Source organism: Brassica napus, chromosome A5, assembly GCF_020379485.1.
Source record: "Brassica napus cultivar Da-Ae chromosome A5, Da-Ae, whole genome shotgun sequence".
In the NCBI taxonomy this organism is placed as follows: domain Eukaryota; kingdom Viridiplantae; phylum Streptophyta; class Magnoliopsida; order Brassicales; family Brassicaceae; genus Brassica; species Brassica napus.
In genome coordinates, this window is record NC_063438.1 from 5583290 (window position 1) to 5841834 (window position 258545).

Genomic DNA, 258545 nt, shown 5'->3' on the forward strand with positions numbered 1-258545 from the left:
ATGACCAGGACCAGACAGAAAAATCCCCAAACTAAACCCAGAACACTGTCAATCGTTTCCCGTTGCAGCTAAGAACCAGAGAGATGCGGAGGATCAGTTCACTGGACGGTGAATTGGACTTCTTAAGAGAGCACACGAATAAACCTTCGTAGAAATTTAATACCTTCCTGGTATCTCTCTCCTTCACTACTGACGGTGGCTATGGCGATGGCAGTGAGTTTCAGCAGAATAGCTCCAGTCAAGATATCTGATCGCAGATTTTGACAAACAAAATCTGATCTATTATGATTTTTGTCTTAGATTTGAATCCGGATTGAAGCGTGACCGAGCAGCGTGGCTGTCTCACCAAGACTCCTTTGTTGACGCCGTTGCAGACCGCGTATAGGTACACTCATTGCTTTGATATATGATCGCATTAAGACAAATAGATATATATTTGCAAAAAGGCATAGGTGTAAAGTCATGTTTCTCGTCTCTAATGACCATTGGCAGTGTATATAACCAAGTTTTAATGAATTTAGATTAGCATGTTGGCTCGACAGTGACCAAAATTTGGCTCGATAGTGAAACATAGATGTAATATATATTCACAGGCTTATGCTCCATGTACAGGATTCTAGAAATCATCTATACCCACGCCTTTTGGATGCGTCTGAAACACATGCTTTGTTGGGGTATATAACTTGATTATGGCTCTTTTTTATTATGTTTGCTTCACATTTGATGAGAAAAAAATAGAAACCTTGAGTATAACCTTCACAGGGGAGTCACTAACACCATATTTTTCTGGTGCTTTAGTTGTTTGTGGAGTCCATTATTGTGTGTTTAATACTTAGGTCGTGGTGAATTTTGACAGGGATACATTTTGTCTAGGGGAAATCACAACAAGGAAATGCAGAAGACTGTCTTGCAGTTTGAGAGTAAGGTTGACAAGGAGTCTACTTTTTAAAAGTTCAGTCTATGGGGGTAGTAAAGAAAGGCGTATCTACCGACATTCCGGTTTATATGTACTTTGATGCATTTTCAACTCTGTTTTACCATAAAAATGCAGATGACGAGTTATGTAGCCGCTGGGTGTGGTTATCGTTTGTTGTGTTCTTATAACCGCCGGGTGTGGTTTTTGTGTTCTTATACAATCAAGAACTTGAAAAGCTCTGTTGAATGATAACACTGCCTTGCTTTTAATCAATGTGTTTCGGGTTTTGGTTGTTTTTCCTCCAAAGAGCTAGAAATGTATTTTCAATGATTACTCCATTCTTGATCTTGATCTATTACGTCCTCACTCAAACAGACTGAAGCTTTGAACACTTCTTTGAATTAATCGTTGCTATTTTCTTGTCTACTAAGGAAGAACGGTAAGAACAACACATCACCTGCAAATTTAAATAGATACTTATTAATAACACCATAAGAACATACGCGCATCATGCTCATCCAATGACCACAAACCATTTATATTTGTGCCATGAGAGAAGAAGGAAGAAAATAAACGTCAATATGAACACAACCATTAACGTCGAATAAGGCAATCACGAGAGAGATTTGTAGATTAAGGCTTTTCTCTTTGTTTTGTTTAAATTAAGTTTGGTTTGGTTTAATTAAATAATTTTGGTTTACATGCTTTTGATTCAAATTATGGTTGGTTTGAAACATTTTGGTTTAAATCAAGTTAAATTACTGGTATATGAAATAATTTCAGAATTAAATGGTTTAATCTGGTTTGCAATAACTCGGTTAAGAATAATTAATAAAAATCTGTGGCCAAATCATAAATAAATTTGTGGTTAAAAACAAGTAAATCTGTGGTTAAAGAAAAAATAAATCTATCAAATCGAAACTAAATCTGTCAAAAACAAGTAAATCTGTGGTTAAAGAAAAAATAAATCTATCAAATCCTACTAAATATATTCAAATAAAGTAAATCTGTGGACAAATAAATTAAATTTGTCAATATTTAATAAATTTATGGCCAAACGTGACAGATTTGTTATAACAAGTCTGTAGAAATTTTATTAAGTCTATAGATTTTAAGTAAATCTGTTGCTAAAGAAGAATATATTTAAGTCTCTGGCTACATAAAACGTAGACAAAATAAATCTGTGGATGGTAAAATTGTAAATATTCCGAAAATTCAGTAATGGCATTTTTGTAATTATATTTTTTGTTAACAAAGGAAATAGGGGTAAATTGGGTATGAAAAACAAGCTAGTAATTAAAATAAAAGTAGAGTTAAACTAGTAATTAATTGATAAATAAGGGTTAAACTAGTTTTTTTCCCTATTTTCTATATAAAAACACAATTAACTATACACTTAACCATATTTCAACCAATAGAAAAATAAATTATTAGATAAAACTAATAAATTTTGCATTGAAAGGAATTAAATGCTCCAGTACTTCTCTATGGAAAAAAAAGTTCTCAGATACTCTCCATCTGAAATTCATTTTATTTTTATTTATTTTTAATTTGAAATCTGACTAAAAACCCAATATATCATTAATGAATATAGTTATTTACAGACTATGCCATTAAACCTAATTTTCTTCCTTATCTCTACAGATCTAAATCTATCTTTCATTCTTCATCTTCTTTCTTTCTCTCTTCTCTTTTTTTTCTCTCTTCTCATTCATTCTTTCATCCAAATCTCTTCTTTTTCGAATCTGTTTTTCTCTCTGTTTCTCTTGTTTTATTTTTGATTTTCATCTGTACTGATTGCTCCGTTTTTATCTTAGTTTTCTCTATTTTTTTTTGCTCTTCTTTGAATCTAGATCTATCTTTCATTCTTCATCTACTGATTTTTCCTTTGTTCTTCTTTGAATCTCAACTGTTTTTTTTATTTTCTTCTCCACATTTTCCTTCTTCTTCTCTACCTACTACTTCGCTTATTCTCCGCATCAACTTCAGTCTGATTCTTGGTATTATAGATTTTTAAGATCTAAAAACGCATATATCAAAACACGGAAGTGAAACTACAAACCCAGAAAAACAATTTTACCAGGTTATACTATTGTGTAACTTGGTAAAACTGTATAACTAGGTTATAATCTTACGAAGTTGTACTTTGACAAATGTACAACTTGGTAAAACTACAACCTAGTTATACAGTTTTACCAAATTATACTAATTTGTAACTTGGTAAAACTGTATAACTAGGTGATAGTTTACCAAGTTGTACTTTGACAAATGTACAACTTGGTAAAACTATAACCTAGTTATACCAGTCTTGAGGTATAACTTGGTGAAACTAGGACATAGGTACACCAAAAATATAATTTGACAATGATATAACTTGGTTTAACTTGGTTCAACTTTCACTAAAATTCAAAATTCAAATTTTAAATTTGATACCTAAAATTCGACAATTGTATAACTTGGTTCAACTTGGTTCGTAGTTTTATTAAAATTCAAAATTCAAATTGTAAATTTGATACCTAAAATTCAAAATTCAAATTTTCAATTGAGGAGGGAAAACGTAAGGACAAAATTGGAAATCTCTTATTTCATGAAGAGTAGAGAGTATGTCAGATTTCGTAAGAGTACCTCAGATCACTTTTTGCCTCATTAAGAGTATATGAGATTTTTACTCCATTGAAAGTTGAAAACAACAAATCTTAATATGATACGGAGGGAGTATACGTGAACACCAAACCTATATTATTAAAGACCCAAATAACCAAATATGACTTTAACATTAAAATTGATATTTTTGTGTGTCGTATAAAAAATATTAAGCCGCTGTTGTGAAAGCACCGTAGTATAAACAGGAAGGGAGGTGCAGAAGTTTTTGATTTTATTATCATTGTGGGTCCCACTGTCACTATTTACACAGTAACTTCTACTTTTTTACTTCTATATAAACGATCGATTTCGATCATTTGTAACTCGTCCCACACACTTCTCTTCTCCCTTTATAATAAACTCTCTCTATCATATATTTATTATATATCAGTGTTATCTCCTTTCTGCTGGTATACAAATTTTGCCCTTATTTAAATTTCGTGATACTATAAAATTATAAGTTATTTCATAACACGTTATCAGCACGATCACTCTGCGATTCAGTAAAATTTAAATGTATCATATCTACTCTGCTATAATGGCCGGTATACCGCCTATATTATTATTTATCATTTTATAGTGATTGTTTAAATTATTGCGGGCGGTATGTCGCCTCGTTAATAAACCTTGATTGCTAATTACACTATAATTATTGGCTTGGCTGTGCCGCCGTACAATCTATTTAATGTTATAGTTTTTCTACCACCATAATACGATTAATATCTATTTGTTCATCATATTATGGTTATTATATAAATGTTTGGTCACCTACATAAAATATTACGAAATTTACGGAATTTGGTTGACTGATTGTTACAATATTTTCAGATTAATTTTCATTCATACGATTTAATTCAAACGGTCACAAAGAAAAAAAATTCAGAATTTTTACCCTTTTTCAAACAGTTATGAACAGTATTTTCATCTATAAATATACTCATTCTTTACTCATTTACTTCATCCAAAATATTTCATCTTCTCTCAAATATTTTCAAATCGCCACATTCCGGTTTTTCATTGCAAGAAAGATGATTCGCATATTTTTGGTTTTATGTGCAATTTTAATTTTTGCTTCTATGGTCGGTCTTTTTATTGGAGAATTTGCTCCTGAAGAATTTACGCTTAATGTCGGTTATTTTTCTATGCATTGTTTCTCCTTGTAATTGCGTGTATTATTAATATAAATGGTTCGTTTTAAAATTACGAAATTCTAATAAAATATATTGTTTTGTGTTTTAGAAATACAAATGGCAAACATCGAGAAACTTCAGTTCCCGGCTCTGAAAATAACTAGCGAAAACTATGTCGGATGGGTCACAAACGTGAAACCATATCTGGTGATGAAAAAAATAACCGAAGCGATTGTAATCGGTAACAAATCACCACCCGAGCATATAGCCGAAGCGATAATCTTCCTGAAGAATCATTTAGATGAGAATCTAACGCACGACTATGCAAACGTCGAAGACACAGCTGAACTGTGGCAAGCTTTAAAAGAAAGGTTCGATAACCAGAGACAAGTCAACCTCCCTCACGCTCTCGAAGAGTGGAAAAACCTGAGGTTCCAAGATTTTCAAAAGGTTGAGGATTACAATTCCGCTGTCCTGAGGATAGTTTCACTTCTGAAATATTGTGGTAACCCTGTCTCTGAGGCAGAAATGATGAATAAAACATACAACACTTTCCACAAACAGCTTCACTTCCCGCCCGAAATTTACAGAAAATGCGGGTACACAAGATTTTCTGAATTGATGGTTGCGCTCATGTTGGCTGAAAAGAACAATGAGCTCCTGATCAAAAACCACAATTCCCGACCTACGGGAGCCAAAGCATTTCCTGAAGTGAATTCTACGGCGGTAGAAAATTCGGAAAGGAGGAACCAGACCAACCGAGGTCATGGTCGTCGTTTCAACAACAAACGTGGAAAAACTTACAATCCCAAATGGAAGGGATCTAACAAGTGGGTTAGATCCGAACAAGTTTCTAAGGGTAAAGAAACTCAGGGGATACCACCCAGAAGCGTGAGACAGTGTGTTACAGATGTGGCTGTAAAGGACATTGGTCCCGTACAAGTCGTACTCCTCCACATCTCTGTAAGTTATATCAAGAGTCCACGAAAGGCAAAGCTAAAGAAGTGAACCTCACTGAAAACTTTGAAGGGACATCGTACCTCGATGCCTCCGACTTCGCAAATGAGCTGGACTAGATTACTCCTGAAGAGAAAAGAGATGCTTATAATAAAACTATCGAATAGTTTTCACTATTGTCATGTATAATTATTACATTTCCTGTTTTAAATAAATAATGATGTTTTAACGTCACCTTAATGTAAAATTATTGTGTGTTTCCAAATATGATTATTATATGAATGAATTTTATGTTTTTCTTTTATTAATATTTATGACAATTTCAGAAATGGATTGAAATACTAATGGAACAAAATTCAAGAAACGGATTCGTGAAATATGTATACCAGATAGTGGAACAACACACACTATTCTGAGACAAAAGAGATATTTCTCTAATATAAAACCGACAAGAATTGTTGTCAATACAATATCAGGTCCTGCAGACGTGATTGAAGGAACTGGTAAAGCAAACTTTACGTTACCAAATGGAACAAAATTTTCCATAAATAATGCTCAATATTCCCCAAGTTCTAAAAGAAATTTGTTGAGTTTTAAAGACATATATCTTCACGGATATGATACTCAGTCTGCAACTGAGGATGGAAAGAAATACATGTATGTAACTTCTGAGCAATGTGGCAGAAAACACATATTGGAAAAGTTTCTAGAACTTCCTTTGGGACTACATCATACTTATATCGATGAGATCGAATCAAACCTTATAGTAAAACGGAACCCAGAAGAGTTCACATTATGGCATGATCGTCTCGGCCACCCAGGCACTACAATGATGCGTAAAATCATAGAAAGTTCGCATGGTCATTCACTGAAAATCCAGGAGATTTCTCAAGGGAATAAAGTGACATGTGTTGCATGTTCTCTAGGAAAATTGATCGTAAGGCCATCGCCAACCAAAATCGATAAAGAATCACCAAAGTTCCTTGAAAGAATTCAAGGCGATATATGTGGACCTATACACCCACCTTGTGGACCATTCCACTATTTTATGGTATTAATTGATGCATCCAGTAGATGGTCACACGTTTGTCTATTATCTTCTCGAAATGTGGCATTTGCGAGATTTCTAACTCAGATAATCAAATTGCGAGCACAGTTTCCTGATTATACTATTAAAAGAGTTAGACTAGACAACGCTGGTGAATTCACATCCCAAGCATTCAATGACTATTGTATGGTAACGGGAATTGAAGTTGAACATTCGGTTGCTCATGTTCATACGCAAAATGGTTTGGCTGAATCTTTAATTAAGCGTCTGCAATTGATTGCAAGACCATTGATCATGAGATCAAAACTTCCAACCTCTGTATGGGGACATGCTATTTTGCATGCTGAAGCACTTATTCGGATCAGACCGAGTGCATACCATAAGTATTCCCCACTACAGTTAGCGTTTGGTCGAGAACCAAACATTTCCCACTTTAGAATATTTGGTTGTGCAGTATATGTGCCTGTAGCACCACCACAACGTACAAAGATGGGACCACAAAGAAGATTGGGAATATATGTTGGTTGTGATTCCCCATTAATTATACGATATCTCGAACCACAAACTGGTGACGTCTTTACGGCACGTTTCGCCGATTGTCACTTTGATGAGAAAGTATTCCCAGTTCTAGGGGGAGAAAACAAAAATGTAGAAAATGATATCAAATGGAGTGTACCTTCGTTACTATATCTTGATCCTCCTACTAAAGAGTCTGAATTAGAAGTTCGACGAATCATGCATTTACAGAGTATAGCTAATCAGCTACCTGATGCATTTGCGGATACCAAAACGGTAACTAAATCTCATATACCAGCCGCGAATGCTCCTGCTTGTATCAAAATAACAAATGAGCAAAGAAAAGCAGACGATACACGAGAGTCTAAAACACGCTTGAAGCGTGGCAGACCTACTGGTTCTAAGAATAAAAATCCTAGAAAACAAAAGGATGTCGAAATAAATGACACACCCAAAATAGCGGAAAATATTTTGGAAGAAACAAATGATGAGAACAGTGACAATGTAGAGAATCATGAGTCAGAAAAGAACCATGAGATTTCTATCAACTACATCCATAATAAGAAGATATGGAATAGAAATGAACAGGATGATGTTGATGATGCTTTCTCATATATTGTGTCGAGTGAAATAAATGAAGAAATCGATGATCCAGAACCAAAATCTGTCTATGAATGTCAAAGGAGACATGATTGGAAACAATGGAAAGATGCAATACAAGCCGAACTTGATTCTCTTAATAGACGAGAAGTATTTGGATCTATTGTCCTCACACCTGCAGATGTGAGACCAGTCGGGTACAAATGGGTTTTCATTCGAAAGCGAAATGAGAAAAATGAGGTTACGAGATACAAAGCTCGTCTTGTGGCTCAAGGTTTTTCTCAAAGACCTGGAATCGATTATGAAGAAACATATTCTCCAGTTATGGATGCAATCACTTTTAGATTCCTAATGAGTCTAGCCGCTGATAAAAATCTAGAGATGCGTTTCATGGATGTTGTTACAGCTTATCTATATGGATCATTAGATACTGATATCTACATGAAAGTTCCTGATGGTTTTAAAATACCAGAAGCATTAAATTCCAAACCTAATAAAATTGCAAAGATCATTATATGGGCTAAAGCAATCTGGACGTATGTGGTATAATCGTCTCAGTGAGCATTTAACAAAAGAAGGATATGTGAATGATCCTATATGTCCATGTGTTTTCATCAAGAAAACAATGTCCGGATTTGTAATAATTGCGGTATATGTTGATGATCTTAACATTATCGGAACTCAGAAGGAAATACAAAAGGCATCAGACTATCTCAAAGGAGAATTTGAGATGAAAGATCTTGGACAAACACAATATTGTCTTGGCCTACAAATAGAGCATTCACAAAATGGTATATTTGTGCATCAATCCACATACACTAAAAGAGTGTTGAAACGATTTAACATGGATAAATCAACTCCTCTTAGCACCCCGATGGTCGTTAGGTCACTTAATATTGAAAGTGATCCATTTCGACCACCTGAGGAGAAAGAAGAGATACTTGGTCCGGAAGTACCATATCTAAGTGCAATTGGAGCGCTGATGTACCTTGCAAATTGTACACGGCCTGATATATCATTTGCTGTAAATCTTTTGGCAAGATTCAGCTCATCTCCAACTCGGAGACATTGGAATGGGATTAAACATGTTTTTCGTTACCTCCAAGGGACCATTGATTTGGGTTTATTTTACTCTAAAGATTCAAAAGGTCAAATGATTGGTTTTGCAGATGCAGGATATCTTTCAGATCCACACAAAGCCCGATCGCAAACGGGATATGTTTTCACGATTGGAGGCACTGCTATATCTTGGCGTTCTCAGAAACAAACGCTCGTGGCTACTTCTTTAAATCATGCTGAAATCATCGCACTCCATGAAGCAAGTAGAGAATGCGTTTGGCTAAGATCAATAAACCGACACATCTGTTCAAGCAGTGGGATTGACGGAAATACAGAGCCAACTATCCTACACGAAGATAATGCGGCATGTGTTGCTCAAACAAATGACGGATATATCAAAAGCGATAGAACGAAGCATATTCATACGAAGTTCTTCTCATACACTCAAGAGCTCGTGAAAAAGAAAGAGATTGAAGTAAGATATGTCCGATCATGCGACAATGCAGCCGACCTTTTCACAAAATCACTTCCGACTTCGCTATTCAGAAAACATGTCCATAATATTGGAATGCGTCATCAGAAGGATCTATGACTGCTCCTTCGAGGGGGAGCTTACGTAGTTGTACTCTTTTTACCTTACTATGGTTTTTTCCATTGGGTTTTCCTGGAAAGGTTTTTAACGAGGCAACCAAGACACTAAACAAGAGATAATAGCGACACCGGTCTCCAAGAGGGAGTGTTGGGAAAGCACCGTAGTATAAACAGGAAGGGAGGCGCAGAAGTTTTTGATTTTATTATCATTGTGGGTCCCACTGTCACTATTTACACAGTAACTTCTACTTTTTTACTTCTATATAAACGATCGATTTCGATCATTTGTAACTTGTCCCACACACTTCTCTTCTCCCTTTATAATAAACTCTTTCTATCATATATTTATTATATATCAGTGTTATCTCCTTTCTGCGGGTATACAAATTTTGCCCTTATTTAAATTTCGTGATACTATAAAATTATGGCTTTGAATGAGTGGCAGGAGAAACACAGGATAAATGCAGGAGAAAATCGCATGCAGATTGCTCTGCAACTGAAGCCCAATCAAAAAAAAAATTGCAGAACAAATTATAATAATAAAAAATACATACCACTGCATGCAGAAGAAGATATGTGATAAAAAGGCTGTCCTGCACAAAATAAGAAAAAGACGTTGGGGGAGTGCAGTGGGCCAATGCATGTGATTGTTACTTTCTTTTTTTATTTTTTTTATTTCCTTGTTTTGTCTATAAATTCTACAACTATCTCATTTCATTCTTTCACAAATCAAACAATCCTCTCTACAAGTAAGTTTTTTTTTTTAATTTTTCGTTTTATATGAAAATTTTTGATAAATTTTTGTATTGTGTTTAACTAGTTTTTCCTATTTTTCAGGTTGTCTCATCCATTTATATCCACTAAAACAATTAAGAAATCAAGGTATATTTTCATTTTGTTTCTTTAATGAGTTATGAAAATTTAAATTTGTTTAAAAATAAGTTAAAATTCATATTTCATATTGTCTCATACACTTATATCCATAAAAACAAGGGAAAATTACATGTTTACCACTTTCATGCTACCACTTTTCATTTTTACCATCACTAATGAGACATTTTCAAAAATACCTTCTTCATTAAGTGACAAAAGACTCTTATGTCCTTGTTATTTATATATATAATAAAATATTATTTAAATAAAAAATAAAAAATAAAAATAAAAAATAAAAAATAAAAAATAAAAAATAAAAAAATTATTTTTTTTATTTTTCGAAATATACTTTTTCAAATTCGAATTTTTTTATAAAACTTTTTTTTCAAATTTTTTTTTTCGATTTTTTTTTTAAATTTTTTTCAAATTTCTTTTTGAAAAACGAAAATTATGTTTGAAACTATTTTTTAATTTTTTTATATTTTTTAAGTATTTATATATTTATTAAAATCATAAATTTCACATTCCAAAAACCCTACCCCACCCCTCAACTCTAAACCTTAAGTCTATATTAGTTAACCCTAAGGGTATAATTGTATTTTACCCTTCATTAAAAGTGAGGATAAAAGTGGTTAGTGTAAACATGAAAAGTGGTACTATGAATGTGGTATTTGTGGCAATTTCCCTAAAAACAATCAAAAATTAAGCTACAATTTTATTTTGATAATTATAATTTGTTAAAAATAAGTCAAAATGTATACTCAATAATACTTAGAAATGAATTAACTAATTCTTTAAAAAATATATGATACAATTTGCATGCATTTTAATCATCTACTTATATTAAATATTTATTAGTTTAATGAATTTATTAATGTTATTGATATTTCATGTATTCTCGTTTAATATATTTATATATTAAAATAATTATTGATATAATTAATTAATATTTTGAAACTATGAAATAATAAATTTTTTTTTCATTTTAAATGTACTATAACACATGCATGCGTTTTAATCTTGTGTTTAATTAATTTTTTTTTCAGTAGTTAGCATGCGTTTCTTCTGCAACCACTGATTATAGTTTAAGATATTATTAATTCTGTGTAAATTCATTGTTGTAAAAGCGTATAGTAGGCGTGATTGTTTTTTAATTTATGTTACCAAATATATTTTTACGTTATTCAGTTTGTTCATTTAATACATATGTCTCTATAAAAGGAAAACACGTTGACCTTCACTACATGAAATTAGAAGAACACAAATGTAATTTTGGCAAAAAAAACAATAACTTGCTAAACTATAATTTAATTATTTGTAGTTATTGACGGACTCGATACACAGTTGATATGATTTATTTCTATATATAGTTCCATCTACTTTATGTTTAAAATTTGTTATCAGAAAATACAAGTAAACTAATTATATTACCAGTTGTTTTATTTTTTCAAGTTGTCTTCTATATCTATATTTATTATAATAATTGAAAAATTATGGTACATAATTTGTTTTCTTTAGTGAATTATAAAAACGTTAATATGTATACAAAACTTGAAATTTATGCTGGATAATATTATGTTAGACTTACTTAGTTTCTACAAATATATTATAACAGAAAAATGATTTATGTCTTGTATTTAATTCAAATGTATTTTTACTAGTTGAATATTTTTATATCTTATCTAATAGAGCTCATTAAAGTTAATTTTTTAATTATTCATATAAATAACATAACAGTTTAGAATAAAAATTTGATTATGTAAGAAAACTAATATCATTTTCAAATGTGTAGATATGGCGTCTAACCGTGGACAAAACGTGAACTCCAGTACACTTCATACGGAAACATCAACACGGGTAAAATATTTACTATTATATTTAAAATTTAAAATTAGTAGTTTTGTTAGAAATTAGTGAATAATATATTTTTATTTTTAAAAATTTTAGAGTGAAGAATATTTGAAATGGGATCATAGACGAGAACGAATATTTCTTCAGTTATACGACCAAGCACTTGCTATGAATTATTATCGTCTAAAAGACCCGTCACCACTTGGTAAAGAGTTTATAGTTGACAAGTTCAACCACGAATTTAATCTTGATATAAACTATAAGTTCTTCAGAGAAAAACTTGATCAAATGAAAAGAAAGTACAAGAAGTATACGGGGCTTATGCAAAACTCTACGGGTATCTCGGTTGATCCGGTTACGTCTGTAATTTCTGCATCTGATTCGTGGTGGAAAGATCGTGAAGTAAGGAAGAACAAGACGTGAAAGTGGTGCAACTAGAGTTGGTGGAAGTTCACGAGCCCCTGCAAGGACCAGTTCACGAGGAAGTCGGAAAAAACAATCTTTTCAGACAACTCTAACAGATACGATGGATGGTTTTAGAGAATTTCAACGCCAAAGTTTACAACAACTGCGTCCAGATTTTTTCGATCAAGATAATGACAATGAATGCGAAAGGGCTATCAAGATATTTGAATCGATGGAAGTTCCAAAGAATACTGAATTTTATTGGGCATGCATTCAAGCATTCAAAGATGACAGATTTTGGCGAAAATATTTCATTGATAGAGCTGACAACAGTAGTGAAGATAAGCTACAGTTTTTGCAAGCTCTAACTGGATATACACGAGACAGCGAGTTTGTTGGAAAGCGGTTAGCCTCGGGTCAGAATTCTGGAAACCCAAATTTAAGTGGTAGTTTTTCTGGTAGTCCATCTTCCGGTGGAAACAATTCATGGGGTCGAACTTCAGGTGGACCATTGGGCAACGTTTCTCAGCAATGGGGTACACCTCCAAATGTTCAGCAATGGGGTTCATCATCAAATGTTCCACAATGGGGTACACCTCCAAATGCTCCGCAATGGGGTTCATCATCAAATGTTCCACAATGGGGTACACCTCCAAATGCTCCGCAATGGGGTTCATCCTCAAATGGTCCACAATGGGGTTCATCATCAAATGTTCCATGGGGTACACCTCCAAATGCTCAGCAATGGGGCTCATCACCAAATGTTCCACAGTGGGGTACACCTCCAAATGCTCAGCAATGGGGTTCATCATCAAATGTTCAACAATGGGGTTCATCATCAAATATTCCACAATGGGGTACACCTCCAAATATTCAACGTGGATTTTCAGTGGGACCAGAAGCTGAAACAAATATGAATAATCAACAAAGAGATTCTCTGGAAGCAGAAGGTCGCATATCAGCTAACCTTCATATGAGAGTATCACCAGAATTCGGTTTCACAAATTATTCTTCAGAAGCGCAAATTCCAAGATCCCGCAGAAGAGGAGGATTATTCAATATCTGGGGAAAGAAACAAGGACCAAATTTAAATGAAAGTCATCAAAGTGAATCTGAAGATGAAGATTAGTTTCGTATTGTTTGCTATTAATAATTATGTTATGTTTCATTTTATGTTTTCGTCATATCTATTAAGTATTATAAAGAACTTCTCAATTTGATTTTAGTTATTTTTTGTGCTTAAAAGTTTATTTAATATTTAATGAGTTTTTAAAACTCTTATTGAAATCTTACCTCATATTTTTAAAATTGCAGGCATTTCGTATATGTCAGTTACGAGCACATGGTGTTCAAAATCTAAATTATGAAGAGCGAATTGAGTTGTGGAATTTGGAAAATGAGCAGTTTGAAGAGTTAATCATTCAACCATCATTAAGTTATTACAATCGATATTTTGAAAGAAGACCAGCTCAAACTGATGGTGGTTTGGGATGGAGAAATATTTGGGATCGATTACAAGAAGATAATGTTGCTTGTCTTCAGCTATTACGAATGTCTCTTGGCACGTTTTGCACATTGTGTGAGAAATTGCAAACGGCTTATGGCTTACAATCAACATTAAATGTAAGCATTGAAGAGAGTGTGGCCATGTTTCTAACGATATGTGGGCATAACGAAGTTCAAAGAAATGTTGGATTACGATTTGGACGAACGCAAGAGACAGTGAAGCGAAAATTTTTTGAAGTGCTTCGAGCGACTGAATTGCTTGCTTGTGACTATATCAAGACTCCAACAACACAAGAACTAAGACGGGTTCCAGAACGACTACTAATGGATGAGAGATATTGGCCTTATTTTAGTGGTTTTGTTGGAGCTATGGATGGAGTTCATGTTTGTGTTAAAGCCTGAAGTTCAAGGAATGTATTGGAATCGACACAATATTACATCGTTTAACATAATGGCGATATGTGATTTGAATATGTTATTCACATATGTTTGGAATGGAGCACCAGGTTCATGTCATGATACAGCAGTTCTCACAATGGCGCAAGACAATGATTCTAGTTTTCCTTTACCTCCAGTCGATAAGTACTATCTCGTTGACTCTGGCTATCCAAACAAACAAGGCTTTTTGGCTCCCTATAGGTCTTCACGAAATGGGGTTGTGAGGTATCATATGTCACAGTTCGAAAGTGGTCCTCCTCCGAGAAACAAACAAGAGTTATTTAATCGATATCATGCATCTTTGCGTTCTGTTATTGAGAGGACATTTGGAGTTTGGAAGAAGAAATGGAGGATTCTTTGTGAATTTCTGAGATATGATATGCATGTTCAGAAAAGAGTGGTCACAGCAACAATGGGATTACATAATTTTATTAGAATTTCAAATTTTTCTGATGAAGATTTTGCTGATACAATGAACATACAGAGATTCCGAATGCTACATCTACGGCTGAACAAAATGATATGGAAGAAGCGGAAACAGCACAAGGAAATTTCATGGCAAACGTTAGAGAAATGATTGCAAATACATTATGGGCAAATAAAAATGCTCCATGTTGATTTGTTTGTTGTAATTGTACTTTTTAATGTTTTAATTTTATTGTTATTTAATAAAAATAATAATTAGTTTTTATATAATAATTTGTAATTTTAAATATTTAATTTAATAAATTTTTTGTTTAGCATTCCGTTAAATAAGCTAATTCGATAAATTAGTTAAACGAGTTTGATCTGCATTTGATCTGCTTGATCTGCATTTGTTCTGCTTGATCTGCATTGTATATTTGATCTGCGTTTTTCTGATCTGCTTGCCATTCGTAGCCTATAAGTTATTTCATAACAGCCGCGTTCTAACGTGGATACTATAATAGTTAGCGAGATCAGCTCTAGTAGAGTTTCCGAGATGGAGTTCATGCATCAAACAATAACATTTAGAGTTTCCGTAACGTAAAAACCACCACCAACCAAAACATCATCGTACCCATCAATTTTACCCCAAATCTCACTTCTTCTTCCCTGGTGCCTCCTTTCTAGCGAAATCTGCGCACAACGAATAATTGTTCCACGATTTTTATAGAAAAACAAAACCAGTTTCCCACCGTAACTAGTCCCAGTGTGAACCCCGTATGAAAATCTCGCCTCAGCCACCAATTCTTCCAAACCATTCACCACTACCCCGTATGAAAATCTTCGCCTCTGGATATCGCTTCTGTGGAGAGAGAAGATGAGAGTGAAGAGGCAGAAGAAGAACAGGAGAACAGCGAGATTCTTCACGGTCTGTTTCGGTTTCCGACAACCCTTCAAAGTCCTTTGCGACGGCACTTTCGTCCACCACCTAGTTTCTAAAGAGATCACTCCCGCCGACACTGTTGTCTCCGAGCTCCTCGGAGGTCCAGTCAAGCTCTTCACCACCAGGTGTGTGCTTGCGGAGTTGCAGAAACTTGGTAAAGATTACTCGGAGTCTCTCGAGGCTGCGCAGATGCTTAGCACAGCAACGTAAGTTAGTTTCCCTTTTTCTCAGTGTTCTTACAGTGTTGTTTTTTTTATAGTGTCCTAAGAGAGGTCTCAAGAATGGTTATGTAATGAACTCGTTGGTCTTGTCTGAACTAATGTATAGAAAGTGAGGAACAATTTTTATTTTAGGTTCCAAGCATGGATTTTGCATAGTTTATAGGAAAATTGATTTGCTATAATTTGATGTGATGAGCTTACTAATGTAATGGGTTCTGTGAAGTTGATTTGCGTAACTGATAATGTGAGCTTTTATGTATTGAAAGTTAGTTTCTTTTTCCTTTGATGTGCTCCTGGATATTGTTTAATTGTGTATATGAAATTGATTTGCTTTAGTTTGAACTATTAGATGTGAGCACGAGGAGGCAAAACCAGCAGACGAGTGTTTGTCAGAGGTACTTGGAGTAAACTCAGGACTTCGAGTTTCGGAAAAAGCTTCAGCAGGTTCGTCTGATGAGCTGAGTCTCTTGTTTTGTTTCAGGGAGTAGATGAGGAGTTTTTTTATTAATATAATCCGTTTTTTTTGTAAATTTTCTTTCAGGTGTCTATAGTTCCACTTTTGTATGGTCTAAATAACAGTCTGCAGATCGACCAACCTTCTGATTTCCAACGAGAGACAGCCAAAGACTCTGATAGAAAGCGGTTAACTATGACTGATGCGGAGAAAAGGATATTGGAGAAACAGACTGCAAGAATCTTAGCTTCTAATAGAGGAGAAGGAACAGTTGAAGACGAACAATGGGAAACGCCTCGAGTGGTCAGTACAAGAAATGGACTCGGTGTGAAGGATAAGCCTCAATTCAAACGAAATAGAGCAAATGTAACAATTAAACACACTCACTTTAACAAATATTATTGATTAGTAAAAATTAAATGTCTTTCACTGTGTTGTGGGTTAAGTCTCTTAAGAGTGAACTCACATTGTTGTCTCGAAACTCTTCAGGGTCCAAACCCACTGTCATGCATGAAGAAAAAGAAGGCGAACGATACCAAGAGGCCTCAATCTATATCCAAAGCTGAACATAAAGCTGGTGGACAAGAGGTTAGATAATAGATTTAGCAGCTTTTACACTAAGCTGTTCCGATGGTTAATAATTCGTTTTCTTTGTAGGAAAAGAACGGTGAAAGCGGTTCAAAGAAGAGGACAAGAAAACGATCAAAGAAAGGAAAATCTGGTCAGGAGATAACCGAATGAAAACAGTTGTTTCTAGTGACATCTACCAAAACGCTCACCAAGACGTGGTGCTGTTTTTTTTGGGTACTGCACACCATAGACATTTCAATCAAGACAGACCAGCAAGAAGATCATCATTGACACAGACCAAGAAGCTGAAACATTTAAGTTTTTATTTATTAAAAATAAATTGCCACAAAAATATGGAAATAATAGGGGATTGTTCTATCCCTGAAACAGAGTACAACAAAGCAACTAGAAGTTTTTTTTATCTTCTTAAATATAATAACCAATAAAAGTCACTGAGAGAACCAAATCTTATGCTTCCATTATAAATAATGATGTTCTAGATGGCATATTATATATGTTCCATCGACTTTACTTGATGATTTGGCTACCGTAATCATCGTTGAACTTGTCATACAGATGTGCATGCAGATGAGCCGATGGTCGAGTGTTGCTCAAAGCTCGGTCAATGTCTTCTGGTAGTATAGGTCCAACTTTTGGCAACTCTGCAACACCAAAAAAACTAAAAATGTCAAATGTTTTCTTCTAAAAACTAATGCTAATGATTGATTCTTTTCACAAGAGATCTTACCGTCTTCAGGCACAATCTCTTCTGTGTCTTCCAGTGAAGCCAATGTACGTCTCAACGGTTGCATCGCAGCTTCCTTACAAAGTATCCTAATGTCTGAGCCAGAGTAACCCTCTGACTTCTCAACCAGCACATCATGAGGCAATGGCTCATCACCCGGTTGTGACGGCAAGAGCATCTCAAACATTCCTCTTCTTGCTTCTGGATCAGGTAATGGTACAAGAATCTAAAGATTTCACTAGCTTAAGGTCCAAAACAAAAGGAAGAAACATATAATGTTAACCAATTTTTCATTTAATAAGAAAAAAGGATACTCTCTTCTCTAGACGCCTGAGCATAGCTGCGTCAAGCTCCCATGGGAGGTTTGTTGCAGCTAAAACAAACACAAGCTCATTCGTTTTCTGTAACCCATCCATCTACAAGTTTTGAACACAAAACACCATCAGATCTGTTACTAATGATTTGTTATCTAGAGCAGTTTGTACCTGAATGAGAAGCTCAGTTTTGAGACGCCTACTTGCTTCATGCTCACTACGTCCTTCACCACCACGCTGACTTATAATCGCATCTATTTCATCAAGAAAAATAGTCGAAGGCGCGTGATGCCTAGCTAGATCGAACAACACTCTAATCAACTTCTCAGAGTCACCTGAAAAAATACAATCCAAAAAAAAAAGGCTTTACAAACTCAACAAAGAGGTGCAATGTTTTTTTTTAATGGTTAAGAGTAATAAATAAAGGTGTAAAGAAGAGTTCCACCTCTCCATTTGCTAACAACAGATGAAGCTGAGATGTTGAAGAACGTTGTGTTACACTCTGTAGCAACAGCCTTTGCAAGCATAGTCTGCAGAACCACAAACAAATACTTGTTACGCAAGAAATAGGGAATAACACGTTGGAGATGGAATCATTTCACACCTTTCCGGTACCAGGTGGGCCAAAGAGAAGAATCCCTTTCCATGGAGATAGTAAACCATTAAAGTACCTGCAAAAAAAAAGAATCACAAGTTGAGATCATTCAAGCACCAAACATAAACTGAAAGTTAGACAGCAAAGAAGGGACATACGAGGGGTATTTGATAGGCATGACCACAGCTTCTTTGAGCAACCTTTTAGCGTTCTCTAGACCCTTGATGCTTTCCCACTTGACATTTGGGTTCCCACGGATAATATCCCTGAAAAAACAAGGATTCAAACAAACCATGAAACACACACACACAAATTCATCACAAGACGCGAGAAGTGCACAAGATGGCTTGCCTGCTCAGACTCTCAGCGAGAGCACGAGTCTCTGCAGATTCAAAAGGTGGGAACATTGACTTTTTCCTGCAGAAAGAAACATTAAAGTGCTTATGCTAACCACATTCCTTAGATCCCAATGCCATAACTAGAAAAGCAAAACGGGAAGTAAAGATCTCTTACGGCTTCTCACGTATCCCATTGGTCAACCTAGTGTTACCCTCCTGGAAAATCATCACAAAGCCATAAACGTTTGAGTCATCTTAGGACAAAAGAACACAACAGAGAGTACTACTTCTCTAAGGTTTAAAGAAAAGGCTAAAAAAAAAGGTCACCTGAGATGGATTGGTGGCGACTTGGGAAGCATCTTCTTCCTTGTTGCTGGATGATCCATCTTCTGGCTTTGATTCTTGGGGCTCTTCAGGCAGCTTCTTCCTCCCAAACTTGGCATCATAAAACGTTTTAAACTCCTAATAAATACATACATTTTTTTGCTTGAAAAAAATCGATTAATCCTCAAAGCTCACGCCTTTGACTGTAGTAGAGAAATCGAAACGGGATCCTTGTTCACTCACTACTCCAACTAGATTTCATCTAAATTTTAAAAATTTCCTCGGTTTCTCCGGTGATTTCAAAAAAAAAAAAAACAGTTTTTGTTTAAAAGTCTAAAGCGACATTGAAGAGTTTGACTTCGATTTACTACAACTATTTAAGTCCTTGTCCTAAAAGTAAGGAATGCGAGTTAAGGTGAGAGAGAGAGAGTCGTCGGGGCTTACCAGGAAGCTCCAGCGAGTGAGAGAAGGCTCATCGGTCGCCATCGTTGATGGATCTCAAAGGCTCAGGAGGAGAAGAAGAAACTAAAAGAGAGAAGAGAAGAGAGGACAAGAAGCAAATATCTCTCTCTCTCTCTCTATGTTCTTGTCCGATCGATGTGGAGAGTTGAAGAAACCCATTACATCACCAAACAAGCAAGCACGTGATTCACAGTTGGACACTACTTAAATTATATTATATTCAACATATATAAATCTGTAATTATTATTTATGAAATAAATAAATAATTAATTTTGCCAAATTATTAGAGATTCTTTTCTTTTTTTTTCACTGTGGTTTTTTAACACCCACACAAAATATAAGTTGTCCTTTAAAAAAAATAAAACATGAATCTGACCGACGTAGGGCACACTTATTAGGACGTGCTTGGTAGTAGTAATAAAATCCAGATAATAACAACAGAAGTGTTCGGCTTCGATAATGGACTTTGTTTCAGATTTAGGATTTGAAGCCCAGATTAAATGCTTTTTGACCCGCAAAATGATGTCTACTTAGGCTTATGTTATGTAGATGGGCCTCAATAGAAGAAACAAAGAAACCCTTTAAGATAGGTTTATCCGGTAAGAAAACAGAATTTTCATGTTATATAAGAAAATAAGAAAACAATCATCACTCTTTTCAGTGAATGTTTATATGAAACTATACAAGAAAAGTTAGAGATGAACACTCACTGTTTTTTGTCCAAAAAAAAGAACACTCACTGTTTATTATCTTATAAATAAACCAAAATTAGAAAGAGATAATGACTAAATACAAAAAAAATAGAATAATCAGAAAATCTCATTTATTTTATTGTTTTGCTTCTCTTGTTTACACATATAAACTGTAAGATATTATTTAGCTATAATAAAGTAAAACTAAAATTTACACAAAAATAACTCAAACATTGGACATATAAAATGGAAGTTGTTCCTCAAAGACACCAAGCCTATAATCACCAAGCTTACTTTTGTAACAATGTGACTTGTATTGGGACCAAGTGAGCTCCTTATAAAGCCGATCCTCTTGCTTTAGGACAAGGCATGACATTGGTGCAATCTTCTCAGTTAACGGAGGACCTGCGAAGTAGATCATCGATAATCTTGATCTCTTTGTATTCGTCAGCACTCTGTGTTTTACACTCTTGAATCTTCCGTTAGTCATCACCTGCAATTGTTATTATATAACCGCCAAAAAATTGAAATTTGTGATTTCTTTCTAAAACAACAATATGTTGTTATTCAAAAGTTGAGGAAAAAACGGAACGTTAGTTTCCTTTCATGATTCGTTTCATATAATTTGTCACGTGAAGAAGGTATACATGTAGTTTTTCATACATCATATGTAAGTCTAAAGTCCAAAACATGTAGTTTACATATATATAGAATTTTTTTTATATACAAAAATTGTCAACCGAGAATCCTAAAACAGATTATCCAATCATAAATTTGCACATGATACTTTTCAATTTAAATTGGTTTTAAAAATTGTACTGTCTTCTTAACAAGATTTTGAATAGGAAATCTTAACTCTAAACCGAAAATGGTGGATTTTCTTGCTTTTTGAAATACTAGCATATATTTTAGTTTAGATATTTTCTTAGTAAAGTATCCATATTAGTTTATATGCTGAAAGATTTGTATAGACTTGGATATAAATTTCAGATTTAAAAAAAAAAACTCTCAATATGTTGAATTCTATCAGTTATAATTTGATGATAAAATAAATCAAAAGAGAATATTTAGCACTAAACAAACTAAAAATTGCAACAGAAAGAATACCTGAAGAGTATCTCCAACAATAATGAAGAAAGAGGAGTGATCAGGTGGAACAGCGACCCAACTCCCATCTTTCAAACAAATCTGTAAACCTTCAGTGTCGTTTGATCTGAGCACCGATATTAACTGTGGATCCGTGTGCTCACCGAACCCAATCTCTTCCTTGGCCGGAGTCTCTTCCTTCTCCGGGTAATGGTTCACCCTCAGACAAGAATCACTCTCTTCCACCTTCACCAGTTTGCTCAGCTTCTCCTTTGGCTCTATACTTAGCTCTTCTTCTACCATCTCCAGAACCTTGCAAGCCATTCTCTTCATCTCATCCATGTACTCCTCCACCGCCTCTCTGTTTCAACTCAGATTACATTTTAACGTTAGAAGACATTTAGAGTCAAGAAACAGGGGAGCTCTGTTTTTCCCCTGTTAAAGAACATGACAACTCGGGTTTGGTTTTACCTGAAAGTTGCATGGGTTTGCTGGAAAACGGCAGTGGTTTTGGTAGACGAGAGATGATGATTAGCATTGAGGAGAATATACTCTAACCAGCCCATGTCACCACTGGGTCCGATCCGTTTACTACCGTATCCAAACGGGTCGGGTGGACCCGCTTTTTCTTTGAGATACTGAGGCATAGCAAAGAACTTGTTGGCCTCTTCCTCCAACTGGGTTAAAAGATCGGGTCGTACTCCGTGGTTGACCACTTTGAAGAACCCCAACTCCTCGCAAGCCTTCACGATTTGGGTTTTGGCATCTGCGTCGGTTAAGTCTATAACCGGGACTGGGACCGGACTTGGTTTGCATTTTGGGTTAACATAGACGTCGCTATTAAATGTGACTGGCTGTAACAAAACTACCATGTTTTGATGTTCTTAGTATTTTTTAAGAAAACTTATCTAAAGAATAAAAGATTTTGAAGTGATGAAAAGAGAGAGAGTCCTTCCTTGGTGAAAAGGTTGTTTGCTTAGCTTTATTTATAGTTGCTTGCCATACGTAGCGCCGAGGTTTTTCTGTACTTTATTCTTAAAATGCTGGTTTTGTTTATTTAATTATTTTTCAATTTGGTTAATACAAATTTATTCCTCTTTGGTGCCGATTATATTCCAAAATGTAATCAGTACATCTTTTAAACTTCATTCAAAAAAATTTGGCCACCAGTTTCATTATTAAAAAATCAATGGTTTGTTGAAGTGAATAAATTCTGGTTAAAGTGAATGGTACCTATAAGGTGAATGTATTTTTGAGAATAAGTTAAAAATCAAAAAAATTTATGGCTATAACTGGTAAACTAATATGAACTTAATGGAATATAAATAACTACGGAGAAATCATAAATTGATGAAGAAGAAAAGCTCAAATCGTTTTTTTTTATATATTGACAAAGAAAATTAACCAGAACAAGTTTTAGGAAATTAGAATATTTTTAGAATATTTTCTTAACTGAAACTTTCTTAATTTTTGGAAAAAAAATGGTATTTTATCCGTAGAATGCACCTTCTACACTGTGTAGAACCATGCCAAAAATTCTGAATACAATTTCTACTTTTTGTAAACGTTCGTGTTAAGTTTAGATTTCGCATACCCAAAATTTTAGAATACTTCATAAAAGTAGAAACTTCATTCAAAAGAAAAGTAGTGATCTTTACAATTAGTAGAATTCGCATTCCCCATATTTAGAATTTTAATCATTTTTAGATTGTTTCTTCTAAAAAAGTAGATGAACTTGTTTATTTTGGAATTCGTTTTCTACTAACTCATTTTCCGTAGAAGACGAATTCTATTGTTAGTGGAACGTAATTTTAAAATTTTATTTATCAAGTTTTTTAACCAAAAAAATATGTTTGTGTGTATAGGTGTTTTATTATTTTTCTATATTTTTAATACTTTTTAGATTCATAAAACTATTTATTTCATTAAATTTCAGAAATGAAAAGGGTAAAAGGTAGAATAAATGGACAAATATGGTTTTATACCATAGGGACAACTATATTTCCGTTTTGGCAATTTTTTTTAAATAGAATAATAGGAATGAAATACATCAGAAATTTATTTATGAACAAATTTGTTATGAAATAGTTTTTTTTTTATTTTATCTAATTAACTTTTTGAAATTTGTAGAATGACCATTCCATTATATTCACAGTAAACAGTAAAAACATCTGTAGAATTAATGGAATTATTCCACATCATTCAATTTCAAAATATTGTAATCCAGTTACACCCTATAAATATTATTCTTATTTTAATATACATAATTGTTTCCAAAGGTCTTATATGTCTTTCATTTTTAATATGAGATTGAGGTTGGGGTTGAAGTATATGTTAAATAATATAATAATCAAATATTTTGAAAGCTATATTTTGGTTTTAGATAGACAATGAAATTTATTGAAGATAATATATATAAAATGCCAAAAGTTGTTATAACAAAAAAAAACAAATAAAGTATCCACTCCTTAGAAACATGCATTTTTAATTTGTATTCTTTTTTGTTCTTTAATTTTTGACGATGAATAGTGGTTTCTATAGTTTCTTAAAAAATAAATTTGAAAAAAGAAGACAAAATATATCCAAATTCTAAACATAAATTTCCTTAAAATACTGTAATTTTTTATTAAAAAAATTATGAAAAATCGTTATATACTTTTATGGACGTCGGCAACTAGATCCGTTAAGGATTTTGAAATATTGGCTTGTGGTCTATACTAAGAAAAAAAAGGAAGAGCCTAGTTTAAGAAACATACAATATATTATCAAGGGTATATTTATATTTTCGAGGTTTAAGAAGAAAATGAAACATTGAAACAAAATTAAGATATGATGTTTTGAAAGTTTTTGTTACTTCTAAACTTTTGTTTTTCATATAAAACTGTCTTGGGCCTCCCTTAGGCCTCCAACTGTTCAAGATATACCCTATGTTCTTAAATTATGTAAATTTATGTATTTTTACACATATTAAAAAATTTAACTAATTCTGATAATAATATATAGTTTTTGTACTTACCAATTTCTCATAATTTAAATCACCAGTATCTCAAGAACTACAATTATTTTTAAAAAAAAAATACAATGGAAATCTCTTAGAAGAATATCTAACCAAATAAAAACAATTAAAAATTTCCTCCGTTTCAAAATAAATAGATGTTTTAAAGAGATTTTAATGTTTTAAAATACATGATGTTTTGATATTTTTATGTTAATTTTAGTTTTATTGAATCATGTGACTAATTGATGTTTTATAATTTTTTTTGATTATTGGTTGAACTAAATTCAGTATATATTTTTAGTGCTATATTTTAGAAAAATACATATCTTAATTCTTGTGTTTTTAATTAAAATATAACTATTTTGAAATAGAAAGAATAAAATAGCAGGAAAGAAGGACGGCTAAAGTTCTCGAAACATAAGCTTTGAGAACCTGTTAAAAATCAAAACTCTGGTGACACATGTTTTTTCCATTGTTAAAAAATTAAGCTTTTATTGTTAAAATCGTTAAATCAGCGCTCTTTCAAAAGGTAATGCTAATTTGCTACGTGGAGGTGCTGGGCACGTCTGATACATGTAGTTCTCTTTGTTATAAAAACAACAAAACATGAGGTTCTCCAATCTCCACGCATCTCCTTTTGGGTTCTTCAATGTTTTGCCATGCGCGTGCGTGTTTACGTACTGTAAATTTCAATCTCCAGTTGCATGCTATGTCCTTTTTCGTTTAGGTCGTTTCTTTAGTTGAAGGTAAGAGTAGGGGTGGACACTTTACCCGATATCCAAAGCCGCACCCGAACCCGATCCGAAAAAACCCGAACCGAAATTCAAACCGAAGTAACAAAATATCCGAACGGGTATTAAATTAGGAGAGATTGGATATCCGAACCCGAACGGGTAATATCCGAACTCGAATGGATATCCGAAGATAACCGAACATATGTATAATTAACTTTATATTTCTAGTTTTCATCTCTCATTTTATATAAAATATTTATATTGATACTACACATACTTTAAGTTCATATGATATACATAGAATTACGAAGAAAATGATTTGCTACTCACTTAAAATGTATGTCAAACTTTTTATTTCAAAAATTAACAAAAAGTTACATCCAAATTTTAAAACAATAACCAAATTAATGTCTTTTTAGTTTCAAAATGTTATGTCCAAATCTATTAACCATTCAATCTATTAAAAAAAAAAAAAAAATTTAAGTGAAAGTTATATTTTTAAATATAAGAAATTTGAGAAATGAAAAATTTATTTTTTTTTTTCAAAATCTAAATATCCGAACCGATCCGAAATAACCAAACCCGAACAAAAAATATCCGAATCCGACCCGAAGTACAGAAATACCCGAACGGGTTCTACACCTCTATACCGAGATACTCGAAAATCCGAAATACCCGATCCAAACCTGAATGGGTACCCGAACGCTCACCCCTAGGTAAGAGTTTGTAAATATGAAAATTGCATTGTATAATTTTCAAGCAAATTATAATTTATTCTCTAATCAAATATTCTACTTCACCTATACACTGCATCTCTTTTATATAATATTATCATATTACCTTCAACAACAACCGGAAAAACCTGAAAAAAAACATTAATAATAATAATTATATCCATTACTCTCGAAAAGGTAAATCGTGGTTATTTTTTATTCACCCATTATTTTCAGAAAATTTTTAGTGGTTCATTTGAGGAAAATGATATGGTTTCTTCTTAGATCTACGCAAAAAAAAAGTGAAGAAAAAAACTTACGAGGTCTCAAACGGCAAAAAAGGAGCACAGATTCCAGGTTTGCAGAATTGAGTTTAGAGGAAAAGATGACACCGGAAAAAACGACAAGATGACGTCTCAATTTCTTATTTGATTTGAGTTTATTTAATGTCATCGATCTTGAGTTTTTACTTTGTTATTTATTTTAAATTGTTATATGGTATGCCACACTGCTATGGTATGGTGATGAATAATTATTGTTCGCCAGTGGATGCTTGTATTTCATGTCTGGAAAAGAGGAAGATGTACATAAGATGAACTCGCCGACTATACTATATGCGGTGAAAGAAAGTTATAGCTTATGTGTTCTTTAGTGCAACTATTTATGTAAAGTTACTATACTATTTCAGAAGAGAAAACTCTTGTATTTCTATACTATTTTTGTGAAAACGAACAATATGTCTTGACCTTCAATTTATACATTTCTCGTTTTCGTCGTGTTCATTAATAAATAAATAAATTCATGGTTTATTCTGTATAATGGTTGTAAATTAGTATTCTTTCATTGATCAGTGGTAGCACACATCAAATTACCAAACTAAATCTTATGGAACGGTTCTTGTATTTTATACAATTTGCAAGAAATGGAATAACACTTATATTTTTACTTTTCACTTATATTGACAACTATATATACTCTTTTTACTCCGATTCAGTCACCTACATACATACGATTGGTACTATTATCCATCGATTGTTTGGCATATTCATTCTTTATCTATTTTTACTTTACAAGTCTAAGTCTATTATATAATTCATAATTATATAGTATAGTTTAATAATACATAATATTAGGGTTTAAGTTTATATTTGGGTTTAGGGTTTAGTATTTAGAAGGAGGGATGAGGTTTATGGTTTAGTATTTTTGGGGTTGGGGTTTGAAGTAAGGTTTGGTATTTAGAAGTTGTGAGTGGATTTGGAGTTCTATACTACTTCGACGATATGATATAAAAAATTCGGATGCATATTTATGTGATAAATAAATGTATGGTGTTAATGATATTATGTGGTGTAATAATTAATAGTAGAGTTTTACAACCAACTATATCATCTATTTTTCACTTTAACCGACCACTTGCAACTGGAATGGACATAATCGGAAAAAAAAACATGTTAAATGTCAATTTATTAATTATCTCAAAATCAATGTTATCTATCTAATTTTTGTATTTTTTTTTAGCAAATTGACCTTTGTAAATATGTTTTTTTTGTCAACTTTCTTTGTAAATATCCCTTTTAATTTGGGAACAACGAGTCTCTGTAATTTTTTTATGTGTAACTTTACTAGAAGAATCAATTTGGATTTTGGCAGTGATCCATAATGACACGTGTGACAAAATGATCAGCGAAATGTATTAAACCACGATGAGTCGTCGAAAACTGAACATTGACACTTCACGTGGCTGTGATTCTGTGCAGTGTTGCACAACCTACTTCTTTGTGCCTACGTACGTATGCGTGTTTCTATTAATAGCATGCTTGTCTTTATATATGGAGACACTATATTTCTGTTCAATTCATGGGGGAAGCATAATTTATTTATTTATTTACTTATATATATATATTAGCCCACATTATTTTCGTAAAATACATATATGTTTTTACGCTAGAATTTATTTATCGGCGGCGCTGCGACACATATATCTTGGAAATGCATATTTGTTACTATGCGTACGTAGTTTGCAGAAAATAGCAATTTTCATTTTTCTTTATATACAGTGGATCTATGAACGTGATGTTGAAGACATTTTGGTATATGAAATAGATATCAGTCTACGTACATGTACTTCGTGCCACTTGTCTAGGTGGTGACTGGTGACTAAGGGCATCTTTATTGGTGGGATGAAGAGAGAGAGGGAGAGAGTCCCTTATTATGCTTTTTTTTTTTTTTTTTTTTTTTGGTCATTAGAGAGTAAGGGACAGCCCTTAATTAAGGGCTTTTCCCTTCTCTTTCTTCCTCGGTTCCCACCCCCTTCCCCTAAGGGATGCTTTAAGGGACCCCCAATACAGATGCCCTAAGTGTATTCACCGTTTTCAAGAATCGTTCACCGATTCAAGCCAAACTTTGTGACACATTTTTAGCTAGTTATAGAGTATTAACAAACTATGTTGTAAAATTTCGTTGGATAGTTTTATTTTTTTTAGATTATTAAAATATAAACATGTGTATATTAGATCGGATGTCATAAATAATATGTAAATAAAACGTAATTACAAATATATCTAATATAGTTAGCAAAATATCTATAATATACCTTTTAAAATATGTACTTATATCTTGTTTGGATAGGTATGGACATAAATTTTGATAAGCCCCTGGACTTATTTATCAAACATGGGTTTTCTTTGAAATAAGATTTTTAAAAGCAATATTAGGTTAAATGCATAAATGTTATACAACAAGAAATATATTAAATATATAAGGTAAAAACACAACTATTGAAGATACGACATTAGTTTTTTCTTGCTTTATCGGATGTCCCCAATCAAATGAAGTTTTGAAATCCACCATTAGCCGCTGGGAGATATGTTTTTTGTTTCTTAAGGACGACAATATATTTTTAACAATCGATCCAAAAGTATTAATAACAGCTTCCAATTAAAATGTTGTAATTACTCTTCGAAACTAAAAGGGTCAAATCCTTCGCCAATGGATTTTCTAAATTCTTTCCAATACTTCTTGGCTTCTGTATCTTTGTCTAGCATTGTGTATATAATTGCCTGTACATGAAACACCATTAGCTTTATAACAACTAAACACTGCGATAAAATTCGTTTAATTAATATAGTCCATAAACACATATTTATATTATGTTGATAAACCTTATAAAGAGGGATCCGAATATCAGAAATTAGGGCATTCTCATCATTTAGACAACTGTACTCAGCAGCTTCTTGATACCTCTCCTAGAATATCATCGAAATATACTAACCATTAATCACATATATACAAGAATGTTTAATACAAAGAAATTAGACTTGCATGCATATGCATATGACGAAAATAATAAAATAATCACCAGCAATATTAAAATTTCAACTAGGGCCATCTGCACGTTGAAGGCGGCCTCGGGCTCGTTTTTGTATCGCATGTTTGCGTCGCGAAGGAGCTGCACCGCCTCCTCGCATTTTCCTTCCTTCATCTTCCGCACTGCCTCCATCTATATTTCCCTCAGTTTAAAAGATTGTTAAATATTTTCTTTCATTTGCTCAAAAAAAAAATATTTTCTCTCTTTTTAAATTGGTTGATCTTGTGGCTATAAAGTTATAGGCTTGTAGCACTTGATATATGGTGTCAATTTGTAAAGAAATTATATGAATTTTTATAGGGTATCGAAAGATTCTTAATATAAAGTAAACAAATAATAGCTTTGTTTGTATTTTGCATAATGTTTATGTAAACTCGCTTTGAGAGATGTTAAAAAAATCAGAGCACGTCGTCATAGTAATATTTTTATTTACAAACTATATCCATAATTATTCTCTTCTTAGTATATAAATATTTATAATATGGAAATAGAGGTACCAAACTAAAATAGCGAAAAAGATCACATTGAAGTTTTTTTTTTTGCAGAAAACCCTATTTTTATTTTTGTTTGTTAGATTTCATTACACCTTTTTGGGTAATAAGTAAAACAGAACCGAGCAATCCTTTTGAATTTATAAGTTTGCAAAGTATACCTTGATGGAATCAGTATCTTCCTTTGAGGGCAATGAAGGGAGTTTATGAAGATTGAATGGTCTTTGAGAAGGAATGGGTTTAGCCGAAGCAAGCATTGAGCTCACTTCAAAGAGAGACTGCAATGCGTACTTTGCCGGCAAAGGATACATCCCTGAAGATTCTGATACAGCTGCGGTTGGCTTCCCGGTTATGATCATGTCGGCGGCGCTTGGACGCCCAGCTGCGGCGGCAGAATAGCTCATATTCTTTATCTTAAAGCCGAAAATACCTAAGGCACAAGCAAGTGCAAGGGATGCTCCCGCCGCCATTTTAACGGCTTTAAGAGTTTTTTATCATCTTGATAATCACTTTTGCTATTTGATTTGGCCATCGTGATTGGAGATCTGATGAACAAACGACCGCTTGGACTGCCATTGGAGGGAGAAACAAGAAAAGGTTTTTGAGATCCAAGAGTTGGTTTATGTGAGGAGGTAAAATTAGAGAAAGGAAGTGTTAGTTTCTGCGTATGGCCTAGAAGAAATGTAGAAGCCATTTTTCTTCTTATGAGTTGAAAAAAAAAATATAATGGATTTTTATTGCATTTGGTTGATCTTATGTTAGAGATTGGTTCTTAAATTTTTGTTCCTGTTAATTTCCCCACGTGCATAGAAGATGTGACAGTTTCAGGGTTTGTGAAGTAAAGCATCAATTTGTTACTTCAGACGGAAGTAACCAGTTTGGCAGAAAGGCATCAAAGAATGTTGCTTAAACAAGCAAGTACGTATATACTAATATAAGCATATTTTTTCTAATTTACTGTTTTGTATTGTTTCTTTTCTGAAAATGTTGTTCTGATATTCTCTTTTGAATTAACAAACTTCAAAGACTAGTGTATTTCTATTTGATTAGGAATTATGTAAAAAAAATTATTATTCTTTCCAAAGTGTCGGAAACTTATATATACCGGTGGCGCCATATTCTTTGTTCGTATGCCTTCTAAGTATATTAACTTCTTTACTTGCGATGCAAGACTATAACATTAGAATAACTTGAATGTGCGCTTTCGTCTTCCTTTTGCAAACCAATTTTCTTTGTATATAAAAGAATCTTTCAAGAAGGAAAAAAATATAAATATATTGACATTCATAACAAAAGAATCAGACAAAACAAATAATTTAGGTAAGTATATGGTGAATCGGTCCAAGAACAGGTTCACCATGAAAACAAAGTATGGAGCAGCAGTTGCACCCGTCTTCTTCCTTGCTGGTGCATATGTCGCTTGGAATTACATAAATCATCGGTTATGGAGAAAGAAGGACGACAACAATGGTCGAGATATCAGAAAAGGCATCCATAACAGCATTAGTAAGGAGACTTCTTTAGCAAGACGTCGAAAGGATCAGAAAAACCTCTCTAGATCTGTTTCAATGGGGGCTATTCGAGGAGGAAAAGTGGCATTGCAGAGATTGCTTGACTTGCACTCATATCATCTTGATACTTCTTCCCTTGTAAATGCTGAGATTGAATTTGAATCTTTGCTTTCCAGGGAAAGGCCGGATTTCGGGTTGCTTCAGGTTGTTTCATATACAAAATCTTTTTACCCTTTAGGATTAAATTTGAAGTCGTTAGAACCCTATTTTCTTCTTCCTCTTGTAGAGAGACATTGTGAAGATGGAAATGAGTGGAAAAGAAGCAAAAGGAGTTGAGATATTGAAGAAAGCACTGGACAAAGCAAAAGCAGAAGGAAAAGGTCATGAGGCTTATGAGATTGAGATGTTGCTTGTGGAGATGTTGATCTACATGGTTTGCTCTTTACATTCATTTATCATAAGTATGATTATTTTCAGCATATCTTTATAAAAAGTTAAAACAATATATATATAATAGGGAAACATTGAAGAGGCTTCAAATGTAAGTGCTTAGAGGATGATTTCATAACAGATGCAAGGCGTCCTCTCTACCAGGCAAGTAACTGTAGTCCTTTGTTGTTACTTTAAAATCCTATCTATCATTTTATTTTCGCTTAGTGTCAAATGATTTTTTTTATATCTCAGACTATAATATATTACTTTCGTGGAGATCCTTGGAAGCAAGTCGAGGAGGCATTCAACAGGTTCAGGGAGATTCAGATGGGTCTACAATGGCCTGGAAACTCAGAGGAAAGTGAGAGTCACGAAATCACATTAGATGAGTTCAAGAAAGTAATGGAATCTCTCAAGCACGAAATTGAAGACAGCAAGAAAAGACAAACGGTTAACTCAACTCCACGTGAGGCTAAATAAAAGTGACATGGATGATATGTTCAATAACTTCAAGAAATGGTGTTGTTTCCACGAATTGATAAAAACATATGGTACACTACTCTTGAAAAATACATCAACTTATAACAAATAGAACAATCTAAATATGTCATTATAATATACCATTTCTTCAGTATCAAATATTGTCAAAAAAAACATTTATCCGTATGCAGAGGAAGACACAAATGGACATCATTTAGTAACATGGACATCATAATTTTAATAATAACTAATATTTTTTGACATGATCCTGAAGACTAAGCACACAGTCGTTCATCAGAACAAGGAGATATTTATTTATTTATTTTGGTCCACTATTTTAATTAATAGTTCACTAATTTTTTTACACTATAAGGTTTAAGGCTCGACTCCAAAATACATTGTATCAAATATGTAAACTAATGAAAAAAAAAAACTTACAATAAAGCTTTGACAAAGTTTAAATAAAACCGTTATACGTTAATTTTTATAAAACAGTTCAATATAAAAAAAAGTTGAACTGTGAATTTTAGTTAGAACTAGAACGCAACTCAATGTCATGTAAATACAATTCAGTCGTGAATTTTTCTTACAAAACTAAAAAATTATCGGTTACAAATTCGTAAATTTAATAATTTTCATAACTCGAAATAGAATTATCAAATCAGTCTTTAAAAAAAAAAGAACACCGAGGGAAAGAAAGTTGCTACTTGTGGATTTTGAATTAACATTATTTTTCTTCAAACCAAAAAGAAAGGCTTATATAATTCATAATAACAGGCCCAACCGAGCCCAAATTAAACAGGCCCAGAACCATTTTCACCAGTCGCAAGCAGAAGAAGAAGCAGCTTCGAATCGATCCGAGGAGTGAGCTAAGCTAAAACAGAGAGAAACTCAAAACCCTAATCCAATCCCGCCAATGGCCAATCTCCGAGGAGTCCTAACCAACGTCTCTTCCTACTGTCAACGCTCCTTCTCTCAACCAGCTCTGCTATGGCGATCCGCGGTCAAACCTCCGATCCAATCCAGACACATCTCCACAACTCTCGCGAAACAGGCGTCGAAACACAGCGGAACGGAGCAAGGCGTGAAGCGAAACAGCGCAGATCACAGACGTAGACTGCTCGCGGCGAGATTCGAGCTGAGAAGGAAGCTCTACAAAGCGTTTTGCAAGGATCCGGAGCTTCCCAGCGAAATGAGAGAGAAGAATCGTTACAAGCTGTCGAAGCTGCCGAGGAACAGTGCGTTTACGAGGATAAGGAACAGGTGCGTGTTCACTGGTCGGTCTAGGTCCGTGACGGAGCTGTTTCGGATGTCGAGAATCTGTTTCCGTGGGTTGGCGAATAAAGGGGAGTTGATGGGTATAAAGAAGTCGTCTTGGTAAGGGGCTTTGCAAGGAAAGTGACCGAACCATAAAGTAAGTGTAGCTTTGAGTTTATATTTATTGTTCTGTGTATTTGTGTAATGTCTGATGGATGAATCTTTTTTTTTTCTAGGAATCAAACAACTTTTGGCGGCTGCTAGATTTTGAGTAGCTGTTGGTGTAATGATTCATTACAAAACTTAGTTTTGCTTATAACACAAGTGCTGCTCCTTTTTTATTTTATGATCCCGTTCAAGATTGTGGAAGTTATTCTAGCGATTCTCGTTGAATAAGATTAACACTTGTCAAGATGTTATTTTGTTGTAATTTTTGATGAATTGACTAGTAGTTTTTTTAAAAGGCATAATGTCGAATGCATTGTCTAAGTAAGTAAAAGGTTATTAAGTAGTAGTGTAAAAAAAAGGGTCCAAGGAACAAATTATATTGGAATTTAAAGTTCAAGTGTTAGGTTGTATGTTTTGTTTAGTCAAAAAATTACCGAGGAGAAGAGTATAATGACTAACCCAAACAAATTTAAAGAATAGATTCATTCCTCATGTTGTATGCTTTATGTGCGTGGCTATAAGTAAACGCTTTAGGCTGTTCTATAGTAAGGTGAGAGCGTACAGCATCTTAGCTGCCCAAGCTTCTTAGTTTTTTTTTTATGAATAAAACATAAGACCATCCGTGAGTTACCCCATCTTCCAAAATTACACAATCTCTTTAAAAGCACTTGACTCAGCATTTCAAATGTGGTCCGAGTCTAAAAAAGAGCAGCAGAAGAGTTGTGATGACTAACCAACAGTATCATCGACAATCAACCATCTGGAGTAAGGTTTCTGAGAGAATCCTCGACTTTGCTATATACTTACAGGGTTCACGGTTTTGCCTGAGCAGTGAGAGCACATTTCTACTAATGTGTTCTAGTGATAATGTTTCTGAGTCTATTCATCAGTGTCTAAAATATGTGCTAACAATGACTCCCCACTTGTTATTTTTTTGTCTACACAGTTTTCATCGAAGTTTACAAAAAGGGAAATGTTGCTACTGGTCCATATTTAATAAATGAGACTATATGAGAGAAGCTAAGTAAGAAGCCACTATCATGTAGCACCAATGACTACGACCACCACGCGGTTTGTGGTCAAGAGGGTCCACAAATGCCAAAATGGCTACCTTTCTCAATCTAATTTTTTTTTTTTGACATATCCCTCAATACCTCATTGGTTATTTTTTTTCCAAAACTTTAGCTATTAAAATAATTAAAGAATAGAACAAAAAGAACAGCTGGGAGGATTTAGGATAAAAAGGACACTACACTTCCCTGCTTTTGCTCACACTGCCCCAAAAGAACTCACAGTAACACTTTGACTGTTCAGAAAGAAAGAGAGAGGTAGAGATGGTGCTTTACAACAATGATAGTTGCAAATTGGTTTCCACTCTAATGCTTCTGGTTGGTCTCTGCGTCTTCGCTGCAGCCTCCGACGGCAAAACTTCGCCGGTCGAAGACGGTACGCTGTTCTTCACTCACATAATCTCATCAGTTTTCTTGGTTTGGTTTAGACTGCTTGTTGGTTTTGGGGGTTTCTAATGATGTAAACAGCATATGATTGTTTGTTCTCTCTGTTCCAAGAACAAAACATGGATGCACCGTGGCCTCTATTGCCTGTTTCTTCTCTCTAAAATGGGTTACTTACAGATCTGGCTAAGGAGCTTAAAGTTATATAATCTTCACTTTGTTTCTAGAGTCCCAGTTTCAGGGTTTTACCCCAATCTCACATCTTAAGTCCCCTGTTGCTTAGTATTAAGATTTTCTTTCCCCTTTGTGTGTTTGTTTGACTGCTGGTTAGCTGAGCAATGAATCAAGTTAGGATCATTTATCTTGGAATAAAAATCTCTTATTAATTTTCAAATTAAACCATCACAATAGTAAAAGAAGATAAAAGCTTTATGGGTCAGTTCAGGTAAAAGAATAGAAAATCCCTCCTCAGCTCCTTAACTGTCAAAACTATTTTTATCAGTCTTCACTCTTTAGAAAACTACTATTAATTGGATCCTTAAATTCGACTAGTCATTTCCCTGCCCTAAGGAAAAGGGCACTCGTAAATGTAGACACACGACCCACATATTCATAACTCATACCAATGTGTGTGATTCCCACCAAAGTTAATGCGTGGACGGTGATGAAACGGTTCAATTCTCGTGTCTTCTCTTTACTCGTGTTTCTCTGTTCATTTTTTTTAATAATAATAGACTCGACAAACCGCTGGTAAGTGTGACCTCACGAGAAATGCGAGAGAGAGAATCTATTACGGAGGATATAATTTGTCTAGATTGCAAATTGTTGAGAGAATGTAAGGCCCAAAAGTGGACATTGAAGATGAAACATATCATTGTTGTGTAGGGGACCAACTGATTGTTGTTATCCATCTCCATCCCATATAGGAGTAATATTTTCTGACACCATATTTAAATACCGTACTTATCCCTTTTTCCCTTCATAAATTATTACAAGTACAGTTGTAAGATTTTTTTTTTTTTTAATGATAGTTTTGAAACATAAAAACATTGTTTGTTGTAATAAAACGACTAGTGAAACGGACTTAGTAATTAATTTCCTATTTTGTCTTTTTACAGGCTTGGTGGTTAACGGCGACTTCGAGACTCCACCATCAAACGGCTTCCCTGATGACGCCATGGTCCAAGACTCCACCGAGATCCCTAGCTGGCGATCTGACGGCACCGTGGAGCTAATAAAGTCCGGTCAAAAACAAGGAGGGATGATCTTGATCGTTCCCGAGGGACGCCACGCCGTGAGGTTAGGAAACGATGCAGAGATCAGCCAAGAACTCGCGGTGGAGAAAGGTTTTATCTACTCCGTCACGTTCAGCGCCGCACGCACGTGTGCGCAGCTCGAGTCGCTGAACGTGTCGGTGGCTTCAGATGAGCCCATCGCGTCGCAGACCATTGACCTGCAAACGCTTTACAGCGTTCAAGGGTGGGACCCTTATGCTTGGGCGTTTGAAGCGGTTGAGGATCGTGTCCGGTTGGTGTTTAGGAATCCTGGTATGGAGGATGATCCTACTTGTGGCCCAATCATCGATGACATCGCCCTCAAGAAACTCTTCACTCCTGATAAACCCAAAGGTGAGGTTTTCGTTTTTGCTAAAATAACCCCTCAAGTTTTCCTAATTGGTTTAGGCTGCCCATATTTCTTAAATCGTTTAATTATATACCAATTGGGGACATTTAAAGTACAATTAGCACATACGCACTTGCCTTCTTTAAGAATGTACGATGTTGTGTACTAAATCACACAAATCAAAAATCTACTTTTTTTCTAGAAAATATCATTGGAAATATAAATTGAAATTAGTTTAATTAATCATAAATAAAAATGAGTAGGACATAATTGATTACGTATTTTTGATGAAATTAAATTTTATTTTGATTTATGAAAATATATTATATTGCGAAAAAAAGAGAAAAGAATAAAAACATTTTACATATTAAAGAATAAAGAGTGATGATTGTTTTGCCAACATAACCCAATCATTTTCCTTAATTTATGTTTTTGAACATCCAAACTTTATATAACTTCAAATATACCCCTAAATTTAGCATGTATTCAAAACTAGCCCCTGAATTTCCCTTATTTTCTGTTATTGATACCAAATGTTATGACTTCTGCTAAATTTTACCCCAACAGAACCAAACTTCCCGCCATTAAAAATAACGAACTGTTAAATTTTAACAGGCAATGCTGTAGTTAACGGAGATTTCGAAGAAGGTCCATGGATGTTCAGAAACACGACCCTAGGTGTTCTCCTTCCGACAAACCTCGACGAAGAAACCTCCTCTCTTCCCGGCTGGACCGTCGAATCAAACCGTGCAGTCCGGTTCATCGACTCAGACCACTTCTCGGTCCCTGAGGGAAAGCGAGCGGTGGAGCTTCTATCGGGCAAAGAAGGCATAATCTCTCAAATGGTTGAGACAAAGGCCAACGTACCGTACAAGATGTCTTTCTCCTTAGGTCACGCAGGCGACAAGTGCAAGGAGCCTCTGGCCGTAATGGCGTTTGCTGGCGATCAAGCGCAGAACTTTCACTACATGGCGCAAGCGAACTCTAGTTTCGAAGTCTCCGAGTTGAATTTCACGGCGAAGGCGGACCGTACGAGGATTGCTTTCTACAGCGTTTATTACAATACTAGGATGGACGATATGAGCTCCTTGTGTGGGCCTGTGATTGATGACGTCAGGGTTTGGTTCTCCGGGTCTAGTAGAATTGGTTTTGGGCTTCCGGTTTTGGTTCTGGTTCTCGCATTGGTTTTTATCTAGATTATTCCGGTTTAGATGTCCCTGGATCAGAATATATGTATTGGGCAGACCGGGAATTTATAGGTTTGTTCCAATGTTGTATGGTTAAGTATCGGTTCAAGGTAACTATGAATGAGAAAGTCTTTTATGTTTTAATGATTTATTGTAATTCATGGTCCAATGTAAGACGTTTTGATAAACAAGACTTGATCAAGGTTCAGGGTCTTACGGTTTAGATTAGGGCTGTTCAATATGGTAAAACCGAACCGTACCGAACCGAACCGAACCGAAATAGACAATATGGTTTGGTTTTGGTATATACCATATAAACCGAATGCATATAATTTTATAAAAACCGTAGGATTTGGATATTGTTTGGTATATAACCGATTAAACCGAATAAACCGAACAAAACCGATTAAAAGTAGAAACATGTAAATATGTATCTATTTTATAACAATACATGAAAATATATTTGTTACATAAGTTAAATTTATGTTAATAACTATTACCATAATTTTATAGTAATAAAAAACCTTAATTTGTAAAACATTTGAACTATAACTAAATAACAATACATCGCAATTCAAACATCTTATTTTCTAAGTCTTTTTTTGATCTTTTTGCTTTTTTTAGTCTTCACTAAATTAATATGAAGATTATAAATTTGATGGACAATAATTAATGGAAAACTTTCAATTGAAAAAGCATGACTTTAATGAACATTAAATATGAAAGAGTGGAAAAACTTTTTTTTCATGTTTTTGTTTTGTTTCATATTTTTATTTTCAAAATTTCAAGCTTTGATTTTAGTTATAGATTTGATTATTTTATTTGATGGTAGAAGCATTTTTAATTTTTGTTCATTTATTTGAACATGTAATATATTTTTAATAAATAACGGTGTTGACAATATGACTCTAAAATTCATATAATATGATCTCAAACAAAATAATTATGTTTTTTGGTATAAAACCGAATAAACCGAAAACCGACGGTATATAAACCGAACCGAACCGAAGTAAATATAGATTTAGAATGATAGTTATATTTTACTAACCGAAATACCGAAAACCGAAAAAAAACCGAACCGAAACCGAACCGATATCCGGATTGAACACCCCTAGTTTAGATGAAGGTATGTTCTTGGGACAGAGATGGTGTAATTGACTCTAACTTAATCGAGAGAGTATCATACAATATTATAGTACTACTAGGGTCGGCCCGCCCTACGGGCGGGAAGAATACTAACAAATAATTTAAATAGTTAGAATTAATATTTAATATAAATTGTTATTATTTTAAATATATATTAGTTAATTTTGTACATATTATTGTATTTGAAAACTAAATAAACCATGTTATCTGAAAATTAGTTATGATTTTTTAAAATAAATATTACTTGTTATTTTTTAAATATGATTTTTTTTCTGTTAAAATGTTTAAGATGATTTTATTTTGTTAATTAATCTATGTTTTAATTATATGTTAAAAATTGTATGTGGCATTACATCATTCCTTATGATTTTTTAGAGTTGGATGACCAAAAAAAATCGTGGGATTCTTTTTTCTTTCATTTTTTGTTAGTAGAAAAGTAACAAACTTGTAAATAAAAGGAAAATTCACATATTTTTGTTTAATTTTATATACTCTAGTGGATTATCTTATGTTTTTACTAAATTTATTTTTTACAGTAAGTTATTGTTAAAAAATTTCTATTTTAATTTTGACTATGTAGAGTTGATGATCTATTTGTTTTGGTTTATGTTATCTAGTATTTTTTTCTTTTGTGTTTTGCGTTAAGTTATATTATAATGTGTCTCTTACTCAGACTGTTGTGTAAACTCTTATTCTCATATCTGTTGTGTATTTATGTTCAAAGATTTGTTTTTTTTTTGAAATTCATGATGCAACCTTTTAAAATAGTATCTGTTTACTTAGATATATAGAATAACCTAGGATATTTAATATATATCATATAAACAAACTTATTCATTTTTTCTTATATTTCTTGTTTTCATTATGTATTGGTTTATTTTGTTTCTCTAAAATAAAAACAAACTTATACATTTTTCATATATAGATTGTTTTATTTATTGATTTGTTTATTTTGTTTCACAATTGCATATAATCGTTTCGTTTATACTTTTAAAATTTGTCAAATGACATTAAAGTCTATTATTATAGTTCCATGAAAAAATGCCTAGATGTGATTCTATCAACTGCTAACGCTTGTTGTGTTTTGTTTCTTTATATGTTTATCCAACATTAGTTGACTGACTTGGACTCTCTTCTACATATTAATCAGATGACCATAGGAATGGTTAAGGATGCATTAAAGGGAAGAAAAATTACACACCAGTGATGATACTTCTCGGCTTAAGCTCTAGAATTGAATCTTGCAGTATTGACAGGCCATCTGCAGGTGTATTAGCATAAATGACTAAAACCAAAAAGAAGACATAAAGATATCTTATTTTTTGAACTGACATAAAGATATCTTAATACATACTTTATGTGAAAGTGTTTACCTTGCTGTTTCCATTCGCATTTTAAATTGTAGTTATTCGTTCATAAAGGTGAAGAATTTCTTGCTGCCTGTTTCAAATTCAAGCGTAAGAGTGACAGTGGTGAATGGCTTGGCCAGTTCAAAGTGAGCAAGATCTTGGTCTGATAAAATTATATAACAGCTAACTAAAAAGTTACGAAACAACCCATCGATGCATAGAATTACAAAACTAATTGAAAATTTTAGTTATCACATAGAAAATAGGCGTATGTCACTCTTTATTTTTTGTAAGATTCCGGTTTTTTTTTATCGTCGTCCAAACTTGTTAACTATGTCTTTTCTTTTGTCAACCTGGTGCTGGTAATTGTTAAAGGAGTTGAGATAATTTTGTATTAGTTATGATTTTTAAAATAATACTCCAAGACAATTAATTAGCTAACATATTTTGCTTAGTTATGAAAACAAAATTTATTACTTTCTTGTAGCAGAAGGAAGTAACACTCGTTTTCCCAAGTCATAGTGGTTACATTTGATTGTTTCTCTTATACTCTTAGCTCACAACAAAGCAAGGACATACTTATTTGTTTGGGAGTTAAGTAATAATAAAATCCAATCTAATTTATAGGCCCAACAGCAAAATACTGAAGCAGAGAATATAGTTTTCTTGCAAGAGTCTGAATGATTGTTTTAAAAGTTTAAAACTAAATGATTAAAAACACATAAACAAAGAGTTGTTGGAAAACTTATTAATTTGAGAATTGAAATAGAAGAGCCTGCAGGGTAGTTGACACCACAGGTTAGCATTATGAGCTCCAAGAGTTGAGATATCATTGCATGCGTTGTCATGACCTTTCTGTAAAGGCGACAGTGTTAAGATCACACTGCTATGTATTGAATATGTAAATGATAAAGCCAAGATAGTAAACTGACCTAAATACCAAAATTAGGATGTGGTGGGTGCTGGTTGCGATAAAAAATTGCGTGCAATGGTAAATAACTGATGCTTAGATGAAAAATTGAACTGAGAATTCTTGAGGTCTAATGTGAAGTTCCTCCCCCTTAATATTCCTTAGGCATTGTGGAATGGCCATGTTCTGCGGGTATTCTTGTTCATCGCCATGTGCAAATTAAATATTGTGAGTATACGGAGCCAAGAGTTTAATGAAGCACCAAAAAATAAAACAGGGGTGCTTAGAACTTTTACCTTCACATTTTGTGACACTGAGCAGGAATATTTCTCCATTGCATCGCAAAACCTACAAACACAGCAGAGTCATCCGAGACAGTCATCTCAACACAGAACCTTGATAAGAATCCTTGACATTGTTTGAGCAGGACTGTTTCTTGTGCAGTGATATTCATCATTCCGCCACAACTGAATTCATTTCAGTACATACCAGCAAACAATAAGAAGAAAATTGCATTTAGATAAGGTCCACAAAACAATTAGCAGTTTGTAAGATTAAACCACTCAAGATAAGTAATATGAAAATTTTCTGACAGAGCTGAAAGAAATTGCCTTCAAACCAGTAACTAATACTCAAAACAATTCAGCCTTATGGACATATGCATATAAGAAGGAACCACTTCTATGCAATACATGCACATGGAGAGTACGGCGCATCTAGAGTTTGCATTCTAAAAATTTATATTCTTCCAGCAGAAGAGACATTGCAAAGAAAAGAAATCAAGGGGAATATAGAAGACGCCATACCATGCACGAATCAATCGCTGAACTAACAGTATGCCTGAGATCTAAAATATCAACCTAACAACAAAAACAAAACAAAAAAAAAATCAAGAAACGGACTCTAATGATACAAAGTAAGCCAAAACAAACACTCACCACAGCTATTCCAGTAATTGGAAGACGAAGCTTGCTTGGCTTACTCTTCAGAAGAATTATCTCCTGGCAAAGAATCTCTCCAGAAGAGACCATTCTTCTAGAGAACCCATCTACAAATCCAAATACAATGATTTCGTTAGTATAAACATAACAATTACGAAAAAATTATATGCAATTACAGGATAATGAAATCGCAGTTCAGAGATTGATATTCATCCATTCCACAGGTAGGTACTTATATAGCCTGTTTAGGTTGAGAAGAGAGGAATATGCATTGAATGATTAAACGTAGTTGTAATGGGTCGAAGGATTAAAGAAAGTCGTTAATGGCTTGAATCAATGCATCCCATAACGGTCCAGAGGAGAAGAATCTCAAACGAAACGACACGAACAAAGCTCGATCCAGAGATTCATTACCAAGATTCTTCTCAAATACACCTCCAGAAATCCATAGTCGGTTGACCTAATTACAGCAAGAAGAAGATGATGAGATTCATCTTTGCCGCCGAAGTCAAAATCAGATGAACAAAGGAGACGATTAGATTTAGCGGGGTAGCGCCTTCAGGTATAATTCGCAGGGCCATGAAGAACGGACTGAAGTCCATCCAAAAGAAAAAAAGGCCCGTACGGAATCGCAATGCAGCACAGCGTTTCATTAAAGCGGACAGGTGTCGTGTTCCCCTTGAACTAATTAATGACGTGGCATCTGAGCTGGACACCTTGGGAGAGAAACAAAGCCTCTTTTATATATAAAGATTGGAGATAAGCATCAATGAGCTGTTGAGTTTATTTTCGCTGATCTGACATGAATTGTTTCCACTAGGCTTGGTCATTGGTCTGATTGAGCTAATGAGAATACTTATCGGGTACGTCTTTATATCCTCTCTAATAATTACTAACAGGAAGTTCACTGCCTCTGTTTATATAATCAACAGCTGCTGAAATTCCATCACCATCATATCAATATAAAGCGCCTTTTTTTATTTGTGTGATGAAATTGTTGAGAACTTTATTGACCCTGCTCATGTAGATTTGATCAGCTTGCAGACTTTTTTTACTAAAACTTTTAGACAAATATAAACGTTTCAAATATGCATGTTATATTTGGATTCTTACTGTATTGTTTGGTATATGTTTGAACTTTTGTCACTCAAAGCTTCACTGTATTCTGTATATGATGAGTCATGACTCGTGAGTGGAAGAGCTTTGTCAGTCGTCAATGATCTCAACCATGAGAAAAGGCAGTGGTGAAGACTCGTTTTGATGACATCAATGGATTTATCGTAATCTTGCCATATCTGCTGAAGTTTCTTGTACTGGCCAACACATGTTGTGAATGTGTTTGGACGTACTGTTGTATCGTATTTTGGGCTTTAGTTGGATTTGTAATTTGTTTCTTTATACCATGTAATGTCCAATGCGTTTTTAGTGAAACATTGGACGACAGAGAAAAATGGACTGTGTCCGTTGTCTGTTGTCTGACCAACCTTATCTAAAAGATTAATGAGAAAAGTGGTCTGGAAACTTCGAAAGTCGTTGAATCTGAAAAATATAAAGTTCTTTTCAAACCGGAAACCTTAACTGAGCTAATAACGTTCATTGACTGCTACATCTACATATATTATTATTTTTTTTTTTGAGCAACCTACATATATTATAATACCAAAGAATTAGGTGAATAAGTTAGTAAGTTACCCCAGTATTTCGTATTTCGCAGAATTTTGGTCACATTCCAAGTGATCTTTCAAAGCTAAAAGGCAATTATGTATTCTAAAGAAGATGAAATTAGAAAAGTCAATATGCCAAAATGTTTTAATTAAAAGAAACCATGTAACGTGATTCTTTATTGACAAAGTTGTAATGTATTTCTAGATACTAATTCAACCCCTGAGCCAACTAGTCAAAAGAATAATTGAACGTTTTGCAATTATTTTAACAAAAGGATATGATTTTGTAATAGAAGCGTTATCTAAAACTATTAGATGACACACGTAATTACGTCTACACAATGAAAATGACTTAAATAAAAGGTCAACGACGTTGATTCTTAAGAGTAGATCAAGAAAAGGAATCTTCATAAACCCAAAAATAAAAAAAGATTCGTCAAATATGTTTGCTCCGAAAACATTTTTGTTTTTGACGTCGTATATGCATGTATTATGTATATAAAAAAATGTATTATGTATTTCAAGAAAGTTTGTTATGATTGGATAAAGAGGTCTTAAAAAGCTGGTCCTCAAACACATGATATATATCGTATAGCGATAAGAACTTGAACAGTTAATAATGACGATAAAAGTGTTAGGTTAGCAGTTAGCAGTAATTTTACATGATTAATTATGTGTTGATATGTTATCATGGATCTCGTTGCATTGCAGACTAAATAATCTGTAAATAACGAATTCAATTAAAAGTTGATATAAGAGATCTGACACACCATAAGAGTAAGACCACTGGAGCACTGGAAATTCAGTGGTGCACCACACTCTTAAATTTGGCTACTAACTTTCCTGTTATAAATAATTGAAAAAGGAAAGCTGTTTCATGAGTTAGGTTATAAGAAGGCAATAAATAAAGAAGGAGACAAACTTGGCGAAATACAAAGGTGAAGGTAACTTCTTTTCATTCAATTCATCATCTACATTTCCGTCTATTTAAATAAAAGTTTCAACCTGCTTGAAAGCATTTTGGCCTAATAATTAAAGTTTAAAAGTTTTTACATCAAATATAGGATTTAACGTTATATTTTTTTTCGTAAATTAAGAAATGCAAAGTTTGAAAGTTTTAGAGTGGTACAAGCAGAACTGTTGGTTATGTACTTATGTTCCGTGAAAAGTGTATATTTATCGAAAATGTCATACATGTGGAACCTTCTATTAATTCAGATATTATTGAGAGAGTTTCGTTATGAAATTATTGGTCGTGTATGTTGCAAATAACTAATCATCATAGGCAATGTAAAATAAAATTTAAAATAATGTAAATGACAATTTGATCAGTGTTTAAATAAAAAATTCAATTTCACGGAGACTACCATAACCTTGCGATATATAAAATTTTGAATTTTTGGATGGTATTGCTCACATGGTTGTTGGTTGTAGGTGTTATCACTTACCAGTTAGTACAAAACTAGAAACAAAACATGTTTAAAATTCTTTTATTAATTATAATTTTTGTTATTTTGAAACCATACGTATTGTATAGAGCTTTTTTTTTTTGGTAAAATTCGTATTGTATAGAGCTCTGCAAAACTTTTATGTATATTGTCGATTGAAAATTCTACGCAACTATCTTTTTATGAGTACATAACTAAATTTAATAATTTATTATGGAGTAACATATTAAGATAGCAAAAGCGGTTGCCCAATTAGTTGTGCTTATATTTTTTCATTCTTTTTCTTTTGGGACATTATTCACGTTTATCTCTGTTTTTTTAACGCTGATTTATTATGTCATTACGTTTATGAGAAAAATTACATAGACAAATCGACAACCGACAATACTACCTGCCTTATGAAAGCTTCTTTTTAAATCATTTTTTTTGTAGTCCGCATTAATGAATCGCTATTTTCCAGGATTTGAAACCTGAATTTTTTGTAATCTGCAAGAAATTGCATAGTCTGGGGTTCGAACCCCAAATATGTGTGTAAAAGCCTTTAAACCTTAACCAATAGGTTACGGTGCTTCCACAATATTGATATACTAAATTATAGTTATATAGTTTAATGGTGTAATAATTATAGTTGTCAATATTCAAAATATTACAGGTTTATAATTCAGTGATTTTAATGATGTAACTAGATCTTTCGTCCGCGCATGCGGGCATAAACATTTTATAATTACTTACCATTACATGCATTATTAGTTAAATACTATAATGATAAATGGTTTCATTTAGAATTTCTTACTTTTATAAATATTTTAAAATTTTCTTTGTACAATATATTCATTATTTGATTAATATTTAGTTATGTGTTTTCTGTTATTTACCTTTTTATTGAAAATATTTTCCTCCGATAACAACACAATATATATAGGAATTATCTTTTTTATTTTGAAATATTTTTTTTATTTTGGATAATTTTTATTGTTATTAATTTTAATAACTTATCTAATCAAATAAATTTCAAAATCTTTTTTATATATATTTTTGGCTAATTTATATATTTTATTCATTAAAGGTATAAACGATATTAGATATTCTAGCTTTTAATGTGATAGGTCAGATGCGAAAAATCACTTCAAAAATAATAGTAGAATATATATATATATATATATATATATATATATATATTCAATATTCAAAATATCATATTGGTCAATTCAATATTGTTGATTTAAGTATCATTTAAGAAATTAAGTATTATTTTAAAGTTTGAACGAATAATTAATTAAATGTATTAGTAGGATATATAAAATTAGAGATGTATTATAGAGAGATAATAAAATAATATGTTTATTAATATTTGTAAAAATTCTTGAACTACATATGAAATACAATGGAGAGAGGTGTTAAAAATTAGACATAAAGTTAAAAATTAGATCATTGCAGTAAAATCTTCAAAGTTTATATAGTTTTACTAGGGTCGGCCCGCCCTACGGGCGGAAATTTATAATAAAAATTATTTTATTATGCCGAACAGTGTTTATATAACTGAACTTCAAAACAACAAACCGATTATTTGTGCCTAAACAATCATACATTCTATAGTATTGCATATAGTTTCGAGCAGAACTATCATTTGTCCACACTATACGTATTCATACACAATTTAAATATTTGATGATTAGTTTAAATTGATTATTAGTTTATCACACCCAATGCATAAGGCATAAGGCATATTAATACTACTCATTTGAAAGCCAGAAAAAATATTTCATTAAAAACAATTAACATCCCAAAACGACATTATAAGAATTGATTTGAATGATTTAACAATCAAAATTTTTAGGAACCCAAATCCTCACCCACTCACCATTCACCAAAAGAAAACTATTAAAACTTTATATGAAAAAGGTGACTTGGCCCGCCCTCTAGTTGCTTTCCTTTTTTTATTAATCATACGCTAATACATAATTAGATGATTAATTACCTAAACTTTCCTTTTTAGAGCTAATTACTCATAACTACCTGAAACCAAAACCGGTTCATTCAAGCTATATTTTTTGGTTTAGTCAAAACGTAGTAGTATTTTTCCTAGGTTTGCATCGGTTTCAGCTTCTTCGATTTACTTAATTATTAAAATTAAATTGAAAAGGAAATTACTTAACAATAAAAAAGGAACGTTTTGACAGATTTGGTTCGCAAGTAATGGAAGGTGTAGCAAAACAACATCAAGTCATCATGACTATCATAAACGCTGGCTTTGACCTATGCTCTCAAGGAGTTCTTCATCACCACCGTGAACACCAACTTTCTGGTGAAATCAACTTGTCTCTCCGTTGGGTCTGTGCTCCACTCAAACTCTTGAACCATCCTCGCCATCATTAGCTCCACGTGTATTATCGCCATCCTAAGCCTCGGGCAGATCCGACGGTAGATTCGAACGGCATCATCTTCACTCTTGCTACGGCGGTTAAATCTGCCTCTTCTTCACCTATTATAAACTGGTCCGCGTTGAATTTATCCGGATTGGACCAGATATTCGGGTCTTCACTCATACTGGGAAGATATAACTCCACGTTGGCTCCAATTCCCGGGAATGTCGTAGCCGGAAAGAGTCGTCGGCTCTGTAACGCCGTGAGTTAACGTGAAGTACGTCGGTGGATCTCTACGGGCCACGTTCCTTGGAAAAATGTAAAAGCCCACACAAAACAAAAGTCGAAGCCCTTACCCCTTTTAATGAAACACAGAGTTTCGCAATAGAGTGGACAGGTGTCGCGCTCTGGTGAGATGACTTTCTGATCTGGATCCTAGGTGGCAGCACAGGAGGGAGGCAAACATTTTTATATATATATAGATATAGAAAAAATGTTTTGCCTGAAATAATAGTAGAAACAGATATATACTTTTAAACATCTGTATAATATTGTTTACTAGATATTATACCATTCAAACCACTAGTTTTGGCCATGCATGTGGTTTATTCAAAATATGAATAAAATTGGAAATTATGTGAGAAAATAAGATTTTTGGATGTATTTTGTTGTTTGTTTGGGGGAATTTTTTTATGGAAAGAATTGCAAAACTGTAACTATTCAAAATGGAAACGACGAAGTGTGCGTATCTTACTTGGAAAAGATCGGATCTTCATCAAGTTACAAATTATATAGAGAATTAATACATTGCTTAAGTCGGGTGCTAAGTGTGTGATCGGGATTTGAGAGCCCAAACGTAGCTGACTAGTTGGTGCTTTGCCGTGCTAGATTAATGTACTCAACCATATAGATAAGTTAATTTCAAATTTACTTCCATATAATTTATGTGTACCAGTTTTCAAGTATATGTAATGGTTTTTTGGATTTTTCTAATACTGCGTAAACCAACAACCTCTATTAAGTCTTATCTTTATTGATTAGGTATACAAAGATCTATATAATTAATTAGTTTGTAAATAACAAATATTAGTGAACCATTTAAAATGCTGACTGAATAACACCAAATTTTTTTTTTTGAATTATACAGAGATATCCTAACTTCACAGAAGTGATCCAGACTAGTCACGTGTTACCACGTGTCGGTCCTATGTCCCTGGCGATGCCTAAATATTAATTTTCCAGTGGCTGGGATTCGAACCCAAGTGGCGGTACGCTGTAAACCCTTTACCACTAGAGCTAAAAGCCCCTGTTACAAAATTTTAAATTCATAAACATGATTTACAAAATCTGTGTCCGCTGTCACTAAAATATACTAGTGCATAACATAAACCATAGATTGAACAACAATATACTACAATTGTTCATTGATTACCATCACTTAAGTTATAAGTATTGATTGAACAACAATATAATACACTAAGAAACATTGATTGCATGGTTGATGTGTTTCTTTAACCATTGTTTTCATTCATTTCGTAACTGTTACTTACCAGCAGCATTTGTGAAGTTTTAATTGTTTTAGATCAGTGGTAGATTCTGAGAACATAGCAATGGGGATAAATCTATTAAATCTCTCAAAAATGAAAAAAATCATATACCAATTACATGATTTAAAAAACAAATAGACAACTAATTGGCAGTTATAAAATGGATCTCTCACAACATAGTGATAAATTTTCATATGAGAAATCTCCTTCATTCTCTTTTCTTTTCTTAATTATTTTATTTAATTTTATTAATGAGAATTTTTTTAAGAGTTTTTCTTTGATGATGCTCTCGTTTTGATGTTTAAAAAAGAACATCAATAGATCACCGGTCACATATAAGATACCTATTATGTTAGTTTACAAAAAAAATATAATATACTTATTATGTTTCTAACCAACTTCAAAATATTGCAATTCATTTTCAATTCTGAGAAAATTGTGAGAAATCTCTCAAAAATTGATACTCTAGGCGCCAAACAATGTCTTTTGAGAGGTCAAACAGCTTTTGAATTAAGCATTTCGTTTGGTATCTAAGAGCAAAACATCAATAAATATTAAAATTTTAAAACCAAGAAATTTCTTAAAGTTATTTTCTCGACTGCGATATATCTATATTATTAAATACTCCATAATCACGTGAAAATCAAGCAACGGTGAACAGACAATTCAAAATGTTTCAGCTCCTTGTGAGTCTCCTTAAGAACACAAAAAAAAACAGCGCTGAGAAGACATTCTGAATTCTTCTTGTCCCAAACACTATTGCACGCAGCTTGAATCATATTTCCCCAAAACCTCTTAGAAAATTCTGCATAACCCAGCAGACAAAAGAAAGAACACCAAGAAAGACAAAAAAGTCAGACAAGACAAAGCAAAACCCTCTTTGTCCAAACGAACCAACCCTTTCCATATATACACAAGCCCCAACACACATACCACAACCCATCCAAGAGAAGAAGCTTAAAGAAACAATGATTTTCTCTGCTTCCATGTTTGCTTCTCTCGCACCATATATAGCTTCCGCATTACTTCTCTTCCTCCTCCTCGAGCAACTCTCTTACCTCATCAAGAAACGTAACCTCCCTGGCCCTCTCTTCGTCCCTCCGCTCATCGGCAACGCCGTTGCTCTCGTCCGTGACCCCACTTCCTTCTGGTACAAGCAATCTAAAACCGCGGGAAACTCTCCTGGCCTGTCCGCCAACTACCTCGTCGGGAGATTTATCCTCTACATCAGAGACACAGAGCTCTCCCACCAAGTCTTCTCCAACGTACGTCCCGATGCCTTCCACCTCGTCGGACATCCCTTCGGTAAGAAGCTCTTCGGTGATCACAACCTCATCTACATGTTCGGAGAAGATCATAAGTCCGTCCGCCGTCAGCTTGCTCCGAACTTCACACCTAAAGCACTCTCAACCTACACTTCCTTACAGCAACTAGTTATCCTCCGTCATCTACGCCGGTGGGAAGAAACCTTCTCCGGCGGAACTCGTCCCGTGGTTCTACGAAACCTCGTCCGTGAACTCAACCTAGAAACTTCTCAGACAGTTTTTGTCGGACCGTACCTTGACAAAGAAGCAAGAGACAGGTTCCGTAAAGATTACAACCTCTTCAACCTCGGATCCATGGCTCTTCCGGTAGACCTCCCGGGGTTCGCGTTCGGCGAAGCTCGCCGGGCCGTGGCGAGGCTAGCGGAGACGCTCGCCGTCTGCGCGGGAAAGTCAAAAGCGAGGATGGCGGCAGGGGAGGAGCCGACGTGTCTGATAGACTTCTGGATGCAAGCGTTCGTCGCGGAGGTAAACTCCGGTAACCCTCCGCCGCCGCACTCCGGCGACGAGGAGATCGGCGGTTTCCTCTTCGACTTTCTCTTCGCGGCCCAGGACGCGTCCACGTCATCGCTTCTCTGGGCGGTGGCTCTGCTAGACTCGGAGCCGGAGGTGCTGAGGAGAGTGAGGGAGGAAGTCGTGAGGATATGGCCGCACGAGTCCGACGCGTTGATAACCGTCGAACAGCTCGCGGAGATGAAGTACACGCGCTCCGTCGCGCGTGAGGTCGTTAGGTTCCGTCCCCCGGCTACGATGGTCCCACACGTCGCTGCTGAAGACTTCCCTCTCACGGAATCGTACACTGTCCCGAGAGGCACCATCGTGTTTCCCTCGGTTTACGACTCCTCGTTCCAAGGGTTTACTGAACCGGACCGGTTCGATCCAGATCGGTTTAGCGAGATTAGGAGAGAGGATCAGGTGTTTAAACGAAACTTCTTGGCGTTTGGGTGGGGCCCGCACCAGTGCGTGGGGCAGCGTTATGCGTTGAACCACCTTGTGCTATTTATCGCGATGTTCTCGTCGCTGTTGGATTTCGAGAGGGTTAGATCGGACGGGTGTGATGAGATTGTGTATTGCCCTACGATTTCGCCTAAGGATGGGTGCACGGTGTTCTTGTCTCGCCGCGTCGCAGCGTATCCCGACCTTTCATTGAATTGATTTTGAATATTCTTTTTTTTTTTGTGTGGTCAAAGTCAAGAGTGTGATTTTATCATTGTTTCGTTTGCGATGGGTCTCTCGAAGTGAGAGGGCTTCAAGTGTTTATTGAATTTCACAGGAGGTGTCATTGTTTGTCATATCTTCAGGATTAATTTAATCTGTTTTATCATGTTGAATTTTTTAACGTGTTTCATTTGTTTTGGTATAACTTCCAAAGTTCATTTTTGTGTCAACTTCATCGGATGCTCTCGAATGGATTATAACTTCCATAGTTCACATTTTGCATTTTTATATTGAAAAAACACAAGGCCCGTCACTTAGGTGCAATATCCAGTTTTGATTCAGAGGATTAAGCAAACAACATCCAGTCTTGGGATACATCCAGGCATGTAGTTTTTGAACGTTTTTTTTTTTTTTTTGAATTGAATATTAAATTGAATTCAAAAGAAAAAGACCTTTTTACATCATGTGTCCTTTCTTAAACCTTTGTGTTAACTTCTATCCCTTTCCTATATCAACTTCACAGATTTTCTCAAAAATTAGAAAACTTCTATCTTGTAGCAAACCAATACTGCATCCCTTCTCCCAGCTTGATATCTCCTCTTCTTTGTATAATGGCAAACTTGTTCCTCATGTTTTTATCAAGCAACTTTGCTAAGAGTATCGATGGAGTTGCAGCCTCTCCATGACGTCTCCTATTCCTCTCTCTCCATATCATATACACTGCTGCTTGAAACATATATTTTAGAAGGAACAACTGCATCTCCTATGTTTTTGAACGTTTTACTTCATACAACAAGAATCATGTGAATTATTTGAACATAAGTAAACATCTTAAAAAAATTTGATTTGACCTTTTCTGAATACAAATAAGAGGGAAAAAGAGTATACATAATTACATTGAAAAAGTGAAAAAAAAAACGCAAATAGAGATTCACATTTGATATGATATGCTAAACTTTTAACCTGGTCTTCTACCAACAAACAAAGTCTACACCAATGAATTGTTTTACCAGTATGGCTGACTATGATCAATTGGTAGGCGAGACCTCAAAAAGTGTTAAGAACATTTTTCGAGGGGTTAACAAGCTCCTTAAGATGAAGGATGTGGTTATCCTCTGATCAAACTCAGGCTAGAGAATTGGACCCCATTTGGTAGTCTCGCAACTTTCCTACACAACTCCTCTTCAAGGTTAGGCATTCCAATGAAAGCTACTGTTGCCTCTCTACGAAGGAATGGAGCTTGGCAACTCCCACCTGCAAGAACTTCAGCTCCTGACATATCTCACTACAGTCGATCTATCCTCTCATGATGATTACTATGAGTGGGAACAAGGGGGGAAGATTACCTTGAAGTATAGCACTGGTGATGTCTACTCATATCTCAGAGGTGAGATACCTATGGGATCCCGCGGCACTCTTTCTTTGCTTGGCTAGTAATACAGAACCGTTGCCCCACAAAGGACCAGACTTATCAGCTGGGGCCTTCAAGTACAGCCTTTATGACCAGACTTAACCGCGTGACCACCTCTTCCATGAGTGCTCCTATACAGCGGCTTTACGGGTTCCTATTGTTTCAAAGCTCGGATTGACCGTGCCTGCGGATTGGAATGGATTGGTATCTCAGATGATTGCTCTTCCTTTGAATAAAACTAGTAAGGCAAAAACACTACTCACTTGGCTTGCCTGGAAAGCGACCCTCTACTGGCTGTGGAATGAAAGGAACTCTCGCCTCCACAACAACACATTCCGATCGGTTGACTCTCTCTCTGGTGTTTGATGGATCAACAAATTAGAAACAAAACACAGAGCTTTCGCCAAACGAATCCTCGACTGGCTTCTGCGATGTTGCAACAGTGGCTGTGATCAACTGCTTCGGCGTTACCCCTTCGTCTCTACTCGTTGATCCGTTCTCTAGAATGTATCGATATTCTTGATGTTTACTGGGCTCAATCACTACCTTCTCATTTGTTTGGGTTTTAAGGTTCTTTAAGTATGAGTTTCATACACTATAGGCTTGGCCTGGTAACTAAAAGCCTATGGCTTGTAATGTTTTTTCTTTTTTTGGTTCATTAATGAAAGCCTAAGTTACAAAAAAAAAAAAAAAAAACACTTTTCGAGGGGTTGAAACAAAAATCACAGGCTCACAGCTTATATGGGAAGTTTGAGTTTGGACTTTATCAAGTAGTTGGGTAATACGTGATTTGGTTACCACCTGACATTAGTCTGGAAAATGTAACACTAAATATGTTCAAACTAAGATTGACCGGATTCATCAATAGCCTATATAAAAAAATGAATGAATTGTGTGTTTTAGTTGATATATAAATCACAAAAACAAGCCATGAATTGTTAAAAAATAATAAAAATAACCGAACTCTGGATGGGTTTGAAACAACTTATTTTTAGCGGCCCATTGGGCTTTATGATTAAATTTATCCATTAGGGTTTCTGCACACGCTCATTTATAAACAAACAAGAACCCTAAACTCCTTCCTTGTTATCCAACCGCACTGCCTCCCTCGAGACGAAAATGGGTGCCTTCAGGGTAAGCTCTCTCTTTGATTCCTTCCCTATCTCATCAAGTTTTTGCGTCACTCAAATCTGATCTCAGCTTTTGTCTTTCCTTGGCAGTTTCACCAGTACCAGGTTGTCGGAAGAGCTCTCCCGACAGACAAGGATGTCCAACCCAAGATTTACCGGATGAAGCTCTGGGCCACGAACGAGGTTCGTGCCAAGTCCAAGTTCTGGTTAGTAAAATGACTCAATCTCTCTTTCTTGATTCTTAAAGTATCCTCTTCTAGTCTCTTAACTAATAAAGTTGAAATCTTGATTAGGTATTTCTTGAGGAAACTCAAGAAGGTCAAGAAGAGTAACGGTCAGATGCTCGCCATCAACGAGGTACCTACTTTGCTGGACGATCTTAGTTATGTTAGGTTATGTTTTGTTGCTAAGTTAGATGAGTTGGGTTTGGTTTGTAGATCTTTGAGAAGAACCCGACAACGATCAAGAACTTTGGAATCTGGTTGAGGTACCAGAGCAGGACTGGGTACCACAACATGTACAAGGAGTACCGCGACACTACCTTGAACGGTGCCGTTGAGCAGATGTACACCGAGATGGCGTCCCGACACCGTGTGAGGTTCCCTTGCATCCAGATCATTAAGACAGCGACTGTCCCGGCAAAGCTTTGCAAGAGGGAGAGCACCAAACAGTTTCACAATAGTAAGATCAAGTTCCCCTTGGTGTTCCGTAAGGTGAGACCACCAACCAGGAAGCTCAAGACCACCTACAAGGCCTCTAAGCCCAACTTGTTCATGTAATAGGGTCTCTCTGATCGTGATGAATGAAGTTGTACTATCTGCTGCTTTTGCGTTTTTTTTGTCGGATATTTTTGTTTATTTTGGCGAATCAATGGAACTAAACTCGACTTTCTTTGGATTTTGGTGTTTTTGTTACTTTATGCTTATGAAAAATTTTTTTGTTTCTTTATTTAAATGTTTATCTTTTATGATTACTTTAAGCTCAATTGCAACTTCTGCTACCTAACTCTCGATATGCTCCCTCCGGACAGAGTTTTTCTTACAAAGATCAGTTCCAGCAAATGTGGTTTTACCTCGAGCTCCACCATGATTACATTTCCTGATGGAGGATTGTTTTTAAGACCACCAGGCCTTGGAATAAAAGTATAGTTGTTGCCAGATCTTGTTATATACTTCTCCCCTTGAAGCTTTGCCACCAGAGTTAATCCGAAGACATTAATAGAACCGCTCCATCAAGATTCGGTTTCCCGTAGGAGAATGGCTTGCCTCCCGGTGAAAAGACAACAATGCCTAACTCGGGGTTGCAGAGGGTGGCACTCGCTAGCCTTCTTGAACAAACCATCCTACGTTTTGGAAAGGTGACTTGTCTTGTGTTCATGTCCTGAACCTTCTCCATCTTGATCTTTCTCTGACCCATTTGTTTGGTAAACGGTAACAAGAAAAATAGTCTCTTCACTTTGTGTTCAAAAAGTAAAAATAAAAGTCTCCACAAAAAGGGAAAAAAAGTCTCCTCCCTATTATTATTGATTTTTTTTAACCGTAAAAGTGAATTCTATTATCCACACTTTTTTTTTGTTGACGTTCTATTAACCACACAAGCGTGGTCGAATGGTATGGCGAATTTGGAAAAGTGATAAACACTTCAAATTCGAAATCTACCAAACTCAGATTCACCCGCTTGTGTAGCCATTCAACCAATAGCTAAAACAGTTAGAAACTATTCAATCATAGAATGAAAATATTTTATTAACCGACTAAAAATCTGAGAGAAGACATCAATCAAGTTTGAGAGACTTAGAAAGAAGAATAAAGTAAAAAATAATTAAAAAATACATGTAAAGCTTAGTTTAGAGCCTATCAATCTCATCATCACCAAACTCAAAATAGTCCTGACCACAAACAACGTCATCCTCCACATCAAACACATCAGCAACCCCTTCGTTAAGACGAAGGTCACGAGGAAGCTCATCACAACTCTTGAGAAAACGAGCTTCGTCAGGAGTATACTTATGGATGATGTCAGCTTTGGTGTCGTTGTCCATATCCATCCTTAGTCCGACAAGAATAACGTCACCAGCGCTAATCCAAACCTTCTTGTGCATCTTACCTCTGATGTGACACATCCTTGTGATTCCATCTATGCACTTGGCTTCGCACCGTCCGTTGCCACACATGCGGAGAACTATAGCGTATTCTTGGCCGTCTTCTTTGAAGATGATCTCTCGTTTATCGTCGTCTGCTTCTTTTTTACCTCTCTTAATGTTCTTTCCTCCTTTTCCTTTGTTCTTCGGCATGATTTAAAAACCTAAAGTGTAAAGAGCTGACTGCTGAGCTTAGATATGAACTTGCTGTGCTCTCTTCTCTCTTTCTGTCTTTATTGCTCTTTGATTGTGTTGGGGGACGTCTTCCTTTTATAGCCAAACACATGCGTCATAGTTTCCTTTTCACAATTGAAATCAACTTTTCCATTTTTCTTGTCTTTGCCAATTCTTATTTCTCAGTTTCCTTTTTGCCGTCTTATAGAAAACAGGAAACCAGAGAATTATCTGAAACGATTATCTATAGATTGATGTGGTTTTCTTGACCTAAAAAGTAAAAAATAAGAAGAGAAGATTAATTGACTTGATATCCTCTTTCTAGTGAATTTTAGATTCTCCGTCTAGCGTAAAGCTTGCAAAGCAAGCAATATCAAAGCTTTGTCGAAATCAAGTTGGTTTACATAGGCCTAATGCCGACTCAATTATAATTAAACTGGTTTGGTCGTCTACGTATAACCGGTTTGTGCCCATCAAATTACACAAAAATCATCTTCTAAAAAAAAATTCACATAGCTAAAAGCCCAGTTTTGAGTGGGGCCTTCAACTAACATGGACCGGCGCTGGTTATGAGTATAGTCAGTCACCTTGAAACTACTATACATGTCCTTTAGGGATATAAAACTAGAACTTCAAACATTCACATCACCATAAGTCCTAAAATGCTTTCAAGACTCAAAACCACATTACCAAATAAAGTTGACCCGCCGGGAAGTTTGTTGATCGTTCCGTTTAGATCTACTTCCTTGTCGCCAAATACGAAATCATCCCCTCTATGTAGATGTTCTCCTTAAAATTAATCGTTTGGAGTTGCGTTAAAGTCGTTGGACTCTAATGTGACACAATCATCAGATTATTTGACGACATCGCTCAGCGTTTTCACTTATCAACCATGGCGGACACAACATTGTTTCATCAACTTATTTTTCAATCGCGCGGCAAGCAGCAAAGAGTGAAATGGATCCTGGAAATTTTAGCGGTAGCTACATAGTTTTTGTATCTCAGAAATTTCAGTAGCAGCTACTTTAATCTTCGGTTCCCTCAAATTTGGCTCCGTCGTAGTGTGTTTTTTCTGACGCTGGCTCTGATCGCAACATTCATGAAAAGAACAGACCTATTTTGTGTGACCCTTAAATTAGGTGTAAGTAATATAAATCTTGCAAACTGATTGATCCATCATTCATATCAAGTTTAATATATAATTCATAACATTTGAAAATTTTACATCACATTTCTAAGATTCAACAAACGGAATACATACAACACGATCACAAATTAAACTCATTTTCTAGGGACGAAGTTGGTGGCTAAGGCCCATGCATGGTTGTTGACTGGATCAGCCGAATGGTCAGCGAGATTCTCCAAAGGTCCCTTTCCAGTGACAATGGCCTGTACAAAGAATCCAAACATAGAGAACATAGCCAATCTTCCGTTCTTGATCTCCTTCACCTTTAACTCTGCGAAGGCCTCTGGGTCAGCAGCGAGGCCCAATGGGTCGAAGCTACCACCTGGGTATAACAAGTCCTCTCCTTCTCCCAGTGGTCCGTCTCCAGCGATTCTGTAACCTTCAACAGCCCCCATGAGAATCACCTGAGTAGCCAAATGGCTAAGATGCTTTGAGCGTGGACCAAGCTCGGGTTGCCCAAGTAGTCGAGCCCTCCTTCGCTGAAGATCTTTGAACCAATCCGCTTCTCCGAACTTCACTCCGTTACGAGCCAAGAGTTTAGGGAAAACACAGCCTAGGGCTCCAAGCATGGCCCATCTGCAGTGGATAACTTCTAGCTCACGGTTCCTGGCGAATGTCTCGGGGTCAGCGGATAGACCAGCGGTGTCCCATCCGTAGTCACCGGGGAACTCTCCGGTGAGGTAGCTCGGGGGCTCTCCGGAGAATGGACCCAAGTACTTGACCCTGTCGGATCCGTACCATGGGCTGCCGGATAGGCCGGCTGGTTTGGTGGTTTTGCGCATGGTGAATAGGTACTTCTTGAAGAAGCTCAAGAAGGTCAAGAAGAGTAACGGTCAGATGCTCGCCATTAACGAGGTACTTACTCATGGAATGATAATCCTATGGAACGAACTGTAGTTATGCTAGGAAACGTTGTGGTTCGGTTATGTATTTTCTGGTTAGACGATGTTGGTTTGTTTGTAGATCTTTGAAAAGAACCCGACAACGATCAAGAACTTTGGAATCTGGTTGAGGTACCAGAGCAGAACTGGATACCACAACATGTACAAGGAGTACCGTGACACTACCTTAAACGGTGCCGTTGAGCAGATGTACACCGAGATGGCGTCCCGACACCGTGTCAGGTTCCCTTGCATCCAGATCATTAAGACAGCGACTGTTCCGGCCAAGCTTTGCAAGAGGGAGAGCACCAAACAGTTTCACAATAGTAAGATCAAGTTCCCGTTGGTGTTCCGTAAGGTGAGACCACCAACCAGGAAGCTCAAGACCACCTACAAGGCCTCTAAGCCCAACTTGTTTATGTAATGAAGTTGTCCGATCTGCTGCTTTTGCCTCTTTCTCGGATATTTTTTGTTTACTTTAGGCCTATCAATGGAACTAAACTCGACTTTCTTTGGATTTTGTGGTTTTTGTTACTTTCATGCTTATGAAAAACACCTTTTGTTTCTTATTTTATATGTTCTCCTTTATGATTACTAACCTCAGTATTGGATCACAATTATTTAAGAATAGATACTCTGTAAAACATATAAGACACATTACATAGCGATTGGTTTATATTCTAGGAACGTTTTGGAGTATAGGCAGAAAAAACTATCTTCTCAACAATGAAAGATCATGATTCTTCTTTGACTGTATTTAATTGAAAATCTTGAATTGCCTTATTTCTAGTTGTGTATTCAAACATTCAACCAATATAGCTAACACAATTAGAAACTATTCAAATAAAGAATGAGAATATTTTATAAACTGACAAAAATCTGAGACAAGACATCAATCTAGTTCTGAGAGACTAGAAAGAAGAACAAAGTAAATAGTAATAGTAAAATAGATTCAGAGCTTAGTTTAGAGCCTATCAATCTCATCATCACCAAACTCAAAATAGTCCTGACCACATTCAACGTCATCCTCCACATCAAACACATCAGCAACCCCTTCGTTAAGACGAAGGTCACGAGGAAGCTCATCACAACTCTTGAGAAAACGAGCTTCGTCAGGAGTATACTTATGGATGATGTCAGCTTTGGTGTCGTTGTCCATATCCATCCTTAGTCCCACAAGAATAACGTCACCAGCGCTAATCCAAACCTTCTTGTGCATCTTACCTCTGATGTGACACATCCTTGTGATTCCATCTATGCACTTGGCTTCGCACCGTCCGTTGCCACACATGCGGAGAACTATAGCGTATTCTTGGCCGTCTTCTTTGAATATGATCTCTCGTTTATCGTCGTCTGCTTCTTTTTTTCCTCTCTTAATGTTCTTTCCTCCTTTTCCTTTGTTCTTCGGCATGATTTAAAAACCTAAAGTGTAAAGAGCTGAGCTTAGATATGAACTTGCTGTGCTCTCTTCTCTCTTTCTGTCTTTATTGCTCGTTGATTATTTAGGGGACGTCTTCTTTTATACCCAAAGACGTGCTTCATAATTTCCTTTTCACAATTGAAATCAACTTTTCCATTTTTTTTGTCTTTGCCAATTCTTATTGCTCAGTTTCCTTTTATCTTCTTATAGAAAATAAGAAACTAGGTCAGAGAGAGACTTTAAAGCCCATCTTGTTTCGCTAGAGAGTTATGTGGAACTATTATCTATAGATTGATTTGCTTTTCTTGACCTAAAAAAAGGGTAAAAAGATATTAATTGGCTTGATCCTTTTTCTAGTGAATTTTAGATTCTCCGTGTAGCTATAAAGCTTGCGGAGCAAGCAATATCAAATCTTTGTCGAAATCAAGTTGGTTTACATAGTTATAATGCCGACTCGATTATCGTAGTTAAACGGGTTTGGTCGTCTACGCATAACCGGTTTATGCCCATCAAATCACGCAAAACCATCTTTTCAATTATTTATTAGAAAAATAATTCTCAGTTCTTGTTTTCTCCCGTAACACACCACATACAAAATACTTACGACTTATTTTAACATAGTCGGACGTTTCGTGTGGTCTTCAAGCCATCCAAAATCTTGGAATGGACATGAAAAATGAGACTAGCTATGGGAATGTAAAAACAAAAAACTAATCAGAAAGTAACCTTAATAAACTAGATCCAAGAACTCAAAAAAGTTTGATAGATTCCGCTATCATAATTATATATATTGTACACTAACACTTGGTACTTCTCTAATCTAGCGGAACGTGCTAGGGTGATAGGTTGTATGAAGCTAGATAGGATTTTTTAGAAAAGGGTTATTTTGTTCGTTGCTTAAAATCAAAATCGTATTCCCATTTCCGAGCTGAATTTATAAAAATTTATTTAAAAAAGCACTCAAGTTTTGCGAATCTCTCAAGTTATAAGTACAGTATAGTCCTTGAACCTATACATGTCCTTTAGGAATGTGCAACAAAAACTCTAAACATTCACAACACCATAAGTACTAAAATGCTTTCAAGACTCAAAAACCACATTACCAAAGCTAACTAAGTCTTTTGATATTTCAAAGATAATACACCCAAATAAAGTTGACCCCCCCGGGAAGTCTGTTGATTGTTCCGTTTAAATTTACTTCCTTGTCTGAAAGACGAAATATATCATATGTATGTAGATGTTCTGCTTAAAATTAACTGTTTAGAGAAAAGTTGAGTAAAATTTGTTAAACTGTAATGTGATATAGTCATCATATTATTTGAAGACATCTCTTTCCGTAGAACCGAACTATTTTGTGTGAACCCCTAATTTGATGTAAGCAATATTAATCTTGCACACTGGTTGTTGATCCATCAATATCATCAAATTTATAATAAACATTTTAAGCTTTTACATCACATTCAAGATTTAACAAACCGGATACACACAACACGATCACCAATTAAAATCACTTTCCAGGGACGAAGTTGGTAGCAAAGGCCCATGCGTTGTTGTTGACTGGATCAGCCAAATGGTCAGCAAGATTCTCCAAAGGTCCCTTTCCAGTGACGATGGCCTGTACAAAGAATCCAAACATGGAGAACATAGCCAACCTTCCGTTCTTGATCTCCTTCACCTTCAACTCTGCGAAAGCCTCTGGGTCAGCAGCAAGGCCCAACGGGTCGAAGCTACCTCCTGGGTAAAGCAAGTCCTCTGCTTTTCCCAATGGTCCGTCTCCAGCGACTCTGTAACCCTCAACAGCTCCCATGAGAATCACCTGCGTTGCCCAAATGGCTAAGATGCTCTGAGCGTGGACCAAGCTCGGGTTGCCCAAGTAGTCGAGCCCTCCTTCGCTGAAGATCTGCGAACCGGCCTTGAACCAAACCGCTTCTCCGAACTTCACTCCATTGCGAGCCAAGAGCTCAGGGAAAACACAGCCTAGGGCTCCAAGCATGGCCCATCTGCAGTGGATAACTTCTAGCTCACGGTTCCTGGCGAAGGTCTCGGGGTCAGCGGATAGACCAGCGGTGTCCCATCCATAGTCGCCAGGGAACTCTCCGGTGAGGTAGCTCGGGGGCTCTCCGGAGAATGGACCCAAATACTTGACCCTGTCGGATCCGTACCATGGGCTGCCTGATGGACCAGTGGGTTTGACGGTTTTACGCATGGTGACACGGCCGGTTCCAAAGACTTCAGACACAGCCGGAGCAAGCTTCACGGCCTTCCCGGCCAAAGCGGGAGAGGAGAGAGCCATTGTAGAGGCGGCCATTGCTGTTAGAGTGTGGTGCAAGTAAAAGGTTTTTAGATAACTTGATGAATTGGATGCTTTGGTTACGGTGAGGTTGCCATGTATTTATAATCTGAATGGCTAAAGGTTAACCTTCAAGATTCATTTTGCTTATCTCTTGATATCAGTATCTTGATTTCTATTGGTTGAAGTTTAGATTTTTCTTGTCTTGCTGAGCTAGCATTGGCTGGTCCCATTAGATATCTCGTAGAGTCTGAGCAATATTAGAGTAACCATTGATAATCTGCCACGTGTAAATCTGACGTAATTCTATCCGTTTGAAACGTATCAGCATCAAAAGGTGATTCACACAAAATATCATTATGTGTGGCTATAAACTCAAAGCTGCCATTGTACAGATCACAAGTGTCATTCATTGCAACTAAAGAATCTAGCAAAAGCTGGTGGCGACACATAGGACAACTAATAGACCAATCCAAAATCTCATAGGCCAATAAGAAAAGAGATACGGATACTTCACAGATAACAAACCTTACTCGTAACACACCTATAAAACAGATCTATATCCCGACCATTCTCAATCACTCTCACCGGTCACAAAAAAAAACATAAAAACAAAAAAACAAGAAAAGTTCTAATGGCTGCTTCAACCATGGCTCTGTCCTCCCCTGCCTTAGCCGGAAAGGCCGTGAAGCTCTCACCAGGAGCCTCAGAAGTCTTTGGAACCGGCCGTGTCACCATGCGTAAAACCGTCAAACCCACCGGTCCATCAGGCAGCCCATGGTATGGATCCGACAGGGTCAAGTACTTGGGTCCATTCTCCGGCGAGCCCCCAAGCTACCTTACCGGAGAGTTCCCCGGTGACTACGGATGGGACACCGCTGGTCTATCCGCTGACCCCGAGACCTTTGCAAGAAACCGTGAGCTAGAAGTTATCCACTGCAGATGGGCCATGCTTGGAGCCCTAGGCTGTGTTTTCCCTGAGCTCTTGGCTCGTAATGGAGTGAAGTTCGGAGAAGCGGTTTGGTTCAAAGCCGGTTCACAGATCTTCAGCGAAGGAGGGCTCGACTACTTGGGCAACCCGAGCTTGGTCCACGCTCAGAGCATCTTAGCCATTTGGGCTACTCAGGTGATCCTCATGGGGGCTGTTGAGGGTTACAGAGTCGCTGGAGACGGACCACTGGGAGAAGCCGAGGACTTGCTATACCCAGGAGGCAGCTTCGACCCGTTGGGCCTCGCTGCTGACCCGGAAGCTTTCGCCGAGTTGAAGGTGAAGGAGATCAAAAACGGAAGGTTGGCTATGTTCTCCATGTTTGGATTCTTTGTACAGGCCATCGTCACTGGAAAGGGACCTTTGGAGAATCTTGCTGACCATTTGGCTGATCCAGTTAACAACAACGCATGGGCATTTGCCACCAACTTCGTCCCCGGAAAGTGAGCGAGTAAAAAGCTTAGCAAGAGAAAGATAGTTCGTTTGTGATGTTTCTTTTAAGTAAATTTGTGAAATTTCCATTGTCGTACCATTGTATTATTTATACATTGAACCTCGTTTTCTCAATTCTGTTGGCGTTTTAACAAAAGACTCTTAATGAATGATCTGTTCTTGTACAAAACTTCACGCAATTGCAGATGATGTATGTATGTTCTGTATTTTGTGACAATATGTAGCAATACAGCCGAACAAAAAGGCAAATGAAACTATATAATAAACAAAACTCATGGCAAAATTACAACAGAAAAGAAAGAAAAGGTGTGTCCTATGATACTTCACTTTCACCATTTCTGAAACTTCTCTGGTTCTAATTTGCCCAAAGGTGCTTCAGTTGGCAAGCTTCAGAAATAACTGATTCTTGAAAACAAATCTTATTGTCGATGTGAGACGTGTGTTGTAATTATTTAGCAAGTTTGACATAGAAGATTCATGTTTTCCACATGTTTATAGTCCCTCCTGTAAATGTTATGTTCGTTCTAGTGTGTCAAGCGCGCATTCTAATATCAACAATGGCTGCAATGGAGAAGGAGTAAGTACATGGTTAGTGTGGGATCTGGAGAAGAATGAGAGCGGTAAGATATAAACAGAATGAAAAGGCAGCTCCGGCGAGGACATTGTGGAGCAGTCTGTTGTCATCTTTTGTGGATATGAAAACAGATTTTAACGTATTGGTTAGCTCGAAAAGCAGGTGAGACACCTGAAGAAAAAATAAATCAAGAGTACAAATTATATAATGTAGAGTTGACAAGGGCATAGATTCTACTTTTGCTTTACCAAGACATAGATGGCCGTGGTGAGCATGAAGTTGAGCATTGGGTAGTCTGGAATGATGGATAATAGCCACTTAGGCACATTCGATCTGCAGCACATACAATTTTTGATTAATTTTCATTCGTAAATCAATGAAACAAATGGTTTCTTGCCTACTTTTCGGGAGAAAGTAAACAGTTACTTTCTGACCTTAACCAGATGTAAAACTGAGATATATAGGTCTCTAGTGTAATCTTTCCGAGCCACGTAGGAAGATCATGACAGTTGTGTCTTATCAGAGATATGTACATAGTAACACCAAGCTTAATTGAAATGGAGTAAGAATGAGAAACATACGCAAATAGTGTAAGGGAGAAATTTCGCAGCTGTTGTGTGGAGTTTCGCAGACAGATGTACACACTGGAACAACAGAATCAGAGCTTAAGTCAGAATCCAGAAAGGAAGACTGCCTCAAGATTTGACGTTTTGAGTGACAGAAGGGTTTTTATACTAACGTTATTGGAATCCACGATGTGTAGGGGTGATATTTGTTGTATGTAACCTTCTCAAGCCTGTAGATGTATTCGTACCACAGGTAACCAAACCTGAAAAATAATAAGGAAACAACTTAGCCATCAAAACATTATCAAATACATAAGATCAAGAAACCAAACTCACGAATGAGGAAATTGCAGTTATGCTCGTCTTGATCCAGATCCAGAAATTGCAACTTAGCTATTGGATATACTTGACTTATACGATAACCTCAAATCTAGGAATATCTCTTTTGTATATATCCTTAGTATATGCTAAGTATATTCCTCTGTCATGTACCTATATATATTGTACGTTGATCATTCAATAAATTCTCTCTCAAATCCTATATGGTATCAGAGCTTAGATCTCTCTTTTCTTTTTGAGTTTTTCTTTCGACTCTCTCTAACACAAACATGTCGAGTGAATCTTCACACAACTCAGGCGCCGCCACTGCTGAACGCACCGCGGTCTACAACTCAAGTGACCCTCAAAACTCACTTCTCTCGGTGAATATGGGCAACATCACCAAACTCACCAATACCAACTATCTCATGTGGAGCAAGCAGATTCATGCCTTACTCGAAGGTCATGAGCTTCACGGTTTCCTTGTTGCACACGATGACATCCCAACGGCAACTATTGAAACAAATGGCGTTGCAGAGCCTAATCCAGCCTTTGTCTCGTGGAGAAGACAAGATCGTCTACTCTACAGTGCGGTTCTAGGTGCGCTCTCTCTTCCTGTGCAACTTCTTGTTGCCAGTGCTACTACAACCCATGAAGTGTGGACCATGCTAGCTGGCGCGTTTGGCACTCCAACCAGGGGACACATACGTCAGCTCAAATTTCAGATCAAAAGCTGCACCAAGGGTTCTAATACCATCAGTGAGTACCTACGTACTATGAAGACAAAAGCTGATGAGCTAGCACTACTAGGCAAACCGATGGATTCTGAAGATCTCATTGAACAAGTTCTTGCTGGACTTCCGGAAGAGTACAAACCGGAAATAGATGCTACTAATGGTCGTGACAATCTCATCTCGTCCACAGAGCTTCATGAGAAACTAGTGAACCGTGAGGCTATGATCTTATGTGCTCAGCCGTCTTCCCCAGCCTTCCCGATCACGGCTAATCAGGCATCTTGCTCCAACAACAACAAAGGCAACAACAACAACAACTGGCGCAATCAAACCCCTCAGCAACATCAGCAGCAACAACCTGTGCAAGGTCAACAGCAACAAAACCGCAACTATACCCGTCAGTCTCGTCCCTATCTTGGAAAGTGTCAAGCATGTGGTGTTCAGGGCCACAGTGCTCAGCGCTGCTCCATGTTTCGTATTGTGCCAACTCAAAACCCAACAACTTCGGAACAACAGTGGCGTCCCAGTGCCAATCAAATGGCTCTCAACACAACAAACACTGAAGGATGGCTCATGGATAGTGGTGCAACGAATCATGTGACATCGGACTTTCACAACCTCTCGCTTCACAATCCCTACACGGGAAATGATTCCATTGTCGTTGGAAATGGTGCTGCTCTTCCAATAACACATACTGGTTCTTTTCACTCTCACACTTCTAATCGCAATTATACATTCAACAATGTCTTATGTGTACCGTCAATGCACAAGAACCTGATCTCAGTGTATCAATTCTGCAATGATAATCAAACTTCTGTGGAATTTTTCCCCTCTATGTTTCAGGTGAAGGACCTGGACACGGGAGCACCTCTGCTGAAAGGACCGGTTAAGAATGGCAGCTATGAGTGGCCTTATTCATCATCTCTAGGAGCTTTCTCTGTTTCAAAATCTTCTCTGTCTCATTGGCATCATCGCCTTGGACACCCGGCTTTTCCAATTCTTAAAACAATAACTTCTTCGTTTTTATCTTCTTCTTTATGTAATGCATTGGAGTCTACTCCTTGCAATTCTTGTTTACTGAATAAGAGTCACAAACTTCCATTTTCTACAACAACAATCTCTTCATCTCATCCTTTACAAGTTTTATTCTCTGATGTTTGGATGTCACCAGTCCTAAGTGTAGATGGTTACAAGTATTATCTACTTATTGTTGATCATTTCACTCGTTACATGTGGTTTTTCCCTCTTAAACTGAAGTCACAGGTAGCAGCAACCTTCACTCGGTTTAAGTCTCTCGTGGAAAATCAATTCAACCAACGCATCCGCACACTCTATACTGACAACGGTGGAGAATACATTGCTCTAGCCTCATTCCTTGCTACACACGGCATCTCACATCTTACAACTCCACCACATACACCAGAACACAACGGTGTGTCTGAGAGACGTCACCGTCACATAGTAGAGACTGGGCTTGCCCTTCTTACACACGCCTCAATGCCTCCAAGCTACTGGACGTATGCATTTGCCACAGCAACATATCTTATCAATCGCATGCCAACTAAAACACTCTCCATGGCGTCACCATACTCACAACTATTCAAAATGGAACCGCACTACTCCAAACTCCGAGTGTTTGGTTGCTTATGCTACCCGTGGCTTCGTCCTTACACCTCTCATAAACTCGACCCGCGCTCGCTCCCTTGTATCTTTCTCGGGTATTCTCTAACTCAGTCTGCTTATCTATGTCTTCATTTACCAACATCTCGTCTCTACATCTCACGACATGTTGAATTTTGTGAAAATAATTTCCCTTTTCCGCTGTCATCATCTCCCTTTGCTCACCAGGACGAGTCTGAACCCTCTTGGGTTCCGACAGTGACTCCACTAGATACTGATTGCAGGTCACTCACAGCTCCTCCTACAACAGCTCCTACAGCGGTTGTGCTCCCGTGCTCGGACCCTTTGCCAACGAACACAACATCAGCCACAATGGACCAGTCTGGAGTACCTTCAACAACAATCACTCCTACAACAACAACGGCTCAAAATGCATCATCATCAACAACATTGGCCTCCTCTGAGCCTCCTATGTCACCACAAAATCGTGAACCAGTCAATAACCATCAAATGGTTACTCGGGGGGGGGGGGGGAAGAATCAAATCGTCAAAACGAATCCAAAGTACTCGTACTCAGCTCATCTGGTGCTTGCGAGTCTGGATCCTCACACAATCTCTCAGGCGCTCTCTGACCCACTATGGCGTGACTCAGTCAGTGCGGAGTTTAACAACTTCATACGCACTGATACATTTGATCTAGTCCCACCTTTGACTGAACAAAACGTTGTCGGCTGCAAATGGCTCTTCCGCACCAAGTTCTTACCAGATGGAACTGTTGACAAACGCAAGTCTCGCTTGGTTGCTAAAGGTTACACTCAAAGACCCGACATTGACTTCCATGAAACGTTCAGCCCTGTTGTGAAAGCTCCAACGATTCGTCTCATTATTAGTGTTGCCACTACTTGGGATTGGCCACTTCGCCAACTTGACATCAACAATGCCTTTCTTCAAGGAACTCTTGATGAGGATGTCTATATGCAGCAGCCTCCAGGTTTCATCGACAAAGATCGTCCCAACTTTGTCTGTAAGCTCAAGAAACCAATCTATGGCCTCAAGCAAGCTCCACGTTCTTGGTACAATGAGCTCAAACGGTTCCTCTTACAATCTGGATTCCGCAACTCTCTTGCTGATGCCTCTCTCTTTTTCTTCAAAGATAAGACGGTCATCATGTACTTGCTTGTGTATGTCGATGACATAATCATCACGGGGAGCTCAACAACTGCAGTCAAGTCGTTCATTGATCTTCTTGCAAAACGTTTTGCACTCAAAGACCTTGGCGACCTTGCTTACTTTCTTGGCATCGAAGTCATGCGCTCCACTGCTGGTGTTGTTCTTTCACAAAGGAAGTACATCTCTGACCTTCTTCATCGCACTCGCATGACTGCAGCAAAGCCTACTGCAACACCTATGTGCTCTACGTCGTCTCTGACTCTCAATGATGGAACGCTACTACCGGATGGAAATGAGTATCGAACAGTGATTGGCGGCCTTCAGTATCTCTCTCTCACTAGACCAGATATATCGTTTGCGGTCAGCAAGCTCTCCCAGTTCATGCATAAACCCACAACAACACATTGGGAAGCAGCAAAACGAGTTCTTCGGTATCTTGCTGGCACCATCACTACTGGTCTCTTTTTCAAACGCCCCAACTCACTGTCTCTCCATGCGTTTTCTGATGCTGATTGGGCTCGGAACCGTGATGACTACACCTCTACCGGAGCGTATGTTGTTTTTCTTGGACAGCATCCCATTTCCTGGTCCGCTAAGAAGCAAACGAGTGTCTCCAGATCGTCCACTGAGGCCGAGTATCGGTCTGTTGCAAACACTGCTGCGGAAGTTAGTTGGGTCTCCTCACTCCTTCTTGAGATTGGTGTACCCATTCCTGCCACTCCAACGGTCTTTTGCGATAATATTGGTGCCACATATCTTGCCGCAAATCCTGTATTTCACACTCGCATGAAGCACTTGGCTCTTGACTATCATTTTGTTCGCAATCAAGTTCAGGCCAAGAACCTACGAGTTACACATGTCTGCTCTGCTGATCAGTTGGCAGATGCTCTGACCAAACCACTACCTCGTCGTCGGTTTGAGTCTCTGTTTATCAAGATCGGACTTGTAAATCGCCGTCCGTCTTGAGGGAGCGTATTGGATATACTTGACTTATACGATAACCTCAAATCTAGGATTATCTCTTTTGTATATATCCTTAGTATATGCTAAGTATATTCCTCTGTCATGTACCTATATATATTGTACGTTGATCATTCAATAAAGTATTCTGTTCTCTCTCAAATCCTATATTAGCCATCAAAACATTATCTTTCTTTTGGCATCACATTCCTCCAATTTCTCCATCCATCTCTCTACCTGAGATCAACATGTCGAAAGAGATTTTAATCGTGAGTGTCATGAGAAGATATTGAGAAAATGTGAGCACCATAGGTTCAGGACTCAGGAGTTACAGTGGGATGGAAATAGGCATATATCATTCCAATGATCATATGTAGCGGTCAAGTCCGGATCTGAAGTGCCATTCATGTAGCAGTGGTAGGTCTGGTTTAGCTGGATCAGTGTATCCTGCAGTTCTTTAAGGATAGAAACCAAATGTTAGTCAACATACATAAACACAGATCTCATGACCAAGAGGCATCCAAACATTGCCGTGAAATATAAAGGGAAAAAAAAAGATATGAAAGAAGTCCGAGCTGACCAAGTAAGAATGTTAGAGGACTCTAGAAAATCTCAAAAACTCCAGGAATCTCCCACATGAGGATGACCACAAGAAAGCATGAAGCAATTTTCACAGCCATTACTGATGGAATTTCGTTATACCGACTGAAGATACCAAGGGCTCCATACACCATTAGAGTAAGCAGAGTGTGCATCGGACAGATGTAGTATATCATATAATCGTTATTGAAAATGATGCAGCTAAATGCCACAAATAAGTTAAGACGCCACATCATCTGGAAGAAGTAAAATATTTCATGAGCATCGTGAGTTTTTGAAAGAAACATATGCTTTACAGAAGCATATATTATGGTAAACTGATTTTTTTTTTTGTAACACTAAACTTGCATTAATTCGACAGAGTTTAGGCCCTGTAGGGGGCTGGTACAACAGACGCATTTAACAAGGCTTGCTTTGCCATAGCATCAGCTTCCTTGTTATTTGTACGTCGAATCCAAGAGATAGAAAAATGTTCAAAAGCCGAAGACAAGCTAATGATATCAGCTAAGATACCATACAGTTCTGCAATCGGAGTCCCTGATTTCAGAGCGTTGAAGAGGATTAGAGAATCTGTGTTGCAGTGTAGCCGTCTAGTGTCCCTGGCGACACAGTCCGTCATTGCCTCTCTCAGTGCTAGTCCTTCCGCTACGAGTGGGGAAGCAACGAAGTAACAATGTGACATTCTTTGTGTAGTGGAGTTGTCCTCTCTGATGGTCCATCCTAATCCCGCTGTTCTCCGGTCTGCTTGCCACGCTGCGTCTGAATATACCACAGTTGTGTGCGGTGGTCTTGTCTCTCTAGGTAGAGGGGTCGGTGTAGGAGTTGGAGTCTTGACCTGTTCAGAGAGCCATTCCCTTGCTGCGTTTATGGCCGATGAGATGACTTCCTCGGGTGATGACTGCTTGTTGTTGAAGATCAGATTATTGCGCGCGAGCCAGATACCCCAAAGAATCCACGGAGCAAGTTGCCCTGAAACACCCGAAGGTGGGAGACACTCTAGAGTACACAGAGAATGCCAGCAAGAAGCTAAATCTACCAGTCCTCTAACATCAACACTTTGTGAGAAAGGAGCGAGGCTCCATACTTTTTGAGCGAAGTTGCATTGAAAAAAAAGATGATTGGTAGATTCAGTGGTGTTACATCGATTGCATAGGGTCGAGTTTGTAATGTTGCGGGCAGCAAGATTGCTTCCTACCGGAAGTGCCGCACGAAAGACCTTCCATAGAAACAACTTGATTTTCGGGGCAGTTTCTATCTTCCAGATATCTCGAACCCAGTTGATGTCAGTAGCCAGAGGGTCTTCTAGATTAGCGTTATGCTCCTTCAGGGCCGTTTCATATCCTGAGTGAGTCGTGTACTCTCCAGAAGTGGTGCCTAGCCATATCAGTTTGTCCGGAGCCCCGGTTTTACTTGGTTTCAGGCTTAGAATAGTCTCTTCCTCCTGCGGTAAAACTCGTCTAATTTCCTCTATGTTCCAGTCTTGCCTGTTCGGTTGGAGCAAGTGAACGACTTTCATGTTTAGCTGTGCAAGAGGAGGTGGTCCCATTGGTCGTCTCTTTTCCTCAAGGCTCAGCCATGGCGCTTCCCATATGTTGATAGATTCTCCGTTTCCAACAACCCAACCAGTGTTTTTCAGTATGAGGTCTCTGCCTATCATTAGCCCTCTCCATCCATGTGACTCCACGGTTTTGTTTGATGCTTCGAGGAAAGATGAATCTCCAAAGTACTTCCCCTGCAGAATGCGACTGAGTAGGCAGGAGGGGTTATGGATCAGTCGCCAACTCAGTTTGGCCAGGTAAGCGTCATTGAAACTCTCAAAGTCCCTGAATCCTAGGCCTCCTTTGTCCTTTGGTTGAGTCATCTTAGTCCAGGAAACCCAATCAATCTTTTTCTTTCCATCTTTGTCGTCCCACCAAAATCTCGTTACCGCTGATTGGATTCGAGTGATGAGAGATTTTGGGAGCTTGAAACACGTCATGGCGTGGGACGGGATGGGAGAAAGGACACTGTTGAGCATCACCATTTTACCCGCTGCGGATAAGTGCCTTTTCGACCAACTGCTTGCCTTGATCTTTATTATGTCCACTATGGATGTGAAAAGATCCCGTTTTCGCCGACCAAAATGCTCGGGTAAACCAAAATATTTCCCGGTGCCACCTTCTTTTTGGATTTGTAGACAGTCTTTGATATGTGTCTTGACGGAGTTTGGCGCTCTTCGAGAGAAAGTAATGGAGGATTTGCTGGTGTTGATCGATTGGCCGGATGCTGTCTCGTAGCTAGTCAAGATCGATTGCAAGGCGGTTGCATTTTCCGGATCGGCCTTGAGAAAGAATATTGTGTCGTCCGCAAAGAGAAGGTGATTTATCCTTGGACTCTCATTTGCCACTCGAATACCGGTCAGCCGACCAGCTTCTTGAGCTCTATTACAAAGTCCCGAGAGCACCTCACTACACAAGATGAAGATGTATGGTGAGAGTGGGTCACCTTAACGGATACCCCTACTCGGTTTAACTCTTCCTCTAGGCGAGCCGTTGATGAGGAAGGCGTAAGTAACAGAAGAAACACATTCCATGATCCATGAGATCCATCGATGATGAAATCCAAGTCTTTCAAGAACAAGCTGGATAAACTCCCACTCCAACCTGTCATAAGCTTTACTCATATCCGTCTTGACAGCCATAGAGACCCGCTGCTCCGCTTTAGAGGTTTGGAGGTAGTGGAGAACTTCATGGGTGATCAAGACATTATCTGCAATTGCTCTTCCCGGGACAAAGGCGGATTGAGTTTCTGAGATGATTTCTGTGAGTAGAGGTTGCAGTCGCTTTGTCAAGATCTTAGAGATGATCTTGTAGTAGACGTTGCATAATGCTATTGGTCGATAGTCCGTGACTGCTTGCGGCCCAGTGACTTTTGGGATGAGTCGGATAAAAGTCTCGTTAATCTTCACTGGGAGCTTTACTGGTTTCAAAAAACTCTTGCACTTCTTTGACAATATCAGGTCCAATGGAATCCCAATTGGTCTGAAAGAATCCCGAGGAGAATCCATCCGGACCTGGTGCTTTGTCCGCATGGATTGAGTAGATAGCCGCTTTAATCTCCTCAGCGTTCGGTATTGATATCAGCCTTTCATTCTCTTCCGCTGATACTTTTGGTTGCAAGGCAAGCTCAACTATTTCTTTTCTTTCTCCCGGGGAACTTGTGAAGAGGTTCTGGAAATACCGGACAATCACTTGAGCAATCTGCTCCTCTCTATAGACTGGATTTCCCTCTTCGTCGTCAATGACCGAGAAGCTGTTAGCTCTTTTCCTGTTCTTTGTGGTCGCATGGAAAAAGCCGGAGTTCCGGTCTCCTAACCTGAGCCAGAGCAGTCTACTCCGCTGGCGCCAATAAGCTTCTTTCGGCCTGGTATGCGCTTTTGAGTTCGGTGGTGATTTTGTGAATCAGTTGGACGTCATTGACGCTGCTGGTTTGAGCTTCCTCCAATTCTAGCTTCTTTTGCGAGATCACGAGTCTGCTATTTGTCTGCTTCGTCTTGTTCCATTTGGAAATTGCTCCTCGTACTAAAGCGATCTTCTCCGAGACTGTCTGATGTCGAGCTTCAGACCATACAGACTTAATAAGCTCTGTTACTTCCGGGTTATCCTTCAGCCTCCTATCATATCTGAAGATTCCCTTGTGTTTCTTATTTCCCGGTTCAAAAACAGATATAAGCGGCTTGTGGTCTGATCCCTCGTAGGGAAGGTATACACATCTTGCTGTCGGGAAAAGCTCTGCCCAGCTTGTGTTTGCAGCTGCCCTGTCTAAACGGCAGCGGACTAGATGGTCTCCACGCTTGCCTCGCCAAGACAAAAAGTCCCCTGAGTGCGGAATGTCAAATAGGTCTCCCTCCGCATAGAAGGTTCTCAAGTCTGAGAATGATCCTTCTGGTCTTTCGGTTCCGCCAGTCTTCTCGTCGTTGTTGAGTAGGTCGTTGAAATCGCCAGTGATGAACCATGGTTGGTCTCTAGCATTTGATAAATCTATCAGCTGGTCCCATATCGCTCTCCTCTTGATTCTATCAGTGTCCGCATACACAAAAGTCGCATAAAAATTTTCCCCTTCAACTTCCATACAAGTATCCAGTACATTAGTTGTAACATCTAGAACTTCTAGCTTGATTTCCTGTTTCCAAATTAGAGCGAGGCCTCCTTTCTGATATAGTAATAGGAGAAGTTCCCGAAACCAGTCATCCAGACGTAGGCAGCGATGAATACCCTGATGGCATTGTATATCTCAGCAGCAGCAAAGTAATGATACATCAGAAACAGAACCTAGCAAGAAAAACAGTTGCAAAACAACATATTTAACTGGACGAAAAACAAATGAAAAGGTAATGAACAACTACTGAGAAACATCCACCCCTTCCACTCTTCAGTCTGGTGACGATTAAGATAGAGAATATAGTCTCTTCAAGGACGTCATGGCTGACACTATAATGAGTAGACAGTAGAGAAAGATGAAAAGGTCTCTGTTATAAATCTGCAAAATGTAAAATCTCAGATGTTAGTTTCCTACCTCTGAATGATTTAAAGATATAATGTTACACTATATTACACATCTCTAGCACATATATTGTTTCAGATCTTTGATATGCGGTTGAAACTGAGAAAGGGAAATTAAGAGGAGACACCTTTTTCGACTCGCCAAGCAAGCTTGTTCGATCGCAAATATAAAAGTAAAAAAGAATAGCCCCGAACTCAGCCCTGAGAGATAGTAATACAATCATGATAATGATGATCAGCATGGCCATGAATCCAATCTGGTAGTTTACGAACTTACATGGCTCTCAAGGTTGCTCGATTATCAATCAAGAAAGAGTCCTCCAGCGTCAGAAACCTACAAGTAGACAAAAACGTAAATGGTTTCATGAACACTCCACTCCAACAACAAACAAACAAAAAAACAAGAAATGGCTATAAAACTACCTAACGAGGTTGGTTTTGATAGAAGAGTTATAGAACTTGGTAGAGACCGATCTGGGAAGACCACCACCTCCTTCAAGTAACACTGCTACTTCCTTCCTCATCCTTGTTTTTCACCTCACCCAGTTCAACCAAATTATTATCTGAATGACTGCAAGTAAGGTGCAAAGATATTAAAACACAAAGCAAGTTAGATACATAACAAGAGTGCACCCGTATAAATAAATAATTAACACCAATTTAAATCATAAATAATTCCCAAAAGTACATACACTTTAGAATGCAAGGAAGATCTCTTATACTCTAGAAACTCTGAGTATATCCATGCTATGAAGACAGGGATGACTCCGAGCAGAAACGAAACCTGCATTACAGAAAAAATACCAGAAGATCTCTAGTGTGCATCATTTTACGATTGAGGCTAAAGAGAAAACAGAATGAACTTGGAAAGCTACTACTAGCATTCTTAAGATATCAAACTAAATTTCCTTAGCAAACTGATCCACATTTGTAAATTCAATCACGATACGCTTAAATAATGAAATTAAGAATACACTGAAGCATGAGAAACCACCAACCGTAGAAGAAGAAGAAGAAGAAGAAGAAGAAGCTATTTGCTTCAAGTATGGAGAAAATGGCGGGTGCTACGTCCTTCTCGTCAAGTTCACCTGAACGGTTGTTTGTTGGTTTCGCGATGGCTTCGTTCGTTTTTCTCCCGGTTTACTTATTAAAATAACAGAAACAAACATGATTATCGATGGAAAGAAAAAAGAAACTACTGCTACTAACCGGCTAATTTTGTAGACTAATAAAATTATTTTGCACTTATTTTTGTACAAGTACACATTATATAAGAAACTACTTTAAAAAAAAATGTAAAAAACATGAAAAAATATTATGAGTAGAAATTAGCTGAATCACATTAAGAAAAAACAGTAAAAAGTTGGTATACCAATCATCACAGTTGTATGATTGCCAAACACTTACAGAGTCATAAGTTAGTACTTATGAGTTATGACATCTGCAACCACCTCTTCGTCCCCACGTTAAGCATCAAATGCAAATGAAGCAGATCGATTCATGCTCTCTTGAGTCTTGAGCGACCTACAACACTTTGCACCACTTTCATCGTCAGAAGACACAACTTAACTCACATCTTTAACATCCTCAGAAACTCGGAGCTGAAGGGACTAACCAAAACTCAAACTCCCACTGGAAAAATCATACCTTCCCTTCTTCATCTCCTCTACCAACAAACCCAACAACGACCCAGCATCCTCCCTGCCACACTGTAAAACATAGCTTCCAGCATTAAACTCTATCATCTCACCATCCATCTCAATCCAGCTACATCCTGGCGTCTTAACAACGCCTCTGTCTCTCATCAACGCCCTCATCTCCGCACATTCATCCCACATCTTCATATCAGCATACACCTTCGAAGATATAACATAGTTCCCTGCGTTCTTCACCTCCTCCATCTCCATCAACATCTTCATCGCTTTCCCTCCAACCACCACATCTTTTCTCTTCTGACACGCTCCAAGAATCGCTCCTAACATGATCTCATCTGCCTTCCCAGGAAACTTCTCCATGAACTCCCACGCCTCGTTTAACATCCCCGCACGAGCCAAAAGATCGATAACGTTTGTGTAGTGCTCGATCTTCGGGACCAACCCGAAGGAAGAACTCATCTCATGGAAATACCTACGGCCCTGATCGACCAAACCGGCGTGAACACAAGCAGAGAGCACTCCCACGAATGTAACATCACTTGGAGGAACTGACATTTGGTCAAACAGTAAAAGAGCTTCTTTGGCGTGTCCATGATGCGCGTAAGTAGATATCATAGCGTTCCAAGTTGCTTCGTTTTTCACAGGCATGGATTCAAATACTCTAAGAGCGTCCTCTATGCCTCCGCACTTCCCGTACATATCAACTAGTCCTGTGGCCACATAGATGTTATGTTGCAAGCCTGTTTCTAAGGCGTATGACTCAATCCTTTTGCCTAACTCAAGAGCTCCAACTGAACCACAAGCAGACAGTACCGTAGACAATGTAACAGCGTCAGGGGAAACTCTTGAATCTTCCATCTCACGAAACAGCTTAATAGCTTCCATTGACCTCCCGTTTTGTGAGTACCTGAGATGGAATCCATTAAAAAGTTTCGATCTTTATATGAATATAGTTTCAAACATGAGACTTACACAGTGATCATAGCATTCCAAGCAACACGGTCCTTGTTAACCATCTGATTGAAAACCCTTCTCGCCGAGTCCAATTCCCCGCATTTGCCATACATACTGATCAACTTAGGCCCAAGAAACGCGCTTAACCCGATCTTCTTCCTGATAGCTATACCCTCAAGCAATCTACCAGTTTTCAAATCACCCAAATGTGAACAAGCACCCAACACACTCACCAACGTCCTCTCATCTGGCTCAACTCCTTCCTCCTCCATCCTCCTAAACAAACCCACCGCGTCTTCCGCCTTACCCGCAAGAGAATACCCAGCAATCATCGAGTTCCACGACACCATATCTTTCTCAGTAATTTCATCGAACACCTTCCGTGCATCAACCACATGACGACATTTCGCATACATAGTGATCAACGAATGATTCACGTGATCGTCTCTTTCCAACCCGACTTTGAACAGCGAGGAATGAACAGATCTACCAACCCTAATCTCCGGGAGGTTCCCGCACGCGACGAAAACGAAATTGTACGTGAAATTATCGGGCTTTAACCCAGAAAACCTCATCCGGCGGTACAGCGACAACGCCCCCACGTGATCGTGCCACGTGTTGGTTAGCCCCCGGATCATGAAATTGAAGGAGTAGTGGTTAGGTTCCTCCGCCGCGGAGAAGAGGAGAGAGGCGTGAGTGAAGTCGCCGAGCTCGACGGCTCTGGGAATCAGGAAATTGGGTTTGTCGACGGAGTTTAATAACATCTGGGCTTGGATCTCTCGGAGTTGGTTCACGGAGACGCATTTTTTAAGCCGGAGAAGAAAGTCTCCGACGAGATCGCGTCGTGATTCTTCAGGTTGTTTAGGTTTGAGTGATGGGAATTGGCGGGAAATGGAGAACGCTAGTTTCTCTGGTTTGAGCATTTGAAATCTCATGAGAATGGCCCACGTGTGAAGACAGAGTTTAAAATGGTACGTGGGTTGGATTCGGATCCAGATTCGGGTTTGGGTCTACAGATACGGTCCACATTAATAGCACACGAACTATATGGTTAAACTTGATAACACATGTTATATAACTAACATAAAAACTATATTTTTGTTGCCGAAATGATAGACCACACGTTGAATCCGGCTGTTTTAAATGAAAACTGCTTTAATTCAATTTAATCGATCATATCTAGTATAATTAATATATTATATCGATTAAATTGGTTGTGATCGGTTTCTATTTAAGAAGTTCAATTTTAAAGATTGAATTACCAAATTTGGACAGTCCTTCAACCTTTTTACAAACAAAAATACTACACTCGTTTGGTAAAGAGTATCATTTTAAATTTTTATTGTTTTGTATTGTTAATGCGTAAATTTAAATAAAAATTCAATTGCATCTTATTGTTTTAATGTATTAGTTAGAAAGAGAAAAATACATAGTGTGCGAATAAAAAATAAAATAAAAAAAATTAAATGATACTTCAATATGTATAAAAACTTTTATATGACATTGTTTGTGAAACATATCGAATAATAGTGTTATGAAGCTAGCTAACTACTTAATATATATCAATTAATATATATCATATTATTCATATAATTTGCGTAATTAGTAATACATAAATATTGATTAGTGATATATGTGTAAAATCTAGATGTGTGGTTATGACGTTATCGAAGCCCACAATCATGTAGTTTCCTAAACTAACAAAGTAACCAGGAAACTAAAACTTGATTTGACTTTGCTTTTAACATAAACTATCATATCTATTTGGCTTTGCTTCGACCTGTGTCTTTTTGTTCTACAAAACCACCTGCAGTTCAGCAGTATTCACCTTTTATTTATTTAAAATATACAATCATCCAATAATTAACTATGAATTTGCTTTGGCAAGTTGCTAAAAGGCAAAATTTGACTTTTTATTCACTTTATTCTCATTCTGCCATTGTTTTGGTAAACAAACTATAAAAGGCAAATACTCATCATAATCTCCCAACACACAAAACTTCAAAACATTAATCAAAACTTTATACTCTCTTTTCCTTCTATTTCTCAGATTCAGCAAAAAAAAAAAATGGATGACATCTCAGTGAGCAAAAGCAACCATGGTAATGTTGTTGTACTCAACATACAAGCTCCTCCTGTGTCAAAAACTTCATTCCCTTCTTCTCCTTCTACATCTCCACCATTGTTATCTGTCCACTTCTTGCAAAAGGTTAGTTATTCTCTTACAACCCATTGATGAAAACTTGCTTGAATCACACTTCAAAGCTATCTTCTTCTTCTTATTCTCTGTACCCTATTCAAGTTTTCTTGTTCATCTCAACCTGCAGCTTATAGCGGAACTCGTGGGAACTTACTACTTGATATTTGCGGGTTGTGCCGCTATTGCCGTGAACGCTCAACACAACAATGTAGTGACTCTTGTGGGCATTGCAGTCGTTTGGGGACTAGTGGTAATGGTTCTTGTTTACTCTCTCGGCCACATCTCTGCACACTTCAATCCGGCTGTCACCATAGCCTTAGCATCTTGCAAGAGATTCCCTCTGTATCAACTCCCAGCCTACTTAACTGTTCAAGTCATCGGATCAGCCTTGGCTTCTGCGACTCTGCGTCTTCTGTTTGACCTAAACAATGACGTGTGCAGCAAGAAACACGATGTCTTCCTCGGATCATCTCCTTCTGGGACTGACCTTCAAGCATTCGGGATGGAGTTCATCATCACCGGCTTCCTTATGATAGTTGTTTGTGCCGTCACTACCTCCAAGAGAACAGTAAGTGATCAACAAACAGAAACACTACACACATTTCTTGATCAGGTTCTCAATCTTAAAATAATATGAATCTTGCAGACCAAGGAACTAGAGGGGTTAATCATCGGTGCAACGGTCACACTGAATGTTATCTTTGCCGGGTAATTTTCGCTTTTTACCTTCTCAATTTTCACATGACCGGTTCTAGACACAGTTAGATGAAACATTCGCTTTAGTCCTCAAATTTTAAATATATATTATATATAAGGCGTATAGCCTCCAAGTTGTCAAATAATATATTAAGATTAATCTGAAAATGCTTATGGTTCTCTAAATCTCAATATCTGTAAGCTTAACTCTTATTCAATGGTAATTAATCTCTTTGGCTAACCAATCCAATCTTTTGTTTTTACAGAGAGGTATCAGGAGCATCAATGAATCCAGCAAGAAGCCTAGGGCCTGCACTTGTGTGGGGATGTTACAAAGGGATTTGGATTTACTTGCTGGTTCCAACACTTGGAGCAGTCTTAGCGGCCTTGATTCATAAACTGTTACCGGCTACACAGAAAGCAAACTCTGAGTTCTCCAAGACAGGATCTTCTCATAAACGAATTACTGATCTTCCTTTGTAATGATTGTAGATAAAATCTTTAAGGTCAATACTCGTTCTTGTATCTTTAAATATGCTCTCAATGGATTGCGTTGCAAGTAAACAAATAAATAATTGTACAGCTGTAGAACATATATATAGATACAGCAAAACTATTTCCCAAGAAAGCATGAGAATGTCAACCAATACCTAAATTTTTCTAGAAAGCATGAGAATGTCAACCAATACCTAAATTTTTCTAGAAGAAAAATTCTGTTGACAAAAATTTAAAAAAAAAAAGAAGAAAAATTCTAAATATGATAAGCTTAAAAGAGGAGACAACACAGTTTCCCAAAAAAACAGCTTGATGCCGTCCTGATGATGTCTGGCATATCCAACGGCGTTACCGGTTTAGTTGGTGCTAGTGCTTAAACTGGACCTGGCCCGATTCATGGTTTGTTGTGGGCTTCTCACAGAGTATTTGGTATTGCTTCCTTAATCACAGTAACAATAACGTACTAATATATGCATAAAGGCAAATATTTGGTCAATAAATAGCGGAAGACTTTCACAAATTTCAAGTCAAACTAATACTACTACAACATAGTGGAGGACTTCCACAATTTCCAAGTCAAGCAATGTGACTTCATACTTATCAGAAGAGTCATAGAGATATACTCTCTCCGTTTTTTAATATAAATCGTTTTAAAACTATGCACATAGATTAAGAAAATTATTATTTTTTTATATTTTCGAAACAAAAACATCATTAATTATTTACATAACCACAATTCAACCAATAGAAAAATAGAAGATATATTATCATTGGTCAGACAACATTAATTATTAATAAATGTTATGTAGAAAATCGAAAACGACATATAATTTAGAACAAAAAAAATTCTCTAAAACGACTTATATTGAAAAGCGGAGGGAGTATATTGTTAGAACTGAAAAAACCAAACAATAGATACCAATTTCTTCTTTCATATATCTTCCTTTTTATGAAGTCTTTCTTTCAGATGATGATCTCGCCTTTGGCCGTTTTGCTCACCACTTGTTCCTTTTGGTGCATCTTTGTGACCAGCGTTTCAATTTCCGTTCCTCGAGACCAAGTTGAGATTCTTTTAGCTCTCAAGAATGAGTTTCCATCCCGCAACTGCGATCGCAAATTGGCCGATGGGGTCTTACAATCCCCTAGTGCAAATATAACCTCTTGGACCAAAGATGCCAACTCCTTTGATGGTGTTTCCTTTGATGAGAAAACCGGCGCCGTGACAGAGCTCAACCTTCGTGGTGCATGTATCAATGGCACCATCAAAGCTAATAGTAACCTCTTCAGATTCCAACACCTCAGGTACCTCTCTCTTTCAATGAACCACTTTGACACATCCTCCTTCCACGCCGGATTTGGCAGACTCACCAACTTAGAATACTTGGATCTTAGCCAAAATGGTTTTATCGGACAAGTTACATCCTCAATCAGTAACCTAAGCCGCTTAAACACCTTAGACCTTTCGTATAACAAGTTCACCGGTCCTTTTCCCAATATACAGAACTTAACCCTTCTTTCTTATATAGACCTTTCTAATAATGACTTTTCTGGAACCATTCCTTCTTATCTATTCACCATGCCTTCCCTATGGTATATTAATCTGCGCCAAAACCATCTTAGACACCCTCGTGAGGATTTAAATTATTCTGAAACCTCGAAGCTTCAACATTTAGACATGGCCAATAACCTTTTGAGCTGTCGAATCCTATAACCTATCTCAAAGTTAGCCAAGCTCACAGAACTCGACCTATCTTTTCAGAACACACCCGACACAATCAACTTCGACTCCTTGCCTTTCAAGTCTCTAGAGTCTTTAGATCTTTCCGGGAATGTTATAACAAGGCTTAATATCGGTTCGAAAAATTTGCAAGAGCTAACCTTGTCGAGCTGCAACATCACCGAGTTCCCCGCGTTTATTAAGACCTTACGGAGCTTGCAGAAATTAGACCTTTCCAAAAATAGAATTGTAGGAAAAGCGCCTTCCTTGCGCTACAATTCTTTCCTTTCCAAGTTGGATTTGAGTTCAAACGCCTTTCATGGATCGTTCCCAATGATTCCACCCACCATGCAGACCATTTACGCATCGAATAATTATTTCACAGGAGACATACCTCTTTCATTGTGCAACGCAAGTGGACTTGGTCGCCTTGATCTATCCAACAACAACTTCAGTGGTTCCATTCCCCGTTGCTTGATAAGCAAGTCACTGGGAACGTTGAAACTACATAACAATAACCTTATTGGTACACTTCCCTACATAGAAAAAAGTGGGTTACAAATACTTGACGTTGGCCACAATCAAATCAGTGGGAAGCTCCCGAGGTCTCTTGTCAACTGCACAAGCCTGATGTTTCTAAACGTGGAGAACAATAGAATCGATGACACCTTCCCTTTCTGGCTGAAGGCTTTGCCCGATCTGCAAATCATTGTTCTGAGATCAAACAGATTCCACGGTCTCATTTCTTCTCCTAGAAGCCATCATCCATTTCCGGCGCTGCGGATACTTGACATATCCCATAACAACTTTTACGGGAGTTTGCCAGGAAATTACTTTGCTAATTGGAGTTCACCTTTGCTTAAGATCCCTCGAGCTGATTACCCCTGGCTAAAGTACACAGGAGAACAGCACACTACATATACCCTGGAGTATTACCCTTCAATTTATATGAGAAACAAAGGAGTAAATATGGAGCTGGAAAAGATCCCAAAGGCATTCACAGCCATTGCTATCTCTGGGAACAGGCTTGGAGGGGAGATTCCAGAAACCGTAGGTCTCTTGAAGTCGTTGATTATGTTGGACTTATCTAACAACAGTTTCACATGTCATCTTCCATCGTCTTTGGCCAACCTCAAACAACTTGAGTCACTTGATCTTTCTCAAAACCAACTTTCTGGAGAAATTCCTCAGGAGCTAAGAGTCCTCACCTTCTTGGCTTACCTTAACGTTTCGCATAACAAACTCACTGGCCAAATACCGCAGAGTACTATTAGTGCTGGGCCTAACTCACACCCAAAAGCTAGCTCAAGAGTGGAGGTTTACCAATACACTTATATATTGCCCAAGGACCATCATCCCACACGATGTGGGACTCTAATAGCCCCTCTTGAGATGTGGATGGGAAACGGTCCAATCGGAAACAGCCCAAGTCCAACATCTCGGACATACCACAGCAAGATGGGCCATTTGTACAGGCTACATAAGTAGGAAACTGTTTATATGGGAAATCATCTGCTGGGCTTTTACCATGGGCTCTGATACCATATTAGTGATGGGCCTAACTCACACCCAAAAGCTAGCTCAAGAGTGGAGGTTTACCAATACACTTATATATTGCCCAAGGACCATCATCCCACACGATGTGGGACTCTAATAAGTACACAGATTGTAGGGCAACCTAAAACCTCCTTTGAAGGGAATATCGGTCTTTGTGGTCTTCCTCTTCAAGAATCTTGCTTCAGGGACAATGTACCACCAACATCAACACCACAGACTCCAGAAAAAGTGTTGAACTGGAAAGCAGCAACAATAGGCTATGGACCCGGAGTGTTGTTTGGACTAGCGATCGGACAAGCCCTTGCTTTATACAAACCAGTGTTGTTTTATAAGTTGTTTCGCCTTTGAGATGAATCTTTTTTTTTCTTTTGTCAAAAGCTATATGTAAAACTAGTAGTTTCCTCTCTTGCCTTTAATAAACGAACAACACAACTTTTGTATTGTTTTTTCTCAGCTAGCTATATATTTTTGTGGAAGAAGTTTGGAAGTGACCTGTCAAGGGTAGATTTCTTTAACCGGTGTTATTCTATAAGGGTGTACTTTGTGTCGTATCTTCAACATGCACCTCTACTAATTTGCAAGGTGGCGTTCAAACAAAGAGCTGCTGAGGGTTCAATGGCTACCTGGATCATCAAAATCAATTTTAAAATATTGAATTACTGAATTTAGACATTTGATTTGATCAACTGTTTTGGCAACTAAAAAATATAGTTATGATGTTAGGTACATAACACACCGTACATATTATCATATTAATCATAAAATTTGTGTAAGTAATAAATGATATATTGATATTGTACAATAATGAATGCGTAGATGCGTGATCATCTGATGGCGTTAGGTTAGTATACAATCATCATTTACCTTATTCTATCATCAACTGGGCTCATATACCTTCCTAAACTAACAAAGTAACAGGAAACTAAAACTGGATTTGGCTTTGCTTTAACAATAACTTTAAATCCATTTGGTTTTACTTTAACATAGTAAACTATTATCTATTTGGCCTGGACCTGTGTCTTTTGCTCCGCAAAACCATCTACAGTTCAGCAGTTTTCAGCTTTTATATATTAAAAAAATACAAATCCAATAATAAACCATGATGTTGCTGTAGCAAGTTGCTACAAATTAAGCAAACTTTGACTTTTTCACTTTATTCTCATTCTGCTTTTGTTTTGGTAAACAAACTATAAAAGGCAGAACCTCATCACAATCTCTCAACACACAGAACTTCAAACATCAATCAAAGCCTTATACTCTCTTCTCAAAAAAAAATAAAATCAAATGGATGACATATCAGTGAGCAAAAGCAACAATGGAAATGTTGTTGTACTCAACATCCAAGCTCCTCCTGTTTCAAAAACTCAACTTCCTTCTTCTCCTCCCACATCTCCACCATTGTTATCTGTCCACTTCATGCAAAAGGTTAGTTCTTTTTTCAAAACCCATTAAGGAAAAACTGCTTAATTCACACTTCTTCTCCGTACCCTTTTTGAAGTTTTCTTGTTCACTTAATCTGCAGCTTATAGCAGAACTCGTGGGAACTTACTACTTGATATTTGCGGGTTGTGCCGCTATTGCCGTGAACGCTCAACACAACAATGTAGTGACTCTTGTGGGCATTGCGGTGGTTTGGGGTCTAGTGGTGATGGTTCTTGTTTACTCTCTAGGCCACATCTCTGCACACTTCAATCCGGCTGTCACTATCGCGTTAGCTTCTTGCAAGAGATTCCCTCTGTATCAACTCCCAGCCTACTTAATTGTTCAAGTCATTGGATCAACCTTGGCTTCTGCGACTCTGCGTCTTTTGTTTGACCTAAACAATGACGTGTGCAGCAAGAAACACGATGTCTTCCTCGGATCATCTCCTTCTGGGACTGACCTTCAAGCATTCGGGATGGAGTTCATCATCACCGGCTTCCTTATGATAGTTGTTTGTGCCGTCACTACCTCCAAGAGAACAGTAAGTGATCAACAAACAAAAACACTACACACATTTCTTGATCTTAAAATAATATGAATCTTGCAGACCAAGGAACTAGAGGGGTTAATCATTGGTGCAACGGTCACACTGAATGTTATCTTTGCCGGGTAATTTTCACTTTTCCCTTCTCAATCTATGTAAGCTTAACTCTTCTCTTTTGGCTAACAAATACAATCTTTTGTTGTACAGAGATGTATCAGGAGCATCAATGAATCCAGCAAGAAGCATAGGACCTGCACTTGTGTGGGGATGTTACCAAGGCATCTGGATTTACTTGCTGGCTCCAACACTTGGAGCAGTCTCAGCGGCCTTGATTCATAAACTGTTACCGGCTACACAGAAAACAAATCCTGAGTTCTCCAAGACAGGATCTTCTCATAAACGAGTTACTGATCTTCCTTTGTAATGATGTAGATAAAATCTTTAAGGTCAATACTCGTCCTTTTATCCGTAAATATGTTCAATGGCTTGCATTGTAAGTAATCCCTATCGGTAAGAAATGGTTGTAGAGTAGATGATATCTATATACATGTTTACTTGGATAGCAACCACTGTTCAATTCAGAGTAAGAGATGCATACTAAAACAATTTAATTTTGATAAATCAAGGGAAAAATCTTTGAGTGCAGAGAGGTAACTTGCCAAGAAAGCATGAGAATGTCAAACAAAACCTAAAGAAGTGTTTTTTTATAGAAATTGTCTCAACTAGAAGTCTAGAACCCTGATTGCTTACCTGTTCAGTTATGAGGGAGTAGACATCAAGGAGTAGACATCAACGAATATGGCAAAACAGCATCCTCCAGAAGCATGCCTCTGATCTTCCTGGTTTATTCAATACAGCTCCAAGCCCATGAGGTTATGTGCAACTTGATAGAAGAAAAACTCTTAACTATGATAGTTTAAATAGGAGACAACACAATTTCCCAAAAACAGCTTGAAACTAAAAGTCAACTTATTTATATTATAAATAAAAATATAAAATTCTTTAGCAAAAAAAAAAAAAAACTAAAAGTCAACTCTTGAGAAGTTCGAAAGTTTAAGGGATAAAAATTGTGCAACTAACCACTCCACTTGTTCCACAAAAAATTGTGTATGGGAGCTCTTTGTTGGAGGAGATGTGTCAGAGATGAAACAACTGGAGATAGAGGTACAGTTTCAAACAACTTTGACCAAGCCAACAAGATTGGAGGAGGTGGCTTTGGATCTGTGTTTAAGGTACAAAACATAATCTCAAAGCTGTAAAAAATATTTGAGCAGTAATCTTATAGAAACTCAATGTAAAGAAGGTAATGTTAGAGAGAGATTTTTTTTTTAAAATATAGGGAAAGCTAGCAGATGGAACACTGATTGCTTGTTTATGAATACACGGAAAATAATTGTCTCTCTGGTGCATTGTTTGGTAAGATTCACTTATTTTCTTGTAAAAGATCAAAAGTGGTTTCGTTAGATCTCTGTTGACTCGTTTACAGGAAAGAATAGTCAGAGACTTGAGTGGAAACAAGGCAGAAGATATGCATAGGAATAGCAAAAGGACTAATGTTTCTTCATGAGGAATCAACGTTTAAGATCATTCACCGAGACATCAAAGGAACCAATGTACTATTAGATAAGGACCTTAACGCTAAGATATCGGATTTCGGATTGGCTAGACTGCACGAAGATGAGAAGAGTCACATTAGCACCAGAGTTGCAGTAACAATGTAAGGCTTATATAAAGAAAGATATTATATGTTTCGAAACTAACAATGGTGGTTTTCTGTGGATATATGGTTCCTGAATATGCAATGAGAGGTTATCTAACAAAAAAGGCTGATGTGTATAGCTTTGGCATTGTGGCAATAGAGATTGTCAGTGGAAAGAGCAATGCAAATTACACACCTGAACATGAATCTTGTGTTGGACTTATAGATTGGGTACTGACAAACTTTGTATAAGAGACACATATAAATGATTGTTCATTGTTTAGTAAGAGCTTCTCTACCTTCTTTTATTCCTTCATGGTGTTTTTACAATCTTTTCTAGGATTTCTTGCTGCACAAGAAAGGGGATTCTGCAGGAATTATAGATCCAGAGCTAGAGGGCAAATTAGATATAGCTGAGGCAGAGAGAATGATCAGAGTTGCGCTTCTTTGCACAAACATGTCTCCGACACTAAGACCAAATATGTCGGAAGTTGTGAAGATGCTCCAAGGAGAGACTGAGATAAAACAGAGCATCTCGGACCCTAGTGTGTACGGAGATGACTTGCACTTCAAGGCAACATCAGAGACAGGGATGTCACCGTTTCCTTCAGATTATGCCATGTCTTCTCCATCTTCTTACGATCTGTATCCTCGTGAGCCTGAATCCATTGTTGTGGATAGAAGCCTAGTTTCATCTCCTTCTGCGTTTGCATAAGATATCTTCTTTTATGATTTTTTTTAACGTTGACAATTATATGTTCTGGAGTTATCATTTCTTTGATTCCTGTATCCGTTGAAAACTATTGATACTGAACTAATTTCCAACCTATATAATATACTAGAAATTTTCTGTTAACATATTATAAATGAAAGAAGGAAGAAAATCTCCAACAAGCTGAGTAAATCACAAACATTCTTTTAATTTTTATTTATTGATGTCAACAAAATATGGTTCTAATGATCTCCAAATTATAAAGTTTATATATATAAATTAATAAATATTGTCATTTTCAACATATATATATATATATAGCTTTCAGAATACAAGAATTGACCCATTCTCAGCGGTAAAATCCTTCACACCAGAAGAAGAAGACTCAACTCTGCTTGTAGCTTTCTTGACCTATCAATAAACGAAAAACATTATAAAATCATAATCTCAGTCCGAAGGCATAGTAACCAGATATTAGTATAGATTAAGAACAATCTATTGTTAAATTACAGTATAGCTTCTTACTTACCTCTTCATCCCAATTTGTAAGAAAGGTGATGATGGAGAGACATACACCTTGAACGATGAGTGCACATATAATTCCCAGCCAAAGCCCCTTAAATATTACAACATTTTAGTTAATATAGAGCTAACTTTGTAACCGTTTAATCTTAGAGAAAGTTAGGGATGAGCAAACAGAGATTCAGAGTTGGGCTCTATTTAATTTACCCGACCACCCAAGTGAAAGTGAAAACCAAGTAACAATCCCACAGGAATTCCTACAAGATAATATGATCCAAGATTCACAACAGCTCCTATCTTCTGCCATCCACATCCTCTAGCAATCCCTTTCAACCATTAATTAAAAAAAAAACAACATACCAAAATATTAAGCATGACAACATTGACATGTAATAACGGTGCTTGTAAGGTGGTTTGCCTTGCAAAAAGAAAAAAATGTTGCGTTTGAGTGAAGCATATAAATGACCTGAAAGAACACTTTGGAAGCTGTCTAGGCAATGGCCTAAGGCGAGAATCGGCAACATTGAGGCTACAAAGTTGACTACTTCTGGGTCACTACTGTATGCGAATCCCCATATCTTCCTTATTAATATCAAAACCGAACCAACTAGTATGCTCTCTAAGATTGCGATGCTGATGACCACACGAACCGCAAGCTTAGCCACTTTGGGATTCCCTCCTCCTAACTCATTTGACACCCTTGTGCTATATGGATTATAAAGGACAATTTAACAAATAAAGTTACATATGTTATATTAAGTCTTGATGCAGTCATACATAAGGTTTGTACGGACCTTGCGGCGCCACTGAGGCCAAATGGGATCATCCAGATTGTTCCTGATGTATTAAGGCTGCAAAAAATTTCTTACTAAATCCACTCATAAACAATAACTAAACTTATTACATATGAGAAAGAGTATTATAATATATTCTGATTAATTAGTTTGGTATCTCATCAATCACCACTGACTGAGATATGATTTCAAGACATAATTATAATTATTTGCCTTTGGAAATTAGATATACTATTTATGTTCCTACACATGCTAAAAAGATGTAAGCTTAACAGAACACAGTAATTTATGTTTTGGTATTTGTGTTCATATCAAAAAGATACCAGTTAATAAACCCTATACTTACCAGATTGATAGGACAGAAGTTTCTAAAACCGGGTTGGGAAGAAGTCCGGACGAGAGAACCATAAATTCAAAGGACCACATCTCTAGGCTGCTCAAACAACATCGCCGAAAATAAATATGCTTTAAATGGATTCTAATTTAAGAAATAAAGTTGAGCAAGAACTACCAAATCTCAACATTATACAAAACTTGTTTCCCAAGGTGCTTCCGATAAATGATTAATATAGGCATTTGGTCGTTGGACTTACCAGACCATAAGTGCAGAAGGAATAGCAAGCTTCATAAATGGGATGATGTCGCGTAGAGCCTCCTTAGAGAAACCGGTCCAGGTGAGTGAGCAAGAAGGCGAATACTTGACGTAAAACGACAATAGGATGACATTAAGCCAATACGATATGGCATTGGCCACAGCAGCTCCTCTAAACCCTAAACCAGATTTTAACACCAAGACCCAACAGAGGATCACATGAAGACAAGTGGTGACTCCAGAACACAAAACCACAGGAAACACATTGTTCTGTGCCTGCAAGAACCTGTTGAGACATTGGAGAAGACCGTAGGCGAAGATGCTAGGGATCATGAACTTGGCGTAGGAGCCAGAGAGGTGTGCGATGGATTTATCTTGGCCGAAGAAGAGGAGGAAGTGCTCTGTGTTGGCCCAAATGATGGAGAGAGGAATAGAGTAGAGTGTAAGAACAAGCATTGCTCTTTGCATCTGTATGCCTAGCATTCCGTACAGCTTTGCTCCGTAGGATTGGCCACAAACCGTGTCCAACGCACTTGCTGTTCCCATCTGTTCAGAAGAGTATTTTTTTTTTCTTGTTTTTTTTTCAGAAGAGTATTTTTCTTTATGATTAGATTTTGCTTTCTTGCTTCACAAGTAAGCGGTCAACGAAAGTGTTGATATCATTCGATTTAAAAGTTTCGAGATCATTTACCGTTCAATGTATGATATATGTTAAAAAAAAAAAAAAGTTTAGACAAAGCAAGAACACCTTTGATTCTTTAACTTTGGCTCTTTGTTTTCGAAACACGATTCTTTAATTTTGGCATTTTCGCTTTTCTTCTTCAAATGACAAAATATTATTGTTTTTGTAGCATAATAAGACAATCAAATATGCATACGCAACTTGGAAATTCAAACAAGGTGGCTTAGTGGCCTGATAATGTACGTAGTAGCTGAAATACATTTTCCATTTTCTATGTACTTTTTCTTTTAGAAATCCATTTCGATATATGTATGTTGAAAGAAGCCTTGGGGATAATTAAAATTATAAGGGAAATTAAAATACTCAAAAATTACCTAATCTAATAGTATTTGTTACAAAAAAATATATATCATTTCAGTTTTTTGAAATGTTTCACAATATAACATAATACTTGATTAATATTTAAATATTTAAAGGTTGTTAATTTCATACATTTGGCAGACGTCATTAGTTGAAATACTCAAATTTATTTTTTAATATAAAAAATAATTGTATTTATTATTCTCTCTCAAACTCGTGATTGATCCAGGAAGAAGCTGGATAATGAGACCCTAAAAGTTCCAATTATGGGAAAATGCCAAATCCTATCCTGTAGCAAACTTCAGTTATTGAAAATGAAACATCTCCCGAAATAAAGAGACTAATAATTGTTTTTCTTTGTCAGAATGAGCTTTGATTGAAAAAAAAACACTTTTCAGTTTTGAGTACCCAAGAAACAACGTTTAAGAATACCTTAAGGTTACAAACCCAAATTTGAGAAGTGATTTTCTATTAGTTAGGAATTTTATTTATTAACAATTCCTATTCAATTGCTGAGGAAGGTGAGTAAAATTAATAAATATAATATTCTTAATAAAATAGATCGTCAAGGTAAAGCCGAGATTTCCAGATTATAATATCTACAACAAGTGTGAAAATTTTAATTTTTAAATGTTGGAGTATTAATAGGATACTAAAAATAAGTCAAGAATTTATATATTTTTGTAGCAACTGAAAGTTGTGTCAGATGTTTTTCTAAAACTTTCCCATCTGTTAAAGACTTAAAAATAATCACACAACCAAGTTTCAGAGCCAGAATAATTTTTGTTGTAAATTTAAAAATGAGTAGATTATCATACTTGCTTAAGCATATTAGTGATTTTTAGATATACACATAACTTAAGGTTTTAAAACTGGTTTTTGCCGTTTAGACTTTAGATAGCCGATATATTATTACACCGGTACGTACAAATATTCATTCATATAAATCTGCAGTTTTCTTAGATTGCTCAGCCGATGAATATACTTTTAACGGTAACCTCTTTTAACTATCGGTACTTTTTTATTTTTTTGAGAAAAAACTACTATCGGTATTTTGAACACTGTCAAATATGAGTATCACTATGGTAAAGAAATGAAGTATGTATATAATGTGTATATATGTGTGTATATGTAAAGAGAGAGTAGTAAGAGAGAAAAAAAATACTGACAAGGAAGGTGAAGCCGGTGACTGAGGCGAAAGAGGTGGCAACGGCGGCGGCAGAAAGAGGAAGGGAGCCAAGATGTCCTACGAACATAACTGAGATTACTTGCAGACAAAACTGAAGAAGACTCACTGCTATTAGTGGTCCAGCTAGCCATAGCTGCTTCTTCACTTCCTCCTTTATTCCACTACTCTTCTCTCCGATGAGAGGCCATGACAACACATGGTCTATCTCCTCCTTCATTATCGCTTTGCTGCAAGAATGTGTAGATCCAAGAAAAGAAAGCAAAGTAACAAACTCTTTGATCCCTGTCTTTTGGGGATTCGTGTTGTGTTCAGTATCTCTCTACTGATCTGTGGAGATAGATTAGTGTATTTATATTCTTTTAAGGATATAGAGACAATTACATGTGACCTATGTGCCTACCTACGTGTCTCCAGTACAGTGGAAAGTTGAACCATCCGAAAAAGTTTTGATAGGGAGATCAGACATGAATGAACCCATCTCAATGTATTATTGGTCCCTTAATTGGTGGGGGATCTTTTAGATAGCAACTAAAGTAGTATATGTTCTAGATGTTTTTTCTTTTCTTTTTAGGTTGGTGAAATATCAAGTTGTGATAGAAATATAAGATGTCTCTTATACGTTAATAAAAACTATAAAATACGGAAGATTTCTGTATTTCATGCATCATTAGTTCAATACAAGAAAACAGCCATTAGTGATGCATTGATCCGGTTCTTTTATTTGTTAATGTGATATTATGATAAATCAAATCTGGTCTTAATCAATCCCCGATCTCTAATGAGCTTTTGAAAAACTAATAATCCCTCTAATTTTTTTAAAAGTTTCATTTTAGATTTATTTTCTTGTTTCAAAAGAGTATCATTCTACACTTTCAATGCAACTTTACATATTAAATCTATTTTTATCCTTTTAAATAATTAATAAATTTTTGATTTAAATTATTTTAATCAATATATTTTTATTTAGTAATCAATATATTTTACTTTAAAATCTTACATTAAATAAGAACATATTAGTATATTTTACAAAAAAAACAATTTATGTGAAATATGTTGAAGTGACAATTTTTTAATGAAATGGAAGGAGTATAACACTTGTCAATGCTAATGCTATTAGAATTGTCTCAAATCCATTATTGGCAATTAAGAAGGGTGTATCGAATATTTTTAAAAACGTCTTAATATAAAAATGTGTACATTATTTGTTTCTTTCATCTTCTAGTACAAGAACTAACTTACACTGTCTTAAAAAGAATTGACGTCTGAACAAACTCTGGGACAGTGGACTCATGGCGAGGATTGAATTTGATAGGCGTGAGTTTCTTTTATTGCGTCTTTCCGTCTCAGTTAGGACATATAGTTGGAGGGCAAAACCAGTTTAATCTCTATTATAAAAAAAGCACAAGACAAAGAGACGGATTGGATCTCATGAGTCATGACGTGAGAACCGTGGTGGACGTGCACGTGGTTAAAGTTATTCGGTGCCAAACACATAAGTCAATAGAGCGAAAAATCTGATAAGTTCTGGTTCATCATATATTTCCCTTATGTAAATCGCTTTTTAAAAATATTTTCTGGCAACTAAAGACAAAAGCTCCTCTCTCTCATCTATGTTCTCTCTCTAAGATCTTTCACAGGAGAGAGAGAGGGTGATTGTTTTTGATTGCCGATGGTTTCGTCCGGTATGGACTCCTGTTCGTCCGGTATGGACTCCTGTTCGTCGAACCCAGACTCTGGGAAGCGGTGGTTTTCTACCACCGTTTTCACCAGCTTTTGCTTCCGGGATGTGATGGTTTTCGTAGCATCATCTTCGCCGGTTTTGTTCCGGTTTTAAGTTGATCGGCGTTTTTTGTGGTTCTCTGTTGAAGCCGACTCTTGAGATAATCAAAATTGATGATCTCGATTATAGACGGCGTAATTTCTTCTTGGAAACGTTTGATCCGTCAGTCTAGGTTTAACGATGGCGTTCATGGTGAGGGTTGCTCTGGTTGAGTTGCTTTTTCGCCGGTTGAGTTCCGTCGTCGCAAACCTTTTTCTGGCACCGGAGGAAGACGATGGTTGTTTCCTTGACGCGTGTTTCCAAATCGTGTGTCGATTGAACACGTGGTGGGTGACTTTTCATCCCTTTCCCTACGGTTCCTCTTGCGTGGTTTTGGTTGCAAGTTGTATTGTAAAATTGGGCTTTTTGGGCTCTTTGGCTTGTTAGACCTTCGTGTTTGGTTCTTAGTTTCTTGTTTGTCCTTTCTTTTGGATTTTCTTGTATTCTATGTTCTTGTTTAATAAATCATCTTGTGTAAAAAAAAATCCCTTTTTAAAACTTTACTAGATTTTGACCCGCGCTTGGAAAGCGCGGGGTTGTTGGATTATATTATAATATAAAGTTTTATTATATTGAAAAACATAATTTTTAACAGCTATATAATCTACAAATTAGTTTATTTGAGATTTTATTAGTACATTTTTACGTAAGTTTTTTTTCGACATAAGAATTATATCCGGATCAAAAAAACAAACCGAACCGACCCAAAATTATAGGTTTAGTTCAGGTCTAGAGAAGATAACATATTGGGTTTTTTTGACCCGCTTGTCATTGTTTGAGTCCGGGTCCTACCCTAGACCCGATCATAAATATGTGTTTATTAGGTATATTTGGATATTCCGAATATGTTTCCGGTATTATGGATATTGTTTTTAAGTTTTTGGTTTACGATTAGAGTTTTGATTTCAGGTAAATTTTTCAAATTAAAAAAAAAAATTTCCGGTATTTCAGGTAATGTTTCCGGTATTATGGATAAAATTTTGGTATTTTTCAGTTCATCGTGTCAGATGTTGAATAAGATTTTAAAATTTTAGGTATTTGAATTTTTTTGGTATTTGTTTGGAGTTTCAAATACTTTTCGTGTTTCGGATATTTTTCAGATTTTTCATATATTTCAAATTCTTTTAGAATCTTAAACACCCGAACATATGTGGACCCATTACGTCTATATCAGGTCCAACAACCTTTTGATATAAATTTTTAACGTTATTGTACAAAAACATGGTTGATGAAATATTTTTCTGAGTAAAGGTATCATAAGAAATAATATTAAGATGTGTTAAAAATATTTAAAATATTGTATGTTTAGAATGAATAATGTATTATCAGAAAAATAATAAATAGTTATACATAACTCCAACAACTTTTTTATATAAAATTTTTTAAAACTCTTTCCTTTTTAATAGTATTGATTCGTTTTAAGTGAAAAGTAAATAAAAGTATAATATCTAAATAAATAATTTTCAAAATCTTGAATAATCAATACTGATATCGTGAAGTCAGGTTAGCTTTAATAGAACCAATGAATTTCTTCATTTTTGTGAAGGTAACATGAATATTCAGAAAAAAAATCATTTTTAAATATGAAAATATTATCAAACTATAAACGGTTGAAAGTTTAGTATATAATATGAGATTTTAGTGAGAAAGTTTATATATAATATGATTATTTTATTATAAACGAAAGAGGAAGTTAGAATGTACACATATATGTCTTGTAATTTATCTTGCTTTAAATCATATATTATATGATAAAAGTGATAATATAAAATATTAGTTTCAATGATTTTACGATTAAAAATCAAAATGATAAATATAGTAATAGTAATGATAAGGATTTAGGAGTGAGATTTAAATAAATAAAAGAATTGACTAAATTATTGTTAGAGAAATATATGGTAACATATTGTTAGTATAAATTTAAAGTAAGACCAAAAATAATGAATTAAATGAAAAAGTCCAAACAACTTTGATAGGTAGATTTTTTTAGACTCCTTCCCTTTTAAATAGTATTGATGACTTGGTTCTATGCAAGTTCTATGTAAAAAACAGTTTTTGTAACTTTTCTAATAAAGATAATATTAAGAGAAAGAAACGCAAGACATTTTTTTTTCTGCTAAATTGTACAAAGAAGATTTAGTAAGATTTAGAGTTTGAACCCATCTTGGCAAAAAAGAATAAAAACAAGATGGATCAAAGAAAATAAGCCTACAAAAAATAACCTATCTCAACCACATAACCATTAGAGATTGGAAGTGTTTCCTCTTTCTCCTTGCAGAGATTATATTTCTCGTCTCTTTGTCAATATCACAGAAGATAGATGCAGCCGTTCGAGATGTCTGATTATGTATAAAATTATTCTTTCTGTTTCCATAGGTGGAAGACAAAAGCTTATACTGCTACCTTCCTCAAAAGAGTTAGGCAAGACAAATATTACGACAACGAAACTAAGACTAAAGAAATATAATACCACAACAAGAGGGGAAAGATAACGACTTGAAACTAATTATAAGAACACTCCCAAAACCAAAGACAATCTAGCTTCTTGCAGGCCTTTGACACAAGCTTTCAACCAAACCAGAGACGAGCTCTCAACTAATATACTTTAAAAATTATTACGTCTTTCGGCATTTTAAATTATATTTTTTGTTGCCCAAAAGAAAATTATTTATTGTAAATTGTAAAATGTTAACAAGCGGATATAATCATGAATAACACTGTAACGACTGAATTAAATAAATAAAATGTAATAAGAACAATGATATTCTGAAAATCAGTGCCAAGATAACCTTTTGTTAATTTTACTACAAGCGAGAACATAACATATCATCAAATTGGAATGCTTATAATTTGATGTATATGAAGTTTATAATAACTTTGAAAAAAAAAACAAATTCAAGATCTGATTACAATTAACAAATGAACAAAATGGTATGTAAAGTTTCAGTCAAAAATGTGGTTTTGAATAAACTATAACTTCTCTACTTATATCTTAAAACATTGCGAGAAGCTTACTTGCTTTTCTTCTTCCCAGCCGGTTTCTTCTGACCACTCCTGAACTTTTGGAACTTAGTAGTGGCAAGTGCTTCCGCAGCGCTCTTACCTTCCAACCTCTTCGTCAGCTTAACCACACTAGACATACCTCTGACTGCAACCGCCCTCTGATCTGGTCTACGGCTCATCATCTTGCGGTCAAGTGGCCAATATGCATAAGGTTCAAGCTTATCTTTCCTTTTAAGATCCCCACTTGCCTTTTTGCTTGCATACTCTTTCCCTGTGTAAGCGTATCCAGACTCTGATGTCTTTAGCCTCTTCTGGTTCTTCTTCGACGAGTTTGCAGAGAACCTGCTCTTGGCATCCGAACCTGCATCAGAGATTTCTTTTCTTTTGGCTCTCTCTCCTTCGTAGATGATTAGCCGTCCTTCCGCATCAAACTCTGCTTCTTCATCCGAGTCAGCTTTCCGTTTTCTGCCAAGCTCACTTGATCGAAGAGCTGATCTTGTTTTGTATCGGTCCATTAAGTCAAGCGGTTCATCATCTGACTCATCAACTTCAAGATGACTCTGCCTCGGATGTTTCTTGGATGCTTTATATTTCAACACAGAGGGAGCCTTACTACGGCCATTCGATTCCCCATCCATGTAGTCTCCGTCGCTGTCCTCGTCTTCATCCGCAAAATCAGAAAATATCTTTGTATCATTCCAACGGCTGGCCCTGGAAGACAAAAAAAATCAAGAACATGCATTACTTGACTACTCAGAAAATCCTATGAGAGATTATCTGAAAGCGGAGTTGGGAAAGGTACTTTGATAGAGTTTCTTTTGAATGCTGAGATCTACTCATCTCAGAGCCAGCTGCATATTTCCTCTCTTTACGTTCCTTGACCTGAGATAAAACCAAGAGAAGATGTTTGGTATACACTACCCGGATACTGAAATCTAGACAGCTTTGAAAAATGTTAGCAAACCTTTCGGATGTTTGTAAGGAGTTTCATATGTTCCTCAGGCATCACAGACTTGACAGCCTCAGTACCACATTTCTTGATTAGCATCTCCAACAATAGCCTCACCTATTATACCAACATGACTCTTCAAAATAGGACAAGAAGCAGCAAAAACAAATCCTAATTTATTATATATATACACAACTAGTATGTATGCCTGCGAAAAAAGCATACTACAGGAGAGGTATTTGAAACAAACCTTTGCTTTAAAAAGGTTTTTGGTTCCTTCTGGCCACTTAAGTAAGCCTTCAACAATGCTCTTTAAGTTTGCGTGTAGTCCTTCAACGGGTGATTTAGCCACCAACACCTTTAACAAACCTAAATTTGCCTGTTTTCCAGAATAGATTTGGTTCCAAGTTTCAGAAAGAGAAAATGGCTAACTTGCAGCAACATATAGTCGTGGCTTCTTTATAGAGAAGATAGATAAACTCACTTTTGTGATTTCCTTATTTTTCCTCTGGAGGAGAAGAAATGTTGAAGGAAGCAAATTGTAAGCACTAGCTATGAGTTCGGAAAACTCATAGGTCAAACGAGCTACTCCCTTAACAGCAGCACTAATCATCTGAGGTTTTTCTCCAGCCAAACAACCAACCACCTATGACGGTTACAGCAGAGATCAATAACCAATCTTGACGCAAAAAGGAAAACCAAAATCCTGAAAAAAAAAATGTTACAGTGACTTGTTAGGATTAGATTAAACATACCATATTGAAGTAACCATGTAATTTCTCAGTGTCTCCACCATTTTCCTCATCTGCGTATGCATGTCCAATCTGAACAAGCACGTCATAGGCTCTGCTTCTTGTTTTCTTATTTACCTGCAGAAACAGCAGAGATCTGAATAATGATTCTTGCACTATCATTAGTTTAAACACAAACAGTTTCAAGCAATGTTTAGTACCTCCTTTAAGGCAAGTATAACTTCGGGTAGAAATGAAGAAACAATGTCCTTTCTCGCCTTTAAATCATCCTGTACGGGGGAAAAACATCAGATTTAGCGTAATGCATTTCGTCAAAATACACATAAAGCTACAAGGTTTAGCTTCTTACCGTCTTTGACGCATAAGCTAACAGGAAGTATAAGCAATCAAGTTTATGGCGCTTAGCAGAGACATGGCATATATTGTGCATCAGCTCAAGCAACTCCTCGAGGTTCTTTGAAACAAATCCATCAGAACTCTGGCAACAGAAACATTTATAACGAAGACATTAGTCAATGATTTATTTTAAAAACGAAAGCTTAAGTTAATGGCTTCGAAGGACCTAAAGAAACTGCATCAATGTATAGGGGTAATTACTTATTATTAGCCATCTACTGTTGAACGTCAAGTAAGCAAGCATATATTATCTTGAGACGTGCAAACAAAATGTAATCACCGCATCCTAGCAATGAAATTTAGATTCTAAAGCGAGAATAAAATTAGTCAATTACGCACAAAAGGAATCAATATACTTGACATGGTTAAGCATGGAATCTTAAGGCAAAGGAAGCAATACCTTTAAGATAACGGAAAGAACTTTGTACGCCTTCTTTTGAATTTGGCCCTTGGGATCCTGCAGTTTAAGATCCACATCAGTATATACTAAAGTCATCTTGGCGTAGTAATGAATCACAGCCACACCCAGCACAATAAATCAACTTACAAACCTGCATTGCAGGCTTCAAGGAACTGAATACGGTATCTACTGCTTGACCATCCAAACCAGGCAAAAGAGAAACTAACAGATCAAACAACCTTGCCCTGAAATTAAAAGTAGACAATAATGTCAACTCTGGGTCAGTAGCAACTAAGAAAACCAGAAACACATTTGGAAGTAACAGTACCTAAGGTTGGAAGAAGAATTTTTGTCTGATGTATGATCCACGTCCATCCCACTAACAGAGCTTTCATCTTCGGCAATGGCAGTTTTCGTAGCCATTAAAAGCTCTCGCAGCGTCTTGAAAAGTAGCTTTGAAACAGTCTTTTTCTCCGCTATGGAAGCCAAATTCCCTATCGCAGACTGAAAGTAAGACAACAAAAATTATCAAATACTCTGATAAGCTCTCATAACGTTAAGGATATCTAATTAGAGAGGGACAGAGACAAACCACACAAGAAAAAAAAATAGAACAAACTTTGGTGACATTTAGTGAGCCCTTTAAGATTGTTAGTTACCTGAAGAGAACCGCCATCATCTTTGCCAGATTCATGAAATATCTTTGACAACACATCCAATAACTTAGGAGCACACGACCGCATAACTTCCAAATTAGCTGCCGCATGGTGTGAATCATAACGAGTAATAGCTCGAACCAACGCAGGACTTGCTGCATCATTGACAGGTACTTCCTTACCCTCCACAACATCCTTATTTTGCTGAATCAGAATATTCAAACTGGTGCATATAACTCCACGGGTTTCAGCCTGCGTTTGAAGAGCTCCACACAATATTCGCCCCAGATCCTCAAAGCTCTCCGCGGTATCCACAGGATAATTACAAAATGAAGGTAACAGAGCCCATAATGAGTATACAAGAGAATCCACACTCCTAGATGCTGCAGTAAGACCTTGGAGCTTAAGCTGCCATCCAAAACAGCAACATTAGAGAGCAATAAAATAAGATAAAAATATACTTCGTATAAAGATAAAAGAAATTACCTGTTGAGCTTTATGGCTCATTGTTTCTATCATTCTAAAAATAGTCTCTGTGAAGAAACTTAGCCGTCCTCCAACTGTGTATTGCTTCAGGATTGGGAAGAGCCAAACGTTTATCTCAGACAGATCACTCGCCTCAAGGTTTAAACGCACAATGTTTAAAAATGTTTCAGGTCCCATAGCACCAAGGGCTGATCCTACACACTCATGCAACTGGGGATCGCCAACAAAGATAACATCAGTTAAACAAAAAGTCAGGAATCATTCATTTCTATCTAATTTTTGTACCAATAGCATAAGAGCTACCACTAAGTCAATACAGAAGTAGAAAAGGATCACCACACGAAGTGTACCCAAATGATTAAGCGTTTTAAGACTGTAAAAGAAATCAACACAGCCCAATATCTTTCGACATAGTTTCAAACACAGTATGCTATTGCTTCCCACAACTCGCTATGTCGATAACCTAACGGTAAAGAGTCTAAAGACTATTGTAATCCGATCACAACTGACATAACTATCTCAAGTACTTATACTTCAATCTAGAACCTGAGCAGATGGTCATTAGGATCCAATACTAGAGCGGTAAAGTTACCTGCTTCCTATAAGGAAATCCTTCATCAGGTAAATCTTGCATATCTGATAAGTCCTCAAGGGTCTTCCTCATAAAATATGAAGATTCTTCCCCTGAAAATTAAATGAACGGCACATTACAACTAAGCAAACAATTGCTCAATATAACTCCCTGAAGTACAAAGAAACAAGACAGAATAACAAAAATTACCTAATTTATTGAACATGGTCGAAACAACTTGAAAAGCCATGTCCCAGACCGCATGGTACTTGTAATCAAGCAAGCTTTCAACCGTTGCACAAAGTTTCTCAATGACTGTTGGACTAGACTTCTTTACATCCAAGTTTGAATTCCGGATTCCATTGACGCCTTCTCTGATCAAGCTTTCATCAATGCATGAACATATCAAACTCTTCAATGCATCTGTTGCTGCAAAGATCGCCTCCTCATGTTCAGATGCAATAATATCTGCCAAAGGCAAAGATCATGGCAACAATCAGATAAACCGCATTGACAAAAAAAAAAACAGGAAGGAGCAGAGATACAACAGCATACCTTTCAGACCATTGAACACACCAGGAAGCTTAACCACGCAAACATCTCTGTTTAGAGAAAAAGCCCTCACCATCCCAACTTTAAACAAACGTGCTGTGGAGGTCATGGCATCAGCAGATGTTTCCGGCGCCGAGAACAGTACAGCAGCGTGATACAACACTTCCACAAGCGCCTCAACTGGAACCTCAGATGTTGGATTGAGACAAAGCGCGTTTAAAGAGTCTATCACTGGCCTTGCAACGAATGCATCTCGCGTAACCATCAGCATCTTAAATCCCTCAATCACAGTAGCTACATGTTTCTTAGACATCAGGGCCACGCATTCTTTTAGAGTGCTGAGAAGGTAAAGCACTTGCTGTGCTCCTTCGGCAGAGCGAGCTTCTGAGTTATGAGCGAGATCTAAATGTTTCTGGAACGATTCTGCGATGGTTCCACTCACTGATTGACATGCCTTTGTACCACGAGTTTTCTCCAGGACATCACGGAGACACGAGTTTGCTAGCTTTCTTACCTTTCCATCTGAATGAGTTGCAAGATTCAGCAAGACGCTGTGAGCTTCAGAGACTTCGTTCCCCATCGTGAGGAGATGAACTAAACACTTCAATGCCGAGATCAAGCACTCAGGTGTAACTGATCTTAGACGCAGAACGCTGAGGACGAGACGCAAAGCCAAACCATTCCTCTTCAATACTCCAGCTGAGACTTTAGGGAACACAAGTGAAAGGATGACAACATGTGGCTGGACCACATCCAAAGGTGGTTCAGCGTCTGAAGACAAGAGGCTGTCCAGCGAGCTGCACGTGGCGGCGAAGTAAGCCACAGGCGTCCGGCTATGGTTACCTTCCGCTAGAGCTTTTGATAGCTCGTCGATCACAGCGCAGAGGTGGTTAAGGTCTGGTCGTTTGGATTGGGATAAGCGAGAGAGCATGAACTCCCCAAAATCACCGGAAACAGGGAGGTCTGGTTCTGAAGGTGTGAGGCACAAGCCGGTTTCAATGCCGAGACATAATGAATCCATAACTAGGTTCCGTTTACTTGACTAGTCCAGGTGGAAATGTCTACAAATAGAACAGGAACTATTAGGTTTTGTTTGAGATTGTGATGAGAAACAAAAAAAAAGACAGAACCTTTTAATGCAATTGTAACTAATCAAAAGCTAAAAACAGTCTTTGTAATGTTCAAGTGTAAGATGGAGATTCTGATGATATGTGAAACAATAAAAGAGAGAACTTTATCATGCGATTGTAACTAATCAAAAGCTGAAAACAACCTTCGTAGTTTTCATTACAGCTGAAACTAATCTTCAGAACATGTAACGATCAAAACTCTACAAAAAAAAAATTGTACAAGACCACAGATAGCTTTTAAATGTATGGTCTCAGAAAAAAACATGAACTAAGCGAACAATAAAGCTTCGAACTTTAGACTGAAAGAATTAGGAGGAGAGGAGGATAAAGTTCTTCGAGATTCTAACCTGGATATGGCGAAGGCGGAGACCCTTCGTGGAGTTTGTTGCTGCTCGAAGACCGGTGAGTACAGAAGTCTGAATGTCTGATGTTGGCGGCAATGAAACGAGAAGCCTTTTAGGGTTCCACGGTTTAAGATTTAATCCAGTTTTATCATTTTAAAGCGGTTTTGACCAAAAGATTGCGGTTTAACCGGTACGGTCTCCATTTAAAAACATTGATTTATACGATTAAACGTCCCTTTTCTTCATAGTTAATCCAGTATTAAAAAACACTAAAAGTAAATTCTTGAGTTGGTTGTATGTCTTTGGATTTACCAATAGATTAGTTATGTTTCTTATTCAAATTACTTTAACTATAAAATCCAAATTTTTTTGCCAAAACTGCAAAATCGGAATTTTCTGCATAAATCGTAAAATCGAATTTTTTCGCCACAACTATACAATTTCCTATAAAAATAATTAATTATATTAAGTTAAATCGGTCAACAGAGTTCTCACTAATTTTAAGTCTAACTCATTTAATAAATGGATCTTAACAAAACTATCTATTTAAAAGTCATTTAACTAAGGGGGCGACTGGTTTTCCCGCTACCACTCGCAAACGCAGCTTTTGCGGTTGATAGCGGTTGTTGGTGGTTTACAACAATCACTCAAATCGCTCTAAACCGCTTCAAACCGCTATGAATCTCATAAATTCAAAAGCTGGCTCTAGCTAGCGTTTGCGGTTGCGGGCGGTTGCGGGAGGGTAAAAATTTTTTCTTTATTTAAAACAATATATATACAAAAGTAAAAATATTTAATAAAAAATTTTAAATTGAAATTATGAAAATATAAAAATATATCTATTATATTTCAATTAATATTATAAAATTTTATAATAAAAAAATTTCAATAAATTTTCAAAAATTAAAATTATAACTTTCTAAATATAAATTTTATATTTATTATAATTTTCTAATTTTTGATATTTTTATAATTATATTAAATGTAAATATTATTAATTTATTATTTGATTGTTACCGCATTTGGTAGTTAACCAGTCATAAGTCACCTGTAAACGCACTAATTTTTAACCGCAGTACTAGTCGTACAAATCTCTTAAAACCGCTAGAAACCGCAACCACCCGCATCCGCAAACTCCCGTAACCGCAACCGCTGCGTTTGAACCTGTCAGGCCCTAAATAGGTGTAAATGGATATTTTTTTTTTTTAAACCCATTAAAAACGCGTTAACAAAACCCATTATACATTCTACAAGCAACCAAAGAGAACACAGACGCCAATGATCTTTTAAACGATGCCTTCAAACATTGTCATCCTCATAAGCTACCTTGTCACAGAAGTAACCTATCATTTTCACCGAAAGAAAATGCGATTCGATGGGACTCGCGATTGAAATCGTGAAGTAAATCAAATGTCTAATGATGTGATTGTCGCCTTGATCAACCACTGGGAGCAGCACTATGTTATACTAATGATTTTGAAGTGACTTAAATCAGAGTGTTCCTGTCACATTTGTTGGTACTGTATAATATTTAAGGTCAAGATTAGAAAAACTATCACTAGTAGAATTAAAAGTTTTTTTTTTTAATTAAAAAGTTTTCTTAAATAGAAAATGAATATCGAATTTTGAGGTTATATAAATACGGATTTAATAGTTTGTAAATGATTTGTTCATATATATATATATATATATATATATATATATATATATATATATATATAAAATTATAAACAGGTTTTACTTCAATCATATTTTTTTTCAATCATATTTGCTCTTTAATTGATTTTGATTTCTTTATGATTGTTCGTGTTTGTTCACAACGCATACCGATAAAAAACAGATCTAAAATAGAGGCTGTGTCGTAAACCGGAGGCCTAGAGTTTACAACGTATTTACTGTTCCATATTTTTTTTTACTCTCTCCTATTAGTTATTGAATAATGTAAAACCGACAACTATTTTATACATCAAACTGAGAGTCTACAACGTGTTTACACTGTCCATATCTCTCTATCAATTTTGCTTTACACTACCCAACTGTTGTATAAGGAAATCTCAGCTCTGGATGATGTAAAAAAATTGGAAGTTGAATGAAGATAAGAAGTGTTCAATTGTTCTTTGGACATCGTGATCGTCGAGACTGAATAAAAGAATTAATTTTACAATCAAGCTGTTTAGTTGATATACTACTCTTGCGAGATCTAAAGGGTATTATTAGCCTTGAGCTCCTGACTCTCTGGACACGTTTATTAGACAAGCTGAGTTGTATAATTGTCAGGCCTGACTATTGTATTATATAACCAGCATTACGACAGGCAAACACATAATTAACTAGATAATTAATTCGCACGTAAAATAATTCAGCTTATTGGAAATTAAAATGTATGCAGAACTGAAAAATATTTAGTAAGCACAAATTAGTTTAACCCTATATTTTAATTGAATAATAATCTCTAAGTTTATCAAATGGCTGTTGATGTAATTTGTAAGGTTATAGATGATCATTCTTCTGATTATTACTCACCTTTTGATTGCTTCCAAACAATCCATAACACACATTTTTAAAATGATCTTTGAAATGTAAGGGAAAATGCCAAAAAATAGTCACAATCCAGAGTCCAGACCCTAGCTTCAAGAATTAATCACTTCAAGATCCTCTTGGCCACAAGCGTTGCATAAAACTTCTTTGTGCGGAGGAACAACACAAAAGAAATAAGAGATCCAAGCACTGACATGATCGCCATTATCACAAATGAAGTCCTAAAACAGTGACTCCCATAACAAGAATGATCCGCAGAAGCTACCTTGTCGTAAAAGTAGCCTATTACCTTCACTGAGAAAATATAAGAACCTACGGGACTAGCTATCCCAATTGTATAGAATATAGTTCCCATATGAAGAATCCCAAATATTTCAGAGGTTATAGTCGGCATGAGTGCCCATTGTGAGCCGTACGCTAACCCAACCAACAAGGAACCGATATATAGGCTTCCTAGTAAACCAGAGGCCATGACAATATGACCTAAAGCCATTATGACTAGACTTATGGTTATGAAAGCCGGTCTTGGCCAGCCATGACTATGTAAATATGCGTCTGAGATGTAACCTGCCCCAAACCGGCCTAGGAAGCTCCATATGCTCCAAAGAGACACCAAAGAATTGAGCTGAACCGTAGAGTAGCGAAGTGACTCGCCCACCTGTCTGATGTTGTTTATCGTGGCGAGCCCTGATCCCATTCCACATATCATCGCCAGGAATAGAAGCCAGAAGTTGATTGTACGTATTGCTTCCAGGACGTTCATGTCATTGGTCATGACAACATCAACATCTGTCCGTTAATTGAAATGTATTAGGACAATCAGTCAATCACTAACAAAAAAAAACTAACATATCATTTGCCACTACATCAGAACCAAAACTAATCCTTACCATTCGAAGTGTTGGGCTTAGGAGTGTCAAGCAAGGTAGATCTCTCGGTAACCGGAAAATCCAAAGACAGGAGTCTCTCTTTCTCTTCACGATGTGCTCTAACTGTGACCAAGAGAGGAGAGACGAGCAAGAGAACTAAAAGAGTGAAAGAGCATATTTTCATGGACCTTGGCATTCCGATAACATTTTCAACCAATATGACGACCATAAGATAGGTGGCAACGATCAAGGAGATGGAGGAGAGACCGTTCAAGTATTTCTTGTGGCCAGGGACGACTGTGTCGTACGCCCTTACGAAGGGCATCATTGTCAAAATGAAAATTGATGGAACTACGGCCAAGAGAAGAAGGTAATTCGCTGGGTCACCTTCACAGAAAATGTGGTACATTTGAACAAGAATTGCTCTACTTAGCCCAAGATAACCCTAAAATTAAGTTAAAACATAACACATAATTATTATGTGATTCAATTTCCTTAAGGGTACAAAACTCATCAATATATTTGTTCTTACCATAGTAACTAATATATTTTATATATCCATTGATCATTGATCAAAACCCTTTGTATAGTATGGATTAGTAATTACATTGTGTAACTCTATATATATGAATATAGATCGGTCGTAGAAAGATCATCATTTGATATATCTACTTGTTCCTTTATCCAGCTAGTAACGTTAGTATTTAAAAAGGAACGAAAGTTCTATATTTTTCGCTTTTTTCTAATATAATAACATTAGCATACCTGTTCAATATCATGTATCAATAGTAAACCAATGAATACTACTACTTATTTTATTCTGCTAGTCATAAACGTTAATAATTGTCCTACCTTCATAATACCAACGGCGGTCCCTCCATAGTCGGAGAAGTTACGGATGGCGGTGACAACAATCGCCGTATTAAAGAAAGGCTGACAATGACCGGCGAAGAACATGAACAAACACATCACAGCCACCGGAGGCGGTTCGACCACTCCGGATGCAGCCATCCATATGAAACCATACCCCACGAACCATTGGAGCAGCCCAACAAATATAACCAGCCATGGCCCACTAAAGAAGCGACCGTTACCGCTTCTGCCGCTTGCAACCGCCGTGTAAAAAAGGCCGGAGAGGATGCCTGCGTTTGCCCCGATGTCTTTGTAGACGGAGACGGTGTCAAGTGTAGATTGGTCATAAGATTGGGATGACTTGAGGAGAGAAGAGTAGATTCCAAATGTGTAGCTTGCTCCAATGAAGCTCTCTATCCACATGCTCGCCGTCGCAGCCACCCATTTTGTGTTTGCGATCTCCATCTTTCCCACTTTTTTGAACCGATCAAAATGATGGTATGTTGTCTTAAAATGAAATTAAAGTCAACTCTAAACATAAAAGCTTCTACTATGATCACTATGTGTATTCTCAATTGGTTCGGTTAGACCAAAGTAGACCGGACTGCACCAAGCAGTAAAAACAAGAGTTCTTATTGTCGGAGTAACTTTACTTGCACGCTTACTAAAACCCAACTTAATCCGACCGGGAAATTTCTAGACGGCACAAATAATTGTTTTGCATCAATTTTTTTTTTTCAGGTAACAAATGGTGAAATGTGAAGTGCGTATTTTAAAGCGGTATTGTCAAAAACGATCACCAATCAACAAATTTTCAGAAAGGTGTGCGGTTTTTAAAAATGAAAAAGCAAAAACGCGAATGTTAAATTTACCTCTTACGTAGTTGATAATTGATTAAAACCGCACTAACACCTATTGCCTATCGTATTTGACAAATACTCACTATGTTCAAGAGAAGAGAATATTGTTTTGTGTACAAGGCATTTATGTTCAAGAGAAAAAAAAACAATTATTGTCTTCTGAAAATTAATTTGCTATTTTTATTTTTGAAAGCGTCGCAACTAGCACATATTTGAAAGTAACTATTATGCTATAAATGTAGTTGTAAACATGTTATTTATGATTTAATTCAAATAACAATTTTTAATTTTACCAATCAAATATTATTCCTCATATTTGTTTTAAAAATCATATCCATTAATTTATACATAAAATATTAGTATATTTAATTTTGACTAGTGTTTTGAAACTTGACCAGATAGATCTGTTAAACTGTGACTCGTTTTTTTACCCGGTTACATGTTATGTTATGTTAAAAACCGTATATTAATTAAACAAAAAATTGATCAAACGCGATCAAATTCACCAAAACGAGGAATGTGTTAAATGTCTTTTTTTTTTGCAAATTAGATTTAACAAGATTTTTTTTTTAACTTTACCCGATCAAGTTCACCACCTTCCAAAACCTTACCTCTCAAATCAAAACTCTAAATCTATATTACTTAACTTTATGGTTATAAGTGTCTATTTATTTTTTTAACTAAAGGTAAATGTAGCTAAGGTAACACGGAAAGTTGTACTAAAATGTGGTAATTTAAGCAATTTCTCATAAAATATTTAAAAATATCATTTATAAACTGAACATTTTGTTTGCTATAAAATTTATCGAATAAGAATGTGCCGTATAAAATAAATAACTTAATAAATAATTTATATAAAATACATAAACTAACAGCCACATTTTTATCAAAATTATATTTTATATTTATCACTAAATAAACAAGTTTCATTTTTTAGTTATATTAATATATTTATTTATATTACTTTTTTTATCAAACCATATTTTTTATATCAAAACCGCATTTTTTCTATCAAAATAATACTATTTTTCTATTAAAACCGCATTTGTCCCGTAAACCGCATGAACCGCAATTGAACCGTACTGCACTTCAATTTTCTTCCGCTTATATTACCAAATATGCGGTTACTATTCAGACCCTAAAACCTAACTAAACCAATATCAAACTCATAAAGGAGCTGGGACCAAAGCCACTTAACCTTGAAAGGAGAAACTTAAATCAAGTTGGAATAAACTCAAAACTAAATCTGAAAACAACTGTACAAGTGCAAAGAGTAATTAATTGAGTATAATATACATGAATTTAGAAACGTGATGATTTTGTAAACAATTGTTTTGGCATATCTGCATATGACTTGGTTAATCATTTCTCTGACACATTATTGTTTCCGTCTTAAAATATAAATTGCTTTTAAAAGTTTTTTTTTTAATATAAAATGTTTGCAAGTTTTATATGATGTCTTTTTACTACTAGTTGGATTGTTATAAATTACTTTGTAACGGAGTACTAAAAATATACATAATATTTTAACTCTGCATTTTTAATTAAACTATTTTATATGAAGTTTTGGAATATTGTAAAATACCACATATACATGTATGTAGCTTGTCCGAACAACGCTAGGCGAATGGCTGAAACCAAATTAGGTCAGCAAATATAGAGATAAACATGACTTAGTCATTAGCTTGTCTGAACAACGCTAGCGAATGGCTGAAACCAAATTAGGTCAGCAAATATAGAGATAAAGATGTAAATTAGAGATAAACATGACTTAGTCATTATCTACCTATGTAATTCACAATTATTTGAACACACGAACTTTTTAAAATTTCCACGATAATATGCATGTGGTCTTTTTCCTATGTATTTAAAACGTTTACATGGTTATATATTTGTACCAAATATAAACAGATATTGTGCACATCTAATCCACAACCAAAACCATTAATTAGCTCATTCAGTTTCGGATCTAGCTTGAAATGAATCAAAGACTCGATGGACTGCTAAATTACATCTAGATACTTCCCATGTAGTTTCATTTGCTTCTCAAACCGTGTGGGCTGTATGGGGGAAAAATGTCAATTTCGACCCCAACAATTTCGGTCGTGCCAAATATGACCCGAACAATTAATCGGTGCCAAATACGACTTTAACTCAATTTTAATTCAAAAAAATTATCCGAACTTTTAATACAAGCTTAAATCTACATTGAATCTAACATAAGTTAGTCAACTATTAACAAGATAAAACGACGTCGTTTTGATATACGAGCAAAAGTGTCAATTTCGACCCCAACAATTTCGGTCGTGCCAAATATGACCCGAACAATTAATCGGTGCCAAATACGACTTTAACTCAATTTTAATTCAAAAAAATTATCCGAACTTTTAATACATGCTTAAATCTATATTGAATCTAACATAAGTTAGTCAACTATTAACAAGATAAAACGACGTCGTTTTGATATATGAGCAAAAGTGTCAATTTCGACCCCAACAATTTCAGTCTTGCCAAATAGGACCGGAACAAATGGTCAGTGCCAAAAACAATCTCAACTCAATTATAATTTAAGAAAAACTACCCAAACTTCTTAAAACGTGCATAATCTAGATTGACTAACAAAAATCAGTCAACCGCTAACAAGATAAGACGACGTCATTTTGATATATATATATTTTTAAAAAATATGTTCATTCTGGGACTCAAACCCATGCCGGGATACCTTTTTAAAGGAGCACACTAACAACTAGACTAAAGTAATCTTTTGAAATATTATTACAAATTGAAATTTCCCATTATATAAACGATTATTCTTCTTCATCATATCCAATTTAAAACTTTGGTGATTGCTTTTATATATTTTAGTTATTTTTAATATGTCTAATATTTTGTACAAGATATCTTAGTGAAAGAAAGGTAAAAGGACTCTTAACATTTTTGAACAAAATATCAAAAATATATAATATTAACTTTGAAAAATAAAAAAAATTCCACTTAAATTTAAAAATTTAAAATAATTTATATAAGAAAATTCTATAAATAAATTCAAAGTTTTAAGTATATTTAAGATTGTATAATAATAAATATTTTATTATTTATATTTTAGTAAGATATGAGTTTAAAGATATGATAAATAAAAACATGTTAACGTATTTATATAAATCAGAAAAAATTATCACCAGAATTTTGAATTCGATAAGATGAAGAAGAATAGTAGATTATATAATTTTAAATTGGTAATAATTTTTCAAAAAGTTACTTTTATCTAGTTGTTAGTGTGCCCCTTTAAAAGGGTATCACAATACGGTTTGAGTCCTAGAATGAATATATTTATATTAAAACGATGTCGTCTTATCTTGTTAACGGTTGACTAACTTATGTTTGAGTCAATGTAGATTTATGCACGTTTTAAGAAGTTCAGGTAGTTTTTCTTAAATTATAATTAAGTTGAGATCGGTTTTGGCACTGGCCATTTGTCCGGGTTCTATTTGGCACGACCGAGAGTGTTGGATCGAAATTGGCACTTTTCCTCGTATATCAAAACGACGTCGTTTTATCTTGTTAACGATTGACTAACTTCTGTTATAGTCAATATCGATTTAAGCACGTTTTAAGAAATTTGGGTAGTTTTTTCTAATTATAATTAAGTTGAGATCGTATTTGGCACTGATCAATTGTTCAGATCGTATTTGGCACGACCTAAATTGTTGGAGTCGAAATTGGCACTTTTCCCGCCGTATGGGTCCATGTTGAGTTTGTTTTAGGTCATTTAACGGCATGTGTAATGAATTCTTGTTACATGGAGGAGATGGCACTGTTGCTAGTTAGTTGTTAAATCTATCAGTGAAAGATTCCATAAGAACACTATTATATAGCATATCAAGATTATTTGGACAAATGTAACAAAATTAGTTATTAAATTTGTACAAAGGAAACTAAACTCAAAGTCATCAACACGAATATAAGAAGTGTAACCTAAAGTATATACGAATTCTTCTGTAGTAGTCATATATATTTGCAAGATTCCTATTAGACTATCCAAATATAGCTTGCTTAAAATACAAGGTTCAAGAAGACAGGAACCTAACCGAAACATCAGCCATTGGCCAAGGTGCCGTTTACTCACGAAAATAAATTTACAAAGTCATCTAACTTTATTAGATTTCCATGTGACATTTACGTACGTTTTAGATTAGCCAAAACAGTAAGCAACGAAAAATCAGGATAAGCCCGTTAATTTGTGATTCGTTCCGTAGCCAGCACACCACCATAATTTCACAGTATATAACTAAACAGCTACATATCCCTTCACAAGATACCATGTTTATATTTTCCTACGTCAATTCATACGTACACGCATGTATGTGGTCGCGCACACACACATATATATATTTATATATATATATATATTAATAATTCTTCCCATATATATGAAAATAATTTTAGCATTCGTTTTTTAGACCATCACTAATGAGACTCTATTTTTTTTTCTCTATAATTTACACTAAAATATTATTTACACTAAAATAGAGTAACTCAATGTAACTTTTGCACCAATGGTGTTATTCTATAATAGAAAAATGTTATTTTTTCACTCCAAATATAGAGTAAAATATGATATTCATCTATATTTTACTATATAATAGAGTAACTCTATTATAGGGTAACACTATTGGAATAAAAGTTACATTATAATAAAATTACTATACTTTAATGTAAATTATAGAAGAAAAAATAGAGTGTCATTGGAAATGTCCTTAGACCCTACTACATATATTTAGACTTGACAACATCTAAGAATGGAACTTAGACCCTACGACGTATATTTAGACTTGACAACATCTTAGAATGAAAGAACAAGTACAAATTATTGTATTATAAATCTTGTGACAATAGTTTTGACCTTTTTTGCTAACTACTTACATTTAGACTTGACATCTTTTTTTTTGTCAAGATATTTAAACTTGACATCTTAAATATAAGAATCAAGTCGTTTTGGCCTAGTGGTAAAGAGACTCTATTTGGTGTTTTTGCCATGGCTTCGAATAACATTGGTTTTCTAGCCGTGCTTTAAATAGATTTAATCGTCTACGCGTAGCCAAATACAAGGTTTCATAAGATTAATTTTTTTTAGGCATAGAAAACTTTTGAAATCTCCGCGATTTAAAGAAAAACAAAAATACTTACATCTGTGCAGGAGTAACAGGAAAAAAAAAGAGCTTTTGTCGCAAGATTTATGATTATAAGCTTACCTCCACTATAAATAAATAATATTGCTTTCCAATCCATTTGATTCATTGAAATGATTACTCCACCAGAGAATTTAAAATTTCATAGGAGAATATTCGCATTTCAAGATAGATCTGGAAAGTATGGCCTACGGGGGCTCCGCTGGTTCTCAGATCCCAAAGTCTTTTTCCCCAAAATACAAGTATGTTTGTATTGTTTTCTTCTTGTACTCCTACACAAAAAATAGATGGATTTGTATGATTGGATTTATGACACTGTACAAGACAGCAAATGATAGTGCAATAGTTAGAAAGTGTGGTAGTATACTTGGTGCCGCTAACTTTTTTGATAACCATCAGAGTAATAATACATTTCATCAATAAAGAGTTATCTAACAATTCCATTAAAGAGATCAGTGTTAAAAAGTAGGCCTGGGCATTTTAACCTGGACCCGAAAACCCGAACCGGAACTGACCCGAAATCACAGGTCCAGGTACAGGTACAAGTATGTGTAGATTAACCTGTTGGATATTTTATTCATAGACCCGTGGGTTCAGGTTCGGATCCGGGTAAGACCCGATACCCGAACGGGTATTAATGGATTTGAAAAAACACAAATAGGCGTGCTTCAAGACTTCAAGTTACAGCACGTCACTTAATGTTTTGTCTCAAACCTCGGTATCTCCTCGGCTCCTGCAGTCGTTTCCACTCCCCCAAACAGCCTTCAATCTTGAACAAAACCTAAAAAAACTTATCAATCAAACTGGAAGACCTAAATCATACTCATCTAATTTCTTCTTCTCTACTTTCTGAGACTTCTCAAAATAATTTTGTGATAATTCCTTAATCTAAACCCAAGTTTCTTAATTTTGTGGTAGTCTCCACTTTTTTATTTTTGATAATGGTTTCGTTTCGTTTTTGTCTTGCTCGATGATTCACTTGATGACTAAGTTACGTTTGTTTGATTCTTTTGATTTTTGAGTTTTGTTTTGTTGTTTTGTGATTTGACTTTTGTTCATTGTTCAACTTGATTTTGAAGCAAAGAAACTTGGGAGAAGACGTGATGAAGTTGTTGTTTTCTATTTTCTTTTGTTTTTGGATTGAAACTTCATAAGATTTATGTTATTTAGTACTTTTGTGTGGTTAAATTGTTTGCAAAAACATATAAGTTTGATATGAAATTATGGCTATTTGGTTTTCAATGCTTCGTAAACAGGTTTACATGGGTAAAGATTTCGGGTTTCAGGTTAAATGTTACAAGAACTACTGAAAAATATCTGAAACTCATGGAACCGAACCGAAAAAAACCCGAAAAACCTGTACCTGAACCGGAACCGGATGTGATCCGAAAATAACAGGTTCTTTTGCAGGTTTTTTATTTTTAGACCCAAACCGACCCGGACCCGGTAGGAACCGACCCGAATCCGAACCGAAATCCTCTCAAGTACCTATTGGGTATAAATTTTCTAGACCCGAAAGACCCGGACCCGAAAAGAACCGACCCGAACCCGACCCGAAGATCCGAATGCCCAGGCCTATTAAAAACTGGTTCATTCAACATAGTATAACAACCCTGAGGTTTACAGTTTTGTGGAATATATGAACTTTAACTTTTTGCAATTAACATTAATCTTTTGGCCTAATCCCTCTTTGTTTTTTTTTCTTTCAAATACAGCAAATCTAAACATACGTGTTTAATTTGGAAGTCAACTAATGACAACTCAAAAAAAAAAATTTGATTATAAATATATAGGCGTAAAATAAATAAATACAGAATAGCTAGTTTATGCTCCGTATTTATTCATTTTGCGCCTATATATTTATGATCAAAAGTCTTCCTTAAGTTGTCACTGGTTGACTTTCAAGTTAACCACCTAGTTTATGCTTTGTATAAAATGAGTTTATTAATTAATCTTTATGATAGACCCCTAATGCCTAGTACTTTCCAGCCTGATTAAATCCTTTCATTATCTTAATATTGCTTTGTATTTGTTTGGTGTTTAGTTGATTAATGTTCTGCTTGCTTTGAGCTAATCTTTATACTTCTAACTATTTGTAATTTCATGACTTTTTGTTATATTTTGCATGATTATGATTTTGTTATTGTTAGTCTTTTAAGACAAATCCCCCGAAAAGGTATAAATGATTCCATCTCATTTTCTTGCATCTCGAAGAGTATTTTAAACTCCACTCAGTTTCTTATTCTAAACATAGTTTAAAGTAAAAATTCTTTTAATCCTATTCTATTTTCTACAATATTTTGTAAAAGTAGATTTATTTTATAAATAAAGTAATATATTATTTTTTGTTCATTACATCATTTTCTTTCTAAGATAGAGTATGATTAGAACTACAACTCCATTATAAAATTATTCTACTTTGAAAAAAAAAGAATTTTACATTAAAAATGTTCTAATGTATTACAAACAAGTCATTGTAGTTTGACCTCTAAATTCTATATGAATGCAACCTATCATTCCCTAGTGGTTAGAGGTTTGTTTATGGCTTTTATAAATTTAAATTTTTATTTGATCTTCTCATTAAAAAGTGAAATCACGTTCACTTTGTTTTCTTTTTTGGTGCAACACCTTCACTTTGCATTTTTTACAAAAGAAAACACCTTCACTTTGTTTCCATGTTAATAAAAGAAATTATAAATTTTAAACTACCACTAACGTTAGAATAGTATTTGTATACAGTGCCAAAATATTAAAACACTACGCGTGGGCCGAAAGCAACGGAGCTTGATGTGTCTGTACACGCAGACGTCTAGATTCCTTTTTCAGTAAAACACACAGAAAGTATTGTTTCCAACTTCCCGTATATTAATTCTTCTTACCTTACTTCAAAATCTAGCCAAGTTATCAACAAATTATTATATAGTTCCTACATTTAAAGTTTAGAATATTCGAACCTACCGCTTGTTCAAAGGCCTGAAAGAGCAAGAATAAGTAGATTACATATTGTGATCGATTCAAACAAACTCATTTCATTAAAAAGATTTAACTTTTTCATAGCTGAAACTGGCTCGACCATGTAGTTTTGTGTGGCAATTTGCAGTTATTTGTCATGTACCAAACAAAAGTACAAGTCTGTCCCGTTCCAAAATCTAGACATGATGCTTGATCTGGTTCTGAACTTCTGATGCATAATCAGTGGTGGTAGTCCAGTGGCGCTTGAGGGATTAAACCTAATACGGCGAACCCTGGTTCGAACTCCGCTGGCCACACGGATATGGGCTATTGCTTTCGGTTCATTTGAATGCCCAGGAGAGGGTCTATCCGTAGGCTGTACCTCCACCCGGGGGTTAGGTCTGTGTCTTCAATAGACCCGGGTTTAACCCTTTTTTTTTACAAAAAAAAAAACTTCTGATGCATAGTTTTGATAATTTATTTTTGCTTATTTTAAACATTGTTTAACTTTAAAATATTTCCAGAAAATTACCGAAGAAAAATTTAATTTGTTTTGTAGACCATGCATGAGAACATTCATGATACACAAGTTACAAAATATGACAGATTCACTCACGGGTGTTCACGTCATATATGTACGTATTATTTACATATATTTTGTTGTAGAAGTATAAAAACAATACTCAGAATTAAACTGCTAAAAGTTTGTAGTGTGATGTGTGAGCAAAGAAAAATCAATTATTTCATCTAACTAAACCCAGGAACGAGGATTGTGTCACAGCCTCATAAAAAATTTGTGGTCTCTATTTGGCTAAAACATACACGGATATACCCAACGCTTAAAAAGTGATTTGCCTAAGATAATATTACAAAATAGTAACTTGTTTTCTTCTTATGACACGTCCAGCTATTAGTTGGATTGTTAACAATCAATCATAATTAATTTACGCCAGTTTAGTATTAAAATTAATGGAGAAGAAAAAAATTCAACAAACTGACTGAAACCCACTTTGTTATAATGTTTTTTTTTTGTAACTAAACTTTGTTATAATGTTCTAGTGGTATTAATTTATATTTCCATGATTATGATGTTTCATATAGACCTTCAATGCTCATATAAAACATCTCTACCTATAATCTATTTGTGTGAGTGTTTATAGACACCAAAACATTCATAATTCAAGGTTAAGTATATAGTTTAGCACCCTGGAACAAAAGAACTTTTAAGGAATAAATTCACGGCTATAAACACAGTTACAAAAGTAAGATAGTAAAGACAAACTATGACAAACCTGATGCGACTTAGTGATGGTGACCAAAGGAACGATCCAGTTTAGAGTCAAGTCTCAGTTTGCATTGCATAGACACGTATAGATAAGATTTGTCCATATACTAAAATTATTTTTCTATTTTTAATAATAATAAATAGAAAATTAAAAGCGGGGTCCGCACTCTATGCCATTACCATGACATCATGCACTTGATAAACAGTTAAACACACATAAAACCCCAACACAACTTCCCAAGACTCTCTACGTTTCCTTCATTGTCTTCTTCTCTCTTCCCCTTTATAAAAAAACATCCCATTATCTACATAGATTAGTGAAATCTCTAATCGTCTCATAACCAAACAAAACCTTCCAATTATAATTCTCTTTGTTATTTAATGGCTGAGGAATTCGATGAATCTGAGGTTGTATTCTCCGAAGATTTCAACTTCAAGAGAGACGACGAGAATGAAAACCACATGTTCGGTGTCAAGGAGATGAAGAAGACGAGCCGGATCATCAATAGGACGGAGTTATCAAGATCGCTTCCGGTGAATGTTCCCGATAACATGTTTCGGAGGAGGTACGTCGGGAAAGAGGAGGATGAATACTCCGGCGGTGGAGGAGAGATGGTTCCGCCGCATGTCATCGTCGGACGGAGGATCCAAGGAGGAGAAATGGCGTTTTCGGTTTGCACAGGTAGTGGAAGAACTCTCAAGGGGAGAGATCTGAGCCGGGTTCGGAACTCGGTTCTCAAGTTAACCGGTTTTTTGGAGGCTTGAATTAAACCTATTACTAGTACTACTACCCGGTTTTGCCATTTGATTTATCTTCCTATTATTCTTACAATTTACGGAAAAATTTACCAGTGTTGTTTTATTTTAAGTAAAGCTGGGAAAAATGTGAAACAATTAAAAGAAAAATATGTTTGCAGATTCTTTTAATTTTTTTTAATTTTCCTCAATTATAAAAGAAGACATCATCAGAGAATTTCGTTTTAATTGTGAGAAGAAAAGAAAGAAAAATAATAGTTGTTATACGTTAAAATTAAAAGAAAATCCAATTTTAGTCAAGTCTCAAGTGTCTTTTGTACTTTAACTGGAATTATGGAAGAGTGATGAATATATCTGAGTTGGATTTTATCTTGGACAAAAAGCTGAACTGAAACAGCTGTTCGGTTGTCATTGATTGAGAGAGAGAAAGGTACTAGTAGAAATTAGTTGTGCCACCGGTGATATCAAGGAGAGAAATGCATTGAAGTTTTCACAAAGTTAAGAGCTTATTAAGCCTTATTTATTATTGGCCCATTAACAACCCATAACCATTTAGCAAATTGAAGTTGTTTTTTCCTTGCTCATTAAAAGTTATGGGCTGGTCATGGTTTCCTTGATAAGACCAATACAATTTAGAACCTCCTTTCTATTTTCTACTCTCAGATATAGTTTAAAAATGCTATAATAGATTATATTTCTCATTTTATAATTTTGTAAAAAATAAGTTTACTCTAGTTCATTATTCTATTTTTCACTCTAAAATATAGTATTATTGGAGTATATCTCAATCCTATTATAAGTTACTCTTTTTTAGAATGAAAAAATAAAGTGAATGATTTGAGATGGTCTAAGCCGAATGAAAACACAGGTGTAACCTATGTTACCTGGAATCAAAAGAGGTTACACAAAATTGAAGGTGCAAAAACAATTTTTTTTTAAGTTAGGAAGTTGGTACGTGTTGAAAACGTATATATATATATATATATATACTTTTTTACAAAATTTATGAGTAAAATTATATAATTCAAATTTAAAATAAAGCATTTATTCATTTATAATAGTTTTAAATAATTTCATATTAAAACTGTGAAAACACGCATAAATAAAGTTTATAGGAAATTATTATATTAATTATTTTAATATTTCATAAGTAACTGAGACAATATATTTGAATATATATGCTATATCTCTAATAAAAACCTCAATGATAATTTATAGTATTTGTACATTTATATTCTCTATATTTCATTAATTAAATTTGAGATTTTTTATATTAAAACAAATTTTTTTATTGTTTTATTTATTTATGACATTGTATATTTTTAATAAAAAAACGGAAGCATGATTCTAAAAGGGAATCATAAATTTCCAATATATTTTTAAATATGATATTTTAAAAGCGTTTTGGAAACGAGATTTCATAAACTTTCACAAGGTTCCGATTCTGATTATGGTTTTGAAACGGAAAGCAGACGTCCGATGAAGCTTGTGTGCAAGTTACTGTTTAAGGTGTAACGAGCTTCTGATTGGATAAAACGAATAGAATCAAACCGAACCCCATTAAATCATATGAAAGTTTACCAAAAGAAACGGATCGACTGTAGATATGGAGCCGTATGGACACGTTTAATAGCCCCATGACGACGCCTTATCTCCTGACTTGGCTGTTACAGTGACATTTGATTTCCCCAAAAACGTACAGACAAAAGTCAGAGAAACTCAACTCCACATAAACATCACATACAAACAAACAAAGCAAACCCCACTGTGACAAAGAAAAACTAGAGAGCCTTTAGAGTTAACGAACCAACACCAAGACTTTATTTCCGTTTTTCTCATCTGCTGCTGGTTTACAAGCCGTTAACAATGCCGTCTGGTGCGAAGAAGAGAAAGGCCTTGAAGAAGAAGGAGCTGGAAGCTTTTGGAGCCAGTCCAAGCAATAAAGGTGTCAATGGTCATGGTACTGTCTTCTTCTTTAAAAGTACTACAAGTTCATACTACTTAGTTGAATAATACACGTTGGTCCTAATTTATAAGAATCTTATTTTGGGAATCTTGTGACTTTACTGTACTCAAGAAGAACTCATATTCATGGCTTGAACAACTTTTTGTCGAAACATTGAAAACAAATCACACTTTCACTTTCGAATTGACTCGTGTTTGTATCTCTATGTTCTGTGTTCTTGGTACTTGCAAGTTGCATTATGTTCAGAAGAGAAAGTCTGTTACTGCGCTTTGTAGTAGTTTCTTTGATCATATTAAGTTCACTAAACATCTTAGGACATGATGAGCATGGAAGCCAAGATGAGGGAGAAAGTGATGGCAATTTGAGTTCCCCTGGTTCTCAAGGAAATGGAGAATTTTGGACAAGAGGTCCATCACCTTCTCCCTTATCTGGTCTGGGGAAGGACACTGTTAAACATAAAACAGAAGATGCAGGCCAAGAGGAGAATGGTGTGGAGGACAAACCACCCAAACCCTTTTCAGAGAATGTTACTCACAATACCAGTAAAGTCCCTTGTAAAGAGTCTGCTGGTACTTTGGAAACTGGACCTGCTGATGATTTTGTCTCAAAGGTTGTGATCCCTGACAAAAACAAGCAAGTTGAAATCTCGGATTCTGTTCAGCATAACTCTGATGAAAGTGAAGAGAAGCATAAACCAGAGGAAGCAAAGGAGGGTAGCATTCCAGGATCTGCTGCAGAAACAAGCAGAGATTTAAAGATTGTGAGAGAATGTTCTGAAGAGAAGGTATCATCATCATCATCTCTTGTTCTTTCTTTCTCCCCTCCTGTATTTGAGCTGATGTTTAGTTTCCTTAAATCTGCTGGACATATATATATATATGCAGAGTCTTTTGCCTTCTGGTCCACCAGTTGGTCGAACCTCGTGGCTGAGTTGCTGCGGTTTGTTTGATGTGATGGCAGGCTCTGGAAGATAATTACAGGCAAGTATTAGCCAAGACTTACTTGGCTACTGTTGATTCCTAGCACTGTGTCTGAAACTTTGTTTGCTCACAGAACCACCTACGGATCCAGTGATTAGATTTTATAGTATTTGATTATTTGCTATTGTGATTCATACAGTGAGTCCATGAGTTCTCCCCAATATTCTTGACTCATAGTGTGGTAATGAAGAACATGAGTAAAATATTCAACAAAGAGTAGACATCAGAAGCTCAAAGGACAGCCTTTTGCTAGATAATTATTTTAACAAGAAATATCATCTGTTTATGTCAAGGAATTTTCGTTTCATGAGATCTGAACATAGTTCTATTTTTTTTATGTAATACGTATTGTTTTTCGATGCAATTTCTTTTTAATTAGTTTCATGTATATATAAAAAGAAAACGATAAACCGCCCCCGACGAGGGAATGTTAAATCATAGGAATATCTGAGTGTAGTCGGATTTGAACTCAGCTCGCTTAGCGACGCTTGAATGGCATGCTACCACTCGACCACTAGCACATGGTTATTTCATATATATATACACACACGCACACACACAAAATGATACGTTAATGTTTACTTGGCTTCATCTGACCGCTATCATTCACAATCACACGTTAGTTACTGAAATCGCAACAATGCAGTGAAGTTGTGTGAGTAAAATTCCGACAACTTTATGAGCTATCAACCAAGTAAACCAAACTAAATTGTCCACACAAATAGATAAACAAAAATTTATAGATTTTTCTTGTTTTTTTTTAACACTGGGTAACACATTACATCCTCGTATAATCTCTAACAGATTCTTTTTGTTTAAACATGCATATTTATGTAAATCTTTTCATCATTTGTGATTCTCGTATGGTGGTTTTGAAGCCGAACCAGAATTATTACGTACTTCACCACCAATTGCCCTTGATGGGCCGAACCTCAAGGCCCGTCAAAGTAAAAGGAATGGGTTTCGATGGCCTAAGACGCGTGGGTTTCATTTAGCTGGCAAGCAGTTCACACACTCGAGTGTCTTCAGATCTGTGTCGGTGTTCGACGCGGCATGGAATAATAATTATTAATTAATTTTTGTTTTTCTCAACAATAATTATTAATTAACAATCTTCAAAAACACAAAATTGCGCATTAATTTTTTAAAAATAAAAAAATCATCCATTTAAGGCCGTCGTTACCCACAAAGCTCGCTCACTGGATTCTGGGGAGTTAAAATTAAAACTCTAACTAGCTCCGATCCAGAAAATCTTACTACCTTCCTTGATCATCAAGTTGCAGTCTTAGAGAGGATCTTCTGGTAATCTCTCTGTGCCTCTCACTACCAGATCTCTTTGCTTCTGTCTTGGCGTTGCTTTCATGTCTGATTCGAACTGATCTTGTTCTTTTTTTTCACTTGTAATGTTTTGTCCTGAAACTTTTGCTTCCCAGTTCATTAAAATTAGATCCATTTTTGAATCTTAAAATTGTTAGTTAAGTTGTAAGATCTGAGTGTAATTCAGTTCAGTTTGATTGATCTAGATCTGTAAGTATGTGTCTGTTTTCATATTGTCATCTTCCCAAGTTTAGAACTTTGAGCCTAACCAGCCAACAAACATAAACGGCATGACCAGTTTCATTGTCTATAACTCAGCTGTGTCTGTAATTGCTAGAGCTTTTGATCGTATAACCAGATCCATTGTAAGAAAGTGCACATCTTTAGTTACTGATCTAAGCTTTACTGATTCCTCCATTGTCATTTTTTTTTCAGGTGGATGTGAGTAAAAGGTTTCATTTGAGAACGAGGAACATGGCCATGGGGAAGTATTCTCGTGTAGACGGGAAGAAATCATCGAACTATGGATTAACCATTACCATTGTTTTGATTGTTTCCCTCTGTTTAGTTGGGACATGGATGTTCACTTCTTCTTGGTCTGCCTCGGATGACTCTGCTGGCTATTCCTCTACCGATACTTCAAAAGACGTGGACTCTGTTACTAAGAACGTTGCTGAAGAAAAGAAGGAGGAGAACGAGTCTGTGACTGAGAATAGCCAAGTGAAGACTGATCCTGAAGAAAGCTCTGATGAGAAAGCTGAGGTGGTCGAGGAGAGAAAGGAGAATGATGAGAGCAGTGAAGATGGGGAGAAAGAGAAGATTGTGAAAGAAGTAGAATCCGAAAGCGATGAATCAAAGGAGAAGGTTGTGAAAGAAGCAGAATCCGAAAGTGATGAGGCAAAGGAGAAGGAGAAGACTCAGCTAGAAGAGAGCACAGAGGAAAACAAATCCGAGGATGGTAATAATGGAACCGAAGAGAACGCTAGTGAAACTGAAGAAAGCACGGAGAAGAGCAACAAGGAAGTCTTTCCAGCTGGTGACCAGGCCGAGATTACAAAAGAGACTACCACTAAAGATGGATCTTGGTCAACACAATTGGTCGAGTCGCAGAACGAGAAGAAAGCACAAGAGTCTTCTGTACCTAAAGACCAAGATAGTGTCTATGAATGGAAGACGTGCAATGTGACTGCTGGTCCAGACTACATCCCTTGCCTTGACAACTTGCAAGTCATCAAAAGGCTTCAGTCTACGATGCATTACGAGCACCGCGAGCGTCATTGCCCTGAGGAGTCTCCACGTTGCCTTGTGTCTCTCCCTGATGGGTATAAGCGTTCCATCAAGTGGCCAAACAGCAGAGAAAAGGTGAGACCAAAACTGCTTGTACTCCTTTCAATGCTCAATACATACTGTTCTTATGTTTGTTTGATTGCAGATCTGGTACAACAATGTTCCCCACACCAAGCTTGCAGCGATCAAGGGACATCAAAACTGGGTGAAGATGAGCGGTGAACATCTCACGTTCCCTGGTGGCGGTACTCAGTTTGTGAACGGTGCTCTTCACTACATTGATTTCATCCAAGAGGTAACAGTTTATAACTTTCTAGTTACAAGGCATGATGAATACTGAAGTGATTGTATTTGTTTGCAGTCGTATCCTGCTATTGCGTGGGGAAACAGAACCCGTGTTATATTAGATGTTGGGTGTGGAGTTGCTAGCTTCGGGGGTTTCCTTTTCGAGAGAGACGTGCTTGCTTTGTCGTTTGCACCAAAGGATGAGCACGAGGCGCAAGTGCAGTTTGCTCTGGAGCGTGGTATTCCTGCAATGTTGAATGTTATGGGAACCAAAAGATTACCCTTTCCCGGTTCTGTTTTTGACCTTATCCATTGTGCTCGTTGTAGAGTCCCTTGGCACATTGAAGGTAAACTCATTGTGTTCGTTTTGTCTTAGTTGTGTTCTAAATGATAACATTGCTTTTGGTTGTTGTTTGAAATGAAGGTGGTAAGCTCCTTTTGGAACTGAACCGTGCTTTGAGACCGGGTGGTTTCTTTGTCTGGTCAGCCACTCCAGTGTATAGGAAGAACGAGGAAGATTCTGGTATATGGAAAGGTAGGAAACTTTTTGATTGCTCTCTACCTCAAAATAGGCTTTTGAAATTTGATTTTAACCTTCTTTGTGTCGTTATAGCAATGTCTGAGCTTACAAAGGCAATGTGTTGGAAACTGGTGACAATTAAGAAAGACAAATTGAATGCGGTTGGTGCTGCCATATATCAAAAGCCCACAACAAATGAATGTTACAACAAAAGACCTCAAAATGAGCCTCCTCTCTGCAAGGATTCCGATGATCAAAACGCAGCTTGGTACTGTGTCCTTACACCTTTCTCAATTCACTAGTAAAGTGAGGCTCACATGTTTGATTTACTCTTTAGGAATGTTCCACTTGAGGCATGTATGCATAAAGTGACAGAGGACTCATCAAAGCGAGGAGCATCATGGCCCAACATGTGGCCAGAGAGGCTTGAGACTGCGCCTGAGTGGTTGGACTCACAGGAAGGTGTTTATGGAAAGCCTGCACCAGAGGATTTCGCAGCGGACCAAGAGAAGTGGAAGACTGTTGTCTCGAAGTCATACATTGATGGCATGGGGATCGATTGGTCTAACGTGAGGAATGTGATGGACATGAGGGCAGTCTATGGAGGATTCGCTGCTGCTTTGAAGGATCTCAAGCTATGGGTGATGAACGTGGTTCCTGTAGACGCTCCTGATACGCTTCCAGTCATATATGAACGTGGTTTGTTTGGAATCTATCATGACTGGTGTGAATCATTCAACACTTATCCCAGAACTTATGACCTTCTCCATGCTGATCATCTTTTCTCCACCCTGCGGAAGAGGTAGATAATTACATCACCTGTTCTCTTTTCTTCAGTGCAGAGCTTCATGATCTCTGTGATAAATATAAAACCTTATTCTCCTTTTGTGTTACAGGTGCAAGTTGGAGTCGGTAATGGCTGAAGTGGATCGGATTCTGAGACCAGAGGGAACTTTCATCATAAGAGACGACATGGAGACAATAGGGGAGGTTGAGAAGATGGTGAAGTCCATGAAATGGGAGGTGAAAACTACACAGTCTAAAGACAATGAAGGCTTGCTTTCGATTAAGAAGTCATGGTGGCGTCCTACACAAACTGAGACAATCGAATCGGCCATAGCTTAAGACAAGTCAGAAAAGCCATCACACTTGAGTATAGTTTCATTCATGTTTGGTTTTCTTTCAGGCCTTCAGAAGGCTCTTGCTTATCAAAATTGAATTATTAGTTTAATATTTGTATCTTTTACGTATACGTAAACTCATGAACACAAAGTTCTTTTGAAATCATTTGCCCTTTTGGAAGCTTGTATACGTCTGAATAGGTTAAAGGTCGCATGTTTGATTAGTGATGAGCTCTATAATCGTAATGGTAAAACTTTAAGAAAAGATGATGTCGGCCAACAAAACTGTCAGAATCACAAAACATAGCTCAAGTATGAATCTGAAACAACAGCTACATGTCTGCGAAGAAAGCTCTGTTGTCCACTGGATTTGCTTTGCTTTTTGTTTTCCTCTTGCTACCTGTACAAGAAAACATCGAGATGAGATCATAATCAAGATCCATCTTTAAGAAAATGTTCCAGAAAGTTGGGTAGGTTTCTCTTTATACCTTTGGAAGGCTTGGGATCATTGTCAAGGTCCATCCCATCGTTGTCGCTGTCACTGTCATCTGCAGCTCCCGATGCGTTTCCATTAGCACCTTCTATAATCTCTTCTAGATCCCACAGCTTCATAACCAGGAACACCAACAAAACAAATCAGGGATCTATTTGTGTAACTTGTTTTTAGAGAGGAGAGAGAATAGATACCTTGAGCATACTGTCATGAGCTGTGCTAGCAAGAAACTTGTTATCATGCGAGAGAGCTACAATAGAGGTTTAACACGAACAAAGTTAGAAACACTCATTCTACACAATGTACAAGAGTTTACAAAGATCTGCAAAATGCAAATACCGAGATCTTCAATAGGGAACTCGTGAGACCCAATTGGCTGTATGATTCTGTTGGGCAGTATTCCAACGAGGCTGGAGAAAGAATGCAAAAAAAAACTTGATTAAACCAAGCAGTGGAGATAAACAGTAAAGAGGCTTTTATGATGGAAGAAGAGTGTTTCTTCTCGTTACCTTATTATTCCATTATCACATCCAGTGAAAAGTCTATCCTCATCAAGCTACAACATAAATCAACAAGACTTCACTTAGTCAACAGCCTACTAACGTTATCGTAACCATATGCTTGAAAAAAAGAAAAATTTCATCTCACCTTTAATAGGACATCAACTGAATTTGGAGATAGATCAACAAACCGATCGCTGTAGAATGCAAAAAAAGATTTCAAATACGCAAGTCTAAATACATAATAATTCCAATAAGTAAGACCATTAACATAGTTAGTGTTGGAGATATATGGCTTACCTACAATCTTTGAAAAATCCCCATGAGTACAACATGAGAATACCATTTTGAGTTCCACAGATAGCTTTACGGCCATTCTGAAATCAATCAGGTAAGAGGGAAACAATAACACACATCAGGTAAGTAGCAACAATGTGGAGACAGAAGGGCTTGAGATGACACATTCTGGTCACAGAATCTGTACCTTCATGATAACAACAGAAAGCAGCTCGTCTTCAGAAAACTCTGACTGAGCTTGGACTTTATTCGTTCTGAGATTACAGACAGATAGTGTCCCATCTCCACTAAACAGAATCAAAGAAACAAAAGAAAAGGATGGATAAGAGGAAAAGTCCTCTATGAAAATTCTAAAAGCACTATGTTCATTGAATCAGATGAATACAAAAAATTCAAACCTTGTTGCCACTAGCTTCATTGAATCAGATGCAATGGTCATGTCAGAAATGTAATCCTCGTGTACACTGAACTCGTGAGAGCAAGAGCGCTGCCTCGTATCCCAAATCTGAGCAGATGAAAGCACATTTACTATCATAAAAACAAGAACATAACTCACTCCAAAGGAGTAGCATTAGAGTAAGTTGTATCACAGTTGCGTTAATGATTAAAGACAAAAGAGAATAATATCTTTGAACAGACCTTAACACATCCTTTATCATCCCCTGAAGCGATGGTTGTCTCAGTAACAGTTATCAAAGTATTAACCGCATCCCTATAAGACAAATGCGACCAGTTAAAAAGTGTAAATCCAATATAATAATTAAAAAAGGAATAGAATTTACTCGTGAGCATTCTCAAGACGTGCAACACTAGCACCAGTCTCCACATCAGTAGCTAGAATAGAGCAATCAGCTGAAGCCGTGACGATTCCTAATAAACCCAAAGAAAAGCATTACAACTTAAAAGTTGTTCAGACATGAGCTCAAATTAGTGTTGTAAAGCTAAAAGGAACAAACTTTGGCCATCGTCAATGAAGCGAACAGCTCTGCAAGACTCCTTATGGGCACGAACCTTACGCTCCCTAACACACACAAAAAAAAACGATTTTTAAACGACCCACAAGAAAAAGACACAAACTTTAGAGATTTAAAAGATTGTTTTAGTACCTGACAAGTGAAGACTCTGTGTCATAACGGTATCTGCAAGAAAAAAGAAAGAAACAGAGTAAGATGTTAACATGATTGGTGCTTGTTTTGTGGAATTGAAAGAGAAGGGTGGCTTTGGAGAGTTACAGATGCAATTGTCCATCGATGAGACCAGCAGCTACAAGATTCTTCGATGGGTGGAAGTCTATACCGAACGCGTTTGCTCCCAAATCGATCTCCATCACCACAGTGTCGAGAGAAGTCACCGAATCAAGCCGTCGTGTCGATTTTGAGTAAGGTTTATTTAGGGTTTTTACTTATTTTATTAATTTTCTCCGAAATTAGAAAAAGGCAAAACTTTGAAACGCTGCCGTTTTGTCAGATTTTCAGAATTTAGGAAAAAAAAGGAAACAATGAAACGCCGCCGTTTTATCAGATTTTCAGAATTTAGGAAAAAAAAAAAGAAAACAACGAAACGCAGTCGTTTTATCTAATTTTCAGAACATGGAAAAAAGGAAAACAATGAAACGCGGCCGTTTTAATCAGATTTTCAGAATTAAGGAAAAAAAAAGGAAAACAATGAAACGGCCACCGTTTTAATTAGATTTTCCGATTCGGGAAAAAAGGAAAACTTGGACCTCACGGAGTTTGACTAGTATCTCTATATAATAAGCAAGTCAAGTGGTCTTCAACCAAACATTCTGAAAACAAACAAAACACAGAGAACATAGAGATAACGATTTAGAGAAGAGAAAGAAAAAACACACAAAGAAAGAATGAGTCAAGAACGTATTGCAGAAACTAGGGTTAGGGCTCGTTCCGTCGACAACACGGAAGAGGTTCTTGATGATCTTGCGGAGGAACCTAGGGCTAGTCCTATCGACGACAAAGTAGGGAAGAAGAGACAGAGGAATCAAAAAGACGAGTCTCGACCTAACAAGAAGAAGAAGAAGCAAGACTCGGTTCGTGCAGAGATCGAAGAGATGTGGGATTCACTCACGAACACCAACACTCCAAACCCTAACCCTACTAAGGCTGTTATCGATCGCGCCAAGAGAAAGGAAGACAACGACGAGATAGCCAAACTCTTCCAAGTGAGAAAACGCAAGTCCGTGTGGCAGAAAACGAAAGCCGAGATCGCGTTGCAAGTCGAACAAGTCATGGCCAATCTCGAGCTCGCGGTAGAGGACGACGTGGAGCTCAACAAGCAAGGCCAACCCGCGACCAACAAGCTCACCAAGCTCCCTATCCTCGTCGGGGCTCTCTCCAAGAAACACCTCCAAGCCGCGTTCTTGGACCACGGGGTGCTCAGCCTCCTCAAGAACTGGCTCGAGCCTCTTCCGGACGGTAGCTTGCCGAACACGAACGTCCGCACCTCTGTTTTACAGATTCTCGACGATTTAAGCATCATTCTAGGGAAAGGAGAGGGGTGCAGGAGGGAGCAGCTGGTTAAGAGCGGTCTCGCTAAGGTTGTGATGTTCTTGTCGAGGACGGACGAGGAGACTAGGGGTAACAGGAGGCTTGCTAACGACTTGGTTAACAAATGGGGGCATATGATTTACGATAGGAGCACGAGGTTCGAGGACATGTTGAGCCAAGAGGAGAGGGAAGAGCAAGAGGAGGTGCTTTCGAGAAGAGAGAAGAAGAAGAAAGCTCGGGAAGTGAGAGTTGGAGGGTTTGATGAGGATGTGGACTTCTCTGTGGAAGAGAAACCAAAGGTGCCAGGTGGTAGAGTGGTGACGGTGGTGCCGACGGCGACGGCGGTGGAGTTTGTGCTACGTCCTAGACCGAAAGTTGACGAGAGGCTCAAGGCTCGTGCGAAGATGCACCTTGCTGGCGGAAGGTATGAAAATTTGATGAAGAGAGTGAAGGAGAGGAAGGCGGTTAGGGAACAATCTATGCATGCCTTGAAGCTTAGTGTTGACGGTCACAGCAAGCCTAAGTACTAGTAGATATTGTTACTAGTTGTGTCTAGTGATTAAGATAAAGAGAGATTAAACTGACTATGTAGAACTCCTAAAGTGTTATTATACAATGAATATATAAAGACTCTTTTTGCTTGTGAAATATATGTGCGGTGACAAATCAAACAACTCCTAACTCTGGACATAGGGCTGAAAGACAGAACAGGTGCTTCTTTAAACATACAAATGTCATATGGTCTATGTTATGCATTTTAAGATTAAAAATGATCCTACAAAAAAAGAGCCGTGAAGATAACTGCTGTTAGGAAAACATTAGGAAATGAGATTACTCTCTGGATCCCAATGCCAAAATTTACAACATGGGGGGAGAGAACTGCTATTAGCTCCTTTGCTCAGATTGCAAAACCATCAGCTGTTAAAGACTGTAGGTTCAGGTTTTTTACATTGGCAACAAGGAAGTTAGTTGCTTTGAATTCAAATATGTAAAAATTTTATTTGGTCACAAGTGAAATTACTAGAAACATTAGAAAAGCATATAATTTGTATTACAAGGAAAACTACAAGCGAAAATTTTGTTTAAACAACAAAAAAAAGTCTAAGCTCTTCTCAAACTGTGTTCAACCCTTTTGAAGTTGCCACAGTAGCTAACGTGCCTTCTCTGCTTTGAAACTGCGTACAACTTTTACGCTAACTTAGAACCCGAAGAAGCCGAGTTCACTTGCTTTTTCCTTCTCAAAGGTCTCGAAATACTGATATATGATTGTGACCGCCAAGAGAATTCCAGTCCCGGACCCAATGGCTCCCATGAAATCAGCAAGAACGGTCAATGCACCGATACACACTCCTCCGAAAGCTGCTGCTGTTGGGATATACCTGTTCAGCTCCTTCTGTAAGTTTGACTCTCTGTGTCCCGGCATCACCATTTGTTGTTCCTGTCACGCACGGAGTTTCCAAATATCAAACACCCAACCCACCATGTATGCAAACTCAGTTTATATGTATATTGAGCTGTTATGATTGTTATTACCTTGAGCTGCTTAGCTACGTCCCTAGCAGAAGATCCGGAGACTTCAATCCATGTCTTTGAGAAAAGAGCACAAGCGGTGAGCATGAAGACAATGTAGAACAGTGCATGGAAAGGGTGAGCTGCCATGTCCGAGAAGCTGCAATCATATAGCAACATTTATTCACCGAATCTATTTGGTGGATATATCAATTTGATGGATTAAAACAAATACTGAAAGAGACTTTGCATTACCTTGCTGGAGCTGTGATGAGGTAAGCTAGACCACTAACTGGAATAGACTGCCCACTGTACTCAGATTCTTTCCACTGTCCCAAAAGGTTTACAAAGAAATTTCCACTAAACTTCCTGTAAAGGAGCTGTTGACACCACAAGAGAGATCCAACGTCAGCATTATGTTATTGTGGAGATAATCCACTGTAAGAATATGTGTATACCTGAGAGATGAAGTAAAGGTTTGATACGAGAGCAGATTGTAGGATGATGGGCATGTTAGAGGTGTAGAACAGCTTGATTGGGTAAGAGCCCTGTTGCCCACGGGCGTTCTTTGATCTCACAGGCAAAACCACACGGAACCCTTGGAAGTAGATGACAATCAGGAAGATCAAGACCGTGGCAAGCAAGTTGGTAACATTCGGAAGGTTTTGCCGGTAGAACGCTTGGCGCAGAGCAGCAACCTTGTTGGACTTAGTTATCAGCATATGGAATAATGCGATAACAGCACCTTCAAACTCAGCTCCACGGCCAGTGTTGATTGTAGTTGGGCTAAACGCCTTCCAGATAATGCTCTCACTGCGTAACATCAACTTCAATTCCTAAGTATTCTATTTTACCAGAAATGATCCTGTGAAAGGAAGTGCTCGGTCTTACCAGATGTTGGTGGCAATGAAAAGAGAGATTCCTGAGCCGAGACCGTATCCCTTCTGAAGAAGCTCGTCAAGGCAGATAACAATGATTCCAGCAAAGAAAAGCTGGAGGATGATGAGAATAGCGTTACCAACACCAAGCTGACCAACGGGTCCATACATTCCAGAAAGAACATACGCAACAGCTTCACCGATGGCAATCAGAATACCAAGAAGCTTCTGAGCACCATTCCTAACAAAGCAAAGTCCAACACACAGACTAAGAACTCACTCACACGGCCACACAGCTCAAACAACAACAAGACTACTTACAAGAGGGCACGATCCTCGCGCACATTGTTGTCAACTTCAATAATCTTGGAACCTGCCAAAAGCTGCATCACGAGTCCAGAGGTAACGATAGGAGTGATACCAAGCTCCATGACAGTCCCACGGTTGGAGGCAAGAATGACACGCATCCAGTAGAAAGGATCGGCACCCGTAGTTGAATGAATACCGTAGAGAGGAAGCTGACTGCAGACAAGGAAGATGAAGAGAGAGATGACAGTGTAGATAACCTTCTCTCTGAAAGGCACCTTCCTGTCTGCACTCTGCACCTCTGGAAGAAAAGCCAAGAATGGCCTCACCAAATGCAATACTCTAAATCCTCCTCCCATTGTCTCAAAGCTAATCCAAAGTTTCTTATCTGCTTCAAAAAAATAATATGAAAACCAACACAAAATGCACCAAAGTTACAACCTTTACATGAAAAAAAAATTCTCAAAACTGATTCATTCAACCAAAAAAACAAACACCACACAGTTTCTAATAAGGAGATCAATCTAGCTCTCAGAGCAACCCGAGAACAACAAAAAAGAATGAAACTTTACTTGACTATAGAGGAGCTAAGGAATATACAATCTAATCTAAAAACCAGATCTATCAAATCAATTCGATACACATCTATGCTACCGAGAACATTCAAAAACAGATCTAAAAACAACGATCAACACAGATCTAACTCATGCCCACCCACCCAATTTGTTCTCACGATTGGGAGAATACAAACAGAGATCGGAAGAGATTAATAGTAAGGAGAGAAGCTAGCAACTTTAGATCTAATGAATAGAGAAGAGAAAGACGGATCACCTCTCCGGCTATACACACGGCGGAGAAAGAGCGAGCTTGATGGTTAAAGAGAGACGAAGGTCACACTTGTAATTAAATTCATTTCAGATTTTTATTTATTTATTTTATTTATGGATAAATGCTAAATCGTGGCGATGTGAGAGAAATATGCTCGACACGGTAGTATAACCAATCCCTGCTTGCCATGTCAGCTTTAGTTTTTTTTTTAATTAGATTGGGCCGATCATTTTTGTTTTGTAAGGCTATTAGAATGGGCTTTAGATTTGTAGTTAAAAAAAAATATTGTCTACCTTTTCGTTAAGGATTTATTTGCTAAATAACCAAAAAAAAAAGTGAAATTAGATTTTTAGAAAGAGTAGAAAGAGATAGGAAGAGAAAGTAGGAGAGATTGGGTGTTTTTAGTTAGTTAGTGAATTTTGTTTTTTTTTTGTGTTTACTGGGTGCAATTTTCCTTTTATCAATCCAAAACTGTAGTTTAGATTTCTTGAAACGAAAATAGAATTATTATTTTTTAATTCAAACCCCGGATATGGAAACCTTTAAACCTTAACCATTAGAAGGGTGCTTCCACAAATAGAATTATTATGCTGGGAGTATTAACTTAACAACAATAATAATTAGGTGCTTTAAAGAGAAATTTAATCTACAATTTCTAATAGATTTTTGTAATTTTACACTAAAAAAATACAAATAAAAAGTAGTGGGTTCATTGCTCTCTACATCCCCCCTCCCTTTGTATATAAATTTTGCATGAAAAGTGTAAAATAAAATGAGATCATGTGCTAAGATTTTGTGTGCTACCTCGAAAGAAGTCTTCTAATTTTGGAGATTCATAATACCCAACTGATGGAGTGACATGAGAAGATGAATGTCAGCAGTGGTCTTGTTTTTTCTTGTATGTCTCTTTTTTCTTCCAAATGTGATAGATCATGAGAATGTCACCCCCATTCATGATGAAGTCTAACCGGTTGATTTTTTTTGTGATGAAGGGCGCCAAGTTGTTACATAAATCAGCTCCAAATCCTTAACCTATGATCCATACAACCAAACATATGTTCTCTATTAGACTATCTCCAATAATCCCAAAACATCCAAAAGAAGATAATGTTTTTCCAGTAGTGCATCATTTAAAGGAATGAATAAGATAACTGTGTTCATTTATTTTTCTCTGTTTCATTTACTTATCTCATTCACTTTTTGTTTCATCCATACTTTCATTCTTAGCAGTAGAGCTATTGTAAAAGATCGAGGAGTCGAAAAAAAAAGGATCAAAATCTATTATATAAGTATTTTTTAACATTTTAAACTTGGTGAAAAGAAAAAGAATATCATTTTGACCAAAGAATATCATATTCACCTCACGAATCTTTGGTTATTAGAACAACAAATACTAGAATAGCAGAATTTGTTGACAAGCAAGCAGAGCATGATTTTGCATTTTAATTCTAATAAAATGGGAAAGTAACAGCAGCAGACCTCAGATATAACAGAAGAAAAGAAAACAAAAAAAAGTTCTCGAGGGAGACCACTATGCATTTGACTTTTTATGGTCAACTAGAGGATCAACCACCACATAACTGAGAAAAGGTAATGCGTAAGTGTTTGACAAAAAAGAACATGAACGTGTATAAGTCAAACTTGATCAAGAAAAAAACTACTTTTGCTGGCGTTAAGATCTTATTTTTATCCGTAACAAAAATACAAACGTAGCGTAATGATACATGACTAAAGTTAGCAATTAAAAGACCTCAAATGGATTGTTTTGAAAGCATCACACTGCGATGTCAAAAAAAAAAAGAAAGCATCACACTGAAATGAACCGCCAATTCTGATTATTTTCAAAAAAATGTACTAGTTTACATGTGCATCTAATAGAAAAAACTAATATTACATGTTTGTAGTTTTGGACTAATTGATTAATCATGTGTTTCCACTTCGAATTTTCTGGTATTAAAAAAGAGCAATAGAAAAAACTTTTAAAACAAATCTTGATGATTGATGCCCTCTAATGTTACATGGCCTTTGTATAGCCCGATCGGTGTTTATAATTAACTCCTCCATTGTGTTTTATGTAAGCTTGTATTTGCTAAAGACAGGTATACTGTTTTATTCCACATTGGACCTTGTAAATTATTTCTATGTATAGAAATAGACTTCTCTAACTAGATACTTGCGGTTCAGTAGTTTTGGAGTGCATTGGTGAAATGTGACAACAACAACAACGATCTTAATTTGAAGAAGAAAACACACAAATCATAGGAAATCAACGGCCACCACCAGCATGTCCAACACCGGGGCTAGGAGCCGATATCAGAAACCGACCAACAGTAAGTTTGGATTTGGCCACCTCAGTCATGTGGCTTTTCTCCTTCTCCCTCGCTGTTAACAGCACTTGATGTCTCTTTATCTCTAATAGATTTCTTGACGTGACCAGGGACGGATTATAAGGCGAGAAGGTCATGAGGACTAGAACGAGGAAAATTATCATTACACGAGCCATTGACTTTTGTTTTTGTTGGAATTGTCGATGAATTTTTGATCTTTAAGGTGAACAATTCGTTGGTATGATAGAAAATAGTCCCTTGAATGTGTGCATATATATAGAGGGACGGATGCTTTAGTTACTATTTTCGAATGTTGGTGGAGTGACAATAGAGCTGCTCTTTTGGTTTAGTGAAGGAAAAGTTTGACCAGTGGTCGAATCAGGAGTTCGAATCTCAATGTTAAAGAGTTGACTAATTTTATCGGATATGATTTCTTAGTTGGAGAAGTTATCTCTTAGATAATCCAAGCAAAGTTTGAACGTGAGACTATTATACAGTATGCTTAATATATCTAAAGAAGAGTGATATTTGGCTTTATTTTGACATCATATATGAATGTCACTAATGTGTCTCTTCCATTCTAATTCTACACAACTTTTCCGCTCTTTTTATATAAGAAAAATATGTACATAGAATTATAGAAGAAAGTGAGATATATGAGATGATTGAGACTAGTGCTGGGCATTAATCAGCTTTTCAGTTACGGTTATTCGGATCTGGGTGTTCATGACCCGTTTAGGGACCGAATATTTTCGGATCGGATAGGGGTGGGTAATGTTGAATTTATAATGTTGAGACTGTGCACCATGCATAGAGCCATAGAATTTATAATGATTGAGACTAGTGCTGGGCATTAATCAGCTTTTCAGTTACGGTTATTCGGATCTGGGTGTTCATGACCCGTTTAGGGACCGAATATTTTCGGATCGGATAGGGGTGGGTAATGTTGAATTTATAATGTTGAGACTGTGCACCATGCATAGAGCCATAGAGTAACACTAATTAAACTTGCCAGAACTGAGAAGAATATATGTTTTTCGGTTGGAATCTTATTGGGATATGGCGAACATCCTAGCAACTTCAGAATAAGTTGATTACACCATTTTTCATGATAATTTTATCATAGAGAATGAAAAAGATGGACTTGATGAAATTTATAGTTTACCTTGACTGGCCAAGTTCAGAAGAGGCGGCTTGGAAATCAGAAAGGACGGAGAAAACAAAAAACAAAAAAAAAACAGAAAACAAAAGATACTTACGAAAGAGAACGGGCGACGAATTGGTTGAAGAGGAAAAATACTATTTTACGGAGGACTTTTGATGAAGGGAGCTTGAACTTTACGATTGTACACATGCTTTGTTCACATACGTATTGAAAGGAATGAATGATTGCAACACTTCTGTGTATGTATCATTTATCGTTTCATGTTTATCAATTATCAGCAGAGTTGTAAATTGTAATGATTGTTTTTTCGGAGATTAAACTTGGTGAAAATTATGACAAAAAGAATATTAATTTTTTTAGCGGTTCTAAAGATTAGTTCAGACTCATGTTCAGGAATTATGTTCTCGAGGGACACTGAAGAAAAGAATAAAATGTTCTCGAGATACACGTTAATACCAGTGCCGTGTAAAGGTTTTCGGGGTCCATACGAATTAAGAAAATGTTACATAATATTTTTTTTTAAATAGTTCTTTTTAAATTCAAATTATATAAATTTTCTTTTGAAAAAACATATAAATATAACTAAAAAGTTTTGATTTATTACTTAAATATTTTTTAAATTTTCTGCACCAAATTTTTATAAACTAAAAAATAAAATAATGATCAAAAGTATGAATTAAAAATATAAAAACAAAAATACAAATTATGGATTGAAATGTTGATCGTTGTTAAAGGGCTAAATCTTAGCGTTTAAACTAAATACAATAAACTATATATTCAAAATATTATAATTTGTTAATCAAATTTTATAAATATATAAAATAAATCTAACTCATAATGTATACAAAGATGAAAAATGTGGATCAAATATTTACAGTTAGTTAGAAGTATAATCTTTATTGTTTTACATAAAATATAGTAAAATTGATCATAAATTAGTTTTTTTAAACATAAGTTAAATTGAAAATCAAATAATAATAAAAATCTAATTAAAAGAATATATTAACTATCATGTAAAAAAAATTGTAATTAAGAACCCTTAAAATTTAGAAAATTTGGGGGTCCTAGGTAAATACCTTTTTTATTAAGCTTTAAGCACGGCTCTGGTTAACACGCTGTACAATTACAACTTTTTATTGCTAGTTTGCTACATAGAGGAGCCCTGATTAACATCAAACACTACATTCTTTTTAAATGTTAAAAATGTAATGAATAAGTTAACAAAAAATTATAAACTTATACAAAAAACAAACTTAACGTAATGCATAATTAAAGTTTGCATCACATCGAAATGAATATATATACCCGCCTTCTATTCCTTTTCAATTATCTACCAGTTTACGTGTTGTTTTTTCTTTTTTGAAACTGAGTTTACGTGCTGTTGGCTTCATACAATAGATGTTTGATGGCATCTAAAAGGTTATACACACTGTCATTGTGTTGTCCAAACGTTGCAGTCAAGTAAACTCTCCATTATGATTTATATATATATAAACTTTTATTTGCCATATTGTAGTCATTGCATTAACTCTAGTAAAGTCTTTCCCCATTATACCTAGTAAACTACTACGTATAAAACTACACTTCTCTCGTTGTGGTCCATTGGTTTTGGAGTTTATTGGTGATCGAGATAACAAGGAACTTTGTCGAATTAAATAGTTCCTTGAATGTTTATATGTGTGTAAAAATATAGCATCGTAGAATAGCGCTGGAACCGGATTTCTTTACGACGTCAAAGCATAAGACAAATTGATTGGTTGTTGTTGTTTTTGTTTCTCGTCTTTAATCTTTAATAACAGAGAACAGTAGATACGAAGTTGCAGTGTCACAAAAAAGTTGCAATGTCAGAAAGAATGGAACAAAATATCAAAGAAACATAGAACTTGCATGCATCTGATCCTAAAACAAAGTAAAAAGTTCAGTTTGCTTTCGGTTTTAAAGTATTTCCACTGAATTAAAGACCCGCCACACTGGGCTATAAGAAACGGATGTTGTACTACTTGACTGGTAAGTAAAAGCTAACGTGAAAATGGGAAAACGAAAAGGATAAAATACTTTCTAAACAACACTACTTAAAAAAATCTCTTCCATCCCTGCATCAAAAACATAGCTGACTTAAATTTATTAAAACACACACACAAAACAACAATTGTTGACAAGAGTCATTAGGTAATTTTACCTCGTTTGAGTACTTCGTCTTCTTAGCAGAAGGGGCTGATGATCCTGCATCAGCCGTTGTAATCTTTCTCTTAGGTGTTTCTATCATGCTCTTCAGTTTACTCTACAAAATAATACATGTATAATATAAGTTGAAACTAAGATATAATATGTATATATATATATACACTGCAACACCACCAAGTGAAAGGTCTACAAAAAAGCGACAAACCTGTAAGAACATCTTCACCAACGGAAGGACCACTAAGCGATTATCAATTGCAGATAACTTTGCGAATGCAAGTAGCTTTTTGTACGTCCATTCATTTAGTAAGATCTTTGAATCGATCAAAACGAGCTGTAAGTAAAATCCCCCAAGATTTGTTTTGTTTATATCAGCTGTCATAGATGGAAACTTACTGAAATAAATAGAAAGAAAAAGAAGAAGAATAATATTACCTTCTCATTCAGCCACTTTCTTAGCCTACACATACTTCTTCTAATAACATCATTCTGGACAGTGGTAGAGAGCTCAGATATACACTCCATGAATTCTTTGTCTTGTAATACTTCGAATCTTGGAGATTCTGCTCCTTGAAGAACATCTCTTACCACATTTAAGAAACAACATTTGGTAGCATTATCTTGAGTTACACGCCTCTCACACACACTTCTAAACGTCAATGCGTATCTGCTCCTCTGATAAGCATTCCTCCACTTGTCTTCTTTGTCACAAAGGGCTTCAGCCTCACCCAACATGTTAGCATATGTTTGCAGCTTGTCTCTCTTACTATAGTAGCTTACCTCTTTCCTAGCCGTGGACCGTACTATTCTCAAAACTGCTAACCATATCTCGAGGTTGTGTACTCCTTCTGCCACTTGAGACACAAAATTTGTATCGATTTCTGGGCAGTCTAGAACCCAAGAGACAATCTCATCACCCTTAGGTATTACATGCTCATAAATTTCAGTGGACTTAAAAGTCCTTACTGTACCTAAGTCATCAAAACCATGCTCTCCTTCATACAACAATCTCTCATCCAGAAGCAGATTAAGCCCTCCTCGCTCAAGATCAATTCTTTCATTGACCAAGGACTTTGCCCCTAACCGATCAACTACTGCTAAAACTAATCCTGTGCGCACATCTGTGGTGAACTGCTTAACATACTCGAGTATGTATTTAAGGCTCTTCAGATCTAAGAAGCAGATGCACTGAGGATTCTTAAAAAAGCTCCATCTATCAAGATAGCACCCAGGAACATGAGGTAGATTCACATTCTCTTCTGTGTAATCTATCAACCAGTCCCAAAGGCTACATGGAAGAGTATCATTGGAGCAAGAAGATTTCAGAACCTCAGCAAACTGTCTGAGTATTTCTTTCCGCTCTTCATCCTTGGCTACAGGCCAATCATTACACCATACATTAACATAAATAAACTCTTCCCTACCCTTAACTCTGGCCTTGATAAGCTCTACTGCCCTTGATGTATCCACAGGCTCCCAATTCCCACAACATATCATGTCGGCTAAAAACTTATCCACACGCTTAGGACGAGAACAGTTTCGGGGTAGAAACTCGTGGACATGCTTATCTAAGATGTGCCATTTGCAATCAGTGAAACAATAATTTACCTGAGGACAAATGCGGCACTTCCACCATCTCCAGCCAAGTTCATCATCCACGCATAGGCATTTGGAAATGTGTTCAATCATTTTCTTGTCATATATGTTATCATGTAAATAGTCTATAAGACTTGTACTGTCTACTACCAAAAATTCCCTTTTGGTCTTTTCATCTAGCTTACCCCACAAGTTCTTCAATCTATCAATAACGTAAGTATCTACCTTGCACTGCCCTTGCATCTGGTTAGCCACATTAATTTTCACAAGCATAGCCTCATTGATATTCATCTTCCATGTTGCAAGATTGATTAAATCCTCAAGTTCTGCCTTCAAATCATCTTCTGTGAACTGATCAGAACTTTTTCTTGAGGTTTAAGCATCTTCACGGATAATCCACGTCTAGCCTTGGACTCAGCTTTCTTATAAAAGCTGTTTATCCCAAGCTGGTCACCCAATTCAATCAGGGAACGAGCACAGCCATAGAAGGAGCTTACAGAGTCAGGACATAGAAGACTAGACATCGAGTAAGCATCGACAGAAGCAAACAAGTATACACATTTGATGTCTGTAGTATCTGCTTTTCTTGCTAGAGAAAAGAAGATGTCACCTTGCAGTTGGTGGTGAGGAGAGCATGACTTCTTCAGGCCATGATGATCAGAGATGGTTTTCTCGGTTATCTCCAATGCCTTGATGTGATCAGATTCTTCGAATAATTCTTTGGCAAGATCATATGTATTCTCTGAGTCTTTGTAGTCACTTTTCTCTGCAGTCTCGATTTTCTTGAGAAAGTGGTGGGTTTCTTTGTGGTCGAATGGGCTTTATAGAGAATGAAAAAAGAAAAGAAAAAATAGCTTAAGAGTATATTGTGTGAGAGGAAAAAAAAACAGTGTAGTAAATTAATTTCAGTTTTGCAAATTTCGAAATTTCCAAGAGCCCTAGCGTGCGCTCCAAACTTTGTTAGGTTTTGAATAGTGAATTGAGAAGAAATTTTGTTTAGAGGTTTATGTTATATTAATTACCGTCGTTTAGGAGAACAAAATAAGGCTTCTTCCATCTCTAGAGCTCGCTTCACTTTCTCGAGATCGAATGTCTTGATGTGATCGAGAAACGGAGAGGTGGTGGTGAAGATGAATGTTTTCTTTTGTTATAAAGGAATAAGGGTTTGTTTGAGTTAAATATATATATATATATATATATACTCTTTCCTATTTTCATTCTTATTTTGGGGTTTGCTTTTATCGTATTTCCGTCTTTATCAATACTAGCAAAAAAAATTGTAGGAGTTAATCATGTTTAATTCTTTTTTAATTTTAGTTTACAGAATACTTTTTTAAGAAACTTGGAAAAAAAGTCATATAGAAATATTTTATGGGAAACTTCGAAAAATGGGGATACTCTCAACTTAGCTTTGTCCCAATAAGACTTTTAGAAGATTATTTAGATAAATAGGATTTATATTTTCTTTAATATTATTATTATTTTTTTTTTGTCAACAATTTTCTTTAATATTATTATGGTGATGATTGTTTACTTAGATTTTAGATTTTGGTTTTTGGTTTCTATCTTTTAGTTTCTAGTTTTTGGATTTTAGTTTTTAGTTTTTGGTTTTTGATTTTGCAGTAGCTTTTAGTTTTTAAAAAAACTTGAATGGTGAGTTTAGATTCTGGTTTTTGGTTTTTGATTTTTGATTTAAAAAATAATAATTTTCTGTATTTTTTTGTTTTTTCTAAATTTTTGATTAGTAATTTATTTAATTTTAAAATGTGTCTATTATTTTTAAGAACTTGACTTAATTTTACAAAAATAAGTTTAAAATAATTAATTTTATTTATTGACAAGTTTTTTTAAAAAATGTTCTTATATAAAAGTATTATATTGGTAATAAAGTCTTATAGTTTATAGACATGAAATAGTAAAATGGTGAAACCTAATTTTCCTAAATAATACAAAAATTTATCAACAGTAATATTTACATATTATTTTAATAGTTAACTTTGAATTATTAAATTTATTTATTCATAAGTTTACAATTGTATGAGTTAGCTATCAAGATTGTAAAAAAAAATGATGTACTATTAGATAAAATATCATTCACACACTGTAATAATTCTATACATATTAATTAGCATAGATATAAAATTGATGCTTATGTATATACTCTGTTGACCAAAAACGTATCTCCTATTTATTTCAAATAATCAAATTTAAAATTTGCTTTATCTTGACAGCCTACGAATATAATAGTAGACGCACTGTCTCATAATAAACACAAAGATTACCAATCCTTATTTTTACAATAATTAGTACTTTTCTTTATTTTCCCTATATTAATAGATAAATATAGAAAAAAAAGAAAAAAATTGAAAAACCAACGAAAATGAGTAGTCAAAACTGATGAAAACTTGTTTTTGGTTTTTATGTTAAGAAAACAGTTATTTGAAAAAACTAGTTTTCCTATATTTTAGAGAATCATTCTTTGAAAATCTTGATTGGATGAAAATTGGATTTTGGAAAAACAAAAACCAAAACCTAATCCAAAAACTACAAACAATCAACTTCTATATCTTTTAAAAGTTGCATAGAAACGGAAACGGATACGCGGAAACGAAACAATTCGAAACGTGGAAACGTGATTTTCCATTTTTTTTCTTTGGAAACGTTTTAGAAATATTTATAAATAAATAAATATATATATATACACACATATATATATATATATATATATATATGTAACTGATTAATATTTGTATTCATTTTTATTATGTTTAGTATATCTTACAATACAAATAAACAAATAGCCCTTCTATTTAATCATACGAAAAAAATAAGTTATCATTAAACATCAAAATCATATAAAAATTTTAAAATAAGAAAAATCCAATACTTAAATATTAAATAGTTTAATTAAAATAAAAATCATAACAACAAGTCATAACCAATTTTGAAAAATTCTAGTGTTTCCAAAACAGAAACGTGAGTTTCCAAAATAGAAACACAAGTTTCCACTAAGTTTCCAAACTGAGATTTATAAGAAACAAGTTTCCAATGCGTTTCAGTGAGTTTCCGAGAGATTTTGATTCCGAAACATTTCCGAAACGTGAAACGGACCTTCAACCGAGTTTCCATGCAACATAGCTTTTAATTAACCAAATCAATATTAATTAAAAATTATAATATTTCGTAATTGATTAAGTTTTTATTGAAAATGAAAATGTAAAAAAACAGAAAGAAACTTGGGAGAGAAGATATTACGAGATTTACTTTATGTAAGATATATTTAGGAAAAACATATAAGAACCGAAATATGGTAACTTTTATTTTTGTTATTTAAGTAGAATACATAAACTATGTAGTCTACAACGATGACTACTAGGTGGAATATAATATATATTTTTCATCAAGCAGGCCTTACGGTTACAGTTAGAATATATTATAAAGTATAAATAAGCTAAGTTAGGCCATATATATATTGAACTTTACAACACGTATTCGAGGTTGATATTCGAGGTTGATGTAGACTACCGTTATCTAGTTATAATAAGACAGAACAAACTCTAGTCGGGCTAGAATAATTTTTTTTTTTTTATGTTTTATATCCAAGTTAGATCATTGTAATATATTTTGTATTTAAGTTCTAAACTAGATTATCAGAATGAGTATTCTATGTTTAAGTAGGACATAAAATAAAATATGGTTACATAATTTATTTTTCTGAAAAAATATACAGATAGTCTTACATATATTTCTAATAGTTTCGTATTTTTTGGAATTTTTAAAATTTAAATACTATTTTTTTCACTACAAAAAAGTAAAAGTTGTCTAAAGATCAAAGAATTTAATAGAATTTGAAAGAATTCATAAATAGTATTTTTTGCTATAGTTTATAGACTTGATGAGATTTTAATGCATTTACAAAATTCCCATGTTTACTTTTTTTTATGGATTTTAAAAGAATGAACGTAAATTTGATAGAATATCAATTTCTCCAAAATCAATGAAATTTTTGAATCTTTCTTATTAAAAAGGTAACAAACCTTATAAGCGTTACTACTACTACTACAAAAATTCACTGACTGTAGCAATTTTATTAAAATGCATAATACTAATCAATAAGATCTATGGATCATCTAAATCCATGACATCTCTCCACATATCTTCTGCCATAGTTGTTCTCCAAGCATTTGCATTTTCTCTATCTTGTTCTTGTGTTCCCAAAGGTTCGTTTCGAATAACTTGATTGCCATTTGTTGCATTCTGTTGGACATTTTCTTCAGCAGGAAATTCACCTACATCTGATCGGTATTATTTATGCAGAAATTTATGCAACGCTGCGCATGCCAATACCAATCCAGCTTGTTTTTGATAGGAAAAAGGAGGTGGTGATTTAAAAATCGCAAATCTTGATTTAAACATTCCAAATATCTTCTCGGTCACATTTCTCAAACTAGCATGACGAAGATTTAATAACTCAGATGCAGTGTTAGGATCACATCCTTGCCTAGTAAATTCTTGTAGATGGTATCGAACAGCTCGAAAATGAGCCAAAAAATTGACTCTGTTTGCAAATCCACAATCAACTAGATAGAATTTACCTAAAATTTTAAATGATAAACATTACTAATTGTTTAACATGTGATTTATAAATAAATTATAAAGAGTTTACCTTCAGGTACTTGGAAATTGTTTGTTCTTCTAGTTAAAGCATCATTTAACACTCTTGAATCGTGGGCCGAACCTTCCCATCCACTAAGAACATATATGAACTCCAGATCAAAGTTACATACAGCCAACACATTTTGTGATATTGTTCCTTTCCGATTACGATAACTTGCCACTTCACGTCCAACTATTTTTGCAGGTATATGTGTACCATCTAGCGCCCCAATACAATTCTGAAATAATGTCAAAAGAAATGTTAATTAAATTTTAGGAATAACAAAAACTAAAAACTTTACCAAAGATGAAATAATATACCTTAAAATATGGATAGAATCGTGTACTTTCTCTAATTTTCGTAGGAACTAAACCATTTGGTTTCACCATTTGGCTTGGAGCTATGAGAAGTAAAGCTTTTAAAACACGATTAAAGCTAGTGCTTATTGCAAACTTGGACCTTTTAAATGTATCTTTTACTAGGCAATATCGTGAATTTTGCCCAACAGTAAGCATGAAAATTCCAAGCATCTCTTCCACAGATATGAATCTTGTGTCTTGTAAACCAGCTTTCTCTCTAAGAATACTAGATAACTTTAGAAACACATCTAGAAACATACGGTACAGCACCCGAAAGTGTTGAGGATCTTCATTTAATACCCTCTGTATGTATAGTTCTCCGAGCATTGTGACTGGCCGGCAAAGGGGACGTTCTATACGCACTCATTTGTTGAGATTTTGTGATATATTATTTGATTATTGTCAACAACAATTTGAACTTTTGATAAGTACTAATTTGTAGGGATTTTCTGAAAACATCTACAAAAGATATTTCTGTTATTCACTTGTTTTGTTTTTAGGTGGGAGTACAAATCAAAATATCGGTATATTCGTTATACTAGCATTTATAAGATGATAAATATTTGTGTTATTTCAGTTTTGTCACTTTTTTCATTACTTAAGAAAAAAATGCTTGAACGAATGTGAATACGTCCATTATACAAGACCGTGGAAATGCATGAGTTACAGATTGTATGTAAACATGACAAAGAGTTACAGTTTTACAGATTGTGTGTCTTTTTCTAGACGACAAGAAACATGAAACGTGACGGTTGAGCAAGAAAATATATGACGGACGTCGTAGAAGTTCACACTGATCATCACGTCATTTGCCGTACTTTTGCAACATATAAGAAGCAGATAAATGGAGATAAATGGAGATAAAAATAACCAAGTTGCTTTGGTCTAGTGGTATAGGAGCTCCAGCTGGAGTGCCCGCCCCTGGGTTCGAGCCTTGGCCACTGCAGAATTTACATATGGGCTGCAGCATCCGAGACCGAAGACCGTTACACGGTGAGCCACATGGTGACGCCCTGGCAGCGTCCTTGCTCACTTCGGTCTCTAGTCTGGACCACCTCGGTGGGGCCAGGATACTCGGTTAGCAAAAAAAAAAAAATAAATAAATAAATAAATGGAGATAAATGCAATTACCGTTAGAATTTTATTAGGATGACAAATCTCATCATAAAAGTAAGGACTTGCTTCTTTACATATTGACAATACATTTTCCATTAAATTCTTTTTAAGTGACACTACTACAAAATCTATTAAATATTGAATAACAATAGAATTTAAAGTAATTAGAAATCTGAATAAAAATCTTTAATTCAATAACACAAGAATGTGAAAGAATTGATGAAATTCATAATTGAATAACAGTAGAATTTAATAGAAACTATATTTCCTTCAAATTCCATCAAACTTCAAGATCCAATACCCCCACAGTGTCCCATTTTGCCAATTCTCACATATTTTATTTGAAACTACACTTTATCCTAAGTGGTGAGTATATAATTCTTAATGTTTATACTTTCTTTGATATTTTAAATCAAAAGTTTAATAAAAAATAAATAACCATAAAATATGTGTGGAAAATAGGGAAAATTGCCAAAAATACCACATTCATAATACCACTTTTCATGTTTACACTAACCACTTTTACTCTCACTTTTAAAAATGAAAAAATACATTTATAACCATAAAGTTAACTAATCTAGATTTAGTGTTTAGAGTTGAGGAGTGGGATAGGGTTTTTGGAATGTGGAATTTATGATTCTAAAAATATATAAATAAATACTTAAAAAATATAATTTGTTTTAAGAAAATAATTTCAAAATGATTTTCCACTTTCAAAAAAGAAATTGAAAAAAAAAGAAATTTAGAAAAAAGTTCAAATTTGAAAAAATATAATTCGAAAACATAAAAAAACATGTATTTATTTATTTAAATAATAATTATATATATATATATATATAGAACAAGGTTATAAGAGTCTTTCGCCTCTTAATGAATAAGGTACTTTTGAAAGTGTCTCTTTAGTGGTGGTAAACATGAATAATGGTACCAACAAAGTGGTAAACATGGAAATCTTCCAAAAAATATTTGTTTAGAAGCAAATTCAGTACTACACTAACTTAATATTTGTCTATATAATATTATAAAGTATCCTTTAGGAACTAAAAATATTTTCTAAATTTGGTACTAGCAGCAATTTTATATAACTTTGTGTGTTTACAATGTTTAAAAATTGAAATTTTAGATATTTTTAAACAATGTTTGTTTTATTTTATACTAAATATTAAAATTTATCTTAAAAATCTTTATCTTAAGCAATATATATATATATATATATATATTTCAATCTTACAATAATAAATATATTATAAGACCTAGGGCTGTGCATTTATACGTTAAATTTAATTTAATTTGTTATTCGCTTCGATTCAATCTGAAAAATTACGATATCCGTAAGTCTTCAAAGTAAAGAAAATAATAAAAATAAAATATCCGTTAAAAAAGAGCAACTCACAAATATTAAAAACTGTAGAGACTTATATCCGATCCACTCCGACTTTTATCTACGATTAAATATAAAGTTTTAAATGTATAATATTATATAATTATTATTTAACATATACTTTTAAATTTAATTTTAAAGGTTACTTAGAAAAAATATTAAATTAAAAAGGAATATAAAATATTTATACAGAACTAGAATTTTTCTATAAAATAATCTGTTTTATAAGAAAAAAATATTAATTTAAAGATTTATAAAACATATAGTTTCATTAATTTTTTACTTTATATTTTTGTTATCTAAAAGATATTTCTAAAAAATAATTTGGTAATTTTTCTTCTAGAATTACTTGTATTGAACATAGTGTATGTATTCGTAAATATCCATGAATATTCGCAAATATCAAAAAACAATTCAGATATCCAATTTTTCGGATATCCATATTTTTGTGAAACAAAGAAAATCAGAAAATCAAATATGCGTGAAATAAGAAGCAAATAACAAATACAAAAAAATATGCTACCATCAGATCCGTGCACATGGCTAGTAAGACCTATCGAAAGTAATTTTTTTTTTTTTTTTTTGATGCAAACGATTAAACTACATAAAATCAAAACAGATGTGAAGCAAGGTGTAGTTTAGGAGAATTTGTGTAACAGCTCTTTAGACTTGGACTCTATCGAACCAAATGGAGAGGAAGGTTTGTTGTTGTTGTTGAGTTTGTAGAGTAACATGTCTCCGCAAATTTGTTGTCTCTCTATCCAATGAAAAAAGCTTTGAGCGCAGCTGTAGAGATATGTCCTTTATAATTTGAACTGGGGGCCTAGCTGAGTTTGAGTGAAACCTGTTGTTTCTTTCCTTCCAAAGGTGATAGATGGTTGCCTGAAAAATTAGATGCATCATGATTTTTAACTTTCCTGTGAGTTGGGGAGAAGAGAGCCAATCAACAATGGCCTGTAGTTCTGAAGGGGGAGTGAGTCTTGATCTGGAGATTAATCCATTCCATACAGAGAGAGAGTAGTCGCATTCAAAGAAAATATGAGGTGCAGTTTCATCGCAGGTGGCACACAATAAGCACGTTGAGGAAACATTCATACCCCAAGAAATTAACCTGTCTCGAGTCACCATTCTTTCTCTCATGACGAGCCAGGTTATGAAGGCATGTCTAGGAATCCGCTTTTTAAACCAGACGACCCTGTGCCATTGTGCAATAGGTGGGTCAGGATTTAGTGTGCTGTAGAGCTTAGAAACAGAGAAGTCCGTAGGTTGGTCAGCTGGAGAATTGCGCCACAGAAAATAGTCTTCATCTATGGAATCAACATCAGGCACTTGAGCCGGAAGTACTGAACGAATGTAACGGAGAATTGGGTGTCTACTCCTCGCTGAAATGTTCCACGCGCCATTCGTTATAATGGAAGAGACAGAAGCATCCAAGGGAACACCCGAGACCATAGGGCCAGTTGGTCCGGTTCTTGAAAGGATTGGCCCATCAGGAGTCCAAATATCATGCCAAAACGAGGCTTGCCTTCCAGAAACCACATGACACATGATGAGGGGACGAGTCAAGTCCCGCAGCGTCATCAGCCATCTCCATATCCAGCTCCCAACAGAGGTGAAATCAACAGTCCAAAAGAGATTATCCGGAACATAATGACGTTTCACCCAAGCAACCCATAAGGACCCCGATCCCGCAAAAATGTTCCACACGTGCTTAATTCCATAAGCCGTATTTAGACCTGAAATCCGGCGAAGACCTAATCCTCCACTCTCTTTCGAGGTGCAAACTGAAGACCATGCTACTTTGGCTCCCCTAGCCGAATCTGGCGCCCCAGACAAAAGGAAAGCGTTTAACATCTTTTCAAGATCCTCCACACAGCCTTTTGATAGAGGAAAAGCTGATGCCCAGAACCCTATGATGTTGTAGAGTACTGACTGAATTAGTTGTAACCTTCCAGCGAATGATAGATGTCTTGCTTGCCACGAGGTAACCCGAGATCGAATCTTATCCAGAAGAGGCTGATAGTCTGTTCGCCTAGCCTTGTGAGGTATCAACGGCAAACCCAAGTATTTTACCGGGAGAGAACCCATAGTAATGCCAAACTCAGAAGCCAAACTAGCAGATGCTTCAGAATTTTCTCCATTAACGAAGACACATGTTTTACGGAGGTTTAAAGCCAGGCCCGTACTCTTCTGAAAATCTCTAAGCACCGTTAGTATACCTCTAAGGGAGTTCGAGGTTCCATCGAAGAAAATAAGCAAATCATCAGCGAAGCTCAGATGAGTAACCAAGGGGTCTAAGCAACTCGGGTGAGCTCCAAACTTCCCTTCACGAACAGCAATGTCCAACTCCTTGGATAGAATATCCATAGCCATAACAAATAGAGATGAAGATATTGAATCACCTTGCCTCAAACCCTTTTTTCCAGGGAAAAAACCTGAGAGTTCTCCATTCAGCGCAACAGAGTAATAAGGTGTTGTTATGCAAGCCTGAATCCAACTTATGAAAACAAGAGGAAGGTTGAAGGCAATAAGAATATTGAGAATAAATCCCCATTTAATGCTATCAAAGGCTTTGGAGATATCAACCTGAAGACAGCCTTTGGTGATTCTTCCCCTCTTGTGGAAATCAGCAACCAGCTCAGACGCAAGTAAAACATTTTCACAAAGCACTCTGCCCTTCACAAAACCCACTTGGTTCCTTTGAACCGTATCCTGAGTGATAGTCTTAAGCCTAGCAGAGAGGGTCTTTGAGATAATTTTGTAGACTGTATTGCATAATGAGACTGGCCTGAAATCTGTCAGAGCAGACGCTCCAGCTATCTTAGGAATCAAAGAAATCACTGTTGCGTTAGTCTGTCTTGGCATATAAGACGTAAGAAAAAAGCTCCGCACTGCGCTAATCAAATCTCTCCCAACCAGATCCCAAGACGAGGTGAAGAATTCTGAGGTGAATCCGTCTGGTCCTGGAGCTTTGCATTTTGGCAAGGAGAAGACGATTTCCCTGATCTCCTCATCCGTTGGAATTGCCACCAAAACATCAGTTCGAGAGGAGTCGTGTCGATAAGGGTGAATTTCCCGAATATATCCAACTGCATAAGGAGTAACTGCCACATTCGATCTCCCTTGAAGATAGGAATAGAATCGAATGACCATGTTCTTCATTTCCTGTCCATCAAACACCCTTCTATTATTCTCATCAGTGAGGAAGTGAATGACATTCCTAGCCAGATTTGCCTTAACAGACTTGTGAAAAAAAGCCGTGTTCAGATCTCCTTTTGTCTCCCATCTGACCCTAGACTTTAGTTTGAAAAAGTTCTGTTCAGCTGCAGCCAGGAGGAGCCAAGAATCTCTGGCAGTTGCCTGAACCTGAAACAGCTGTGGCGTGGGATCTGTCAAAACCTGAGATTGAATATCCTGCAGCTTCTCAAAAGCCTCTTTGGTTCTCTTTTCAATATTGCTGAAACCCTCTCTATTTATCCCTTTGCAACAAATCTTTGCTGCTCTCAGCTTTTGATAAAAGGATAATAAAGGTGTTGAAGATAAGACCGTAGAAGTCCAAGCAGCCTCCAGAAGTTCTTTGTAGTTCGGGTGGGAAGTGAAAAAAGTGAAGAAGGTGAATCTGGTTGTCCTTCGAGGAGGATCAATTCCAAATTGCACTATGCAAGGCGAGTGGTCTGAAGATCCTGGGTCGTCAAAAATTGCTAGTGAATTAGGAAACTTTTCAATCCATGCCTCATTAATAAGAGCTCTGTCCAGCTTCCTAGTCCTGGGGCTGGTAGGGCTTTTGTTTGACCAAGTGAAGAAACATCCTCTGAAGGCTAGGTCAAAGATCTCACTCTGCTGCAAACATTCTTGAAAATCTGTCATACCTCCGATCGATAGGTCAGAAGGATGAAGGGAGTAAGCTTCTGATGACGCCAATACTTGATTAAAATCACCTAGTACGAGCATAGGAGAATCCTGGATAATCGATGATCGAGAGATCTGTTTAATTGCGTCCCATAGAGGAAGCCTGTCACTCCTCTCGTTGAAAGCATATACAAAACAAACAGTCAGGTACTCCTGGGTAGCTGGGTCAAATATGCCACAAACCATGATCTGCGGCGAGCGGAAGTAGATAGCAACAGAGAGAGAGGGGTTCCAAACCACAATTATTCGTCCATTCTCTGATTGAGGACTGTGGTTGGAGTCAAAGTTCCATCCCGGTAGAGTAGAAGTCATTAAAGAGTGTAAAATATCTTGCTTCACATGAGTTTCCAAAAAAGCGCCAAACATTGGGCGATTATTATGCATCCATCTTTGAACATCCGATTTCCTTGTATTGCCATTTAGGCCTCTAACATTCCAGCAAAAACACTTCATAAGAAGGACAAAAATGTGGTGATGAAGCACTTAGGCTTCCAAAAGAGGGGAAGACTTCCCATTGGGCGAAGACTCCCGTTGAACCACATTTGGAATATCAGAGACCGGACTTGATTTTTTTGGAGAGTGAGAAGAAGAAGCATCCAAGTTATTGCATAGCTTAACAATCGCTTGACGCTGTTGATACCTTATCCTCCTACGATCCTTAGCTGTAGCAAACGGAGGCAGCTCAGCCTCAGCCGCAGCAATACGCTTCCGAAGGATCGATTGAGCTGCACTTATTAGCTCTTCTTCAGAGGAGAATTGAGCAGATGTAAGTGATTTGACTGAGGATGTAGAGACTGAAGAGTTCTTAGCGCGAGCAGAAGGGGTTCGGTGAACCACAGGAATCCACTCTAAAGAGCCACCAGACGGACGAGAAGAAGAAACAGCTTTCGAGTCTGGCAAACTTAAAGATCGTCTTAAAGAATTTCCTTCCTCTTGCAATAGAGACCCTGCAATCTTAGAAGGGGAGTGAGAAGCTCTGTTGGAACCCCTAAAGGTTGGTGATCCAGCAGGAACCAAATCTGGAGTAGTAGAATGTCCCACAGGTGATTGAGGATTTGCAGTGGAAGCCACCGGGGAGAGAACAGAGGCGGCAGGGTCAGCAGCGTTTTCAGGGACCAAAGCCTTATTTTGAAGATGACGATCCGGGCAGCGAAGCTCTGAGTGCCCATATTCTGAGCAAACATGACACTTATGGGGAACTTTGAGATATTCTGCAGAGATGAAGACATAGTTTCCCAGCTTGTCAACAACCTTCACTGATGGGGATCTCTTTCCAGAAAGTTTAATTATCACTCTGAGTTTCACTACCCCATTTGAGTAAGGGGGAAGCTTTGGGAATTCAGATTGAACCGGAATACCAACTCCCGTTGCGAAGGTGCTGAAGGATTCTAGTGACCAAAGTTCTTGGGGGATACTTCTGAAAAGAACCCAAACTGGAGCATACTCTAGTCTTACTGGAGCTAAGTTGATTTTTGGAGTCCATTCAAAAACAGAGAAAGCGCATTTGCCGGAGTGCCAGAACCCGACATCCAAGACCCATTTTTTTGAGATTTCACATGGGATGAAGATCAAACAGACATTTTTAGAGTGGTGTCTGACTCGAATCCTACCTTGCTTCCCCCAAATTGGATTTAGGTCAGCGAAAATTTTTGCTGGAGAAGGAGCTGTTCCATGAAACTGAGCGATAAGATAACCATTCCAATTAACCGAAAGTAAATTTTTATTGCTTGGTTACACGAAAATGGAGCCATATTTTAGGATTTATTAGTAAATCCGGGGCCACATTGGTCGAACTTCAGTTATGGGGTGTCAATAGATGGGGTAAGTAACCAAATGTTCTACAGAATTTTCAGTGTTACATGGTAAAAACTCGTTTATATAATTTTTTGAACCATCTTGAAATGAATATAACGGATCAAATGCTGAGATGGACCACTTGGTCTCCAAAAAATCTCAATTAGACCCATCACTTTATTTATTTATTTTGCATTTAAATTTAAATAGAAATCTATGTTAAATAACTGAAAAACCTAAAGAGTTAAACATATTTACTAACCTATGCCATTACTATCCAACCCAATATCCGACCCAGATCCAGACCCAAAATCCGACCCAATCTCCTTCTTCTTCCCCCATTTCTTCCCCACTCATAATTCTTCCACCATAATACAAAATCAAAAATTTTCTTATCCCCCATCCACTAATTTTTTCTTTCTTATCTCAAATCGATCAACCCATAATCATGTTTAATCAATTATATCATATCCAGAGTCAAATTTTATCTTTTCCATCCGATATCCAAAATAATGAAGAACGAAAAGTATTACTAGTACAACTAGTACAACTCAAACTAGGACAACTAGTACAACTCAAACTAGTACAACTTCTACAACTCGAATTAGTACAACTAGTACATATTGAGTATGTCATATTTATTATTTGAAAAATCATTTTCTTATGTATCATCACCATGTTCATTCTCACAAAAAAAGATGACATGGCTTTGAGAAATTATGAAATGACATCACTTAATTATGAGATATATAATAATTTCATATATTTATTGTTTTCGGCATACGAAGATGCTAGAAAAGAGAATGATGTAGAACCAATAAGACATATTGGTCTAATCTACCCCGCATGCATGTGTCAAATATATGAATAGTATATTTTTAATAATATTTGATTTGAAATTGATACGTTTACAAGTTGTACTAGTTATACTAGTTGTACGATTTTCGGAAAAAGATCATCTTCATCTTTTTGGTCTTGAGGCCAAAAAGCTAGATGCAGAGCCAGAAAATTCTTCAAACATTGTTCTAAAAACGCGAGTCACCGGAAAGAAGAAAAAGATTGGGTTTGATGTATGATTTTTGTGTTTTTTTTGCAAATAATTGTTTTAATCGCGATGAAATAACATAGTTGTACTAGTATTTGAGTTGTACCGTCTGTACATAGTTATACTAGTTTAATCTTTCCCGCTTGCATCTGCCAAAAGATAGTGCATAAGCCATCACGAGTTTGAAAAAAATACATAAACATTAATATTTGGTATTTGGACTATAACAATAATAGTTTAACCGGTTTAACTACAGTAGTACTATTACTAGTTTAATTGTGGCAACACTTGATTTGTGTTTTTCTAGTGCTGGTTAGTAGGTTTCTCGCCTCAAAGTTCATTTTCTTGATATGGAAATGAAAATATTACAAGAAATAGAGCAATTGTAATCACATACACAAGAAGAACATGGTGAAACTTGCATATTTTGATATAAAATATGATATACATATGTTTGTTGTATCTACAAATTTGATTTCAAATAGTTTTTGATTCTTATGTTTGCAAATTCGTACATTTCACTCAGTTTATTATTTAATTATATTTTATAATTTAAATTTTTTCCTACAAAAAATAAATCTTCAAAAATATATGAAGTTTTTAAAAAATTATAAAATTTATAATCCCAATACCATCAGTTTTTTTAATATCTATTTTTAATAAATATTATTTAGTTTTACGTGTTGTATTTACGTACCTAAGAAAATTTTCTCTTAATTTTATCGACTTTGATTTAATGTATTTCAACCAAAAGAAATAGATAACATGTTAAACTACACAAAAATATTTAGGAATAGTACAATTAGTACAACAACTTGATTTAATATTCAACCATAATGTTTAAAACATGATACACGTTTAAAATATAATGCACAATATAAAATGAAATAACATAGTTGGACCAGTATTCGAGTTGTACCGGTTTGTACATAGTTGTACTAGTTTTTGAGTTATACCAGTTTGTACATAGTTATATTTTGACAGTAAAATCGAAAAAGCTAGTTGTACGACATAAAATTAAAACTTACCTCAGTTGTACCACTTCATTATGTGTACATGTCTGTGCCCCAATAAAATGAAATCATAAATTTTGTTAAAATACATTTCATGTATGTTTTCCAAAAATTATGTGGACAAAGAAGTTAACAAACCTTAAAAGTATAAGGTAGATCATGCAAACTTATGTGATTGTGTTAGATTTGCAAAAAAAAAAAAAACCCCATGAAATATCATAAGGAACCTTTATAAATACTTTACAATTTAGCCACTTTATTGATTTTTTTCATATGACATACTCGAAGGAATATTTAAATTTCAGAACCTGAGTAGTTGTACTAGTTATATCAGTATTACTAGTCTGGTAAATACATTTCATAACTGTTTAAATACATTTTATGTATGTTTTCCATAAATTATGTAGACAAACAAGTTAATAAACCTTAAAAGTATAAGATAGATCATGTAAACTTATTTGATGGTGTAAGAATTGCTAAAAACAAAACAAAAAACAAAAAAATCATTAAAAATAAGGAATCTTTCTAAATAGTTACCAGTTTGGTCATTTGATTGTTTTTTCATATGGAAATACCAAATTGATTTTGTCAATTTTTGAAATGTCAAAGTTGTACCAGTTATACCAGTAATTCCTGTTTAATATATAATAAAAAAATATACCAAATTTTTTATATGTTTAGTTTTAGGAGTTGTACCAATATTTTCACATTATAACTTTGTAAATATATTTTCGATGTTTATTTTTCATAATAATATGGTCAATCTAATTAACAAACCTTAAAAGTATAAGGTATCTTAAATAAAATTGATAGTGTAATTTAATAATTTAACAATAATGGAAGAGCCTCAGAAAAAATAGATGAAATTTTATCATCATATGTAAAAAATGATTTAATAGTTGAGTTAATTATAGTAGCTGCAAATTGTACATGAATTATAACATTTATATACCAGTTGTACCAGTTATATTATTTTTTAACATGTATAGTTGTATGAGTTATACTAGTTGTATCTAGTCGAATGAGAGAATAAAATAATGAAAATCGTGTGGCTCTGAGTTATTTATGCGTCAGATAAAAGAGGGGGAGATGATAGAGAATGGGAGATCTGTAAAAGCGTGTAGCCAAGATTAAAACATAGAAAAGATGATCAACTAGATGAAAAAAAAAAAAAAAAAAAAAAAAAAAAAGATGATCAATGGCTCTGGTTGGAGTTTCATTAATGGTACTTTTGTAAATATAATATTCCTCCTTTCTTCTCTTAATCCGACGGTTCTGATTTATAGAAAGATTATAGAATCCAATGGTTCATATTATTCATTCATTAAGGATAAAATGGTAATTCACAATCACTTGGTCCATACAGATTTTTTTTGGATGTGTGAGACTCTTTTTTAGCCTTTTGGTCCATTTCAGATTTTAGTCCGAATATAACCCCGCCTTCTGATACTTTCAAATTATTCTACCAGTTTACGTGTTGATGGTTCATGCAATAGATGTCTGATGGCATCTAAGGTTATACATACTGTCTTTGTATTGTCCGATCGTTGCAGTCAAGTAAACTCTCCATTCTGATTTTTATATACAAACTTTTATTTGCTTAAGTAAAACATCTTGTACTCATTGCATTAACTCTAGTACGTCATTCGACATTGGACCTTGTAAATTATTCTTAGGTATACAAATACACTTCTCTAACGACGATATATACTTGTGGTCCATTCATGTCAACCACCGGAGTGTCCAGCACGGGGATGAAGACCTTATATCAGAAACCAATCAACGTTGTGTTATATATTCAAGTGAATAGGTGCAATATCTGAACCATTGAAATTGTTTATATGAACATAGAAATTATCTAATAATGAAACCTTGCAAACATTGATGATTGCAACGTTTGGTAATTAACCATATTGATAATTACAATTCTCGGTGATTAATCATTGAAACTTTTTTTTTAACCATTGCAACTCTTCATTAACTTTTGTAATTTTTGATTTAACAATTGCAACTATTGGTTGCAATCCTTTACTCTCTATATAAGCAGGTGTAAGTATTGACAAATGAATATATATATATATATAGAAAAATCAGAAATTAATAGTTAATTAGAGAGAGAGAGAAATAAAATAAGATTCATTGTTCAAAGATCTTCAAATTTTTTTGAAGAAACACATATAAGCACTAAACTCTTTTTGTTTCTCTTATATCTTAACCTAGAACAAAAGTGAGACTTTGCTTGTCTTATCCTATAAAGGAATTTTGTGTAATTCAAAAATTGAAATATAGTTGAAATACTTTTTAAAGAAAGTGACCTCGTCCGCGATTCAGTTATTATCCAAGTATATAGTTCATGCTCATTCGGATCACCAAATTAACCCAATTAACTAACACGGTGAAGTGGTCTTTTTTGCTCGGTATCAGTTGGAATTGGTCACATAAGTCATGTGGCTTTTCTCCTCCTCTCTCACCATTAACAACAATTCATGTTTCTTCATCTCTAAAAATCTTTTCTGATGTAACCAGCAGCGGAGAAGCCAAGAAGATAGAACCGGCAGCGAGGACTAGAAAGATGCATTGAGGTGTATTATTATGAGTAGGGCTGATCACTCTATCTATTAATTTTAATTCGATTCTTTATTTTTTTTGGTTCGATCCGAATAACTTGGATATCCATAAGTCATCAGAGCAAACCAGATATTAAAAATCAATATCTATTAAAAACGAAGCAAATTACAAATATTAAAAAATTTAGAGTCGGATATCTTTTCGCTCCGACTTTTATAAAATAGATGTATATCTACAGATAAATATAGTTTTAAATGTGTCATTTTATATATTTATTATTCTAATATATAATTTTACTAATTTTATTTATAAATTAATTATAAAATTATTAAACTAAGAAAGGAATATACAATTTTTATAAAGACTACTTTTCTAAAATTTTGTGTTTCATGAAAAAATTAATTAATTTTTGAAATTTATGGAACATAAAGTTTCACTATAATTATTTTTGTATTTTATCTTATGTAAAAATATTGTTTGAAAATAAACTTGTATAATTGGTTTGCAAATCACGGAGGATCAACCTTCTATTGCACAACAATTGATTAAACAACATTTTTTTCTAGATTTGATTGTATTGAACAAAATAAATGAGATATATGTAAAATCAATAAATGTTAGCAAATATTTTTAAAAAATTTCAGATATTCGGAAAATCAGGTATCCATATTTTATCGAAACAAAGCAAATAAAAAAAATTAAATATCCGTAAAATACAAAATAAATTACAAATATTAAAAATTATGGTATTATTTGCTTCGTGCTCATTCTTAATTATGAGAGAACATAGTCCCTTGAATGTGTGTGTGTGGTAGTATATATATCAGCGGGAAAGAGGCTTTAGTTACAATTTATGAATGTTGATAAAGTGACATAATGCGTTGACACTATATAATATATAGTCCTTTTTTTTCCTATGGTCGATGCGGCCATTCTCTTGTCTCTGTGCGGCAGTTCGGCTCTCGGGTTTGCTGCTTCTCTTGTAGGTTCACTTCTGGAGGGTTAGCTTTTGTTCGGTCCGCTCTCTCTATATGAGATTTCGGTTCAAAGGGTGTATACGGTCACAAAGGGTCGGATTTGGAGACGGCAATCTTCAGGTCTGCCGTTTGAACGACGGCATCGTCGCGTGAAGGCTCTCTCTCGTGCCGTCGGAGGTGCGTCTGTCTGGTTTGGTAGTAAGTCTGTGCTTTGATTCTTCGAGTTGGTTGTGTTGGGAAGGTGGTAGGAAGCTGCAGGAGCCGTAGCTTCTAGGTTTGAGGGCGCCTATCTATCGGTAGCTCGTGGTAACTGGCTATCTATCTCCGACCTTCTGGTTTCGCTTGGTCTTAGCGCGTCTCGCTGTTTAGCTAGTTATTAGGTTTGTCGCTCTTCTTTGGTTTCAATTCATTGTTGCTTTTGTCCGTCTGTTTAGTTTCATTATGCAATTCCGCTACTAGTTGTCTCTGTAAACTCTGTCAAAACTCAAAAATGGTATAATATTTAACATTTTACCAAAAAAAAAAATATATATATATATATAGTCCTTTTTGGTTAGTGAAGTAAAAGTTTGACTCGTGCCCATAATTTCATTTGTGTACTACTAGAATACCTTCAAGAGAGTATGCGTCTAAAGCCCACTGAGTTAGTGTTTCAATGTTTAGAGTTGACTATTTTTTTGTTTGAAACATTTTTTCAACTAAATTTATATATTATATGATTTTTGTGCTCGACGTACGAAACTACTCTTTAAATATAATCCAGACAAAACAAAATATGAACATGAGACTATTATGTTTATCAAAGAAGACATTGGCTTTGTAGTAGTAGTTGATGTGTCTATTGAATTATAATTCCACAACACTACCGCATTTTCTTAAAAGTCTGTTCACAGAGATACTTAAGAAAATGAGTCTCCAAAAGTTTATCTCTTATGCGTTTTCTCTTATGCGTTTTCTCTTATGCGTTTTCAGCAAACGCTTCAATTTATCCTGCAAGAGAAACATGTTATAATATAAGTAGCAGTTCAGAAATACTTAAACACCAAATGACTGATCTTTGATAAAAAAAAAATTGACAACCTGCAAATAGAGCTTTACAAATGGAATAACAACTAAACGGTTCTCGATGACTGATAGTCTTGCAAATTCGTGTAGCTTCTTGTACGTCCACTCGTTCAGCAAAATCTTCGCATCAATGGAAATGACCTGCAAAAAAGCCGCCCAAGATTTGCTTTAGTCAGCTGTCATGTCACAGGTCAGAACTTACTGAAATGAAAAAGAAGAAGACGACCTTCTTGTTAAGTGAGTTTCTGAGCTTCCACAGATTTCTTCTGACTGCATCATTCTGTACAGTAGTAAAGAGCTCGGATGTACCATCCGTGAATTCTTTGTCATCTAATTCTCCAAATCTTGGAGTAGCAGCTCCTTCAAGAATATCCTTTACCACACTGACAAAACAACGCTTCTCACACTTACGTCTAAGCACCAACGCATATCTGCTCCTCTGATAAGCATTCCTCCACTTGTCTTCTTTGTCACAAAGGGCTTCAGCTTCACCCAACATCTTATCATACGTTAGCAGCTTGTCTCTCTTAGTGTAGTAGCTTTCTTCTTTCCTAGCTGTGGAACGCACTATTCTCAATGCTGCTAACCATATTTCAAGATTCTGTGTACCCTCTGCCACTTGGGACACGAACTCTGCATCGATTGGTGGGCAGTCTAGAAGCCAAGAGACAATCTCATCACCCTTAGGTATCACATGGTTATAAATTCCACTGGACTTGAAAGTCTTTACTGTCCCTACGTCATCATAATCACGATGCTCTCCTTCAAACAGTAGCCTCTCATCTAGAAGCAGATTAAAACTAACTCTCTGAATATCGATTCTTTCCTTCACCAGCGACTTTACCCATAACCCATCAACCACTTTCGAAACCAAACCTGCACGAAGATCTGTGCTTAGCTCTCTAACATATTCCAGAAGGTATTCAATGTTCTTCTCTTCTAGAAAGCAGAGACATTGAGGGCTCTTGAAGAATTTGCATTTTTCAAGGTAGTCCCCAGGAACTTGAGGCAGTTTCACATTCTCCTCTGTATAAACCATCAACCAATCCCAAACGCTGTGTGGCATAATATCGTTTTCAGAATAATCTTTGAGAACATGACCCAACTGTCTGAGCATGTCTTTCCGCGTCTCATCAGTCGCTATAGGCCAATCACAAGCTCTTCCTTGCGCTCAATCTTGTCTTTGATCACATTTATTGCCTCCGCTGTATCCACAGGCTCCCAATTCCCACAACGTATCATGCTAGCAAAACACTCATCCAAACGCCTAGGACGGGAACTGCTTCGAGGTTGAAACTTTTGGACATGCGTCTCTAGAATGTGCCATGTACAGTCTACCAAGCAGTAATTGACTTGTGGACAGATGCGGCATTTCCACTTTCTCCACCGAAGAGTATCGTCGATGCACAAACACTCGGAAAAGTGTCTTCTCTCAGCCTTTGTCTTGGCATGGACAGACTGTATATAATCCACAAAACCTCTACTGTCCACAACCAACAAGTCTCTTTTGCTTTTCTCATCCAGCTTACTCCACAACTTCTTCAATAGATCAACATCAGCCTCTCCCTTCCCCTGTTCTTGTGTTTGATCATCCACGCTAGTTGTATCATGCACAACCATAGCGTTATTTGCAGCCTCAATTTTTGACTGCAAATCATCTTCTATTCCTTGAGGTTCAAGGATCTTCATGCACAATCCTAGCCCTAGCTTAGCCTTGGAATGAGCTTTCTCATAGAACTTGCTTAGCCCAAGCCTATCACCCAACTCAATAAGGGAAAGAGAACACCCGTGGAAGGATCGTACAGATTCCGGACAGAGACGACTTGAAACCGAGTAAGCATCAACGCACGCAAACAGGTACACAGTTTTGAGTTCGTTACCATCCGCTACGCTCGCCAATTCAAAGAACACGTCGCCTTGGAGAAGATGGTGGCGATAGCATGATGGATTCGCGCCGTGAACGGAGATGGTTGCTTCTGTTATCTCCAACACCTTCACGTAATCACCTTCATGGAGGAACACTTCGGCTTGAGCGTATGCATCGACTATCTTCTCCTCGTCCGTGGCTCCAATTTTCTCTGAGCTAGCCATGTGATGTGATTCCAGCTGTCGCAGTCCTCTTCTGGATTTTCTCTGAGAAAAGTTCTTCTTTCTTGGACGCCAAGCTTCAAGATTATGGGAGCGCCAGAAAGAACGTAAAAAAAAAGCTGTTAACTTTCTTTTTTCTTGAGAGGTGACACGTGGAGACGAAAGATTTTTCGATGATATAAAGTTTTGATTTTTGGAAATGAATCCCTCAGTGTGAAATTTCGTCGAACACCTAGCGTGCGAGTATTAAGTGGTGATTGGTGCACATAAAAGTAGTAAATTATAAATTACGTATAGAGGTTTGTGTTAATATTAGTTACCTTCGTTCAGGAGAATAGAATGTAGTTTCCATCTCTAGAGCTCGCTTCACTTTCTCGAGATCGAATGTCTTGTTGTGATGTGATCGAGAAATGGAGAGTGAGAGTGTCTGAGAGAGGAGGTGGTGACAGGTGAAGAAGGATATCTTTAATTATTCCTAAATGTTAGTTACCGTGTTATTCAATACAAAGTAACACCATTTCAAATTTAATCTCAATTTGTTTTCTTAATTTTTAACCTTTACTTTGTTGGAATCAATTTCTCGAAATTTTAAATTTAGTCACTCTCCTCCGTACCAACCATAACCCCATCAGTTTCCTCTTGGACAGAGTTAGATTAAAACGTTTATGATAATATTACCAGACAGATATATACTTACAAAACTAAATTCATTCATTTGGTTTTTGTGCTAAACTTTTTGAATAGCCAATGAAGCAGAATGATAGTTAGCATAAAAACAATAAGGATGCAGCAAGATTGTCTACTTCCACGTCTTCTTCTCTCATCAACTCTTGTGTCTACTAATACTTCGCTCCACTCCTCCTCTGTCAAGCTAACTGTAACATTCTTCGCTGTGCAGCCGCAGATTTCACATACACTGCCAAGAACACAACAAGAGAGGTTTAAACCATGACTTTTCTGTAAAGAGATTTGACTTAATACTGAAACTTTTCAAGATGAATCTTGTAGAGATTAGTCAATGCGTCAAAACACAGAGTCCACAACATTATTAAGTCTAATAATGAGTTCTTTACCTGTTTCCTCTTAGCTTGAACCAAGCTTCTGCGCAGTGAAAATGGGCAAGGCCAAGCTCGTTTTTGCATTTGCAACCAATCTGAATCAACTCCAGGGTTACTACTGTCGTCTTACCAGAAACTCTATCAGGTGTTTGATCAGACCCAACATGACATATCCTGCATATACTTTGCCCATTATCACTTTCTCCTCCACAACTACTCAAATCCACCACGTGGAACTCCTCCGCCTTTTCCTTTGCTGAAGCATCACTCTCTCTAAGAACAGAAGCTGAGACACGTGTTGAAGTATCCTTCTCTACCTCATGAACAACGTTACAGCATCCAACACCATCTTTGCCCATTCTTGAATCATTTTCATCTCGTTGTTGCCGTTTAGTCTCGCTTTGTTCAACCAACACATGTTTTGAGACAGAGTCACTGGTTTCACCCTTGACAAGCACAGATCCACTCGAACTTTCACAAACACTGATCGATCTCAAACAACTTTCCGGGTCCATTTTTTTGCTCCAAAAAAGACAAAAGGGTTTTCAGTTCCCAGGTTCCTACAAAGTTCGAGATCAAGTATGACTGTAATCAGACAAAGTGTGAACAGAAACAGCATTGCCCTTAAACTGAAAACAATGTAAATTGCTCAAAAAATCAAAACTTTACCAGAATCCAGATCCGCTTGAGAGAAAAGAGACGAACTTTATGAACCAGAGGAACAATAAAATCTCAACAAAGGTCTCGTTTTGTTTCAGCTTTATGCCTCAACGGAAGAAAAATAATTAAAAAAACTCGCATCAGAGATCCCTTGAGGGAAAACGTCGCTACAGTTACTCTAATCAGCTACTCTTCGGTTGAAGTTTCTTCTTCTTTGCAATTTGTCTGTCTGTCTGTTTCGGTAAGCACGAGCTAACAGAAGATTTGGTTGGTACCCTTTTCTCTTAAATATATATATAATAAATAAATAAGCATAAGTAAGTTTGGTGAAGATGATTTATCAACTCTAATTCTATTTAATTAATTAGCAAAACCTTGTTGCCAAAATAAATACTAAATAAAATGGCTACTATTATATTGTAATCATATTCCTTCCTTTTTGTACTAAGCATTGGTCAGACAAATTTAATAAGAAGTTAATAATAGAGAACACATATTTGTATAACTTAACAATTTAAGATATAATTTAATTAACTAAAATTAATTTATCAAGAAAATTTGATCATTAATCACATAGGACTTAATTAATCATCTTGACTATGGGATCTTTATGTACTCCACATATTTATAAATTTAAAAGTGATTTTGACCCAAAAAGAACTATATAAATTCAAATATTTGGTAGGTATAGCCAGAAAGAGAAAAAGAACATTATTGGACGATTAAAGTGAAACACTAAACCGGCAAAACCATTATAGACTACTCTGAAAAGTTCATACCTACCCTCCTATACCAACCAGAAGCAAATATGAATCAATAATGAATAGCATAGAGATTGTAAATCCATTTATGGCTACAAAGCTTAAAAATCTAAAAGACATTTTACCACCCAACCCATATTAGATTTTAGTAGAGATAAGGGTTGCATAGGAAGTACCATACTATAATTATCAAAATATGATCTTTTATTAGATTAAAAAGAATAATTTCAAATAGATATAAAATAATAATTGGGTGATGATAAGTCACACACAATACAAGTACTGAGTCAAAACACAAACATGTAACAAAACTTATGAAGGAGGGAAGAAACGGTTTAAGTTAAAAGGGAGAGTGTAGAACTCCTCATTCCTGCTATCTCCTTTGAATGTTCTGAACTTAGCCCACCAAGGCAACCCTCTGTCTTTAGCACTCTCTTTGTAATCCAGAGTATTGTCCAAGAACACTGCAATCATCAGTGCCACCATTGGTGAAGAGGAGAAGATTGTGTTCAAGAAATCATTGAACCAACCAGCATTGGTGTGAGCTGGACCATGCAATGCCTTCATGGAGAAGTCTCTGAAGTACTCCGGGATCGATAGTCCTAAGAAGAGAGACACTCCTGTGATGAAGAGGTTTCTTAGGGAGTTCATGTTTGTGAATTGTAGGAAAGAGAGTCCAACAGAAGCTGTAACACCAAAAGAGAGATGTGTTTAGATAGATCAAAGTTGTAATGATCCTGTGAGATAAGGTAGTACTAACCAACAAGACCGAACAGGACGCAGTACACTGCTGCAAATATTGTGAAAGGTATTGAAGCAAACAAGGCTCCAAATTTGCCTGCAGAAAGACAAAACAACAATACTTTTTAGAAAGAAGAAAACATCTTAGCTAAAGCTGATGGTGTGTGATGTGATTGTGACCTAGCATTGAGAAGAATATCATAAACCCTGCTGAGATTTGAATAACTCTGCGGCTACCAACACGTGTGCTTCCTAGTAATCCAACATTCTCTCTGTAACATTTACAAGAATGAATAAAACTCATTAGACTAGTTGTTTGTCCAACCAATTGAAGAACACATTAGTTTGAAACTCCATCTACTTACACAGAGACGCTTGAACCACTTAGCGTTCCAAATAAACCGTTCAAGAGGATCCCAATGCCTTGCCATCCAATACCGCGGCTAAGTACATGAGGTGGAGGAGGCGTGGCACTAGCCAGGCGTGCAGCAGCCTTGAAAGCTCCAGTTGACTAAAAAAACATTCACAAAGAGTCTTCTTTAAAGAACATTCTCACATCAATAAGATTCTTCTTATTATGTTACATTACCTCAATGAGTGAAACTAAAACAGCAGCCATCATACCAAAAGCATGACCAGCATCAAAGCTAGGAGCTCCCCATTGAAGTGGATAAGGAATCTTGATCCTAAAAAAATTCAAAGAGAGAAAAAGCTTATCAAAAACACTATGATCAAAACTCTATTTTAGGAAACATTAAGACGCAAGAAAAATAACTAACCAAGGAGCTGAAGAAATGAGGTTAGACATATCAGTTCTGCAGTTTACTTGCGTCTGATGCGGTCGGTGTTTGTAAGCTCCACTAGCTGTCAATAGATGTGCGTATGCCCACACAATGATTAAAGCTATAATCATAGCGAATCTCTCCACTACTGGGAACTGTCTGAACTGAAAGCTCTTTAGATACTGCACAAGAAAGAACACAACAAAGATCAGTTAAGAAGCCTAATCAGAGAGACTTTAATAAGGTCACCACATAAGTAAATAAATAATAACCTGAGAGAAGAGGACAAAGAGGATAAGCATTGGAATCCCTATCTCAACACAAGTACCCACCTGCAAACACAAAACCAAAAATCAAAACAAGAAACCAAGAAGAGATGATTCTTGAATCTTTAAAGAGAGACATACCATTGGGAAACCTCTGTTGAAGAGTCCAAAACCAGTTAATGCAATAACAGGAACCATACCAACAGGACTAAAGAATCTGAAAATAAAAATAAAAAAATCATTAAAGTTTACACCTTTTAATATGGCAACAAGCATGTATATACCTTGAACATATTGCCCACATCTGGCTGAAACCTAGGATGATCTGAACGCTAGAAGCAACGATGACCGCGCCTTGTACTGCTCTCATTGTACTTAGAAATCTCTAAATTTTTCAGATTCAGACACTAGAGTTAAGATCATTCAGACAAAAGCAGTAGCTTACTGTAACAAGAGAAGAGCAAACATACCAGTTGTGGATCTTCAATACGGGTCAAAGAAGAGTCGTGGATGATTGAAATGATCGGAATCATGAAGGCATAAGAGCCTCCTATCACAGTTGGGAGACGAGTTCCAAATAATGTCTGAAGAAGAGTGTTCACACCTTGAATGAAGAGTAGTGTCTGAACAACTCTCACTTTATCACCCTACACAAGTGTTTTAAAGGGGACAGACACATCAATGGAGATTCTCCGGGATAAAGAAACAATGGAAGAATGTAATAATACTCACATCGTCTCCACCCATCATAGGAACAAGAAAGGAAGGGATCATCACTGCAGTTCCTAAAGCAAGAATGTAATGCTCGAAACCTAAAGCTATTGCTTCTCCTGCAAACAACACCATCAAGAAATAGAAACTCAGACAAGTCTTAGAACAGAACAGAACCAAACTATCAAATGGGTTGGAAGATCGTACCCCATGGAGGGTTTGAGTCAATACAGTACTCTAAACCCTGAAGCTGGTCCATTGGTGGGTGGCTTATCTCCTCTGGCTTTACAGGATCCATGATCTGTTCAAAAGTCTTTTTCTTTCTTGTTCACAACAATCTTGTTCTAATGATATTATCTGGATGTGTTCACTAACTAAAGGATCTAAATGGCTAAGAAAGCCTAGTACAGAGAATGTTAACCTAAAAGAAAAAGAGACAAAGGGGCAAAATGAAAAAGCTTTACTTTTTCGAAGTTGCAGCTGAGTTAGAAGATAACTTTTTTGGTAGTGGTGGTGGCAATGAAATGGTGATGACTAAAGATTTTATATGAATAGAGAAAGGTTGAAAAGAAAAGGACCGTTGAAATTTTTTTATTACCGAAAATGCCCCTTAAGGAACTGCCAAAACAGAATACTACCGTTACACTGTTGTTGGGTTGGTAAACTATGATTATTAATTTTTTCAACTTTACACATCAACAACTCTTTTAATGCATTTAGTTATGTTTCTGTCATTCTCCAGAGTTAAAGAATCTATTGTCTTCATTCAACCTTTCTTTTAATTAGTTTCAATTTACACTAATTCAATTATCAAGACTTTTTAGTTTGGTGTTCCCAACTCTTCTTGTTTTAAGTTCTCTAGTCCATATTTCAATTCTTGGTAAAGCTAGCAAAAGTGTTTTGTGACAAGTGTGTCTTTTATCATAAGGTTTCAGTTACATATCGAAAGTGCAAAACGGAACACCCGTGTGAAAAGAATGACAAACTTCTGAATGAAAACGAACAAACTTCATTCTTGAATTTTTTAAATATATTACTTAATGTAACTGTAGGTTTTGTTAACGTTGGGTAATCCTTTTTTTTTCTTTTCCTAAGTTGTCGAATCTTATATTATTTAAATACAGATATGTACTTGTTTCAGAAACATTATTAAAAAAAAGTTAAACTAATAGAGTTATATTCTTCATAGGTTGGTAACTGTAAAAAAAAAAAAATCTTATAAAGAAACATCTACATTTCATATTTTGATTATAATTAGCATAATATACAGAAGTAAAAAAGTTAGGATAAAATACTTGGTAATCGATTAAGAAGACTTGACCATGATCAAAGCCAACCAAAGTTTAAAGGGGCAAAAGAAAACGTTATGATTATGTGAAATTAATGTGTTTCGGAAAAGAAAAGAAAATGAACCAATGAACATCTCTTTTGCTTTTAATTTCTTTATATTATTTTAAAAGAAAATATTATCTTGGGGTCTGAGTAGTGAATAGTAATAAGATGGAGCCAGGAGATGGGTCCAAGAGACGGTGCAGGTGTAAAAGGACTATCTGACTGAGACACTCACGTGCGTCCCAAGAAGAACAAAAATGGGGTCATTTGGGTTATGGACATAAAAACATAAACAATACAAAAATTCACAATGCGTTTGTTACACATTGACATACCTAAGAAGAACCTCTCTGTGGTTTAGTCTCGTTCACCTGTTGACTGATACAAGACCCAAAACCGGTGCCGTTTCATGACTTGAGTAAAAATGAACTTAATTGTTCATGTCATGCATGCTGCTGTAATTTTTCTCCTCTGCCTCTCGCCTCCATTGCTGCCTATGTGATTCAAGATAAGCACATGCTTGATTCTATTCTTTCAGGCCTATTTATATCTATGATGCACTAAATATGGAACGGAGAAATGTTTGGTTATCTGTACAAATATACGTAAATCCCAAAGCTTTGACATAAAAGCTTTGTCATTCATACTCTTAAGTGGTCCAAGGTTTTTGTTTTTATAAATGAGACAAAGAAATGGGACTTACGAAAAAGCTGTGTATCCAGAATCAGCAGTGACATATCATTGCACTAGACGGGGTTCACGTCACCCAATTAAGGCAAACACCACAGAAAGAAACAGCTTAAGCATGCCAGAATTCATCTCAAAGTCTCCTTGTACACACTCTAATCCACTACTAAGTACTACTTAAACCTGGATGTCGTGCATATGGTTCTTTCTACTTTCTTGCCTCTCCTTTACATATCACTCTCCATATGAATTTATGCGAGCGACACATCAATAAAGATTAACTATGCTGTATCGCACAACGGAGCTCCTCAACAAGATGCAGAAATGGAACTCCTGAATGTGCCTACAAAACCGGGAATGTTTTGTAAGAAACAACAAAATGTCAGCCAGGAAACGCAAAATGGCTTTGTTTTTTCCACAAACAGCTTATCAGGGTTTATATGTTTAGCTTTGTTACTCTTATTATTATCACACATACGAAAAACTGTCAGGCACTCAGAGTAATCAAGTTTTATGATACTCTCGTTGTAGTTTTTTTTGTATGAGAAGTAGGAAACGGCAAAATGTGTTTTGCATATGGTTGAATACCTGTTATGTAATGGCGTGGCTTATTTGTTATACATGTATCATGCTCAGTGTATTGAAATCTCTCTAATCAGACTTGGATATAGATTATTATGTTTTTGTTGACTCAAACAATTCATTACCAACAATAAATACACTAATTCTTCATTTTTTTTCTTTTGCTTCTTACAAATTCACTGAATTTCGAATTTTAAACCCTTCTTTTAGAAGTTGACAAAAAAAAACACTTCTTTTAGATAATTTGTTTTATTATTTACGTAATACACAAAGATAATATTATCCAGACAAATGTAATAACTTAACGTGGTCTTCATAACGATAATATGTTCTGTAATGAGGATTATTTTCATTAGTCTATGAATTTTCTTATGACAGTAATATAACAAAAGTATATAAAACAAGAAAAATCTCGTCGTGCTTGCAATTTAGGCTTTAATTAGGCTTTTAGGATAAGATTTTTCTAGAACATTTCGGTATAGGTTTTATAATGAGATCCTAATACGCATCAAAAAGAAATGAATTGATTGGGTTGAAGAATATTTATTATCCACAGTGGATTAAAATTTGGATATCGCTTGAAAGTCAATGGTTAAATGCATGGACTATGTCTTTACCAAATTAAACTATACCGGATTACGACTCTTTTATATATAAACTAGATTTTCAACTAAACAAACTGAACTGAATGTTTTAAAATAAATTGGTTGTTAAAGATGTTACTATCAAACATTTAACGATCCAGAACTAATTAACAATGGTCTAGTAGTTGAAAATTTCATCGTGGAATAGAGGGTGCTTCATTGCGATTTCAATTATCTTAATTAGCCACTGTGGACTGCCTAAATGATAAAATTACACAGCACTTGACTTCACGTACTCTAGGGATTATAAAAATGGATTTTGATTAGAAGTCTCCCACTTATATAAAAGGAAAAACACCTTTCACAAATATGTGTTAATACTCGTTTTATGTACAAATTCAAATAACGCTACGTCAATACTCTCTCCGTTAATATGCGTTTTATGCAGAATAAACACTTTATATGTGTTAATATCCAACATTTATTAACAATATATTTCCGTTTATTTTTTTATTTGTTGAAATATAGTGTATACTATTATTTGCGAAGTAAATTTTTGCAACGGAGCTCTCACGTTAAAAGTTAGAGCGGTTAATATCGTTTATACCCTTAATGAATAATTATATAAATTAGTCGAAATATAAAAACGAATTTCAAATCTATCTGATTAAAAAAATGATTAAAATTAATAATAAATCGTTTATAACCTTAATGAATAAATTATATAAATAGTCAAAAATAAAAACGAATTTAAAATATATCTGATTAAATAAGTGATTAAAATTAATAATAATAAAAATTATCTAAAATATAAATAATTAAAAACGAATTTCTATTAATACTATTATATTTATATATTATATTAGATAATTGACTATAAATAAATATAATAAAATTTTCAAAAATAAAAACATGTTTTAAAACATAAGATAATTGTTAGATATATTCTATTGTTATCTGAAAATAATATTTTATTAAAACATGTTTTAAAACATAAGATAATTCTTAGATATATTCTGTTGTTATCTGAAATTAATATTTTATTATAAAATTTATAGTTAGATATAAAAGAATTTATAATTAAATGCTAATCAAACAAATAAATATATTTTCTAAAATATATGTGAATATCTTTAAAATTTAACACAACAATAAGCATATATATATTTTGATAAAAAGTGATGAATATATATTAATAATATTTTATTTATATGTTATATCTGATAATTGACTATAAGTAAATATAATAAAATTCTCTAAAATAAAATATATTTTTAAAACATAAGATAATTCATAAATATGTTGTGTTTTTATTTGAAATAATATTTTTATTATAAAATATGAAATATAGAGTTTAATGTTTGATTTATATTTTTAAAAATATAATTAATAATTTATTGTGTTGGTTTTGATTTAATATTTATAAAAAATATCTATAAAAACACTATGCTCGCATGTGCGGGCAGAACACCTAGTTATAAGTATAAGTAATGATTTTTTTTATTTTTAAAATTTACAAAATTAAAAAAAAAATTAATGTATGTGCACAAATCTAAAAGTACAGTCAAAATTAAAGGTTCCAGCAACAAAACATTGATAATAACTTTTTTTACTGATAACTTAAATGTATTATCAATGCTTTTACTCAGATATGTCTTTCAGGCCACGATTCACTAACTATGGCGTAAAAGAAATGGGAGACAAGATGTTTAGAAATCGTATCTCATCCCTCCCTGGGCACATGAAATTCGTAACGCGATGATAGTGTGCAGAGGCGTGCCTCTATTGTATTGAAAAAGACATTCGCCTTAGGGCTTCGATTAATACATATTTTTTTTAGAGTTCCAAAGTTTAAAATAATTTATAATCTAATGGTTTACACTTATTTTTTAAAAACCCTTTTTCATATAGTAGACTAACTAACCTTCTGAATTCATGTATTTTTTTCTATATGACATAATATAGCATAAACTTATTATTTTGCAGCGTTAGATTTGTGTATTTGGTGAAAGCGATATATCATATTACAAAATTGTTTTTATTATAGTTGTAATAAGTTTATTTTTAAAATTTGCTAAGACTCTTCGCACGGCACTGATAGTGTGGTTAGCAACTAGGATCGGATCTCGTAAGACTATCTCCAATAGTTTATTCAATTTTTCAATCTAAAATATAGTAGTTCTATAATAGAGTTTAAGTTTTCTCCAACGGTACTCTATTTTAAATTAGAAAAAAAAAGTGATAAATAAAAATAAAACAAATTACTCTATATTTGGAGTAAACTTATTTTTTACTCAATTATAGAGTGAGAAATAAAGTACAATTAAAGCATTTTTACTCTAAACTCTATTTTATGATAAAAAATAAAGTGAGGTTGGAAATACCCTAATATTATTCAACTATATTCTATTTTCATCCGTTTGGAAAAAGAGAAATTGCATTCACTATACACAACAAAAACCAAAGTTCATTAACTAACTAAAAACACTCCATCTCTCCTATTTTCTCTTCCTATCTCTCTCTACTCTCTCTAAAAATCTAATTTCCCCTATTTTTTTGGTTATTTAGCAAATAAGCTCTTGAAAAGACGAAATCACATTTGTTGTAGAAAAGGTTATTTTCTGATCTGAATAAATGGAACATTAATTCAAAAAATAAAATAACTATGCACTTAAAAATAGTCAAAGTCGAGATGCAAATTTTTTTTTTGAAAATTATCGAGATGCAAATTAATATAAGGGATTTTATAAAAACCGGGGTTTGGAACTTGGAAATATGATCGCTCTTTGTAGCTTTTAATTTGGGTTTCCTCGGCTACGTGAAGTCCAACGACATTCTACAACCACCGACTCAGCCACACACACGCGGTTCCAACAGATACCACCCACAAAATCCAAATATTTGCTGGGGGAATATACATGTGTGACAACTGACAACATCCTAACGAACTATTGACTCTGCTTATCGACCAGAATCACTCCAGTTTGATAAAAGTCAACCTTATTTTATTATTTGTCTATTAAAAAATTAGAACAAGTATATGAATTTGCAACTCTGCGTATTGGATAAACCGTATTTATTTAATATATATCCATAAATTAATTTGTAAATCCGTCCAACGGATTTGGAAAATTTGGCATCAGTTTAGGAATATTTTTATAACAATAATTAAATGAGATGACTTTTCAGCTTATAATAAACAAAAATAAAAAAAAATGTCAACTTCCAAAACCGTTATAAAACGAATACGAAATGGCCAAAGTTAAGAACATCATTACAACCGGAACAAGACAACCAAACCATATCGTATTTCGTTCGGTTCTTGTTTCATTGTCTTGTTTTATTCGTTTTCAGTAAAACGTGTCCAAAAAGAAAAAAAAGGTCTAAGTTCACCGATGGCTCTGCGTCTTCTTGGTCGAATCGTTACTAAAGCCGTGAAGAAAGAGAACAGTCCAGAGAGTCCCAGGAGTCCGAAAACCCCACAAGGCTCTGTTCTCATGGACAAGTACGACCTAGGAAAGCTTCTAGGCCAGGGAAGCTTTGCTAAAGTCTATTTAGCCCGGAGCATTAGTACAGGCGAGAACGTCGCCATCAAAGTCATCGACAAAGAGAAGATCGTGAAAAGTGGATTGGCAGGGCACATTAAACGAGAAATATCCATCCTCCGCCGCGTCCGCCACCCTTACATTGTCCACCTCCTCGAGGTCATGGCTACGAAGACCAAGATTTACATTGTGATGGAGTATGTACGAGGCGGAGACCTTTTAGGAAAGGTATCTAAAGGGCGGCTTCGTCAAGGAGTCGCCCGGAGTTATTTCCAGCAACTTATCTCATCAGTTTCCTTTTGCCACGGCCGCGGTGTTTACCACCGTGATCTCAAGCTCGAGAATCTTCTTTTGGACGATGAAGGGAACCTTAAGGTATCTGACTTCGGTCTCAGCATCGTCTCCGAGCAGCTCAGGCAAGACGGTATCTGTCAGACGTTTTGCGGGACGCCTGCTTATTTGGCGCCTGAGGTTTTGACGATGAAAGGCTATGATGCTGCCAAGGCTGATGTCTGGTCTTGTGGAGTGATCTTGTTTGTGTTGATGGCTGGTTATCTTCCCTTTGAAGATAAGAACATTATGGTTATGTATAAGAAGATACACAAAGGAAAGTTTAGGTGTCCTAAATGGTTTTCGCCTGAGCTTACTAGGCTTTTGACCCGGATTCTGGACACGAATCCAGATACCCGGATCACGATACCGGAGATCATGAAGCATAGATGGTTCAAGAAAGGGTTTAAAAATGTCAAGTTCTATATCGAAGACGATAAGTTATGTAGAGTGGATGACAATAGTGAAGACGAGTCATCATCAGTGTCATCGGGCCGATCATCGACTGCTTCAGAGGGAGATGCAGAGTTTGAGATTAAACGAGTTGGGTCAATGCCGAGACCCGCAAGTCTAAACGCATTTGACATCATTTCCTTTTCTTATGGATTCGATCTTTCGAGTTTCTTTGAAGAAGGAGGACAAGGAGCGAGGTTTGTATCTGCTGCTCCCGTGACAAAGATTATATCGAAATTGGAAGATATTGCGATATTGGCCAACTTTACAGTGAGGAAGAAGGACTGGAGCGTGAGGCTAGAAGGTAGTAGAGAAGGTGCTAAAGGACCGTTGATTATTAAGGTTGAGATATTTGAGCTGACAGCATCTCTTGTGGTGGTTGAAGTGAAGAAGAAGGGAGGGTTTATAGAAGAGTATGAAGAGTTTTGCAACAAGGAGCTTAGACCACAGCTAGAGAAACTGATGCATTACCAAGCAAATGAAGTTGAAGTAGCAATGGTTTTGCGACCTGAAACTGAAGAGAGATGAAGTTAAGAACTTGGAAGGTCGAGAGAGAAAGACACAACAAGAAAAGGTATAAATATTATTTGTTACTATGCCATTTATTTTTATTGTTCTGTGATTATTATGTGTATCTAAACATGAATGCGAGAGTACTTGTAATAAATGTGATAGGAAGATCAGAGAATACAACAAGTAAACAAAAATAAAGAGTGAGATCATAATGCAGTTTAGATGGTTTTTGCTGGCGATTATAAAGCTAGTTTTTCGTTGATTGCTGTTGTACAAGTATCTCTAGAAAGAGAAGAGCTTAATGGAAAATCTTTCTCGGCCTTTCCTTTCTTTTTTAGAAATTTCATTTTTATGCTTCATAAGAGAGAGTAAATGATCAAACTGAACCATTCAAATGTTATTGTGATTACACTTATAGTTATTGCACATAAGAAATCTGATGAATCCTCCACATTGAATTTTTTTTTTTTTTAACTTATCAGAACCAAAGTTAGGCTCAATTATTCTACTCCCGGTCCAAATAGCGATTGCTTTAGGAATAAAATTAGTGGCTGTTGATAACTTTCGCTCAGATTCCAAAATCAAAACTCAATAGGATCGTTATGCAAATATATGATGGAGACATACACATGTTCTCTAATATCAAGATTATTGTTCATGAAAGAAGATCATCCTCATTTGGAATAATTGGATCAGTCAAAATTTGTTCAAATCGAGGCGAGTGTTAAAAAGCAAAACTTCCATGCTTGGTGGAATAGGAGACTCAATAGGATGAAACTGTTAGCAGCTGAAATTTAATTTCTTGTGATGTAATACTAGTTATCGTCTCGCAAATGGTTGAAGCAGCTCATGCAAGGACATTTTAACACTAGCTAGAAGTGATATTGACAAGATGTTAATGATTGTTTCGAGTATAACATTTTCACATGTGTCCTAATTGTCCACATCTATTACAATTAGTGGATAAGTACGCATATTTTACAACCACCACAGAAATAAATTACAAGGATATCATTTTGACCAACAATAAAAACACTTGCATAATTCTTCATTATAATTTTTATATGCATCCAAACAAATATAATATCTTAATGTGGTCTTCACAACGATAATGTATTTGTACCATGGGGATAAATTTCATTAGTCTATGTATTTTCTTACGAATGTATTCGCCGTGCTTGCAATTTAGGCTCTTATCATAAGCTTTGCTGGAAATATTTCGAGGTATAGGTTTAATAAACTGATTCCTAAATTCTCATTAATAATGAGAGTCATAAATTCTCATTTAAAAGATTGAATAATTTTAATCGTATTATTGTATCAACTATCAGTTTCTTACTTTTTATTAACCAGAACAAAGAAAACATTAAAAAGCCATAATTAAATAGTTTGAAGTGTTGGCTAATAACCTAAACGGTTTGAAGACTGTTTTTTTTTAATGGTAAAATGTTTGAAGACTGTTGTGTTTACACAATGGATTTGAAAATATTGTTTAAAATAAATGGTTAAATGCATGGACCTTTAACATATTAAACTATATCAGATTTTACTTAAAACTCTAAAACTTCAACTAAACAAACTAAACCGAACGTTTTCAAATAAATTGGTTGTTATTGGTGTTAGGGCATCTCCAACCCCACTCCATATTTTACTCCAAAATTGAGAAAATGGAGTGGGAAATGGAGTAATGAACAAAAAATAAAAGGATTACTCCATTTGGAGAGAGACAGAACGGATTGCTGGTTTGGCCTGGATTTTTTCAGATAGTGAGGGCAATATTCTGATGAAGGGATCGACCTCAGAGGACTTTGTCCCCTCCCCACTAGTGGCAGAGGGTTTGGCTATCAGGGAAGCCTTGCTACAGGCGCAGGCCTACGGTTTCAACAAGCTACTCATCAATTCCGACGCTCAGATTATCATCAGAGCTATCAATGAGAGGGACTCAATCAAGGAACTTTGTGGAATCCTGCAGGATATCCAAAATTTATCTTGTTATCTCTCTGTTTCAATATTTCGATTTGTTCCTCGCAAAGACAACATGGCTGCAGATGGTCTTGCCAAGAGTGCTCTAGCCTTGGCTTGTAATGGTTAAACTCCTTTAATTAATGCAATGATTTAGTTGTTCAAAAAAAAGAGTAAAATATGGAGTGAGGTTGGAGATGCTCTTACTATCATACCTTTCACAACTGACAACTAATTAGCAATGGTCTGGTAGTTGAAAAAAAGTCATCATGGAAATCTCCCACTTATAAAAATGAAAAACACCTTTCCCATTAACGCTACGTACGTAAGAAAACAATTATGTTGCTTTTCTCTTTCCAAGTTAATGCACCGACAAAAACGTTGATAAATAACTTAGAATTAGAATTCTCCCATAACTTAAATGTATAAGCATATAAAGTCTATAACGTGCATGCATGTTGAAGTTATTGGCAAAAACTTTGAATGCACTTAACACCGACAAAATATGTGTGTTTTAATTTATATTTAAGCATGCGCAAGAAAATAAATTTATTTTATTTCATCTCTTCGTTCTGTTTTCTTCAACTATTGGCGTGTTATAAGTATATTGGCCTATCACCACTATTGTCTTATGATGATACATTACATTGCCCACAGTAATTTCTGACCAATGGATGATTTTCCTTCCATCATCATCACGATTTCAAACTAACGTTCTGGACGATACCAATGCACTTAATGGAGTAGTCAACTCGAAATGCAAAATTAATATTACACATTATATAGAAACTGAGTAATATAGCTATTTGGTGTGGTCTTTGACTCTCTGTAGCTTTTAATTTGGTTTCGTCAGCTACGTGAACCCACGAGTCACAATCTGCACCGACTCGACTCAGCCACACATACGTGCAGTGGCGGAGGCAAGAAATAATTTTATTGGGGCACAAATACTAAATGGGCTTAATTATACTATTGTTATATGTATTTTTAGAGGGTTTAAACAAATTTATGGGGGCAAAAATATTTTAGAGTAGGGGCATATAGATTGAAATTAAGTAATTTACACTAATTTTTAAAATTTTGTTGGTTTCAGTGACCTCCACCTTACTGTACGTGCTCCGCCACTGCATACGTGGTTCCCACAACTACCACCGCAAAAATTCCACTTTTTTGCTGGGGGTGGGGGATATACATGTGTGACAACATCCTAACGAACCATGACTCTGCTTATCGACCAGAATCACTCAAGTTTGATAAGTCACCCTTATTATCTGTCTCTTAAGAAATCACAATATGTATTGTAGGAAACATGACTGCAACTTTTAGTATAGGATAAACATTTATATAATATATAACCCCAAACTAATTTGTCGGCCCAGCCAACGTGTCCATCTGGTGGCAACTAAATGGATTTGGATAAAATTTCAACATCAATTTAGCAATCTTTTCAAACTATAAAAGTGAGATGACTTTTCAGCTTATAATTAAAAAAAATGGTGAAAATAAAATAATCTCAACTTCCAAAACCATTATAAAACGAATACGAACTGGCCAAGTTAAGACATCACTACAACCGGAACAAGACAACCCAACCATATCATATCTTCGTTCATTTCTTCCCTTCGACCTCAAACAAATGGTATTGGAAAATTAACTTAATTTTCTATGTTGCATCCAAATTTGACCTTAGTACATAAGTAAAAATCCTACATATATAGATTGTTAAACTTCTGACATATCTGCATTTTTTATTTGTTCATTTGACTATTTTTGTTCTAATTTGATCTAATACCTAAATAACTAAAAAACTCTAAAATACATGAATGGCGATAAAATTCAAAACAAAGGTTGAAAACCGGCAAAAACACATAGTTTATCACTTGTTTGGTATGCATCGGTCATGCTCTCAAGTGTATTTCAATCTTATCCGATGTGTTTGTCCAATGACTCAAATAACTATTTGACTTGCTCTCGATCGAAAGGATATCATTCTTGACCAACAATAAAAACACTTACACAATTCTTCATTGAACGATGTTTTTTGCTTCCTACACAGTCACTTAATCACGAATTTTGAACACTTCTTTAAAATAAATGTTTTTTCTTATATACGTAATTCACAAAGATCATTATCCAAACAAATGTATTATCTTAACGTGGTCTTCACAATGAGATTATGTTCTTCTGCCATGAGGATTATTTTCATTATTCTATCTATTTTCTTATGACAACTAGGCAAAGAGCCCGTGCGATATCGCACGGAAACTCATTTTATAAAGAATATATTATAATCTATAATTTATAATTTTATATGCCTGATAAAAAAATTAAATCATATAAATAATTAAATTTAATTTTGATGATTAAAATATGATTTACAAAGTATTCAAATATATATATATATATATATATATATATATATATATATATATATTTTATAAACCTTAATGTTCCCTTTAATTTTTTTATCAAAACACATATTGCATACAATTGTGTCTTCATCCTTTTTAAGTTTTTTCATACATTTTTCACATGATGGTTATCTTCAACCACTTTTTGAACAAAATGCAATTTATTTTTTGCATGATATATAATTTTTTTTCCTATTTAAGACATAATATTAAAATTATTAGTTTATAATTTTAAACCATTATAATTTATATGTTGGTAATTGTTATTTTGTATATTTATCTATCTGCTTTATTTATTGAAAATAAATATTCAGAAAATTGAATATTGTAATAAATATATGTTGATTTACGTTAATATGACTCGTCTCATTTATAATATTTTTTTTTTAATTTTTGGGAGAGTTCTTATAAAATACCAACACTTATTATATAAACTAACACATTACTTAAATAAAACCAATATTTTTTAAAACAATCCCACTTTGAGATGAAAAGACACCTTGTTTAGATGAAAAGTTGCAACTTTGACATGTTATATGTTGATTTATTAAGAATTTGTATTTTTCAGAAATTAATAATCCCATTTTATTATTAGTAGATTAGTGAAAATTTGATTTGAAAAATGCATGGAAAAGACTATTTATAGATTTTTTAAAGCCTATTTGAATAGTAACAACCCTTCAATATGAATAGTCACATTCTTCTAATACTCACAATTTCTCACTTTTTAAAAGATACTAGTGAATAGTCACAACTTTTAGACTATTTTTAAAAGGACACAACCTTACAACATATAACTTTTAGAAAATACACAACCCTCTACACATATTTTTCAAAAGACAACCTTTCACAACCTTAGGAATTAATTAGAAAAGACACAACCTTACAACATAAAACTTTTAGAAAAGACACAACCATTTACACTATTTTTTCAAAAGACACAACCTTTCAACATAAGTAGATTCACAACCTTAGAAATTAATTGGAAAAGACACAACCTTCCAACATAGAACTTTTAGAAAAGACACAACCCTTTACACTTCTTTTTCAAAATACACAACCTTGAACATAAGTGGACTCACAACCTTTGGAATTAATTGGGATTGCTATTATTAGTAGATACTATACCAAAAGTATATAAAACATGAAAACATTCGTCAATCGTGGTTGCAATTTAGGCTCTTAGCATAAGCATTGCTGGAAAAATTTAGAGGTATAGGTTTTATAATCAGTAATTTACGCATTAAAAATAATGAACAATTTTATTCGTATTAATGTATCAACCAATAAACTGATTTTGTTTCTTTCATTTTATTAATCAGAACAAATAAAGCATTGACAGCCATAATTTTTACTTTAAAGTGTCGGCAAATAACCTAATCGGTTTGAAGAATGTTTCTTTTACACAATGGATTTGAATTTAGACATCGTTTGAAAACCAATGGTTTAAATGCATGGACTGAATATGTCTTTACCATATTAAACTATACCATATTTTTAACTCATTTATATTTTATATACTTAAAAGATAACTAAACAAACTTAACCGAACATTTTCAAATAAATTTGTTGTTAATGGTGTACTATCAAACGTTTCATGATTTCATAACTAATTAACAATGAGTCGAGAGGGCTAGAGCTCAAATCGTTTGATTGCGATTTCAATTATGTTAGCCACTGTGGCGAACCCTAAATGATAAAAATTAAACAACACTTCACGTACTGGAGGGAAAAGTATGAATTTTGATTAGAAATCTCCCACTAATAAAAAATGAAAAACACCTTTCAGACTATAGCTACGTAATCCATTGTCCGCAGTATATCAGACCAATTTATAATTTTCCATCCATTCTTATCACACTTTCAGCATAAGTTCTAGACGATAACAAATTAACAATGCACATAAAAAAAAGTCAAACTCGAAATACAAATTAGTACACACATTACATAGAAACCGGGGTTGGAAAGTATGAGATACTTTGTATAGCTTTTAATTCGGTTTTGGTCGGCTACGTGAACTCCACAAGTTACAGTCAGCACCGACTCAGCCACACACACGTGGTTCCCACAAATGGCATCCAACAAATCCAATTTTTGCTCGGGAAATATAGATGTGTGAGTATCAGGTGATTGAGTTTTTCACCGATAGATTTTAGTTTTCATATTAAAAAAGTATCAACAATAGATAGTTTGACATATGTGAAAAAAATCTATAAAAAATCATATAATTTTTCATTTATATGAGAAATCCTCACATTTCTTTCTTTTTAATTTATTTTTATTTGTAAGAGATTTATTTAAAGACGCGTGAATGATGATGTTCATAAGATATCCTAACGAACTATGAATCTACTTGTCGACCAGAATCACAGAGGTTGCTATTTTTTTGTCAGCCACAGAGGTTGCTAAGTCAACCTTATTATCTGTCTCTTAATCGCAATTAAGTATTGTACAACATGACTTATGCAACTTTTCGTACTGGATAAAGAACATATAATATAGAGCAATTGTCAATAATAGCACCTTTGAAGTTTTTGTCTCAAAAATAGCACTAGAAGGAGAAAGTCACAAAAATGACATTCATTAAAGGGTAAAATATCCCTAATACCCTTAGTTTAAAATTAAATAAGCAAACAAAAATAAATAAAAATAAATAAAATAAAAATAAAAAAAATGAAAAAAAGAATTTTTTTTTATAGTTTCAGATTATATGTTTTCAGATTCGAAATTTTTATAATTTTTTTTTCGAATTTTTTTTTTAATTTTTTTTTTCAAATTTTCTTTTTATAATTTAAAAATACTTTTTGAAACTGTTTTTAAAATTTTTATTTTTTATTTTAGTATTTTTTTTTATAAAATTTTAAACACTAATTCCAAAACCCACCCCTTAACTCTAAACCCTAAGGTTTGGATTAATTAACCCAAGGGGTATAAGTGTATATTTACCTCTTTAATGAAACCTATTTTTGTGACTTTGAGCTTTGAGTGCTACTTTGGAACATAAACTTGGTTTAGTGCTATTCTAGTCTTTTTCTCTATAATATATATCCATAAACTAATTTAATTTGTTGGTTCGTCCAACGTGTTCATCTGCTGGCGGATTAGGATAAGACTTCAACATTAATTTAAGCAATATTTTTATAACAGTAAGTGAGATGACTTTTCAGCTTAGAATAAAAAACAAAATAATCTCAACTTCCAAAACCATTATAAAACGAATACGAAGTGGCTAAGCTAAGACATCATTACAACCGGGAACAAGACAACCCAACCATATCTTATTTTCGTTCATTTCTCCATTTCATTCTCCTGTTTCGAACAAAAGTCTCAGCCCACAATGGCTCCAGTACCATCTCCGCAAGTGCTACTTCCGCGTCTTCTCGGTAAAGTCATTACTAAAGACGTGAAGAAAGAGACCAGTACTCCAGAGAGCCCCAAGAGTCCAAAAACCCCACAAGGCTCTATTCTCATGGACAAGTACGAGCTAGGAAAGCTTCTCGGCCACGGAAGCTTTGCCAAAGTCTACTTAGCCAGGAACATTAACACCGGCGAGAACGTCGCCATCAAAGTCATCGACAAAGAAAAAATCGTCAAAAGCGGTTTAGCCGGCCACATAAAACGTGAGATATCCATCCTCCGCCGCGTCCGCCACCCTTACATCGTCCACCTCCTCGAGGTCATGGCTACAAAGACCAAGATCTACATCGTGATGGAGTACGTCCGAGGCGGAGACCTTTACACAAAGGTCTCCAAAGGGCGCCTCCGGGAAGGAGTCGCCCGTAGATATTTCCAGCAGCTAATCTCCTCGGTTTCCTTCTGCCACGGTCGCGGAGTTTACCACCGCGACCTGAAGCTGGAGAATCTTCTTTTAGACGACGAAGGGAGCCTCAAGGTCTCTGACTTCGGTCTCAGCGTCGTCTCCGAGCAGCTCAAGCAAGAAGGTATCTGCCAGACGTTTTGCGGGACGCCTGCTTATTTGGCGCCTGAGGTTTTCACGAGGAAAGGCTACGACGCGGCTAAAGCCGATGTGTGGTCTTGTGGAGTGATCTTGTTTGTGTTGATGGCTGGTTACCTTCCTTTTGATGATAAGAACGTTATGGTTATGTACAAGAAGATATTCAAAGCACAGTTTAAATGTCCTCATTGGTTTTCACCTGAGCTTACTAGGCTTATGGGGAGGATCCTGGACACGAATCCGGATACAAGAATCACGATATCGGAGATCATGAAGCATAGATGGTTCAAGAAAGGGTTTAAAGATGTTAAATTCTATATCGAAAACGATAAGTTATGTAGAGAGGATGATGATGATGATGAATATGATTCGTTGTCATCAGGGAGGTCATCTACTGCTTCAGAGGGAGATGCAGAGTTTGAGATTAAAAGAATTGGTTCAATGCCTAGACCTGCTAGTTTAAACGCGTTTGACATCATTTCATTCTCTTCGGGATTCGATCTTTCTGGCTTGTTTGAAGAGGGAGGACAAGGAGCGAGGTTTGTATCCGCTGCTCCTGTGATAAAGATCATCTCAAAGTTGGAAGAGATTGCGAATGTGGCGAAGTTTACGGTGAGGAAGAAGGATTGGAGCGTGAGGCTGGAAGGTAGTAGAGAAGGAGCTAAAGGACCGTTGACTATTAAGGTTGAGATATTTGAATTGACACCGTCTCTTGTGGTGGTTGAAGTGAAGAAGAAAGGAGGGTTTATAGAAGAGTATGAAGAGTTTTGCAACAAGGAGCTTAGACCACAGCTAGAGAAACTGATGCATTACCAAGCAGATGAAGTTGAAGTAGCAATGTGTTTGGTCCCATGTTAAGAAAACTGGATGGTCGAGAGAAGAAGACATTACAAGAGAAGGTATTAATTACTATAGAAACATTCGTTATTACCATACCATTTATTTTTTTCATTTGTTCTGTGATTATTATGTGTATATGAAAGTTAGAGTTGTAATAAGAGTGATAGGAAGATCAGAGACTGACATCCTTAAGGCAGTTTTAGACGGTTTTTTCGTTGTTGCTGTTGTACATGTATCTCTAGAAAGAGACAAGCTTAATGGAAATTCTTTCTCGGCCTTCCCCTATAAAAAAACTGTCTTGTTCATTTTAAGAAGTATGCTACATATAAGAGAGACTATATGATCAACTGAAATGTTATAAGTGTTACATGTTGTCTCGGGTGACCTTTATATGTTAGTACCTGAATGAAGATATGAACATAACATCTATTGGCAACAAATGTTTCTTCTTATTAACTAGGTAATTAAGACAACTAACAGAATATGGAAGTATAACTACACATGCTAAGGCTCACAAAAGAAACCACGATTTTTAGTACAACCTGAGGATCCCCCAAGGGGTCACATCTTGAGAAGCTTCAAAGTGTTATGTTGTGGATTGACAAGATGAACGAGCAACAAGTTCCTACAAAAGATATAGTGAGCATTAGCATTTATGGACTCTGTGTGTGTTTCTTTATCTCTTAAGGGAAAGTTTGAGATGCGTACTTCTGAATAGCGTATATGATCTCTGTGGATACAAGAAGTCTTGACTATAGTCTCCCACTTAGTCACACTTGTGGAGTTTTCTTTGAGATCCTTCTTTTGGGGATGAAACAGGTATCTCCTTGAAGAGATCTTCGAGCTTACTGAAGGTAGATTACGTAAAAGCCAAGACTCAGAAGGCTTCTTAGGTGTCGGCAGATCATGTGGAGACAGATCACAACCACTCTTGTTCTTGTCTAAGTCACCTGCCTTCATCTTCTTGATTGCACTGCTAATACTTAGGGACTCTACAGCCTGATGCTCGAGAACAGCTTTCGGTTTCTCTGAAGTTGTTTCTGGCAAGATCTTGACATTGCTGGTCTTTGGATTCTTATCTGTGTCAACGTGTAAAGTCTTTTCCATGACAGAGCTTGTAGAAGAGTCAAGTCTTGTACTCTTTGGATAGAGTAAGTCATGACTCTTCTTTGGGTTTCTGATATGCTTGTTCAACCTGTTAGCTCTCATGATCTCAGCTTCCTTACGAGTCCCGGGGAAGCCAGCAGAGTGAAGAGGGGAAGAGTTTCCTACACTGCGGTACGGTGACAAACAGCCAGTTTGTCTGTAAGGAGATGATGGCACACTTGCGGTTCGCAGATTTGTATCAACACTTGGATGTACTGGAGATTGAGCTCTGCTTCCCAACTTATGAAGAGCCAGCTGAAAACAAAACGTACAAGATTTTATCATAACGGTACAACTGATTACCTTATAGTGCATGAACTATATAAATCCGCATAAAACACTCTATAATATGAAAACGGTACAGTTTAAAGTTGATTACCATATAGCGCCTGAACTATATAAATCCGCATAAAACACTCTATAATATGAAAACGGTACAGTTTAAAGTCAATAAAACACAGTATAGTATGAAAATGGTACAGGCGGATAGACCGTATTTTAGAACACTGATTTTATCAGATCTGCATGATGGTAAAAGAAGTTCAATTAAGGGTTTGAGGAGAAACCTTTTTAACAGATTGAAACCGAGATTTGAGTTTCGCAACCTTGCTTGACTTGACTTGATCATGGCTTGAGGTTCTTAGTGAGTAAGGTTTCTCTTTGAGACCATGCACTGAGCTCAACATACCAAGGCACAGTTGTGGTGACATCCCACAGCCTCTCCTAGATAGATACTCTGACGCTTCTTCGTCATCTTCATCGCTTGTATCGTCGTCTAGGCCATGATAATATGATGGTGTGGTGTTGTACTCATACCTCTTAGGAGTTGCAGCTGGTAGTATATCTCTAATTTGTCTCACTGGTTCAGACATGAAGGGAGATGGTTGTCGCTTCATAGCGTACTGAGGTTGTTGTTGCTCCATGGTCATGGACTTTGCGGCAGGTAAGAAACGGTTCAACATGAAATCTCGAGATTGATCAGGATCCTCGGAGGCCATTGGCCGTTTCGTTGCTTCAACGTTTCCACTTACGCTATGCTTTAGAGACAATGTATCAAGGGCATCAGAGAAGACATCATCATCTTCACTTTCTTCTTCAATTGCTTTCTCCAAGGAACTTTTGAAAACAACAGAGGCAGTGTTTGGAACATGATCCAAGCCAAGAACAGGAACAGAAGGAGATTCACTTGTCTTGGAGTCATCATGTGTAAGTTTCTTGGCCATGTTTTTGCGCACAGAGACTGCTTCTTTCTTCATCTGCCTTGTTGAAAGAAGAGGTGCCTCAAAGTTAAGTTTGCTTTCTGACATAGAACCAAGCAGAGCCGTTAGAGAAGCTCAGTGATCGATGTGCTAATAGTTGACTATAACAGTTACATAAGATGTTCACAGTTCTCCATAACAGATCTGAAGAAGAAAAAAAATTAAATAATGAAACTAGAGCAACCTAGATTCCATTTATTAATAGCTGAGTAATTAAATAATTATAGACACTGAGATACATGCACCAACGACAAATCTGAAGAAAGTGGAAACTTACAAAAAGATAAGACCTATGAAATGGACTTTACTAGAAACTTTTAATTAGTTTTTTATGCGATGCTACACTTTCAAGAAGAGTGTGATGATCTAGTAATCAAATGCATGATTATTTGTTGAGTCTATGGCAGTGAAGAATCAAAGAGTGAGAGATTTCAGAACAGTTTCTTAACTTAATACTACAAAATTCCAAAAAAAAAAAGAAACCAATTGAATATCATGCAAGGACGGATCCTTTCACGTTGTGTTGAGCTAAAAGTAATAGTTATGAAGGACAAGTTGTGAAATCAACTAACCAGAGAGATGGAAGGAGGGAGAAGCTTCTGCAACGAGAGAGAGTGTGTGAGTGAGGTGAGAAAAGGGGAGACACTACTTGAGTTTGAGAAGAAGTAAACACAAAGGCATCAGAGATAAGGAGTAAGCTTTTGGTTTTGCGTAAATGTTTTTGTGCCTTGAAGATGACGGCTACCAAGTCACGAGACTATTTCTGTTTTTGTTTTCAAGCCCCAATTGAGAGTCTATTTAATTTCATTAACGTCTCCTCAACTAACTTCTGAGATGTAATAATGTGAAAAACATCAATTCTACAGATACACTTCATACTGTGAAAAGTATGAATCTTTTTCTTTTCTCTTTTTTGCCTAACTTAATGGTTTGCACGTTACGCTAGAGGAAAAAATGCAATTGTAGAGATGGTAAGAAAAATCTATGGCTCGGATGTGAAGACAAGAAAAGAAACCATCTTTAATCTCATATCATCATATAGTAATGTAAAGTGATTCAACAGGTACAACAAACCATCCCAACATAACAACTCAAAATTCAGCCAAAAATCAATGAAATTAAACAAATAATATAAAGCATCACGAGAGAAGAAAGATTCATGAAACCATAACAGTAGAAAGCTGTGTTCAGCTCTGCACCTGAGCTTCTGCTGCTTCCTTTTCTTCATTGGCTGCAGCCATTAGCTCATCAAACTTCTCTGACTTGCCAAGCGTAATTTCGATCTGCTAGACCAAAGATAATCAAATTTTGATAACACAAGAAAACGCTCGATGACAATCAATCATCCCATGAAAACTACCTTAGGTTTCTGCACAGGACGTCCCCTAGAGCCATCCTTAATATCAACAGTTGAAGTCATGATCTCTATACACATACAAAAACAAAGCTTAGTTGCCAAATCGTATAAAAATATAAAAACTAAATATCCAAGAAACTCACTCTTTTCAACAGCAAAACCATTGTTCTTGAGTATTTCAGCAATGGTAACAACGGTTGCAATGGCTGCAACATGTTCCAATAGAAACTCAATTAGTACAAAGGCTATATTATTACCAATAATAATAAATAAACACAATAACAGTTACAGAAGAGGGGATGTTAAGAAGACACATTACCCATCCCAAGGGCAGACAATTCGACATCATTGTGCTCTTGCATATACCTCTGAAACAAACAAAACCCAGTTAGATCAAATCTCAGACAAGATCCTTGTAATAACAACCAATTGAAGACACCAATCAAAGCTTATACCTTTGTGATTCATATTAAGACAGCTAAAGTAGATAGATTTGCAGACAAAATCGAGCCTTTTGAATGGATAAGAGTCACACAACGATCGATACCTTGGCGAGATTGACGTAGAAGAACAATGGTTTCTTGGTGTTGGAAACCTGGATCCGGTTCTTCTTCTGGGAATCAACGGCCAAGTTCATGTTGTTCACTCCGTCTGTAATCTCTTCCATGGACTCTGATTCAGGAATCTGTAACCCTAATTTGTTTGTTTCGAGGTGAGGGAAGGGACGAGTCAATCAATAAATTTAGGGGGTGGTATTCAATCCAAGAATTTAATAGAATTTGAAAGAATTCATAAATAATAATTTTTGTAGTAGTTTAAAAGATTTGATGAGGATTTAATGCATTTACATAATTCTCATGTTTACTTTTGTTATGGATTTTAAAGGAATGCACTTAAATTTGATAGAATATCAATTTCTCTAAAATCAATTAAAATTTTGAATCTTTATTATATTGAAAAGATAACAAACATTATTTTAGTTATAAAACTGAAAGAAATATAACAGTTACTACTACTACAAAAGTTCACTGATTGTAGCAATTTTATTTCATAAAACAAAATAAAGGTATATTTTAATTGTGCTACACTTTGACGATGAAAAATATTTGTGTTATTTCAATTTTGTCACTTTTTGTTTTCATTACTTAAGAAATGAAAAGAAGCTTAAACATGAAACGTGACTAATACCATCTCGTTCACGTTAAGGTGGTCGTTGAGTTACCCAGGTCCGTTGAATAGCCATCTCGTCAATTATAATACCATACTTGTAAGAAGAATGGAGATGAGGATTACTAACATCACAAAATTTCAGACTTACGATGCCAAATCTCCTCATAAGAGGAAGGAATTGGTTCTTCACATTTTTACATTACATTTTCCATTAAATTCTTTCCAAATAACATTACTACAAAATCTACCAAATATTGAATAACACTAGAATTTAAAAGAATTAGAAAATTAATTACAAATCTTTAAACCAATAACACAAGATTTTGAAAGAATTGATGAAATTCTTAATTGAATAACAGTAGAATTTAATGGAAACTATAATTCTTTCAAATTCCATCAAATTTCTAGATCCAATACCCCCATCAATTCCATCAAATTTAGAAGACAAAAGAGAGAGAGAGGTTTGTGGAGTTTGTGACCCGATTCTTCTTGCTCACCATCCGGGTCAACCCGGTTTAGTGGATTGGGTTGTTGGGCCTTTAAACTATAGGTGTTAGGAAGATTGTGTCATCTACCCTCTCTTTGTCTCTTCGTGGCTGATCTGAAATAACTGTTGGGAAGCTTCTGTGACCCTTTTATTTCCTTTCAAAGAAAAAGTTGGGCTTTGTTTGGGCCTAGAGATTATCCAACCCAACAAAGATAGACCTCTCAAGCAAGTCTATAAAGGCCATTTGTACCTTTTGTTCATCTTGCTGGTGTTAAATCTCGTCGACAGATCCGGTCTATAGACTAATTTAGTTTCATGCTAGAGCTATTTCCAGTTTGGTGATCACAAAACAAACATATAAACTTTCCGTTTGAAATCATGTAAGGTGAGAAACACATGAGAAAATGGAATAAAGTGATTGTAGAACAATAAACAAGTCTAACGAGTTTCCGAAGCCAACAGGCCTTGTGAGCATATGTGAAAAGTCCATTAGCCATGATCGGAACATTACAAGCGAGATATCAGAATCAAACTCAAGAGTGTGGAATAATGCGTGGACTCACACTAACATGAATTATGATTTTGGACGCAAAGACGTTTAGAAAGGATGCTTCGTAACATCATGATTTGTGATATATGTTAAAAGACTTAACATAATTAATTTGGCTATCAAAAAATAATTTGTGATATCGCGCGAGTGATATCAATATACCAAAAAATGTAACGTAATTATTGTAAACAAATTTAATTGGCTTCCAAGAACGAACATTATATATACAAAACTAAAATGTCTAAGAACGAACATTATATATAGTTAGATGTATAATTTCTTCGGATCAACGCTCATTTCTTGGATTGTCAGTAAATTATCAGCCAGTTGCCAAGTCAATGAGTTGGATCCTGACCAGTACTGATCCTGACTACATTATAAAAATAAATACTGATCGAAACTACCTGCCACAGATCTAATAAAATCAATATCATATTTGTTATTTTTAGAAAAACAAGAAAAATAATATCATATGATAATGCGATATCTAGTTGGGATATGAATATGGTACCATGTCTTCATCCGGCACCGTACTGTCTATGCCACGTTTCATCTTAAACAAGGCATTGATGCCATCGATGGCGTTGGAAACCAGTTTTGTTTATTTTCTACATGGAATGAGTATACGTTTATATATTATTTTGTAACATAAATATGTTTTATTTGTCAAATATTCCCTAAAAGATACAAGTCATATGGTCGATTGAGACGCAGAGTTTAACATTATGAGAACACAAAATATGCATAACAATTTATCTGAACACATAACGTCAAAATATCCTATTGAATAAAGCATTTGGTTTGGTTATACCAGTGTTCGTTTCGTTTATCTCAAAAAGTTAGTTCATTGTTAATATTGATAATGATAGGATGGACGGCTGATGATTGTCACAAGTCACAATCGATGAATCATCCTCTATTTTTCAACAATGAAATGAATTCTGATAACGATTACGACATCTTGATTCATGTCTTATAAACAGTTTCTGACCCGGTCTCCTATTGCAAATATTTGATTATTAGCTGTTGTAATTCTTATTTAAAATCGTTGAGTTTTTTTTTTGGTTTGTTAATTAGTTAGTAATATTGACATGCCGATTGTGTGAAAAGCTACTAACTTTTGGTTAATATGATGGAAAACTATGGCAAATCTTGTTCATAGAATCTGTAAAAACTAAAAACGAGACAACCTTATGTACTTCTGAATCCAGAAGTGATTAAAGAAAATTTAATACTCCCTCTGTTTTTAAAAGATGCATATTCTAGATTTTTCACATATATTAAGAAAACTCATTAAATATGCATTGTTTTTTGTGAATAACAATTTTCCATAACTTTGCCAATAGAAATTTAATAAACACCATTAATTTTTTTGAAACTCACAATTTTTCATAAAATTTAGGAACAGGAAGTATAACTAAAAGTTAATGGTCAGAACAAATAGGAAACTATAATAAATGATAAAAGAAATGGAATTAAATTTATGATTAGGTAGCACCATAAATAAACGACTATGACTAAAAGTCATGCATGGATCTAATCGTATCACTTAGTATTTAATAATGCTAGAACTATCAAGGACGATAGAATTGATTACTTATTTGTACCAAAAACAAAGGAAGAATAAGAATTACTTCTAATAGTGTGTGTGTGTATACAATGGGGATAAAATATTTGAATTTTTCTAATAATGTTTCAAAAATGATCAATGTTTTAGAAAAAAATTATTTCAAAATATACACTTTTATTAAAAATAAGGATAAATTTTAAACTTCAAAAAAATTAATTATGTTTATTAAATTTTGATTGGTTAAAAATCATGGGAAATGGTTAATCACAAAAATAATCAATTCATATTCAAAATTTAAAATATTTTACTAATGTGTAAAAACTCAAAAATATACATCTTTTTAAAAGGGAAAAGTATTTTTTTATCTTTGGTTCCATACATATAGAAGTATTTATTAATGTATTTTATAATCCCACCAGTTAATTAAATACTAATGTTTGGGAACACGACAAAAGAGCTCGAGTTAATAAATTGCTTTGGTTAATAGGAGTTGGATCCTAACAACTCTAGAAGCATAGATCTAAAACTATCCTTGTGCAGATTTATTGTGCACATATATAAACATGGAATGGGTCACCATCCACATGCATGGGTAAGTCTATGAAGTGTGAGTTATATATGTAAGGATATGTACAACTCATTGTTGCAAAAAAGAAGAAGAATGTGTTCAATCTAAGAACGTGCGTAGATGGGAAGATAGTATGCAGCTCGTGTTACATATAACGTGATTAGTTATTAGTTAGCGAGGTATCGTTTAGGTTGCGAGAGGCTGCTAACTTTATATTTTAGAACAAGAAGATAATTACACTTTATAATAGGTTACCTATTCAGAAACCTTGCATTGGACACATAAATATTGGATGTGTATGTAGATAGCTAGGTACTCCATTTATGGATGTTTTGTTCTTCATTAAATATGTAGCCAACTCAATAAGTCCTATTACTTTACAAACGACCAAAATGTCATTCAATGATCCAAACTGTTAACGTTATCCAAGCTTTAACACAGTACAGTTTGACATTCTTCTCTCAGTTCCCATTCTTTTATGTAACTGAACTTTAAAGCTAAAAACATTTTTCGAGTTATCAATCACATCTTTTCTTTAGCAGATATTATATAGTAAAATTTGAGAATGTAATGTTTGTAGTTGATTTTTAGCAGCTTTTTAAAGAGTTTGGAAATTTTAGTTTTGAAACTTTATATGATATGAGTAATTTGGATGATTACATTCCTTCCACAAGTTTAGTTTGGTCCAAGTCTCTTTTTGTAATATTCTATGATCAGAAGGGTGATATTGTCTTTTCACTTAGGTGTGTAATGAAATTGAAAGAAGGAATGGCTTGCAGTGTTGGCAATGTCTTTGTCTCTCTTTCATTCACTCTCTTCCTTTTTACACCAAAGAACTTTTGTAACCTCCAAAACGTTCCCTCTCTATTTTCGGCGGTTAAGCTGCCTCTATCTCACCTACCAGAAGAAGAAACCCAGAAACTAACCACAGAGTTTGAACCTTTACCTCTTCTCCTCCATACCCTTTTGGTCACAAACACTTTGTGGAACAGAGCAAATGCCGCTTGTCAGGGTCGAAGTGAGGAACGTTTACGGTTTAGGTAAAACAGAGCTTCACAGAGACGTCGACCGTGAAGACCCTAAAGCTGTTCTCAATGGCGTCGCCGTTTCTGGACTGGTTGGGATCTTGCGTCAACTTGGTGATCTCACCGAGTAAGTGTCTTCAAGTCAACCCCAAACTCTCTGTTTAGTTTAGTTTAGTTTAATTTAATTTTTTTTTTGAAACACCAAATACTATTTTATTTATATTTTAGTTAGTAACTTCATAAAATGTATTGTTTTAATGTGATTTGATTTAAGTGAATAAACCCTTAGTTATGTTGTGTCTGGTCCTCTTCAAGTGCTTAGCTTTTAGCTTATAGGTTCTAAACAAATCTTAATCAGTAATTGTCGCTTTCAGGTTTGCAACAGAGATCTTCCATGGGATACAAGAGGAAGTTATTCTTACATCTTCAAGAAGCAATAAACTGAAGATGAGACTGAAACAGATAGAAACTACTGTTCCTTCAATCCAGAAGGCAGTGCTTGAACAACCAAACCACATACAATTTGCTTACACTGGAGGTGTGTTTTTTTCCTTCTCGTCTTGTTTCTCTTGTCATTCTTCTTTATTGTCTGATTCTTGTTTAGGCTTAGTTGTTTTAAAAAAAAAAGTATTTTTTTTTTTGGACCAAAAAAAAAAAAAAGTATATCCTCTGAGTTCAGTGTAGGCCCAAGCTCACATGCCTTTTTCACTGACTTCTTTACTTAAAATACTCTTTTTAGTTTACAATTTGGTAATTATGTCAGTAGTCTTATATAGATCACATGGTGAGAGCTACTAAATCTCTTCCTCTTGGATCTATATTTTAGTTTATAATTATTTCAGTTATTATCTTAGTGAAAGTTGGATACCATTGAACCACTAGTGTTTGACATCAGAATAATCTATGGAGGAGTAGACTTTATTTGCTATAATGAATCAATTGAGTTTATGCGGTGTGGCAATGATATGATCATGAAGATGATTACTATTATAATATAGTGAAAGAATTGAGTATCAAATGTTGCTTCAGGTCTTGAGTGGCATCCTCGTATACCAAATGTGCAAGATTACTTTGTTTATGACGACTTGCCACAGTTTATCATGGCTCCATATGATGATTGCCGTGATCCTCCACGGTTGCAATTGCTAGACAAGTATATATACACACCTTACTCATTTGTTTTTGGTATCTTTTCAGTTTCTGTTATGCTTATTATTGTGGTTATTTTCAGGTTTGATATAAATGGTCCAGGGTCTTGTCTCAAACGATACACTGATCCTACTCATTTTAAAAGATCATCAAGAGCTTCTAAACATCCAGTGATTAAGGTTTGTTTTTTGAAGATTTAAATCATATTCTCGTTGAGTGTTTCTTCTTCTTAACGGTTTTATTCTGCTTTGTATATGAACAACGCAGAAGAAGAAATCTTTGCCTAGGAGCCGAGATGTATCGCGTGTTGCCTCAATGGCTAACCAAAGTGACAGGTAAAGAAGATTACATTGTGGGTTTGACATTGTTGAGATGTGTTTTGTATATGACTCAGAACCTGACATTGTGATATGGGTTTCAGGAAGACGTTGACTTCTTTAAGCTTCAGTGGAAGAACCTCTTCCTCTAAAACTGCATCAACTGTGGAAACTGAGTCCAAATCCGACTTGCAAGATCATCGTTCTTGCTCTTTTGATTCGAGAAGTGGTGGAGAGAAACTGAAAGGTGTATATACACCTTCAAGGTTTACACCAGGTCCTCGGACCATTGCTTCAGTTCTGTCTGAAAGTGAGAGTGAAAGTGAAGATGCTACTGATGATAGTCCTTCTCAAGATCTAACACCTCGTGGCTCTTCTTGTGTTAGTTGGCGCGAGAAAGCTGAGATAGTGGAAGCTGATACTCTAAAACTTGAAACAGATGAAGCTCCTGAAGTAATGGAGACTAATGCTGAACTGGAATCAGGACTAAAAGAACATAGAGTGGTTGAAACTGTACAAGATATCACACCAAGGGTAGTGGAAATGGACAGTGAAGATGAAACTGAAAGCGAAGAAGATGATTTTGTTGACGCGCTTTACACCATTGATTCGGAATCTGACAATGACCAAGAGGTTCAGAAGCAAATCTCCAATGAGATTACAGAAGAAGAGTTTGATAACTATGTGTGTGAGAAAGAAACAGAGAATGTTTCGAACAGCTTTGGTCTAGAAGATGAGGCAATGTGTGCTGCTGCATCAGAGCTACATTTATCCTCACCAGTTAGTAAACCTGATGAGATGATTCATCAAGATCCATGGGAGGATTTAGATATGAGCAATGGTACTACTCATAGTTATTCCAATGGCTTCTCAAATCCATTGTATGATACTAATGGTGTTCAAGAACATCAAGAATCAGAAGATGAGAGTTCTTGTGACAACGAAGAAGGGACTCAGTTATGGACTAATGGAAATCTTTTGGGACTGAAGCCATCGAAGCCGGAGATTGAAGAGGAAACCATCAAAGAGACTGATGCTGAAGCCTTGCAAGAGCAGCCCTTGAGAGAAGCTCACAAGGCTGATTTTGACTGGTTTACTTCATCTCCTCAACTTGATCACATGAAAATATCTTTCACTCCCTCAGAAACCTTGCCGAGTTCCGAACTGAAGCTGAAACTTCCAGATGAATACACGTTTTCTTCCTTTCAGTTGGTGCCAGAGACTGGTGGTGGTACTTCACTTCCTGATTCTGATTCAGACAAGGACACTTTCTGTAGAACCTCTTCTTACGTTTCAGATAACAGTGACAATCAATCTGTGTCAATCTCTGAGCAGCAGTCGGATGATGAAAGAAAGAGCCAACAAGAGCTTTATGATGATTCTTTCCACAGAATCAATACTGAAGCTTCTTCTCTCTCAGCTCCCTCTTCACAGTTTGAAACATCAAATGGTTATTTAGCTGGAAAGATCTCTTACCTCCAGAATCCAGCTGAGCCTTTACCGCCACCTCTCCCTCCGTTACAGTGGATGGTTTCAAAGGTACCATCGGGTAGATTCGAGGATAACAACAAGCAGTCTTTTAAAGACACTCTCACACGCGCATTGGAGCAGAGAAGTTCTTTATCTACAGTCAAGAAAGAAGAATCAAACAATGTCACTGCTTATGATCCTAAGCCAGATAACAACAAGCAGTCTTTTAAGGAGACTCTCACACGCGCATTGGAGCAGAGAAGTTATTTATCTACGGTCAAGAAAGAAGAACCAAACAATATCATTACTTATGATCCTAAACCAGATAACAACAAGCAGTCTTTTAAGGACACTCTCACACGCGCATTGGAGCAGAGGAGTTCTTTATCTATGATCAAGAAAGAAGAATCAAACAGTGTCATTGCCTATGATACTAAACCAGAGAACAATGTGAGGGATTATAAGCAAAGTCATGGCAATGTAAAAGAGACAGAAGCTGGAGACTTCTTGCATCAAATCCGAACGAAAGTGAGTCTTGTTCCACAAACATTTCATATATAAATTGTACTCTCGTATCCACCAACATCCTTTTGAATCATAACAGCAATTTACCTTGAGACGTGTGGTCACTACAAAGGCATCATCATCAGAAGCTACGATGAACACCAACTTCAGTGTGATTCTAGAGAAGGCAAACTCCATCCGACAGGTTTCAGCATTTACATTTTGATCTCTCTTTCAACTCGCAAGTACCACTTCTGTCCTTGTATAAAGCATTAACACTTCGTACTTGTGGTCTCAGGCTGTTGCAAACGACGATGGAGATGGCGAAAGCGATACATGGAGCGATAGCGACACCTGAGAACTAGTGCAGTTCACTAATACAACACATTCATTCGGTTCCTTGTGTGTTTATTGCTTAGTAGATAGCCGATTTTGTCCAACGTTAATCTATCTGTATGATCTTCAACTTAAACTTAGGTTCTTTAACAATAATCGTCATAACTATAGCACAGAATAAAACTTTATTTTCGATGCCATTAACAATTGTGCTTGTAGTAGAACAGTTCTCAATCTAAATCAATTGAAAACAATGCTTAAGATGTGATCAAATACTAACAAAGAGGACGAATACATGATGAGATGTGGAGTTAAGAGTTTGACCATATATGATCTCATAAACTTAATCCACAGGAATTTCAACGTCCATCTCCGGTTTACAACTCCCAAAGACCTGTGACATTAGAGGAAGAAGATGTAGCATCAGAATCCTATATTACAAATAGGTCTAATGAAGACAGAAGATTATGTCTGCAAGCAAGCTGTTGTAATTCTGATGATACAATCATATCAAACAAAGATATACATTATGTACCTTTATGAAATCCTCTAGTGTTAGGAAAGATTCATTCGTGTAGCCTGCTTCGTTCAGAACCTGGCTCAGTACTTGCTACACCATAAAAGTAAAACGCAAGACACATAGTGGTGAAAACACTTGTTTGTTGAGTTTTACTGTTTTATACAATGCTCACGATTCTAACTATATACTAATATAATGTAGTCACTACTTAAAACGTGAACATATGGTATATCATTCATTGCCAACCTTATAAGGTGGATTGCCTAAAAAATGGTTACCAACTTTCTATACATTACCTCTCTTTGCTCGTCGGACATGAATGAGCCCGATAAGTCCCGCAACACTTCCATGATATCTTTAAAGGAGACCTTCCCGTTGCAGTCCGAATCATACACTTGAAAGATCACTGAAACAAGCAAGTCTGATGATTTTCAGATATACAAAAATATAGTGAGAGTCAAGATGTGCTAAAAATTGGATTTTAAAGGAAACTATTATTACCTACGTTTAACCTTTTGTTTAAGACTAGCCTTGGCACTGAAAGCAGACAAGAAGGCCACAAAATCCTTAAAGTTCAAACCATCAACCATCTTAAGCAGCCTCAGAGAGAGTGGATTCATGGCGAACTCAGGGACAGAGAGAAACTCATCAGAAGATATAAACCCCTTTGCGTTGCGATCTAACTGGCAAAACCTTTGATACAGAGAGAGTATCTCCTGCTGCTCAACTGAGAAAGAAACACACAGACAGCATCGAATCTTGGACCAAAATAGAAGAGACAGAGAGAGAGAGAGGAGTGAAGACAAATCTCACATAGATCCTGGCAATGGCTCTGGACTTCTTCGATGTCGTATTGAGTCAGCATGGAGGAAGTGTTCCCCATTTTTCTCGAATTACTAAGCCAGAATCAGATTCAAATTACTGAAAGGAGTAACATTTGCATCTTAGTGTGTTCCTATACAACTCCAAAACATGCTAACTCTCTGAGAAGATTCTTCTTAAAAGTGTGACTAAATGAGCTACAAAGATAACAATAGTAACAAGACTGAGCATCATCCATCCACGCAAACAAAATGCAAAGGCACTGTACTTCTGAGCAAATCTCAATGGCTACACAAACTGCAGCAGTTTCGATAAAAAAAACATGTAAAGCATTAAGCTTTCGAATTCATCAGCAAGTAGGAACAGTGGAAACAGCGAGAGAAGAGAGAGACCAAGCCTAGTAAAAAATGAGTGAAATGAAACACAAATTGAGATTTGAGTGTTACAAAGAGAAATGGAGAGAAACCCACAAGCTGGAGAGACAGCTTCAAGCCTCTTTAACAACGCCGCCCAAAATTTGGCTTCTCATCCACACACACACAAACAAAACGGAGACTGAAGCTGATGAGATTCGAAGACGAGATTGATCACTGATTGAAAGAAGAAGACGAGAAAGATGATCTAACAAGTAGGCCATTATTAGAAGAGAAACACAAGGGGGAAAGATGGGTTATTATGTAAAACAAAAAGGCCAAAGGCCCAAATATTAAAAGGCCCATTAATATATAAGATTTGGATGAAACTATGAAACCATTTTTGCATTATCTGAAGCAGCCGGATCATGCTCTCGGAGAGCAGCTTTAGACTTGGACGCACGTGTGACCAAACGAGAAGATACACACATCAACGAATACAAGAAAAAAAGAAGCAAGTTTTTTTTGGTGAAAAGAAAGAAGGAAGATGTTGTTAACTTGTAACGCCCTTAATGGATTTCCCACGCTCGCTCATTCGACTCGTAGATTATGTTCCGTACGACGGGGTGATGTTGTTTTTTCGGAAGTTTGAAAGTGTCTTATAAATTTATTTTATTTATAATATTATTTGTCGGTTTTTTTTACATTAACTTCTTATTTTTCCAATGTTAGTATTTTTTAATTTAAATTTATATGTTTATAATTTTTCATTTTTCTTGTTGTAGATGGAGAATTATATTTTTTATTGATGGTTTTTTGTATGTGACATAAACGTTTTGAAATATTAAAAATAATGTTTTATATAGTACGATTAACACATTAAAGAAGAGAAACATATTCATGCACATTTTACACAGGTTTTATATGCATAATTTTAAACATTATATATGTATATATTATAAGTTTGAAACATGTAAATGCTTTCTAAAGCTAAATACTTGTTCTGAGTTTACATAACTTATCGAAAGTTTTATCTCTTTTTAAATTCAAATCACAGAAAAAAATATCAAAAAGTCAGTATAGATGGATTTTTTGGGCTTTTAAATCAACACTGAAAAATTACATGAATCAGATAACAACAGTTTTATAAACAACTGGATAAAATTTGACCGAGCCAAAGATTTTCACACAATATGTTCTTTCTTCTTTAAATTACGAAGAGCCTATAGGCACAAGAAAAAAAATCATAATTTTTGTTTTCACTTATATAACATTTCTTTTCCTTTACACACATAGTTTATTACACTGCTATAAGTAATGGAGAACTCTATTCATATAAGATTCACATATATGCATTTTGACAAAGAAGAATTTTAGCCATCTTAAGTTTCGGAATGGACCAACTTCAGTCATATACACTATATTTCTCTATGATTCAAATCTTACAATTTTAATATATGTGCAGATTTCCATGTGAAAAAGCATGCACGCCATCTATCATTCAACCTATTACTTTTTTCCAAAGTAAATACTATAATCCTCGTTTGGTTAGCTCCACAAACTAATCTCTTTGGATCAGTTTACTAAAAAATATGGATACTAATGTCAGAAAAGAATATAAACACTATCAACAACAAATATTGGCACAAGACTATTTGGTTCAAGGAACATATTCCACGTAATGCGTTTATATCATGGCTGGCTTTGCGGAGAAGACTGCCAACCAAGGATCGCTTGAGGCGTTGGGGGTTAAATGTCTCAGGAACGTGTGTCTTTTGTAATCTGGAAATAGAGACTCACCATCATCTCTTCTTTGAGTGCTCTTTCTCTCGCTTGATATGAGAGCCTTTTGCTGCTGAAGTTTGGATTTCTCCTCTGGCTGATCTACACTCTATTTCAGCCTGGATCAATCAACCTCGCGTCAATGCAGATGCACATGCTACTCTAGTCATTAAGCTCTACTTTCAGTCAGCCATCTACCTGCTGTGGAAAGAGCGTAATGCTCGTGTGTTCACAGCTGTCTCCTCACCTTCATCAGTCATCCTTGGCTTTTTCGACCGTATGATGCATGACCATCTCCTCTTTTACCCGGCAGGTTCTTCTTTCTCCTCTTCTCTACTTCTTTTTATCTTTCTTGTATGAGACCTCCTTAATGCTTTTTTTACCTTGAGTTGTTGTTGGTTGTTTTTGTTTCCTTGCTGTAATAAGTTGTTTAAAAACAACAGTGTAACCTTTCAGAAAATGATAATCTTAACATCTTATCAAAAAAAACAACAAATATTGACTTATTTATGTGAATATATATTTTATTTTCAATCATTATAGTGGACGAAGAAAGCACCATAATTTGTACAACAAATTTTCTTAGATTCACCTCATCATACTCACCATTTTACCATTTTAATTACATAATTTTACATGAGCTTCTTCACCCTCTCCGGTTATTTTCTCTTTATTTATAACCACAACATAAAGTTATGAACTATATAGATTATAAATTAATAATTTATTTACCCTTGAAATTTCTAGTAATATCAAAAGTCGTATGTTAGTTAATTATTTTCTAAATGACGTCTATTTCTAATTTTTTTTGGATGAGAATATTTTTGGACTGCGAGATTTTTCTTTACCTGGCCCACCGGCAAATATTTTAGAAGCCTATTATATATTTTTCTTTGGTTTTATAGCGTTCGGACTGGTCCGAATGGGATATTCAGTGATGTTACGTGATACAAATCAATGAGCATGGGCAATAGTTTTTTTCAAGTGACATGGCAGTTTGATAGGTGGTGATTATTTTGCCTATGTGGCACCTCTAGAAAAGCTAGAATTTAGTTCCTTTTATATAGTAGGATTCAATCAACATATGACTTTTATCCATACATCATATTCATTTATACAATATCGCAAATCATTTTTTAGATGATCACTTATTTTTTCATTACTCTATCTCAAACATGTTTAATTTTATATTTTTTTCTATATGTGTGACTGAAATAATAAATGCATTTTGTTGATTTTATTAAATCAATTTTTTTAAACTTTTAATATACCACAAACAGGATGTTGGGGATGTTACAGTTGTATTCGTTGTTTTTGTTGAGTGCCGCCAAAAGAATATTGATTCATGGTGTTACTACACGGTGGTATAAAGCATCGGTGTCTGAAAGCGTTGAGTTCTTCATCCTCGCCAAAACTATCGAAATCACCATATGGAAAGAGACATCAATACCCTGAGAGAATGCCAGAATTCAAATCAATTACACTTGCCTACGAGTGGATGAGTCAGCGCAGAACATTTTCGGCAACATATTTTTTATATTTAGAATTGTTTTTTGGGGTAAACATCTAGTTTATTAACCAATATGATTGTGTTATTTTATATTCGATATCTTTTTAAATAAGAAAAAAATATTATCAACTTATATTATGTTTTTAAAATAAAAAGATAAAAAAAATAGTGTTAGTCATGTTTTTTTCTTAAAAATATTTTTAACATCGTCAACAAAACATTAAACCCAAAATCCTAATTCCTAAACCTTAAATCATAAACCCTAAATCATTGGGTAAACCTTAAACCATTGGATAAATAAACACTCAAAGAATTAGGGTTTAGAATTTAGGATTTAGGGTTTAATGTTTTATTGTTTAATGTTTTTGATTTAGAGTTAAGAATTTATTCAATGGTTTAAGGTTTACCCAAAGATTTAGTGTTTAGGATTTAGTGTTTTGCTACCGATCTTAAATATATTTTTAAATTTTTTTTTTTCGTAATTACTATTATTTTTTATTTTATTTTATTTTTTTTCTAAAAACATAATATAACTTGAAAATATTTTGTTTTTTTTTAAAAGATATCTAATATAAAATAACGAAATCCTATTAGCTGGTGAACCCAAAAATAACTATTGTTTTTTTGTGTCAAACAAAACAAGTATTACCAAAAACTATGAATTTTGTACACGTATATATATATATATATGGACATGGCTTTAGATAAGTATGAAAGAACCAATTCGCTTTATTTATTTTTTACTTTGTATATAGCTTTTAATTTTTCCTAAATAATTTTTTGCTGATATTTTTAATATTTAAACAGAATGATAAATGTCGGTAGTTATAGATATCACTCGGAATCCCAATGTGTATAGGATACGAAAAATAAAATATAAACCTCGTTAAACCCTTCTTTACGCGGATAAATAGCTTTGGTGTTCTATATCTCTTCAAATTCTCCAAAGCAACGCTTCTCAGAACTATCTCTCATCGCCTGGTTTCGTTTATTTCCAACAGTAAGTTTTCCTTTGGCGATTGTACAATATTTTAGACATCCATCGCTCTAGTTCTACCTTTTTTCTTTCTTTAGTTCTACTTAGGTTTCCATAGATCTCTTCTTTGGCCGCTTAGAAGATAGAGAAACCCTTAATGTGGGAATTAGCTCATGAAAATAGCTACGCTGCAAACTAAAATTTAAGAACTAAAGAACTGATCAGTTCCGGTTTTGAAACCCTAAGTCTTGTTTCATACTATCCAGGTTCAACTGAAGAACATGGGAGGCGTAGAAGATAACCACTGGGTTGATTTGATGATAGATAAAATCGGATTTGCACTAACCAAGGTTGACGAATCGATTCAAAAGGTAAGTATCGTTCTTCTTCCACCTGATCTTCTTTTTTTCGTTAGTCTCTTCTGCTTTGATCTTTATATGATGTTTTGTGCCCTAAATTTTACAAGAGTTTATATGGTACATAAGCTAAACTTATATCTTCTTTTCATCATCATCAACGCAAGAAAATTGATGCAGCTTATATTGTAGTTTATTCATCTTTTGTTATATATGCATAGATTGATCATTCGTTACATCAAATTAAAAAAAAAACTTTTCTATCCAGCTTCAATTCCATGAGACATTTTATATGATTCATTCATGAACCCTAAACACGGTCAAAACACATTAGAAAAAAAAAACTAGAACTATACTCATTACTAGTAGTATTAGAAATTTAACGCCTCTAGTATGTACTGTGACCTAATACCTTTTACTCCGATTTGTTTTTTCGTTTTTATTTTAACAGAGTATTGAACTCTGGAAAGAGTTAACCAAAGACATATATGACGAGCAGCCTACACATGACACAACCGGACAACCAAACGATGTTAAATCCGGTGAAGAAGATTCCTCTCAGGATAAATGTGTCGCTGAGGTCAAAGAAAGACCTATTCAACACTGGGCTATGCGCCTTGGCGAGGCGAAAGAATCACCGAGCCAACACTGGGATATGTGTGGTATGTTCTCTATTGTTTTATTGTAGTCTTACAATTCCTTTTGAAGTATCTTTTGGTTTCCATGATTTCCCACTTCGTTTCTTGACGTTCAAGGTATGAACTTTAATTTTTTGTGACAGCATCAAAAATTTCAGAGAGTTTGATTCAAGAACATGGGGATGATGAAGTTGATGAAAAAGAAAAAGAAGATGACGAGGGTACAGTTTCGGAATCTAGTGGTGAAGAAGACATGTGTGAGCTTACTTTGGGTAACTCGGCCTCGAGTTATCGCCCTAATCTTCACCATCATCATAATGAAGAAGCTAGTACTGTAAGTTTGAAGCAATTCTTTCACAACTTTATCATATCCAATTCAGGTAACGTTAATCAGTTGCTAGTTTGGTTATTGTCTTTTGACTTAATCTTTGGTGATCAGGGTTTGAGTTTGACGTGGAAAGATGGTTATGGGCAATTAAATGATGATGATTATAAATCATGGTGTGATGATTATGAAAGCTTGTACAAGTTTTATCCTATGAGGGCCCCTCTGGGGTGGTCCTACATACCTCCTGGGCTCCCTCTCCATAAAGAAAATAATGTAAGTTTGAAGCATTTTTATTTCACATCTTTATATCCACCCTCAACAAAAACTAGAATGGTATATCACCGTAACGTAATCGTATTAATGAATCTGGTAGTTCTAATCAGTTGTTCATTATTATTATTTTCTTTGACTGAATCTTTATGATTAGCCTTTATATTTTAAGAGGGGGAATCCTTATCATATGTCAACAAATGATGATACGTCTTCCAAACAAGATGATGAATCATGTGAGGAAGAGGAAGAGGAAGAGGAGGAGACTAACTTGGAGACCTTGGAGACGAGCTATAGGCATAGCCCTAGTGAGTACCAACATCGTAATGAAGAAGACACCGTAAGTTTGAATCAGTTCTTCACATCTATTTATATCTATGCTTACAAGAACTAGGGGAATTCATTAATTCTAATAACTTGCTAGTTTGGTTTATTTTCTTTGATTGAATCTTTATGGTTGTATCAGGATTCGAGAATTCGTTGTAAGCAGTTAAGGAGGGCGAGAGATGGTTATGAGCTGTTAAAGAATGATGACACGTCTTCCGAAGATGAGGATTCATGGAATGAAGATGACGTCAAGGAATATTGGAGGCAGAAGTATAGATTCATGAGCGATGCAACTAACATATCACATGATGATGATATTGATGATGATGACTTGTCGGACAAGTTACAAGGATTTGTGGATGTGAAGGAAGAGGAGATTGAGAATAAAACGGAATGTGGCGAGGTCGAGACCCTTACCACAGAATGTGATTGGGTTTTTGTGACGAGGGATTAGGTCTTTGATTTTTTGGCATATTTTGTGTCTCGTCTGAATTCGAGTGTTTATACTTTATATCGGCTTTTATGGGGTTTTTTTTTCTTGCGGTACGAGTTAGATTTTGTTAGTTTTTTGGAATGTTTAATTCGCAATTCCTATACCCTTATCAACTATTATCTTTTATTCTTACCAAATGCTGTGTTTTATAATTATCATCATTACTTTTTCTTTGCTGAACTTGTTTTTCATAAAACCAGAAATTTTGAAGTGTTTTTTTTTTCTGTTAACTAAATTTGATGCATTATATTATAAAGATAACAAAAGTTAAAACTGTTAAACAAAATAACTGATAACATATGAGAAGATAATAAAAGTTTCAGCTAATAAATTTGTTATATCTGATTACAATCACAAGAAAAGAGAAAGATTAAGATGATTGATCATGTGTCAAAAGCTATTTCTAGGAGTATTAAGGCTGAAGGAGTATTATGTGATTCAATGAGGCTAGAAGTAGGTACTTCGATGATTGTTTCAGTCACAAAATCGTTCACAACAAGTGAGAAACTTGGTTTTTACATAATTATGCTGATTAATTAAGAAATAGATGCATCTTGATTATGTATGGAAGCCTTGGCTAAAGCTTTAGCGAACTAGTCCTTCTCTCAGTCTTACTATATCAGTATACCCCTGCCACTCTCTAATGCTTTTTTTTATCACTCTCTAATGCAGGTCTGCAAACTTCCTGTAAGTGTATAGCCTCACAAAAGTCATACTTCTTGTTGCCCTTAATTTTAATATGTTTTAACAAAAAAAATTTAGCATCACTGATACCAATCCACAATATATATCCGGGGTATATATAATATCCTTATTTTTCACTTAAATTTAAATTGATTAAACAAATAGATTTAAGTACACATTAAAGATATCTTTTTTATTTTATTTACGTGTTAATATCGATGTTTAATAAATCGGTAAACGGTAATTAAATATTTTGTAAATAACTAACAACTAGACATATTATTCGGGGTCTGGACAAGGTTTAGATGTTAACAAATTATAGATTTTTTATATATAGTTTACATTTACATTAAATATTTTAGTTTTTGGGTTTAGTTATAACATAATTCTAATGAATTATTAAAATTGTATATATAAAAATAAACTAGACAAATATTTCGAGTTATACTAACATTACTTTTAAATTTAACTAATTTAGATTTATTTATATCTATTTAAATTAATTTAAAACAGTTTAAACTGAATTAAAATTTTGGATCCTATCTGCCGTTTAAACCAAAATTTTAAAACATTGGTTGGTATTATGGACTTAAGGAGTTACTGCCAATTGCGAAAGAAGAAAATATCTTTTCGCTATTGAAAAAAAATTCGAGAAAAGAAGGAAAAGGGTAAAGAGAGAGAAATGCTTCATTCTGTTTCAGTTCGGTAATGGCGGAGATATGCTTTTTTGGAGGTCTGGTCCATTATAAAGCTCCTTCTCCTTCGTCTCTTCATTATCCTTCTCTCTTCCGCTGCAAACCCCATCACTATTCTCTCATGTCCGCCTCCATCTCAGCCGAATGCCACTCCTCCTCTTCCACCGTGGACCCACCTTCTCTCCTCGTCTTCTCAGGTGATCCCACCTTCTTCCCTCTCTTCCTAGCTTCGTGGGTTTCCTTAAAGTTTCGATTTTTATTAGTCTCTTACTGTGAAAGATCGTCACTTGTTGGATTAGATCTTGACCAATTAACGATAATTTAGACAGCGTTCTTGAAACAGGACATTTATTTGTTATGTTCTCTGCTGATTATCTCTGTAGAGCTTGCTTCATTTTCCGACATATTAAAAACCTTACGTTGAAGATAGCTTAAAAAACGTTATATTTGTTGTGTTGAAGGCGGCACTGGATTCAACGGTGTGGTGGAAGAGTTGAAGAAGATAACAACCAGAGTGGCTCATGTTCTTCCTGTCTCTGATGATGGAGGAAGTACTGCTGAGATTGTTCGTGTTCTCGGTAAGGTTCCACCACTACACAACAGTGTATAAGACCAAGCTTTTGTGTGTTTTAGCTTCTTTGTCAAGAATAATGTAAACATGTATCTGCTGTTACTATAGGCGGACCAGCGGTTGGTGACATACGTTCAAGATGTTTGAGGCTGTCTGATGAAAGTACTTCAGAGGCACTTGCTGTTAGGAGGTTGCTCGGTCATCGATTACCTATTGATGCGCATAATGCCAAGAAAGATTGGTACTTTATCCATTGACTCTCTTTCTCTAAGCCTCACGTTACAGTCAAGCATCTCTTCTATGTACAAAGAAGTCCTATGAACTTCTCATTTTATTTGAAAAGCTCTTGATAGTTACTATGGTGAAAGGTATTATTGTGCTGAGTTAGAACTTTGACAGGTACGATATAGTGGAAGGTAACCATTCTCTATGGGATGGTGTATCAAGACCCTACAGAGAAACAATCCGAGCTTTCTTAATTTATTTTCAGAATGAGGTATAATGTTAACTGATGCTGTTTTGTTTCATGTACATTTTTCTTACTTGACATGTTACTTACTACACAGATTCTAAGAAGACCCAATGATTCATTTTGCTTCGCTAATGGAAGGTACTGAAGAGATCTTATTCTCACACTTCATGTCTGTATTGTTAAGTAACTCACTTTGAAATTGTATTATTTTTTGTTGTAGCATTGGGAACTTCTTCTTTGCAGGAGCAAGGATCTTTTTCCAGTCTTTAGACGCTGCCATCTTTCTCTTTTCACGTGTTTCAGAGATTCCTTGCGACAGTCTGGTCCTCCCAGTCATATCAACCAATGATAGGCTCACTCTAGGATGTGAATTACAGGTAATCAAAGCTTGCTTCATCTCTATTTTCAACTCCAACAAGACTCAGGTGTTAAACTTGACTGCAAACTTACTTTTAATTTGTAGGATGGGACTATAATACGCGGACAGAATGAGATCTCTCACCCAACCAATGGGACTATACAGACCGTTGACAAGGTCTATTACTATAACATTGTTACATTGAACTCTTTACATTTGCTTACATATGACTCTTTTCTATGTTTTCTAGTAGAGACATTCTTCAACTCTTCCATCAAAGATAAAGAGAGTGTTTTACATGTCAAGCGAAGGTAATAATCTCCTTCATGAGGTCTTCCCACCAGTTAACCCAACTGTCTTGGACCAGTTGAGAAGCGTGGACTGTATAGTTTACGCTATGGGGTCTCTGTTCACTTCCATTTGCCCATCACTGGTAAAGAAACCTGCAAGTGAACTTTTTGTGCAGCAAAGGTAGAGTTTTTAAATGACATGAGTCTCTTGTTCTGTTTCCTTCAGGTTCTGCTTGGTGTTGGGGAGATTATCTCTTCAAGGTCATGTCGTAAGGTGCTTCTGTTGAACGGTAGCCAAGACCGAGAGACAAGCGGCTTTACTGCTTCTTGCTTTGTGACTGCTATTGCTGACGCTCTCAACAGAACTCATGGAGATCCTAATATCCGTCTCAAGAATCCAGTGAGTGATTCTGCTGCTATATCAACACTCTCTTGTTGTCTTTTTTGTCTGACTTCTGTGTGTGTGCAGCCTGGATATTACATCAACACTCTCTTGGTGCCAAAAGATGGAGACATAGCTGTAGATTTCAAGCAATTGTCTGAACAAGGAATCAGTGATGTTGTTAGTATCTCTCCCACTTTCACTTGTTTCCATGTTTATGTGCGCAACAAACACTTATTGGTGCTTTCGTTCTGTTTGTTGCAGAGAGTTGTGGAGAGTGTTCGTGACCCAAAGCACGGTGTCTTGTTCAACCCGAGCTCACTGATAAACACACTAGCCAGTTTGGTGGAGTAAATAGTGATTTCTTTAGGCCAGAGCTGGTTTTTCTTTTGCTTCCGAGATGATTATATTCATAAACGGAACAATGATTTTTTTTTCAGTTTTTTATTTGATTCTTTGCGGACTGATTTAAAAGTAAATGAAAGTCTCTTTCTTTGGAAACTGAATCATCTTTTGCAGTGTTTGTTCGACAAGGTGACCATGGGACATATACATGTATGAACGAGGATACATGATTGTAGTAGACAGACAATCAATGGCTATAGATGGTGGTTAGAAATGTATGATTGTATTTTGAAAATGTCACATTAGTGCTAAAAGGCTTTCTTAATTCTTATGAATAAAGCATATGCATCTCTGTACTTCACTTGTTTCCAAATATATGTGCACAACAAACAGTGAATGGTCTTAAGGGGAAGATAAGTTCTTTTTGCATTAGATACTCGTTTCAAGTGGCTCTCTATTCATTATGGAGGGTGAGGAATAGCATAGGACATGGGGAGAAGCCTAAGTCTATTTCAATAATGAAGAAGCTTGTTGACAAAGAAGTAAACAACAAGCTTAGTTTACTAAGTAGACAAAGAAGGAAGGGAATGGAATGGAGCTTACAATATTGGTTTAGAACTAGAGTGTACGTAGTTCTTTGATAGAAACCATGATTAAAGAGTAGTAAAGTTTTGATAATGTCTATATTTGATGTAAAAAGACTTTTTTTATGAATAAAATTTAATATTCATTCAAAAAAAATACTGCTTTCACTCACTTTCATTTTTTGTCGGACTGACATAAAAGGTTATGAATGGTATAATATATTGATAAATTCACAACTTATGAGGGACAAAAGTGAAACTTGAAAGGAAAAACCAATTTCTTGTTTTTTTTATATTGGTAACTAGAGGAGTATCAGCCCTTCGCACATAATATTGTTTTATTGTTGTTAAAAGTATGATTTTTTTAGATAATGTAATTATGTGGTCACTTTTATTTGTTAAGAACATTATTTGCTATTTTTATTGTGTTATGTAGTAGTAGTAGTGATATGTTAATATATTTTGTCTTTGTTTTTTCAATAATGTGTTTTGTGTGTATAATACTTGTTAGAGCATCTCTAATGTAAAATTCCATTTTTTCTTCCAAAATGGAGTAAAATTGCTTTAATCCTACTCCATTTCTCATTCTATAATGGAGTGATGAACCAAAAAAAAATAAATTGCTCCATTTATGGAGTAAATTTCATTATGGAGTGAGATATGAAGTTGAGTTGGAACATTCCTAACTCCATATTCACTTTTACTCCATTTTAGAGGAAAAAATGGAATGGAGATGGAGATGCCCTTAGTACTGAAGTGAGCCTCTAATGTAAAAATAGATTGAATTTCAATAACTTTGCATTTATGCATTTGCTGATTCTAAAATTAACGGTTTCAGCTTCAAAATTGTCTTTTTATTTTTTTCATATTTTTTCATATTATAACTTTTAAGATATTTTTTGCCTTCTTCCCATATTTTGATATTGAGCCGTCAACATCTATGTATTTTGTTTATCTTTCTGGTATGCGGTGTTTCTCACCATCACCTAAAAAGACTCACCTCGTGCTCTTGTTCTTTATCGCCTTCTTCACCTTGAGATTTCTGCTATTTGTCGTAGATCGGATTTAGGAGTTTCCAATTGTGCGGTTGTTTCTCGCGTCGTTTAGGCTGTTTCATTCAATATTGGTCCCTCCTATTTTTCCTTAGATTTCAGCTGATGTTAGGAATTATATCTCCTTGGGTTAGATCAGAATTTTTAGTTGTCTTTTGATGTTGTCTTTCTCGTTGTTGGCTTACCGTCAATAGTCCTTGCTCGTCTTGGTTTTTAAGATCTAGTTTTTGATGATTTGATTTATGTGCTTTTTTTCATAGCTCGAGGACGGCACAGTGTATATTGCTGATTTGTTGGTGCTTGATAAAGCTTATTTGTGTTTTGGGGATTACTTTGTTTCAGATTTGTTCTTTTTATCTTTTTTATTTATGTTTGTTATGGCCAAGACACTCTATGGTACGGTAAGGTAAGTTAGTCTTCGGTCTTGATCTCTTTTCAGCTCCAAAACTTTATTGAGTTAGTATTACTATGATATTTTGTTTTTTTCAGTTGTTGAGATTTTAAGTTAAAATTTGGTTATTTTGTGATTTTAATAGTTTAATAAAAATAAAATATAGTTTGTAAATGAAATAATAGAAAATAGTAAAAGTAATAAAATAATGAAAGTTTATGATACTTTCAGTTGTGAATAAATTAAACATTTAAAATATATTTATATTATTTTACTTATTTCTTGAATTTTAGTGACCAATAAAATAAATTTTCAAATTACGATGAATGTTAGTATGAGAAAGATTAGATAGTGCATAATTAAAAAATGATGGACTAAATTGGAATAACATAAAAAAAAGATCTAAAATACAAAAAAATGAGGACATATGTCGAAAAATCCCCCAAAGAAAAAAATCAACTTTATATATATATAGATGGCCAAATAGAAACTTATTCATTTCTTTATTGTCAGTTAGTTCTTATGCAATAATTTTTGCCGTTTGAATACGTGACTCTTATAAGCCAAGTTGAGAGACACAAGTATAACAGATATAAATCTGTAGGACGAATATGACGTATCCATTGGAGCCCATGCTCCGTTGTTCCTCCATTCAGTGATTGCACAATATAATATATTTGTCTATGACAATTTGTTTTGGTTGCGGATATGACAAACAAATCAACTTTCTAACAGAATTTATTACAAAAATTATGTAAAGTACACGCCACAAAAGAAAATGTATTGTACTTTCTTGTTTTTTTTTTTTTGAACTGAGGCTAATACTTTCTTGTTTTTAACATAAACTATTCTATTTTTGACCAAAAACATATAATACACTCTAGAGGATCCTAACAAAAGAATATTGCTTGGTGAGATCTCGTGAAATACAATTGGACCCAGGCCAAGAATTGTGTTCTGATAGTAAAAAGGAAAGTGATATTAAGTTTTTAGCTGCATTGGTTTCGTTAAAAGAGATTATATAAATTTTTTTATATAATTATGTTTAGAATTTTGGAGTGAAACATAAATACGATTATGGACAGTATCTTATCTATTTTGTACATATATATTTGCATGCCATTCATTAGTCCAAGTTATATAACATGATAAATAATATATTTTTTCAAAACATAATCCATAATTTTGGGGAATTTTTCTCCAAGTACAAGCGAAAGCGAGAACTCCAAGTGGGAAAGAAGATCTCCCTATAATATTACTCACGGCGCAACGCGCAAGTAATGCAAAGTATTAACATCACCCTCAAATGGATTCAAGTCAACTTGCATTTGCTTACATATGATTGGATCTCACTGTTTAATCCTAAATCTATAAATACTCTTCCTTCCATCCTCACTTCTTCACCACAATACAACACCAATAATCATAAGCAACAACAAAAAAAAATACAACTCTTCCTTCTATTTTCTCCATCCTCAAAAAGCAAAATGACATCGATCATGTTCTTGCTCACGGCTTTGACTATTCTTTTCATGAGTTTCAGAATTACTCAAGCGACGTCTCGAACCATAACCTTCCACAAGCCGTCGATGGTTGATAAACATGAGCAATGGATGGCTAGATTTTCTCGCGTTTACCGTGATGACCTCGAGAAACAGATGAGACACGATGTGTTTAAAAGGAATTTAAAGTTTATTGAAGACTTCAACGAACGAGAGAACAAAGGCTACAAGCTTGGTGTCAATGAATTCGCAGACTGGACCAACGAGGAGTTCCTAGCAACGCACACCGGGCTAAAGAATATAACTAGAACTTCCCCATCCATGGTGGAAGATAAAACGATGTCGTCTAGGTCTTGGAACGTCAGTGACGTGGTGAGCGGGAGCAAAGACTGGAGGAGTGAAGGAGCTGTCACTCCTGTCAAGTACCAAGGCCAATGCGGTAATGAATATTTTCAAAAATTATACATATAACTAAAACATGGTTTAGAAAATATATTATAAATTAAAACAATGCAAGATATTGCCCCCAATATATTATAACTTGAGTTCCAAGTTAAGTTAGGGCTTAAGTGAATAGGTTCGTCCCTTCTATGAGAGCATCCATTTAATCAGAAATCTATCTATGTACAGGATGTTGCTGGGCGTTTTCGGCTGTAGCAGCAGTGGAAGGTGTGACTAAGATAGCCAGCGGGAATCTTGTATCTTTGTCCGAACAACAGCTTCTAGATTGCGACAGAGAGTACGACCAAGGCTGCAACGGTGGGATAATGTCGGATGCTTTCAACTATATAATCCAAAACCAAGGCATTGCTTCGGAGGAGTCTTACTCTTACCAAGGATCAGACGAGAGATGCCGGTCCAATGCAAGACCCGCTGCACGGATCAGCAGTTTCCAATCAGTCCCTAGCAACAACGAGCGAGCCTTGCTTGAAGCCGTGTCGAGGCAACCTGTCTCTATCTCGATGGACGCAAGTGGGGACGGGTTCATGCACTATTCAGGGGGAGTATACGACGGGCCTTGTGGGACCAGCTCGAATCACGCGGTTACATTTGTTGGGTATGGGATGACCCAGGACGGGACGAAATACTGGCTGGCGAAGAACTCTTGGGGGGAAACTTGGGGAGAAAATGGTTACATTAGGATCCGTAGAGACGTGGCTTGGCCTCAGGGCATGTGTGGTGTAGCCCAATATGCTTTTTATCCCGTTGCGTAAGCGTCTGTTTTTATATAATTTATACATACCCTACAATTCAAATGGAAAGTACGTCTACGGTCTATCAAAGTGATATATTATAATAGTGTCTTCATTACTTGATTAAATATTGGTGGCGATGCGGTTTACGTCTACATCGCATATTTTTTGAGCCACATAATTGTAATGTATTCTGTATCGTTCTGTACCTTGCATGGCGTTGATGTAACTGATAATGTATTTATTTATGAAAAAGTGACGTTTAAATAAAGTTATTATTGTTTTTGTGCACAAAAAAAAAGAAGTTATTGTTTAATCGTTTATATCATGCAAGGATGGGAATGTGATTTATCTTGATTAACTAAGATAACATGCTCACATTATACATATAGGGGTGGAGAATGTTGGATAAGCTTCAAGAGAAAGCTTAGGAAACAAGTTATTCATAAAAAGGAAAGATGAATAACAAAACCTATTAAATTTAGGATTAAGATAAAGATAAAATAAGATTCCTAGATCATGATGTAATAGGACAAGTTAAGGGTTTTCTATTATCTATATATAGAGATCAAATTGTAAAATGATCTCACAAGAAAAGAAGAAGAAAGTTAAGAAAGATTAATAAGACAAAGCAAGAGTTTTATTAAGTTTGTGTTCATACGATCATACCAAGTTCAGATTCTGTGACTTTATTTAGTATCAGAGCCTGAGTTAATCAAATCATGAGTGATTCAGAATCAAAACCAGCTATGAAGATAAACGCGCTACCTCCCTCTGTCAAAACAACAATGCTCACAGCAACGAACTATGCTGTCTGGTCTTTAAGAATGAAGGTTCTATTTAGGTTTCATGAGGTATGGGAAACCATTGATCCAGGATCAAAGGACCAAAAGAAGAATGACCTAGCTACGATTCTCTTGTTTCAAGGAATTCCAGAGAACTTAATCCTACAAGTTGGTGAGCAAGACTCTCCTAAAGGTATGTGGGAAGCATTGAAAGCAATGAATATTGGAGCTGATCGAGTAATAGAAGCACGCCTGCACACACTGATGATTGAGTTCGATCATCTGAGAATGAAAGATACTGATTCGATAGATACGTTCTCAGAAAAATTATCAGAGTTTGCAGGAACAGCTGCATCACTCGGCCATACGATAGAAGAAGCAAAACTAGTAAAGAAATTTCTATCGTGTCTGCCAAGCAAATTTCTTCAGCTCTCAGCAACACTAGAACAAGTTCTTGACCTAAACAACACAAGGTACGAAGATGTGGTAGGTCGCCTCAAAGCGTTTGAGGAGCGCTTGCGTGGAGAAGAAAGAATGTGAGGAGAGAAACTTGAAGATAATGGCAAGCTCCTCTACTCCGATCATGGAACCAAAGGCAGAGGACGAGGTTCCAACAGGGGTCGTGGGAACAGAGGAAGGGGGCGTGGAAGTAACAACAGCGGTGATAAAAGCAAGGAGAAGAGAGATTACTCTCAGATTGAATGCTTCAATTGTCACAAAAAAGGACACTTTGCCTCCGTATGTCCAGAAAAGAAAGAGGACCAAGAACTCAACAATACAGAGACTGAGACGTCAGATAAAGCTCTGTACATGCATGAGGTTGTATTCTTAAACGAAGGGAAGGTAATACCGAAGAAGCTTGAAGCAGACAATAAAGAAAAAGGGATGTGGTATCTAGACAATGGAGCTAGTAATCACATGACAGGGGAGAGATCTTTCTTTACTGAACTTAACGAAAACGTAAAAGGGAAAGTCAAGTTTGGAGACGGATCGTATGTTGATATCAACGGGAGAGGCTCTATTCTCTTTGAAGCAAAGACAGGAGAACAACAACTATTAAAGGATATCTACTACATACCTGAGCTCAAAAGTAATATATTGAGCTTAGGAAAAGCCACGGAGCAAGGCTGCGACGTGAGGATGAGGGACAACTATCTCACTTTACGGGATCCTAGTGGACGTCTACTGGTCAAAGTCTTAAGGTCACCTAGTAGACTCTACAAAATCTCGTTGCAGGTTGGGAAACCAACATGCTTACTCACACGGTTAAGGGAAGAACCATGGAGATGGCACGCAAGACTTGGTCACATAAGTTTCAAGACGATCAAGACAATGGCAACAAAGGAGATGGTTTACGGTTTACCTGAGATCACAGAAGAAAAGAAGATATGTGACTTTTGTCTAGTCGGCAAGCAAACCCGATATCCCTTCCCCTCATCCATGACATATAGATCATCTAATGCATTGGAACTATTGCATGCTGATCTATGTGGTCCGCTAAGTCCGGCAACATTATCTCAAAACAGGTACATATTCGTCATTATTGATGATTGTACGAGATACATGTGGTCTATCTTACTCAAAGACAAAAGTGAAGCGTTTGAGAGATTCAAGATATTCAAGGCTCTTGTAGAAAAGGAAGTTAACAAGAAGATAGTAACTCTCCGTACGGATAGAGGAGGGGAGTTTACATCAAACGAATTTCGAGATTTCTGCAACGTCAATGGTATTAAGAGACACTTGACAGCTCCGTATACTCCGCAACAGAACGGAGTTGTCGAAAGAAGAAACCGAACTCTAATGGAGATGACGCGAAGCATGTTAAAAGCCATGAAAGTACCTAATTACATGTGGGGAGAAGCTGTAAGGCACGCAACATATTTGATAAACTGTGTTCCTACTCGTGCATTGAAGGACCAAACTCCATACGAAAGTCTAAGAGGAAGAAAACCGAGTATTGGACACATACGTGTGTTTGGTTGTATTGCACATACTAAGGTGGATTCTGTTCTTACGAAGAAACTAGATGACAGGTCGGTGACTTTGGTTCACTTGGGCATTGAACCTGGTTCAAAAGCCTATCGTCTATACAACCCAAGTACAAGAAGGGCAGTTGTAAGTCAAGATGTCATATTCAATGAAGAAGCATGCTGGAACTGGAAGAAAGAGCATGAGCAAGAAGAGACAGAAACCGGAAACTTTAGCATGACTTGGGGTGCAAGTCTTGATGATGGTAATGGTTCTTATACTGTTGAAGCTCAACAAGATGTTGCCGAAGACGAAGAACAATATCAAGATGATAATGCGGAAACAGAGGAAACAGAACCAAGCATTGAGACGGGTCCAAGAAGATCATCTCGACAAGTGAATACACCTAAGTACTTGGAAGATTATGTATTGATTGCCGAGATTGAAGGTGCTAAGCTACTACTATCTATCGATGATGAGCCCTCGACATATCAAGAAGCAAAGAGATATGCTCGTTGGATAAAAGCATGTAAGGAGGAGATAGAGTCAATCAACAAAAACAATACATGCACTCTGGTCAGTAAGCCGCATGGAGTAAAGATCATTGGTCTAAAATGGATCTTTAAGGTAAAGAAGAATGCAGATGGTACTATCATCAAATTTAAAGCAAGACTTGTCGCAAAAGGATATGTGCAAGAACTAGGCATAGACTATGAAGAAGTCTTCGCACCAGTGGCAAGGATCGAGACGATAAGACTACTTATTAGTTTAGCCTCTGCTCAGGGTTGGGACATTCACCATCTAGATGTGAAAACAGCATTCTTACATGGTGAACTAAATGAAGAAGTCTATGTGTCTCAACCGGAAGGGTTTGAAAAGAAGGGAGAAGAACACAAAGTTTTCAAACTATCCAAAGCTCTATATGGGTTGAGACAAGCGCCTCGTGCTTGGAACACAAAGCTGGATCAAATCCTAAAAGGCCTCGGTCTTTCAAGATGCTCAAAGGAGTGCTCTGTTTACCGTAAGCAAGAAGGTAAACTAGTACTCATTGTTGCGACGTATGTTGATGATTTGTTCGTAACAGGGAACTCTACTTCTGCTGTTAAAGAGTTCAAAGAAGCAATGGCTAAGAAGTTTGAGATGTCTGATCTCGGATTACTTACATACTATCTCGGCATCGAAGTTAAGCAAGGATCGAATGGTATAACCATAAGCCAAGAAGCATATGCAAAACGTGTCTTAGAAGAAGCAGGTATGGACAGTTGTAATCTAACTCATATTCCGATGGAGTTTGGGTTACAAATGTCGAAGTCTTTGGAAGAAGCAGAAATCGACTCCACTCAGTATCGGAGAAGAATAGGATGCTTAAGGTACCTGATGCATACAAGACCAGACATGGCATTCTCAGTTGGAATTCTAAGCAGGTATATGCCATCACCTCGAGAATCACATGGGAACGCATTGAAGCAGGTCTTAAGGTATCTAAAAGGAACTCTAAACTATGGATTGGAGTATAAGCGTGAAAGAAAGCAGAAACTAAGTGGATACAGTGATAGTAGTCACAACACAGACCCGGATGATGGAAAGAGCACAACAGGGTACATATTTTGTATTGGAGAAACGCCTATCAGCTGGTGCTCTCAGAAACAGGAAGTAGTAGCTTTGTCATCATGTGAGGCAGAATACATGGCAGCTACAGAAGCTACGAAACAAGCAATTTGGCTGCAAGAACTTATGAGTGAGATAACCGAAAGTGAAGAAAAGAAGACAGTGATAAGGGTTGATAACAAATCGGCCATTGCATTGGCTAAGAACCCTATGTTTCACCGAAGAAGTAAGCACATTCATAAGCGGTTTCATTTTATTAGGGAGTGCGTGGAACGAGGACTGATAGACGTGGAGCATGTGGCCGGGACGAAGCAGAAAGCAGATATCCTAACTAAAGCTTTAGCCAAGATCAAGTTCAAGGAGATGAGAGACTTGATTCAAGTTCAAGAAAATGGCTTGAAGCTTAGAAGGGAGAATGTTGGATAAGCTTCAAGAGAAAGCTTAGGAAACAAGTTATTCATAAAAAGAAAAGATGAATAACAAAACCTATTAAATTTAAGATTAAGATAAAGATAAGATAAGATTCCTAGATCATGATGTAATAGGACAAGTTAAGGGTTTTCTATTACCTATATATAGAGATCAAATTGTAAAATGATCTCACAAGAAAAGAAGAAGAAAGTTAAGAAAGATTAATAAGACAAAGCAAGAGTTTTATTAAGTTTGTGTTGATATGATCATATCAAGTTCAGATTCTGTGACTTTAGAGAATACATATATCTTGCTATCACAGATTTATACAGCCAAAAACTATTCAACACCGACATTTCTGACTTTTTCATATTTCTATTATTTCACTTTCTCACTAAATTTATATATCTTGTGATATTTCATATTTTATATAGATGTAAATTAACTGATTGCAATAGAGATCGTTTTCATGGATTCTTCCTTACAGAATCTTGAGCATGTTACTTAGAAATGAATTTTGTGAGTTGAGTCAAACTTTGGAAGTCACTTCTCAAATTATATAGAGGAGATATCATTTTTTTTTAGAGGAGATATCATACATGATATAAATTCAACCCAACTGGATAAGATATGCTTTTCTTCTTTTTTTCTTATAAAGGAGTTATCATATGTGATTTACTGGATGATCATACAGTAATTAACAAAAGTATAGGGAATTACAGAAGTTTAAAGCATACACTTAGAACAGGTACACGTTTGATTATGATGAATTTAAAACCAAATATATGGTTCGTTGATCTTCTTATTGTGCAATAATCGACACATCATTGTCTTTTTTACTCTTCAAGTGTTTGTTACCTTGCGCAGACTTGTTTACTCGTATGCAATCGATTCACTGAGAAGAATTTGAGTTAGAACAATCTACGCTTTATAATTTTTTCATCAACATTAATTGTTTTTTTTGTGCACCAACATTAATTGTTTTACAACAAAAAGGTTTTAGTTTTCCTGTTTCTGAGCTAATAAATATATTCAATTATCCTCTCTTTTACATGCAGGATAGTTACAGAAACACAACCTTTTTTTATTCAAAAAATCCGTCAGAATATTGAATTTTGTCTAAATAACATGCATATATTATATTTATTCCCGAAAAAAGCATGCATATATACACCATGGCCATCACACTTTTCTTTTCGATCAAGACAATTATATATATATATATATATATCAAAATTTAATTCTATTTTGGTCATTTTTGTTTTCTTGCTTTTAGTCGTCTTGGTTCACGCTCGAATCATCTATACTGTGACTAATGTCAAGATTAAAAGAAACGTGACATAATTTTCTTCCCTTGCATGTATGTGAGTACTCTTGTGAAAATCACTCATTATTTTAAAAACACGAATCAATAAAACAGAATCAACTAGAAAAAAGTAGCCAAGGCTTGTCTATATATAGTGCTGTCCATGTCTTATGCGAAATGTTTTTTCATCAAAATGATACAACTTTTTGTTTTGTTAAAGGGTTTCAAAATGATACAACTTGGCGATAGGAATAATGAACAGATGGCGTAGAAGCATGTAAGAATTGATGGGAAATGATTTAAGATTTCCCCCCGTGACAAGCTAAGCAATAGAATGTCCCACTAATATCCTTTGATTCATTCACAGGAGCCCCACGAAAAACACCAAAAACGAAAATGTGGATTGTGGATGGCTTCAGCACAACTCTTTTGCTTTTGATGGTTTTTACTTACCATAATTAGGTGTTTCAAAAAAAAAGTGTTTCAAAAAAAAAATACTTACCAGAATTAATGTGAATTCAACGGTGTGGCAAAGATCACTGGTAGGCGACCTGATGCAGCGCATAACGACTTTAAAAGTTACAGGTCACATAAACTGCATATTCCTAAGAAGGTAATATAACTTCTTGCATCTTTACTTGAACTCTTGTGAAGTGTATCAGAAGCTTCTGATACACTTTGATATCTTTTTGCATCGTTTACTTTAAATCCTATTTTGAGTCAAGAATTGATGGTGAGATATCAAAGAATGAATATTTTGGAGACATTTTATGGACTTTATAGGTATTTCTAGATTTTGGAGATACATATAGTGACATAAAATCATCCGCACAGCTAGTTACGTGTGGAATGAGATATTCTGTCACTGAATTATGTTACTGTCTATTGTATTTTTTTGTAGTGTTCCGACCAAAGTATACTAGTGAAAACATTTCTGAACTTTTGTCAAAATTTTAAATTTAGGTACATTTTAGTGAAAAAAAAACAATGTCGACAAAATCCTCTTTCGTCAATAGTAAACAAATCGAGAGTATAAAACCTAATCTTTTCGTTATTTTACAATTGATATTGTTTATCTAGTTTTTGTGATTTGTGTCAGCCGTAATTTTTTTTTGTGCATATAAAATTTTAAAAATAATTAAAATGAATTATAATACATTAATTCTTCAACAACAACGATGATACACTTAAGAAATCAATAATTGTAATTTTACAATCAATAAAAACTGTATTGTTACAAAATGTTAAAATCATTTAATAAACAAATATTGGTATAGAAAATTCATTCCGTGCATGTACAATGATTATCATCTAGTACAAAAAAAATTCTAAGGAGCGCAATAGACTAATAATTGAGATATAGAAGATATTCCAAACACATTTATAATAATATACTGACTAAATATGATAATAAACTTTTAAAAATACTTAATTGACAGCTATAGAAACATAAATACTTGTTGAGAAATTTTGATAAACCAGTTCTAACGACCGCAGTCGGCTAATAGTTGAATCCAAGATTAGCGTGGGGTTATTGGTAAAATTAATTGTTATTGGTTTGCATTTTTTGAATTTATTTACTATCTTTTCTTATTTTAAAATTTTAAATATCACTGATAAATAATTATTATATTTTTTGGTTTCCTCATAATTTTTTTTCCTTATACTATACAGATTCTTTTGATTAATATATCAGATCATCATAAGAAAAATATCGTCCTTACAAACAAACATATCTTATTATTTTAGACAATATTTGGAAAAAGAATATTGGAGAATCGTAAATATATATTATTATCTTTTAACAAAAATAAATAAAAGAAAGTAAGTAAGTCAATACAAATCAGTCACAGTCAATGATAATCCATGGAAACATTAGATGAGAATATATCCCATATTTGTTAAGTTCGGTATACTTTACACAAATTCCTCTACCAACAACCCTTTAGTGATCATTTGTAAACCAATTGACAGCTTAACAATTTGTGGCTTTCCTAATGAATTGATATATATTTTATTTTTAAAAAAAAATCGAACCTATACAATGCCAATAGTATCTCCACCCAAGAATCTGTTCACACTCCTCGCTACTGTACTTACGTATAAGTATATAAACGTGTATATACAAACTCAATTCCATCACAAAGCCTCTTCAAAAAATAACCCACATCTTTTGTTTCAAAGATGGGTTGCAAACGCATCTCTCTTTTCCTTCTTCCACTTCTCACACTCACAATCTTGTCCGTGGCCGACAAGGCCTTGGCTTCCGACAAGAAACGGCAAGTGAGCCACCGCAACATAACGGCCTTGGCTGCCGCCGGAGGAGGAAAAGCGACGTTGAAAGGAAGAAAGCAAACGTCTGGTTGTAACTTGTTTCAAGGGAAATGGGTTTTCGATGCTTCTTCCCCATTGTACGATTCGTCCACGTGCCCTTTCATCAACGGCGAGTTTGACTGTCTCAAGTTCGGCCGGCCAGACAAAAAGTTCCTCAACTACTCTTGGCAACCTGATTCATGCACCATCCCAAGGTATGAAACATCAAAGTATATGTTAAGGCGATACTTTGGACATATTTTGGCCGTTTTTCCACATGCGTACATGCATACAATTAGCATAATGATGATGATAAAGATAGGTTATGTATGTGAATTATAAATGAAGGTTCGATGGAGAAGCGTTTCTGAATCAATGGAGAGGGAAACGAGTGATGTTCGTTGGTGACTCACTGAGTGAAAACATGTGGGAATCGTTGGGATGTATGATCCATGCGTCGGTACCAGGCATCACGACCACGTTTCTCAGACGTACCCCACTCTCCTCTCTCACTTTCCAGGTCTCTCTCTACTCTTCTTTTTTCTGTATTATAATTTTTAAAAATGTGTCTTTGGACAGAAACAAAATCTAATAATTCTTCATCACGAGGAGGACTTGTCAATTTTATTGAATCGTGTTGGTCACGGGCTAATATATTATACTATATTTCCATTTTTATAAGAATTGTGAAATTTTGCTTTTGGTTTTAAATTTTTTCTTTGTGCAAACGCTTGACATCCAAGGTATTATGATTTTATCTGCCTTACTGCCTAGTTGATCGTACACATACATAATTTAAAACTATGAATCAATGAAAAAGAAGGTAAGAGAAAACGTATAGATTTTACTAACAAACAATTGATTTTCTTTTCCGTAAAGAGATGTTTCTTTCAAAAATATATTGAGTTTGGTCTTATATGGTTTATGCTTCAATATATTTACTTATCTCAGTGAAAACATATATATACTCCAAAATATTAATATTTGTGGGCTTATCTAAAAATTACAACTTATCTACTTCTTTGTACGAAATTGTAACTAATTCTATATTTTATCATTCACAACTTTTTTTTTTAATTTTCAATTCTGATACAGTTACAACTTCTTTAATTAATTTGACTATTCATCATGAACATTGAAAACTAAGTATATATTAACCACAAACCTATGTGAGGTTAAATCCTTAATTTATTAGAAACATTAACAGCCTTTTTTTTAAAACAATAACATCCGATATGAAAAAAATACGTAATCCAAATATTTACTCCACCGTACATTATTTTTGCCTTTGTTTCTAGTGTTGACTTAGGGTTTTGGGAATTTCTCTCTTCTATTGTTTTAAACAAATTTAGAACATAAAATATATACATAACAATTGACCAAAAAAATTATATATATACATAACAGTATATATAAACTGGAAAAGAACAAAAAGAAAGAGAACATAGCAGGGAGGGAAAGGAAGTAGGAGACCTGACAGCTAATGACCACTTCCATTTGTTTTCTTCAACTTATATTTTTAAATATGGGAAAACATGTTACATATTAAAAAGTTGGACCCGGAGAAATGTGTGCATTCTATACATACTGTGTAGAAACAATTGAATATATTTTCATGTATAGTAAAAAGTATTAGAATTTCTCAATCTTTTTTCTAAACGATTAAAAACAGGAATATGGAGTTACGTTATACATATACCGAACACCATACCTAGTGGATATCTCGAAAGAAAAGGTAGGACGTGTGCTTAACCTTGGAACCATCGAAAGGGGTGCTGAAGTTTGGAAAGACGTGGACATTCTTGTGTTCAATTCTTGGCACTGGTGGGTTCACAAAGGAGTAGAATCTCAAGGGTTCGTACCATATATCCTCCTACACTCATGTATAATATATGGTCTAATTTGAGATTGTCTTAAGACGTGGTCCAACCAAATCATCTTCTCTTCTTCTATTGTTGTTTTTGTTGTTGTTATATCAGGTGGGATTTTATAAGAAATGGGTCTTCACTGATAAGAGACATGAACCGTCTTGATGCTTTCAACTTAGGACTCACCACTTGGGCGCAATGGGTTGATCAAAACGTTAATAATTCGCAAACCCGAGTTTTCTTCCAAGGCATTTCTCCTACTCACTACGTGTAAGTTCATTATACATACATTTGGTATGAAAATTTCTGTTCTAGGTGAAATCTATTGACTTGTTTATTTGGAATATTTAATAGAGGAAAGGAATGGAATGAGCCGAAGAAGACTTGCAACGGGCAGATGCAACCGTTGACCGGGTCAACATACCCGGGTGGTCCACTTCCTGCATCAAGCATTGTGTCACGAGTGTTGCGCTCCATGAAGACACCCGTCTACCTACTCGACATCACAACTCTGTCTCAGCTAAGAAAAGATGCGCATCCATCTACTTATGGAGAAAATGGAAGAACCGATTGCAGCCACTGGTGCCTTCCTGGCTTGCCGGATACTTGGAACCAGCTTCTCTATGCAGCTCTTTCGATGTGAAGAACTTGACTCAACATGGTATATAACATTCTTGGAGTCCAAAGGAAATAAAGGGAACGACTTACATTTACTTGGAAGGTTTACAAACAGGATGTCGATAAATTAAAGTTGCAAAGCGTTTTTTATTATTTTCATTTGGCGGGGGTGAAACTATAATCTACTAATCTTGTGATTGTTTCAAGAAATAAAATTATCTAAAGTAGCACATTATATCATTGCTGGATTATTATGTATATCACAGTAAACATATACGGTTTGTTGTTTCCTGTTAAATTAGATTGGATTACTAAAGGGATAACTACGAAGAAGTTTCCTATTCCTATTATAACTTAGATTCATCCTTATCAGGATCTTGTACTAGTTAACTTAGGATATTGTACTTTGTATATATACTCATCATATGGAATGAATAAACTCAAGCTTTCACATAATATTTCATGGTATCAGAGCTATAAGATTCTTTGACCTAAATTTCTCAAACACATATACGTTCTACTTCTACAATGGCTGATGATAATTCATCTTCATCGATCAATACTGATACAACTTCGGTGACTCCACAAGCTATCAATGCTTCGTCACCTTACTATCTTCACCCCTCGGATAATCCAGGGGCTCTTATTACTTCTGTTACGCTTAATAGCGAGAATTATTCGGAGTGGTCAACAGAACTTCGTAACTCGCTTCAAGCCAAACGAAAAACTGGTTTCATTGACGGAACTATACCAAAACCCGACTCTGAACCAGATCTCTCTCGCTGGCTGACTACTAATGCTATGATTGTTGGATGGATTCGAACGTCAATTGATGCGAAAGTTCGTTCAACTGTTACCTTTGTCCCGGATGCTCACAAGCTTTGGGAAACACTGTGTTTACGTTTTTCAGTCAAGAACAGAACCCGGGTTCATCAACTTCAAGATGCAATCACAAACTGCAAGCAAGATGGACAACCTGTTCTTGAGTACTATGGTCGACTAACGAAGCTATGGGAGGAGTTACAAAATCTTAAAACAACTCGCCCGTGTACCTGCGATGCAGCATCTGAGATAGAAAAGGAACGAGAAGATTCACGTGTCCATAAATTTCTCTTTGGCTTGGATGATGCACGTTTTGCTTCAATTCGTTCTCGCATTACTGATGAAGAACCTTTGCCAGATATCAACACTGTCTATTCTCGTGTGATACGAGAAGAACAGAATATGATCTCCACCAAAGCAAAGGAACAACGATCTGATGTTCTAGGATTTTCTGCAAAAACAGAACCAACAAAAGATTCTTCTTCTTCTACTACTGATACTTCATCTTATCGTTCTCGTGATCCTAACCGCTCGTGCACTCATTGTGGACGTACAGGACACGAAAAATCAGAGTGTTTTCTACTACACGGCTTTCCGGATTGGTATCAAGAACAATATCACCGCTCAAACAGCAACTTGTCTGGTCAATCTTCGCAAAACTCCCGCGGAGGAAGAGGAGGTCGTTCTGGTGGGAACAGGGGACGTGGTCGTGGTCGAGCTTCACATGCCACGACTTCCATCAACAATGAACAGATCGCCTCATTAATCACACTTCTTCAGAACCAGCAATCCAATCTTTCTTCGGAACGTCTGTCGGGTAAAACATATATTACTGATGCTATTATTGATACAGGAGCGTCTCACCATATGACGGGAGACATATCACTTCTTCATGACGTATCTGATATACACCCCTCATCAGTAACATTCCCGAACGGAAAAGCTTCGCAAGCAACAAAACAGGGTACCTTGCGGTTAAGCAAGGACTACTCTTTACACAACGTTCTATACGTGCCAGAATTCTACTGCACTTTGATATCAGTTTCTAAATTATTAAAGCAAACTGGATGCATAGCAATCTTTACTGATACATTGTGTGTTTTACAGGACCGTTTTTCGAGGACTCTGATTGGAGCAGGTGAAGAACGTGAGGAGGTTTACTACTTTACGGGGGTCAAAGTCGCACGGGTTCAAGCAGCATCAACGTCGAAATCATCTTCAACGGTTCTGTGGCATCGTCGTCTTGGACACCCTTCCTACAAAGTTCTATCTACTCTACCGGTTTTTGATAGTTTTAAAATAGATCCTAGTGATTTTAGTCAGTGTGACATTTGTTTTCGTGCTAAACAAACACGAAAGGTTTTTCCTGATAGTTCTAATAAAGCAGAGGCACCGTTTTCTCTTATACATTGTGATGTCTGGGGTCCCTATCGAACACCCTCTTCTTCTGGTGCAAATTATTTTCTAACCATTGTCGATGATCACTCGAGAGCAGTTTGGACTTATTTAATGTTGGAAAAGTCGGAGGTTTCTAATCTACTTCAGAACTTCTGTGCTATGGCCGCAAAACAATATGGTCATGATGTCAAGATAGTACGCACGGACAACGGTTCTGAGTTTATGGTTCTTAAGTCATTCTTCCAGAAGAATGGGATTCAGCATCAGACGTCTTGCGTTGATACGCCACAGCAGAATGGCCGTGTTGAACGTAAGCATCGACATATTCTTAATATTGCACGTGCTTGTCTCTTTCAAGGTCGTCTTCCAGTTGAGTTTTGGGGTGAAAGTATTATGACTGCGGCTCACATTATTAATCGAACACCATCACCTCTCTTGGATGGCAAGACACCGTATGAAGTACTCCATGGCAAGCCGCCGGCGTATGATCTACTACGAGTCTTTGGATGTCTTTGTTTTGCTCACCGTCGCGGTCGAGATAAAGATAAGTTTGGTGATCGCAGTCGCAAGTGTCTCTTTGTGGGCTACCCTTTTGGCACTAAGGGATGGAGACTGTTTGATATAGATCGGAATGAATTCTTTGTTAGCAGAGATGTGATCTTCTTTGAAGATAAATTCCCTGGTATTGACGATACACCTCATGTTTCTCCACCAGTTTTGCAAGTGAATGAACCTGGGGATGAGTGGCTCGACCCGATTCTTGACTCCAGGGGGAGTACTCAGTCTCCACCTTCGGATCCTGTCCCACATACCGATTCTGTTCCGCCTACTGCAAATACTGAAACTTCTACAAATCCACTGCCACCTCCAGATATGGTTTCTCCGGCTGAAACATCACTACCGTCGGTATCTCTGCCTCCGATTCCAATAAATGTTTCACCAGTGGCCCCTACTTCTTCAGATACTGAACAACAAGATGTTCCTTCTCCAGGGTTACTGGAAGTTCTTGGTCGAGGACAGAGAACTAAGAAGCCTTCTATTCTACTCAAGAATTATATTACCCATGCAGCTACGACTACGACCCCCCCTCACGATCTCTCACTCTCTGATTCTAGTTCTCCGATAGCGGTTCCAGGTAAGACACTGTATCCTATTGCTAACTACTTATCTGTCTCTGCATTTACTAAACAGCACCAGGCTTTTCTGGTTACTATCACAACCGAGGCTGTTCCTCGTAATTACTCTGAGGCAGTAAGAGACCCACGGTTTAATGGAGCGATGAAGTCTGAGATTGCGGCTTTGGAATCACAACATACGTGGGATGTCACTACACTTCCGCCAGGCAAGAAAACAATCGGGTGTCAATGGATATACTCCAACAAATACAACTCTGATGGCACAGTCGAACGTCCTAAGGCACGTCTTGTGGCCCGAGGAAATCGACAAAAGGCTGGTATTGATTACAAAGATACATTCGCACCGGTTGCAAAGATGAATACAGTTCGTTTTCTACTTGCTGTCTCGGCAGCTCAACGCTGGGAAATCCATCAGATGGATGTTCACAACGCTTTCTTACATGGAGACCTTGAAGAGGAAATATATATGCAGCTACCTCAAGGTTTTAAAACCGACAAGCCTAATCAGGTGTGCCGCCTCAGGAAATCTCTCTATGGTTTAAAACAAGCTCCTCGGTGTTGGTTTGCAAAATTGAGTAAATCTCTACTTCACTTTGGATTCACACAAAGTCGTGAAGACTACTCTCTGTTCTCCTATGTCAATCACGACAGGAATGTGTGTCTCCATATCTTGGTGTATGTTGACGACTTTATTATAGCTGGGAATGATATCTCCGTCATACAGAGGTTTAAGAATTATCTACATAAGTGCTTCAAGATGAAGGACTTAGGAAAACTTAAATACTTTATTGGCTTGGAAGTTGCACGAGGGCCAGAGGGGATCTTTGTTTCTCAACGGAAGTACACACTGGATATAGTCACAGAATGTGGTCTTCTTGGCGCCAAGCCTTCTCCTACACCTACAGAACTTAATACTAAACTGGTCCCGGCCGATAAAACCAACTCACACACGCTTCTGACGGACCCAAAGCCCTATCGTCGCTTGGTTGGACGTCTCATATATCTTACTTTTACTCGCCCAGATTTGAGCTACATTATACATATCTTATCTCAGTTTATGCAGAAGCCCTTAGAGGCACATTGGTCTGCAGCACTTCGGGTAGTACGCTATCTTAAAGGAACTCCAGATCAAGGGATTATGCTCAAAGCTACGTGCAATATGCATATCTCAGCCTACTGTGATGCGGACTGGTCTTCTTGTCCAACTACTCGCCGCTCCTTGAGCGCTTACGTCGTTTTTCTCGGTGATTCACTTATCTCGTGGCGTACTAAGAAGCAGCCCACAGTCTCGCGTTCCTCGGCGGAGTCAGAATACAGAGCTATGGCAGATACTACTTGTGAGTTAAAATGGTTGAAGAAACTAACTCTTATGCTCGGCTTCACTCATGATCAACCGATTACTCTTCACTGTGACAGTAAATCCGCTATACATATTGCTACTAATCCAGTGTTTCATGAGCGCACCAAGCATGTAGAAAATGATTGTCACACAACCCGGGATGCCGTCAAAGCCAAGTTTCTGCGTCTTGAGCATATTTCTACTAAAGAACAGCCAGCTGATCTTCTCACTAAAGCTCTCCCTACACCTACATTTCAATATCTGTTGTTCAAGTTAGGCATTCGTGATACCTCATTGCCAACTTGAGGGGGAGTAAAGGGATAACTACGAAGAAGTTTCCTATTCCTATTATAACTTAGATTCATCCTTATCAGGATCTTGTACTAGTTAACTTAGGATATTGTACTTTGTATATATACTCATCATATGGAATGAATAAACTCAAGCTTTCACATAATATTTCAATTACCTCGGTAACAACAATTAACAGATTTAAAACTCGAATCACCGCTTATATAGTGGTTCAACACAAATCTTGACTTTTGGGATCTTGTGACTTGGGTATGGTTCGACCCAGTATTGGCAGGTTTGGTCCTATTATATACAAGGGATCAGGCTATTTTAAGTGTGTGAACTTCGCATATAAAACATTTCTGAAATTGTAATATCACCAACATGAATTATCTAAATCACTTTGAGATGGTTAGTGATATTAGCATTGGTTGACATGGTTTTAGTAAAATAAATGCAAACGAAGTGACGAGTTATTTCCAGATAGTTGACTTTCTCATAGATCTTCTAGCAGACAAGGTGTTCGACGAATTCCTATGAGAGCTCCTTAGAACTTGCTGATAATCTCTACCATGAAACTGAGGCAAATCCTCGGTTCTGTTTCTAGACTCGCTACAGAAAAGCTCTCTTCCTCTTCTCGTTGCCCGTCTAGACAGATTTTCACCGCTTCGCAACGAAATGCCGGAGGCAACCACTCAGAAGCTTTACCTGGGAAGCACATCGAATGGGCTTCGCTTGGTTCAGTCAGAAACTCGAGATTCGCATCTGGGTTCTCACCGTTGGATTCGATCATGGATTTGGATAGAGCCAAGACAATTTTCACTATATATATATATATATATATATCAAAATTTAATTATATTTTGGTCATTTTTGTTTTCTTGCTTTTAGTCGTCTTGGTTCACGCTCGAATCATCTATACTGTGTCTAATGTCAAGATTAAAAGAAACGTGACATAATTTTCTTCCCTTGCATGTATGTGAGTACTCTTGTGAAAATCACTCACTATTTTAAAAACACGAATCAATAAAACTGAATCAACTAGCCAAGGCTTATCTATATATAGTGCTGTCCATGTCTTATGCGAAATGTTTTTTTCATCAAAGTAATACAACCTTTTTTTTTGTTAAAGGGTTTCGAAATGATACAACTTTGCGATAGGAATAATGAACAGATGGCGTAGAAGCATCTAAGAATTGATGGAAAAAGATTTAAGATTCCCCCTGTGACAAGCTAAGCAATAGAATGTCCCACTATCTTTGATTCATTCACAGGAGCCCCACGAAAAACACCAAAAATGATAATGTGGATTGTGGATGGCTTCAACAAAACTCTTTTGCTTTTGATGGTTTTTACTTACCAGAATTAATGTGAATTGAACGGTGTGGCAATGATCGCTGGTAGTCGACCTGATGCATAGCATAACAACTTTAGACGTTACAGGTCACATAAGCTGCATATTCCCAAGAAGGTAATATAACTTTTTGCATCGTTTACTTTAACTCTTGTGAAGTGTATCAGAAGCTTCTGATACACTTTGATATCTTTTGCATCGTTTACTTACTTTAAATTCCATTTTGAGTCAAGAATTGATGGTGAGATATCAATATCGTCAACAGAATGAATATTTTGGAGACATTTTATGAACTTTATAGGTATTTCTAGATTTTGGAGATACATATAGTGACATAAAATTATCCGCACAGCTAACTTGTGGAATGAGATATTCTGTCACTGAATTACGTATTTTTGTACCGTTCCGACCAAAGTATACTAGTGAAAACATTCTGAACTTTTGTCAAAATTTTAAACTTAGGCACACTCTAGTGAAAAAAAAATCAATGTCGACAAAATGCCTTTTCGTCAAATAGTAAACAAATTGAAATCATAAAACTTAATCTCTTTTCATCATTTTACAATTAATAATGCGTACCTGATTTTTGTAAAAAAATAATTATTATATTAATTCTTTGGTTTCCTCATAAAAAATTTCTTTATACTATACAAATTCTTTTGACTAATATATCAAATCATCATAAGAAAAATATCCTCCTTACAAACAAACATATCTTACTATTTTAGACAATTTTGGAAATTTTTTTTGGAGAATCGTAAATATATATTATTATCATTTAACAAAAATAAATAAAAGAAAGTAAGTAAGTCAATACAAATCAGTCACAGTCAATAATAATCCATTAAAACATTAGATAAAAATATATCCCATATTTGTTAAGTTCGGTATACTTTACACAAATTCCTCTACCAACAACCCGTTAATGATCATTTGTAAATGAATTGACAGCCTAACAATGTGTGGCTTTCCTAAAGAATTGATATATTTTTTATTTTATTTAAAAAAAAAATTGAACCCATATAATGCCAACAGTATCTCCACCCAAGAATCTGTTCACACTCCTCACTACTGTACTTACGTATAAGTATATAAACATGTATATACAAACTCAATTCCATCACAAAGCCTCTTCAAAAATAACCCACATCTTTTGTTTCAAAGATGGGTTGCAAACGCATCTCTCTTTTCCTTCTTCCACTTCTCACACTCACAATCTTGTCCGGGGCCGACAAGGCCTTGGCTTCCGACAAGAAACCGCAAGTGAGCCACCGCAACATAACGGGGTTGGCTGCCGCCGGAGGAGGAAAAGCGACGTTGAAAGGAAGGAAGCAAAAGTCTGGTTGTAACTTGTTTCAAGGGAAATGGGTTTTCGATGCTTCGTCTTACCCATTGTACGATTCGTCCACGTGTCCTTTCATCGACGGCCAGTTTGACTGTCTCAAGTTCGGCCGGCCAGACAAAAAGTTCCTCAACTACTCTTGGCAACCTGATTCATGCACCATCCCAAGGTATGTAACATCAACATACATACAATTAGCATAATAATATTGATAATGATATGTTACGTATATATGTGATTGTAAATTAAGGTTTGATGGAGCAGCGTTTCTGAATCAATGGAGAGGGAAACGAGTGATGTTCGTGGGAGACTCACTGAGTGTAAACATGTGGGAATCGTTGGGATGTATGATCCATGCGTCAGTACCAGGCATCACGACCAAATTTCTCAGACGTACCCCACTCTCCTTTCTCACTTTCCAGGTCTCTCTCTACTCTTCTTTTTTCAGTATTATAATTTTTAAATGTGTATTTGGATACAAACAAAACCTAATAATTCATCATCACGAGGAGGACTTGTCAATTTCATTTGAATCGTGTTGATCACGGGCTAATATATTATACTATATTTCTATTTTTATAAGAATTGTGAAAATGTTCTTTTTTGGTTTAATTTTTTTTTGTGCAAACGCTTGACATCCAAGGTATTATGATTTTATCAGCCTTACTGCCTAGTTGATCATACACATACCTAATTTAAAACTATGAATCAATGAAAAAGGAGGTAAAAGAAAACGTATAGATTTTACTAACAAACAATTGATTTTCTTTTCTGCAAAGAGATTTTTCTTTAAGAAGTTGTGCATTTTGATGTAGACGCATGCGTCCACTATATATTTTTGGTCTATATGGTTTATGCTTCAATATACTATTACTTATCTCAGTGAAAACAAATATACACTACAAAATATTAATATGTGTGGGCTTATCTAAAATTATAACTTATCTTCTTCTTGTACAAAATTACAGCTAATTCTATCTTAAAATGATATTTTATATTCACAATTTTAAAAAAAAATTCAATTCTGATACAGTTGCGACTTCTTTAATTAGTTTGACTATTCAACATGAACATTGAAAACTAAGTATATTAACCACAAACCTATGTAAGGTTAAATCCTTAATTTTTTTTTGTCTGGTTAAATCCTTAATTTATTAGAAACATTTAAAGCCTTTCTTTAAAAGAAAACAATAACATCCGATACGGAAAAATACGTAATCCAAATATTTTTTCCACCGTATTCTGTTTGCCTTTGTTTCTAGTGTTGACTTAGGGTTTTGGGAATTTCTCTCTTCTAGTTGTTTTAAACAAATTTAGAACATAACAATGTATATTAACTGGAAAAGACAAAAAGAAGAGAACATTGCAGGAAGGGAAAGGAAGTAGGAGACCTGACACTCTGACAGCTAATGACAACTAATAAACCACTTCAATTTGTTTTCTTCAAGTTATATTTTTAAACATGGGAAAACATGTTACATATTAAAAAGTTGGACCCGGAAAAATGTGTGCATTTTAGTCTAATTGATTATCGTCTATATATTGTGTACAAAAAATTGAATATATTTTCATGTATAGTAAAAATTATTAGAATTTCTCAAACCTTTTTTTAAACGATTAAAAACAGGAATATGGAGTTACTTTATACCTATACCGAACGCCATACCTAGTGGATATCTCCAAAGAAAAGGTAGGGCGTGTGCTTAACCTTGGAACCATCGAAAATGGTGCTGATGTTTGGAAAGACGTGGACATTCTTGTGTTCAATTCTTGGCACTGGTGGGTTAACAAAGGAGTAAAATCTCAAAGGTTCGTACCATATATCCTACACTCATGTATAATACATGGTCTAATTTGAGATTGTCTTAAGACATGGTCCAACCAAATCATCTTCTCTTCTTCTATTGTTGTTGTTATAACAGGTGGGATTTTATAAGAAATGGGTCTTCACTGATAAGAGACATGAACCGTCTTGATGCTTTCAACTTAGGACTCACCACTTGGGCTCAATGGGTTGATCAAAATGTTAATACTTCGCAAACCCGAGTTTTCTTCCAAGGCATTTCTCCTACACATTACGTGTAAGTTCACTATACATAATATGTACATACATTTGTCGTATGAAAATTGGTGTTTTAAGTAAAATATATTGACTTGTTTATTGGGGAAAATTATTAGAGGAAAGGAGTGGAATGAGCCGATGAAGACTTGCAACGGGCAGATGCAACCGTTGACAGGGTCGACATACCCGGGTGGTTCACTTCCTGCAGCAAGCATTGTGTCACGAGTGTTGAGATCCATGAAGACACCCGTTTACCTACTCGACATCACAACTCTGTCTCAGCTAAGAAAAGATGCGCATCCATCTATTTATGGAGTAACTGGACGAACCGATTGCAGCCACTGGTGCCTTCCTGGCTTGCCGGATACTTGGAACCAGCTTCTCTATGCAGCTCTTTCGATGTGAAGAACTTGACTCAACATGGTATATTACATTCTTGGAGTCCAAAGGAAATAAAGGGAACGACTTACATTTACTTGGAAGGTTTACAAACAGGATGTCGATAAATTAAAGTTGCAAAGCGTTTTATATTATTTTCATTTGGCGGGGGTGAAACTATAATCTACTAATCTTGTGATTGTTTCAAGAAATAAAATTATCTAAAGTAGCACATTATATCATTGCTGGATTATTATGTATATCACAGTAAACATACACGGTTTGTTGTTTCCTGTTGAATTAGATTGGATTACCTCGGTAACAACAATTAACAGATTTAAAACTCGAATCACCGCTTATATAGTTGTTCAACACAAATCTTGACTTTTGGGATCTTGTGACTTGGGTATGGTTCGACCCAGTATTGGCAGGTTTGGTCCTATTATATACAAGGGATCAGGCTATTTTAAGTGTGTGAACTTCGCATATAAAACATTTCTGAAATTGTAATATCACCAACATGAATTATCTAAATCACTTTGTTCATAGATAACGTAACTGAATTATTCAATTAAAAAAAAACGTAACTGAATTACGGATTCTTTCGAAGTACCTTATATACTATGAACAAAACAGTCAAGAAACTTCTAAACAAAGAACAAAAGGCACATCAAGATCGAGACAAAATCCACACACAAAAGAACAAACTAAGGTAAATATAAAAGATCTATAAAAAGACACGACAATCTTTTCGTATCTCTCCATGTTTCCTCCCTCTCTTTACACCAATAGAACCCATCTTATCCATAGCGTCCCCAAACGCCTTGAGAAACTTCTGCTTATCTCTAGCCATCTCAAGTACAATGGGCTTCGTCCTCGGGTCAAGAAACAAGGCTTGGTCCGACCCGAGAAGGCCCATGTTACTTCCTAGACCTTTGTAATACCCATTGTCGAACGCAAACGGAGTTGTGGCGTCGAGGGGAAGGGCGGCGCGGGAGCTTCTGCCGGAGAAAGGGCAATACATACGGAGTTCCTTGAGTAATTTTGGGTTGATATTCGGGTCGGGTCGTTTGATGCCTTTGAAGTCGTAGAGACGACCAACGAAACTCTTGCAGTGTGCGAAGCCGATTGTGTGGGAGCCAGAAAGGACGACGAGATCCTCTACCGTTAGTCCTTTTGACGCGAAGAGATTGATGAGCTGATCGACCGTGGAGTTTGATCGGGGGATGTTGGGAGGGACGTTGGTTGCCGTTGATCTTTTGCCGTCCCACCTTCCTTTTTTCACTTGATAGTAAGGTCCACCTGCCTATTTGAAATCAAAACAACTAGTCAGGCATCCTAATATTTTAGGGTCATAGATAAATAGTAAGAATTTTATTAAATGTTTTCATACATTAGGGGCCTAATTAATATCTATATATGTGTTAATTATAAAAATTTAAGGGTCCAAAACCAATTTTTGGGTTTTAGTCAACTAATAGAAATTTATAAAAAAAATTATATTAGGAGCCTAATAACTACTACATATGTCAATTTTTAAAAATTTGGAGATCCAAAAACCACTGTTTATCTGACTATCGATAAATCCGGCTAGTGACACATACGTACCTTATGAATAAAAAATCAAAGTACCTAAGAAGTTAAACCAAAGGCAAAGCTATCTCCATGATGGTTTGGATTCACAATGTTCAAGATATGCTAGATAGCTGTGCAAGCCGGTTGGCTAAATTTTGAGCCGGTGTGACCTAAAATAAATTGAAAGTATGGGGTTGAAGTAGGGAGTACCAGGTGGATGAAATCTCGAGCAGCGATGGCGAGAATATCAGAGCAAGAGACGCGAGAAGGGCAATGAGACTCAACCAATGCCTTTGCCTTGATGATACTCTCAAATCCTTCTTCTCTTAATTCTTTATTCTCTTCTGCCTCTCTTTCGGCTAAATTCTTGCTTCCCTTCTTTGTTTCTATTAATATCGACCCATCACAACCCTTCAAAATTCCAAATACTAAGTTATGTTGAGCAAGCACCAACAATTTTATATACGTTTGCATGCATGTGATGTGTATCACTAAAAAAACAGCACGGACAGACCAATATACTTTTGAGGTTGTTACTAAAGTGTAACGAATATTGGCATCTTTTGCTAAAATGCGCTACATTAGATACACGACAAGTTCTTGTCAGGACCATTTCCCATAGTTTATGGGTTTTTATTATTTTTCAGATTGTATGTGTTTTTACTGTTTTCCTATAGGCGTTTTGACTTTCCAACTATTATTGAGGTATAATGAGATGATGCATTGAAATGTGACCATGCCGGTAAGTAACGTGAAAATGCGGGTCGTGGGTTCTAGTATTTTGCTACCGTACGTAATCAGGAGAATGCAAGATTCAATGTTTGGTAAGAATAGTTGACCTCAACGAAGCAGTCGTGGAAGAAGAGGCGAATAGTGGCAGGAGCTGAGACGGGTGCTTCTTTGAACCGCTGGGAAGTGACAGAGCCGACAAGACTTTCGAGCTGAGGGCATTTCTTGGAGTAGTAATCAATTGATAGCTTTCTGTGGCGGAGGCGCGGCTGTGTCTGGAGATGAGAGGTTGTAGATTTCGCTGGAGAAATTGGAATGGTGGATATGAGGAAGAGGAAACGGAATATTAAGGAGGAAGTAAGAGATAAGACATGCATGGTGGATTGGTCTTTGTGTTGGATACTGTGAGTCTGGACAAACTACTATATAGTTTACAGTTTCTGAAATGAGTTAAGAAAAAAAAATCCAGGCAGAGCTGAGAAAAATGACAAAAATTTGATTTATAATAAAACATAAATATTTTCGTGAGATAAAAAGAGAGTGGTAGTAGTTTATTAACGGTTTATTTTTTTTTATTCAAAAAGCTGTTGTCAAATTCAATAAACAAATATAATGCAATTTTATTTGGTGTTAATGTACTCTACATACTTTGCAAGCATGGACACGACCAAAAGTAAATATAACGGATTGATATCCAAAACAATCTTCACTTTAATCAAAACATTTTATAATAGATGAAACCAATCAATCATCTTGAATGCCACAATATTACAAACGCTACATTTTGAAACTGGATAAACTCCTCTTACCAAAAAATTATGTATATTATAAACCTTTTTTCAAGAAAAAAGATTATGTATATTACCCAAAGAAACGATATGATCTAATAGATCTTACTGAAAAGTCAATGCTGATTCTATCAGAACTATATCAGAAGTAATCCTATATATCATGGAACTATATATCGTTTTTACACATTTGTTTGTATTCTATCACATTTAACATACCAAATTACATACACTTATTAAAATATTTTTTTGCTAACAATTTATCAAGATAATTATGGTTCAATACATCGACACTTATTTGTAATCCTTTTAAAAAAAAAATTGTCTAACGCTCACAGGAACGCATCATCACGCATTCTACTCAAAAGAAATGTAAAGTTAATAAGCCATGATTGCTTCCTCATATCTGAGTTAGTATATGCAGAACTCCTGATACCATAATTCACGAATTTCCTATTCACGAATTTCCTACTGCCGCTAAAACTTAAATTTAATTTAGTATTCCAATCTAGTTTTGTCCGAAAGTCAGACCGGTATCCATATTAAACGTACTTCTATAATAATAAACTGACTTCTATAAATATTCAAACCTGAATTTACATTGAAAAGAATCTGAAATGTATTATTGGTTCATAATTGTTAAGAGACTGGACTCAAGATTGATAGATAGGGGGTCACATGAACATGTTAGAAGATTCCAAACACTCACGGGCGCGACGAAGCGAAACATTGTGGCAAAGATTCTGCTTTGAGTATTTGACTAAACAAAATTTGTGACTAGATCATATATTTGTTTTGTAGTTGATCCTATTCTATACATACAGATCTTAACTCTGAAAAAAACGCATAGAAAGTGTACTTTTATACTAGTTTTATAACATGACAATATTTTATATTTGGTAAACTCTTTCAGTCATTACAGTTTTGTTAACATTATTTGGAATGTATATTATTTCACATATATACTTTAATTTTAGTTACAGTGTCATTCAAAGCGAATGATAACGGAAAATTATCAAATATAGACATTACTCTAACGCATTTTATGAACTCTTCCCATGAACCTATATTATTCACGTTTATCATTTTCCTGGTGTGTCTGATATTCCACAGCTTCTAGCACGAACTGCTCTAGAATGATTTTGAAATACTTGCAGGATTATCTATGTTTTGGTAAAGTGAATTTGCAGTGTAAGTATATATGAAGCGTGGCTTTAGGCTTGTTGCGCATTTAATGCATGTCGTTTGGTTCCATGACATCACGGATTCTTGTATACGAATAATACCTCTCAAGTCAAACTTGAGGACATTATATTATACGCCTCAACAGTGTCTAACTCAAGCTGAGTCAAGCTCCAACCCATCTGGACTACTAGCTCATTAATTTTACTACAAGCTGAATATCTGAACTCTAGACTAGCCCATTAATTTTGGCCCAAAAAGAGCTTTGTTCTGGACCTAGCGAAATTACCAAAACCTGGTTCAACCGGTCGAACCAAATCAGCCCACAAAATCACGAACCGATAGGTTTTTTTTAGTAAAACAAATGCAAACGAAGTGACGAGTCATTTCCAGATAGTTGACTTTCTCATAGATCTTCCAGCAGACGAGGTGTTCGACGAAATTCCTCTGAGAGCTCCCTAGAACTTGCTGATAATTCCTACCATGAAACTTAGGCGAATCCTCGGTTCTGTTTCTAGACTCGCTACAGAAAAGCTCTCTTCCTCTTCCCGTTGCCCATCTAGACAGATTTTCACCGCTTCGCAACGAAATGCCGGAGGCGACCACTCAGAAGCTTTACCTGGGAAGCACATCGAATGGGCTTCGCTTGGTTCAGTCAGAAACTCGAGGTTCGCTTCTGGGTTCTCACCGTTGAAGCCGAAACCGTTGGATTCGATCATGGATTTGGATAGAGCCAAGACTAAATCTCCGGAGGAGCTCACTTCGATCTGGGACGATGTAATTCAACCCTCTGTGCTCTAAAGATTCAATCTTTAATGTGTTGTGTCTTTCAGATTTGCTGATGGTTTCATTTGGCAGTATCACTTGGGACGAGGGCATATTGGGATTACTATGAAAGCCCAGCTTTATCGTTTGTTGGAGCAACGAGCAGCTGAGTGGTAAAGACATCATCATCAGCTTTGTTCTTGTTCAAAATGAATCTTAGTTTTTGTGTGTGTTTTGGTCTTGCATTGATCTTCTTCTGTTTTGATGTTGCAATTGCAGCCGATACTTTGTGATTCCGTTGTGGAGAGGAAATGGTTATATTACAATGTTTGCTCAAGGTTTGATCTATCTTTTATCTCGGAGTTAAGTGATATTATCAATGGTTGAGATGGTTAGTGAATAGTGATACTAGCACTGGTTGAGATGGTTAGTGATATTAGCATTGGTTGAAATGGTTAGTGATGTTAGCATTGGTCGAAATGGTTAATGATATTAGCAACGGTCCAAGATGTTTTTACTCAAAAGACATTCTGTTACGTATGTCTGATTAGTAAGGACGAACGTTAGGAGACTATGAAATCTCAAGAACAGTTTATTTGCCCCGTATGGTGGCATGTAACGCTGAATCTTTGCTAGATGTAGCATTTGATCTTTGAACTTTAACTACAATTTTTGTGGAGCATATTAGAGCTCCCCTGGGTTTATGATCTTATCATTAAACATCAATCTTGTGTTGTGGCAGTTGAAGCTCCTCACATGATTTTCACTGGTCTCGAAGACTACAAAGCGAGAGGAACTGAAGCTGCTCCTTACTTGACAAGCACCTTCTACACTGAGCTTTCAGAGACGAAAGACTTGGTGTTCATCCGTGGTGATGTTGTGTTCACAAGCAAACTCACAGACGAGGAGGCGAAATGGCTCATGGAGACAGCTCAGTCGTTTTACTTGAACGACACTCGGTACAAGTTGCTCGAGCGGTTCAATAAACATACTCATGACTTTGAGTTCAAGGATGTGTTGCAAGCTCTGGATATGCCTGTTCTGTGATTTGATTAATCAGGACTAAAACTTCTCTGAGTTTTTGAGTTCTTGAGGTACATTTGGTATGAGAATTGTTTTGGGAATATCGGATTCGAGAGACTTTGCTCCTAAATAAACGATTTTTGAAGTGAACAATACGGAAATGTGATGCTTCTTGTGTGGTGTATTGTTCAGTTCAGTGTTATTCGATATATAATTTAAAAAAAAAATATTTTAAATTCCACTAGTTTATGGATTCTAGGAGATTTGCAGTAATTTTGAAGTGTTTTTAACTTACCGAGTTTTTAGTCAAAAGTACAAAAAGTCCAAATAACATAATGTCGATGAGATCCTAAAATGTTTTAATTAAAATTATAATTTCCCTCATCTTTAAAATGGATACCTTCAAATACTATACTACTGAATAGTGCAGGGATAAATTGGTTTTTGTTTTCCAAATAGGTGGCGGTTCTTAAGTTTCACATAAACTAAAACGACATCGTTTTATAGGAATGTTCCAACATAACCTAAGCTCTTCTTCTGCGCGGCTCTTCATCTTCAAGCTTAACGATTAACTCAGAGAAACTCTCATCTCTCTACACTCTTCCAAAAACACAACCATGTACGTTCTTCTCTTCTTCATAGCTTTCCCGCCTCCTAGTTCCTTTTACATCTACTACAGAGACGAGATCTCATGCTTATATCTTCTATTCTCCTCGTATCAAACTAAGTGTATGTATATACTCATCTCCTTCACTTTTCTCCCTCTCAGCTCTCTCCTCAACCACTCGCAATGTCAGAGCACCAGTCCGAACAATTCCAGCAAATCGAGAAGCTCTACGAGTTCAGCGAGCGCCTCAATGCCTCCAAGGACAAGTCTCAGGTTCCCCATCCCTCAATTTTCCTATCTAGCGCCTCAATACATGCCTGCTAAGAAGACTGCAGAGGAAATGAACTTCACATACGTGGAGTGTTTGTTGTACGCGTTCCATCACCTTGCCCGCAAGGTCGCCAACAATTGTATTTGTGATTTAATTACGTTCTCTTTTCTTCTCTCTTGTTTACTTATTTGAATACGTTGATATATACAGGTTCCAAATGCAACAAACAGCTTGTGTGGGTATAAGATTGTGACCGGCCAGCCATCAGACAGACTGGGAGAAGACTTCTCGGAGTTGAACAAGGACTTCACTGAAAGGTATAGCGTGACATCTAGATTTGTGCGACTTGAAAGTTCTGTATACTGTCGTTGAAAATTTGGTGTACAAGATGGTGTGTGATATCATAAAGTTTTTTGTCTTTTGGTGCAGATTGACCACCGTTGAGATCTAACCAAGACAACAGTGAAGAAACTTACTCAGGGAATGTCTGAGCACAACAAAGCCATGTCGGCTGCTAAGACAGATGAAGAGAAGGCAAACGTTGTGAGTACATTAACGTGTAACTTCTTTCTGTTTTTTTTTTCCTGGTGGTGTTTGGTTTTAGTGCTAATGTATTGCACCTTTGTTATGTTTTCTTCTTCCAGAAAACAAAGAAGCAGAATACTACAACTGGACTTAGGACATGTAATAACATATTGGCAATGACAAAGGTGAACGTCCCAACATCTTAGCCTTTTTTTTTCCCCTTTTTCTTATAGTTTTGATGATATGAAGTATGAAGTAACTTTTGGAGCAAATTTGATATGAAACAGCCATTGCATGCAAAAGTGCCTTCATTTATCGGAGATACTAATATGAACCTTTCTTGGAAAGAAGCCACAAAGCCGTTAGCCTCAGCAGCAACAACAACAACAATCGGGTTTGTTGCAAAGATTACTCAACCAGCAATCTTTCTGTTATCTTATATCTGTTTGTAATGTGTGCTGCCTTTGCTGTAATATTTGTACAGAGGAAAACGGCCTGCTAATAGCAACAATGGAAGTGATAACAGTGGCGCAGCAAAGAAGAGACGTGGTTCTAATGGTATGCCAAACCAACTTGTGAACAAGGCTTTTGAGGGAATATCATCATACGGTGGTGGTAGAGGTGGAAACCCAAGTCAGGGAAGACGCGGAGGTGGTGGTCGAAGAGGACGAGGTAGAGGAAGAGGTCACTGGTGATTAGTAAGCTCCCATGAGATGATTCCATGACTATGTTTCTCTTTTTTTTTGTATTTTCTGTGTCAGTAGGAGTGTTTTGGTTTAGGGAGAAAGTCTATGTGTCTTTCTTTATTCGCGATGGAGAATACAGAATTAGAATTTCTTTTATTTTTCTCATCAAATCAAAACAAAAGTTCAAGCGTTAATGACCTAACTTGTTTTACTCATGGCTGCCAGCATGTCTTCTGCATCCAAAGATTACTTACATGGCACGTTTGTTTGATCTTCTTCGAACTCAGTTAAATAAATCCACAATTTCATAGGAAAAAGATGATCTTGTGAATTTACATAGGCTGAGATTGGATTCCATGATCAGCTGCAAATTCATGTACCTCGCAGGCTCTTTGTTCTCGGTCTACATTTCTCCTATCATTAGTAGGTTACCTTCTTAGGTATGAAGCTATACAAAGTCTTCTTGCTTCTGCGTTGCATATTCTCATCAAAGTCGTCTTGTTGGTCAAACGCTAGCTTTCGCATTGTCTGGGAGAAAATGTCACGGTCTCGTACTAAAGTGGAGTTAGATGGCACTATTATATCAAAAATTTACTGTTTACCCAAACATCTACCATAGAGTTGTATGTTAATTTTCTCTATTTGTAACTGATATTTATCATTATGTCACATGGTCCCATGCAAGCACTCTGATCCGGAAATGATAACTAAATTTATGCTAATCAGCCAACCAGGATCAATACTATATAGTCAATGCAACTATTAATGTGATTATTACAATTATATTTAGTATCTTTAGTGCAGATCGTTGTCACTAGCTGCATAGGTTTCAGAAGATTTGACTATATTTAATAAGATAAGGTGACCATCATCACACATTTCTACGTCGAGTATGTAAATGATATTGATGAATAAAGCATATATTTATATAATTAAAGCCCAAACACTGTTTAACAACAGACATAACTGAATAATAATCAAAACTGAAACGTGTCTGTGAAGAGAATGAAGAAAATTCTAAACATACCACCATTTCTTGTTGGCTTTGACATTGTTATAGTTATCCATCTGAGATAGTAGTACAGAGTTTGTATAACGAATGGAAGAACGAGCTATACATAACTTCACGACCTTTGACCAAAAAAAAAAAAAAAAAAAAAAAAACTTCACGACCTAAATCAAAATTGGGTCTTTCACTTGATCGAAATTCAAGTACTATGACTCAAAGCTGCGCATGTTGAGTTATATCATTTGTAAATTTCCATATCATTCATATATATTACAACTAACAAAAAGGAAAACTATATAGATTAACATATATAATTAAGACCATCAACTATACTATACTTTCTAAGACCTTGTCCCCAGTGCTAGCCATGGGCTCAGCCATTCTACGACACACAGGACAAGTTACGTGAGTTTCGAGCCACCTACCAATACAGTCCTCATCAAACATGTGCTTACAATTTGGTAAAACCTTAATAACGACATTCTTAGGGATTAACCTTAAGCAAACCGGACATTCTATCTCTTGATTGTTGCTCTCGGTATCATTATTGTCCGGTTTGTAAGAAAAGGTCAGAAAGGCGGCAATCACAGAAGCGCTAAGCCCTTGGCACGGTGTTTCTCTTCTGTGGTGGTGGTCGTCTTCTGTTTCCGGTAATGCATCCACAAACCTACGGCGTTTGAGAAAACACATGCATAAAAAGATGAAGATAACGGAGATAATTAAGGGAGACGTTACGGCGGCAAACCAAAGGATGATTGAGTTTAACGAAGGGTCGTTGAAACCCATCTCTTTGATCTATACAAAAATGGTTCTCAAAGATTAGTAATACAAATCAAATGACATTTACATGTAACCCTTTTTATGTATAGATCACTGAGAATTGACAACCTCTTAGAATATATTTGGAGCGTTGAAATAAGACTAATGAACTTGAAAACATTATCATATAATCATTTGAATAAAATAACAGGGTGGATTTGAATCGGTTAACCAATAGAATTAGTTCAAGACTTTAATTGCTGCTTGTGGGGTAGGAAAAAAACTAGATGGATAAAGATACGTACGACCCGCACCCGCCCCGCAAATTTTAAAATCGGTTGACCCGAATCCGTCTTACGGCAGGTCAAAGGAGATGATGCATCATAAAGAGTTTTTCTTTGTTTGGTTTTTATGCCAGGTGTTCTACCATAGAGATGTATGTAAGTTCTCTCTATTTGTAACTGATATTATCAATTATGTCACATGGTCCATACATGAACTCTGATCCGAAAACAATAATTAAATTTTAACTATGTTTCCCTCTTTTCAGTTGTTTTTGATTACGTAAACATCGGATAATGCATCATATATGCATATTCTTACTTCATCTGTAAAACAACGATATATTAACTTCTACTACTTTAGATTCATAAGGAGTACTATGATTTTGTATTGACTTTAAAATGATCAACTCCCCGCGGGGATAATCTTTTATGCTAATCAGCCAACTAGGATCATTAATATAGCTGCATAGATTTAAGAAGATTTGACTATATGCAATAAGATAAGTATATGGTAACCATCATCACACTTTTCTACATAGAGTATGTATAAGATATTGATGAATAAAGCATATATTTATATAATTTAAGCCCAAGCACTGTTTAATAACATAATTAACTGAATGCTAATCAAAACTGAAACGTGACCAAATGTAAGTCTCTGAAGAAAATGAAGAAGATTCTAAACTTACAACCATTTTTTGTTGGCTTATGAGATAGTAGTATCTATTATATAACGAACGTAGAACGAGCTATATTTAACTTCACGATCAAAATCAAAAGTGACTCTTTCACTTGATCGAGCATTTAAAATTCAAGTAGTATGACTCAAAGCTGGGCATGTTGAGTTATATCATTATTTGTATATCCATATGACCATATCAATCAGGAATATTAGAGTTAGCACAAAGTAAAACATATATAAAAAAGGTAAAACCATGTAATTAACATCAACTATACTGTGTTTCTTTCTGGCAATAGACAGCTTGTCAAAAAGAAAACAATCAGCTTGTCCGCATAATATTTTCAATTTTGTACACAAGTCAGCTTCATTTTAATGATAATTCACATATTTATCCCAAAAAAAAAACTATACTATACTTTCTAAAACCTTGTCCCCAGTGCTAGCCATCGGCTCAGCCATTCTTCGACACACAGGACAAGTTACGTGCGATTCAAGCCACCTACCAATACATTCCTCATCAAACATGTGCTTACAATTTGGTAAAACCTTAATTACGACATTCTTGGGGATTAGCCCTAAGCAGACCGGACATTCTATCTCCTGATTGTTGCTTTCGGGATCGTTATTGTCAGGTTTGTAAGAAAAGGTCGGAAAGGCAGCAATCACGGAAGCGCTAAGCCCTTGGCCCGGAGGCTCTCGTCTGCGGTGGTGATGGTCGTCTTCCGTTTCCGGTAACACATCCACCAACCTACGGCGTTTGAGCAAACACATAAATAGAAAGATGAAGATAACGGAGATAGTCAAGAGAGACGTTACGGCGGCGAACCAAAGGATGATTGAGTTTAACGAAGGGTCGTTGAAACCCATCTCTTTGATTTATACAAAAATGGTCCTCAAAGTTTAGTAATGATACAAATCAAATGACATATACATGTACCCGTCTTATGTATTGATCATTGAGAATTGACATTCTCTTAGAATATAATTGGATAAAGCGTTGAAATACGATCACGACTAATGAACTTGATAACATTATCAGTTTAATAAAAGAACATGGTTTATTTGAATCAGTACACCACAAATAGGATTAGTTTAAGACTTTAACTTGCTGCTTGTGGGGATCAGTTTGTACATAAAATAAGAACTTATACGTAGAAGGTGTAGAGAAAAAGCTAAATGGATAAGGGATACATACGAAGTCATAGTTGATGTGATTAGCTATTTGTATGTTTGAAAAGACAAAGATTAAAGAAATCAATAATCGCTACCAATATATTAGAGGGACGGGCCCAATATTAATTATACGACTTTACTTGAGGTTAATAACTGTACATTGCACGGGATGAATATTATATATAAATTATTTTAAGTATTATATATTTTTATATATTATAAAATAATAAATATATATTGAATAATTAAAAATTTAGTAACTATTACATATATAATTAAATTGGTACAAATACTTAAATAAATTTTATTAGTCCAGCCAAATATTTGTTTTTTATTTTATATGGCATAAAATTAAGTTTAAATGATATTAACATAGATATATAGTACATTTTTAATATTGACATCTGTTAAAAAATATTTTATACTCATATTATTTTTGATCATTGTATTTATTTATAAAAAAATTAAATCAATGATAACAATAAAAAATTTGTTGGATGTTTAATAGTTTTAGTAATTTATAATTTTAAGAACATTCAATACAAAATTTAAAATCTAAATATTAAGTTGTCAATAATTGTTCAAAATGTTTATCAAAAAAATTCAAAGCAAATTCGAAATTAAAATACTTATGTATTTTATATGGTATATAATTTATTTTTAAAAACTATTAATATACATATATATATAATATTTGTTAAATGAGACTTCTTACTTATGTAATTTCGGAATCATTTGTATCTTGTTATACCATAAATTTTAAACCATGGATCACAAAAATTTCTATGTGAGATTTTTAGCAACTTAAGTCATTTATATTCGTTTTTAAAAATTCAAAATATAAAATATACAAAAAAATCTAAAATTTTATTATATAGTTAATGTGGTTGTTTAATTTATTTTAATAAGTTAAAATTAAAAAAAAAATGATAGAGAATAGACTAATTTTTATCAAATCTTTATTATTCAAAATCATTAATTGTCATATATATACTTTAGCCACATTAGGTAATTCCGTGATTTTTATTTAAGGAAACAATGAAGAACGGTTATGATTAATTTATGGTTAGTTTAATAAAAAACTTATTATATATTTATATGGACCAACATATTTTTCTAAGAATTTTAAGAATGATTGTGGTGATGACATGTGGCTACAAAAATATGTTGTAATGTTTCTCTTTTAATATATAGAGAATATTAATACTAACATACAAATCTATCCTATGGGACATTTCTTTTTGGCCAATTTGTTCTTTTAGAGCATGATTAACCGGAGTTTTTAAGTTGGGGTTCTTAACTCATAGTTTGACACTTTGTTTCTTTTTTTTTTTTATACTTTTCGGTTAAGAATCGGCTCTTATATCTCTTATTTAATAAACAGTTTTTACCTTTTTTTTAGTTAAAAGCTAGAAAAACGGTTCTTTACCGAAACTAAAAATCTCACCCTAAAAACTCGGGTTAATCATTGTCTTAATCTCATAGTCTGGAGTTTCTGCCTCACCAAGGTTTTAAGAAATGTTCTCATGATAAAAACTTGATAAAGTAAAAAAGGTAGACTTCACAGAGAATTTCTCTTGACATATATGGAAAGATACAAACAAAATAAATTTCCTATAATTTATAACACCACAATAGCATGTTTGTTTTTTAATTATTCCTCTGAACAGATTGTTTAGTGTTTACAAATTAGGGTTAAAGAATATCAAACATCTACAACTATATCCAAACAGGCTGGGTCAGGTTTTGTGGAAAAGCTCGTATTAACAACCCAATATAGTATATGTACAAATAACCCAAACCCAAACTACAAATGTGTAGAAAACCAACCCATACATTGTCTAATTATCTTTATTCAGAAATAGAACAACATTTTGATCAGAATCAGGTACAAACCACATACGTGGTGGATGAGCTGCTCCTCAGTATCTACATTACTTTTCCTTAATTATTGGGACATTTCATAATTATCTTTTAAAAAGATTCATTAATTAAATTTGTTTCCTGTCTGTAGAAGATATATCAAAATTTGGTAGGTGCAATCAATTGATTTTGGAAACTTCGGACCCCTCAGGGGAAGTCAAATGAGTCTGCTATAACCAGTGGCGGAGGCAATGCATTGGCATGGTGGTCAAATGACCCACGTGAAATTTAGAAAAATAATGTAATGCTTGTTAAATATTTTAGATTGACCCTAGTCCATTATTTTGATTGACCCCTTTGAATTTAATTGAACTTGTTTAACCCAATATCAAACTATACAAATCAATTACTAGCCCAATAAAGTATATAAACCATTACAAAATTAAAATAAACTAAGCCCGTTAAAATAAATAAACCCAATTATCATTGTTAGACTAAGAGATCTCGTTATCCTAATACTAAAAACCTAATTCTTCTCTTCTTTTTTTTTTCTGTCGTGATACGTGAATCAATTCATGAAGCTTGGTTGAAAGTCTGAAACCTGATCCAATTTGGTTTTAAAGTCAAGGTAATTATTTTATGTCTTTTAACTTTATGAGTAGTTTCTCTTCTCTAAATTCTAAATTCACTGTTACATTGAGATGTTCTAGATTTTTTTATTTAATTTAGAAAGTAAAAACTATGGAGACATGGAGAATTAAACCCTTCTTAGCTTTACTGGGACGTAGACAGATATAAAATTATGCTAGGATTGTTTTAAAGCTTGTGAATGAAACGGTTTATTGGAGAGGAGCGCTAGATTAGGCTATGATGTTTTAAAAGTTTGATTTACTTATCAGTAGTATAAATTTTGTTATTCTCATAAAAATTGTATTTCATTTTATTTTATTTATGTAGGTATTATCATAAACAATGGATCGATTTGTGATAAGAAAAATTCCACCACCGAGGATCAGTGTGGATGATTTGGCATTTGATCCAGCTAAGCGGAAAAAAATTCAAGAGTATGATCATAATCAAATAGACGAGGTACGCCGCATATATTTGACTAGAGGACCTTGTCAACCTCGCGGTCATACTTTTAAACAAAAATCAATAGGAGGTGTGTGGCGACGTTTTAATCCACAATGGTTTGACCAGTATCCTGATTGGTTGGAGTATAGTGTAGAACAAGAAAAGGCTTTTTGCTTGTTTTGTTACTTGTTCAGAGTTCAAGTTGGAAAACAAGGTGGGAGCGATACTTTTGTATCAACGGGTTTTTCTAGCTGGAATAAAGTTGATAGTTTCAGTAAGCATGTGGGAGATCATTCTAGTTTTCACAATGATGCTAAAAACAAATGTGAAGATTTGATGAGACAAGGTCAGTCTATCAAACATGCTTTACATAAGCAAACTGATATTGTGAAAAGTGATTATCGAATCCGCTTGGGCGCTTCAATTGATGTTTGTAGACACTTATTACATCAAGGTTTATCTTTTCGTGCGCATGATGAGAAAGAAGAGTCAACAAATAAAGGCAATTTCTTAGAGCTTTTGAAGTATACAGCCAGACAAAACGAGGCTGTGAAAAAAGTTGTGTTGCACAATGCTCCTAAAAATAATCAGATGACATCTCCTCCTATTCAAAAAGACATTGCACATTGCTTTGCAGAAGAAGTAACCAAGTCTGTTATCCAGGAAATTAATAATGATGTCTTTGGCTTGCTGGTAGATGAATCTGCTGATGTCTCAGATAAAGAGCAAATGGCTGTGGTTTTTCGTTTCGTTGATAAATTTGGGCTGGTAAAAGAAAGATTCATTGGCATTAGTCATGTTAAAGACACATCTTCCTTGACTCTCAAGTATGCCATTGATGCTTTATTTGCGAAACATGGGTTAAGTTTGAAAAAAGTAAGAGGGCAAGGTTATGATGGAGCAAGCAATATGAAAGGAGAATTCAATGGTTTAAGATCACTGATTTTGAAAGAAAGTAGATCTGCATATTATGTTCACTGCTTTGCTCATCAGCTTCAGTTGGTTGTCGTGGCAGTTGCAAAAAAACATGTTGAAGTTGGAGAATTTTTTGATATGGTTCATGTTCTATTGAATGCCGTTGGAGCTTCTTGCAAAAGAAAGCTTATACTCACTGAAAGTAATCGCAAGAGAATGGAAGAGGGGATCAGTAAGGGTACTATTAAGACAGGAACTGGGCTGAATCAAGACCTTTCTCTTAAAAGACCTGGAAATACTCGTTGGGGATCACATTACAAGACTTTGTTGCGTCTTGGTGAGATGTTTCCCTGTATTATTGAAGTTCTTGAACATATCCAGACTGAAGGCATGGACGGCAGCAAAAGACAGCAAGCATTTGGTCTCCTCAAATATTTTCACACATTTGATTGTGTGTTTTATCTACAATTGATGCTTGTTATCCTGGGACTCACTAATAATTTGTCAAAAGCTCTACAGAAAAGAGACCAAGAGATCTTGAATGCTGTCTCGTTGGTTGGATCTACAAAACGACAGTTACAGAAGCTTAGGGACGAAGGATGGGAGAATTTTGTGGCTACAGTTTATTCTTTTAGTGAGAATAATAAAACTGAAGTTCTTGATATGGAGGAAGAGTTTGTTGATTCAAGCAGGCCAAGGAAAAAAACAGGCATCACCAACCTGCATCATTATAAGGTGGATTGTTTTTACACGGTCTTAGATATGCAACTTCAAGAGTTTAATGATCGTTTTGACGAGGTGAATTCTGAACTACTTGTTTGCATGGCATCCTTAAGTCCAATAGATTCTTTTCGTCAGTTTGACAAGTCAATGTTGATGAGATTGGCTGAGCTTTATCAAGATGATTTTAGTTCTATGGAACGAAGATCTCTTGAACAGCAACTTGACATCTATCTTGACAATGTGCAAAAAGATGAACGGTTTACCAATCTAGAAAGCCTTGGTGATCTTGCTCGTGTATTGGTGGATACAAGGAAACATCTTTCTCATCCTTTGGTTTATCGTCTTTTGAAGCTATGTTTGATTCTTCCCGTTGCGACTGCAAGTGTAGAAAGGTGCTTCTCTGCAATGAATATCGTGAAGACTACTTCACGTAACAGTATCGGTGATGAATTTTTAAGTGATTGTCTAGTTTGTTTTATTGAGAAACAAGTGCTTGAGACAGTGACAAATGAGACAGTGATAAAGAGATTCCAAGATATGAGTGAGCGTAGAGTACATCTTTAAGTTTTAGTACATTGTAATATTTTTTCGATAACATTTATGCATTTTTGCATTTAAGAAATTTTTATGACCCACGTCCATATTTTTCCTGGCTCCGCCACTGGCTATAACCACTGCTTTTCTTGTCAATCATTTTGCTGGTGATCAGACCAACCACTTAGAAACAACATTTGATACCAAATACTATTATGCAAATTACATATACATAAAACAGCTTAACCAGTGACAAAATATAAGTACGAATACGTGATTTAATCATTTGTATATAATGCAATTCTCATAACTAATCCATTGACTCCTAACCATATTAGTTTTCAAAAGTCACGTTTGATGCCTAGTAATTTATACGCCATCACATCACCGCTTTCAACTTATAAATGTATACACTAGTCATCAAAGAACTTACGACATCTTTAGCAAAAATGAAAACAAACCGTGGTGATCACAAACTCTTCGTGACAATATATGGTTTTTGGCTTTTGGTAACTTTAAATAGACGGTAAGACAACGTGATAGAAAAAGATCCCACCTGACAAATCTTGATTCCTAGTAGTCGTTGGTGTGACACTGTGACATTTTAATTAGATTAACCACTGATTATGATTTGTTTATTTTATTGGCTTACAAATAGTAAAATAAAATGTGATTCCAGCCTCATAATAATATTCTCCTCCACAAGTCACGACGCCGTAATGATTTTCCCTTTTTTATAAGTACACCTTTACTTCTTCCTTACTACAGACCCCGAGAAAAATAAAACCATCTTTAATCATTAAATCACAAAATCTCTGTTCTGTTTTTTGCTTGTTCTATCTGCTTCAATATCTTCACGAGCTTCTATAGGTATGTCGACGTTACCTACTTACCTTCTAGTATCTATCTTTAGCTCTCCTTAGTTGAAAAAGTGGAATGTTCCTTCTGGTTTCAATGGTTGTAGATTGGATCTGGAAACTAGTCAAGTTTGTGGATTTAAATTAGAGAATTCTTCAGTTTTTGTTGCTTTTCTTACTCATTTATAGTGTTGGGTTTGGTAAAGTTCGAACCTTTTTTCACGATTTTATTTCCTCTAATAGCATTTGGATTGTTTTTCACCCTTTTCTCCAGCTGAATCTAATTTTTTTTGTTGGGTACTTGATTAGTTGATTTTCGGCTGTATATGAGTGAGTAGTGACTACAAGAACCCAGTCCAGTATTTGCAGTAAAGATTCAATTTTTGTGTATGCACACAAGAGTTTTCTCTTGAGTAGTAGATTCTTAGAGAGGCAGATGCAAGATGCAATTTTTGTATAGCCGTTTTAAAGCAGAATCTTATGCTCAGCATTTTGTATACATACAAGGTGTTTTGGTGACAAGAGTCTGAGATGGGTTCTGGAAACTTTTTTAAGGCAATAATTGGATCAAAGAAAGGGAAACAAACAAAGGTATGTTTCACATTTGGTGTGATCATCAATGCAGATGAAGTTCTGTTTTATAATAATGTTTCACTTGGCCTTCCTTTGTGACAGGGACTTTCTACTGCTGTGAAATCAAAAGCTTCCAAGAAGAAGGGTACTCATGCTTCATCACTAGTTGTCCGTAGCGAGGACTGGGCTGCAACTCGAATCCAGTCTGCGTTTAGAGCCTATAAGGTGCATTGAGTTGTGGCTTTGTTTTTTTTTTCTTATAGTAAACCAACTGCTTACTTATGTTATCTTTCTCACAGGCTAGAAAAATGCTAAGGCGTCTAAAAGGGATTGCAAGAGCAAAGGAGTTAACTGAAAAGCATCCAGTGAAGAAGCAAGCGGCGGTTACATTGAAGTATCTTCACTCATGGAGTAAGATACAGTCGCAGATAAAGGCTCGCCGAGTTGGCATGGTCATGGAAAGTCGAATGATGCATAAAAGATTAGAGAATCAGCAGAAGCTTGAGGCTAAGCTTCACGATGTTGAGGTAAATAAGACTGTCATTGTTCCCCAAACGCAAAATAATGACAGCACTGAGCTCTCTCTTGAGAAGTCTAAAGCTCAGGCTGAGTTTGATACAATTGCAGGTTGAATGGAATGGTGGGGCAGAGACAAAAGATGAGATCTTAGGGAGGATACATCAAAGGGAAGAAGCAACTATCAAGAGGGAAAGAGCCTTGGCTTATGCCTTCTCTCATCAGGTATGTATATTGTATATATAAAAAGACTTTTTTTTTATTTCCTTGTTTGCTGCTTTCTATATGAAGAAATAAAAGTTTATTTATGTTCTCTGAACAGTGGAAAGCGGAGGGTAAGACTCAGTGGCTAGGGGGTTATGAGCTGGGGAATACTAACTGGGGTTGGAGCTGGAAAGAGCGTTGGATTGCTGTTCGTCCTTGGGAAGTAAGATACTCTTTGACTCCTAAGAAACCAAAGAGTTTAAAGACAGTTTGTTGCAAGAGTGAAACTAAGTCAAACTCACCGGCAAAGAGAGTATCATCAGTCTCAGCCAAAGCTCCGTCTTCTGGAGCCGCCGTGAAACCACGGAGATTGTCATTTCCAGGCGCCTGAAGTTAAGTTAAAAGTCTGTATGCATGTAAGAGTATATGAATATACAAAACGTACAAGATTGCAAGATTTGAAGTTGGTATATTTATTTTGGTCTGTGTTCTGTTCTGTCTCTGCTGTTATGTGATGTAAATACATGTAATTTGATATGTAGGCCATGACGGTGATTCTTGGTTTGTGTTTATTAATACATGCAATAGTTTGTCTCCATAGGAAGGAAAATCTAAAGCTTTGCCTATTACTATTAGCATAAGAAAAAAACTCAAATCCGATCAGATTTGTAAAAAAAAAATTGAATGGATAATATTGTATTATCCGAACTCAATCCATAACTGAATGAATATCTGAAAATTTGAAAACAGCATCTGAATAAATACATAAAAACGAAACCAATATTCGAAATAAATATTCAAAACTTGATACATTTTTTTGTATTTTTATCAACTAATATAATGACTAATTGTAAATTTCAAAAAAATTAATTATATTTTCTGAATTTTTATTGGTTTAAAATTATAAGAAATAGATAATTATAGAAAATTATGCATTTAATATTAAAATTTAAGATGTTTTATTAATTTATGTAAAAAAAGCTAAAATATTTATCATTTTGAAACGGAAGAAATATGATTTATGTATTATCTAAATTCTAGGTTAAAATTCTATTAGAATCTGAAGTGTTATTAACCGAATTCTCGGCTTCAATCGTATATAAAATCTAAATTTGTCTACATGTTGAATCCCAAAATTCAAAATCCAAGAAAAACTATTCTGAATCCAAATAGGTACCGAACCTCTGGTTTAGTTTACAATCATCTATGAAATTAACATTCAGACCGGACCGGACCGGACAGGACAAACTTGAGAGAATTGATCAGACCGTAGCTACTTGTTGGGTAGGGCAACAAGCTTTGTATGTCATTGGCCAAAAAAAAAAAAAATCTGTTTGCTCTGTCTCTATCCACATAAGCTCTTCTCGACAAGTGTGATTCTTTGCAATTTCATGGAGTCCGCAGCCGCGAAAAGTATCTCAACTGCATCATCCAGACTCCTCGCCTTGGCGCAGCAGCTTCGTCTATACAAGGCAGAAGAGAGCACCGGGAAACTGATCTCCCACGTTGGGTTTCACAAACCTATCTCTCCGGCGAAGAAAGCGGCTGTCTTGATCTGTCTCTTCGAAGGAGACGACGGCGATTTGCGTGTTATCCTCACTAAGAGGGCTTCCGGATTGTCTACTCACTCAGGTTTGTTACTTTGCCTTTTTTTAAAAAATTTGGACACTTTTGATTTAAAGGTCTCGTCTTTGGATGTGATACTGATAGTATGGATGATGGGTTGAGTTTTTGATGTAGGAGAAGTTTCTTTGCCGGGTGGTAAAGCAGAGGAGGGTGATAAGGATGATGATGGTGTTACTGCCACCAGAGAGGCAGAGGAAGAGATTGGATTGCACCCTTCGCTTGTTGATGTTGTTGCTTTCCTCGAACCTTTTCTCTCTCAGGTATGGTCTGATATAGCTTTTGCGAGCACACAGAGTTATAGTTGATGGTTAGGCGAGTTTGCATTTTGAAGTGTAGTAGGAGACCATTGGTTCCATTGTTGGTTTAGGCTCTATGTCTGGTTTAGCTTTTTTGAAGTGAGAAAAACATTTTTCTTTCAAATCTGAGCAATACTTTGCTTATCTTTGCTTCATTTTCCAATGCAGCATCTGCTTAGAGTGACTCCTGTAGTGGGAATATTATGGGATAGAAAAGCATTCAATCCAACGCCAAATCCTGCTGAAGTGGAAGCTGTGTTTGATGCACCTCTTGAAATGTTTCTGAAGGTTAGTTTCGTTTCTTTTTCTATCAAGCATGCTTTATAGTTGCAAGTCTTTATGTATCGGTGGTTGAAAAATATCTTACACAGGATGAGAACCGGAGATCCGAGGAGATTGAGTGGAACGGGAAAAGGCATTTGCTTCACTTCTTTGATTACAATACAGGAGATAAGGATTATGTTATATGGGGTTTAACTGCTAGAATCTTGATAAGAGTTGCATCTGTGGTGTATCAACGACCACCCGCTTTCATTGAACGAATACCTGACTTTAAGTACCCCAGAATGGTAGGCGGACATATTTTTGCTTAGTCGTTTATTTATATAATCATTATAACAAAAAGACAATAAGCTTATAAATGATGTTCTTTACCAGTGAATGCAGAACAAGGCTACTAGTTTATATGGATAGCTGAAGGTGCTGAGTTCTTGCTTGGGACATATACATGAACCTTTCGGTGAGGAAGATCGTTGGAGATGTCTCTGTTTAGTCTTTTCCCAGGTCAGCATTGTATGACATATAATTGTAATGTTTCCTTCTGTCTGCACTTTGTTTCCAAGCCAGTCCTGCTGTATGTTCAATTGTGAGCAATGATGAATATCCATGTGATATTTGTACAAACAGTGGTTTGCTGAGGCTTGTGAAAAAAATAAACAATTTCCTTCCTTCTACTGTTGATTTTCTAACGTAGGAACTTGTCTTACATGTTGTTATCATCGTCAAGTTCATTTGAGTGTTATCTTACTTCAGTAAATCTGGTTGATAGC

General features: G+C 35.7%; 48 protein-coding genes, 2 long non-coding RNA genes and 6 pseudogenes across 68 annotated transcripts in view; 29 read left to right on the plus strand and 27 right to left on the minus strand.

The window, feature by feature from the left end:
- The first annotated feature begins 12710 nt into the window (after window positions 1–12710).
- LOC125609358 (LWamide neuropeptides-like) lies at window positions 12711–13844 on the plus strand. Its single transcript, XM_048780690.1, has one exon. The coding sequence runs from the start codon at window positions 12711–12713 to the stop codon at window positions 13716–13718; it is 1008 nt and encodes a 335-aa protein (XP_048636647.1). The 3' UTR covers window positions 13719–13844.
- Window positions 13845–14068: 224 nt separating this feature from the next.
- LOC106447491 lies at window positions 14069–17299 on the plus strand (annotated as a pseudogene).
- A 253-nt stretch (window positions 17300–17552) lies between these two features.
- On the minus strand, window positions 17553–20113 carry LOC125609357 (katanin p60 ATPase-containing subunit A-like 2). Of its 2 annotated transcripts, none has more exons than XM_048780689.1 (11): window positions 19887–20113; window positions 19446–19553; window positions 19294–19334; window positions 19132–19197; window positions 18939–19046; window positions 18790–18856; window positions 18631–18715; window positions 18357–18520; window positions 18186–18287; window positions 17875–18097; window positions 17553–17788 (listed from the first exon to the last, which is right to left on the minus strand). In XM_048780689.1, the coding sequence occupies exons 1-11, from the start codon at window positions 19926–19928 to the stop codon at window positions 17655–17657; spliced, it is 1140 nt and encodes a 379-aa protein (XP_048636646.1). In that variant the 5' UTR covers window positions 19929–20113; the 3' UTR covers window positions 17553–17654. The 2 variants fall into 2 exon arrangements, with proteins under 2 accessions (XP_048636646.1, XP_048636645.1); XM_048780688.1 differs by having other exon boundaries at window positions 19446–19580; window positions 19887–20112.
- Window positions 20114–20429: 316 nt separating this feature from the next.
- Window positions 20430–22825, minus strand: LOC106450284 (gibberellin 2-beta-dioxygenase 3). Its single transcript, XM_013891932.3, has 3 exons — window positions 22155–22825; window positions 21705–22044; window positions 20430–21090 (listed from the first exon to the last, which is right to left on the minus strand). Exons 1-3 carry the CDS (start codon window positions 22553–22555, stop codon window positions 20824–20826), a joined length of 1008 nt encoding a protein of 335 aa, XP_013747386.2. The 5' UTR covers window positions 22556–22825; the 3' UTR covers window positions 20430–20823.
- A 5993-nt stretch (window positions 22826–28818) lies between these two features.
- LOC125609359 lies at window positions 28819–30885 on the minus strand (annotated as a pseudogene).
- A 356-nt stretch (window positions 30886–31241) lies between these two features.
- On the plus strand, window positions 31242–32595 carry LOC125609360 (annotated as a pseudogene).
- Window positions 32596–33116: 521 nt separating this feature from the next.
- Window positions 33117–34122, plus strand: LOC106450287 (ribosomal protein S14, mitochondrial-like). Its single transcript, XM_013891935.3, has 2 exons — window positions 33117–33823; window positions 33903–34122. The coding sequence occupies exon 1, from the start codon at window positions 33326–33328 to the stop codon at window positions 33788–33790; it is 465 nt and encodes a 154-aa protein (XP_013747389.1). The 5' UTR covers window positions 33117–33325; the 3' UTR covers window positions 33791–33823; window positions 33903–34122.
- A 900-nt stretch (window positions 34123–35022) lies between these two features.
- On the plus strand, window positions 35023–38300 carry LOC106447492. The gene is made up of 3 exons (XM_013889425.3): window positions 35023–35280; window positions 36407–36916; window positions 37527–38300. Exons 1-3 carry the CDS (start codon window positions 35169–35171, stop codon window positions 38105–38107), a joined length of 1203 nt encoding a protein of 400 aa, XP_013744879.2. The 5' UTR covers window positions 35023–35168; the 3' UTR covers window positions 38108–38300.
- Window positions 38301–41234: 2934 nt separating this feature from the next.
- LOC106409503 lies at window positions 41235–43063 on the minus strand. The gene is made up of 6 exons (XR_007339686.1): window positions 42859–43063; window positions 42442–42551; window positions 42310–42363; window positions 41800–41970; window positions 41526–41700; window positions 41235–41448 (listed from the first exon to the last, which is right to left on the minus strand). It is a non-coding gene; the product is annotated as an uncharacterized LOC106409503 (long non-coding RNA).
- Window positions 43064–49227: 6164 nt separating this feature from the next.
- Window positions 49228–52010, plus strand: LOC125609361 (cytochrome P450 710A1). The gene has a single exon (XM_048780691.1). The coding sequence runs from the start codon at window positions 50435–50437 to the stop codon at window positions 51941–51943; it is 1509 nt and encodes a 502-aa protein (XP_048636648.1). The 5' UTR covers window positions 49228–50434; the 3' UTR covers window positions 51944–52010.
- Window positions 52011–54371: 2361 nt separating this feature from the next.
- Window positions 54372–55435, plus strand: LOC106448933 (60S ribosomal protein L18a-2-like). Its single transcript, XM_048780692.1, has 4 exons — window positions 54372–54491; window positions 54578–54693; window positions 54781–54844; window positions 54925–55435. The coding sequence occupies exons 1-4, from the start codon at window positions 54477–54479 to the stop codon at window positions 55264–55266; spliced, it is 537 nt and encodes a 178-aa protein (XP_048636649.1). The 5' UTR covers window positions 54372–54476; the 3' UTR covers window positions 55267–55435.
- A 632-nt stretch (window positions 55436–56067) lies between these two features.
- On the minus strand, window positions 56068–57231 carry LOC106447498 (eukaryotic translation initiation factor 1A). The gene has a single exon (XM_013889432.3). It carries the CDS (start codon window positions 56778–56780, stop codon window positions 56334–56336), a length of 447 nt encoding a protein of 148 aa, XP_013744886.2. The 5' UTR covers window positions 56781–57231; the 3' UTR covers window positions 56068–56333.
- Window positions 57232–58062: 831 nt separating this feature from the next.
- LOC106448935 lies at window positions 58063–58801 on the minus strand (annotated as a pseudogene).
- Window positions 58768–59292, plus strand: LOC125609608 (60S ribosomal protein L18a-2-like). Its single transcript, XM_048781131.1, has 2 exons — window positions 58768–58842; window positions 58951–59292. Exons 1-2 carry the CDS (start codon window positions 58768–58770, stop codon window positions 59290–59292), a joined length of 417 nt encoding a protein of 138 aa, XP_048637088.1.
- A 420-nt stretch (window positions 59293–59712) lies between these two features.
- Window positions 59713–60848, minus strand: LOC125609363 (eukaryotic translation initiation factor 1A-like). Its single transcript, XM_048780694.1, has one exon. The coding sequence runs from the start codon at window positions 60277–60279 to the stop codon at window positions 59833–59835; it is 447 nt and encodes a 148-aa protein (XP_048636651.1). The 5' UTR covers window positions 60280–60848; the 3' UTR covers window positions 59713–59832.
- An 844-nt stretch (window positions 60849–61692) lies between these two features.
- LOC106447496 (chlorophyll a-b binding protein 1, chloroplastic) lies at window positions 61693–62743 on the minus strand. Its single transcript, XM_013889430.3, has one exon. The coding sequence runs from the start codon at window positions 62594–62596 to the stop codon at window positions 61796–61798; it is 801 nt and encodes a 266-aa protein (XP_013744884.2). The 5' UTR covers window positions 62597–62743; the 3' UTR covers window positions 61693–61795.
- Window positions 62744–63115: 372 nt separating this feature from the next.
- Window positions 63116–64133, plus strand: LOC125609362 (chlorophyll a-b binding protein 1, chloroplastic-like). Its single transcript, XM_048780693.1, has one exon. The coding sequence runs from the start codon at window positions 63213–63215 to the stop codon at window positions 64011–64013; it is 801 nt and encodes a 266-aa protein (XP_048636650.1). The 5' UTR covers window positions 63116–63212; the 3' UTR covers window positions 64014–64133.
- A 5827-nt stretch (window positions 64134–69960) lies between these two features.
- On the minus strand, window positions 69961–71092 carry LOC125609364. The gene is made up of 3 exons (XR_007339687.1): window positions 70542–71092; window positions 70294–70408; window positions 69961–70198 (listed from the first exon to the last, which is right to left on the minus strand). It is a non-coding gene; the product is annotated as an uncharacterized LOC125609364 (long non-coding RNA).
- A 102-nt stretch (window positions 71093–71194) lies between these two features.
- LOC125609610 lies at window positions 71195–73631 on the minus strand. The gene is made up of 3 exons (XM_048781132.1): window positions 73204–73631; window positions 71331–73008; window positions 71195–71206 (listed from the first exon to the last, which is right to left on the minus strand). Exons 1-3 carry the CDS (start codon window positions 73629–73631, stop codon window positions 71195–71197), a joined length of 2118 nt encoding a protein of 705 aa, XP_048637089.1.
- A 2781-nt stretch (window positions 73632–76412) lies between these two features.
- LOC106447500 (pentatricopeptide repeat-containing protein At2g34400-like) lies at window positions 76413–78706 on the minus strand. The gene is made up of 2 exons (XM_048780695.1): window positions 77730–78706; window positions 76413–77664 (listed from the first exon to the last, which is right to left on the minus strand). Exons 1-2 carry the CDS (start codon window positions 78644–78646, stop codon window positions 76713–76715), a joined length of 1869 nt encoding a protein of 622 aa, XP_048636652.1. The 5' UTR covers window positions 78647–78706; the 3' UTR covers window positions 76413–76712.
- Window positions 78707–79437: 731 nt separating this feature from the next.
- LOC106450288 (aquaporin NIP2-1-like) lies at window positions 79438–81235 on the plus strand. The gene is made up of 4 exons (XM_013891936.3): window positions 79438–79920; window positions 80039–80479; window positions 80558–80619; window positions 80874–81235. The coding sequence occupies exons 1-4, from the start codon at window positions 79780–79782 to the stop codon at window positions 81088–81090; spliced, it is 861 nt and encodes a 286-aa protein (XP_013747390.2). The 5' UTR covers window positions 79438–79779; the 3' UTR covers window positions 81091–81235.
- A 589-nt stretch (window positions 81236–81824) lies between these two features.
- Window positions 81825–84988, plus strand: LOC106448937 (annotated as a pseudogene).
- A 593-nt stretch (window positions 84989–85581) lies between these two features.
- On the plus strand, window positions 85582–86921 carry LOC106450289 (aquaporin NIP2-1). Its single transcript, XM_013891937.3, has 4 exons — window positions 85582–85801; window positions 85899–86339; window positions 86406–86467; window positions 86550–86921. The coding sequence occupies exons 1-4, from the start codon at window positions 85661–85663 to the stop codon at window positions 86764–86766; spliced, it is 861 nt and encodes a 286-aa protein (XP_013747391.3). The 5' UTR covers window positions 85582–85660; the 3' UTR covers window positions 86767–86921.
- Window positions 86922–88349: 1428 nt separating this feature from the next.
- LOC106447501 (protein DETOXIFICATION 15) lies at window positions 88350–93229 on the minus strand. 2 transcript variants are annotated; one of them, XM_048780696.1, is made up of 9 exons: window positions 92873–93229; window positions 90663–91207; window positions 90416–90502; window positions 90070–90126; window positions 89742–89980; window positions 89483–89601; window positions 89283–89369; window positions 89097–89164; window positions 88350–88742 (listed from the first exon to the last, which is right to left on the minus strand). In XM_048780696.1, the coding sequence occupies exons 1-9, from the start codon at window positions 93107–93109 to the stop codon at window positions 88733–88735; spliced, it is 1449 nt and encodes a 482-aa protein (XP_048636653.1). In that variant the 5' UTR covers window positions 93110–93229; the 3' UTR covers window positions 88350–88732. The 2 variants fall into 2 exon arrangements, with proteins under 2 accessions (XP_048636653.1, XP_013744889.2); XM_013889435.3 differs by lacking the exon at window positions 88350–88742 and having other exon boundaries at window positions 89011–89164.
- Window positions 93230–97537: 4308 nt separating this feature from the next.
- Window positions 97538–104071, minus strand: LOC106447503 (RRP12-like protein). Its single transcript, XM_013889438.3, has 17 exons — window positions 103954–104071; window positions 102480–103537; window positions 102135–102392; window positions 101946–102037; window positions 101354–101563; window positions 100871–101275; window positions 100540–100715; window positions 100363–100456; window positions 100212–100268; window positions 99765–99893; window positions 99616–99684; window positions 99419–99532; window positions 99148–99309; window positions 98914–99042; window positions 98679–98780; window positions 98517–98596; window positions 97538–98425 (listed from the first exon to the last, which is right to left on the minus strand). Exons 2-17 carry the CDS (start codon window positions 103495–103497, stop codon window positions 97723–97725), a joined length of 3798 nt encoding a protein of 1265 aa, XP_013744892.2. The 5' UTR covers window positions 103498–103537; window positions 103954–104071; the 3' UTR covers window positions 97538–97722.
- Window positions 104072–106566: 2495 nt separating this feature from the next.
- On the minus strand, window positions 106567–111915 carry LOC106447504 (protein NUCLEAR FUSION DEFECTIVE 4-like). The gene is made up of 3 exons (XM_013889439.3): window positions 108210–111915; window positions 107379–107802; window positions 106567–107277 (listed from the first exon to the last, which is right to left on the minus strand). The coding sequence occupies exons 1-3, from the start codon at window positions 108672–108674 to the stop codon at window positions 106592–106594; spliced, it is 1575 nt and encodes a 524-aa protein (XP_013744893.2). The 5' UTR covers window positions 108675–111915; the 3' UTR covers window positions 106567–106591.
- Window positions 111916–118699: 6784 nt separating this feature from the next.
- Window positions 118700–119416, plus strand: LOC106447505. Its single transcript, XM_013889440.3, has one exon. The coding sequence runs from the start codon at window positions 118877–118879 to the stop codon at window positions 119258–119260; it is 384 nt and encodes a 127-aa protein (XP_013744894.2). The 5' UTR covers window positions 118700–118876; the 3' UTR covers window positions 119261–119416.
- A 1404-nt stretch (window positions 119417–120820) lies between these two features.
- Window positions 120821–122621, plus strand: BNAA05G09530D. Its single transcript, XM_013889446.3, has 4 exons — window positions 120821–121211; window positions 121532–122001; window positions 122102–122197; window positions 122337–122621. The coding sequence occupies exons 1-3, from the start codon at window positions 121118–121120 to the stop codon at window positions 122189–122191; spliced, it is 654 nt and encodes a 217-aa protein (XP_013744900.1). The 5' UTR covers window positions 120821–121117; the 3' UTR covers window positions 122192–122197; window positions 122337–122621.
- Window positions 122622–123327: 706 nt separating this feature from the next.
- On the plus strand, window positions 123328–126908 carry LOC106447506 (probable methyltransferase PMT25). 2 transcript variants are annotated; one of them, XM_013889442.3, is made up of 8 exons: window positions 123328–123499; window positions 123950–124876; window positions 124947–125096; window positions 125163–125433; window positions 125511–125621; window positions 125700–125874; window positions 125944–126408; window positions 126503–126908. In XM_013889442.3, exons 2-8 carry the CDS (start codon window positions 123989–123991, stop codon window positions 126729–126731), a joined length of 2289 nt encoding a protein of 762 aa, XP_013744896.2. In that variant the 5' UTR covers window positions 123328–123499; window positions 123950–123988; the 3' UTR covers window positions 126732–126908. The 2 variants fall into 2 exon arrangements, with proteins under 2 accessions (XP_013744896.2, XP_048636654.1); XM_048780697.1 differs by having other exon boundaries at window positions 123400–123597.
- A 56-nt stretch (window positions 126909–126964) lies between these two features.
- Window positions 126965–129438, minus strand: LOC106447508 (WD repeat-containing protein 55). Its single transcript, XM_013889444.3, has 14 exons — window positions 129250–129438; window positions 129124–129156; window positions 128974–129038; window positions 128800–128887; window positions 128657–128729; window positions 128416–128522; window positions 128205–128304; window positions 128021–128097; window positions 127869–127917; window positions 127730–127776; window positions 127560–127630; window positions 127415–127470; window positions 127216–127333; window positions 126965–127127 (listed from the first exon to the last, which is right to left on the minus strand). Exons 1-14 carry the CDS (start codon window positions 129342–129344, stop codon window positions 127060–127062), a joined length of 1047 nt encoding a protein of 348 aa, XP_013744898.2. The 5' UTR covers window positions 129345–129438; the 3' UTR covers window positions 126965–127059.
- Window positions 129439–129638: 200 nt separating this feature from the next.
- LOC106448939 (protein IWS1 homolog 2-like) lies at window positions 129639–131220 on the plus strand. The gene has a single exon (XM_013890752.3). The coding sequence runs from the start codon at window positions 129879–129881 to the stop codon at window positions 131049–131051; it is 1173 nt and encodes a 390-aa protein (XP_013746206.1). The 5' UTR covers window positions 129639–129878; the 3' UTR covers window positions 131052–131220.
- A 274-nt stretch (window positions 131221–131494) lies between these two features.
- Window positions 131495–134190, minus strand: LOC106447507 (protein transport protein Sec61 subunit alpha-like). The gene is made up of 7 exons (XM_048780698.1): window positions 134044–134190; window positions 133230–133602; window positions 132922–133149; window positions 132489–132843; window positions 132286–132410; window positions 132055–132190; window positions 131495–131959 (listed from the first exon to the last, which is right to left on the minus strand). The coding sequence occupies exons 2-7, from the start codon at window positions 133571–133573 to the stop codon at window positions 131720–131722; spliced, it is 1428 nt and encodes a 475-aa protein (XP_048636655.1). The 5' UTR covers window positions 133574–133602; window positions 134044–134190; the 3' UTR covers window positions 131495–131719.
- Window positions 134191–136308: 2118 nt separating this feature from the next.
- Window positions 136309–136545, minus strand: LOC125609611 (precursor of CEP14-like). Its single transcript, XM_048781133.1, has one exon. It carries the CDS (start codon window positions 136543–136545, stop codon window positions 136309–136311), a length of 237 nt encoding a protein of 78 aa, XP_048637090.1.
- Window positions 136546–139152: 2607 nt separating this feature from the next.
- Window positions 139153–142450, minus strand: LOC106448941 (annotated as a pseudogene).
- Window positions 142451–160952: 18502 nt separating this feature from the next.
- On the minus strand, window positions 160953–163286 carry LOC106448943. The gene is made up of 4 exons (XM_048781134.1): window positions 162431–163286; window positions 161422–162359; window positions 161211–161336; window positions 160953–161120 (listed from the first exon to the last, which is right to left on the minus strand). Exons 1-4 carry the CDS (start codon window positions 163284–163286, stop codon window positions 161061–161063), a joined length of 1980 nt encoding a protein of 659 aa, XP_048637091.1. The 3' UTR covers window positions 160953–161060.
- Window positions 163287–163935: 649 nt separating this feature from the next.
- On the minus strand, window positions 163936–165276 carry LOC106447512 (E3 ubiquitin-protein ligase MARCHF2-like). Its single transcript, XM_013889450.3, has 3 exons — window positions 165011–165276; window positions 164357–164901; window positions 163936–164199 (listed from the first exon to the last, which is right to left on the minus strand). Exons 2-3 carry the CDS (start codon window positions 164854–164856, stop codon window positions 163995–163997), a joined length of 705 nt encoding a protein of 234 aa, XP_013744904.2. The 5' UTR covers window positions 164857–164901; window positions 165011–165276; the 3' UTR covers window positions 163936–163994.
- Window positions 165277–165948: 672 nt separating this feature from the next.
- Window positions 165949–168779, minus strand: LOC106447511 (nucleobase-ascorbate transporter 2). The gene is made up of 12 exons (XM_013889448.3): window positions 168470–168779; window positions 168284–168381; window positions 168022–168198; window positions 167836–167936; window positions 167693–167768; window positions 167558–167617; window positions 167283–167467; window positions 167093–167189; window positions 166869–167014; window positions 166684–166775; window positions 166523–166600; window positions 165949–166448 (listed from the first exon to the last, which is right to left on the minus strand). The coding sequence occupies exons 1-12, from the start codon at window positions 168558–168560 to the stop codon at window positions 166075–166077; spliced, it is 1575 nt and encodes a 524-aa protein (XP_013744902.2). The 5' UTR covers window positions 168561–168779; the 3' UTR covers window positions 165949–166074.
- Window positions 168780–172813: 4034 nt separating this feature from the next.
- On the plus strand, window positions 172814–176749 carry LOC111215996 (CBL-interacting serine/threonine-protein kinase 13). The gene has a single exon (XM_022720267.2). The coding sequence runs from the start codon at window positions 174843–174845 to the stop codon at window positions 176301–176303; it is 1461 nt and encodes a 486-aa protein (XP_022575988.1). The 5' UTR covers window positions 172814–174842; the 3' UTR covers window positions 176304–176749.
- A 7134-nt stretch (window positions 176750–183883) lies between these two features.
- Window positions 183884–186025, plus strand: LOC125609365 (CBL-interacting serine/threonine-protein kinase 13-like). The gene has a single exon (XM_048780699.1). It carries the CDS (start codon window positions 183999–184001, stop codon window positions 185472–185474), a length of 1476 nt encoding a protein of 491 aa, XP_048636656.1. The 5' UTR covers window positions 183884–183998; the 3' UTR covers window positions 185475–186025.
- On the minus strand, window positions 185777–188632 carry LOC111197969. 2 transcript variants are annotated; one of them, XM_048780701.1, is made up of 4 exons: window positions 188434–188632; window positions 187169–187902; window positions 186165–186857; window positions 185777–186081 (listed from the first exon to the last, which is right to left on the minus strand). In XM_048780701.1, the coding sequence occupies exons 2-4, from the start codon at window positions 187856–187858 to the stop codon at window positions 186043–186045; spliced, it is 1422 nt and encodes a 473-aa protein (XP_048636658.1). In that variant the 5' UTR covers window positions 187859–187902; window positions 188434–188632; the 3' UTR covers window positions 185777–186042. The 2 variants fall into 2 exon arrangements, with proteins under 2 accessions (XP_048636658.1, XP_048636657.1); XM_048780700.1 differs by having other exon boundaries at window positions 187169–188005.
- A 227-nt stretch (window positions 188633–188859) lies between these two features.
- On the minus strand, window positions 188860–189992 carry LOC111215997 (uncharacterized protein At2g34160). 2 transcript variants are annotated; one of them, XM_022720268.2, is made up of 5 exons: window positions 189766–189990; window positions 189538–189586; window positions 189362–189424; window positions 189222–189286; window positions 188860–189144 (listed from the first exon to the last, which is right to left on the minus strand). In XM_022720268.2, exons 1-5 carry the CDS (start codon window positions 189883–189885, stop codon window positions 189049–189051), a joined length of 393 nt encoding a protein of 130 aa, XP_022575989.2. In that variant the 5' UTR covers window positions 189886–189990; the 3' UTR covers window positions 188860–189048. The 2 variants fall into 2 exon arrangements, with proteins under 2 accessions (XP_022575989.2, XP_048636659.1); XM_048780702.1 differs by having other exon boundaries at window positions 189222–189424; window positions 189766–189992.
- Window positions 189993–194344: 4352 nt separating this feature from the next.
- Window positions 194345–198552, plus strand: LOC111215577 (protein SCAR1). Its single transcript, XM_022719251.2, has 8 exons — window positions 194345–194715; window positions 194963–195126; window positions 195618–195741; window positions 195820–195916; window positions 196005–196072; window positions 196159–198052; window positions 198129–198233; window positions 198327–198552. Exons 1-8 carry the CDS (start codon window positions 194561–194563, stop codon window positions 198384–198386), a joined length of 2667 nt encoding a protein of 888 aa, XP_022574972.2. The 5' UTR covers window positions 194345–194560; the 3' UTR covers window positions 198387–198552.
- Window positions 198531–200332, minus strand: LOC111215578 (calcineurin subunit B). 2 transcript variants are annotated; one of them, XM_022719253.2, is made up of 6 exons: window positions 200177–200332; window positions 199698–199805; window positions 199390–199611; window positions 199181–199290; window positions 198900–198974; window positions 198531–198758 (listed from the first exon to the last, which is right to left on the minus strand). In XM_022719253.2, the coding sequence occupies exons 2-6, from the start codon at window positions 199765–199767 to the stop codon at window positions 198708–198710; spliced, it is 528 nt and encodes a 175-aa protein (XP_022574974.1). In that variant the 5' UTR covers window positions 199768–199805; window positions 200177–200332; the 3' UTR covers window positions 198531–198707. The 2 variants fall into 2 exon arrangements, with proteins under 2 accessions (XP_022574974.1, XP_022574973.1); XM_022719252.2 differs by having other exon boundaries at window positions 200153–200332.
- A 3861-nt stretch (window positions 200333–204193) lies between these two features.
- On the plus strand, window positions 204194–206975 carry LOC106453516. Its single transcript, XM_013895757.3, has 7 exons — window positions 204194–204351; window positions 204594–204698; window positions 205135–205345; window positions 205465–205655; window positions 205761–205922; window positions 206077–206259; window positions 206386–206975. The coding sequence occupies exons 2-7, from the start codon at window positions 204609–204611 to the stop codon at window positions 206698–206700; spliced, it is 1152 nt and encodes a 383-aa protein (XP_013751211.3). The 5' UTR covers window positions 204194–204351; window positions 204594–204608; the 3' UTR covers window positions 206701–206975.
- A 1088-nt stretch (window positions 206976–208063) lies between these two features.
- LOC111215579 (uncharacterized protein YNL011C-like) lies at window positions 208064–210697 on the plus strand. 2 transcript variants are annotated; one of them, XM_022719255.2, is made up of 11 exons: window positions 208067–208315; window positions 208580–208696; window positions 208798–208930; window positions 209089–209185; window positions 209256–209299; window positions 209382–209538; window positions 209625–209696; window positions 209773–209952; window positions 210036–210209; window positions 210279–210371; window positions 210456–210697. In XM_022719255.2, the coding sequence occupies exons 1-11, from the start codon at window positions 208132–208134 to the stop codon at window positions 210543–210545; spliced, it is 1341 nt and encodes a 446-aa protein (XP_022574976.2). In that variant the 5' UTR covers window positions 208067–208131; the 3' UTR covers window positions 210546–210697. The 2 variants fall into 2 exon arrangements, with proteins under 2 accessions (XP_022574975.2, XP_022574976.2); XM_022719254.2 differs by having other exon boundaries at window positions 208064–208315; window positions 210036–210371.
- A 2891-nt stretch (window positions 210698–213588) lies between these two features.
- Window positions 213589–215513, plus strand: LOC106423061 (ervatamin-B). The gene is made up of 2 exons (XM_013863844.3): window positions 213589–214504; window positions 214696–215513. The coding sequence occupies exons 1-2, from the start codon at window positions 213844–213846 to the stop codon at window positions 215277–215279; spliced, it is 1245 nt and encodes a 414-aa protein (XP_013719298.3). The 5' UTR covers window positions 213589–213843; the 3' UTR covers window positions 215280–215513.
- Window positions 215514–223428: 7915 nt separating this feature from the next.
- Window positions 223429–226375, plus strand: LOC111215580 (protein trichome birefringence-like 37). The gene is made up of 5 exons (XM_022719256.2): window positions 223429–223864; window positions 223998–224169; window positions 225322–225503; window positions 225629–225787; window positions 225872–226375. The coding sequence occupies exons 1-5, from the start codon at window positions 223521–223523 to the stop codon at window positions 226158–226160; spliced, it is 1146 nt and encodes a 381-aa protein (XP_022574977.1). The 5' UTR covers window positions 223429–223520; the 3' UTR covers window positions 226161–226375.
- A 7205-nt stretch (window positions 226376–233580) lies between these two features.
- On the plus strand, window positions 233581–236499 carry LOC106451203 (protein trichome birefringence-like 37). The gene is made up of 5 exons (XM_013893090.3): window positions 233581–233986; window positions 234068–234239; window positions 235445–235626; window positions 235740–235898; window positions 235996–236499. Exons 1-5 carry the CDS (start codon window positions 233640–233642, stop codon window positions 236282–236284), a joined length of 1149 nt encoding a protein of 382 aa, XP_013748544.2. The 5' UTR covers window positions 233581–233639; the 3' UTR covers window positions 236285–236499.
- Window positions 236500–236805: 306 nt separating this feature from the next.
- LOC106454748 (peroxidase 19) lies at window positions 236806–239324 on the minus strand. The gene is made up of 3 exons (XM_013896857.3): window positions 238672–239324; window positions 238043–238243; window positions 236806–237563 (listed from the first exon to the last, which is right to left on the minus strand). The coding sequence occupies exons 1-3, from the start codon at window positions 238936–238938 to the stop codon at window positions 236985–236987; spliced, it is 1047 nt and encodes a 348-aa protein (XP_013752311.2). The 5' UTR covers window positions 238939–239324; the 3' UTR covers window positions 236806–236984.
- A 1540-nt stretch (window positions 239325–240864) lies between these two features.
- Window positions 240865–242503, plus strand: LOC111215581 (ATP synthase mitochondrial F1 complex assembly factor 1). The gene is made up of 4 exons (XM_048780703.1): window positions 240865–241308; window positions 241390–241469; window positions 241576–241634; window positions 242039–242503. The coding sequence occupies exons 1-4, from the start codon at window positions 241015–241017 to the stop codon at window positions 242341–242343; spliced, it is 738 nt and encodes a 245-aa protein (XP_048636660.1). The 5' UTR covers window positions 240865–241014; the 3' UTR covers window positions 242344–242503.
- Window positions 242504–243223: 720 nt separating this feature from the next.
- LOC125609367 (apoptosis inhibitor 5-like protein API5) lies at window positions 243224–244602 on the plus strand. The gene is made up of 5 exons (XM_048780706.1): window positions 243224–243514; window positions 243627–243740; window positions 243842–243907; window positions 244010–244116; window positions 244207–244602. Exons 2-5 carry the CDS (start codon window positions 243681–243683, stop codon window positions 244415–244417), a joined length of 444 nt encoding a protein of 147 aa, XP_048636663.1. The 5' UTR covers window positions 243224–243514; window positions 243627–243680; the 3' UTR covers window positions 244418–244602.
- LOC111215998 (E3 ubiquitin-protein ligase ATL41-like) lies at window positions 244417–246389 on the minus strand. Its single transcript, XM_048780705.1, has one exon. The coding sequence runs from the start codon at window positions 246201–246203 to the stop codon at window positions 245745–245747; it is 459 nt and encodes a 152-aa protein (XP_048636662.1). The 5' UTR covers window positions 246204–246389; the 3' UTR covers window positions 244417–245744.
- Window positions 246390–247286: 897 nt separating this feature from the next.
- On the minus strand, window positions 247287–248426 carry LOC125609366 (RING-H2 finger protein ATL40-like). The gene has a single exon (XM_048780704.1). It carries the CDS (start codon window positions 248007–248009, stop codon window positions 247548–247550), a length of 462 nt encoding a protein of 153 aa, XP_048636661.1. The 5' UTR covers window positions 248010–248426; the 3' UTR covers window positions 247287–247547.
- A 2636-nt stretch (window positions 248427–251062) lies between these two features.
- Window positions 251063–253454, plus strand: LOC106426991 (zinc finger MYM-type protein 1-like). Its single transcript, XM_013867720.2, has one exon. The coding sequence runs from the start codon at window positions 251151–251153 to the stop codon at window positions 253452–253454; it is 2304 nt and encodes a 767-aa protein (XP_013723174.2). The 5' UTR covers window positions 251063–251150.
- A 654-nt stretch (window positions 253455–254108) lies between these two features.
- On the plus strand, window positions 254109–256172 carry LOC111215582 (protein IQ-DOMAIN 9-like). 2 transcript variants are annotated; one of them, XM_048780707.1, is made up of 6 exons: window positions 254109–254294; window positions 254789–254872; window positions 254957–255079; window positions 255154–255381; window positions 255482–255595; window positions 255693–256172. In XM_048780707.1, exons 2-6 carry the CDS (start codon window positions 254813–254815, stop codon window positions 255963–255965), a joined length of 798 nt encoding a protein of 265 aa, XP_048636664.1. In that variant the 5' UTR covers window positions 254109–254294; window positions 254789–254812; the 3' UTR covers window positions 255966–256172. The 2 variants fall into 2 exon arrangements, with proteins under 2 accessions (XP_048636664.1, XP_048636665.1); XM_048780708.1 differs by having other exon boundaries at window positions 254135–254294; window positions 254784–254872.
- A 694-nt stretch (window positions 256173–256866) lies between these two features.
- The window catches only part of LOC111215583 (nudix hydrolase 22, chloroplastic), a 16396-nt gene continuing 14717 nt past the window's right edge, over window positions 256867–258545 (plus strand). For all 11 annotated transcript variants that reach the window (XM_048780714.1, XM_048780712.1, XM_048780710.1 and 8 more), the window contains exons 1-5: window positions 256867–257206; window positions 257315–257460; window positions 257665–257784; window positions 257868–258065; window positions 258154–258279. In XM_048780714.1, coding sequence (XP_048636671.1) covers window positions 256966–257206; window positions 257315–257460; window positions 257665–257784; window positions 257868–258065; window positions 258154–258156 — 708 coding nt within the window. In that variant the 5' untranslated portion in view covers window positions 256867–256965 and the 3' untranslated portion in view covers window positions 258157–258279. The remainder of the gene's footprint in view (window positions 257207–257314; window positions 257461–257664; window positions 257785–257867; window positions 258066–258153; window positions 258280–258545) is intronic.

Excerpts from the sequence above, each read along its gene's own strand:
- LOC125609358 (XM_048780690.1), top strand. The coding sequence starts at position 12,711 with ATGGATGGTTTTAGAGAATTTCAACGCCAAAGTTTACAACAACTGCGT.
- LOC125609357 (XM_048780688.1), bottom strand. The coding sequence starts at position 19,928 with ATGGCGACCGATGAGCCTTCTCTCACTCGCTGGAGCTTCCTG. Across the intron at positions 19,335-19,445 it reads TCGCCACCAATCCATCTCAG|GAGGGTAACACTAGGTTGAC; the intron begins GTGACCTTTTTT and ends ATGATTTTCCAG. Across the intron at positions 19,198-19,293 it reads AATGGGATACGTGAGAAGCC|GAAAAAGTCAATGTTCCCAC; the intron begins GTAAGAGATCTT and ends TTCTTTCTGCAG.
- LOC106450284 (XM_013891932.3), bottom strand. The coding sequence starts at position 22,555 with ATGGTAGTTTTGTTACAGCCAGTCACATTTAATAGCGACGTCTATGTT. Across the intron at positions 22,045-22,154 it reads CAAACCCATGCAACTTTCAG|AGAGGCGGTGGAGGAGTACA; the intron begins GTAAAACCAAAC and ends GAGTTGAAACAG. Across the intron at positions 21,091-21,704 it reads TTGTTGGAGATACTCTTCAG|GTGATGACTAACGGAAGATT; the intron begins GTATTCTTTCTG and ends TAACAATTGCAG.
- LOC106450287 (XM_013891935.3), top strand. The coding sequence starts at position 33,326 with ATGGCCAATCTCCGAGGAGTCCTAACCAACGTCTCTTCCTACTGTCAA.
- LOC106447492 (XM_013889425.3), top strand. The coding sequence starts at position 35,169 with ATGGTGCTTTACAACAATGATAGTTGCAAATTGGTTTCCACTCTAATG. Across the intron at positions 35,281-36,406 it reads AACTTCGCCGGTCGAAGACG|GCTTGGTGGTTAACGGCGAC; the intron begins GTACGCTGTTCT and ends GTCTTTTTACAG. Across the intron at positions 36,917-37,526 it reads CACTCCTGATAAACCCAAAG|GCAATGCTGTAGTTAACGGA; the intron begins GTGAGGTTTTCG and ends AAATTTTAACAG.
- LOC125609361 (XM_048780691.1), top strand. The coding sequence starts at position 50,435 with ATGATTTTCTCTGCTTCCATGTTTGCTTCTCTCGCACCATATATAGCT.
- LOC106448933 (XM_048780692.1), top strand. Across the intron at positions 54,694-54,780 it reads CGTGCCAAGTCCAAGTTCTG|GTATTTCTTGAGGAAACTCA; the intron begins GTTAGTAAAATG and ends AATCTTGATTAG. Across the intron at positions 54,845-54,924 it reads AGATGCTCGCCATCAACGAG|ATCTTTGAGAAGAACCCGAC; the intron begins GTACCTACTTTG and ends TTTGGTTTGTAG.
- LOC106447498 (XM_013889432.3), bottom strand. The coding sequence starts at position 56,780 with ATGCCGAAGAACAAAGGAAAAGGAGGAAAGAACATTAAGAGAGGTAAA.
- LOC125609608 (XM_048781131.1), top strand. The coding sequence starts at position 58,768 with ATGGTGAATAGGTACTTCTTGAAGAAGCTCAAGAAGGTCAAGAAGAGT. Across the intron at positions 58,843-58,950 it reads AGATGCTCGCCATTAACGAG|ATCTTTGAAAAGAACCCGAC; the intron begins GTACTTACTCAT and ends GTTTGTTTGTAG.
- LOC125609363 (XM_048780694.1), bottom strand. The coding sequence starts at position 60,279 with ATGCCGAAGAACAAAGGAAAAGGAGGAAAGAACATTAAGAGAGGAAAA.
- LOC106447496 (XM_013889430.3), bottom strand. The coding sequence starts at position 62,596 with ATGGCCGCCTCTACAATGGCTCTCTCCTCTCCCGCTTTGGCCGGGAAG.
- LOC125609362 (XM_048780693.1), top strand. The coding sequence starts at position 63,213 with ATGGCTGCTTCAACCATGGCTCTGTCCTCCCCTGCCTTAGCCGGAAAG.
- LOC125609610 (XM_048781132.1), bottom strand. The coding sequence starts at position 73,631 with ATGCGGACAAAGCACCAGGTCCGGATGGATTCTCCTCGGGATTCTTTC. Across the intron at positions 73,009-73,203 it reads ATGAGTAAAGCTTATGACAG|TGAGGTGCTCTCGGGACTTT; the intron begins GTTGGAGTGGGA and ends CATCTTGTGTAG.
- LOC106447500 (XM_048780695.1), bottom strand. The coding sequence starts at position 78,646 with ATGAGATTTCAAATGCTCAAACCAGAGAAACTAGCGTTCTCCATTTCC. Across the intron at positions 77,665-77,729 it reads TGGAATGCTATGATCACTGT|GTACTCACAAAACGGGAGGT; the intron begins GTAAGTCTCATG and ends ATTCCATCTCAG.
- LOC106450288 (XM_013891936.3), top strand. The coding sequence starts at position 79,780 with ATGGATGACATCTCAGTGAGCAAAAGCAACCATGGTAATGTTGTTGTA. Across the intron at positions 79,921-80,038 it reads CTGTCCACTTCTTGCAAAAG|CTTATAGCGGAACTCGTGGG; the intron begins GTTAGTTATTCT and ends CTCAACCTGCAG. Across the intron at positions 80,620-80,873 it reads CTGAATGTTATCTTTGCCGG|AGAGGTATCAGGAGCATCAA; the intron begins GTAATTTTCGCT and ends TTGTTTTTACAG.
- LOC106450289 (XM_013891937.3), top strand. The coding sequence starts at position 85,661 with ATGGATGACATATCAGTGAGCAAAAGCAACAATGGAAATGTTGTTGTA. Across the intron at positions 86,340-86,405 it reads TCACTACCTCCAAGAGAACA|ACCAAGGAACTAGAGGGGTT; the intron begins GTAAGTGATCAA and ends TGAATCTTGCAG. Across the intron at positions 86,468-86,549 it reads CTGAATGTTATCTTTGCCGG|AGATGTATCAGGAGCATCAA; the intron begins GTAATTTTCACT and ends TTTGTTGTACAG.
- LOC106447501 (XM_013889435.3), bottom strand. The coding sequence starts at position 93,109 with ATGAAGGAGGAGATAGACCATGTGTTGTCATGGCCTCTCATCGGAGAG. Across the intron at positions 91,208-92,872 it reads TCACCGGCTTCACCTTCCTT|ATGGGAACAGCAAGTGCGTT; the intron begins GTCAGTATTTTT and ends TCTTCTGAACAG. Across the intron at positions 90,127-90,415 it reads ACTTCTGTCCTATCAATCTG|CCTTAATACATCAGGAACAA; the intron begins GTAAGTATAGGG and ends AATTTTTTGCAG.
- LOC106447503 (XM_013889438.3), bottom strand. The coding sequence starts at position 103,497 with ATGGATTCATTATGTCTCGGCATTGAAACCGGCTTGTGCCTCACACCT. Across the intron at positions 100,269-100,362 it reads CCTTGAAGCCTGCAATGCAG|GATCCCAAGGGCCAAATTCA; the intron begins GTTTGTAAGTTG and ends CTTAAACTGCAG. Across the intron at positions 99,043-99,147 it reads AAAATAAGGAAATCACAAAA|GCAAATTTAGGTTTGTTAAA; the intron begins GTGAGTTTATCT and ends TCTGGAAAACAG.
- LOC106447504 (XM_013889439.3), bottom strand. The coding sequence starts at position 108,674 with ATGGAGATCGCAAACACAAAATGGGTGGCTGCGACGGCGAGCATGTGG. Across the intron at positions 107,803-108,209 it reads CCGCCGTTGGTATTATGAAG|GGTTATCTTGGGCTAAGTAG; the intron begins GTAGGACAATTA and ends ACTTAATTTTAG. Across the intron at positions 107,278-107,378 it reads TAAGCCCAACACTTCGAATG|ATGTTGATGTTGTCATGACC; the intron begins GTAAGGATTAGT and ends ATTAACGGACAG.
- LOC106447505 (XM_013889440.3), top strand. The coding sequence starts at position 118,877 with ATGGCTGAGGAATTCGATGAATCTGAGGTTGTATTCTCCGAAGATTTC.
- BNAA05G09530D (XM_013889446.3), top strand. The coding sequence starts at position 121,118 with ATGCCGTCTGGTGCGAAGAAGAGAAAGGCCTTGAAGAAGAAGGAGCTG. Across the intron at positions 121,212-121,531 it reads TAAAGGTGTCAATGGTCATG|GACATGATGAGCATGGAAGC; the intron begins GTACTGTCTTCT and ends TAAACATCTTAG. Across the intron at positions 122,002-122,101 it reads GAGAATGTTCTGAAGAGAAG|AGTCTTTTGCCTTCTGGTCC; the intron begins GTATCATCATCA and ends ATATATATGCAG.
- LOC106447506 (XM_013889442.3), top strand. The coding sequence starts at position 123,989 with ATGGCCATGGGGAAGTATTCTCGTGTAGACGGGAAGAAATCATCGAAC. Across the intron at positions 125,434-125,510 it reads AGTCCCTTGGCACATTGAAG|GTGGTAAGCTCCTTTTGGAA; the intron begins GTAAACTCATTG and ends TTTGAAATGAAG. Across the intron at positions 125,622-125,699 it reads AGATTCTGGTATATGGAAAG|CAATGTCTGAGCTTACAAAG; the intron begins GTAGGAAACTTT and ends GTGTCGTTATAG.
- LOC106447508 (XM_013889444.3), bottom strand. The coding sequence starts at position 129,344 with ATGGAGATCGATTTGGGAGCAAACGCGTTCGGTATAGACTTCCACCCA. Across the intron at positions 129,157-129,249 it reads ATCGATGGACAATTGCATCT|ATACCGTTATGACACAGAGT; the intron begins GTAACTCTCCAA and ends TTTTTCTTGCAG. Across the intron at positions 128,523-128,656 it reads ATGATAAAGGATGTGTTAAG|ATTTGGGATACGAGGCAGCG; the intron begins GTCTGTTCAAAG and ends TCATCTGCTCAG.
- LOC106448939 (XM_013890752.3), top strand. The coding sequence starts at position 129,879 with ATGAGTCAAGAACGTATTGCAGAAACTAGGGTTAGGGCTCGTTCCGTC.
- LOC106447507 (XM_048780698.1), bottom strand. The coding sequence starts at position 133,573 with ATGGGAGGAGGATTTAGAGTATTGCATTTGGTGAGGCCATTCTTGGCT. Across the intron at positions 132,411-132,488 it reads ACCTTTACTTCATCTCTCAG|CTCCTTTACAGGAAGTTTAG; the intron begins GTATACACATAT and ends TGGTGTCAACAG. Across the intron at positions 131,960-132,054 it reads ACGTAGCTAAGCAGCTCAAG|GAACAACAAATGGTGATGCC; the intron begins GTAATAACAATC and ends CGTGCGTGACAG.
- LOC125609611 (XM_048781133.1), bottom strand. The coding sequence starts at position 136,545 with ATGGCTCGTGTAATGATAATTTTCCTCGTTCTAGTCCTCATGACCTTC.
- LOC106448943 (XM_048781134.1), bottom strand. The coding sequence starts at position 163,286 with ATGGCTAGCTCAGAGAAAATTGGAGCCACGGACGAGGAGAAGATAGTC. Across the intron at positions 162,360-162,430 it reads GTGTTTTGCTAGCATGATAC|GAAGAGCTTGTGATTGGCCT; the intron begins GTTGTGGGAATT and ends ATTGAGCGCAAG. Across the intron at positions 161,337-161,421 it reads GAAACTCACTTAACAAGAAG|GTCATTTCCATTGATGCGAA; the intron begins GTCGTCTTCTTC and ends GCTTTTTTGCAG.
- LOC106447512 (XM_013889450.3), bottom strand. The coding sequence starts at position 164,856 with ATGGACCCGGAAAGTTGTTTGAGATCGATCAGTGTTTGTGAAAGTTCG. Across the intron at positions 164,200-164,356 it reads TTCAAGCTAAGAGGAAACAG|TGTATGTGAAATCTGCGGCT; the intron begins GTAAAGAACTCA and ends TGTTCTTGGCAG.
- LOC106447511 (XM_013889448.3), bottom strand. The coding sequence starts at position 168,560 with ATGGATCCTGTAAAGCCAGAGGAGATAAGCCACCCACCAATGGACCAG. Across the intron at positions 167,468-167,557 it reads TCTTTGTCCTCTTCTCTCAG|TATCTAAAGAGCTTTCAGTT; the intron begins GTTATTATTTAT and ends TTTCTTGTGCAG. Across the intron at positions 167,190-167,282 it reads CTCATTTCTTCAGCTCCTTG|GATCAAGATTCCTTATCCAC; the intron begins GTTAGTTATTTT and ends GAATTTTTTTAG.
- LOC111215996 (XM_022720267.2), top strand. The coding sequence starts at position 174,843 with ATGGCTCTGCGTCTTCTTGGTCGAATCGTTACTAAAGCCGTGAAGAAA.
- LOC125609365 (XM_048780699.1), top strand. The coding sequence starts at position 183,999 with ATGGCTCCAGTACCATCTCCGCAAGTGCTACTTCCGCGTCTTCTCGGT.
- LOC111197969 (XM_048780700.1), bottom strand. The coding sequence starts at position 187,909 with ATGTCAGAAAGCAAACTTAACTTTGAGGCACCTCTTCTTTCAACAAGG. Across the intron at positions 186,858-187,168 it reads GGTTTCAATCTGTTAAAAAG|CTGGCTCTTCATAAGTTGGG; the intron begins GTTTCTCCTCAA and ends TTTTGTTTTCAG. Across the intron at positions 186,082-186,164 it reads ATCATATACGCTATTCAGAA|GAACTTGTTGCTCGTTCATC; the intron begins GTACGCATCTCA and ends TATCTTTTGTAG.
- LOC111215997 (XM_048780702.1), bottom strand. The coding sequence starts at position 189,885 with ATGGAAGAGATTACAGACGGAGTGAACAACATGAACTTGGCCGTTGAT. Across the intron at positions 189,425-189,537 it reads ATTGTCTGCCCTTGGGATGG|CCATTGCAACCGTTGTTACC; the intron begins GTAATGTGTCTT and ends AACATGTTGCAG. Across the intron at positions 189,145-189,221 it reads GTCCTGTGCAGAAACCTAAG|ATCGAAATTACGCTTGGCAA; the intron begins GTAGTTTTCATG and ends TTGGTCTAGCAG.
- LOC111215577 (XM_022719251.2), top strand. The coding sequence starts at position 194,561 with ATGCCGCTTGTCAGGGTCGAAGTGAGGAACGTTTACGGTTTAGGTAAA. Across the intron at positions 195,917-196,004 it reads CTAAACATCCAGTGATTAAG|AAGAAGAAATCTTTGCCTAG; the intron begins GTTTGTTTTTTG and ends TGAACAACGCAG. Across the intron at positions 196,073-196,158 it reads ATGGCTAACCAAAGTGACAG|GAAGACGTTGACTTCTTTAA; the intron begins GTAAAGAAGATT and ends TATGGGTTTCAG.
- LOC111215578 (XM_022719253.2), bottom strand. The coding sequence starts at position 199,767 with ATGGGGAACACTTCCTCCATGCTGACTCAATACGACATCGAAGAAGTC. Across the intron at positions 198,975-199,180 it reads TGTCCGACGAGCAAAGAGAG|CAAGTACTGAGCCAGGTTCT; the intron begins GTAATGTATAGA and ends TTTATGGTGTAG. Across the intron at positions 198,759-198,899 it reads CACTAGAGGATTTCATAAAG|GTCTTTGGGAGTTGTAAACC; the intron begins GTACATAATGTA and ends CTAATGTCACAG.
- LOC106453516 (XM_013895757.3), top strand. The coding sequence starts at position 204,609 with ATGGGAGGCGTAGAAGATAACCACTGGGTTGATTTGATGATAGATAAA. Across the intron at positions 205,346-205,464 it reads CCAACACTGGGATATGTGTG|CATCAAAAATTTCAGAGAGT; the intron begins GTATGTTCTCTA and ends TTTTTGTGACAG. Across the intron at positions 206,260-206,385 it reads ATCGTAATGAAGAAGACACC|GATTCGAGAATTCGTTGTAA; the intron begins GTAAGTTTGAAT and ends TGGTTGTATCAG.
- LOC111215579 (XM_022719254.2), top strand. The coding sequence starts at position 208,132 with ATGGCGGAGATATGCTTTTTTGGAGGTCTGGTCCATTATAAAGCTCCT. Across the intron at positions 208,931-209,088 it reads CATAATGCCAAGAAAGATTG|GTACGATATAGTGGAAGGTA; the intron begins GTACTTTATCCA and ends GAACTTTGACAG. Across the intron at positions 209,539-209,624 it reads CTCTAGGATGTGAATTACAG|GATGGGACTATAATACGCGG; the intron begins GTAATCAAAGCT and ends TTTAATTTGTAG.
- LOC106423061 (XM_013863844.3), top strand. The coding sequence starts at position 213,844 with ATGCAAAGTATTAACATCACCCTCAAATGGATTCAAGTCAACTTGCAT. Across the intron at positions 214,505-214,695 it reads CAAGTACCAAGGCCAATGCG|GATGTTGCTGGGCGTTTTCG; the intron begins GTAATGAATATT and ends ATCTATGTACAG.
- LOC111215580 (XM_022719256.2), top strand. The coding sequence starts at position 223,521 with ATGGGTTGCAAACGCATCTCTCTTTTCCTTCTTCCACTTCTCACACTC. Across the intron at positions 224,170-225,321 it reads TCTCCTCTCTCACTTTCCAG|GAATATGGAGTTACGTTATA; the intron begins GTCTCTCTCTAC and ends GATTAAAAACAG. Across the intron at positions 225,504-225,628 it reads AAAGGAGTAGAATCTCAAGG|GTGGGATTTTATAAGAAATG; the intron begins GTTCGTACCATA and ends TTGTTATATCAG.
- LOC106451203 (XM_013893090.3), top strand. The coding sequence starts at position 233,640 with ATGGGTTGCAAACGCATCTCTCTTTTCCTTCTTCCACTTCTCACACTC. Across the intron at positions 234,240-235,444 it reads TCTCCTTTCTCACTTTCCAG|GAATATGGAGTTACTTTATA; the intron begins GTCTCTCTCTAC and ends GATTAAAAACAG. Across the intron at positions 235,899-235,995 it reads ATTTCTCCTACACATTACGT|AGGAAAGGAGTGGAATGAGC; the intron begins GTAAGTTCACTA and ends GAAAATTATTAG.
- LOC106454748 (XM_013896857.3), bottom strand. The coding sequence starts at position 238,938 with ATGCATGTCTTATCTCTTACTTCCTCCTTAATATTCCGTTTCCTCTTC. Across the intron at positions 238,244-238,671 it reads TCCACGACTGCTTCGTTGAG|GGTTGTGATGGGTCGATATT; the intron begins GTCAACTATTCT and ends GGAATTTTGAAG. Across the intron at positions 237,564-238,042 it reads CTCGAGATTTCATCCACCTG|GCAGGTGGACCTTACTATCA; the intron begins GTACTCCCTACT and ends GATTTCAAATAG.
- LOC111215581 (XM_048780703.1), top strand. The coding sequence starts at position 241,015 with ATGAAACTTAGGCGAATCCTCGGTTCTGTTTCTAGACTCGCTACAGAA. Across the intron at positions 241,470-241,575 it reads GAGCAACGAGCAGCTGAGTG|CCGATACTTTGTGATTCCGT; the intron begins GTAAAGACATCA and ends TTGCAATTGCAG. Across the intron at positions 241,635-242,038 it reads TATTACAATGTTTGCTCAAG|TTGAAGCTCCTCACATGATT; the intron begins GTTTGATCTATC and ends GTGTTGTGGCAG.
- LOC125609367 (XM_048780706.1), top strand. The coding sequence starts at position 243,681 with ATGTCTGAGCACAACAAAGCCATGTCGGCTGCTAAGACAGATGAAGAG. Across the intron at positions 243,741-243,841 it reads ATGAAGAGAAGGCAAACGTT|AAAACAAAGAAGCAGAATAC; the intron begins GTGAGTACATTA and ends TTCTTCTTCCAG. Across the intron at positions 243,908-244,009 it reads ACATATTGGCAATGACAAAG|CCATTGCATGCAAAAGTGCC; the intron begins GTGAACGTCCCA and ends GATATGAAACAG.
- LOC111215998 (XM_048780705.1), bottom strand. The coding sequence starts at position 246,203 with ATGGGTTTCAACGACCCTTCGTTAAACTCAATCATCCTTTGGTTTGCC.
- LOC125609366 (XM_048780704.1), bottom strand. The coding sequence starts at position 248,009 with ATGGGTTTCAACGACCCTTCGTTAAACTCAATCATCCTTTGGTTCGCC.
- LOC106426991 (XM_013867720.2), top strand. The coding sequence starts at position 251,151 with ATGGATCGATTTGTGATAAGAAAAATTCCACCACCGAGGATCAGTGTG.
- LOC111215582 (XM_048780707.1), top strand. The coding sequence starts at position 254,813 with ATGGGTTCTGGAAACTTTTTTAAGGCAATAATTGGATCAAAGAAAGGG. Across the intron at positions 255,382-255,481 it reads CTAAGCTTCACGATGTTGAG|GTTGAATGGAATGGTGGGGC; the intron begins GTAAATAAGACT and ends ATACAATTGCAG. Across the intron at positions 255,596-255,692 it reads CTTATGCCTTCTCTCATCAG|TGGAAAGCGGAGGGTAAGAC; the intron begins GTATGTATATTG and ends TTCTCTGAACAG.